At 44.3% G+C, this 288,358-nt stretch overlaps 2 protein-coding genes, 1 long non-coding RNA gene and 1 pseudogene across 4 annotated transcripts; 3 read left to right on the top strand and 1 right to left on the bottom strand.

Annotated features, from left to right (window-relative positions):
* The first annotated feature begins 561 nt into the window (after window positions 1–561).
* LOC140195273 (uncharacterized) lies at window positions 562–82,064 on the top strand. Of its 2 annotated transcripts, XR_011885405.1 has the most exons (5): window positions 562–789; window positions 28,075–28,338; window positions 37,652–37,840; window positions 42,372–42,550; window positions 81,798–82,064. It is a non-coding gene; the product is annotated as an uncharacterized lncRNA (long non-coding RNA). The 2 variants fall into 2 exon arrangements; XR_011885404.1 differs by lacking the exon at window positions 37,652–37,840 and having other exon boundaries at window positions 573–789; window positions 81,798–82,061.
* LOC140195272 (AP-4 complex subunit beta-1-like) lies at window positions 79,858–99,980 on the bottom strand. Its single transcript, XM_072253343.1, is given in 11 exon segments — window positions 79,858–84,087; window positions 85,697–85,804; window positions 85,807–85,887; window positions 85,890–85,967; window positions 86,495–86,702; window positions 88,627–88,730; window positions 88,804–88,887; window positions 92,665–93,149; window positions 93,695–93,842; window positions 96,802–96,932; window positions 99,559–99,980. Coding segments are annotated over 11 exon segments (2,226 nt in total). The 5' UTR covers window positions 99,897–99,980; the 3' UTR covers window positions 79,858–83,626.
* Window positions 99,981–140,564: 40,584 nt separating this feature from the next.
* Window positions 140,565–273,886, top strand: LOC140194697 (AP-4 complex subunit beta-1-like; annotated as a pseudogene).
* LOC140194820 (AP-4 complex subunit beta-1-like) lies at window positions 145,035–148,164 on the top strand. Its single transcript, XM_072252102.1, has 2 exons — window positions 145,035–145,518; window positions 147,704–148,164. Exons 1-2 carry the CDS (start codon window positions 145,035–145,037, stop codon window positions 148,162–148,164), a joined length of 945 nt encoding a protein of 314 aa, XP_072108203.1.
* Window positions 273,887–288,358: the final 14,472 nt, after the last annotated feature.

Here is a 288,358-nt window from a genome sequence, read left to right as displayed (position 1 = left end):
AATATCCAGCGGCTTTAGGAGGAGGCATGGTCACAGGTAGAACAGGTACACTCTATGCAGACAGCACCTGAAATGTATGCCTGTTCAATGTGCAGTTGACGTGACTTTAGCCATCGTTGTTCCAAGCATGGGTTCAATCATCCAGCATCACAAAACTATGAAACTGGCAGTAGTTGTATGGATCAGGATATGCAAGAGAGGGAGCACAGCCATCAAGACGTGAGGTGCAGAATCTGCTAATCACCTACACCACCCTTCCACTAGGTCCCCTCCCCAAATACACTCTCCACTACACATCTATAGAAGTTTGCAAAAGTTTTAGATGTCACACCGAATCTTCGCAAACTCCTTAGGAAGTAGATGCGCTGCTGTGATTTCTTCATAATTGCACTTAAATGCTGGGCCCAGGACAGGTCCTCTGAAATGATAACACCAAGAAGTTTAAAGCTGCTGCCCCTCTCAACCTCTGATCCTCCGATGAGGACTGGCTCATGGACTTCTGGTTTCCTCCTCCTGAGGTTATTAACCGGCTCCCTGGTCGTGCCAACATTGAGTAAGAGGAAGAGCATTCCCTGTTCTTGTTTGATATCAGGGTTACTCAACTTACTTATTTATTCCGAGATACAGCACGTTAACAGGCCTTTTAACCTAACGAGCCTGCACCACCCAATTAACCACATGACCAGTTAACCTACCAACCGGTACATCTTTGGAATGTTGGAGGAAACCCATACGGTCACGGGAAGAACATACAAACGCTGGCAGAAATGAACGCACATCGCTGGCACGGTAAGTGCTTTATGCTGACCGCTGTGCTAGCGCAGCAGCCCACCCTGAGCACCTCCTCGCTCCACACCCATGCCCATGCATTTTCCATAAAGGAGAGACTTGCGGGCAGGCACAAACGGAAAGCTTTGTGGTATGACTTTTTCCTTCACATAGGAGGTCTAGGGCTTATTGATTTGAAGAATAGAGCTGAAACACTGTATAGGTCACAGCTGTTTCCCATGCTCCAACGTTTTGCTATGAACCATCAGCTCAGCCCTGACAAGGAATGTTGTGTTTCCTTCCTAGTCTGTGTGGTTTAAATTCACACTGGGCAATGGACTCAGCAAATGAGGCTGAGGAAATCTTCGGTGACTGATACCTGCTGATGTGCAATACAACCTGCAAAATTTCCTGGTATTGTCCCATTCTGTCTGAAGGTTACACTGATAATCTGTGTTTTCTTTCAATAAGTAACCAGAATGAATATTTTCAACCTTTAGCACAGAATGTACAGGCAGGAAGTTAACTATCTGACATCCACAGCTTGTAGCTTTTGTAGTGTTTTCCAAGAAACATTTCAATCATTTAATGAAGACAGCACATAGCTGGTCTGGTCAGATTGGGTAGAATTAGGGCAAAGGTAAAATGCTGCAGATGCTGGATGTCTGCAATAAAAGAAGGGAATATTCAGCGGTTCAGGAGGCAATATGAACAACTGAGCTTAGAAATTATCTTCTGACATTTTGTTGCTACTAAGGCAGCATTGCTTCTTGCTTTAAAGTTGCTTTGCAAAGACCCTTTAAGCTTGCAATCTTAAGACCATAAACCATAAGATACAGGAGCAGAAGTAGGCCATTTGGCCCATCGAGTCTGTCCCACCATTCAATCACGGGCTGATCCAATTCTTCCAGTCATCCCCACTCCCCTGCTTTCTCCCCATACCCTTTGATGCCCTGGCTAATCAAGAACCTATCTATCTCTGCTTTAAATAGACCCAGTAACTTGGCCTCCACAGCCACTCATGGCAACAAATTGCACAGATTTACCACCCGTTGACTAAAGTAATTTCTCCGCATCTCTGCTCTAAAGGGACATCCTTCAATCCTGAATTTGTGCCCTCTTGTCCTAGACTCCCTACCATGGGAAATAACCTTGTCATATCTAATCCATTCAGGCCTTTTAACATTCATCTTCTATTGCCGGGTTCCCAGAAGAGCATCATCAGGTTTCTCTGTGTAACAATGACTATGACAGTTTCAATGCATACTAGTGTACTGCTCCATCACCCAATCTCACAGCTCTAAATCAGACAGATGCATAGTGTACAATGTGTAGCTCTCCCCCAAGTACCAGAGAGTGGTGCTGTTCCAACAATGGCTGCTGCAGTGGAGAGAGAAAGAAGTGAGAGTGCTCCCAGCATTTCAGAGTGGCACAGGGATGGGCTGGAGACAGGCTAATCCTTATTGACATCAATAGATCTGGGGGTGAGAGGGCGAACAGCTTTAACTTCCTCGGCATAAACATCACTGAAGATCTCAGGTGGTCTGTACATACTGGCTGTGTGGAGAAAAAAGCACCACAGTGCCTCTTTCACCTCAGATGGTTGAAGAAGTTTGGTATGGGCCCCCAAATCTTAAGGACTTTCTATCAGGGCACAATTCAGAGTATCCTGACTGGCTGTATCACTGCCTGGTATGGGAACTGTACTTCCCTCAATCACAGGACTCTGCAGAGAGTGGTGTGGACAGCCCAGCACATCTGTAGATGTGAACTTCCCATGATTCAGGATATTTACAAAGACAGGTGTGTAAAAAGGGCCCGAAGGATCATTGGGGACCCGAGTCACCCCAACCACAAACTGTTCCAGCTGTTACCATCCAGGAAGTGGTCTAACAACATAAAAGCCAGGACCAACAGGCTCCGGGACAGCTTCTTCCACCAGGCCATCAGACTGATTAATTCACGCTGATACAATTATAGTTCTATGCTGTATTGATTGTCCTGTTGTACGTACTATTTATTACAAATTACTATAAATAGCACATTGCACATTTAGACAGGGATGTAAAATAAATATTTTTACTTCTCATGTATGTGAAGGATGTAAATAATAAAGTCAATTCAATTCAATTCACTAAAAGTTTCTGTTAGAAAATGAGGGTATTCTATAGACTTTGGGAAGTCTGCAAGGTAGCAGATGACTGTGCCTGATCAACCAAGGGAAAAGTAACCAGAGTTTTTCTTCTTTTGAGTCTGGAGTCTGGATGACCTGGAAAATGCAGCAATGAGAGGCCAGAGAGGGAGAGGTGGGGCATAGATTGTGACCACATCCAGAGACTGGGAGGCAGGAAATTTGTGAGCTCTCTGGGCCTACGTGGGGAGCTGGAGAACAATTGGCTGTGTTAGCTAATTGTGGTTTAACTAGTATCCTGCTTGTTTAACCTGGTGAAGTTTACTTTGATAGGCTCAGGGATGCCTGGTCAACCGTACTGTTTAAACGGACTTTGTTTAGCACTTATCCCAGTTTGGGTTCGCTCCGTTGAATGTTCTGCTGGAATTGCTGTGTATACACTCTGTTTATCGTCTCTACATGGCAGCCTGTCTTTTCTCCCCACCTGGGTTCCATTATTGCCAATGTCCGCCATGACAAAGAAAGATTGTGAGACCTTTCCATTGACTCGTTTGTCGGTTGTTGGAGCATAGAATGTTTTGTCAAAGCCTACTCTGCATAGGTATTGTTGCTCAGAGAAAACCAGCTATAAATAGACTCCCAATTCAGCCCACTAAGTATTTGCCAGCTCTCACTGAAATCCTACGAATCCCATCCTCCAGCTCAGTTCCTGCTTTCCTATCCTCTCCTACCTCTCCATCAACTATCAGCGATGCTCCTGCCAGCCACCTGCACGTGGAGTGATTCACAGAGTTAACCTATCAACTGGCATGTCTTTGTGATGTGGGAGGACACCAAAGTCCCCAGGGCAAACCCATGCAGTCACAGAGAGAATATGCAAACTCCATAGAGACAGCCCCATCAGTCAGGATTGAACCAAGCCCACTGGATCTCTGCAATTGCCACACAGCCCGTCTTCATTTACACTCTGGGTCAATGAGATCAGATAATGAGCCACAAGTTGCCTCCTCCCATGCTCTCTGTGTCTCCCTGTAATGTTTCCAATGCCCATTGTTCACCTCCGTGCCATTCTGTGAGAGAAATTTCAGCTGAAGGCCTCTTTCTGTGGAGTCAATTTTGGGTACAGGAAAGTCTTTAAATTGCAAGGAAGGCTTTGTCTTGTGAGCAATGCGCGGACTGTCAGTGAGGGACAGCGACCTGGCAAAGACTGTGGGGCCCTCCGATGGTCAGGGGCGAACATGGATGTTGTGTCCTAGCTGTCTATTTCAGTGGTCCCCAACCACCGGGCTGTGAAGCATGTGCTACCGGGCCGAGAGGAAATGGTATGATTTGGCGATATGAGTCAACTGCACCTTTCCTCATTCCCTGTCACGCCCACCGTTGAGCTAGAACGCACGTGAGGTCATTACCCACGCGTCATCCATGCCAGCACAGAAAGGAGATCGACTCCTCGAGCTTGCAAATGACAGCGCGTTGAAAAGCATGTTTGACATAACATCTCTGCCGGCATCCTGGATCAAAGTCAAGGCTAAATATCCTGAGATAGCCACGAAAGCACTGAAAACATTGCTTCCATTTCCAACATCATATCTCTGCCAAGCAGGCTTTTCTGCAATGAATGCAATGAAAACTAAATCACGGAATAGAGTGGACATAAGGAACCCCATTCGAGTATCGCTGTCTCCCATCACCCCTCGATAGGACTGTCTTGTTGCCGGGAAACAAGCCCAGGGCTCCCACTGATTCAGCGATATTGGTGTGTTGCAATGATTTTATATGTTCATACGAGGAAAATATGCGCGGTGTGTTTAATATCCAAACGTTACTTAAAATGTTATGATGCTGTTGACTTATAAGTGACTTATAATTAACTTATCACTATATTCATGTGAGGAAAATATGCGTTGTGTGTTTAATATTAAATCTGTTAGATAAACTATTTTAGAAACGAAATTGAGTGCATTAGCCACTTATAAGTGACTTATAGTTGACTTATCACCTATATTCCGGTTGTGATTAACACCACCCCGCCTCCCAGGGTCGCCAACTGTCTCATATTAGCTGGGACATCCCGTATATTGGGCTAAATTGGTTTGTCCCATACGGGACCGCCTTTGTCCCATATTTCCCTTGCTAAGGTAGAGCGTTCCTATGAAACCTTTCGTGCTGAAATGGCGTGAAGCGAAGAAGCAATTACCACTAATTTATATGGGAAAATTTTTTGAGTGTTCCCAGACCCAAAAAGTAACCTACCAAATCATATCAATTAACACATAAAACCTAAAATAGCACTAACATATAGTAAAAACAGGAATGATATGATAAATACACAGCCTATATATAGCAGAAATAATGTATGTACAGTGTAGTTTCACTGAACAGAATCGCCAAAAACGATGTGTAGAGAAAAACCGGCATGTACACGCATGCGCGCACAGGTGCCCGCGCAAGGCTTCCTGGTCATGGTAGTCTTTTTCGGGGTAAATGTCTCGTATTTGACTTCTATTCTTGTCCCTTATTTGGGAGAGAGAAAGTTGGCAACCCTACCCCCCCCCCCCCGGCAAGAATATTGTCAATATTAAACCAGTCCGTGGTGCAAAAAAGGTTGGGGACCCCTGGTCTATGTGATGCGCAAGCCAGGGCAGTACAACATGGAGAGCAAGCTGTTGCCCATACAGCAAGCTCCCCTCTCCATGCAGCTGATGAATCCAAAGGAACGGCAGAGACCGATACAGTTTGGCACCAGCGACATCACAGGATTTGCCAGTCAGCATTGAACTCAATGTAGGACTGCCTTAGGGACTCCAGCTTTGCATTTTCCCATTTTCCCTTGGGTTTTCCTCCCAAAACCTTCCCCATCACTGGGTAGAGCAGCCAGGCAGTGGAGATTTGAGATTAGAGTTTTTCTTCTCCTAGATGAGCTGCCAATCACGGCTGATGAGCCTCATCTGCCCAAAGCGACTGGTCTTAAGGCACTGGTAACCCGTCTTTGTCCCTTCTCTTGTCAGTAGGAACGGTTCTGCTGGGCTTAGTAGCTAAGCTATGCATGAAGGCCAAGTAATCTGTGTAATAGTCCTTTAAATAGCATTGCTTCAGATTACTAAACACTAAGACCAGCACTTTTGGACAATCGTGCATTGGAGATGAAGACTGGGAGTTGCACCACAATCTGTACCACTTATGGAAGCTTTACACTGGAATTGGATTTCTAACACCAGTAAATACTCGACCAGAAACTAGGCTGCAGTATTCTGCAGTGTTAAGCCATCTGAAAAGGGACACAATTTTGCTCTCTTATTTTCAACTGCACAGAATGTTTTTGTTCAGTGTTATGAGAAAGAATTTTTAGGTCAAAGGCCTTTACCAAAACTTTGTGTTTAAAACTATTAAGAGGCCAATGACCTGAAAACACATAATTCAGTTTCTCTTTCCACAGATAGTGCCTGGCCTGTAAAGTATTTATAGCATCTTCTGTGGAAAATATCTGGTAAATCTGTCATTTGCATCTGGACACTACACCGATGTGAGTGACTGAGAATGATTTTTGACACAGTATTTGTAATTGCATATTATAAACCTCACCCTCTGAATATTGCTGGGTGAAAAATGAAATATTACAACCCTTGAGACACCCAAGATTAAGGATCTGTGTAGAAATCAAAGGACAGACAAACGATATATTTTTACAACATCTTATCAGAGAGATTCCAAAGTACTTCATAAACAATGACTTCCTTCATGGCGGATGAACTAATAGAGATGTAGAATCAATTACTCGAGAAAGTCCTTGAAACCATTCTATTGATAGATTCATCAGATATTGGGTGCATTTCTAGAGAAAGAGAATAGGACATTGAAGGAAATAGCTGAAGAGCTGAGTAACAGAGCTTGGGCTGGAATGACTGAGAGAGCTGCTTGGCTGCCACTAAGCAATGTTTTAGTATCTAATGAAGCAAAGATTTCAGCAGAACTTTTTCTTGAATTAAAACTAACAAGGTGGAAAGGTAATGCTGTAACTTTGAAAGAGATTAACGAGGAAAAGTGCTGAAGCAAAGAACACTGTGGCCCAACTAAACATGGTGAATTACAAGGTACAATAAGGACAAGTAGTGTTATGCTTGCTTCCAAGATTGGGGCTTCAACAAAGGACGAATATTTTCTTACAAAGTATTCTGAAATTTGATACAGACAAGATGGATGAAGCTTGGTTGAAATAGATTTAATGACTTTGATTATTCTCCTCAGGAAAGCTTAATTCGAGTTTACCGGATCCTCTTCCTCCCTATATCTCTCACTAAAGACATTTAAAATGATCAGTATAACTTAAGTGTGAACTGAGAAAGAGAGTATAGAGGGCCCCATTTCTTTTAAACACAGCGTAAAATACCCTCCAGTACTTTTCCAGTACTCTTCATTGTAGCCTTGTAGAGACATGTCATCTCAGACCAGCCCTTGCATGAAATAACTGCTCCATTGATGTTGGTTGATAGCAGTTAAGTTGTTGTCGAGAAATGAGCTGGAGTTCTGCTTATCAACACTTACTGTAACAGGAAAGGGCTGTACATGTTTACTCTCCTACGGGCCAAGTTGAAATTGCTGCTTTCACTTCTGAAGAGAATTGAAGCGATTCTCTTCCTTAATTAAATTATTAGCCTTCTCCCTGTGATGTTAACGGCCTAATCCAACTGGAAATTCATCTGTTGAAAATTGTATTTATGTAGAGTGAAGCAATTTTGTCATTTTCTTTGAGTGTGTTGTGTCTATCACTAATAGTGTGCCCTCATTTTGGGGTGATAATTTTGCGTTCACTATTTTCCAGTGTTAAGCTTGATCAGATGTTGTTGGAACTGGTGCCAATCCCAAAATTCGTCATCAGAATAATTTTCCCATCACAATGTTTTTTTTAAAACACTCACTAATGAACTGACTTATATTAATGTTGAAGGCCCAAAAACTATATTATTTAAACAGCTAATCACACTAAAGCTGCACTCATGAACAAATTAATATGTCACGACAATACTGAGATCGCACTCAAAGTCATCACAGCTGACTGGCTTCTAGCTCTATCTGTGGAAGGGGTTCTCAACCTGGGTCCACGGACTCCTTGGTTATACCACTCCATGGCATAAAAAAAATGGTTGGGAACCCCTGATCTATAAGACCAGGCTTACCATAGCTTCACTTCGGCCTCGGATCTAGATCACTATTAGCAATCTTTGAACCGTCTGCCTGAGTTCACTATTACACCAAACAGGACACAAGGGAGGCTGACAACCACAAAACACCAGTTTGATCTCTGGTGCCAGACTCTTTAAAGTTTAAAGTATGCTGTGTTCCCCACAGTCCAGGTTAAGCTGGCCTCATAAACTGTGAAGTTTATCTAGGGTATGGACAAGCACCTCAAAGGATAGCATTCTTGTGGTACATCATCTTAGGACGCAGCTTACATCTACTTAAGTTCTATGTTGAGCTTTGAAGTGACAACTGCAGAAAGCAGTCACTTAATTTACCTTGATTAATTAAGAGGAGGGAAACCATGAACAGAATCTGCAACATCCAATTAAATGGCTTCACTTGGCATGAGCTAACCAAATGGACCAGCACTTCCCTTGCAGATTAAACTTTCTGATGCAATGAATCAAAATCTGCTCACCACTGCTGCTGTGAATTCCCATGGAGGCTTGGAAAATCACCTCTGTGCCACAGGGACTGATAGGCAGCCTTGCTTAGAAACATAGAAAACCTACAGCACAATACAGGCCCTTCAGCCCACAAAGTTGTGCTGAACATGTCCCTACTTTAGAAATTACTAGACTTACCCATAGCCCTCTATTTTTCTAAGCTCCATGTACCTATCCAAAAGTCTCTTAAAAGACCCTATTGTGTCTGCCTCCACCACTGTTGCCGGCAGCCCATTCCATGCACTCATCACTTTCTGCATAAAAAACCTACCCCTAACATTTCCTCTATACTTGTTTCCAAGCACCTTAAAACTATACCCTCTTGTGCTGGCCATGTCAGCCCTGGGAAAAAGCCTCTGACTATCCACACGATCAATGCCTCTCATCATCTTATACACCTCTATCAGGTCACTTCTCATCCTCCATTGCTCCAAGGAGAAAAGGCCGAGTTCACTCAACCTGTTTACATAAGGCATGTTCCCCAATCCAGGCTTCTTGACTCTGAGGGATAGGTTTTAGCGTGATGGGTCTGCGATTTTTGATGGGCTGTCTCCATATTGCAAAATGCCATTTGGTGGTATCTCTTGTCCAAGGACATGAACAGAACACTGGCAAGGAGATCAGTGAGAACCAGAGGCAATGGGAGACATGCCGGCATTGTACAGGACTCTCAGTTACTGCATTGCAGTTGAGGAGACACTGGTGTGTGCATCTGGAATGGCCCAGATTACATGGTTGATGTGGGCTCCTGATCTATGCCAAAGCTGCCAAGTCAACCCTGGAGCATGGCTGTCTGCAATCTGCGAGCAGCATGCTGCTGTGCACAGAATTCAGAGAGAGGAAGGCCTTGGAGGAGTCGACAGAGGCCCTCAGCTGCCACAGTTCCCCAGCATCACCACTGCCTGACAGACAATTCACTTCCAAATTGGCAGAGAGACACTCTTGGCTCCACAACGTCTGCTGACAGAATGTAGACATGGAGTCATCCACGCTCCTCTTCGTCTCACAGGCAGTTCGCTGCTACAACCAGTCTAGAATATCCTTATGCATAGGTTTATTCGATTCCTCCACCTAAAGTGAGCCTTACTGACTGGACTCAATTACCAAGGGACTGAGACAGGAGCTTTACTTTCCCTCACCCCGACTGCAGTCTGGTAATGCCAGATGTCTCCTGTTTAATGCAATCCATTCCCTTGCACTCGTACTATGGAGGCTGCGCTCTGCACGGTCAGGGATAGGGGCGAGCTTCGACTGCAGAATGCTATCCTATCATCTCCCCCTAGTTTCATAGAGAAGTACAGGACAGAAACAGGCCCTTTGGCCCATCTAGTCTATGCCAAAACCACTTAAACTGCCTACTCCCATCGAGCTGCACCAGGACCATAGCCCTCCATATCCCTACAATCCATGTACCTATCCAAACTTCCCTTAAACATTGAAATCAATCTCACATGCACCACTTCCACTGGCAGCTCATTCCACACTCTCACGACCCTCTGAGTAAAGAAGTTTACCTTCATGTTCCCCTTAAACTTCTCACATTCACCCCTAACCCATGACCTCTGGTTGTAGTCCCACCCAACCTCAGTGGAAAAAGCCTGCTTGCATATACCCTATCTATATCTCTCCTAATTTTATATACCTCTATCAAATCTCCTCTCAATCTTCTACGTTCTAAGGAATACAGTCCTAACCCATTCAATCTTTCGTTGTAACTCAGGTCATCCAGACCTGGCAACACCCTTGTAAATTTTCTCTGCACTCTTTCAAACTTAATTATATCTTTCTAGTAGGTAGGCAACCAAACCTCCACACAATACTCCAAATTAGACATCCGCAACATCTTATACAACTTCAACATAACATCCCATCTCCTGTACTCAGTACATTGATTTATGAAGGCCAATATGCCAAAAGCTTTCTTTACAGCCCTCTCTACACCACCTTCAACAAATTATGGTCCTGTATTCCCAGATCCCTTTGTTCTACCACATATTTCAGTGCCCTACCTCTCTGGTTATCCATCCCATAGGATGATGATGGTTCCTTTCAGTCAGTTAGCCCACTCCTCAGAAAGGAACAGTGTGTGCGTGAATGGATTTTAGATGGGTAGGGGGTTGCACAGGTCCAAACCCACCCTCTCGTCACCACCCCCCCCCCCCCGATCCGGTGGTATGGTGGGGTCCAAGACGGCTGGGGGAAGTTCTGTTGAAGTGAATGGCCAGACCAAGCTTCGATGCAAGGGATGCCCTTTCCGCGCTTCACGGCACGTGTTTGCTAGATGGCCGTTGACCCTACGAGAGGGTTCATCCGCCCTTTGACAGGTCTTGTTTTTCATCCTGCAGGGTGTCTAGCCACCCTCCTCATCAGGCAAGCCTGGTGGGGGAGCCGGTTTAGTCGCCGACCACCCGACCATGCGACAGGTAGTACTGGGTTACATGGTACCAGTAGCACTCAGACGAGTGGCCTGAGCTGACCATTCACTGTGTAAAACCTACCTTAGTTGGTCTCACTGAAGTGCAAAATCTCACACTTGTCTGCATTAAATTCCATCTGCCATTTTTCAACCCATTTTTCCAGCTGTTGCAGATCCCTCTGAAGCTATGGTAGTCTTCCTCACTGTCCACTACGCCCTCAATCTTGGTGTCATTCGCAAATTTGCTGATCCAGTTTACCACATTATTATCCAAACAACAACGCACCCAGCACTGATCCATGCAGCACACCACTAGTCACAGGCCTCCAGTCAGAGAGGTAACCATCTACTACAACTCCCTGGCTTCTCCCACAAGGTCAATGTCTAAGCTAACTTAATACCTCATCCTGAACGCCGAGCGACTGATCAGCCTCCCATGTGGGACCTTGATCAAATACCTTGCTAAAGTCCATGTAGACAATATCCACTGCCTTGCCTTCATCTACTTTCCTGCTAACTTTATAGGGTTTCGTAAATAAAACAAAGTGAGGTGTTTTATTCTTAATGAAACCCATAACATATTTTATTGAACTCCAAAACCCAAACACAAAAGTGCACTAACACATCAGACCAGCCTCTAAGAGTGAAGCCCCAATTCACTGTTGGTGGTGTGAATTATGTACATTTTTCTCAGTTACGTTGCCTTACACAGGACCCTCCCCACCCCCATAATTCACATTGTGAGCCTGGCTGGAGCTCAGCCCAGCTGCCTGGCTTGGGCACGTGTTCCATGGGTGGAGAAACCACAAGTGTCTCTGACTCGTCCAGAGCTGCGATAACAAACTTATGGTCATGTTGTGACGCCAGAGGCATGGGAGTGGAATACTTCAAATCTTAGTGGGCTAGTTTAAAGCGATCTACTGACTACATCCTGGTTTTCTGCTCTTATCTATGATAAAAGGTATTTTCTCCCCGTTCCTGAACATGGAATGGGTCATCACCAGGGGGCCGATAGAAATGTTGGTGTGCATCATGGTGGACAAACACAAACGAGGTGGGATACAGGAACCCAAGAGTACGGTACATCGTAATGGGAGGTAGGAACAGGTGAAAAGGAATTGAATTTACTGAGGAGGGTGGAACGCTGTTTGGAGGCTTATCAGGCGGTCGTGCTGTCAGGAATAAAATCCACAGATGATTGCCAGTTCTCTTTTGGAGCTGTTCTGAGCCCCAGCAGGACCCATGCGAGACAATCATACCAACACTCGTCAGTCAGGGAGGCCCTCGGCACAGTCTTTAAGGAGTGGTGAAACGGCCCACATATGCCATTGGACTACAGGTGATACGTTGTGGTGTCATGTAGGCTAATGGCGAGGTTCTGACCATTGCAGCCCAGAGGTCTGAAATGAATTGGGAACCGCGGTCAGAGGAAATAGCAGATAGGGTGCCAAACCGAGTCACCCAGGTGCTGATGAATGGTCGAGCCACATCTGCAGCCATCGTCGATGCTGGGAGAACAACCTCTGGCCACCTGGTGGTATGGTCCACCATGATAAGGAGGGGCGTGAAACTGTGGGAAGGGGGAAGAGGACCAACAAGGTCCGCATTGACATGGTCAAACCATCGCTCAGAGACCTCAACAGATGCCAATGGGCATTACAGTTAATTTTTGCCCACTGGCACGCCACACAAGCTGCAGTCCAATCACACACATCCTTTCTGAGGCAGTGCCACACAAACTTTAGTGCAACCAATTTTGGTGAGGCCTTCTGGCCAGGATATGGGAGGCCATGCATGGAGTCAAAAATAGTCTGCTTCTAGTTTGCAAGCATGGTGGGGTGAGGGTGACCAGTTGAGATATCACGCAGGAGAGAAACCCCAGCTTTCCAGAACTTAATGTCAGCCAACTGCAGGCCTATGACTGTTCGGTAAGCCTGGACCTGTGGATCAGTAGCTTGGACAGTTGCCATGCCAGCATAGTCAACCTCTATGTGTATGGCCTCAATGGCCGGTCACCAGAGACAATTAGCCACAGCATTATTTTTTCACATAATATGTTGCATCTCCATTGTGAACGTGGGTATGTAGGCCAGGTGGCGTTGCTGCCATGTTGACCAATATTTTGGCCATCGCATGCATGAGAGGTTTGTGGTCGATGAGCGCTGTGAAATGGCGACCCTCTAGAAGAAAACAAGAATGGCAGACAGCCAGATAGAGAGCAAGAAGCTCACTGTCAGATATGTTATACTTCCTTTCCAGGAGACTGATCCGCCGGCTGACAAAGGCGAGTGGCTGACACACACCTCCAACCAACTGTTCATGTGCAGCACCCACAGCACCATCTGAAGCTTCAGTAGTAATGGCTCTGGGAGTGTCGGGGAGTGGGTGCGCCAGTAGGGCATCATTGGAAAGAGCGTGTTTAGTATCATCAAGTGCCCTGGCCAGTCAAGCACGTGATTAAAGAATACTGCCTTTAAGGGCACTATACAGGGGAGCATACATTCAGCAGCTCATGGAATGCAGTGGTGATAGCAACTCACCATGCCTAGAAGCTCCTGTAATTTTTTAGTAGTGCAGGACCGTGGGAAATCCAAAATAGCTGCCTCTTGATGGGAGGGGTTTCCCTTCTGCAGAGATGCAAAGGCCAAGAATGTCAATGGTTGACAACCCAGACTGTCATTTTGCAGAGTTAATAATCAACCTGGGTTGGCTGAAGCACTCAAAAAGTGTGCAGAGATGAGATACATGTTTGGATTTGTATGCACTGGTGACAAGAGTATCATCCAGGTAAACAAAAAGAAAATCTAAGTCTTTTGATACAGAGTCCATCAGCCGTTGGAAAGTCTGTGCTGCATTTTTCAGTCCAAACCGCATGCGCAGAAATTCAAAAATCCCAAACAGGGTTATCACAGCTGTTTTGAGAAAACAGGTTATCCCTGTTTTGGGAATATCCTCCGAGCACACAGGCACCTGATGGTAGCCCACAACTAGATCGACTTAGGAAAAGAATTACCTTTGCAGCGAAAAGTGCTGAAGAGTCTTGGACATGTGGGACTGGCTAACGATCGGGGGTGATGACATCATTAAGGCGTCAGTAATCACCACATGGGCGGCAACCACCATCGGACCTCCGGACCATATGGAGGGGTGAAGCCCATGGGCTACTCGACTGGTGTACCATGCCAAGTCTTTCCATGTTGGCAAATTCAACCTTCGTGGTTGCCAGCTTTTCTGGGTCATGTCTACACATGTGGGCATGGACTGGCGGGCCAGGTGTGGTAATGTGTTGCTTGACCCCGTGTTTTGTGTCTGTGGTGGAAAATGTGGGCTTGGTGAGGTTTGGGAGTTCACTCAGCATTCGAGTAAACTCACATGCTGTGGTGTATGTGCTTGACAGAGTCATTGTGGGGAACTTACTAGGGGGTCAGGGTAACCACCCAAAGTCCTTGACATCCACAAGCTGCAGTTCTTAAGGTCGACTAACAGTCCTTGGGCACAAAGGAAATTTGCAGCAAGCAGAAGTCTACCCACTTTAGACAGGATGAAGCCCATGTGTCACCCACTGAAGCAGAGATTCACCCATCGTGCCCTGAGGGTTTGGATCCTGTTGTCATTGGCGAGGCTGAATTGCTCTTTGCTTTCTCATCATTGGGCGTTGCTGGCAGCACACTCACTTGAGCACCTGTGTCGCATAAGAAGCGTTGCCCTGAAAGGGCGCCCGTAATGAACAGTAGACGACCCTGTCAGCTGGAACTCATGGTGATCACAGACCTCCGATGTCCCGATGTGTTGGCACTGTTGAAGCTTCAAGGCAGTCAGCACTTCCTAGCATTCCTACCAAAGCGAGCATGGTAAAATACAGGCCCAGCGTCCTCTGTTTTGGGGCCTTGCTGACCAGGCTCATTGAGGCAGGGAAAAGAGTTGGAATTATTCATCTCTGCCCGGCTGACCGTAGACCATCAGCCATTTTAGCAAGCTCCCTCTGGTCATTCACGGGTACATTAGCAAGAGCGATGCAAACTTGATCAGGCATTAGCTGCATGAAGAGTTCTTTACAAATAGAACAAAGGTGGTGATATCGCAGGAGAGACAGCACGTGGTCCATTAACTCTGACAGCTTACTATCCCGGAGGCCGGGTAGGGAGAGCAACTGTTTGGCGCGCTCAGACTCTGATAGTCCAAAAGTCTATAAAAAGGTGAGTTTTCAGCGATCAGAATTCAACCAGACTCACCACTCTCGCAGCTGTGGAATTGCTGAGTGATGCTAACACATAGTACAATTTGGTGCCGGCGGTAGAGATTTCTCGTAGCGCGAATTGGCCCTCAACTTGTACGAACCAAGCGACTGCAATTTGCTCCCCAAACTCCGGCAGTTTCAAAGCAACAGCATTGGCCGACATGTTCATTAACTCTGGAATCGTCCTGGATCACATCAGGATTGCCAGTGTTGGTTCTCACAAATAAAACAGAGTGAGTCATTTTATGTTTAATGAAACCTATGACACATTTCATTGAACTGCAAAACCTACACGCAAAAGCAGGTTCAAAAACTTGATGTAATAACATCATCATGTCAGGATAGCCTCTTAATGTGAAACCCCAATTCACTGTCGGTGGTTATGAATTATGTACATCTCCCCCAACTATGCTACCCTACAACTTCCTCAAAGAATTCTGTAAGATTCATTAGAAATGACCTAGCACGCACAAAGCCATGCTAACTATACCTAGTCAGTCCATGTCTATGCAAATACTTATATATCTGGTCCCTCAGAATACCTTCCAATAATTTTCCCACAAATGATGTCAGACTCACTGGCCTATAATTTTCTGGTCTATGTTTTGAGCCTTTCATAAACAGTGGCACAACATTGGCTATCCTCCAATCCTCTGGTCGAATGCTTCACCCAAACTGTAATATGTAATATTTCAATGACAAAATGCAAGTCTATCCATTAAAGGGTATGCAATACCCTATTTGCATCTTAAGGTCCATTGTGATAGGTAGAAATGTGTAAGGTTGGGCAACAGGGCTCCAGTGAAGTTGTGTAGGCCAATTCCATGTGTCATGTATTGAAATGGTCAGGTCAGTTAATGTAGTTTGACACTCATCAGATACAGTGATGATGTCATCAATCTGGGACAGAACAACATGTGATGTGAGGGAAAATGAGAAATAAAGACCCATTCAGAGCATGAAGTGTCAAGTCATGATATCTGCACCATCTCATTAAATACTAAGATAGGTTGCAAATACACAACAGCGGCAACGAGGATACTGACTTTGAAAGCAAGTTTAACGTTAGTTAATGAGTATGGAGAAATACGGGATCTAGCACTTCCAATGTTTTACGGAGCCAGCTACACCAGGTCTGAGACGGACATGGTGGCTCAACTCATTTGAACCTTATGCCGATGGTAAAGGACTGTTAGTGGAAAATAATGCAACAGAGAATACAAAACAAAGAAGGAGAGCACTAGTTTTGTACCTTGCAGGACCAGATGTGCAGGATATATTCTCAGCACTACCAAACACAGGACAAGTCGCAGACTACACGGCAGCGGTGGATGAGCTGAAATCTTACTTCGTTCCCCAGGTCGGTGCTACGTTTTCCCGGCAGCATTTTCATCAGCTTGCCCAAAAACAAGGTGAGACGGTTTAATAGTTCTCTACTCGCCTTTGGCAGGCAGCAAAAGTCTGTGACTTTCGAATGGACACAGGTAATCAAATCAGGGAAGCCAAGGTGGGATAATGTAACTCAGTCTATGTGCGGAGAAGACTACTGGAGAATATGCAGGGGCTAACGCCTGTCTGCACACTGAAAAAAGTAGAGGAACAATGTCAGCTATGTCACTCTGAGGGAGCCAGCCAGAGACCGTGAAGACACAACACATGGCAAAAAGACAGAGGGGAAAGAAAGTCTACTGAAACAAATGAAAGGAAAAGCTACAGGTGTGGAAACACAGGTCACCTGGGCAGAGACCCAAAGTGCCCAGCTCATGGACAGACGTGCAGAAAATGCACTGGAAAGGACCACTTTGCAAATATGTGCTGGACATGAAGTGAACAATGTCGAGGATGAACAGAAGGAATTTGCATTTATTGTTAATGAGACAGTCATCTGAAAATATTACTTTTTGTGTAGGGAGTATAAATCTGAGCATGCTAGTAAATTCAGGAGCCAGAAGTAATATACTGTACTGGGTGAAAATGTGTGGGGAAAAACTCAAGTCGGAGGAGTGCCATTCATATATTCCTAAGCAGAAGACAAAGCTGTCCCCATATTCATCCGGCACATCACTTCTGCTAAGGAATATATGAACGGTGGTGTTTGAATGTGAAATAAGTATTGCCAGCAGAACAGACCTGGCAGAGTTCATCGTGATAAAAGGCAATGGGGAGCCGCTCCTAGCTGGAGAAACTGCTACAAAATTGGGTGTATTAAAGATTGGAGAAAATGTGTCAGTAGTGACAGGCATTAAGGAGTCACTGAGACTGCCGTACCGAAAAGTGTTTGAAGGGGTAGGAAAGCTGAACACAAAGAAAATCATTGATCCAAAGGTAAAGCCTGTGGCCCAGCCACTCAGATGCATACCTTACAACTTAAAGGAGGCTGTTGAGAAAGAGATTGAACAGCTAATAAGAATAGACATTGTTGAGAAACTCCTTGGGTTAACCTAGTAGTAATTCTACTAAAACCCAACCAGGACATCAAAATGTGCCTCGACATGAGAAGGGCAAATGAAGCAATTGTGAGGGAGAGATAATCCATTCCAGATGAGATATTGCAGGGTACGAATGGAGCTGTGGTGGTTAGCAAACTAGACTTGAAATGGAGCAATCAGCAGCTAGAACTAACTCCAGAATCTAGAGAGATAGCCACATTTGCTGCACATAGTGGGGTGTATAGGTACAAGAGACTGATAATTGCAGTGTCCTCAGCCAGGGAGCAGTTCCAGCATGTGACAGCAATTGCTTTAGCTGGAATTGAAGGAGTTGAGAACACCTCAGATGATGTGATTGATCATGCACCTAACCAAAAGCTGCACGGTGAGAGACTGCATGTTGTCTTAACAAGACTCAGACTGTGGACTGACACTGGACCCGGAGAAATGTCAGCTCAGTATGGACACATTAGTTTTCGTGGGAATTCTCTGGTCACAGAAAAGCATTGGACCAACCGAGGAGAGAGTGTGAGCAGTAACGGAGGCTCGTGAACCACAAAATGCCACAGGAATTAGGAGTTTCCCAGGTCTTCTTGGCTACAACAGCAGATTCATACCACAATTTGCTTCTTTGTCAGAACCACTAAGACGATTGACCAGGAAGGACACCCAGTTCAAGTTCAGGGAAGAATAGAAACAGGCATTCAAAGCCCTAAAAGAGGAGCTAGCAAGAGCAGGTACATTGGCCTATTTTGATTAAGGGTAACAGTAGTATTCATGCAAAAGCAAAATGAAGAAATGGTACCTGTCTGCTATGTGAGCCATAGTCTCAGAGACTGGGAACAGAAATACTCACAGAGTGAGAAGTATTAGCACTAGTATGGGCCTGTGAAAGACTTCTTCCTTATTTGTAAGGGAGAAAATTTGACCTGATCACAGATCACAAACCTTTGGAGATGATTTACAGCCCAGGACCTAAACTAGGTGCACACATAGAGCAGTGGGTCCTGAGATTGCAACCATATGACTACAGAATCATACTCATGCCAGGAAAACAGAACATTGCAGACCCACTGTCAAGGCTAGTGGGGGCGACTGCTCAGAAAGAGAGACACAAGCATGATTCAGAGGAATATGTCAGGTTCACAGATGTGAGTGCTACGCCTAAAGCCCTGACAACACGAGAGGTCAAGAGATCCAGAGCTAGAGGAGGTGCGTAAAGCCATCATGAATAGACACTTCAAGAACCGTAAGGCACAGGCACCCTTTGCAAATGAGCTGTGTGTAGTGAGTCATCTCATCGTCAGAGAGACACAGATTGTATTACCCAAGTCCTTGCACACACGGGCACTCGCCCTAGCTCATGAAGGACTCTTGGGAATAATTGGTACAAAAAGCATCTCAGAGCCACGTTTTGGTGGTCTGGTATGGGTAAAGCAGCTGAAAAATACTGCAAAACTTGTCACGACTGTCAAACTGTACCTAGACCCGACCTTCCAGAACCACTAAAACTGACACTGTTACCAGATAGTCCTTCGCAGGAGGTAGCTGTTGATTTACTTGGACCAATACCAACAAACCGTTCCATTCCAGTAGCAGTTCAAAACTACAGCCAATTTTGTGAATATGACATTTTGACCTCTAAAACGACAGAGAGCATTATTGACAGCCTAGAGAACATTGTCAGTAAATATGGACTGCCTGTGTCTATCAAGTCAGGTAATAAACCTCAATCCCGATCTGAGCAGTCCAAGGAATATTGTGAGAGTGATGGAATTAAACAACTCCAAAGTGGGCTCAGGTGAAGTGGAACGGCAAAATACATCACTGATTAAAAGGATTAGGATTGCTCGAGCAGAAGGACTTGACTGGAAATGTGAACTGAGTAAGTATGTGACTGTGTACAGATGTGTGGAACATGTCACCACAGGGGAACGCCCTGCCGCACTTCTTTACCACCGCAGAATGAGGGGGAATTTACCAGGCATCAGGGAGGTACACACAGCAGAACTGGAAGTACGAGATTGCTATGCAGAGCAAAAAGGAAAGTACAAGCTGTATGCAGGGGAGCACCAGAGTCTGCTGTAAAAGATGGGGACACTGTGCTTATGCAGCAAGAAAAAGCGAACAAGTTCGCCACAGTTTTCAACATACCACACTGGGTGGTGAGGAAAAAAGGAAATCAAGTGGTAGTTGAATCTCCAACTGAAGTGCAGTAAGCAAGGAGCACCACACATGTAAAGAAGTTCAACACAAGAGAGACTTTTGACAAATAGGAGGAGATACAAGGATTTGACAATGAGGTCCCGAGACAGGAGGACAATATGATGGACAGTTATGGACAAGCTCATGTTCACAGTGAGCAAAAACCATGAAAGCAAAGAGAAACCAGAGAAGAGGCCTCAAAGGGTTAGAAAACAACCTCTGAAGTTTAAAGATTTTGTATTGAAATACAGCTTTAAGTTGTGGGTTTTGAAACATTGAAAGCTGTTATCAGTTGAAAATGGAGTTTTCAGTTCCAGAGTTATCATTCGGTTGAAACAGAAAATGCGTTGGTTATAGTCATTTATATCAGAGAATATGTGTTGAATTGAAATGGTTAAATATGTGAGTTGAATGGGTTCTAAAACAGTAAAGATCATTTCTCAGGAAAGGAGGGATGTCATGTATTGAAAAGGTAAGTTAATGTAGTTTGACACCTGTCAAGTACGGTGATGATGTCATCAGTCTGGGACGGATCAACGGGTGATGTGAGGGAGCATGGAAACGAGAATGAGAAATAAAGACACATTCAGAGCATGAAGCATCTAGTCATGAGATATGCACTATCTACTTATGAACTAAGATAGGTTGCAAAGACACAACACCACATACAGTGGATGCAATGGATTGCAGAAGCATTGACCCAACCATATTATCAAGCAGAAGATGATGGAAACGGGAGGCCATTGATGGCCTTTGCTCCACTTTGGAGCTAAGGGCCCAAGTAAGTATTTATTCTACTCAAACAGAAAGACTCCCAGTTTTAAAGGTATTTCCAGCTTGCAGATACTCGAACACATCCATGAAATTTGGCTGACCATGGAATCTGTGGCAGGGTTAATGATCATGACAATGCTCGTCAATATTGCAGGGGTTGGTCCCCTCACTCCCTTTGTTGAAAACCAAATGTTCAGGGTCTGGGAAATATACCCCAGCGGGAGTCCATCCCTTAGGGCAAGGTACGTAGAATCAAAGAGTCACATAATGGCCTGCAGGAGTCCAAAGTCAATTAAAATGGACTGTTTTGAACTAATAGTAAAGTTCTTTGGATATATACCTAGTACACACATTTTTGCTTGGTGATGGACCTTTACTCCAACAATCTCAGATATAGTCTGAACAACTGTTTTCCAGTATTTTTTTAAATTTTGGACAGTCCCATACACAGTGAAACAGAGTACCCTTTTCTTCTAAACATTTAACACAAGATGTCAGGGGACCAACGGTTCAGTTTGACCGGGGTAATATAAGTTCTCATTAACTATTTGTATTGTAATAGTTTCATTCTCTTATTACATTTGATCAATTGTGTCAGATATACCATATTCCTAAAACACACTTCTTTAAATATTTGCAACTGAAATATTTCATACTACCAAAATACAAGCATTTAATATCTGAACCACCACTATCACATCTTGAAAATCTCACACTTCTAAAACTAAAGGGGAGGAGTCAGATTTCTTTATCCTATATAGCTTTGATGTCAAATGATAAGGAGTCCACCATTGGCAGGCTGGAGGCATGGAGACTGGATGTTCAAGAGGACAAACAAGAAACTGAGTGGGAAATGGAATGTTTAAAAGCCCAAAACAATCAATTAACACAAATGCTAGAACAGTTAGTGGAGAGATTGTGGAGGCAGATGTTGGTAAGACCTCAGACAAAATTAGGAATCAAAACATGGTATGACAAAATCAAAAAGAGTGAATACAGGACGGGAGGTGCTGTATCTGACTGCACGGAGTATACGGAATAAGGTAGATGAACTTGCAGCACAGTTGCAGTTTGGCAGGTATGATGTTGTAGGCATCACTGAATCATGGCTGAATGAAGATTATAGCTGGGAGCTTAATGTTCAAGGATACAAATTGTATCAAAAGGACAGGCAGGAAATCATTAGAAAAAGGTGACATTAGGTCAGAAGATGTTGAATCATTGTGGATAGAGCTAAGGAACAGTAATGGTAAAAGCACCCTGATGGGAGTTGTATACAGACGCCAAAACAGTAGTAAGGACAAATTGCAAAGGGAAATAGAAAATGCATGTCAAAAGGGCAATGTTACATTAGTCATGGGGGATTTCAATATGCAGGTAGATTAGAAAAATCATGTTGGTGCTGGGATTACAGGAGGGGGAATTTCTAGAGTATCTATGAGGTGATTTTTTTTTAAGAGCAGCTTGTGGTTGAGCCCACTAGAGGATCAGCTATTCTGGATTGGGTGTTGTGCAATGAACCAGAAATGATTAGAGAGCTTAAGGTAAAAGAACCCTTAGGGGATGGAGTGATCATAATATAATCAAATTCACCCTGAAATTTGAGAGGGAGAAGCCAAAGTCAGAGGTATCATTATTACAGAGGAGTAAAGGGAATTACAGAGACCTGAGAGCAGAGATGGCCAGAATTGATTCGAAAAAGAACACTGGCAGGGATGATGGCAGAGCAGCAATTGCTAGAATTTCTGGAAGCAATATGGAAGGCACAGGATATATACATCCCAAAGAGGCAGAAGTATTCTAAAGGAAAGATGACCTAACCATAGTTAACAAGAGAAGTCAACGCCAACATAAAGGTCAAAGAGAGGGCATATAATAGAACAAAAATTAGTGGGAAGTTAGAGGTTTGGGAAACTTTTAAAAACCAAAAGAATGCAACTAAAAAGGTCATTAAGAACGTAATGATGGAATATGAAAGTAATCTAGCCAATAAAATTAAATAGGATACCCAAAAGTTTCTTCAGATACATGAAGTGCAAAGGACAGGCAAGAGTGGATACTGAACAACTGAAAAACAAGGTAGTAATGGGGGACAATGAAATGGCATCAATCTTCACTGTGGAAGACACCAGCAGTATGGTGGAAGTTCCAGGTGTCAGGGGGGCATGAAATGTGTGAAGTTACCATTACTAGGGAGAAGGTTCTTGGGAAACTGTAAAGTCTGAGGTAGATAAGTCACCTGGATCAGATGGTGGAGACCCCAGGGTTCTGAAAGAGGTGACTGAAGAGATTGTGGAGACATTAGTAATGATGTTTCAAGAATCACTAGATTCTGGAATGGTTCCAGAAGAATAGGAAATTGAAAGTGTCACTCCACTCTTCAAGAAAGGAGAGAGGCAAAAGTAAGGAAATTGTTGGCCACTTCATCTGACCTCAGTGTTTGGGAAGATGTTGGAGTCAATTGCTAAGGATGTGGTTTTGGGGTACTCGGAGGCACATGATAGACCATCATCAATATGATTTCCTCAAAGGAAAATCGTGCCTGACAAATCTGTTGGAATTCTTTCAAGAAATAACAAGCAGGATAGACAAAGAAGAATCGCTTGATGTTGTGTACTTGGAATTTCAGAAGGCATTTGACAAGGTACAACACATGAGGCTGGTTAACAAGCTACGTATCCACGATATTACAAGAAAGATTCTAGCATGGATAAAGCAGAAGCTGATTGGCTAGAGGCATAGTGTGGGAATGAAGAGAGCCTTTTCTGGTTGGCTGTTACAGTTCCACATGGTTCTGCATCGGAATTAATTATTTTTACGTTAATGATTTAGATGATGGAATTGATGGCTTTGTTGCAAAGTTTGCAGATGATGTGAAGATAGGTGGAGGGGCAGGTAGTTTTAAGGGAGTAGAGAGAGAGGCTACAGAAGGACTGAGGCAGATTAGGAGAATGAGCAAAGAAGTGGCAGATGAAATACAGTGTTGGGAAATGTATGGTCATGCACTTTGGTAGAAGAAATGGAAGGGTTGACTATTTTCCAAATGGAGAGAAAATACAAAAAACTGAGGTGCAAAGGGACTTGGCATTCCCAGAGCAGGATTCTCTAAAGGTTAATTTTCAGGTACAGTCTGTATTGAGGAAAGCAAATGCAATGATAGCCTTTATTTCAAGAGGACTAAAACATTAAAGCAAGGATGTGATGTTGAAATGTTATAAAGCACTGGTGAGACCTTACTTGGTGTATTGTGAGCAGGTTTGGGCCCCTTATCTTAGAAAGGATGTATTGAAACTGGAGAACGTTCACAGGAAGTTCACGAAAATGATTCCAGGATTGAATGGCCTGTTATATGACGAGCACTTGATGGTTTTGGACCTTTAGTCACTAGAATTCCAAAGAATGAGGGGTGACCTCAATGAAACCTCATATGGTGAAAGGTTTGATAGAGTGGTTGTGGAGAGGATGTTTCCTATGGTGGGAGAGTCTAAGACCAGTGAACACAGCCTCAGAATAGATGGACATCCTTTTAGAATGGAGATGAGGAGAACTTTCTTTAGCTAGAGAGTGATGAGTCTGTGGAATTCCTTGCCACAGGCAGCTGTGGAGGTCAAGTCTTTATGTTTATTGAAGGCAGAGGTTAACATAGGGAGAAGGCAGGAGATTGGGGCTGAGAGGAAAATTGGATCAGCCATGGTGAAATGGTGGAGCAGACTCAATGGGCAGAATGGCCTAATTCTGCTCTTATATCTTAATATCTTATAGTCTTACTCAGGATATGAACCAGATCTCCTCTAAACCTGCTACCTCTTAACTTATGCATGTGCTCTCCAGTCTTGGACACATCTAACATGGAAATGAAAAAGGAGAAAAATAAATTATCAAGAGATTCTACAGACGAGGGAAATCCAGAGTAACACATACAAAATGCTGGAGGAACTCAGCATCTATGGAAATAAATAAACAGTTGATGCTTTGGGCCAAGACGCTTCTTTAGGACTGAAGAGAAAAGGGGAAGTCGCCAGATTAAAAAGGTGAGGGGAGAGGGAGGAAGACTAGCTGGAAGGTGACAGGTGAAGCCAGGTGGGTGAGAAAGGTAAAGGGCTGGAGAGAAAGGAATCTAATAGGAGAGGAGAGTAGACCATGGGAGAAAGAGGAGGAGAGGCAACAGGGGGAGGTGATAGGCAAATGAGGAGAGGAAGTTAGAAGCCAGAGTGGGGAATGAAAGAGAGGGATGGGGGAAGAGGAAAAATTACCAGAAGGGGAGGTCGATGTTCGTGCCATCAGGTTGGAGACTGCCCAGCCAGAATATGAGATGTTGCTGCTTCACCCTGAGAGTGGCCTCATTGTGGTAAAAGAGTGGCATGGACCGACATGTCAGAATGGGAATGGGAATGGAAATTAAAATGGATTCATTTTAAACTGAGAAATTCCATTTCTGGCAGATGGAGCAGAGGTACTCGACACAGTAGTCCCCCAATTTATGTCCGGTTTCTCCAATGTAGACAAGGCTGCATTGGGAGCACCAGACACAGTAGATGACCCCAGCAGGTTTGCAATTGAAGTGTTGCCTCACCTGAAAGGACTGTTTGGCCCTGAAGAGAGGTGAGGGAGGAGGTGAATGGACAGGTGTAGAACTTTAGTCACTTGCAGGGATAAGTGCTGGGAGGGAGATTGGTGGGGAGGGCTGAATGGACAAGGGAATCTGAAAGGAGCGTTCCCTGGGGAAAGTGGAGAGAGGGAAACTTCAATGGCAGAGAAAGGGAAACCCCATTCTTTCAAAAAGGAAGATGTCTCTGATGTCCTGGAAAGGAAAGCCTTGTCCTGGGAAGCTGTGGTGGAAACAAAACAACTGAGAAAAATGAATAGCATTTTTACAAGAGACGAAATAACCATGGGGATTGGTAGGTTGATAAAAGATGTAATTTGACAGTTTGTCTCCAGGGATGGTGACAGAAAGATTATGAAAGTGGACAGGGGTATCAGAAATGGACCAAATGAAATTAAGGGCAGCGAGGAAGTTGGAGGCAAATTTGATGAAATTGACAAGTTGAGCATGGGTGCATGAATAGTTGGGAGCATTACTATGGAACACTGTTCTGCATAGCCAACAAAAAGGCAAAATAGATGGGGTCCATGCGAGTCCTATGGCTACCCCCTGAGTATGGAGAAAGGGGGAGGAGCCAAAAGAAAAATTATTTGAGGGTGAGGATCAGTTCTGCCAGACGGAGGAAGGTGATTGTTGTGGAGGGCAACTAGTTTGGACTTTTACTGAGAAAGAAGTGGAGAGCTCTAAGGCCTTCTTGATGGGGGATAGAAGTGTATAGGGACTGGTCATCCATGGTGAAAATGAGGCAGTCAGGACCAGTGAAATGAAGATTGTTGAGGAGATCGAGAGCACGTGAAATGTCACAGATGTAGGTGGGCAGGGACTGAACCAAGGGAGATAGAATGGAGTCGAGGTATATAGACAGGTTCTGTGGGGCAGGAGCAGGCAGAGACAAAGGGCCCACCCCGACAGTCAAGTTTGTGGATCTTTCGTACAAGGTAAAAACGAGCAGTGCAGGGTAAGGTATCTAGGAGCTTGGTAGCAGTGGATGGGAGATCTCCAGAGTTGATGAGATTAGTGATGGTGTTGGGTATACAGAGCCTGGAGTCAAGTATCAGTCTGGGCTGCACTATGGTCTGCTTGTTCAAGTTGTTGTAAAACATGTGGAAGTGGAAGATGGCACCCTCCTAGGATCCTGACCAACATTTAGCCTTGAACCATCGGCTTAATGAATCCAATTGCTTTTCTGTGGGATCTTGTTGTGTACAATATTGTCTGCCCTGTCTCCTACAGAACGTACACCAGTGACACTTCATCAGCAACATGTTACTTGTGAATCACCTTTCGGTGACACTGCGAGCACTGAAGATGTTCCACAAGCACCAGGTCATTTAAGGTAACCAAGTAAAGATAGCTTACTAGAAAAAGAACAGATAATTACACAGAAGCAGCCAGCTGGGTTATCAGCTGGATAAGGCTTATAAACTGACCATAAGTTATTTACTGCGTGGTTTTTAGCTGTCAGAGTGCGATGAATTCGCTCTTGGAAGTGAACACAGATATGAAGTGGGACTGTTTAAAATAATAACTACGAGTGGATGACCGATAAGGGCAAATGAAAGTAACTCTACTAGAACTACATCATGTTCCCATTCGTTTTGTGCATTTAATCTTTGTTTGCCAAGCAAGACATAGGACTTCAGTTTTAACTGTATAGAACATACAGTACATAGTTGTACAATGTGTTAGAAAGAGGGGATTGTAATTTCTGTAGAATCCAAAGTGCTTTGAAGTTAATGATGTTTAACACACACAAAATGCTGGAGGAACTCAGCAAGTCAGGCAGTAGGTATAGAAAGGAATAAAGAGTTGACAATTCAAGCCAAGACCCTTCATCAGGTCTCTTTTTACCTCTCCATAGATGCTTCCTGACCTGCTGAGTTCCTCCGGCATTTTATATGTGTTGCTCTGGATTTTCAATATTTGCAGAATCTTGTGTTTAACTCTGATGATTTTCTTTTGACATTTCAGAATGCAAAAATAACAGCCAATTGATTTGCATCAAGGTCTTACAAATAGCCAAAAAACACATGATCAGATAACCTGATGTGGGTGAAGAATGGTATGGTGATTGGGAAGAGTCATGCCATGGGACGTCTTCCATTCATTGAAAGGTCCCTGTAACGTCACCCCTTATTCTGTGCCCAAGTTTAAAGTGGATGATAGCAACTCACAACTGCTGGCTCTTTGGAAAGAATGTGAAACTCTGTCAAGTGGAACTAATTCTTATCAGTTCATATTTTGATCTAAAATTGTAATCAGCAGCTCAGAAAAATGTGTGACCTCCTATAGAAAACCTCCAAGTACTTCTGCCAAATCCAAACCAGTTTGTTACTCATCCTACAGTTGGTTGGTTGGCATCCATCCATCTCAAACAACAATGGGTGGTGATCATCATTACAAGCCTGGGCAGAAGGTCTGGAGATCCTGAGATACCCAGTTGTCACGATCCCCCTCTTGGCCTTACCAGTATAGTCTAAAGGAAAGCTTATGAAACAATACGTTTGGCACCAGCTTAGCTGCAGGAGCTACTGGAAGGATGTTCAATAATGTCCAGTTGCCTTAGGGACTCCACTTCAGATTTGCAGTCTGGGTTTACTCCTGTAGCCTTCTTCTCTCCCAAAGCTTCCCACAAGGCAGTGGGGCTGTTTACCCATAGCTGTATGGGCACACTCCCAATTATTAATGAAGTGATGGAAAATGGTATCAACACTACATTTTCCCCAATTCAAACATGATAAGTGCTGTATTTTTAGTCATTGAAGGTTTAAGATTTGATTTTGATTTATTCTGATTGTTCCACATGTTATTCCACTTCACACAGAGGGAAAACAGGAAACCCATATCCTGAGAGAGTGAAGAATTTGCAACATCCAGAACAGATACGAGAGCTAATGAGCACTCTCCCTGGAGTGAGCTACTTGCCAAAATGACTCATTTATAAACGAATCCCTCCCGTTCTTCAATCCACAAGCAATTACCCAAATTTCTTATGCAACGTGTCATGGATTTGAATTTTTAATTTATGACTTTGTGCTCTTGCTGGCCAACTCTGGTGAATTAAATACAAGCTGAGCAATAGTAACAGGTAAGCAAACCTTAAGAACATTCTGTTTACAAAAAGTACTTGAGAAGTACCACAAAAACACTTCTTAAAGGCCGATTTATACTTCTGCGTTAACTCGACGTGGTAACCTACACAAAAGACATGCGCGCGTTGTAAGCATTTATACTTGTGTGTCGGTGTGTCTGCGTCGCTCTGCAATTCGCGCACGTTACGCATGTGCACACACCTACCCATGCAAGGTTTCATGGTCATGTTAGTCTTTTTCTGGGTAAAAAAGCGAGCGTCTTTTTTCGTAAAAGCGAAATGTGTCCTCCATAGTTTCAGAGGTCTGTAAAGCTTTATGGAAAGCATTGCAGCCAGAGTTCCTTCCCTGCTCTTCAGTCGTCCAATGGGAAGATATTGCAGCCTAGGATGAAATGCAATGCTACCAAGTGGACCAATCACAGCTGTTGCATTCCGCGTTGCCACGACACGTAGTTACATTTTAGGAGAGGTGCATGTCAAGCTCTGGCATAGGGATCCACGTCGGCTCTGCGTAGGGTTTGCGGCAATGCAGTACATATGACGTCGCGTTGACGCAGAAGTATAAATCAGGCTTAAGCCTTTACTAAACCTATCACTAAACAGACCCTACCACTAAACAAATCTTTGCCTCCCTTGCCCCTCCACTTGCTGCAAGGATCTCTCCCTCCATGAGTCCCTTGTCCATTCGCCTCTTCCCACTAATCGCCATCCTGGCACTTATCCCTGCAAGTGGTCAAAGTGCTATACCCCATATACCTTCTTTCTCTCCTCCATTCAGGGCCCCAAACAGTCCTTCTAGGTGACGTAATACTTCACCTGTGAATCTGCTGGGGTCATCTATTGTGTCTGGTGCTCCCGATGCAGCCTCCTCCACACTGAGACCCATCTTAATCTGGGGGTCACTTTGTCAAGTACCTCCGCTCCAGCCACCGAAATTGGAACATCCCAGTGGCCAAACACTTTCATCCCAATTTCCATTCCCATTCTGATGTGTTGGCCCATGGCCTCCTCTTGTGCCAAGGTGAGGTCCTCCTCAGCGTGAAGAGGTAACACCTTATATTCCCATCTGCATAGCCCCCAACCTGGTGGCATGCACATTGATGTCTCCTTCCAGTAAAAAACTATCCCTTCCCTCCTCTCTTCTTCTATTCCCCTTTCTGACCTCTCACCTCCCTATCACCTACTCCTGAGTCCCCTCCACCTTCCTTTTCTCCAATAGTTCACTCCCCTCTCCTATCAGATTCCATCTTTTCCACCTACCTAGCTTCACCCATCACCCTCTAGCTGTCCTCTTTCCCCTGTCCCTACCTTCCCCCTTCCTCTCCAGTCCTAAAGAAGCATCTTGGCCAAAACGTCGACTATTTATTCACTTCCATACAAAATGTTTGATTTGCTGAGTTCCTCCAGCATTTTGTGTGTTTCTTAAGCCTTTATTTAAATAGCAAATGCACTGACTCTCACAGCTGTCTGGACTGTACCTCTTCCCACCCTGTCACTTGTAAAAATGCTATTCCCTTCTCTCAGTTTCTCTGTCTCCATCACATCTGCTCTTAGGATGAGGCTTTTCATTCCAGAACTAATGAGATGTCCTCCTTCTTCAAAGAAAGGGGCTTCCCTTCCTCCACCTTCAACACTGCCCTCCCCTGCATCTCTCAATTTTGCACACATCTGCCTTCACCCCATCCTCCTGCTGCCATACCAGGGATAGGATTCCTCTTGTCCTCACCTACCACCCCACAAGCTCCTGCATTCAGCACATAATTTCCAGTAACTTCCACCATCTTCAACAGGATCCCACCACCAAACACAAATTTACCTCCCCGCACTTTCCACAGGGATCACCCTATATGTGATTCCCTTGTCCATTCGTCCCTCCCCAATGATCTCCCGTCTGGTACTTACCCTTGTAAGCGGAACAAGTGCCAAATTTGTGCCTACACCTTCTCCCTCACTACCATTCAGGGCCCCAAACAGTCCTTCCGGGTCAGGCAACACCTCACCTGAGAGTCTGTTGGGTTCACCTACTGTATCCGGTGCTCCCGGTGTGGCCTCTTATATATTGATGAGACCCAATGTGGATTGGGAGACCGCTTTGCCGAGCACTTTCACTCTGTGCGCCACAAAATGCGGGATCTCCCAGTCGCCACCCACTTCCATTCTGATATGTCAGTCCATGGGCTCCTCTACTGCCGCGATGAGGCCACACTCAGGATGGAGGAGCAACACCTTATATTCTGTCTGAGTAGCCTGCAGCTTAATGGCATGAACATTGATTACTTGAGCTTCTGGTAATTGCACCCCCACCCCCACTTCATCATTCTGCATTCCCATTTCCCTTTCCCATTCCCCTTTCCCACCTTACCTGCCCATCACCTCCCTCTGGCGCTCCTCCCTCTTCCCTTTCTTCCATGGCCTTCTACCCTCTCCTATCAGATTACTGCTGCTCCAGCCCTTTATCTCTTTCACCAATCAACTTTCCAGCTCTTTACTTCAACCCCTCCCCACCTCCCAGTTTCAGCTCTCACCTACCACCTTGTATTTATTCCTCTCCTCCCCCACCTTCTTATTCTGACCTCTCCCCTTCCTTTCCAGTTCTGATGAAGGGCCTTGGCCTGAAAGCTTGACTGTTTACTCTTTTCCATAGATGCTGGCTAGCCTGCTGAGTTCCTCCAGCATTTTGTGTTTGTTGATTTAAATAGCAGATGCTTGTTACTATTATGATTTCTAACCCATTGTGTTTACCTTCAATGGCTTTAGTTTTTCTTTTAGAGATCTCTGTTTATATTTTTCTATATTTGCTTGTAGCGATGAGTAAAAAGCCATTTAATCCAACCAGGCAGGCGCTATGGAAACAGCAAAGAAAAATTCATTTTGTGAGTCCCAGCAAAGGCATAGACCAACTGCAGAAACATAATGCAAGACTGGGCCTTTGTCCCAAGGACCATTGCATGTTCAAAAAGTAGAGCATCATTCAGAGTGTAAAGGACCCTTTCCCCCTCTTCAATACTCAAAGGAGCTAATTCTTTACCTGAGTTGAATACTGCAGACAGAAAGTCTTTCCTTCTCATATCACAGCAGGCTTAATAATAGCAAAAGTTACACAATGTGACACAATCTTAAAGTTTAACATTTCCTACCCAACAGATAACTTGATATTAACAGTAGAAAACAACTGAAGGAAACCCAGTGTCCTGTGGAGGTGCCCATGGTGTTTTGCTCTGGAGTCTGGTTGCAATATTGGCTGTCAATCTCAACTTAATCCTTTGACCATTGCTCAGAGGGACTTCATTTTGGAATTGAAGTAATTTTGGTTCTTATAAATTTTTCAGGTGAATTGAAGATCGGCAAATTCCTTTTGATGTTCAGGCTCAGGAAACCTAGGGTAAAATGCCTGTTTTATTAAAGATCACTATAAAGCATCTGGTAGCGGGGAGATAGGTCTTTATCAATGAAGCTGTAAGGCACTCCATCCCTCCACTGGCCCGAAAGGCACAGTTGGACAAGATGAAGCACCTGCTTAGCACCCCGCCCCCCGATCATGGCCATACGAAGCCATGGGAGCAGATGGTGAATGGTTGTATAAGCGGTTGGTGCATATTACAAGTCCTGGTTATGTGACCACTGGTGCCAGGCAGGCAATCTCTGATAATGATTGATTGATAATGGCTGTGGTCACCTGTCTTGTAAAGACACTGCCCAGAAGACAATAGCAAGCCACTTTTGTAGAATTTGCCAAGAACAATAATATTCATGGGACTATGATCACCTACGTCATATGACACAGCACATAAGGATGATGATGAATAAACCATCTGGAATGTGTCACTGAGAATGCAAGAAATTAAGTGCAAGGCTCAAAAGATTTATGTATTTTGTCAAATTCCTGTGTACTGATACTGTTAGGTAAGGTCCAGTTCAAGCTAAAAAGATGAAAAAATATATCATTGTCACAGTGGGGCACTGGTAACAGACCCAAATGCAAGACACAGAAGTACAAGGAACAGGACTTGACTAGAGTAGGGACGTGACAGGATGCAGACCAGGAGCAAGGACAAGAACGCAGACTTGGGCTAGGGAAAACGGGACCAGGACTAGAAACCATGTACTAGGAGACAAGGCTTCGACTCCAAGCCCAAGACTGGACAAGGACCCAGAAACTGGGTCTTGCCTCGGGCTCAGACCTCAGAACCAGGCAAGGACATGACATGGCTTCAGGACAGGACGTGGCTGGGGTCTAGAGGCCTGAGATTGGAGACAAGACAAGGCTTGGATTCCGAGCCCAAGACTGGACAAGGACCCAGAACCTTGGTCTCGCCTCGGGCTCAGACCCCAGAACCAGGCAAGGATGTGACATGGCTGCAGGCTGGGGTCTTGGGGCTCTGGAGCTTGGCTGCAGGCTGGGGTCTTGGGGCTCTGGAGCTTGGCTTTGGATCTTCAAGGCTTGGGTTCTTGGAGCTTGGGATCTTCGAGGCTTGGGCTCTTGGAGCTTGGCTTGGGATCTTCGAGGCTTGGGTTCTAGAAGCTTGGCTTGGAATCTTCGAGGCTTGGGTTCTAGGAGCTTGGCTTGGGTTCTAGGAGCTTGGCTTGGGATCCTCGAGGCTTGGGTTCTCGGAGCTTGGCTTGGGATCCTCAAGGCTTGGGTTCTTGGAGCTTGGCTTGGGATCTTCATCTTGAAATGTGGAGGCTGATAACACAGAGGCTGGAGCTGAGAGACCGACTGGGAACTGAACATCAACGTAGAGCCAGAACTTGTCCTTCAAAAAGCCAGGACTCATCATTAACATGACACCAACTTGAGATAGGACAGTACATAGATATAGAGCCAGGACTTATACTTAGACAGGTCGGGACTCAACCTCTCCACACCAAGGTGGGACAGGTCCACCTGTTGGGTAACAGCAGAACAGCTGGACTTACCCAACAAAGGCAAAGAGAAGACAAGACATGACCCCCCACAGGGCAACAGCAGAATAGCCTGACTTACCCCACAGAGTCAAGGACAAGACAAGACAGATCCCCCCCACAGGGTAACAGAAAAACAGCCTGACTTACCCCACAGAGGCAAGGACAAAAAGAGACAAACACCAAAGAACCACAGACAGTTCCATCTCTGCTCTGGGGTTGCTCCAAGTCACAGTTACAGCCAGCAACCTCCGCTGGCTACAGAAACAGTCAGATCACTACCCAGTTCAGAGTGGCTGACAGCCACACAGCTGGCCCAGGAAACAGCCAAATGCATACTGCAAAGACTACTCCAACAAGTGGCAACAAGGCTCCATGAAGCAGTAGTCCTCCAACAAGGCCTAAAGATCATATATGGTTTCACTAGCCTTCCATCAGCAGATTGCTCCAAGGAGGGCTGACAAGACAAACCAGCAGCCCACACTCAACCCCAAGGCTACTTATATTCCAAGCCCCATGATGGGACTCAGGTGCCTATGATTAACTCACCCAAACGAGGGACAGCTGGAAGACCTGGAGTCCTGAGTCCACGGACCGGACCGTGAACCTGAATGCAGACTTCACGGACCGGACCATGACAATCATAGATGATATTGTTACTGTATTGCTATCTGCTCCAATTTTCAGGTAAAGCTATATTTAAGTAGCCAAACTATGTCTAATACAGTTGTAGTCTTATGCAAAATTTTCAGATTGGGGTCAAGCGATGCCACATCAGACTTGCATCTATGCGTACAACTGCTGCCAATTTGGGCTCTCAGCATCAGCTATCAACTAAAATAGCCATTTGAAACAAAAGTGAAAGCGATATGCTTCTGTTATGAGACAAAGTTGAGGCTGCTTGAAAGCTTTCAAAATTAATGGTACATGTAGTTCCCTTCTGCTCATGATTTGGACTATGGCATTAATGGATTTGTGGCTAAATTTGCCGATGATACAAAGATAGGTGGAGGAGCAGGTAGTGTTGAGGAAACAGAGAGCCTGCAGAGAGACTTAGATAGTTTAGGGGAATGGGCAAAGAAGTGTCAAATGAAACTTAAGGCATCCGTTAGTCTTGCGAGACCATGGATCTGCACCTGGAAAGTCTTCACTCTCCAGGGCGCAGGCCCGGGCAAGGTTGTATGGAAGACTGGCAGTTGCCCATGCTGCAAGTCTCCCCTCTTCACACCACTGATGATGTCCAAGGGAAGGGCATTAGGACCCATACAGCTTGGCACCAGTGTTGTTGCAGAGCAATGTGTGATTAAGTGCCTTGCTCAAGGACACAACACGCTGCCTTGGCTGGGGCTTGAACTCACGACCTTCAGGTCACTAGCCGAATGCCTTAACCACTTGGCCACGTGCCCACAGAAATGAAATACAATTTTGGAAAATATATGGTCACACACTTTGGTGGAAGAAATAAACTGGCAGATTATTATTTAGATGGGGAGAGAATTCAAAATGCAGAGAGGCAAAGGGACTTGGGAGTCCTTGTGCAGGATACCCTAAAGGTTAACCTCCAGGTTGAGTCAGTGGTGAAGAATGATAATGCAATGTTGGCATTCATTTCTAGAGGTATAGAATATAAGAGCAGGGATGTGATGTTGAGGCTCTATAAGGCATTCGTGAGACCACACTTGAGGTATTGTGTGCAGTTTTAGGCTCCCTATTTTAGAAAGGATATACTGACACTGGAGAGGGTTCAGGGAAGATTCACAAGAATGATTCCAGGAATGAAAGGGTTACCGTATGAGGAATGTCTGGCAGCTCTTGGGCTGTATTCCCTGGAGTTCAGGAAAAGAGGGGGGATCTCATAGAAAGATTCCAAATGTTAAAAGCCTGAACAGATTAGATATGGCAAAGTTATTTCCCATGGTAGGCAATTCTAGGACAAGAGGGAATAACTTCAGGAATGAAGGATGTCCCTTAGAACAGAGATGTGGAGAAATTACTTTAGTCAGAGGGTGGTAAACCTATGGAATTTGTTGCCATGAGCGGCTGTACAGGCCAAGTCATTGTGTGCATCTAGGGTAGGGACAGATAGGTTCTTGATTAGCCAGGGCATCAAAGGGTTATGGGGAGAAGGCAGGGGAGTGAGGATGACTGGAAGAATTGGCTCAGCCCATGATGGAATGGCGGAGCAGACTCGATGGGTCGAATGGCCTACTTCTGCTCCTATATCTTATGTTATGAATCTGTGGACAAGGAATATTTGTACAGGTTAGAAATTCTGGATATGAAATCATCAATTTAAAATTGTAAATTAGAGAGGAAGGACGGCAATTCTGAAAAACATCTTTAAATTGATTTACTGGTCTATGGACAGAATTGCTGTGGGTAATATTTGTGGCAAATCCATACCTAAAGAGCAAGTAGGAACAAATACTTGAAGCTGTGCAAGAGATGGGACTGTTGAGGAAAAGCAAGACCAAGATCTTGAGTCTCCCAGACACAAATGTATTGCACCAAAGACTTCCTTCTGTTAGGAATGCCCTGTATTTTTATGCTAGACTTAAATATGAACTGATAGATATTGTAGAAGCAATGAGTATTTGGAAAGCAGGAACTGAAACACAGAGGGCTGAAAATTTCACTATTTTCAAAAAAGCATGTGAAAGCAATCAGCAAGACATCACCATTTTATTTACTTATTGATATACAGCACGGAACAGGCTTTTCCGACCTCTCGAGCTGCGCGACCCACCAGATTAATCCTAATCCAATCACAGGACAATTTACAGTGACCAATTACCCTACTAACCAGTAGGTCTTTGGACTGTCGGAGGAAACTGGAGCACCCAGAGGAAACCCACACGGTCACAAGGAGAACGTACAAACTCCTTCAAACAGCAGTGGGAATCTTTGCCTACTAAATTATTTATTAAACTGCAAGATTAAATATACGTGGCTTCATAAAATTCACACAGGAATGCATTTATCAGTCTGCAGTAAGGAGAGACAACCTTTCTTTTATGCTCGTCCAGTTCATTTTGTTTTCTAACCAGTTGACATCAGATTCCAAAGGACAGGGATAAAGGAACATTTTATGGTGCATAAACCCAAGGTATTCTGCTTATCTGTGCACATGTCTTCCCTGGCTTGGAGCTGTTGAAAAGGGGTGGGGGGGGACGCGAAATAAAGTGACTATAACTTTCTAAGTCAGCATTAATTTCCCTTTGGTTATGAGTGATCCAGAGCCAATAAACAATATCACAGAAAAGGTGTGGTTATCTTTGCACAAATTTAATATGTAAATAATATAATATATAGTTAGATCTACCCAGAATGCTAGTCACAGCTGTTTTGTGAACACTGCAGTGCTTATATTTCAATGTGCTTTTTCCCTTCCAAAGCAGTTCCTGCTGCTCCTAAGGTGTTTGTTCATTCCTAGTCTGTGATCCCAGTCCAATTCTATCCTCCCCCAGTATCTACTCAGAGACACTTCCCAAGGGTGGCCTCTGGGCAGGCATCAGGGGATTGGAAACCTGGTCAACTTTCAAACAATTTTCAAAATGAAGAGTCTTGGGCCAATTTTCACCAAACACAGGGGGAGAGGGGCAGGACATCAGAGACAAAGTACTGAATTCAGCAAATCCTTTGGCTGGATTCCTGCATTCTATGTAGAGCAACACAATTATGTTCCTGGATTCTTTTTTTGCTAGTTTTGAATGGTTCGACCTAGGTGACCACAGTGGTCTGTGGGGGCGGGGGGAGGGTTTGGTTTCAGAGAAGAATACTTTGCCCTGCGTCCTGCAGTGGGCCAGCGGCATTCCACTAAACTGAACACTCCTGGACTCCTGGTTTGACATTTGATTTTCTATGTGTCGTCCACTAGCCTTTTGCCCTTTGCGTAATTTGTTCTTTTTTTTGTGTGTTGGGTGTTTGATGCTCTCTTGAACAGGTTCCATGGTGTTTCTTTGTTTTGTGGCTGCCTGTGGGAGGACGGCTGTCAGAGTTGGATTCTGTATGCATACTTAGATAATAAATGTACTTTGAATTGTTTGAGTTACTAGCAGAGACAAAAACCTATCACTGACAGTCATCCTTTGATTTCAGTTGTGAGGAGAAAGTTCTTTACTCTGATGAAACATCATACAATTATTCTTCTAAAAGATTAGTAACATTTCTTTGAAACGTCTTTTACCGTCTTTCTGCAGTCTTCTGAGAGCCAGCTTTTGATTCATTCAGTTAGTAGGTTTTAGCCACCATTTATAGCACAACACCGAGTCGGCATGTCATGGTTTCAAGTCTCCTTTTTATGGCTTGAGCATTACATTTATGCCAATACTCCAGGGCAGGACTGAGAGAGTGTTGGCATGGACTTCCATCATGAGATAAGAAGCTGAGAACTCTCCCGCTTTCTCAGGTCGACATGAAGGTTCAATGCCGTTGTTGTGATGTGAACAAAGTCACCAAAGAGACACTGAAGCTAGTGGATATAGAAGTGGTTTTATTCAGCAAAAACGAGCAACAGGCATCATATGGAGACACTTTTGGAAGAAGAGGCCTGCCTGACCCAATATTACATGACATTTTTAAATGCTAAAAATCAAAGGTAACAGCAGTTCAATTCTATAGTTAGAATGTATCTACAATACTTCCTTTGCATTACATATCATTTTCAACCACCTCCTTCTTTGCACCCACACTCCAGACACCCAAAATGAATATTTATTTCCACCGACTCCAGGCTACATTCATGCACATGCAGGCTTCTGTGGTCAAATGGAGGGCCATGGTTCAGAACTGCATTTTTAAAACAATCTACAATCCACATTCAGGCCTGGTTGCTGTTAAAATTAGTATTTACTATATACCGTAACTCCCGAATATGCCCTACAGCTGGCATTTTGAAAAATGGACAGATAAATGCCCCTTGTATTCTGAACAATTTTTGTACATTCATAGGACAATAGAGCACTATAGTTAACACAGTAGAACCTATAGATAGAAGTGTCTGTGTTATCTATGCTTTCGATAGATCTTTATAAATTCTTTCTTTCAAGTGCCCGCTGAATTTTCTGTTGAATATTACATTTTGGGGCTCTTTGCCTCCTTTTCAGGCTCACAGGAACTCCCTGTATGAAATACTGAATACTCATCTCCTCTTCAGCTCAAATGCCAATCACTTCTAGACTTCATTACCTCCTTACCATTGGAAACAAGTTACTGCTTCTATCAAAACCAAATATGAATATGATTCCTTCTACCAATGACTTTAACCAGGTTTATTCTATGGAGAAAAGCGTTAACTTCTGAAGTTCCTCAACCTGGTATGATTCTGGCAAATTTACTCTGTCTCTTCTTCAAAATTTTGATATTCTTTATTTAGAATACAGAACTGAAGACAGTTGAAGTCTAACTAACAATTTGGAATACATTTCATCCATTAAAGTAGCTGCGGAACTGGCATTTTGTTTTAAACAGCTCTATCAACTTTATATCCCAGGTCACAAACAATAGAAAATCTGCAGCTGCTGGAAATCCAAGCAGTTCTGCTGAAGAGTTTTGGCCCGAAATGTCGACTGTACTTTTTTCTATAGATGCTGCCTGGCCTGCTGAGTACCTTCAGCATTTTGTGTGTGTTGCTTACATCCCAGGTCTCTGTTTTAATTCTCTTTTCAATAGCACCCTGTAATTCATATTGCCACTTCTCTTTTTCCATCTACAACCTAGTTCTTCACACTTCTGTGCATGAAATTTATTTGCCATTGTTTGCCCATTTCATGTCTATTTATATAGCATAGTTTTAAACTATGAATTTTATATTGAAGTGGAAGTCATTGATCTATGTGCAAATTAGCAGTAGTCCTCAAACCAATCCTAGAGAATAGTACTCTTTAAGAAAAGAAAAATAAGTATCATATTTCATGTCAGGAAACGTAGAGGAAGCTTGACCCAAATGCAGAACAGTGGAGATGTGTTAGCAGTGACCGATAACTTTAATAATAAACTGCAAAATAAAAGGCCACAGTGGGGAGGGGTGGGAGGGGGACACAAAACAAGAGAAAACAGATACTAAGTGACCAGGCAACAATGTAACTGGTTGATACAGGCTGGTTCAATAAGTGAACAATGGGTGAGAGGTGGGTTTAAATAGGCTGCAGGTGTTGAGTTGGAAACGAGTGGCAGGTGCCTCCTGGTAGCTGGGTGGAGACTGGGAGGAACCTGCCTGTTTAGGCCTGACAGATACAACTTCATAGCAATCTGATCTTGGGTTCAGCTTCACATTCTTGATGTTCTCCATAACACTTGAATCTTTTGCAAACCAAAAATTTGTCTGTCTTACACTTAAATGTTCATTTCCTTTGCCTGGGACAGAAAATTCCAAAGATTCACAGCTCCTTGAGGCAACAAATTCCTTCTCATCTTCACTGTTAGTGGATAACTTTAATCATGCCATCTTGTTCTAGATTACACACTTCTGGACTCTTTCTATCTAGCAAATGCCCTCAGAAACTTCTATGCTTCAATAAGATCACCGCTCATTCTTCTAAACTTCAGTGAGATCCACTTTGCTTCACTTTTCTCTGTACACAATCCCTTCATCTCAGAATCAACCAGATGAACCTCTCTGAACTGCTTCTAATGCCATAGTACTCCTTTCCCAACATCATACAGATTGTTCCAGTTTTGTCCCACCAACACTCTGAAAGACCTCCCTAATTTAATACACTATGCCTTCCAATATGAATCAGAAGCAGATTTAATATCACTGGCACATGTCATGAAATTTGTTAACTTTACTGCGGCAATACAATTAAAAACATGAGAAATATAGAGGAAAAGACTGTTACATTAAGTATATATATATGTCTATTAAATGGATAAATTAAAATAAGTAGTGCAAAATAACAGAAATAAAAAGTAGAGAGGTAGTGTTCAATATCCATTCAGAAATCTGATGGCAGAGGGGAAGAAGCTGTTCCTGTATAGCTGAGTGTGTACCTTTAGGCTCCTGTACCTCCGTTTCCCCCCATCCCCACTCCAAACCAGATGGTAATGCAACCAGTCAGAATATTCTCCATGGTACATGTGCAGAAGTTTTCAGGTGTTTTAGGTGACAAACCAAATCTCATCAAACTCCTAACAAAATATAGCCGCTGTCTTGCCTTCTTTATAGCTGCCTCAATACGTAGCATCCAGGTTAGGTCCTCAAGAGACATTGACACCCAGGAACTTGAAATTGCTCACTCTTTCCAGCTCTGATCCCTCCATGAGGATTGGTGCATGTTCCCTCGTCTTCCCCTTCCTGAAGCCCACAATCAGCTCTTTGGTTTTGCTGTCGTTGAGTGCCAGGTTGTTGCTGTGACACCACTCAACTAACTGGTATATCCCCCTCCTGTACGCCCTTTTGTCACCATCTGAAATTCTGCCAACAATGGTTGTATCGCCAGCAAATATAGAGAAGCTATTAAAGGAATTTCAGTGTTCCATTTGCTTTCATAATTACCTGCTTTAACTGCATGCTAACATTTTATTTTATGTTTTTATTTTATGTTCGGGGCATCCAGATTACTTTGCAGATCAGCATTCTCTGATTTTTCTCTATCTAGACAATATTTGGCTTTTTCTTTCTTCCTAGTAAAGTAGATTACCTCACATTTCTCTGCTTTATGCGCCAATTACTAGTTTTCTGCTCATTACACTAAATCTAACAATACAATATTGCTCCTCTTGCTGCACTCAGGATTTTCATTCTCACTTCTGTTTGCAAATGTGGCTCCGATCTTTATCTAAATCATTAATCTTAATTGTAAGTGGATGAGACCTCTGCACTGATCACTGTGGTATCTCGTTAGTAACAATTTGCCAACCTGAAAAGAATCCATTTATCCTGTCTCTGTTTTCCATTAGTTATCTAATCTTCCACTGAGAAAAATACTTATTACCCCCAATACCACAAGCTCCTACAAAATGCTGAAGGAACTCAGCAGACCTCAACAGGATTCAACATGTCGACTGTTCATTCATTTCCATAGATGCTGCCTGAGCCCACTGGGTTCCTCCAGCATTCTGTGTGTGTGTTGCTTTGGATTTCCAACATCTGCAAAATCTCGTGTGTTTGTGGTGCCACAAGCTCCTACTTTATATTGTAACCTTTTACAATGGCAACCTATCAAATACCCTTAGAAATATATATATCATATCTACTACTTCCACAACATCATTACATCGTAAAGAACTTGAATAAACTTATGACTATTTCTCTAAACCAATGACTCTGGTTGCATTTTGATTTATTAGAAAATTACTACATTTATAAGTAGGAGGACAACCTCCTTAGTAATGCATTCCAGCGATTTCCCAATCACAGACATTGGGATAACTGGCCTGAAATTTCCTTCTTTCAAATGGAGGCATAATATTTGTCAGTTTTCAACCTGTTGGGATCTTTCCAGAACCATTGGAATTTTGGAAGATCCAACTGATGTAAACACTACTTGCGTAGCCACTATTTTCCAGACTCTAGGAAGCAAGCCAAAAAGTCCGGAGGTTTGTTAGCCTATAGCCCAGTACGTTTTCTCCAGTGATTACTGTTTGAAGTCCATTTCTCCATGACCTTCTACAATTCCTGGAATGCCTTTAATGTCTCTCGATGTGAAAATGTTTTCAAAGTATTAGTTCAAAACCACTTCCATATTTCCCTTCAGTAATTCCCCAGTGTCATCTTTTTTTGGCACTGATATTCACTTTAGGTTCTCTCTCTGTCATCTTACTTGCTTGTATTGCTTGCTCGTTCACTTTAATCATCTTTTCTATTCAGCATCAGGTTTAATATCACTGGCGTACATCATGAAATTTGTTGTTATGTCACAGCAGTACATTGCAATACATAATAATAAAAATTATAAATTACTGTGCATGTGCGTGTGTTAAAAAAATAGTGCAAAAAGAGAGAAAAATAATGAGGTAGTGTTAATGGTTTTATTGTCCATTCAGAAACCTGATGGCAGAGGGGAAGAAGCTGTTCCTGAATCGAGCATGTGCCTTCAGGCTCCTGTACCTCCTCCTTGATGTGGCAATGTGAGGAAGGCACGTCCTGGGTGTTGGGGGTCCTTCATGATGGATGTCCTCTTTTTCAGGCATCGCTGCATGAAGATGTCCTGGATGCTGCGGAGGCCAGTGCCCATGATGGAGCAGACTGAGTTCACAACTTTCTGCAGCTTACTTCGATCCTGTGCAGCGCCCACTCCGCCGCTTATCAGACGGTGATGCAACCTGTTTGAATGCTTTCCATAGTAAAGTACATATGTTGAAATTTGTGAGTGTCTTTGGTGAAGCCCTCTTTATTCTGAAAGATAAACCTTTACCATTATGCTCTGATTTCATTACAGTTACCATCCTTTTCGTCTCATGGCTTTAACTTTGCTAACCAGTCCGTTTTGTGAAACCGAATCAAGTTGTTTTTTTGATATTTGGTATACATAATGTTAACACCTGGGTGGAGGGGTGGGGATGCGTCTCTACCAAAGGAGATGCAAGGTGCTCCTTTCCTCCAGTAGCCTGCAGGTCACCCTTGGACAAGGTGTAGCACCTGCTTAGCCTCTCTCCCCACCCTGATCAGCGTCAGGTGAAGCCATGAGGGCAGGTGGTGGATGGTTGCAGAAGCAGCTGGTGCATATCACAAATCCTGGTTACACAACCACTGACGCCAGGCAGACAACCTCTGAAGAGTGTTGATAATGGCTGGGGTCACCTGTCTTGAAGAATCACTTCTGTAGAAAAATCTGCCAAGAGCAATCATGGTCATAGAAAGACCATGATGGGCCACATCATATGACACAGCACATAACATAGAAACATAGAAAATAGGTGCGGGAGTAGGCCATTCGGCCCTTCGAGCCTGCACCGCCATTCAGTATAATCATGGCTGATCATCCAACTCAGAACCCCGCCCCAGCCTTCCCTCCATACCCCCTGATCCCCATAGCCACAAGGGCCATATCTAACTCCCTCTTAAATATAGCCAATGAACTGGCCTCAACTGTTTCCTGTGGCAGAGAATTCCAAAGATTCACCACTCTCTGTGTGAAGAAGTTTTTCCTAATCTCAGTGCTAAAAGGCTTCCCCTTTATCCTCAAACTGTGATCCCTCGTTCTGGACTTGGCCAACATCGGGAACAATCTTCCTGCATCCAGCCTGTCCAATCCCTTTAGGATTTTACACTTTTCAATCAGATCCCCCCTCAATCTTCTAAATTCCAACGAGTACAAGCCTAGTTCATCCAGTCTTTCTTCATATGAAAGTTCTGCCATCCCAGGAATCAATCTGGTGAACCTTCTTTGTACTCCCTCTATGGCAAGGATGTCTTTCCTCAGATTAGGGGACCAAAACTGCACACAATACTCCAGGTGTGGTCTCACCAAGGCCTTGTACAACTGCAGTAGTACCTCCCTGCTCCTGTACTCGAATCCTCTCACTATAAATGCCAGTATACCATTCGCCTTTTTCACCGCCTGCTGTACCTGCATGCCCACTTTCAATGACTTGTGTATAATGACACCCAGGTCTCAATGCACCTCCCCTTTTCCTAATCGGCCACCATTCAGATAATAATCTGTTTTCCTATTTTTGCCACCAAAGTGGATAACTTCACATTTATCAACATTAAATTGCATCTGCCATGAATTTGCCCACTCACCCAACCTATCCAAGTCACCCTGCATCCTCTTAGCATCCTCCTCACAGCTAACGCTGCCGCCCAGCTTCGTGTCATCCGCAAACTTGGAGATGCTGCATTTAATTCCCTCATCCAAGTCATTAATATATATTGTAAACAACTGGGGTCCCAGCACTGAGCCTTGCGGTACCCCACTAGTCACTGCCTGCCATTCTGAAAAGGTCCCGTTTATTCCCACTCTTTGCTTCCTGTCTGCTAACCAATTCTCTATCCACATCAATACCTTACCCCCAATACTGTGTGCTTTAAGTTTGCACACTAATCTCCTGTGTGGGACCTTGTCAAAAGCCTTTTGAAAATCCAAATATACCACATCCACTGGTTCTCCCCTATCCACTCTACTAGTTACATCCTCAAAAAATTCTATGAGATTCGTCAGACATGATTTTCCTTTCACAAATCCATGCTGACTTTGTCCGATCATTTCACCGCTTTCCAAATGTGCTGTTATCACATCTTTGATAACTGACTCCGGCAGTTTCCCCACCACCGATGTTAGGCTAACTGGTCCATAATTCCCCGGTTTCTCTCTCCCTCCTTTTTTAAAAAGTGGGTTTACATTAGCCACCCTCCAATCCTCAGGAACTAGTCCAGAATCTAACGAGTTTTGAAAAATTATCACTAATGCATCCACTATTTCTTGGGCTACTTCCTTAAGCACTCTGGAATGCAGACCATCTGACCCTGGGGATTTATCTGCCTTTAATCCCTTCAATTTACCTAACACCACTTCCCTACTAACATGTATTTCGCTCAGTTCCTCCATCTCACTGGACCCTCTGTCCCTTACTATTTCTGGAAGATTATTTATGTCCTCCTTAGTGAAGACAGAACCAAAGTAATTATTCAATTGGTCTGCCATGTTCTTGCTCCCCATAATCAATTCACCTGTTTCTGTCTGTAGGGGACCTACATTTGTCTTTACCAGTCTTTTCCTTTTTACATATCTACAAAAGCTTTTACAGTCAGTTTTTATGTTCCCTGCCAGTTTTCTCTTATAATCTTTTTTCCCCTTCCTAATTAAGCCCTTTGTCCTCCTCTGCCGAACTCTGAATTTCTCCCAGTCCTCAGGTGAGCCACTTTTTCTGGCTAATTTGTATGCTGCTTCTTTGGAATTGATACTATCCCTAATTTCTCTTGTCAGCCACAGGTGCACTACCTTCCTTGATTTATTCTTTTGCCAAACTGGGATGAACAATTGTTGTAGTTCATCCATGCAATCTTTAAATGCTTGCCATTGCATATCCACCGTCAATCCTTTAATTGTTATTTGCCAGTCTATCTCAGCTAATTCACAACTCATACCTTCAAAGTTACCCCTCTTTAAGTTCAGAACCTTTGTTTCTGAATTAACTATGTCACTCTCCATCTTAATGAAGAATTCCACCATATTATGGTCACTCTTACCCAAGGGGCCTCTCACGACAAGATTGCTAATTAGCCCTTCCTCATTGCTCAAAACCCAGTCTAGAATAGCCTGCTCTCTAGTTGGTTCCTTGACATGTTGGTTCAAAAAACCATCCCGCATACATTCCAAGAAATCCTCTTCCTCAGCACCTTTACCAATTTGGTTCACCCAATCTACATGTAAGTTGAAGTCACCCATTATAACTGCTGTTCCTTTATTGCACACATTTCTAATTTCCTGTTTAATACCATCTCCGACCTCACTACTACTGTTAGGTGGCCTGTACACAACTCCCACCAGCGTTTTCTGCCCCTTAGTGTTATGCAGCTCTACCCATATCGATTCCACATCTTCCCGGCTTATGTCCTTCCTTTCTATTGCGTTAATCTCATCATTAACCAGTAACGCCACCCCACCTCCTTTTCTTTCATGTCTATCCCTCCTGAATATTGAATATCCCTGAACGTTGAGCTCCCATCCCTGGTCACCCTGGAGCCATGTCTCTGTGATCCCAACTATATCATAATCATTAATAACAATCTGCACTTTCAATTCATCCACCTTGTTACGAATGAATGAATGCCAACATCGGCAACCTCACTGGCCTTTCCTATTGCTTGGTAAAATAACTGAAACATCAGCTTTACAGGAAGTATCATTAGTATATCAATGGAGTCTTTCATTCTTTTGCAAAAGCTAGTGCCAACTTGCTCTGGATTATTGATCTCAAATTCCCCATCTCTAACAGTGGACTGGCTAGATTGCAATAACACCATTAATATTCCTTTTTGTTGAAACATCATACATGGTACAGCAGTAATGCACCAATCATTGTCATAGAGTTGTACCTTTGGAAACAGAACTTTAAACTCATTGAGTCTGCATTGACCATCAAACACCCCTTTTACACTAACCCTAGAGTAATCCTATTAATTTTCTGCATACTTCCATCTACTTCCAACAATATTTCACCACACACTTCACAATTAGGGACAACTTAAAGGTGTCCAGTAGTTCCTTAAGGCTTTCATAGCTGGGGGTGGTAATGGTGATAAGCTTCCTCAATATTTAAATGCTCCCAATGGCGTGCATCTCAAATAGCTCCTGGCCTTCACGCATGGTTTAGCTACTAAGTCCTGCAGAACCATTTCTACTGACAGAAGGAGGGGCAGAGGTGTCTAAATGGCACCTTAAAACTAGCAGCTTCAGCAGGTGGGGCTTGTCGGCCATGGTTGGCAGCTTATCTAGGAGAAGAAAACTCTGATCTCAAACCTCTGTTGCCTTGTGGTTATACCCATTCATGGGGAAGGCTTTAGGAGTAAACCCTGAGGGAAAAATCCAGAGCTGGAGTCCCTGAGACAGTCCTACGTTGAGGTCAATGTTGACTGGCAACTCCTGCAATGCTGCTGGTGCCAAACTGTATCAGTCTCTGCCGTTCCTTTGGATTCATCAGATGTGTGGAGAAAGCGAGCTTGCTACATGGGCAACAGCTTGCTCTCCATATCGTATTGCACAAGGTTGTATATTTAGACTCGCAAACACGAGGAAATCTGCAGATGCTGGAATTTCAAGCAACACACTTAAAAGTTGCTGGTGAACGCAACGGGCCAGGCAGCATCTCTAGGAAGAGATACAGTTGACGTTTCAGGCCGAGACCCTTTGTCAGGACTAACTGAGAGAAGAGATAGTAAGAGATTTGAAAGTGGGAGGGGGAGATCCAAAATGATAGGAGAAGATGGGAGGGGGAGGGATGGAGCTAAGAGCAGGACAGTTGATTGGCAAAAGGGATATGAGAGGATCATGGGATGGGAGGCCTAGGGAGAAAGAAAGCGGGGGGGGGGAGCCCAGAGGATGAGCAAGGATTATAGTGAGAGGGACAGAGGGAGAAAAAGAGAGAGAAAAAAAATAATATAGATATATAATAATAATAATAATAAATAAATAACGGATGGGGTACGAAGGGGAGGTGGGGCATTAATGGAAGTTAGAGAAGCCAATGTTCATGCCATCAGGTTTGGAGGCTACCCAGACGGAATATAAGGTGTTGTTCCTCCAACCTGAGTGTGGCTTCATCTTTACAGTAGAGGAGGCCATGGATAGACATATCAGAATGGGAATGGGATGTGGAATTAAAATGTGTGACCTCTGGGAGATCCTGCTTTCTCTGGCAGTCAGAGGGTAGGTGCTCAGTGAAACGATCTCCCAGTCTGCGTCGGGTCTCGTCAATATATATAGAAGGCCACATCGGGAGCACCGGACGCAGTATATCACCCCAGCCGACTCACAGGTGAAGTGTCGCCTCACCTGGAAGGACTGTCTGGGTCCCTGAATGGTGGTGAGGGAGGAGGTGTAAGGGCATGTGTAGCACTTGTTCCGCTTACAAGGATAGGTGCTGGGAGGGAGATTGGTGGGAAGGGATGGGGGGGATGAATGGACAAGGGAGTCGCGTAGGGAGCGATCCCTGTGGAAAGCGGGGGGGGGGGGGAGGGAAAGATGTGCTTAGTGGTGGGATCCCATTGGAGGTGGCAGAATTTACGGAGAATTATATGTTGGATCCGAAGGCTGGTGGGGTGGTAGGTGAGGACAAGGGGAACCCTATTCCTAATGGAGTGGTGGGAGGATGGAGTGAGACCAGATGTGCGTGAAATGGAGGAGATGCGTTTGAGGGCGGGAGGATGGGGTGAGAGTGGAGTTCCCTTCCTCCACCATCAACTCTGCTCCACCTCCCCTTCATACCCCATAATTTTTTTTCTCTCTCTCTTTTTCTCCCTTTGTCCCTCTCTCTGTACTCCCCCTTTCTTTCTCCCTAGGCCTCCCGTCTAGGATTCCCCCCTCCCCCTTTCTTTCTCCCTAGGCCTCCCGTCCCATGATCCGTTCATATCCCTTTTGCCAATCAACTTTCCAGCTCTTGGCTTCATCCCTTCCCCCTCCTGTCTTCTCCTATCATTTTGGATCTCCCCCTCCCCCTCCCACTTTCAAATCTCTTACAGTTAGTCCTGACGAAGGGTCTCAGCCCGAAACGTCAATTGTACCTCTTCCTAGAGATGCTGCCAGGCCTGCTGTGTTCACCAGCAACTTTTAAGTGTGTTGCGTATTTAGACCAGCTGGGACACAACATCCATGGTCAACTCTGACCAACGGAGGCCTCTCTCTAAGAGTGTCTAGTTAACCCACCATCCTGTGCATGTTTGCAACGTGTGGGCGAAGAGGGAAGGATTTAAGAATCTGGGAAAAGCCCACGTGGTTACAGAGAGAATCAGTAAGCTCCACTGGACAGCACCAGAGGTCAGGATAGAGCGCAAATGGTTCGGGTGTGAGTCACCAGTAGCCCCGCTACTGCGCTGCTCGCGTAGGACTTTAATCTATATACAGACTGGGCAAATCTAATTTGTACTCCTACCAATAATAATAATAACAGCTGTATTTATAGCACCTTTCATACCTTAAGATGCCAGCTCAAAGTGCTTTACATAGATTGTAAAGATAGTTCAATATAGTCATAAAAATACAAGACAATTAAAAATCATAGGACAAGCATTATATAGAATAACATGTAAACCAATAGATGAAATTATATAAATGCAATCAACATCAACAGGTACAAAGTAATCTTATAAGCAGGCCTAATTAAAACCAGTTTTTTTTAGACAAAACAAACGGAGGTTGAATTCCTGTACGATATCAGAGCTGGAGTTTTAGAATATTATGACTGAGGAACAATCTCCATAAATAATGAAAAAAAAGGAAGGTTTGAGTAATAATCTTGTTGCCCAGGAAAGAGCAACTAAAATATGAAATAAGAGCTTTTGATCTAAGCAAAGGAATCTATGATGATATGAAGGGCAGGTTGGCAGTGGGAAACTGCATTGAAGGGTAGGTACAACTGGGGCAGGCAATGAAAAATTTGAAGAAATAATACATGATTTGCATTTGTTCAATATTCATAAACAACTGAATGACAAGAGCAGAAAGTGGAGTGGTCAAGAAGAGAAGAAATTGAAGACAGCATTAAGTCTAAGAAAAATACTTATAAAACTGCCAAAAAGAGCAGCAAGGGCGAGGATTAGAACATTTTAGGATTTAGGAAAGAACATGGTAAGGAGAAAAATATTCATAGTTCACAAAGTAAATTTTATTATTAAAGTACATATATGTCACCACATACAACCTTGAGTTTCATTTTTTGTGGCCATACACAATAAATCCACAGAGTAATAACCATAGCAGTATCTATCAAAGACCACACCAACAGGGTGCTCATCCAGTATGCAAAAGACAACAAACTATGCAAATACAAAAGGAAAGAAATAATAATAATGAATAAGCAAAAAATATCAGGACCATGAGATGAAGAGTCCTTGAAAGCGAGTCCATAAATTGTGGGAATATTTCAGTGATGGGGGTAAGTGAAGTTGAGTGAAGTTATCCCCTCTGGTTGAAGTGCTTGATGGTTGAGGGGTAATAACTGTTCCTGAACCTGCTGGTGTGGGTCCTGAGTCTCCTGTGCCTTCCTGAAGGCAGCAACGAGAAGAGAGCATGTCCCTGATGATGGATACCATTTCGTGTAGATGTGCTCAGTGGTGGGAAGGACTTTACCTTGGGGAACAGGGTCATATCCACTATTTTATGGGGGATTTTCCATTTAAGGGCATTGCTGCTTCCACACAAAGCTGTGATGTGGCCAGTCAATATACTCTCTACTATAGAAGATTGTCAAAGTTTTAGATGTCATGCCCAACCTTTGCAAACTCATAGAGTGGCTGCTGTACTTTCTTCATAATTGCACTCACATGCTGGGCCCCGGGCACATCCTCTGAACCGAGGAATTTAAAGTTGCTGACCCTCTCCACCTTTGATCCTCTGAAGAGGACTGGCTCATAGACCTCTGGTTTCCTCCTCCTGAAGTCAGTAATCAGCTCCTGGGTCTTGCAGACATTGAGTGACAGGTTGTTGCTGTGGCACCACTCAGCCAGATTTTCAATCTCCCTTCTATCTGCTGATTCATCTGTGGCCTACAAAAGTAGTGTTGTCAGCAAACTTGAATATGGCATTGGAGCCGTGCTTAGCCACACAGTCATAAGTGTAAAGTGAATAGAGCAGGAGGCGAAGCTCACAGGCTTGTGGTGCACCTGTGCTGATGGAGATCGTGGAGATGTTGTTACTAATCCAAACTGACAGGTGAGGAAACCCGAGGATCCAATTGCACAAGGAGGTATTGAGGCCAAGGACTTGCAGCTGATTGATTAGTTTTGAGAGAATAACTGTTTTGAATACCGAACTGTAGTCGATAAAGAGCATCCTGAGGTATGAATCTTTACTGTCCAGATGTTTCAGGTTTGAGTGAAAAGCCAATGAGATGGTATCTGCTGTCGACCTGTTGCTCTTGTTGGTAAATTGGAGCAGATCTAATTGAGACAAAACAGGAGAAAATTTTAAAAAAAGACAATAACAGTTTTGGTACACATGTAAAAAGGAAAAGACTGGCGAGGGGGAAAGACAGAAGGGGGGAGCGAATGCGGAGGGAGAGAGTGGGGGTGCCAGAGGGAGAGAGAGGGGTGCCGGAGAGAGAGAGAGAGAGAGATGTCAGAGGGAGAGAGAGGGGTGTCAAAGAGAGGGGGGGTGTCGGAGAGAGAGAGAGAGAGAGAGAGTGCGTGTCGGAGAGAGGGGGTTGTCGGAGAGAGAGAGAGAGGGAGGTGTCGGAGAGAGAGAGAGAGAGAGAGAGTCAGAGAGAGAGAGAGTGTCAGAGAGAGAGAAGTGGGGTGTCGGAGAGAGAGCGAGGTGTCAGAGGGAGAGAGAGAGAGGGGTGTCGGAGGGAGAGAGATGGGTGTCAGAGAGAGAGAGAGGGGTTTCGGGGAGGGAGGGAGAGAGGGGTGTCGGGGAGGGAGGGAGAGAGAGAGGGGGGTGTCAGAGGGAGAGAGAGGGGTGTCAGAGGGAGAGAGAGGGTGTCAGAGAGAGAGAGAGAAAGAGAGAGAGAGAGAGAGTGTGTATCAGAGAGAGGGTCGGAGAGAGAGAGAGTGTGTGTGTGTCGGAGAGAGGGGGTGTCGGAGAGAGAGAGGGGGTGTCGGAGGGAGAGAGAAAGTGGTGTCGGGGAGGGAGGGAGGGAGTGGTGTCAGAGAGAGAGAGAGGGGTTGTCGGAGAGAGAGAGAGAGAGAGAGAGGTGTTGGAGAGGGGGGTGTCAGAGGGAGAGAGAAGTGGGTGTCGGAGAGAGAGAGAGAGGGGTGTCGGAGGGAGAGAGGGGGGTGTCGGAGGGAGAGAGGGGGGTGTTGGAGGGAGAGGGGGTGTGTCGGAGGGAGAGGGGGGTTGTCGGAGAGAGAGAGAGAGAGGTGTCAGAGGGAGAGAGAGAGTGTGTGTCGGAGAGAGGGGGGAGTCAGAGAGAGAGAGAGAGAGAGAGAGAGAGTGTCAGAGAGAGAGAGAGCGTGTCAGAGAGAGAGAGAGCATGTCGGAGAGAGGGGGTGTCGGAGACAGAGAGAGAGGTGGTGTCGGAGAGTGGGAGAGAGTGCGTGTCGGAGGGAGGGGGGATGTCGGAGGGAGAAGAGGGGGTGTCGGAGGGAGAGAGAGGGGGGTGTCGGAAGGAGAGAGAGGGGGTGTCGGAGAGAGAGGGGGGTGTCGGAGGGAGAGGAGGGGTGTCGGAGGGAGAGAGAGGGGGTGTCGGAGGGAGAGAGAGGGGGTGTCGGAGGGAGAGAGAGGGGGGTGTCGGAGGGAGAGAGAGGGGGGTGTCGGAAGGAGAGAGAGGGGGTGTCGGAGAGAGAGGGGGGTGTCGGAGAGAGAGAGGGTGTCGGAGGGAGAGAGAGAGAGGGGTGCGGAGGGAGAGAGAGAAGGGGGTGTCGGAGAGAGAGAGGGAGGGGTGTCGGACGGAGAGAGGGGGGTGTCAGAGGGAGAGAGGGGGGTGTCGGAGGGAGAGAGAGAGAGGGGTGTCAGAGGGAGAGAGAGAGAGAGAGAGAGTGTCAGAGAGAGAGAGCGTGTCGGAGAGAGGGGGTGTCGGAGACAGAGAGAGAGGTGGTGTCGGAGAGAGAGAGAGAGTGCGTGTCGGAGGGAGGGGGTGTTGGAGGGAGAGGAGGGGTGTCGGAGGGAGAGAGAGGGGGTGTCGGAGGGAGAGAGAGGGGGGTGTCGGAGGGAGAGAGAGGGGGGTGTTGGAAGGAGAGAGAGGGGGTGTTGGAAGGAGAGAGAGGGGGTGTCGGAGAGAGAGGGGGGGTGTCGGAGAGAGAGAGGGGTGTCGGAGGGGGAGAGAGAGAGAGAGAGAGAGAGAGAGGGGTGTCAGAGGGAGAGAGAGAGAGGGGTGTCGGAGGGAGAGAGAGAGAGGGGTGTCAGAGGGAGAGAGAGGGGTGTCGGGGAAGGAGGGAGAGAGGTGTGTCAGAGAGAGAGAGGGGTGTCGGAGGGAGAGAGAGAGAGGGGTGTCAGAGGGAGAGAGAGAGAGAGGGATGTCGGGGAAGGAGGGAGAGAGGGGTGTCAGAGAGAGAGAGGGGGTGTCGGAGGGAGAGAGAGAGAGGGGTGTCAGAGGGAGAGAGAGAGAGAGAGAGAGCATGTCGGAGAGAGGGGGTGTCGGAGACAGAGAGAGGGGGTGTCGGAGACAGAGAGAGAGGTGGTGTCGGAGAGAGAGAGAGAGTGCGTGTCAGAGGGAGGGGGTGTCGGAGGGAGAGAGAGGGGGTGTCGGAGGGAGAGAGAGGGGGGTGTCGGAAGGAGAGGGGGGGTGTCGGAGAGAGAGGGGGGGTGTCGGAGGGAGAGGAGGGGTGTCGGAGGGAGAGAGAGGGGGTGTCGGAAGGAGAGAGAGGGGGTGTCGGAGAGAGAGGGGGGTTGTCGGAGAGAGAGAGGGGTGTCGGAGGGAGAGAGAGAGAGGGGTGTCAGAGGGAGAGAGAGAGAGGGGTGTCAGAGGGAAAGAGAGAGAGGGGTGTTGGAGGGAGAGAGAGAGAGAGGGGTGTCAGAGGGAGAGAGAGAGAGACGGTGTCAGAGGAAGAGAGAGAAAGAGGGGTGTCGGGGAAGGAGGGAGAGAGGGGTGTCGGAGAGAGAGAGGGGTGTCGGAGAGAGAGAGAGAGAGGGGTGTCGGAGGGAGAGAGAGAGGGTGTCAGAGAGAGAGAGGGGTGTCAGAGAGAGAGAGAGAGGGGTGTCAGAGGGAGAGAGAGAGAGAGAGAGAGGGGTGTCAGAGGGAGAGAGAGAGAGGGATGTCGGAGGGAGAGAGAGAGAGGTGTGTCAGAGGGAGAGAGAGGGGTGTCGAGGAAGGAGGGAGAGAGGGGTATCAGAGAGAGAGAGGGGGTGTCGGAGGGAGAGAGAGAGAGGGGTGTCAGAGGGAGAGAGAGAGAGAGAGAGAGAGAGAGAGAGCATGTCGGAGAGAGGGGGTGTCGGAGACAGAGAGAGAGGGTGTCGGAGACAGAGAGAGAGGTGGTGTCGGAGAGAGAGAGAGAGTGCGTGTCGGAGGGAGGGGGGTGTCGGAGGGAGAGGAGCGGGTGTCGGAGGGAGAGAGAGGGGGTGTCAGAGGGAGAGAGAGGGGGGGTGTCGGAAGGAGAGAGGGGGGTGTCAGAGGGAGAGAGAGAGAGAGAGGGATGTCGGAGGGAGAGAGAGAGAGGTGTGTCAGAGGGAGAGAGAGGGGTGTCGGGGAAGGAGGGAGAGAGGTGTTTCAGAGAGAGAGAGGGGGTGTCGGAGGGAGAGAGAGAGGGGTGTCAGAGGGAGAGAGAGAGAGAGGGGTGTCCGGGAAGGAGGGAGAGAGGGGTGTCAGAGAGAGAGAGGGGGCGTCGGAGGGAGAGAGAGAGAGGGGTGTCAGAGGGGGAGAGGGGGAGAGAGGGAGAGAGAGAGAGAGCACGCATGTCGGAGAGAGGGTGTGTCGGAGACAGAGAGAGGGGGTGTCGGAGGCAGAGAGAGAGGTGGTGTCGGAGAGAGAGAGAGCGTGCGTGTCGGAGGGAGGGGGGTGTCGGAGGGAGAGGAGGGGGTGTCGGAGGGAGAGAGAAGGGGTATCGGAAGGAGAGAGGGGGGTGTCGGAGAGAGAGGGGGGGTGTCGGAGGGAGAGGACGGGTGTCGGAGGGAGAGAGAGGGGGTGTCGGAGGGAGAGAGAGGGGGTGTCGGAGAGAGGGGGGTGTCGGAGAGAGAGAGGGGTGTCAGAGAGAGAGAGAGAGAGAGGGGTGTCAGAGGGAGAGAGAGAGAGGGGTGTCAGAGGGAGAGAGAGAGAGGGGTGTCAGAGGGAGAGAGAGAGAGAGGGGTGTCAGTGGGAGAGAGAGAGAGAGGGGTGTCAGAGGGAGAGAGAGAAAGAGGGGTGTCGGGGAAGGAGGGAGAGAGGGGTGTCGGAGAGAGAGAGGGGGTGTCGGAGAGAGAGAGAGAGAGGGTGTCAGAGGGAGAGAGAGAGGGAGAGAGAGAGGGAGAGAGAGAGGGGTGTCGGGGAGGGAGGGAGAGAGTGATGTCGGAGAGAGAGAGGGGTGTGTCAGAGAGAGAGAGAGAGAGGGGTGTCAGAGGGAGAGAGAGAAAGGGATGTCGGGGAGGGAGGGAGAGAGGGGTGTCGGGGAGAGAGAGAGAGGGGTGTCAGAGGGAGAGAGAGAGGGGTGTCAGAGGGAGAAAGAGGGGTGTCAGAGGGAGAGAGAGGGGTGTCGGAGAGAGAGAGGGTGTCGGAGAGAGAGAGAGAGAGAGAGAGGGAGAGGGGTATCGGAGAGAGAGAGAGAGTGTGTGTCGGAGAGAGGGGGTGTTGGAGAGAGAGAGAGAGAGAGAGGGGTGTCGGAGGGAGAGAGAAAGGGGTGTTGGGGAGGGAGGGAGAGAGAGAGGGGGTGTCGGGGAGAGAGAGAGAGAGAGAGAGAGAGAGGTGTCAGTGGGAGAGAGAGAGGGGTGTCAGAGGGAGAGAGATGGGTGTCAGAGGGAGAGAGAGGAGTGTCAGAGAGAGAGAGGGTGTCGGAGAGAGAGAGAGAGGGGTGTCAGAGGGAGAGAGGGAGAGAGAGGGGTGTCAGAGGGAGAGAGAGAGAGAGGGGTGTCAGAGGGAGAGAGAGCGAGAGAGAGAGGGGTGTCAGAGGGGGAGAGAGAGAGGGAGGGTGTCAGAGGGAGAGAGAGAGAGGGGTGTCAGAGGGAGAGAGAGAGGGGTGTCAGAGGGAGAGAGAGACAGAGGGGTGTCGGGGAAGGAGGGAGAGAGGGGTGTCGGAGAGAGAGAGGGGGTGTCGGAGGGGGAGAGAGAGAGAGAGAGGTGTGTCAGAGGGAGAGAGAGGGGTGTCGGGGAAGGAGGGAGAGAGGTGTGTCAGAGAGAGAGAGGGGGTGCCGGAGGGAGAGAGAGAGGGGTGTCGGGGAAGGAGGGAGAGAGGGGTGTCAGAGAGAGAGAGGGGGTGTCGGAGGGAGAGAGAGAGGTGGTGTCGGAGAGAGAGAGAGAGAGCGCGTGTCGGAGGGAGGGGGGGTGTCGGAGGGAGAGGAGGGGGTGTCGGAGAGAGAGAGAGGGGGGTGTCGGAAGGAGGGGGGGTGTCGGAGAGAGGGGGGGTGTCAGAGGGAGAGAGAGGGGGTGTCGGAAGGAGAGAGGGGGGTGTCGGAGAGAGAGGGGGGTGTCGGAGGGAGAGAGAGAGAGAGGGGTGTCAGAGGGAGAGAGAGAGGGGTGTCAGAGGGAGAGAGAGAAAGAGGGGTGTCGGGGAAGGAGGGAGAGAGGGGTGTCGGAGAGAGAGAGGGGTGTGTCGGAGAGAGAGAGAGGGGTGTGTCGGAGAGAGAGAGAGGGGTGTCAGAGGGAGAGAGAGAGGGGGTGTCAGAAAGAGAGTGAGAGGAGTGTCAGAGGGAGAGAGAGAAAGGGGTGTCGGGGAGGGAGGGAGAGAGGGGTGTCGGGGAGGGAGGGAGAGAGGGGTGTCAGGGAGAGAGAGAGAGGGGTGTCAGAGGGAGAGAGAGAGGGGTGTCAGAGGGAGAAAGAGGGGTGTCAGAGGGAGAGAGAGGGGTGTCGGAGAGAGAGAGGGGTGTCGGAGGGAGAGAGAAAGGGGTGTTGGGTAGGGAGGGAGAGAGAGAGGGGGGTGTCAGAGAGAGAGAGAGAGAGAGAGAGAGAGAGAGGTGTCAGTGGGAGAGAGAGAGGGGTGTCAGAGGGAGAGAGAGGGGTGTCAGAGGGAGAGAGAGGGGTGTCAGAGGGAGAGAGAGGAGTGTCAGAGGGAGAGAGAGAAAGAGGTGTCGGGGAGGGAGGGAGAGAGGGGTGTCGGGGAGGGAGGGAGAGAGGGGTGTCGGGGAGGGAGGGAGAGAGGGGTGTCAGGGAGAGAGAGAGAGGGGTGTCAGAGGGAGAGAGAGAGGGGTGTCAGAGGGAGAAAGAGGGGTGTCAGAGGGAGAGAGAGGGGTGTCGGAGAGAGAGAGGGGTGTCGGAGGGAGAGAGAAAGGGGTGTTGGGTAGGGAGGGAGAGAGAGAGGGGGGTGTCAGAGAGAGAGAGAGAGGTGTCAGTGGGAGAGAGAGAGGGGTGTCAGAGGGAGAGAGAGGGGTGTCAGAGGGAGAGAGAGGAGTGTCAGAGAGAGAGAGGGTGTCGGAGAGAGAGAGAGGGGGGGTGTCGGAGAGAGAGAGAGAGTGCGTGTCGGAGAGAGGTGTGTCAGAGAGAGGGGGGATGTCGGAGAGAGAGAGAGAGGGTGTCAGAGGGAGAGAGAGAGGGGTGTCGGAGGGAGGGAGGGGGTTTGTCGGGGAGAGGGAGAGGGGGTTGTCGGGAAGAGGGAGAGGGGGTTGTCAGGGAGGGGGAGGGGGGTTTTCGGGGAGGTGGTGGGGGTTGTCAGAGAGTGGGAGAGGGGGGGTGTCAGAGAGGGAGATGGGTGTTGCAGAGAGAGAGGGAATGTCAGGGAGAGGGAAAGGCGGGTGTTGGGGAGGGGGAGAGTGGGGTGTTGGGGAGAGGGAGAGGGGTGTCAGAGAGGGAGAGGGGTGTTGGAGAGAGATGGATGCTTTTTACCGGAAGAAGAAATCAATATTCATGCTATCAGGTTGGAGGCTACCCAAATGGAATACAAGGTGTTGCTCTCCACCCTGAGGGTGATCTCATCTTGGCATTGGCGACTCATTCTGTAGTCATGCTGTGCCATTCACCACAAAAGACTGAATACAAACAAGTACCATTTAGATAATGAAATTGAGGTTCAGGTCTACCCTTCATTGCACCTCAGTAAGGAGCGAACACAAGGTTGAGAAAAATGTTACCAAAAAGCAGGTAATAAAACAGTATACTTGTGAGCCACACTCATGGGTTTGAAGTATAGCTGCCTTTTTTGTGGTTGTTGCACTTTCCTGTTAAGATATTGTTCCTTATTATCTCTGCTGCTCACTCATATAATTAGCGTTATCTCTAAGCAATACAGTTACTTTTATTTTTCACCGTAACCTGCATGCATGACTCCATTTGATTAGTGCTTGAAATGGTTATGACCCAAAGGGTAGTCTTTAGTCTTGCCTTAATATTCTTTTTAAAACCAGTTGTAGAGCTCATGAAAAAAAAAAGAAAAATTAGGCATGTGTTTCAGCTGGACCAGAAATACAACACCAATCCAGTGGTACATGGTCTGTTTTATCCTTGGCAGGTGCAAGCCATGTCAAACCCAGGGGACCACATTTAAATGTGCTGCATTCTCAAGTAGAGAGGGGATGGGTGGGGGGGGGAGACAAAGGATCAAATAATATTCACACAATAGGACTGAATTAGTTAATTGTAAGTGAACATTCAGGAAAGAGAACACCAAGGGGAGGGTTACGATATCCAATGGCTAGATTCTTGGAGGATATTTCACATGACCTCTCACCTCCAGCTCCCACTGTCTGGGCAAATCGTTTTTAATCCACTATATTCTTAAAATCTAAATCCAAAGTGCTCAAACAAAATGGAAAATAAATGTATTTTTTCATCTCTAATGGCCTAAATTGCTCAGAGCAATGTAATTACTTTGTTCGGAAAATGCAAGTCTGATTCATAGGATCTTCACTACTCTGGCACCCTCATGACTGTGAGCGGTAAAATGCAGTTTCTGCTTGGGGAAAGATGACTAATTCTGCTTTAAAAGGGAGAGTTACGTTCTGTAATGTACTCTAAGTGATCTTTGCAGCTCCTTGCTGAGATGGCGCTCTTCAGGGCTGGAAGCAAAGCTCAGCATTCACCATCCTTTGAAGCCATAAGTATTAAGCAGATTCACTGCTGTGAATTTGGGAATCAATTATCTGCTTTCTTGGAGTCTGTCAATTTTCTGTAGCAAGCTTCCTGATCAGTGGTGGTTTAACTGTTCTTTGATGCTTATTGTTGAATGTGGGTAATTTTAGTCCCAAAGATAAAACTCAATCACGAGTCCATTCAGCCCACAGAGAATGCTTGCATGCCGTGTGTTTGGTAACACTTGAAGCCTGTAAAGTCCTGAAATTTGTAACTGGTACAGCTAGTTACTCTCATAAAAATCTCAGGTCATAGCATCACTTTGCACTGCCCAAAACCCCAATCTATTAAAAGATTACCTACCATGGAACACGAGTATTTACACGACAGGCAGGCCGTCTCAGATATTGGCTGGGGTCACCCAACTTGTAAAGACACTGCCCAGAAGAAGGCAATGGCAAACTACTGCTGTTGAAAAATTTGTCAAAAACAATCATAGACATGGAAAGACCGTGACCGCCTACGGCACATAATGATGATGATGATGGTGATTAATCAGTCATTTGTGAAAGGTAAATATACTTGGTAAATTGAGGCTGTATACCAATTATTGAACTGCTCTGTTACATATGTGTACCATATAGTTCACCTTGTCTTTATACGCAATCATACAAAATAACAAAAATATCATGTTTCCCCACATTACTGACTTGTTCCAATTAAATAAATCTTTACAACCTTCTTGCATTTTTTTCTACCCCTTTGCAATCTCCTGTTTAAAAACTAAACTGATTGCACTTCTCTGCTTCCCTTCTAAAATTAATTTCTGGCAAGACTCAAAGGAACAGCATATCCCTGACCCCTCTCCCTAGTAGCCATTATTGGAGATCCGCTCACAAGCGAAGACTTCAGCAATTACTGTTCAGTGGTTAGAATCCTTGTGGAGAAGATTTTGAGGCCAGACCCATTGCAACTTAATAAGCTTTTCAAAAACATCAAGGACAAAGAAAAAGACTTCTCTCTTTAACAAGATCTTATGAGAATTTTCCCCCAATATCACATCATAATTGAAAGCTCTTGCCCTTATAAGGCAAGAGTGATTTTTTCCTCTGTGTTTCTTCATCACAGCCATGACATCCTTTCTGACGTTAAAACAGCACAGTTACACCGTTATGGTGCATGGTATTCTTATGAATTAATTTCTGTGCTACATTCTGTTAGATTTCTCTATTGTGAACCCTAAGTTTGATTAGTCAGTGCTTTATTTCAATTTGTTATTTAAAAGAAAATCCAGTTGTGGTTTTCAGATGAAGGGTAGTGGAGAAATCTGAGGAGAGCCTGTGAGACTATGGTAAACACGCTGAGGTCATAGCCAAGGTCAGGAGGCCCGGGTTACATCTGCCAGCTAGAAGCTGCTTGAGCCTGATTTATCATTGCACAGGTCATCTTAGTCTTATCTTCATTCAGGCAGAAGAAATACTGGCTGCTAAAGCACCTCATTAACAAGCATTCTGTCCTTCCTTGGTGAAAGTACTAACACACCGAGGTACTGTTCCACTTTGGGGCTACTGTTAACATGTGACAAAGATACCTGGGAACGCTCTGGGCTTGCTTCACAGAGTCTGGTCATTTAGGGAGGTTATCAGGACTTCTGCTATTATGGGCACGGGCCATGGGCCAGTACAAGAGAGTGTTCTGTGAGTATTTTGACCACAAGGAGTAACTGTTAAACTATTTTCCTTTCTGGAATATCTTCAGCAGGGAGCAACACAGTGGTGTAAATCAGGAAGATGATCATAGAACTGCTGCTGCTGATCATTAACTATAGCTCAGCATTTAATACCATCATTCCCACAATCCTGATTGAGAAGTTACAGAACTTCTATAGGTGTACTGTGGAGAGCATTCTGACAGGCTGCATCACTGTCTGGCATGGGGGGGAGGGGTACTGCACAGGATCAAAAGAAGCTGCAGAGGGTTGTAAATTTAGTCAGCTCCATCTTGGGTACTAGCCTACAAAGTACCCAGGATGTCTTCAAGGAGCGGTGTCTCAGAAAGGTAGCGTCCATTATTAAGTACCTCCCATACCCAGGGCATGCCCTTTTCTCACTGTTACCATCAGGTGGGAGGTACAGAAGCCTGAAGGCACACACTCAGTGATTCAGGAACAGCTTCTTCACCTCTGCCTCCAATTCCTAAATGGACATTGAACCCGTGAACACTACCTCACTTTTAAAATATATATTATTTCTGTTTTTTACATGATTTGTAATCTAATCAGTATATGTATACTGTGATTGATCTAACTTATTTTTTTGTTCTTCTTCTATATTATGTAAAGCATTGAACTGCTGCTGCTAAGTTAACAAATTTCAGGACACTTGCTGGTGATATCTGATTCTGATTTGATGCTGTTTCTGGGAGGAAACAAAAACTGCCCAAGTTCTTCTTTAAAAATGAACAGTTCTCCAGTGCATTGTGGAAAAGTAGAACTGCCTGACATTAACTATGCCTTAACGATCCCTGTTACATAGACGACATTTGTGGTCCAGACCAGTGGTTCCCAACCCGGGGTCCATGGCATAAAAAAAGGGGTGAGGAACCCTGCTCTAGAAGATGTTTTATGCAAGAAAGGCCCACTAACAAATATGAAGCACAATGGGGCAGCAAATTTTGAGTGTAAGACATCCACTATCTCACAACGGAGTATCCATGTTGTCACACGTGCATGAAGGGATTGCACCTGCTGGGTCCAGAACTTGTGTAGGCATCGGGTCGTGCGTTGTGGGTGCGGGATACAGCAGAAGGAGATCCAAAAGCCGAGGTGGGAGTACCAGACCTTTACCTGGTTTGAGATGTCAGAGATGGGGGATTGCTGTACGGTTGTCAGGATCACAACCATATCTGTGTCAAGTGGTGTGAATGTCCAAAGTGGTGAAGGGATGATGGGAAGGAGGGTTAAGTAGGTAACCTAAAAGGAAAACACGAGGAAATCTGCAGATGCTGGAAATTCAAGCAACTCACATCAAAGTTGCTGGTGAACGCAGCAGGCCAGGCAGCATCTCTAGGAAGAGGTACAGTCGACATTTCGGGCCGAGACCCTTCCACCACCCTTCTCCGTCTAGAGAAATTAGTCCTTATTATTTCTCCTTTGGCTCCTCCCACTTCCTCCAAACTAAAGGTGCAGCTATGGGCACCCGTATGGGTCCTGGCTATGCCTGCCTTTTTGTTGGCTTTGTGGAACAATCTATGTTCCAAACCTATTCTGGTATCTGTCCCCCACTTTTCCTTCACTACATCGATGACTCCATTGGCGCTGCTTCCTGCACGCATGCTGAGCTTGTTGGCTTCATTAACTTTGCCTCCAACTTTTACCCTGCCCTTAAGTTTACCTGGTCCATTTCCGAAACCTCCCTCCCCATTCTAGATCTTTCTGTCTCTATCTCTGGAGACAGCTTATCGACTGATGTCTACTATAAGCCTACTGACTCTCACAGCTATCTGGACTATTCCTCTTCTCACCCTGTCTCTTGCAAAAATGCCATCCCCTTCTCGCAATTCCTCTGTCTCCGCCACATCTGCTCTCAGGATGAGGCTTTTCATTCCAGGATGAAGGAGATGTCCTCCTTTTTTAAAGAAAGGGGCTTCCCTTCCTTCACGATCAACTCCGCTCCAAACGCATCTCCCCCATTTCACACACATCTGCTCTCACTCCATCCTCCCACCACCCCACTAGGAATAGGGTTCCCCTTGTCCTCACCTACCACCCCACCAGCCTCCAGGTCCAACATATTATTCTCTGTAACTTCCAGCACCTCCAACGGGATCCCACCACTAAGCACATCTTTCCCTCCCCCCTCCCCCACTCTCCACAGGGATCACTCCCTACGCGACTCCCTTGTCCATTTGTTCCCCACATCCCTTCCCACTGATCTCCCTCCTGGCACTTATCCTTGTAAGCAGAACAAGTGCTACACATGCCCTTACACTTCCTCCCTCACCACCATTCAGGGCCCCAGACAGTCCTTCCAGGTGAGGCGACACTTCACCTGTGAGTCGGCTGGGGTGATATACTGCGTCCGGTGCTCCCGATGTGACCTTCAATATATTGGCGAGACCTGACGCAGACTAGGAGATCATTTCGCTGAACACCTACGCTTTGTCCGCCAGAGAAAGCAGGATAGATATTGACTGCACACAAAAACATTGTGCTATCCAATAGAGCTATCCCATGTTTATATTGTTAAGTTTAATTTTGTGTGCATACGTGCATGTGTATGTGTGATCTCATTACACCTGAAAAAAAAGCCTTTTCACTAATTTTTAAAATGCTTTTATTTGAAAACATAATGGCTTTAAAATGAGCTATGACAATTCTCCCAGAAGTATTGGGGAAATTAATCCGACATTATTGAAGACTGTGAGCAATCCTATGGGCTTTGAAACCTTAAATCCTGAGACAGTCAAATTGTCTGAGTGAAGCATCAGCAGTTACATCTAACAGTCCTGCCTTTGCCCAACATCCTTGCAATTGTTTTATAGAAAGGGACACTACAGATGAGCTGATCAAGAGAAGAAAGTCCTTACACATTGGTGCAGAAGCTAGTTTCAGTTATCTTCTAAAACCATTTTAGCTGAGATTGGCTTAATTTAGTACAATTAATTACCCTGTTGTCAGTTCACCAGCCCAGTTAGCTCGAGTTTTTGAGTGCGCGTTCTACCTGAAACCAGAGTTGAGTGTTACAGTAACAAGAAGAGGCTGTAACCATTCATCCTTAGAACTGAGTGGGTGTATTGAAAATGATATTTTAAGTCTCACATGCTTTAGCAAGGCTAGAGTTACAATCAAATATAAAAGGCAGCGTTCCATTCGACTCATGGGCCCCCAGGTTTGGAAAGAACCTATGGTTTTGTCAATAAGGGAGCTTGACACAGGAAGGAACTGGTCTCTGTTCGAACTAATCTACCCACAGCCTAGCCAGCCATCACAGCACAAACCCACGTACTGAAGCTAGGTGCAGAATGACAACACCGAGAACTCACTATTACAGATGACTTGTATCAATCAAATGGCCGATGAGCCAGGCAGGTGAATAATGAGCCAGCTAACAGGAACTGACCAACTTTCATTCATTTCAATAATACTATTAACACAGCAGTTTATCTTACCCAGAAGATTTATTTGAAGTGTTTATCGTAAATTAGCCATACCTTGCTCTCAATCAGTTGTATTTAATTGTTTCTTAAATGTAGAAGAATTGATCAAGTCTGTCTGTAGATCTAATGTGGCATTTTCACCAGCAAAACAAATGCTGGGATTATTTTCCCTCCACAGTAAAACACATGGAAAATAGTGTTGAAAAGGGAAACTGGGGAAAGAGAACTAATTATTCTATTTATTCTGAGAAACAGCACAGAACAGGCCATTCCAGCCCTTCGAGCTGTGTCACTCAACAATCCACCTTTTTAACACTAGCCTAATCCTAGGGCAATTTATGATGACTAATTAACCTTTTAACCAGTACATCTTTGAACTGTGGGAGGAAACCAGAGCTCCCAAAGGAAACCCGCACACTCACGGGGAGAATGTACAAATTCCTTACTGATGGCGCTGAAATTGAATTCAAACCTCTGATACCTGAGCTTTAATAGTATTGTGCTAGCCTGTGGCGTCCACTTTGTTTCACAGTACCACTGGGAACTGAGTTTTCATTGTATTTTGACACTGTTAAGCCAGCTCTCCACAAATACTTATCCACACACAGTCACTTGAACAATAATAGAACATCGATGACTCACACTGGTAACAAGTTTAAACTCAATAACAGATATGCCATCACCTGACAGGCCACCACCTTACCAGTGGCAATTCCACCACATTACCACCAACTGGCAATTACAAGTACTAGCCCAATTTTTAAAAAAATGATCTTTTCGAGTCTTGTTCTGACAAAAAGGTCTGGATTGAAACTGCTTTGCAGGCCTGGAGGATAGCAGCAGTACTGTACCATGCACATGCACCCGCTACATCACATTCCCTTGCACAACTCTAGCCTACTGGCAAAAACTATCATCATCATCGTCGTCATGTGCCATGTTGTATGACATGGGCAATCGTGGGTTTTCGATGACCATGATTGTTCTTGGCAAATTTTCCTACAGAAGTGGTTTGCCATTGCCTTCTTCTGGGCAGTGTCTTTACAAGACGGGTGATTCCAACCATGATCAATACTCTTCAGAGATTGTCCGCCTAGCATCAGTGGTCACATAACCAGGACTTGACCAGCTGCTCATATGGCCGTCCACCACCTGCTCCCTTGGCTTCAAATGACCCTGATCAGGGGGCTAAGCAGGTGCTATACCTTGCCCAAGGGTGACCTGCAGGCTAACAGAGGGAAGGAGCACCTTACACCTCCTTTGGTAGAGACAATTCTCTACACGGCCACCCATAAAGACTGTGTACAACTGACTAATGTGCAACACATTAGTTGACATTCATACTTCAGTGTAAACTTCTCACTGATAGTAGCTGTAAAAAGCCTCATACTAGCATCCAGCAATATATCACAGACCTGGGAAAGCTTGTAAAAAAAACTTGGATGCCACAGTAATGATGATGCAATTTTTTTTAAATACAAAGTTAGCTCTATCCAGTGATGGTAACTCATAATAAATGGAAGATCTTGGTCAGATTCTCAGTCTATTAGTTGATCCCATTCAGAGCTAAGGAAGCAAAGCAGTCTTACAAGATTCTCATTCCTGGCTGTCACAAAATGGTCCTGGCTAAAATGTCACTCTGCATGGGTGGGATGAGTTCAACTATCATCCCCTTTTATAGCTGAATTGCCAGTTGGACTTGGATTGGACACGTGGGTGAAATATGGAAGGACAGCAACTAATTGTCAGCCTAGTAGGTGTCATTACCTTTGGGGGGGCCATGAGGTAAGGGAGGGAGGGAAAAGGAAGAGGCTCAGCCACAAACACTATTCATCTTCTGCTAAAAATATGGATATGCAAAACCTTCCTGTTCTTGCAGCACCCCATGAATAATAATTTTTCTGCAACAGTAGCGTGGTAGCGTAATGGCTAGCACAACACATTACAGGACCAGAGACCCAGGTTCAATTCCGCCACTGCCTGTAAGGAGGTTGTATGTTCTTCCCATAACTGTGTGAGTTTCCTCCGGGTGCTCCAGTTTCCTCCCACAGTCCAAAGGTGTATTTTGATAGGTTTGTTGGTCATAATTTTTCCTGAGATTAGGCTGGGATTAAATTGGGGGATTACTGGGCAGTGCGACGTGAACTGCCAGTGAGGCCTTTTCCTTGCTTTATCTCAATAAATAAGGAAAGAAATCTCCACTAACAGGAAGATCAAGGGTAACAAGTAAACATGAACATCATCACCTCTAATTTAACCTCCAAGCTTGACACCATCCTTAATTAGGCATATACAGTTCATGGAAAACATGTTAAACAGTGACAAGGACTGCAAATGTTTCGGATGTTTTAATGCACCATTCAGATGACAAGTCCAGATAGATAAACAAATACAGTCCATGCTCCTGAAGGTGAGACACATTATTATACGTCCAATTTGGGTGGAGTGGGTAGGTCCATTATTACTGAAGAAATGCGGACATTTGCAGTTTTTAGTTTTAATACCTTCCTAAAGTTAAGGGATGTTCTTTAATCCCACAAGTCCAAACACCAAAGTCACTAGCTGACAAAATGAACCATACACTCCTCTTGCAATGTAAACATTTTTTTGCAGTTATTCAGTGTACTCAAACAGGAAGCCCAGCTATTTCAGATGTTTTTGTTTTAGAATGCACAAGCCACAGCAAATCTGCAGATCAGCATATGTGATGAATTAGGGCTCAGAGTGGGGGGGGGGGCTTAGCTTAGTTTAGTTCTTCTCAAACCTGTTATCAGGTAAACCTCAGTACAATGTTATTGCTCTCTCAGCTTCCACCGCCTCTGCACGCCTCAGTGAACGAAGCTGAAAGAGAAAGCTCTTGTTTACTCCCTACCTGCAAGCAGACGTTCCTTATGTTTACTTTTCTTAGCTAACCCTCTCACCATGCTCATAACAAGCTTGGGTTGCTGGCTAACTCTGGCCAACAGCCAGGGGACTCAGCATTGGTGAGAAGGCCACCTTCAATAACCATACACGTCTAGAGTCAGTTCGATTTGCGCTCAACCAAACAGGAAAGTAGAAAAGTTGGGATGTTCCGATGAGGGAACACTAATTATGGTGAAAGCTGTGTAAATACTGCCCCATACAAAGTTACTGCTTGCCAGGAAATGACAGATCTTACACCAGCATAAAATTACAAAGGAAGTATATTTAACAACATTTCAAATTTAGCAAACAGCTAACAGAAAAACGTAAAGAAAAATAAAAGGGCCCATTTGCAGCTGGTTTCTGTAGTATTTGGGTGTATTGCTTTACTCACGGTGCTGAATTCCCATCACAAGCCTCAGGTCGAAATTCCCTCGAAGAAGATCATGAACAAACTGAGAAGTACTGCACTTCCTTGCTGAAACCATTCATCTACACAAAGCACTCCTTGCAATAGGGTCTCTCCTCCGGGTGGGGCCCTCTGAATGTCTTCCCTTGCGCTCTTCTCCACACTTCCTAACAAAAGACCCCAAACCAGACTCCCATCCTTCAGAATTCTGATCCCGCCCAGCTCTCTCGAATCATCCATCGCATCCCACTGGGTAGAATGTTACAACATGTTACCAGGTCAAACCTGATTGGCTGACACGACATTCCTAAGTTGGGCAAATGGCTCGTTATCTTTAGCCGAAGCCAAAACACTAGTCTGTGAAGCTTTCTAACAGGACACACTGCGTTTGCAGAAAAATGCTAAAATAAAATTACCTCACAGCATAGCAGTAGAAATCTTAACCAGGGTGTTACACTTATCTTTTCATAATTTGTGTGCAAGGATTTCACAGGATTTTAACACAAACTGGTAACTGAGCAAAGACTGCATTTGCATTGTCTCTGGAGTCAACTGAATTTATAGAACCATTTCTTTAGCATCAGCTGAATGCCTTTCCAGGAACCAGGGAACATTTCCTCATTGATGGACAGGCAGGTAGTGTTGAGGGAGCAGAGAGGCTACAGAAAGACTTTTACAGATTAGGAAATGGGCAAAGAAGTGGTAGATGGTATACAGTGTCAGGAAGTGTATGGTCATGCGCTTTGGTAGAAGAAATAAAAGGGTAGACTCTTTTCTAAATGGAAAGAAAATTTGAAAATCTGAGATGCAAAGGGACTTGGGAGTCTTCGTGAAGGATTCTTTAAAGGTCAATTTGCAGGTTGAGTCTGTGGTAAGTCAAAATGTGATGTTAGCATTCATTTTGAGAGGTCTAGAATATAAAATTATGTAATGTTGAGGCTTTATAAAGTACTGGGGAGGCCTCACTTGCAGTATTGTGAGCAGCTTTGGGCACCTTATCTTAGAAATGATGTGCTGACTTTAGAAAGGGTTCAAAGGAGGTTCACGAAAAGGATTCTGAGACTGAAAGTCTCATCATATGAGGAGCGTTTGATGGCTCTGGGCCTCTACTCACTGGAATTCAGAAAAATGAGGGGTGACCTCATTGAAACCTATAGAATACTGAAAGGCCTCAATAGAGTGGATATGAAAAAGAGGATGTTTCCTATGGTGGGGGAGCCTAAGACCAGAAGACACAGCCTCAGAATAGAGGGGCATCCTTTTAGAACAGAGGTGAGGAGGAATTTCTTTAGCCAGAGAGTGGTGAACCTGTGGAAATCGTTGCCACAGGCAGCTGTTGTGGCCAAAGTCATTGGGTATATTTAAGGCAGAGGTTGATAGATTCTTGATTAGTCAGGGCATGAAGGATTACGGTGAGTAGGCAGGAGACTGGGGCCGAGAGAGAAAATGGATCAGCCACAATGAAATGGCAGAGCAGGCTCAAAGGGCCAAATGGCCTAATTCTGCTCTTATATCATATGGTCTCATTTGCTAACAGCAGGGAAGGAAGTCATTTTAGCCAATGCCAGCAATCCTATTCCCCACTAATTCTGCATGTAATCTATTCCTAACAATTCCCCTCAAATTCTATCATTCACTTACCCACCAAAGGTAATTGACAGTACCCATTTAGCCTGCCAACCCACACATTTTTGGGAGGAATCCTACTTGCTTTAAAGTAGAATGAGTAAACTGCACACAGACAGTACTGGAAGTCAGGGCCAAACAGTGCTGTGCCATCCTTTGGATAACACGCCATACAGTATTGACCAGTGCTTTGTAATTGCAAATGCTGTATCTCAGATGAGATGGATGTGAAAGATCCCATGGCACACCTAGCTCCCCACTATGTCTGCTTAGCCTCTGAGCTTTCAAGTTATGATATCATGAAGTGTATGCCCCTGAGACCTGATAACATAATTTGGCATCTGTAAGTGAAAAAGACAGTTGATTTGCATGTTTATTTTCTGCATGTTTCTTTATTGATTTCATATTTGTTCTGCTCTGTTTCTATGAACATTAACTCAGAGAGTATCCAGTTAATGGCTGTTCATTACACATTCAGAAAGTATCAAAAAAGCACAATGTATTTGCATTGTTCTAAGAATGTGGTACTAAATATAGTGGGGAGGCACAGTAGCGTAGTGGTTAGCACAACGCTTTACAGTACAGGTGACCTGGGTTTAATTCCTGCCGCTGTCTGTGAGGAGTTCCTATGTTCTCCCCATGCCCGTATGCGTTTCCTCCAGGGCCTCAGTTTCCTCCCACAGTCCAAAGCCACAGGTTAATTGGTCATTGTAAATTGTCCCAGGATTAGGTCAGGGTTAAATCAGGGATTGCTGGGTGATACTTCTCAAAGGGCCTTTTCCATGCACTTTCAACAGATGGACAATGGAGATGGTGTGTGTCAAATTACAGTGTCTCAGTCATCAATGCAGCTTGGTAACTATACGATCAGAACACCATCACTCAAATTGTGAATGCATCTGTTATCACACATAAGAGTTGATAAACTGCAACTCATATAAAAAACCCATTTCCGTTACTCCACAGATTTTAAATAGTTCAATTTAAATTCTGCCTTTGAACAACTGGCTTCAAAAGTACAAGACGAAAGGGTAAAGGTCTGACTACCATGCAAAGAGTACCTGCAACATATGGAGGCCTATTTCATATACTTTGAGGTCTATTGGGTACTTCTCACTTTTGCTATGACTAACATTTAAATAAAGCTCAGTAGGTAAGAGCTCCAGTCTGCCAGTACACTTTCCAAGAGCTGAAGTAATAAATTACCACCAGATATGTAAGGCTTCTAATCAGTTTAAGTTGCATAAACAATTTAAATCACCTTTTCTGTTTACGATAGGACCCAGGCCCATTCCAGATAAAGAAAGCAGCTGTTTTATTTAGAGTTTAACTATTGAGTTAGAATGAAGCTTAAAAGCAGTCAGATTTATGATGATCATTTAAAAAATTTATAAACTGTAGATATTGGAAATCCAAAGCAAGAGCAGAAAATGGTTGGAATACATAAAGATCAGCAGCCCTCCACAGAGTGAGGGTTAGCACCTATGATGTAAGGCCCTTTGTCAGCCCAAAATGCCATCCTGTCCTTTCATCTTGCAGCTACTGACTAACCTCATAAGAACGTATCAAATAGGAGCAGGTGTATACCATTGGGCACTTCTGTTCCAGAGATTAAAATAGACGTGAACTCTTCCTACATACAAGACAGCACTAACAACCTTATCAATACACCAAAAATGGCAGATACGACGTCGAAATAACAAACGTAAACCAAGCAAGTTAACACAATTGTACATGAAGTTCAAGCCTCCTTGTCCCCATGATGTTCCAAAAATGCTAGAGTACACCTTCCCTTTGAGGGACAAGGAACTGAAGAAAGCCATTCAGTCTATCAGAGCTGTTCTGAACTTTAAATCAATCTCCCTCTCTTTGTATCCTTACTAGCAACAATATTGTCCGACCCAAGGTCTTGTCAATCATGGTATTTGAGGGAATATAACAACAACTAGACTAATTCCAATGTTGTCTAAGAACAGAACTCCCCTTCATTCTATGTCACAGACACAGTTCTTCAGCTGAGATTGGTAGTGGGGCATTGGGTAACAGAAAATATGTGTGTCATATCTGGAATAATAATCCTTTCACTCCTCTCAGGCAGTTAGCCAGGACACTCAGTTTAGATATCCAGACTTGGCAGTTTTTGTAGGTATTTATCAGTTCTCACTGAAAAATATCAAAGACTAGGAACCAACTGGACCAACCACAAACCATGGGGAAGTGCAGGTAATTTTTCAGTGGATAGGATTGTCCACAAAACTATAGTAAAGTGAAATCCAAAGGATTAAACCACAGTTGCATTCACAATGCCAGCAGTGACACAGGCACGGTTGTTTAATGTGTGAGGATACTTGGAGGATTTAAGCGTGGACCTGTGGGAGAGGAGAACACAGAAGTGGAATGTGACAACCTATGATGGAGTGGCAGAAATGAACAAATGGAATTGAGGTAGTTTGCAGGTGTGTAAGTGGAAAATGATGACAGCATTTTTTAAAGTGAGCTTCACCGTGCCTGAGGCTGAAGAATGGAAAATCATTACAAGGTCATCACAGCCCCTGATGTCATGGCTAGTTTTCACAAAGCATGCTCAACTGAACTTCTGTCAAATTCTCAAAGTTGGTTTTGCATTTAAATAATGATTAGCTCTGATTAGGGGGCACCTTTCTTCATGGAATATGTACTTATTGCCCACTTCTCCCATTTGGCTGTAGCAATAATTATACATTGCCACAGAGCAGGGGAACCCAACCTGGGGCCCCAGACTTCTCAATTAATGGTCGGGGTCCATGGCATAAAAAAGTTTGGGAACCCCTGCCTAAGAAATTTATAAGCCAAAGTGTGACTGTTACAGAAGGGAAGATGACCTCAAAGCTTTCCCCCTCAAATCTGTGAGTTGCTTGGGCCGACTCTCCATGTTGTTGGGTTCTGAAATGTCTGAAATGTTGTTCTAATGACTGGGTGGCAGATTTTGATATTCATTCACGAATTTGATAGCAATATGGAAAGCTTATGGAACTTTTGCTTTTATTAGGCGAGGCATTGAGTTCAAAAGTCAAGAGGTTATACTGAAACTATAAAACCCTGGTCAGGCCACATCTGAAGTACTGGTTGCCCCACTATAGGAAGGATGTTGAGGCTTTGGAGAAGCTGCAGAAGGGGATGCTGCCTGGTTTAGAGGGTATCTGCTATCACAAGAGGCTAGACAAACTTGTGTTGTTTTCTTTGGAGCAGTGGAGGCTGAGGGGAGATCTGATGGAGGTTTATAAGGTTATGAGAGGCAGAGATGGAATACACAGGGAGCATCTGTTCCCCAGGGCAGGAATGTCTTAATACCACAGGGCATTCATTGAAGGTGACAGGGGGATAGGTTCAAAGAGGATGTGAGGGGTAATTTCCTTTTACTCAGAGTGATGGCTGCTCGGTATGGCTGTAGAGGCAAATACTTTAGTGTTTTTTAAGAGACATGAATGTGAGGAAGATTTAGGAATATGGACATTGTGTAAGTAGGAGGGATTAATTTTTGGGGGGTCTTTGATTTACTTTTTAGCTGTTTTGGCGCATTATTTTGGGTGGAAGGGTCTGCTGCTGTACTGTTCTATGTTCTATTATTCCATTGAGCTGAAAGAAAATTCACCTTTCACCCCAATAGCAGCTCTAAGGGGCATAAAATAAACATTGCGATTTACTTAAAATAAATCTTCATAATGAAAACAGGAAATAAACTCAGAAATGGAGGGAGGGCTGCTTACACACTGAATAATACGCAAGGCATTCTGAGGTACTTTGATATGTTTCAGCAAGAGTTGCAAGTTACACTTAGTATAGGCAGAAGCATTTTAATGTTACCAGACGTATTATCTGAGCAGATTCAATGCAAATAACCCCTCGTACTCGGTGGGTAACAATAATTACACAGGTACGAGTGATGCACAAGGCAGAAATGTGGTTTTGTAAAGAAACAAAGGAAAAATAGCACCTTACAGAGCCCACGGTGGTCGTAAGGAAGTACTTTTAAATTGTTACCATTGAAACCGACAAATAGAAGCTGTCAATTTGTGCAAAGTTTTCACAATATCATTTTCTTAGCAAAGCTGATTAAGAGATACAAAGCTCCTGTGGATGAGGACAAGGAAGGCTAACGGAGTCAGCAAAAATGAATCAACGGATCGAAAGTCCGTATGAGCAGGAGGCACAAGACCACCTAGGTACATGAGTTGGTGAGAGGGAAGTTCAGGGTTCCATCATCTGTGTCTTGTGGTCAACACCGAAGATCAAAGCCCAGAAGTCAAAGCCTGATAACTAAAGCCCTGGGTCTACAAATCTGAAGTCCACTGGGCAAGTCGAAGGCCCATTGTCCGCACGCCTGTCGAAGGCCTGAAGGCCTGTCCTGGGGTTTTGCCGAGCATTGCGGACATGCTGTCCTGGCACAGGAACATGTGTGCAACAGTTGCAGGCTGCCTCCAAACTATCCTGAAGTTGTACTGGTTGCTAACACAAATGACACAATTCACTGCATTTTTAAATGTGAATAAATTAATCTGAATTGGAATGCTGGTCCTTTTTCCAGTGGTAAATGATCCTTTTCCACTACCCAATAACACAGAGCTTCAACTTAATGTGTCACTTGAAGCTGACATCTGCAACAGTGTAGCACTCCTTCTGCAATGTGTCCTGGCATCTTCAATAGTGCAGCACTCCCTGTGCAATGAAACTTGGCATTTGCAACAGTGCAGCACTCCCTGTGCAATGTATCCTGGCACCTGCAACAGTGCAGCACTCCGTGAATGAAACTTGGCACCTGCAACAGTGCAGCACTCCCTCTGCAACGAAACCTGGCACCTGCAACAATGCAGCACTCCCTCTGCAATGAATCCAAGCACCTGCAACAGTGCAGCATTCCCTCTGCAACAAAACCTGGCTCCTGCAACAGTGCAGCACTCCCTCTGCAAAGCTGCATTAGCATTTACTATTTTGTTTTCAAATCTGTATGTATCACTGCGTGTAAGAGTTTGTACATTCAGAATTAGAATCAGGTTTATTATCACCGGCATGTGTCGTAAAATTTGTTAACTTAGCAGCAGCAGTTCAATGCAATACATAATATAGAAAGAAAGAACCAAAATAAAATAATGATAATAATAAGTAAATCAATTACAGTATATGTATTTTGAATAGATTAAAAATCATGCAAAAAACAGAAATAATATATATTTCAAAAAGTGAGGTAGTGTTCATGGGATCAATGTCTATTTAGGAGTCGGATGGCAGAGGGGAAGAAGCTGTTCCTGAAACGCTGAGCATGTGCCTTTAGGCTTCTGTACCTCCTACCTGATGGTAACAGTGAGAAAAGGGCATGCCCTGGGTGCTGGGCGTCCTTAATAATGAACGCTGCCTTTCTGAGACACCGATCCTTGAAGATATCCTGAGTACTTTGTAGGTTGGTACCCAAGATGGAGCTGACTAGATTTACAACCCTCTGCAGCTTCTTTCGGTCCTGTGCAGTAGCTCCACCCCCCGCCATACCAGACAGTGATGCAGCCTGTCAGAATGCTCTCCACGGTACATCTATAGAAGTTCTTGAGTGTATTTTTTGACATGAAAATCTCTTCAAACTCCTAATAAAGTATAGCCGCTGTCTTGTCTTCTTTATAACTGCATCAATATGTTGGGACCAGATTAGATCCTCAGAAATCTTGACACCCAGGAACTTGAAACTGCTCACTCTCCCTGCTTCTGATCCCTCTATGAGGATTGGTATGTGTTCCTTTGCCTTATCCTTCCTGAAGTCCACTCTTTCGTTTTACTGACGTTGAGTGCCAGGTTGTTGCTGTGACACCACTACACTAGTTGGTATATCTTGCTCCTGTACACCCTTTCGTCACCATTTGAGATTCTACCAACAATGGCTGTACCATTGGCAAATTTATAGATGGTATTTGAGCTATGCCTAGCCACACAGTCGTGTGTATATAGAGAGTAGAGCAGTGGGCCAAGCACACACCCCTGAGGTGCACCAGTGTTGATCGTCAGTGAGGAGGAGGTGCACAGATTGCGGTCTTCCGGTTCTCCCCATGACTGTGTGGGTTTCATCCCACAGTCCAAAGATGTACCAGTTTGTAGGTTAATAGGTCATTGTAATTTGTCCTGTGTTTAGGCTTGGGTTAAACTGGGGGATTGCTGGGTGGCGTGGGTTGAAGGACCAGACGGGCCTATGCCACGCCATATCTCAATGAATAAATAAATTAAATTAAAAAGATGGAAACCACAACATTCCCACTCAGAGTTGAACATGCTGCCAACTGAACTTCAGCTCATCTCCAATAACTCCAGCTAGGAAACCCAAGATAAATACCTATTCATTTTTCAAAAAGGAGAGCACTAAATGTGAGGGCCTTGGTTACTCCACAGGTACTAAAAGCGGATCTATAAATGCAAGCACTTTCATCCATTTTCCCTCCAGAAATCTACTAAGCTAGTGGGACAGAATTCAGGCTCAGGATTTGAACCTGCATACTTTAAAGTAACTGAGTCACACTGTACATTGGAAGGGGTCAAAAACTAGTTCATAGGCAGGTTAGTTCATCCTCCTTTGGCAAGTTATTTATCATGGGCCAATACTGCCTGCTATCACTTAGCCATGAGCCCAAAGGACAGATTTAGCTCTGAATCCAAAGGGTAAAGCCCAGGTTTCCTGAGATTTCGCAGCATTCAACTAGAGAATACACCCCTATATCCTCTGTCCATCAGACCTGCTTAGTATTTAAGACACACTAATTTCAAAATAAATTATTTTATATATAGGCAAAAATAATAATTTCAGATGTTTTTAAACTAATTTCAATTTGTAATTTAATAAATCAAAATTTAAAATATATTAAAAGTTATTATTTACTATCGGTACCTGTCAAAAAGAGCACAATATTCCAAGGATGGACATTAGCCCAGCACTGCCCAAAATGTAACCACATCAGCCTTGCTGTCAGACTCAAGGAAACCGAGGACCACACTCTACTCCTCTGTCTGACTCATGGAAACAGAAAACGACTCTTCACTCCTGTCAGACTCACGGGAACAGAGGACCACTCTCCACTCCTGTCAGACTCATGGGAACAGCCGACCACACTCTACTCCTCTGTCAGACTCAAGGGAATAGAGGACTGCGTCTCTATTCAATGCCCAGTTAGCTTCAAGTATACATACGGTGCCTATAAAAAGTATTCACCCCCTTGGTAATTTTCATACTTACAACATTGAATCACAGTGGATTTAATTTGGTTTTTTTGATTTTGCACATCTGGGCACTGCAATTTTACCCCATTCTTCCTTAAAAAACTACTCAAGCTCTGTCAGATTGCATGGGGATCATGAGTGAACAGCCCTTTTCAAGACCAGCCACAAATTCTCAATTGGATTGAGATCTGAACTCCAACTTGGCCACTCCAGGACATTAACTTGTTGTTTTTAAGCCATTTCTGTGTAGCTTTGGCTTTATATTTGGGATCATTATCTTGCTGGAAAACAAATCTTCCCTCAAGTTGCAGTTCACTTGCGGACTGTATTAGGTTTTCCTTCAGGAATGCCCTGTATTCTTACTGCGTTCAATTTACCCTATACCTTCACAAGTCTTCCAGGGATTGCTACAGTGAAGCATCCCCATAGCATGAAGCAGCCACCACCACGGTAGGGATGGTGTGTTTTTGATGATATGCAGTGTTTGGCTTACACCAATCATAGCAGTTAGTCTGCTAGCCAAAAAGCTCATATTTGGTTTCAACAGACCACAGAACCTCCTTCCAGCTGACGTGGCAAACTCTGGCTGAGATTTCATGTTAGTTTTTTTCAACACTGACTTTCTCTTTGCCACTCTCCTATAACAATGTGACTGGTGAAGCACCCGGGCAACAGTTGTTGTATGTGCAACATCTCCCATCTCAGTCACTGAAGCTTCTAACTCCTCCAGAGTTGTCATAGGTCTCTTGGTGACCTCCCTCACTAATCCTCTTCTTGCAGTCACTCAGTTTCTGTCAATGGTCTGCTCTAGGCAAATTTACAGCTGTGCCATATTCTTTCAATTTCTTGATGATTGACTTAACTGTACTCCAAGGGGTATTTAGTGACTTGGAAAATTTCTTGTACCCATCTCCTGACTTGAGTTTCTCAATAGCTTTTTCATGGAGTTGCTTGGAGTGTTACTTTCTCTTCACAGTGTAGATTTTGCCAGGATACTGATTCACCAGCAGCTGGAACTTCCAGATACAGGTGTATTTTTACTACAATCCATTAAAACACATTGGTTTTTGGAGACCAATCTCCATTTAACTAATTACATGACTTCTAAAACCAATTGGCTGCACCAGTGATGTTTTGGTGGATCATATTGGGGGGGGGGGGGGTTGAATATTTATGCAATCAATTATTTTGTGTTTTATATTTATAATTACTTTAGATCACTCTGTAGAGATCAGTTTCACTTTGACACTTAATAGTCTTTTTCTGTTGATCGGTGTCAAAAAAAAGCCAAATTAAACCCACTGTGATTCAATGTTGTACACCAACAAAACATGGTAACTTCCAAGGAGGATGAATACTTTTTTTTTTAAGAGGCATGGACCAGAAACTGAATCCAGCAAGATCTGGCCCAATATCTTCCACTTCATCTGAATGCCATTTTAACTGACTATAGAAGCTTTGACTGGTTATCAAATCTATCCATGCTAGCCTTTGGCCTTAACAGTCACATACTTACAGATACTGAGGGTACTGTTTCAACAGTAAACCCAACCATCTTTCTCACAGCCAAGTTAGTCAAATGACAAGTCCCCCCAGAGACAACTCCTTATATATCCTCTCAAGTGAGCAGGGCTTAAGGCTCAATCCAGATAGGCTGAATCTTAATTGCCTATACCTGACAGGTTACTTTGAATTTGTCTTGTTCTGATTGGTCAATTTTTTAGGCTGAACCCTCTTTAGTAAAGTATGGTCCCAGAATGGAGCAATCACTTCACTCCTAGAATCTACATTTAGGTCCCAACATACTCCATCTCTGGTGATGCCCTCATTATTCTCTTGTAGGCATTCTCTTCCTTGCCAAGGATATCGGCTTCATCAAACCTTGGCCCACATGAGCAGGATTGGCAGCGTTCAGCAATTCCACTTTGTTCTGCTCTCAAATATTTTAAGGCGCTCTCATGTTCTGCCATCCTGGTCTTCAATGGCTTTCCAGTCTCACCGATATATACTTTTTGGCATGGCAATAGAGGTTTGGAGTACCCAACTCATTGACACAGTACTTTAGGTCTTCCAGGTGCCATTTTGTCTGGCGTTTTTAAAATTGTCTCCTCACTTTTGCTATTAACTGAACACCATATTTTTGGCAAATTCACCATAGCTTTTCAGTTAAGCTGCTACTGTATGACACAATAACCGCTGTCTGGAGGTTGTCTTTGTTGTGGTGTGTTGCACGCCCATATTTGGTCTCATTAAGCTTCCCTGTAGCACATTAGCTTGGGCTTAAGGCATGTTCATGGAAAATGCAAGGATTTATTTTAAGGCCCATGTAATCAGATGACCCTACAGCACCTTTATTGATACTCACTTTTGGCAAGTGGGACTGAGATAATAGGTGATATGAGAAACAGACAGGAGGGGTTAGACATTGGAGAGTTTGGAAAATCAAGGAGGCTAATCACCAACATCAGACACACTGAGGAGGCTCCAGACTGTTGACAAATCACAGGGATCAAATTGCAAGTAAAACCTAATACCCGTTGTCCCACTCATCACCATGGTGACTCCCTGCAACTTGACAGAAACAGTGTGCAGGGTAGGAGCTGTGTGATTCAGAGTAGATGCAATTACCTTGTGTTAGAAATGCACAAGTAGACTACTCCTGGCCCATTTTCAGCTCCAGCAATGTGCTTAGTATCACATCACTTGTTACAACACTTCCCGAATTCCTGACTCCCTTCAAATTTCCCATTTACAGTAATTTGTGATGTTTCTTGTATACTTTTTAGTGAGGAACTATACAAAATACCTGTTTAACTGATCTGCCACCCCAAGTTTCCATTAAGTCCCATGACCTGCCTTAAGACCACTAAAATATTTATAGAAATATTTATTGAACTACTAATTTTGTAGTGCAATCTGATTTTTTTTTCTATGAAGTCTTTTAGTAAGTCATTGTTATTTAATCTAATGTTTTGATTCATTATCTATCTAAACACAATTATGTTATTAAGTTTGACACCATCTCTAACTTTTCTGGTTGATCAAAGACTGTGAACCCTTCTCTTCAATTTTTTCTTGATCTCAGGTCACAAACAATAAAGGGCACTCATGGTCTTCCCATGAGAATGAGAAAATTAAAATTCCCTTTCTAATACACAATATTGATAACTACTGTAAATTGGTCAAGTTTGTGACGAAGGATGGACCCTTCTACAATAAAATAGCTGAACATTGGGTCTAACTTCTTGCATGAAGAACCCATTCTGGGAAAGATAAAGGAGTACTAGCTCACACAAAACTTTATCGTGTCCCATTAAAACATAAACTTTGCCATGTCTTGTTAATCGTGCTGTGTCTTTTGAAAAAACAATGTTGTTTACTTATACAAAGTTTTGTATAAACCTTTCAAAGGTCATAATATACTTAACAGCTAGACAAATTTGGTTTAATCTTCCCCACCCTTTTTAATGCAGTGATACAGAGCTCAACACTGTACTGCACTTGGTGCTCAGTATGTGATCCCTCTAGATTGGAGAAACTAGATTGGGTGACTGTTTTCAGAATACCTCCAGTGGAATTTGTTTGAGATTTTACTTCTGTATCACTTCCACCTCCCTTTGGTCTCCCATACTTTTCCAATGTAGTTCATGTTTAAACAACAGCACCTTAATCCCCAACCAGGAATATTACTCCTCTCAGAACTCAATGAATTCCAGAAAATCAGATAATCAACCTTTCTAACAGCAAAAGAACAGGTCAATTCTAATTTTTAAAAAAGCCACCATTTCTGATGCTGGACTGACCTACTGACATTAATTTCGCAGCATCCATAAGTCTTTGGATTTTCCAGTTTGTTTTCATTCATCTTCACATAGAACTGAAATTAACAAGCTTTCCCCGCCCTCTCAATCGGCACCACCATCATCTGCTTCATTCAGACATGATTTTCACACCCTCTCAATTGGCATCACCATCATGTTCATCATTCAGTTGGCCTTGGTCTCCACCTTCACCTTTTTCCAACTTAACATTGATTTAATTCCCATATTTTCCCAATTCTGATGCAAGGTCGCAGTCATCTGAATGGAGTCATCTACCTGCACTTAAAAAGAAAAATGAAAGCAAGCCTCTTCTCTCACAATTTGAAGTTTTAATTAACTTACACAATTTAAAAATATATATACTTATTGAGATAAAGCGCCGAACAGGCACTTCAGGCCGGCCCACCCAGCAAACCCCTGATTTAATCCTAGCCTAATCACAAGACAGTTTACAATGATATATTAACCTACCAAATGTGGGGGGAAACCCACATGGTCATGGGGAGAATGTACAAACTCCTTACCAGCAGTGGTGGGAAATGAACCCGAGTAGCTGGTAAAGCATTGTGCTAACCACAACGCTACCACAGTTAGTTGCTTGAATAAAATGAATACCTCTTTTTTGTAATCTAAAGGACTTCACATTGTAACTCAGTTCAATTTGCACAAACTGTGTTGACAAATCCTGTCAATTTGTGGGCAGAAACTCTATTTGCATTGCCAAAACCTACTCACCACACAAGATCATTGGGAACCACTCAAAATAACCGTGATTACAGGGCCCAGGCAGTTAGAAGAGGATTGAGCCCATAAGTTCAATTTACAGTCACGTGGAGGAACAGCGATTGGCACCGATATCAGAAGCAAACCTCCCAAAAAGATACAATCTCTGTGGCAAGGACATCCTGTTTTCTGGCACCTTATGTTATCAGGCACAAACTCAATGTGATAGCTGGGACTGTGTAGCCAGAGGCACACTAACAGAATTTGCACAGCACAGCAGAAAGCAAAAATCAACTTTTAATTGCCTTACAAACATATCACACCATGCAAATATAGGAACTTAAAATTTTGTAATAGTCTTGAGCTCTCAAAATTAGCTTGAAATGGTAAAGCAGTAATAGTCATTAAAAACCTAGTCTTATAGTAAATAAGTGCAGCATTTGCAAGGTTTGTTGTAGCACTAGTTCACAAATAACCAAAAACTCACATCAGATTCAATGAATTCTTCATTGTGGAACATGAAAATAAGCACTGGGAGCAACTATGTAATTTCCATGGTATATGTCATATGACTAGAATTCCAATAATCAGTAAATGATGTGCCCACAAGAGTTAACAAATTACTGATGATTGCTGATTTAACTAAATTCTTCCTCCGGCTTGTGCCTTCCTGCCACCACCGCAATTAAACAAAGTGAGCCCAAATTTCACAACATACTAAGTTTGTGAAGCCTTGTAAGCACCCACTCTTTGCATAGCAACTTCCCACTTTCAACTGGAAAACATGCCTGTCAAACAAAAGAACTGCTCCTTTGTGCAAATATAACCATCAGATGGTTCTAGGAAAATCCATTTGTACTCTTCAGGTGAAAGACTCCAAACTGTTCACTATTCACAGCTGTCCACATTTGAACCACAGAGAGATAAATGAATCTTACGACATATCCAGTCCTGACACATAGCATCATTAATCAGCTGTTAAAGTGCATTTTTAAGGACCAGCTTGCCTGGTATTATTTTGAATACCACTTGTTATCAGCTCACAAGTGATTCACACTTTAAGTTTGCTGATGGAAACATTGAAATGTTCAGGGTGTGAACTTCACTGGGTGTCTCTGGTAAAATTAGGGGTGGGGAGGATCTTTGTGGTTCAGACAAATTGGGTTTGCACTCAGGATTCTTTTCAGTTTTCCTTAGAGTTTAGAATAAGAGATGACTTTTTTTTGAACAGATAAATATTCTAAAGAGGCCCATGAGATGTTTTCACTAGTGAACAAAATAGATACAGAACAAAAGGACCAGTTATTTAAAACTAAGATGAGTAGCAATTTCTTCATAATGTAGGGAATCCCCAAATTCTCTGCCAGAGGGAAAGGAAAGCCAGAGTGTAGATAAAATATTTAAGTTGGACAAAACTTGAGTTACGGGGAAAAGGGAGTTAAAGTCAGCACAGATTAAATGGTGGGGCAGGCTTGAGGGGCTCAGTTCCTTATTTTTGTTATGTTGTGCTCTTGTTTAATCTGCAGGTACACTTACAGCTATCCAAACTGGGAAGTCGCAATCGGGCAGCTGATAGAATCACCCCAGTTATGGAACAGTTTTTATTGGGAAAAGGCTTTGTACTACAAAGGACTCCCCTTGACCACTTGGGTTTCCTCCGGATGTTCCAGTTTGCTTCCACAGTCTAAAGATGCAACGGTTGGTAGGTTAGTTGGTCCCCTGAGCAGGCGTGGATTAAACTGGGGGATTGCTGGGTGGTGTAGCTCAAAGGGCCATGCTGTATCACAATAAATAAAGAGATAAACCCCACGGTTATCACTAGTTGAAAGATACAACAAAGACTTCTGTTTCCATATAGAATGCAAATAACAGTACTTCTGTGACATCTGAAATCTCAAAACTAGAAGGCAAGGACTGGCTAAGAGGAACAGCTTTGAGATTCTACACTAGAAGGCTGATTCATGACAAGCAGTGTGAATGTCTTAACAAAACAAAATAGACATTATCTGCATCTGGCACAGGAGGGCCAGGGATGAGGACAGGGCCAGTGAGCAGTAAAACTTCTTTAGCATATTGCTGTAAAGTACAGACAACCAAAATCGGTTGTCTAGCTCTTTCTGATCACTCTAATGCATTTTAATCACATTTCTACTGAGAAAGAACTGCTATCCAAAACCATGACAAAGCACCATTCTCCATGCATTGCCTTAAGCTGCAGATACTGGGAAGACTAAAGGCTGATTTATACTTCTGCGTCAAATGGACGCCGTAACCTGCACAAGTGGCTTACGCAAGTTGTGAGCATTTATACTTGTGTGTTGGTGTGCCTGTGTCACTCTGCAATTCGCGCACGTCGCGCATGCGCACACACCTGCCCATGCAAGGCATCGTGGTCATGGTAGTCTTTTTCAGGGTAAACAAGTTTAAAGCGAGTGTCTTTTTTCGTAAAAGCGGAATGTGTCCTCCATAATTTCGGAGGTCTGTAAAGCTTTATGGAAAGGAATGCAGCCAGAGTTCATTTCCCTGACCTTCAGTCGCCCAGTGGGAAGCTATTGCAGTGTAGGAGGAAATGCGATGCTACCAAGCGGACCAATCACAGTTGTTGCGGTCTGCATTGCGGCGACGTATAGTTACATTTTGGGACAGGTGCGCGTCAGCTACGGCGTAGGGTTCGCAGCGACGCTGCACCCATGGCGTCGATTTGACACAGGAGTATAAAATAGACTTAAGACAGACACTATAGGCAAGCCCAATCCTCAGAAAGGATTAAAAAGTAGCAAATGGACAGGAATGGTGATAAAATCCTGGTGAAGGGTCTTAGCCCAAAATACTGACTGTCTATTCCTCTCCGTAGATGCTGCTTGACCTGCTGAGTTCCTCCAGTATTTTGCATTTGCTGCTCTGGATTTCAGGCACCTGAGGAATCTCTGGTGTTTATGAAAAACTAACCATCAGCCCGTGAGGAATGAGTTTAATAGTATTTAGGGACATCACAAGGTGAAAACTGGATAGCACTCATTGCCAGAGTTCACCCATTCAGCTACAAAACCATCCAAGGAACCAAATCATATCTATATCTGTATGTGCCAATATAAACCCTAATGTTAGTTCATCTTGCACCAGCTGCCTTGGCTCTGAGTAAAAATGCTGGTGGGTTAGGTTCCCTGAAAATCACAGAACCCCCGTATAGTACGGAGGAAATGTAAAACTGTTGGAAATTCCACATCGTTCATTAAAACATTAAACAGAGCAGTCTATCTGAAAAGGATCCAGTTATATCAGCTGACAGAAACAATTTATTTTTATCCACCAATGTAGTTTATGACAGCAATGGGATAACAAAAAGACTTTCATCTCAGCGAGGAGAGTGTTGCTCTTGTGTTGCCAGTGAAACATCTTCAACATTTTCAGATTTGCCCAGGGTCTGCAACACCGATCTAATGACAGCAATGAAGCTGCTGAGAAGCCCTTCACTACTGTTCCTCTGATTAACAGTAATTTGTAAACTCGTTCTGCCAGTGTCAATTAACAGCTCTGCTAAAAACAGACATCCAGTCTCATTTCGGGCAAACAGGTAGGCTTTCCAGGGCTGTGCTCCTGCTCGGCTGATTGCAATAGGGTGAATATGAACAATCTGAAAGGCAGCCTGGATGGTATCAGGACATGGCTCCTTCTGCCAGTCCACAGTCACAATTTTAGCATCTTCCAGGCATGTCCAGTACTCCTCAAACTGCTCTGGTGAAAGCTGGGCTCTGCTTTCCAAGCGGACAGATCTAGCATCCAGGACCAACTCTTCACTGTGTTCTGGGTTTGAGCCTTTACAGAAAGGTAAACAGAATTAGTAAGTTAACATTGAGTATATTACTGGATAGGGATGCACTTCTTTCCTGAAGGGAGCTCTTGCCAAAATGCCAGAAGTTCCATGAGACCTCAGTACCTCAAAATAAAGACTCATTATGTGTGAACCTCCACAGCATTTGTCAGTAAAGAGTACAACAGGAGGAGCATTGCAACCCGGTGCCACCCTATCTATACACAGGTCTTTTCAACAACTGGCAGTGTATAATTGATAAGCAAGTTCATTCCCTTCCTCAAGGAGCAATCCCAATTGAAATCAATACACAGAGAACAGGCTGTCAAATCTGGAACCATAACACTTACACAACCTACCTCAATATATATCTAAACACAATGCACAGAGCAGTCTGTATGTGAAGCTTTTAACACCTTTCTACAACCTGCCCCACCATGCAGCATCCACCTTGCCCAGGCATGCCCAGTTATGGCTGGACAAGATAGAAAACTTTTCAGCTTACATTTTGGGCAACATTTTAATTGACTTGAATTATGAATTAAAATAACAAATATAGGTGATTTTAAAAATGGTGCTGATGGGAAATTTTCAAGATCAGCAGCCCAGAATCCATAAGGTAAACCCAGCAGTGTTCAGGAAGCAAATTCTTTGTTGTCCACTGTAATTAGATATTTGTCTACAAAAAAATCCACATACTGGTTTGTTTATCACAACAGTGAAATCAGTGCTAAGCTCTTCAAACTTCAGGAGTTGCAAGAAAGTGAATAAAACTAAAATTACTTAATTCTGCTGGTAGTAATAGATGAAAAAAACATGTTTACTTTCATCACCACAAGGGAACTGTTTTGGTTTTCTTCCTGTCTTAGTCAATCCACTGAAGAAGGAGAAAGCCCTTAACGCCGAGTGGAGTCATCGACACGCTGTCATGACGGCGTTTTTTTGCAGGCTTTCTTATTTTTATGAGGCCGAGTTGCTAGCTCGACGCTCAAACCTCAACCCAGCACGGATGGAAAGTGTGCAAGGGAAGTCAATCAGGTAATGCGGTCTAATCATCCAGTGTAATCTGTTCTAAGATCTCCAGTGTTTGAAGTATCTTTAAAAGATATTTGTTGTTGTTGCTGAGTCACCATCAACTCATGGTGACCCAATGGATAGTGTAGTTGTCCAGTGGGTTTGAGGCAAGATCCTGAAGTAGATTGCCAGGCTTTTCTTCCGCGCCAACTCTGCTGCTGCCCAGGTTGGGACCCACACAGATTCGAATGCAGGAGCATCTGCCTCTCAGTCCAGTGCTGATGCCACTACACCACGAACCAGTGGATAATCCCTCTTGAAAAATAACTTACAAGACTGGAGTGCTTGAAACAGATAACACTGGATGACTAAAAGCATTGCCCAAGAGATGAAGACTGGAAAACCAAAACCTTTGTAAGAGGGAGCTTCAAAATGTGGAATCACAACGGGCAGTAGTGCTGCCACCAGTGATGGTATCAGCATTAGATCAATATCTGAAAGAGACGGTAGAACAAATACTCACACACACGATCCCTGTTATAGTAGGGGCAGAGGATCATCCAGCAGTAATATTACTGGGATTGAAACAACAACATTTACCTTTTTCAGAGGTTATTCCTGGCACCTGTAGATTTGCAAAGGAGTTTGCCTTCTGTGCCATTATACAATTCCAGTGTTCCCGACCACAGATTGGTATCAATGTGTTAAGTCTTTTGCCCAGGCATTGATTGGCTCATTGGCTTGGCTCATTACACTTAAGAATGGATCTGATCTTGGCCCACAAACTATTTCTTGACCTCTTCAACACCTTGCTGAAGTAACCGATAGTACAATAACCCACGATCACGCACAACCATATCGAGTTCTTCTCCTGCCAATAATCAAAAAGAATATTGGTTAGTGATCTGGTTAATCTTAAACCTATTAGGCCTCATATTTGACGAGTGGCTTGTGCTGAAACAGTTGGCCCAAGGTATACAGATAGAACTTGCATACTTAAAAATCTCATATGTGTGGGTAGACTATGATGGCATGGATTTCCCACCATCTGTGGATGCCATCGTCTGTCAGCTAAACCAACTCTTACACTGAGCAAGTCTCCTATTGTGAACTAACTGTACGAAGCACAAGGCCTTATGAAAAAATATCCAATTAATTAGTGAGGCCTGAATAATTGCCACTCATGTGAATTTTATGTACACACAAGTAATCCTCTCAATCATCTTACAAAGCTGACTATCCTCACCCCACCCCAGCCCACACGGGAAATGTGAAGGACAGCCACTGACATCAAGCATTCACAAGATCCTGTGCAGGAGTCAAAGTTTCACCCCAATTGCTCCACAAATTCTAGAGCCAAACCTTACTCAGAAGTTCTTCCATCAGTGTGATCCATACCAATAACATGATGCAGCAGTCTGCCCAAGATGTCTTGACATTCAGCTGGCCGGGACACAAACAGGCGCACCATCGCTGTCAGCAACTCCAGCTTCACGGCTGCAGAGGTCTCCATTTTCACATTGTCCACAAACTCCTCCAATACATAAGGAGCATTGGGCACCATCTCACCATGCACACCAAACAGCCAGATTAGAGCCTGCTTCCCCTAGTTATTTTGGCAGGGTAAGGGGGATAAGAGGGAAAGCAGGTGAGTTCATTAGTTTAATGTTAATTTTTAATCGCGCTCATCTTCACCAGCCAAGTAACTATAGATCATTGGCTGTCAGTCACTGACATAAAAAGGCCTGTCCATCAGCAAAGCGAAGAAGAGCTGGAAAAATTATTGCTGATTACACCCACCCTAGCAGTCTCGTATTCAAAGTAAATTTATCATCAAAGTACATACATGCCATCACGTACAACCCCAAGTTTCATTTTCTTGCAGCATACTCAGTGAATCCATAATAGGATAATAACCATAACAGAATCAATGAAAGACCGCAACAACTGTGTCCAACCAGTGTGCAAAGACAACAATCCATGCAAATAGAAAATATAATAAAAAATAAATAAATTGTCAATAAATATCGAGAACATGAGATGAAGAGTCCTTGAAAGCAAGTCCATTAGCTGTGGGAATATTTCAATGATGGGTTAAGTGAAGTTATCCTCTCTAGTTCAAGAGTCTGATGGTGGGGAGAGGGTGGATAATAATTGTTTCTGAGCCTGGTGGTGTGAGTCCTGAGGCTCCTGTACCTCCTACCTGATGGTAACAGAGAGAAGAGAGCATGTCCAGGGTGGTGGGGGTCCTTGATGATGGATGCAGTTTTCCTGCAACAGCGCTCCATGCAGATATGCTCAGTGGGGGGGGGAGGGGGAGGGGAGAACTTTATCCGTGATGGAGTGGACCGTCTCCACTACTTTTAAATGGGATTTTCCATCCAAGGGCATTGGTGTTTTCATACCAGACTGTGATGCAGCCTGTCAATATACTTTCAACTCTGAAATAGTCTTTCCTGCTCCCCTTATTCCATTGATAATTATTGAGCCTGTTCATTTGTTCACATTCAAAGTTTGATTCTTGACATTTATGCATGTTACCATTCTGCTAATTGTTGATACCCCATGACGGTCTACATTATTGCCTTGTAAATTGTAGGCTGCTATTGTGTTGTCTGTTGTGGTATTGCCCCTTGTTTTATACTTGGGACAGAATTCTGGTATCCTTCACATACTAGCGATAAAGTGATTCTGAACTTGAAATATACATGAGGTGAAAGTCTACGCAATGAGTGTTATCAGACTATTCAACCAAGGGGATACTAAAATGAGCCCCACCTCAACACTATCAAATACTTACAGAATCTACTAATGGACAGAGAATGTCATAGAAAACAGAAGTTCTCAACTTTCCCACACATTCTGCTCTCATCCTTTCTATCCTGGTCTGAGAACAACAAAGGAACAGGTCAGCTGACGTTTGCAGGATTCCTTGTGAATACGGAACAGCGTACGTTGGTCAGACGGGACGCACGGTGGAAACCCACATCAAGGAGCACAGGAGAAGTATCCCTTTGGGTTACCCGGAGGAATTGGCGGTAGCGGAACACTGCATTTGCAATGGCCATAGGATTCACTTCGACAGCACAAAACTAACGTGCTGCGCCAATCGATTTTGTGACCGTCTGGTTAAAAAAGCCATTGAAATAAAACTAGGGAGAAAGAATTTTAACAAAGCTCCAAGTAAGAACTGGAATTTGATTGTAAACAATGTGGGAGAGCAGAAACCTGATTTGATGAGGAGTTACCGATCAGGAAGGACAACTATGGGGGTATAAATACCACAGGATTAGACATCCCCAGGCATCATAAGCTGGCAGAGTTTGTCATCAAAATGTCTATTATAATTGATGCCTGTACCCAACTGGAAGTCCGAAAAGAGTTTATTCATAAACATAATGCAATTACTTGTCTGCAATCAGCCAAGAGGTTGAACCTGGTCATCTCGGGTCTGCATGGCTCAGTACCATGAAACAAGGTGAACAAGGGCCATCTTATTGAATATGGCTACTTCATCCCCACCAACCTACCTCACCATCTTTGATGTATTCCTCACATCCTGGTAGTGCTTCACACACAGTCACTGTACTCGGGGGACACAGCCATACCAGGTCACGAAATGTCTGAATGACAGCTAAAAGCAGAGGGGAAGTCAGTGTGATGCTTGCAACCCTGAGCAAATGCTGAAAGCTGGTAGCATGATGTACCTGAGGTAATGTGTTCCTGCTTCAAGCCCAGCAGCTCCTTCAAAATAACCAGACACTTTTCGTTGTAGGTCCGTGCAATTCATCCTGGGGAAATACAGCACAATTAAAAAAAAAGTAAGGTGCAGTTCATACCTTAAGCTGCACTTTCAAGAGTGGATACTCTGACATATTACTCCAATGGCATGGTAGCATAGTGGCGAGCACAACATGTTACAGTACCAGCGGCCCAGGTTCAATTCCTGCTGCTGTCAGTAAGGAATTTGTACATTCTCCCCATGACTGGATGGATTTCCTCCCACAGTGTAAAGACATACTGGCTGGTAGGTGAATTGGTCTTTGTGAATTGTCCTGTGATTAGGCTCGGGTTATGTCGGAGGTTACTGGGCGACGCAGCTCGAAGGGGCAGAAGGACCTATTCCACACTGTAGCTCAATAAATAAAATACAAATTATAGCACAAGATACCGTATTTTCTTCAGTCAGCAGAATAAAAGCCAAAATATACCTACACTTTATCAATGATTCAACTAGTTACCACAGCAAACAGCTCAACTATACAGGCATGGAAAGTTTAAACTTCCAACTCAAGACTGTCTCTGGGGATCTCTAGAAGAATCATCAATGATTCTTCAGCCAGTGTGGGGTAGGTTGTTTTTTTAAAGGAAGAGTTTGACAGGATAAGCTTGCATCTACTGGTATTCAGAGAAGGTGGCAACTGGATTGCTGACAAGATCTCATGGAATCCTGCCGGGGTGAATGCAATGAAGATGCTTTCTCTCATGGGATAATCTGAAGTCAGGGACCCTGTTCCCACCATTTAAAAAAACTAAATAGGTGACACCCCTTTCAGACTCTAGATTTTACTCTTAAAATTGCGACTCTTTGGAACTTTCTCAAAGATTAGCAAAGTAACTCAAGTATCTACTGTAGATGCCAAAGCTGGGAGAAGCAGAGTCCGAATATTTTTTAAGGTGGCGATAATTTGATTTGTGACAAGGTTGAAGATTTCTAGGGCTCCTCAGAAATGCAGATATGAGGCTCCAATCAGATCAGCCATTACCTTACTGACAGGCAAGGCAAGCTCATAGGACTTGTTGGCCGACTCACTTTTTGGTATGTAAACATGAGCAGAGCTCCCAACTCTGTCCACCATTGTACTTCGCACCATAAGCTGAGTTAACAATGGTAGGATGAATGATCAGGGTCAGGTCGAATGCTTCTGTTTGTTTTTATTTCCTATTGGGATTCACACAAGTAGTGTATCCTATCTGGACCAATCACGCTCACAGTCACCATCTTTACATGGTGAGAAACAGTAAACACAGGGAGAAACTAAAGAAATTGGACATGGCCAACAACTTCCAGCAGTGAAGAGATGCAATAGAGAGCTTCCCAGGATGGTGAGCAGTTTAATGATAGGGACGGAAGGCTGGGCAGGCCAATTTATTGTGTAGTGCAGGGGTTCCCAACCAGGGGTTCATTGACAACTTGCTTAGTGGAATTGGTCCACGGCATAAAAAAGGCTGGGAAGCCCTGGGACATGTCCTGTCCAGGTCTGATTGTGCAAGAGAGCAAGACAACCAAACAGCAGCAGTGTTGGAGTTGCCAGGAAAGAGTGGAGGCAACTGGGTCTTACAACCTAAACATTGGACTTAATCTCAAACTAATTAAAGTTTATAATTAGCAGCAGAGAAAAACAGTTTCATTATATTGGAATAGGACAAGGTTCATACTGACAAGGTAATTACTGAACCATTGTCAAGAAATATTTTATAATGCTTAACAAATATAATAAGTCCCAGATACAGTAGCAGAAATAGCACCTGGAATAATTGAATAAATAATTGGGTGCAGCAATAAGAGGAGTAAGTTCTTTCTCAGCTGGTAACTGGGGTGCTATGGCAGTGTAGTGGTTAGCGCAATCACTTTACAGTGCCAGTGATTGTTGAGGAGTATGAATGTTCCCCTGTGACCTCTCGGGTTGCCTCTGGGTGCTCTGGCTTCCTTCCACATTCCAAAAGCGTACAGTTTAGGTCAGGAAGTTGAAAACCGTGGGTGTGCTATGTTGGTGTCCCCACTCGTGGGCTATCTCCAGCACAATCCTCCCTGATCTGATTTAATTCAAATGACTTATTTCACTGTACATTTTGATCTACATATGACAAGTAAAGCCAATCTATTTCTTTGTCTTTCTCAACTGTAATTTTCTTTATGATGCTGCAGCTTCCGCCCCGAACAAAGACAAATCAAGTTCAAGTTAAAACTTACTTGTCATTCAACCATACACAAATACTATGAATACAGCCAAACAAAACAGCATTACTCTTGGGCCAAGGGACAAAACACAGTACCAACATTCATACACAGCACAAGGCACATATGAGATCAGTAAAATACTGTCACATAAAAAAAATACAGTCCACGTCCCCAAGTCAATGAACGTTGCAGCAGTCTGCAGTTGAGCACAATAGAGCCTGTATTCTGCTGAGTGAACAGTAGAGGGCAGCACTGATGCTGCCAGCATAGACACTGAACCATACCATCTCCGGCAATCTCGTGGAGCACACCGACTTCGACACCTCTCTCCTGGATAGCTACAAATAGGCAACACTGCGGCTTGACCTGTACTCCTTGCTATGACCAAGGTCACACAGCTCCCTCACCGTCCACCAATAAACCAGTGAACCGGACTTGCAGTATCCCATATTATCAATGCCCAACAGGGTTTTACGATCGGAAGAAAAGTGACCAAGATGATCATTTGCTACTAGACTGCACACCTATTTCATGCATCGATGCCAACAAGCAACTCACTGACGGGGTAGACCTGCAGTACTTTTAAATTCTTAATATCCAGGGTGTTGCAACCGGACAAAAATACATTTAAAAGACAATAGCACCTTTAGCAGGCCCCTAGAAACCGCTGCATCTTACAAGAACTTTAATTAGGTAAAGCAATAAATGAATAAAGCAACAGAAAGCAAATCAAAAGCAGATGCGGGACATTTGAAATAAAAGCAGAAAGTGCAAGAAGCAGGGGTTCCCAGCCTGAGTCCACAGACCTCTCAATTAATAGCAGGAACTCCTGTGCTAGATAGAAAAATTTTGATGAAATATTTCCAACTTGAAGCATCAACCACTTTGCTCTCCAGATGCTGCCTAATGCTGAAAATACTTTGTTTTCTCTAATAAAAAGCATTTTCTTATATACAATATGGAGACCCTTTTATCAAATAAACAAGAAAGTGAACTTCACAATTTACTAAATTGACTGGTGTACAAGGACTGAAGGACAGCATCCTGTGAGCAACCTGATGAGAAGAGTACAAATAGCTCAGCAGCGCCACTGGCTGGACGTTTGCAGTAACACTGAAATTAGTGACAAGGAGACCACAGAAAATGAAGGTTTGTGAACACAAGACTTCTCTGGCAATTGACAAAACCTCGAGCAAAGCAAGAGCACAAATATATTGTGAATTCACTGGGTGCAGTGCAACACTGCTTGTGATCCAGTTCCACAAATAATGGGTGTGCTCTCAGCCGAGTTTTCTGTATTCCCAATCCATATGAAGTTTTTGAGAAGAATATAGGGCCGGTGCACTTGCTGAAGGAGGGGGGTGAACTGGCCTCTCTTGGAATTAGCGAGGAATTCCAACTTTCTCCACTGTGTCTGCTGCTCAGTAATAGGATCATATCCCCCAAAGAGATGTAGCACAGCCAGAGATAAACACAAGATTATTTTTGCCATCTCTGTATAATTAGTCATAATAAGAATACTTAATAGGCAAATATCTAATTGGGTCTGAAGGATAGTAGAACTAATTTGAAACATGCGAACATGCAAAATAGTTTAATTTTTCACCTATATTTAAAATGGCCATCTGGGCCAGCTCTACAGAAACATCAGTGCAGTAGGTCTGAAACTCTTCAAGTATCTGTTGGACATTCTCATCATTTACCAGATCCCGCAAGATCTCCATCTTCTGATACTTGATGCAATTTGGTTCAGTGTCTGTGCAGTAGAATTTCTTGTAGTGACCACTGAAGTGCCCGGGTAAGCTACGGAGGATCTCCCGGGCATGACACAGGCCGAGGAAACACTCAGAGGTGCAAATAGTCAACAATGGCCCTCTGATCCTTTCTAGAACATCTGTCTGTACGTTGGGAAAATCTTCAGCAAGGAGAAGGAAAAGTTTGGTGGTTGCCATGACAACATTGGACTGGCTGCTCTTGAGAAAATCATCGAGCACATTCAGAATAGCAAACACTTCATCTTCAGTTCGGGGTTTATAGCGAACGAGGAATGTCAGCACTTCACTCTGACCCCAGTGATCCAAGTCTTTCATTCTGAAGAAAAAAAGGAGTGGCTTAATAAATCGTTTTATTGCACTTTCTGTTTTTCCCACAATTCTGAATGTTCTCAATTTTGCCAAAAAGTGAAAATTTGTGCCGGAGTACAATCCCAAAAATATATGCTGCCATTCACCTATAACGTACTGAGATAACGAGCATAGGTTACTTGGCTATAGATGCGTCGTGTGCTGGTAATCTGCATCATAAACTTTTGCCTGGATTACACAGTCAGCCAGGATGTTTGCACCGGATGAACGTTACAAAACATGGAAGCTGTGAAGCTTTGCTATACATCGACATCCTAATGTTTCAATGCCATTGCTGAGGCATGAAGAATGAGGATTGATAAAAACCTATCCTTCAAGATAGTGAGGAGTTTCAGTCAGTTTAACTTCATCCTAGGGAGTCGTTTGTAAAATGGCCCTGAAGTACTTCTGAAAACTCTTTATTACCATTGTTTTAACAAAGATGAAAACTACAGCTTAATTTTTAAAGGAAGGAAGAACATACTAAAAGCATATCAATTGCACAGAACTGACCTGTTTAAAAGGTGATGTGCTATTGGTTTGTTGATAACCACACCTCCTTCACGTTTCATGATTTCTTCCAGTGCTCTCAAGCAGTTCACCATAACAATAGGGTCAGAGTCTCGCAACATTGCATACAGTTCATTTACCATTGCCCCATCTGCAGGAAGGGGATCAGAAAGGAATAAAGGTACGGCCATTACCAAACAAACCCAGACCCCGCCTCTTCAAACAAAAATTAATACAGTGAGGAGAAAAGTGTGGATAACCTTCCACCTCCCACTACTTATAAAATGCTCCCAATGGCATGTACCTCAAAAAGCCTCTGACAACCAAGTCCAGCACCTGCTCTTCACGTGTGGCTTGGCTACAAAGCCCAGCAGAACCATTTCTACTGACAGAAGGGGAAGAGGTGGGTTACTGGCACCTTAAGACCAGTCACTTCGGGCAGATGGGGTTTGTCAACCATGGCAGCTCCTCCTCAAACTCTGTCCTCAAACCTCTGCAGTCCTGTGGCTACACCCACTCATGATGAAGGCGTTGAGAGTAAACCCAGAGGGAAAAATCTGAAACGGGAGTCCGAATGCAGTCCTACCTTGGGTTCAACACTGACTGGCTACTCCTTCAACGCCACTAGTGCCAAACCGTATTGGTCTCTGCTGTTCCTTTGGGTTCATCAGAAGAGGAGAGCCTGCTCCATGGACAACAGCTTGCTCTCCATATCGTACTGCCATGGCTTGCTTATCACCAACGGAGGGCCTCAATGCCAAGAAACTACACCATCTGGTCAAAAGTAGTTTCCGCTCTACCAGGAAGGAGCACTCTTTCATTACTAATGAATAACAAGCCTGAGTGACTACCATTTGACAGCAAAAAATATTGTTTGATTGGACATAATGTGTCAAATTAAGGAAAGGTCAATATTGACAATGAAGCAGAAATTAACCTCACAAAACTGAATTAAACTGTGAGAAATGTTCACAGAAACCATTTGTTGGAATACACGATCTATAGATACAATTACAGACTGATATCTGTGCATGCACGAAGCAACCCTGACTAAAGAGAGTTTAAAACTCATCATCATCATTCTGTGCCGTGTCATATGACATGGGCGATCATGGTCTTCCCATGACCATAAATATTCTTGGCAAATTCTTCTACTGAAGTGGTTTGCCATTACCTTCTTCTGGGCAGTGTCTTTACAACATGGGTGACCCCAGCTATTACCAATCTGTATGAACAGGATGTAAGACAAGCTTTCCACTCTTATCTTGATAGATGTGACAATAATAAATCAATACTTTCTTTACTCAAGTTAATAAAACTACCTGACATTCTGCAGTGGAAACGACTGAGAAACAAAATAAATGGCTATAGATGTTATTACCTCCTTAAGACACAGACTCCACATTGCAATTTAAAAAATAAGAGCCCCTGGAAATGCTTACAATCTACCAAGGATTGGTCAAAAGAAAATCTCAAAGTGGGCTGACAATATTTTCAATACATAATTCCCTTAAGCATTCTGAAATTTAAAAAGAACATGTATCGGGTCTGCCATATAGATCAGTGGGATCTCACAGAATGCCAGAAAACACCTGGGGGCTGAAGGGTTTTCTACTCCCTCACATTAATATAGTAGCTATAAAACTTGGCACAAATTAAGAATCATATTTCTAACCACTGATGAGCGACTATAGTACTGCTCAGAGGTAAACCTGGGACCCCCACCATCCAGGTCATGCTCTCTTCTCACTGCTGCCATCAGGGAAGTGGCACAGAAGCCTCAGGACTCACACCACCAGGTTCAGGAACAGTTATTACCCCTCAATCATCAGGCTCTTGAACCAGAGGGGCTAACTTCTCTTGCCCCATAACTGAAGTTTCCCACAACCTATGAGCTCACTTTCAAGGACTCATCACCTCATGTTCTCCATATTTACAGCTTGCTTGCTTATTTGTGTTTAGTTGTTTGTATTTGTATTTGCACAATTTGTATTTGCACACTGGTTGAACATTATTGATTCTATTATGGTTATTATTCCATTATGGATTTATTCAGCACGCCTTCAAAAGAATGAAACTCAGGATTGTATATGGTAACATACGTGTACTCTGACAAAAAACTTACTTTGAACACATCAATATATACACATTATGGTCACAATGAAAGGCACCTAGTGTTAGTGACAGTTCCAGCTAAAGGTTGATTTATACTTGTGCGTCAAATGGACGCTGTAACCTACGCAAATGGCCTACGCGCATTGTGAGCATTTATACTTGTGCGTTGGTGTCTCGCTCTGCAATTCGTGCACGTCACGCATGCACACACACCTGCCCGTGCAAGGCTTCGTGGCCATGGCAGTCTGTCTCGGGGTAAACAAGTTTAAAGGGAGTGTCTTTTTTTTGTAAAAGCGAAATGTGTCCTCCACAATTTTGGAGGTGTGTAAAGCTTTATGGAAAGCGTTGCAGCCAGAGTTCCTTCCCTGCCCTTCAGTCGCCCAATGGGAAGCTATTGCAGCGTAGGAGGAAATGCGATGCTACCAAGTGGACCAATCACAGTTGTTGCGGTCTGCATTGCCGCAACACGTAGTTACATTTTGGGAGAGGTGTACGTCAGGCTATGGCGTAGGGTTCAGCATAGGCTCTATGTAGGGTTCGCAGCGACGCCGTCCCTATGGCGTCGATTTGACGCAGAAATATAAATCAGCCTTAAATGGTCTCCAGTAATCCTCTATCACTTTTTCAACTCTGGACCCTGACCATTAACCGAAGGGTCCGTGGACCCAGGTTGGAAACCCCTGTTCTACCCAAATGTTCAGAAATCCCAGTGGTTTGTTATGTGACTCCTCTGGGCCCCATTTCCCATCTTCTCTATAAACTTACACAGTTAACTGCAAAATTGATTGTAATACAGAGTAACAATCAAAAGACCTGAATTAAAACTACATTGGAGAATTAATTAGACTAACAGCCAATAGTCTGGCATATCTATCAGTTCAGCATCAAAGTTCTCAATATACCAGAATAATGTAGTTTCACTAAAAAGTCAACAAGACAGTGGTCAGTAAGAAGACATGTTGTAAAAATCAATGAAATTACATTTTAATATTTACCAACTTCTGTGTCTCCCTGAAAGTTCTGCATTTTAGCACAACCCAGGACTGCTGCCCGTCTGACATAGGATGACTTGTCTCTCAATCCATTCAGCACTGGCTGCTGAATATATTCACTTATGCCAGGCATTCTAAACAAAACACAATTTACTTTATCAGCACAGATCCAGTGAAGACATCACTTATCCGAATGTGAACGACTGACAAACAGAACTGGTTGTAGCACCTTTCAGATTGTTAAACAGAATCCATGAATTTAACAAGTTGGTAGTGTTGTCAACGGTTACCGGCTGGATACCTGGATTTCCCATTTCACCACAGTTGAAATGAGCGTAGTGCCACCATAAATTCCTAACTCAAATTTCACAAGGTCAGGTACTGCTCTACTAAATTTCTTTGCCTATCTCAAGGCCGGTTTTCCTGCATTGTGTGACAAGATGTCAACACTCACCCTGCCAGCTCTCTTCAGGACCACAGGAGCTCAAATCAAAGGATTCCTTCCCATCCAGCAATGGTAATGTCATCAAACTGACTGAGCAACCAATCACAGCTGAAGAATTCACAGAGCAAATTTGGGGGAGAAAACTCCTAAGGAAATTACTTTCCTGGAGGCGAGTTAAGCTTGAATGCCTGAAATTATGGCAGGAAGAACCTTGTCAATGACAGCAGGGTCTACTCTTAAACCACAGAGGTACCCAGATACACAGGTTGCTCTCACTTTCACAGTATAATAACAGTTATGATTTTAAACATCACTGCACCATGAGCTACAAGATTGTTGCCAAACATTAAAACCATTATTTATTATTGCATTTATTTATTATTTATATTGTACTTCTCATTTCCTTGACAAAGGGTTTGAAAAAGTTTGACAAATTTACACCTTAAAACTGTAAAATTAAGATATTGCTGTTCTTTGGAAACCTGCAGATTGTTTATAAATATCATAAGTGATTAGAAATAAATCTCACTGCTAAGTAAAAACTTGTATGAGGAAATAAATAGGGGAAGGAGAAAAGACAAATTCCATTCTGAGATATCTGTCATTCTGAGATTGAAACAATAAATATGAATGAAAACATGGTCACAAAAATTCTACACAGAATCTAACTTAACATCATTCAATGTACAAAAATGGCTGTGGGAGAGAAAAACCATGCCACCCTGATACAAGGGAGACTTCTCCAATGAGACTACAGTTAAAATTTAGGAAAATTTGGATTGATCACTAGAGCTGATAACTACATGAAATGGAAAACATTGTCATCCATCATTGTTATAAAAATACAAATCATCAACAATTCAAGATTGCTTTGGTGCCATTGTTGCATTAAAGAACTAAGAGCAAGATATAAACACAACAGATTCTGCAGATGCTGGAAATACAAAGCAACACACACAAAATTCTAGAGGAACTCAACAGGTCAGACGTCACCTCTGAAAATGAATAGATAGTCAAGGTTTCGAGCCGAGACCTCTCTTTAACACTGAAAGAAGGGGGAAAATGTTGGAATAAAATGTGAGGAGAGAGAGAGAACGGTCAGAGGGACACAGCACAGAATAAGGCCACCAAATCTGCACTGACCATCACAGACTACAGACCATTAAAAATTCAACAGCAGAATTCATAGACCTTTAATTGAACTTGGATTAAAGGCAAATATTTTTAAATAGCTGGAATGCTTGAAAGGGGCAAGAATACTTTCTGCTTTCTGCAGGGATCATTCCTTACACAACTCCCCTGTCCATTCATTCCCCACTGATGTCCCTCCTGGTACTTATCCTTGCAAGCGGAACAAGTGTTACAGCTGACCCTACACCTCTTCCCTCACATTCAGGGCCCCAAACAGTCCTTCCAGTTGGGGTGATACTTCGATCAATTTGAGTCTGTTGTGGGTTATCTACTGTATCCAGTGCTCCTGGTGTGGCTTCCTGTATATTGGCGAGACCCAACACAGATTGGGAGACCGCTTTGGCGAGCATCTGCATCGCCCAGAAAAAGCGGGATTTTCTAGTGGCCACCCATTTTAATTCCACTTCCCATTCTGACAAGCCAGTCCATGGCCTCCTCTACTGTCGAAATAAGGTTACACTCAGGTTGGAGGAGCAACACTTTACTTATCTGTCTGGGCATGAACACTGATTTCTCAAACTTCTGGTAATGGACCCCACCCCTATCCATCACCATTCCCTCTCTCACGTTATCTCCTTACCTGCCCAACAGATCCTTCTGGTGCTCCTCCTCCTTTTCTTTCTTCCATGGCCTCTGCCCTCTCCTATCAGATTCCCCCTTCTCCAGCCCTTTATCTCTTTCATGATTGATTTACCAGCTTTTTACTTCACCCCTCCCAGTTTCACCTTGTTTCTTCCTCTCATACCCACACCATCTTACTCTGACTCCTCATCTTTTTATCTCTAGTCCTGCTGAAGGGTCTCGGCCAGAAACATCTACTGTACTCTTTTCAATAGATGCTGCCTGGCCTGCTGCATTCACCAGCATTTTGTGTGTGTTACTTGGATTTCCAGCATCTGCAGATTTTCTCTTATTTATCATTTCATGTCAATCAGTATCTCAATTCTATTTACTTTCAATTCTCATTTCCAATTACTCTCCTCATGTTTCCCCAGAGCGACATGCTGAAGGTGCTTATTTTAAAACAAGCATGGGATGTCAATGTCCCGGTGCACAGGAGAATCCCCGGAATGAGAAGCCCAACGTCCACACTTCCACAAAAGCAGGAGGGACAAGGAACAAACCTGAGACTACACATGCTCCTCAGGGCAAGTCCCCTGACCATGGGGTTGGGGTCGGTGCTGTCCTTCCGCAGTGTGTTGATGGCCAGCAGTGCCAGGTTGGGCTTCAGAGCAGCGTACGTGCACATGTACAAATAGACCAGCTTCTTCTGCACGATATCCACGGTGGCGCTGGCCTTCACCATCTCCATGAAGAGAGCGGAGACGTCCAGCCCCTGAGTCATGTAGCGGATCACCCGCAGCACCAGGTTCCGGTACCTCAGCTTGTCCGCCTGGATGGCGGGGTTGGACAGGGCCCGCCGAAGCTCCTTCACGGTCTCCTCCGAGCCGTAGTACGGCATGGCGGCAGCCGGGAGCTGCTGTCCCCAGCTCAGATCCGCAGGGACTGACTCCAGCTGACAGACATCCGAGGCTCGGTGGCTCCACGCCCCGCGCAAATCGCCTCACTCTCATTGGTCGCCGGGGCCAATGAAGCTGACTGTGATTGGCTCCGTTTATCAAACGACGATAAAATCAACAGGCAAGAGATTACTTGTCTTGTCGTTACTGCACGTCTCTGCCCCTGGTGGACGTCTACGTGAAACGCTGGGGTAGGAATGCAGCGTTCCTCCTCAGGGACCTCCACCGCACTGATCATGCACTTTTCTCACTGCGCCCATCAGGAAGGAGGTACAGGAGCCTCAGGAATCACACCACCAGGTTCAGGGACAGTTATTACCCCTCAACCATCAAGCTCTTGAACTGGGGTTGACTGCACTCACTTGCCCATCCATTGAGATGTTCCCACACCAATGATCTCATTTTAAGAACTCTATATCTTATCGTTTTATGCTCCCATTATTTAGGATATCTGAGGAATGTCTTTTTACAACAGCTTGTTGTTGAGCCCACTGGGGGACTGGCTGTGCTGGATTGGGTGCTGTGCAATGATCCAGAGGTGATAAGAGAGCTTAAGGTTAAGGAACCCTTAAGGAACCATGATCACAATGTGTTCGAGTTCACTTTGAAATTTGAGAAGGAGAAACTAAATTCCAATGTGTCAGTATTTAAGTGGAATAAAGGAAATTACAATGGCATGAGAGGGGAACTGACCAAAGTTGACTGGAAAGGAACACTAGCAGGAAGGACAGCAGAGCAGCAATGGCTGGAGTTTCTTCGAAAATGAGGGAAGTCCAAGACAGATATATTCCAAGTAAGAAGAGATTACTTGTCTTGTCATTCCTGCATGTCTCTGCCCCTCATCAGGGAGCTCCACCACACTGATCATGCTCTTTTTTTCACTGCTCCCATCAGGAAGGGAGAGTTATTGTTATGTGTGTATCCCCCCTGGCCAGTCTCAGGGTCGCTCGGCTCGCTGTCGTCTAGGGGAACAGCCCTCGGCCCCACCAAACTGGGGTAATTAGTTTGTGTGGATGCTGTGTGATGTACCTCACCCCGCCCAAATAACAGACAATACACTGGATATGATTAAATGATTTACAGTTTATTGATATTACTGGAACTATATAATTAATAGAGAATAAAATATAAAAGGAAAATCAAAGACGCCACACTTATCAAAGGTCAATCTCTTCGTGCACAGAAATTGGAGCTCAGGACCCTTCTTCTTCACCCTGCGACCCCTCGGAACACCTTGACCAGCCGCCTGGGACCAACAACAGTTGTCGACCAGACGCTCCACACGAGTCCGTCTCCGTCTCCTCTCCTCGCCGAACGCGCTGCTCAGGGTCCGACCCCGTTAGCGGACTCACAGTACCTGGTCCATCCTTTGTCTCTCTCTCCCACCTTCTCCCCCCCCCCTCAAAACCCCATGCATACAATCTCTTACAGACACCCTACAGGCATAACAACTAACCCAATTGGTTCATTTGTCCTCTTATCAGTAGATAATCCAAAATAAACAGCCAGCGCAAGAACTTTCTCAGCGTTTAACACAACAAAGAAGCGTTCCCAAGAATAACATAACAAAGAAGCCATTTTAATTAGCCAAAACAGTAACATAAAAGATGAAACCCCCTTACACATGTGTTATCCCACTTTTTAAGAAAGAAGGGAGAGAGAAAACAGGCAATTATAGACCAGTTAGTCTGATATCAGTGGTGGGGAAGATGCTGGAATCAATTATAAAAGATGAAATAGCGGCATATTTGGATAGCAGTGGCAGGATAGGTCCGAGTCAGCTTGGATTTACGAAGGGGAAATCATGCTTGACTAATCTTCTGGAATTTTTTGAGAATGTAACAATGAAAATGGACATGGGAAAGCCAGTGGATGTAGTGTACCTGGATTTTCAGAAAGCCTTTGATAAGGTCCCACATAAGAGGTTAGTGTGCAAAATTAGAGCAAATGGTATTGGGGGTAGGTATACTGACATGGATAGAAAATTGGTTGGCAGACAGGAAACAAAGAGTAGGGATGAATGGGTCCTTTTCAGAATGGCAGGCAGTGACTAGTGGGGTACTGCAAGGCTCGGTGCTGGGACCGCAGCTATTTACATTATACATTAATGATTTAGATGAAGGGATTAAAAGTAACATTAGCAAATTTGCAGATGACACAAAGCTGGGTGGCAGTGTGAAATGTGAGGAGGATGTTATGAGAATGCAGGGTGACTTGGACAGGTTGGATGAGTGGGCAGATGCATGGCAGATGCAGTTTAATGTGGATAAGTGTGAGGTTATCCACTTTGGTGGCAAGAACAGGAAGGCAGATTACTGTCTGAATGGCGTCAAGTCAGGAAAAGGGGAAGTACGATGAGATCTAGGTGTCCTTGTTCATCAGTCACTGAAAATAAGCATACAGGTACAGCAGGCAGTGAAGAAAGCTAATGGCATGTTGGCCTTCATAACAATGGGAGTTGAGTATAAGAGTCCTTCTGCAGTTGTATAGAACCCTGGTGAGACCACACCAGGAGTATTGGTCTCCAAATCTGAGGAAGGACATTCTAGCTATTGAGGAAGTACAGCGTAGGTTCACAAGGTTAATTCCCGGGATGGAGGGACTGTCATATGTTGAAATATTGGAGCAACTGGGGTTGTATACACTGGAATTTAGAAGGATGAGAGGGGATCTGATTGAAACATATAAGATTATTAAAGGATTGGACACGCTAGAGGCAGGAAACATGTTCCTGATGTTGGGGGAGTCCAGAACCAGAGGCCACAGTTTAAGAATAAGGGGTAGACAATTTAGAACGGAGTTGAGGAAAAACTTTTTCACACAGAGGGTTGTGGTTCTGTGGAATGCTCTGCCTCAGAAGGCAGTGGAGTCGAATTCTCTGGATTCTTTCAAAAAAGAGTTTGATAGAGCTCTTAAAGATAGCGGAGTGAAGGGATATGAGGAGAAGGCAGGAAAAGGGTACTGATTGTGGATGATCAGCCATGATCACAGTGAATGGTGGTGCTGGCTCGAAGGGCTGAATGGCCTACTCCTGCACCTGTTGTCTATTATCTATTGAAGGAGGTACAGGAACCTCAGGACTGACACCTCCAGTTTCAGGAACAGTTATTACCCCTCAACCATCAGCTCTTGAACCAGTGGGGTTAACTATACACACTTGCCCATCCATTGAGATGTTCCCACAACCAATGATCTCACTTTAAGTACTCTATATCTTGTTATTTCATGTTCTTGTTATTTATTGCTATGTATTTATATTTTCATTTGCACAGTTGTAGTTACTATTCTGTAGATTTGCTGAGTATGCCCACAGGAATACAAATCTCAGGTTTGTTTGTGGTGACGTGTGCATTCTGATAGTAAAATTTACTTTGAACTTCGAACAATCGATGTTTCGGGTCAAATCGCTTCATCTGGAGCATGGGTTTTCAACCTTTTTTTACGCTGTAGACCAATACCATTAAGCAAGTCTTCTTTGAATTCTGGTGAGTAACACTGCCGGGGCAATGTACATCATTCCCAGGGATGGAGAGGAGCTGCTCCAGCGTCTTCTGGATGTGTTGGTTTCCCTGAACAGTGCATGGCAAGCTGATCAATCTGCCGAACTCTCCCAGGCCAACAGACAAAGCTTCAAGCCAACGCTTTCATTTTGACCATGCCTGGATGACCAGCATGTAGCTCCTCTGACACTTTAGCTCTCGGCTTGGGTGGTACAACAGCTCTCAATCTCCACATAAAGCAACCCCAGTCAAGGGCAAATGCATCCGGCTGCTGGTATAAAAGAGAGGAATGGAATTTGTGCTGCACATTTCAGCCATTTTGGGTTACCATATAGACCTGAGACAGTGTGTGGTCTTCTCTGCTTTTCCTTTGGACCTCTATTGTAATAGGGAAGCTTTTCATTGCATTAGGGAGAATACGTCAAGGGGAGTGTCCACATCTGTAAATTTTTCAGATATTTCCTTTTTTAAGGGTAAACAGGACAATCACAGTATTTCCATGGTCAGTTGTCCTCTTGAATTTCATCTTGTTATTGTGTCCTCCAAGAAACAGCCCCTTTCTGCATTCATGCTGCTACTGTTAGTGGAACACCCTTCTGTGGAATGAAACTGGACACCAGTAGTTGACGATCAGTAATGAGTATAAACTCTCTCCCATACAGGTGCTGGATGAAATGTTTTAAACCACAGACCAGACTCAAGGCCTCTCTGTCAATCTGTGTGTAATTTTTCTCTGCAGTGGTAAGGGAATGTGATACAAAGGCTATGGGACATTGACTTCCATCACTCATAATATGTGACATGACCACACCTACACCATAAGGCAAGGTGTCACAGGAAAGCTTCACTGGACAATGTGGATCATAATGTCTGAATACAGTGTCTGACGTCACTGTTTTTTTTGTCTTTTGGAGAGCCACCACCCTCTGCTTTGTCCATTGCCATTTCTTCCAGATCTGTAGTAATGAATTCAGGGGATGGAGCACATTGACCAGGTTTGGCAGGAACCTGTTATGGTAATTGACAAATCCTGAAAGGGATCTCAACTGTGAAATGACCTTTGTCCTTGGGGCATCCACCTCTGCTTTTATTTACTCAGCCATTTGCATAATTCCTGTGTGTCAATGGTGTGGTCACAGTAAGTGATGCTTAGTTTAAAGAATTTACACATGTTGCATTGTGCTCTGACCCCATAATCATCTAATCTTTCCAACATTGTCGATGTTTTGGTGATGCTCCTTGTCATCCTTACTGGTAACAATGATAGGTCGCTTTGAGTGTCCGGGCGGCTTTGCACCACCCGGTCCATAGCTTTCTGCCAGATTGCAGGTGCAGATGCTTCTCCAAAAGTAAATCTATTCTAGCGATAATACCCTTTGTAAGTGTTTATGGTGAGAAACACTTTGGACACTTTGTCCACCTGTAGCAGGCCTCAGCTATGTCCATTTTGCTGAAGTGTTTTCCTCCCGAAAGGTTTGAAAAGATATTCTCCATTCTTGAAAAGGGTATTGATCTACTTTCAGTACTGGGTTGATAGTGAACTGAAAATCACTGCAGATTCTGACAGACGTATTCTTCTTAGCTACTGGGTCTACTGGCATTGCCCATGGGCTCCACTTGAACTTGGAAAGAATTCCTTCAGCCTCCATGTGATCTAGTTCACTGGCTAATTTTTCACGGATGGTATAAGGAATTAGACAGGCTTTACAAAGCTTGGGTGTGGCATTTGCATTAAACACTATTCTACACTTAATATGTTTGAGTTTTCCAATGCCATTCTTCAACACTATTGTGGCACCATCCAGTATTTCTCTTTAACTCACTTGCATTGACTCTATTGCAGGGGATATGGCATGCAAATGGTGGATGGATCTCCAATCAAGATGTAATTGCCTCAGCCAATCACACCCCCACAATGCTTCCCCTCCTGTTTTAACTACATATAAGCCGTATGTGGCTTGTTGGTTATTGTATTTCACTGTTGCAAATGTCATTCGCACAGGAGTTATCTTTTCTCCAGTATAATTTCATTGTTGAATATCTTAGGGCTTCAGTTTAGTGCCTTTAAAATGATGTTCAAACTCATTTTGTGGAATGTCTGAAACAGCTAAGGCAGTGTCCAATTCCACTTTAATTAATTTGCCATTCACTTTTGGTGTAAGCCATATTGCTTGTCTCTTGTTCATATTCACAGTAAATCTTGAGGCTAGGCAGTTCTGTTTCACTCTCATCAGAGTTTTCATCAACAACATGCAGATTGGTGCTCTTCTGGAAGCTGCAACTTGACTTTTTATCTATTTTTCTTCCCTGTGCAGTCCATCTATTTCTTTCTGCCCAACATGCTCTTCGTACGTGCCCTACTTTGTTGCATTTTCTGCAAGTTTTACATTTAAACCTGTTTGGTCTGCTGTATGTGAGCTCTTGCCAGAATGGTGAAAAACAATCTTTTCAGCCAGGCAGATTTCTATTTAGACGTTGCAATTTTGTTCACCTTCACTTTCATTCCTGACTGCAACTTAATTACATCTCTGGTTGATGTTTCTGTTAATAAAGCACTTTCAACTGCTCTTTCAATTGTAAGTTGTGCTTTAGTTAGGAGGGGTTTTGGAATGCTTTCTTGTAAGTTTTCACAAACTAAGTGATCTCTCAGTGCATCACACAGCCCATCTCTGAACTGACAATGCTTCAACAATTTCTTCAATTCAGTGAACTAAGCAGAAATGGACACCCCTTCCTTTTGATTCTGCTTATGAAACCGAACATGTTCTGTTATCAAGAATGATTTTGTTTCTTAATATTGCTGCACTCCATTCCTGACATTAGCAAAGCTCATTTGGCTTGTTTGCTTGGAACAGTCAAACTTTTGAGCAAACTGTATTCTCTTCGACCTGATGCACCCAGCAAAATTGGTATACGTTTTCATCAGCTATTCCATTTGCTTTAAACTACTGTTCAGTTCTCTCAGAATACACCAACATGTTATCTGTTGTGCAATCAAATGCATCCACAGGCATCTTTCTTTTCTAGATAGCTATTTTGCTTTTAGTTTATTATTATTATTGTTATTATCCAGTACTCATTGTTTATGAATCCATGGGCATTCATGTTTCTTGTTAAAGTTGTCCATTTCCTGCTTTTTAAACTCAACCAAAGAAACATATGCTGCACTTTAAAAATAACTAAACTTGAAAGCTTCTTTCCTGTTCCAAAACATGCTGTGCTGTGACAGGTAAACAGTCATCTCAGGTTTGTCTTAAAACTACCTTGCCACCACTGTTATGTTTGGTAACTCCAGAAACTTAATCAAACTATATTTACAATATTACTGAAATATTAAATACATTATACCTATCAACAACTGAAATTAAAAAAGTAACACAATTAACAGACTTACTTAACAATTTTTCAGAATCATTGAAGTGACCCAGAGCATCAAGATCAACTTGTTAATTATTGCAGAAAGACATGTTAATTTATGAGAACCACAAAGTCAAAATAGACCTTATTATAAATTCTGGGGACACATCATTTGTTATGTGCTGTGTTGTATGATGTGGGCGAACATGGTCTTTGACCTTGATGGTTCATGACAAAGTTTTCTACAGAAGTGGTTTGGCATTGTCTTCTTCTGGGCCGTGTCTTTACAAGACGGGTGACCTCAACCATTATCAATACTCTTCAGCGATTGTCTGCCTAGTGTCAGTGATCGCACAGCCAGGACTTGATATGCACCACTTGCTCCCATGACTTCACTGACCCTGAGTGGAAGGTAAGCAGGTGCTACAGCTTGCCCAGCGTCACTGCAGGCTAGCAGAGAGAAGGTGCTCTTAACACCTCCTTTGGTAGAGACACAAGGTTCAGCAGATTTGAGATCTGGAGTAAAAGCAAAGAGCTGGAGGAACTCAGTGTGTCAGGCAGCTTCTGAGAAGGAAACGAGATTGTTGACTTTTCACCAGGATAGTCTTGATCTTTGTCTCCACAGATATTGCTGAACCCACTCAGTTCCTCTAGCAGTACGCTTTTTTTTGCTAGAAATTACAGGAGCTGCTCTACCTGCAGAAAAAGATCAAATATGTGTGGTGGAGAGTACAGTAGCTTGCTGCATGACAGCCCAGTATGTCTTTGAATGGAAAATCGTATGAAAAGTAGTGGATATGGCTCAGTCCATCATTGGTAAACCCGGCCCATCACTGAGCACATCTATATGAACCATTGTCGCAGGAAAGCAGCATTGATTATCAGGGACCTTCACCACCCAGGCAATGTTCTTTTATCACTGCTGCTATCAAGAAGGTGGTACTGGAGCCTCAGGACTCACACAGCCAGGTTCAGGAACGGTTCCAACCACTTAACCATCAGGCTCTTTAATCAGAGGGGGATAACTTCACTCACCTTCACTTGCACATCATTAAAATGTTCCCACAACCTATGGACCCACTTTCAAGGACTCTTCATCTCATGTTCTCGATATTCAAAGGTTCATTTACTATCAAGGTAGATAGCTCTGAAATAATTCTTTTTCTTCAAATAGTCATAAAACTAAGAAAGAAAACAATAGCAGAACAATCATCAACCCTCAAATTCCACCCCCCAGCACAAAGAACAAACAAAAATGGAATAAGCACATCGAACCCCCCCCCCCCATCCTTGCCCCTGCACAGGAGAAAAAGAAGAAATATCAGGTAAAAAACATAGAATATAACACTCTTTAAGACTGAAGAAAAAAAATCCGCAGTCCAAGTCCATATCCAAACGCAGAAAACCTGGGTAACATTCTCCGAGCACAGTGGCAGTCTGTCACCTCTCCAGGAGCAGGGGAATCCCACCAGTGATCAAAGGGCAGGTGGCCAATGCTCATCTTTTGCATTTGCCTGACGTTTCAATCTCTCCCATTGCTTTATTCGGCAAAAATGGAAGCTTCATTTGGTGAAATGCAGTTGAACATCGGCTCAGACCCCTCACAGCCTTCCTGCCATGAGGCTTGCACATGTTGCCCCTGTCTCCTGGAATCCTCTTGGAGACTACGAAATGCTGAAACAACCGAATAATATCTAATCCTCAAATCACAGGCTCCCAATAGTTCCAAACTCACATTTAGGAAGAAAAACAAACATAAGAGACACAACATTTGTGAGATATATCACTTCTTGGTCTATCCAGATAACGTCGACCGTGGGAGTGATGTTCAGAGCTGTCATGTTGAATGGAAGATGGTGGAGGAATGCGGAGGAAGAGTGGAGTAAAGACAGACTCCCGTGTAGACACGCCGACAAGTGTTTATTGCTTATTTATTTATTGTTATTTATTTCCCTTTGTATGTGCATAGTTTGTTGTCTTCTGCCACTGATTGAACACCCAAGTTGGTGTGTTTTTTTTTTTCATTGATTCTGTAACGGTTACAATTCTATAAATTTATTGAGTATGCTCCAAGAAAATAAATCTCAGGGTTGTATATGGTGACATATTTGCACTTTGATAATAAATTTACTTTGAAATTTAATATCTTGTCAATCTACCAATGATACCTTGCTTTCAAGATAATTTCACTGTATGAGAAGCACGACAAGTCGTTAACTAAGTGCAGTCTTTCATTCAGTTCTAGAACAGATTTATGCTTTGCGCTGCCATTTCAACCAGTAACAATTCAGCCTTTCTTAAGGCTCTAATCCTGAGTTCTGTTGCTTGGTATTGAAAAACAAAACAAAACTTCTGGGCAATTATCCAATAAGAAATTCATTCTCTTTCAGTCAACTACAGAGGTAATATTTGCAAAGACTTTTGCAGGAAAGAATATTGAAATTGGAAATAGCAATTGTGCTATGACAGATGTATCCAGAGAACCTGCCCAGACATGCAATTTAAAGATCTTTCTCATGTGATACCATCACTTGCAATCATAAAAATAACATAATACTATCGTGCATATGACAATGTTCATTTTTTTTTATTATCTCAACATGTACAGAACAGGGGCAGAACATTTCGCCCATTGTATCACTAATGGGTGCGGAAACCCTTATTTGAATTTGCAGCTTTTGGTCAGCAGCCTAATGAGTTATTGAATTGCTCATCCAAGGACTGATAACCCGGGTTACATTCCTGAACTTTCACTAAACTGCACACTAAACTTTGTCCTGGGTATAGATAATTGCAGGTTACAACTCAACTGTGAACAATCCTGCAACCTGTGCCTCCCAACAGATTGTGAGCAAGAACCACTTCTGTCACGATGAGCGCTGGCAATGACTGAACACACGCACAGAGGACAGACAGAGTCCCATGTAGAGACGGCGACCAGGATTTATTCATGGAGTGCCATCGGCGTCTCGGCCGAGCGACACCGCAAGGCAAAACATTCTCACAATAAGGAACCCACAATACGCGCTAATCCAGAGTCCGTTTAAAACTCCCGATTCGCAGTTATTGTGGGTTCCTTGCTTTGAGAACGTTTTGTCTCGCGGTGCCAGTCAAAGTAAATTTAACAACTTTTAACAGAAAGCACCAGAGATTAATGACTCTCGTTTGGACAACAATTAACAAATTCAGGTGCTCGAGAAACCTCAGAGTCCAATGCTCTCCGACAAGCCAGAACACATCATTACAGCTACACCAAGTGAGACCCCAAACAGTACCTGAACGCTGCTGCTTCTTCTTCTTCTTTTATTTCCCGTTGTTTAGACGCATCTAGGCATATTACAGCCCTCCGCAGGACGCATAATTAATTATAGAACTTCAGCGAACTCAAATTCTCGAATACAACCCAGTCTCACGTATAAACTGAATAATAGACTCTTCAATTAGATGTTGATTCTCTTGATGGCCAAACAAAGATTTAATAGAAAACCAAAATAAATTTAAGCCAGACAGCCTCTTGAACAGCATGCTTCTTTCAATTTTGTATCGATTACAGCTCAGCAAAACATGCTGGACTGTCTCTGGACTACCACAGTCACATAATCCAGTAGGATGTTTTCCTATTATCTTTAAATAATAGTTTAGCCCACAATGCTCCAGCCTAAGTCTTGTAAATTTCACCACATCTCTACGATTTAAAAGGTAACAGTCTGAGACCTTTTTTAACTAGTGGGTGACTAGAAAAATAATGCTGCCCCTTAATTCATTTTTCCAATCCTCCTGCCATTTCTTCTCTATACCTTTTTTAATCCTACTTCTCAATTCTGCTCTGCCTAGGGGAACTCTAATTTCTACTTGCCTGCTCTGTAAGGAAGACTTTGCAATGCCATCCACAATTTCATTTCCCTCCACCTCAGCATGCCCAGGTATCCATGAAAATCTAACTGCACAACCTATCTTCCCCACTCTAAACAACACTAAGAGAATCTCAATAACTATGTCAGGATGAGCTTTTGATTTATTCCCTTTTATAGACTCTAAGGCAGCAGGAGAATCCGAGCAGATGAAAACCCTACGTGGTCGAGAGTGTTCTATCCACCATAAGGCCCAGAGGATTGCTAATAATTCTGTTGCAAAGACAGAAATACCATCTGAAACCTGATGACCAATCTTAACTCCAAGTTGAGACACATACATCCCAAATCCAGTCCTACTGCTCTCTGGGTCCACTGAGCCATCAGTAAAAATCTTCAGATAAGATCCCCATTTATTATTTAAATATTCATTTGTGATCAACACTGATGAAATTGCACTGCTTCCTTGAAGCTGAAAAAGGAGGAATAGGTCTACTTCTGGTTCTGGAAAGAGCCAAAAAGGGACGGGTGGCAAGCAAATTTGGTCAATTATGTCTTCCTCAGTCAGTTTCAATTTCACAGCCCAGTTGTCAACCAAATCTAAAAATGGGTGTCATTTTAGTTTTACTTTGGTGCTCCAACATCCCCTGCAAAAGACACTTTGATGGACAGCTGTGATTGAATCCATTTAGTTTTACCCAATACTGCAGGCCCAACTGAATTTGTCTTAAATGCGGAGGCACTTCTCCCATCTCCACACATAATGCCGGGACTGATGTTGTTCTAAAAGCTCCAGTATCTGAACTCAAAACTGCATTCTCGTTTTCTTTGGAGGAAGGGCTCAACATTTCTAGAAAAACTTCGCGTTCAATAAGCAAGGATCATACTACTTATTCCCATTTGATTTTGGGCAACTATTTAAAACTACCACTAACTTCCTATTGGTGGTGCTGCCGAACTACTGTTTAAAACAGCGTTACCCTGGGGATATTGGCGGTGAACTCTTATAATAATGATTGACAGTCAAGATGGAGAAATAGCTCCTCCAGTTTCTCATTTCGCAGTAAATTAGCCAAATTCGGAAGTGCCATTTCTTGACTGAACCAGGGTCCCATCGTTGGGGAGCTCGGGGGTTGATATCAGCGTTAAAGACTGGAGGTCAATCGGACATCTGGAAGTTGAAACCTTGAGTCTACGAGTTTGAAGTACAACTGGGGAAGCTGAAGTCCCATTGTCTGCAAATCCGCTGAAGGTCCGGCGGCCGGTTCTGGGGTTGGAGCACTTTTTGTCTGGGTGTGCGAGTGGGAGGGAAGGGGTTTGTTTTGCTGTCGTGTTCTGCTGAGCATCGTGGGAATGTTATGTTGGCACCGGAATGTATGGGAACATTTTTGGGCTACTCCCCCAGCACATCTTTATTTTGTGTTGGTTGTTAATGCAAATGAAGCATTTCACTGTGAGTTTTAATGTACATCTGATAAATAAATGAATCTGAAATTGTAGCATAACTGAAAAAAGAAAGATACTTTGGAATATTCGGGTCAGGCAGCAGAGATAGAAATACTTAACAACTCACATCAATAAACTTCCACCGGAAGCTTTACAACATTTTAGTTTTATTTATATTTAAAATTCTCAGTCCTACTCAATAGGTATTAAAACAAGGGTCTCCCTCTGCATGTCACTTCTAATCCTCCTTCGCTCCAAAGAGAAGAGCCCAGGCTCACGTAACCTGCCTTCAGACCAGCCCTCTAGACCATCATGTTAAATCTCCTCTGCACCCTTTCTCAAGCTACCACATCCTTCCTCTCATGTAACAACCAGAAATGAACACAATATTCCATGTGTGGTCTAACCACATCTGTGGACATTACCTCGTGGTTCTTGAATTCAAAACCTGACTAATAAAGGCCAATACATCATAGGCTTTCTTAAAGCCCTATCAACTTGCACAGCTACCTTCGGGGGATCTATGGACATGAACCCCAAAATCCCTCTGTTCCTCCACACTGTGAAGAAGCCTGCCACTAATCCTGTATTCTGCTTTCAAATTTGACCTTCCAAAGTGATTCACTTCATATGTTTCCAGGTTGAACTCCATCTGCCACTTCTCAGCCCAGCTCTACATCCTGATAATGTCCCGTATCAACCTATAACAACCCTCCACACTATCTACAATTCCAACATCCTTTATGTCATCTGCAAACTTACTAACCCACCTTGCCAGTTCCTCATCCAAGTCATTTATAAAAATCACAAAGAACAGGAGTCTAAGAATAGATCCCCGTGGAACACCATTGGTCATTGACCTCCTGGCAGAAAACTTTACATCTACAACCACCATCTGCTTTTTCGGGACAAGCCAATTCTGATTCCACTCAGCAAAGTTTCCCTAGATCACATGCCTCCTGACTTTCTGAGTGAGCCTTCCATGGGGAACCTTATCAAACACCTTGCTGAAATCCATATTCACTCCATCCACTGTTCTATTTTCATCAATGTACCTTCTCACATTCTCAAACAATTCAATCAGGCTCATGAGGCATGACCTGCCCTTCACAAAGCCACAATGACTCTATCTAATCAGGCTATTATTCTCAAAATATTCATACATCCTATCTCTAAGAATCCTCTCCAATAATTTGCCCCCTTCTCAAGTAAGATTTATGAACAAGGGGTAATATTTGTCATCCTCTAATCATCTGATACTACTGCTGTGGCTAGTGAGGATGCGAAGATCATTGCCAAAGCCATAGCAATCTTTTCACTCACTTCCTGTAGCATCCTGGGGAATATCTGATCTCATCCTGGGGACTTATCTATCTTAATGTTTTTCAAATGTTCTGGAACGTCTTCTTCTCAGACATTGGCCTGTTTTATGCTGCCTTCACATTTGTCAAGGTCTCTCACTGGCAAACACTGAAGCAAAGTATTGATTAAGGACCTTCCCTACCTGCTCCGAATACAGGTACATGTTTCCTCTTCTACCCCTAATAGGTCCTATCCCTACCCTTGTCATCTTCCTATTCCTCATGTGTGTAGATCACTTTGGGGATTATCCTTAATACTTCTCACTAAGGCCTTCTCATACCCCCTTCTAGATCTCCTAACTCCATTCTTCAGTTTCTTCCTGGCTAACTTATAAGTCTCCAGAGCCTTGTCTGATTCTTCCTAAACATTAAATAGGCATCTTTTTCCTTCCTCTTGACTAGATGTTGCACATCTCTTGTTACACCACCATCCTTTCCCTGCCTCAATGGGACAGACCCAATGGGCTCTCCTCAGCCTCCTCAGGAAGCTGAAAGGAGAGCTGAGCCAAGGGGCCTGTTCCTCTGCTGCCCAACTGCATCATGATGGACATTGCACCTTTTCACTTGTTTGTTTTCTGAGATCTTCGGTATTGCTGACAGGGACAGCATTTCTTCCCATTCTCAACTGCTGAAAGTTGAACTTCACCTCGAACTGCTGAAAATACTTTCACAGTACAATATCATATTAACTCTGAACAGGGAATAATTCAACCTAGTATGTCCAATACATAAGTGTGTGAGTATAACTTCTTCTCTCCCTTAATATCCGTCTCGCAGTTGAGCTTCCACCATCCTCTGAATTTTATATAAATGTCTCCCTTTCTTTTCCTTATCCCAACAGTGACAGAATAGATTTTTGTAATTATGACTTTCACCTCTCCCTTATGCAAAAGAGTCTCTACATTTATATCATTAATTTTAAATGTTAGCTTGGGAAGAATGTCTGCCACCTCATTTCCTTCAACCCCAACATTGGCAGAAAACCATATGAAATGTATACACAAGCCGAGATCCTACAGCCTGATCAGATGTGCTCCAATAGCAAGAAGAATGTCTGGATGACAATTTGAAATACCTATTTCAATAGATGTTCAAGACAGAGAATGAATCAGAGCACCAAACTACATATTCAGGGTGTACATCTTCGACCCATTCCAAGGCTAAAATGATAGCAACCATCTCAGATGTGAATACTGATACATTGTCTGATAATCTTTTCTCAGTACTCTTCTGAAACTATGGAACAGAAACAGAAACACCTGTACGATCACTCACTGGACCTTTTGAACCATCAGTGTAGATACGGAGGAATCCATTGTATCGCATTGCAGATATTACTGAACTTCCAGCCACTGATAAACATCACGCCTCATCTTGATCTTTTCCTGAAGGCCCAAGTCAACCATAGGCAAAAGGGAAAACCAGAAAGGGGTACACTGGGATTATCATCAACATTAAACAACCCAAGGTTTGTGTCCATTCATTTCCCATCCACCTGAAACAAAAAAAAAACTTTACAAATACAGTGCTTCCAACACCCCACTAATGTTGCCAATATAGGATGTCCAACTTTATTAAGTCAAGTCCAGTTTATTGGCATTTAACTGTATGTATGTATATAATGCACATAACTGTAGCACTCTGATTAAGCTTTTTACCACGGTACTGTAAGTATTTCATTTTAACAATTCTGCAAGAGCAGTGTGTTCTGCGTTCAGCCTTTTTGGGTTTGAGCTGAGATCAGAGGCTTTGTTCTTCAATGTAGGAATGTGGTGTTAGCCAATCAGGATGGTGTAATTGGGAGAACGCTGGATGGAGAGGTTTTTGTGATGGACACTGGTGTGGGTCAAGGTCTTTTTGGCAGCAGCTGGGAGAAGATGGGAGGGAAGATGGCTGAGCATGCCGTCCCTGTTGCAGAAGGTGCTCTGTGCAGATGAACGGCTTCAAGAAGGCCAGTCTCTATCTCCCAACAATCTGGGAATTGATTCCGTAGATATTGAGTTGAGTACAGAGCACAAGGTATTATTACTCAACTTGATATCCTCCTAAGCCAAATGATCAGGAAATATACTTTCACAACAATCATCAAGTACATCCCAATTTGCCTTTTTAAAATTCCATTTGGGGATATGAGAACCTTTCCTCTGATATGCATCTATTCACATTATACAGATAATGGGGAAATTATTACTCCCCACTGTTACACACACGTGGTATATCATCTGAAACCAGTGTAAAATCTATAGCAGACACAGTGTTGTTAAATAGATTTATCCTTGTACTCTTACCATCATTCAAACACACCAAACATTTTCGCTCAGAAAGTCTTCCACCACCATTCCATTCACATTTGTATCACTACAATCCCACAGAGTACTATAAGCATTAAGATCCACACAACATATAATCTTATATTTCCCATTTCCACCCACACTTTCCAATATATCAAGTGTTAACCTTTCACAAGGGTTATAAAAATTTATTATCTGTACTTTACTATTCGTTCCCCAAATTTCAACCACGATTGACTCATAAACAGCCCCAATCTCCAAAACTCTGTGTGCTATCTCATTTTTCACAAACGTAGCTATTCCTCCATTGTCCAATTTCCAATCATGTCTTATCTCAACATAATCTTCTATCTTGAAATTTAGACAAGATTTCAATCAGTTTTCCTGTACGCATATAACATCAGGTTTATTTGGTAATTCTTCAATAAATTTCTTAAACTCTCGACCATTAGCTAATAAGCTTCTAGCATTCCATTGAAAGATTAGAAAACCCATCAGCAACCTTCCTGTGAAGCCTGAACATTCTTTATTGCTCCCTGTGAGGCATCATTAATAACTTCGAGAATTAAGTCTTTTATCTCTAGAAACTTTTCTACAGTTTTTAATATAATTTTACTTTTTCTGCCCTATTTTTAAGTTGTGCTCTATAATTTACCACATCTTAGTTTATCAACAATCAAACAATCCTTTACAATCATAGTCATAGTCATAATCATACTTTATTGATCCTGGGGGAAATTGGTTTTCATTACAGTTGCACCATAAATAATTAAATAGTAATATGTAAATTATGCCAGGAAATAAGTCCAGGACCAGCCTGTTGGCTCAGGGTGTCTGACCCTCCAAGGGAGGAATTGTAAAGTTTGATGGCCACAGGCAGGAATGACTTCCTATGATGCTCTGTGTTGCATCTCGGAGGAATGAGTCTCTGGCTGAATGTACTCCTGTGCCCAACCAGTACATTATGTAGTGGATGAGAGACATTGTCCAAGATGGCATGCAACTTGGACAACATACACTTTACACTCCAGCTTTAATTTGTCTGTATTTTTAGATAGTTATTGACACCATCTTCTGTACTTTGTCCAGAGCCTCTGCATATGATATGCCCATTCCCACCCAAACACGCCGCACCTCCACAGATTTATTATATACAGAACAGACACCCTGCATAAGCAGAGCTAGTTCTCCTCGACAGTTGCTACAATTTAGCCTAATGCCTTCTCCACAATTGCCATTATCATGTTTTCCACCACAGCTACCACACCACATTTTACCCTAACACACAGCAGTCACATGACCAAACGTATGATATTGAACACCTCTCAAATGGGGCAGCACATGGACTTGAACTGCATAACCTAAATTAGCTCTATCTGGTAACTTATTTTCCTTATCAAAATGGATAAACTATCTGTGCTAACCCCACCCATGAAACACTTTTACACATTTAGTATCCACAACTGAGCCTGCTGTTGGGAGTTTTCACTCAGGCAGGAAGGGAAGTAGAGATGGTAGCAAGCCATCCGACTAAATTATTTTAACTTGACGCATGGATACATCTAGAGGCACTCAAGAAATTACTCCCCAAACCACTATCATTCAATATAATTCCTTACTAATACTTTCCTTCCTCCCACAGCTTTTAACCCCAAAGGTTTCCCACATTGCTTCTTATCTTCACAAAATACGAAGAGTGACCCATCTCTTAAAGGTTTTGCACCCACAACAGACTCACATTCAAAACTCCAGAAAACGTTAAACTCCTCCTTCCTTCTTTTATTTAAATCCTGTCTATTGCCTTCATCACTGGACAATAAGCCATGGCAGCCATAAATTGGCCACCTGGCAATTGCCTTCCTTCATACAACCTCAATCACCCAATACCACCTCCCGTTCGCTGTCTCCTTCTTCTCCATCACTTCCTCCCATCTGTATTCCTTCTTCTGCCTGAGAGAAAGCTCTGGACAGCAGGCTCAGTCCTATCAGAAACAAGAGAAAATCCGCAGAGGCTGAAAATTCAAGCTGTACAGTACACACAAAATCCTGGAGAGACTCAGCAGGTCAGGCAGCATCTATGGAAAAGAGTAGACAGTCAATCTTTTGGCTCAAGACCCTTCATCAGGACTAGGAAACAAAGATGAAAAGAAGGTGGAGGAGAGGAAGAAGAAATACAACATGGTAGGTGAACTGGGAGGTCAATGGGTGAAAAAGATGAAGGGCTGGAGAAGGGGGAATCTGATAGATGAGAGTAGAAGACTATGGAAGGAAGGGAAGGAGGAGGAGGAGTACCAGAGGGAGGTGATGGATAGGTAAGGAGATAAGGTGAGAGAGGGAAACGGGAATGCGGAATAGTGAGGTGGGGCCAGTATTGGTAGTCCGAGAAATCGATGTTCATGCCATCAGGCTGGGCGCTACCCAGACGGAATATAACGTGCTACTCCTCCATCCTGAATGTGGCCTCATTGCGGCAGCAGAGTTTAGAGGAGTAACGCCTTATATTCCGTCTGGGTAGCCTCCAACCTGATGGCAGACATGTCAGAATGGAAATGGGAAGTAGAATTGAAATGGGTGGTTATTGGGAGATTCAGCTTTTTCCGGCTGAAGGGGCATAGGTGCTGGGTGAAGCAGTCTCCCAACCTATGTCAGGTCTCACCAATATACAGTAGATCACACCAGGAGCACAGGATAAAGAAGATGATCCAACAGGCTCACAGATGAAGTGTTGGAGGAGGTGAGAGTGGGAGATATGTGCTTTGTGGTGGGATTCCGTTGGAGATACAGCTGAAAAACCTTTGTCAATGGCGTCAGAGTAAGGGGTGGAATCAGATACCCCGGCACTTCAGTATAACTGGTGTGCGGCTGAGTAAGCACTCGTACAGATGAAGGATTTATTGTAGTTATGCCGGAAGAGGGAGTTTGCAAAGAAGTAAAAGTATCGAATGTTAAAATGCTCCATTGGCAGTTCCATTTCCGGGAGCAGATTGCGGTGGGAGCAAAGGACAGAGGCTGCTTCTCTCAGTTCCCCCGTCTCCACCACAGCTGCACTCAGGAAGAGGCTTTTCATTCCAGAACTAAGGAGATGTCCTCCTCTTCAAAGAAAGGGGCTTTCTTTCCTCCACCATTGACGTCTGCCCTCACCCTATCCTCCCGCCACCCCACCACTGATAGGGTTCCCCTTGTCCTCACCTACCACCCCACTAGCTTCTGCGTCCAGCACAGAATTCTCCTTAACTTCCACCATCTCCAACGGGATCCCACCACAAATCTCATCTCTCCCACCCCACCTCCTCCGACACAGTGCATGATTTCCTCTACTCTTGTGATGAGGCCACACTTAGTGTACCTGATGGCAGGTACGTCGATATCTTGAACTTCTGGTACTGCACACCCAACCCCCCAACCCCCACCCTCACCCTCACCATACCCCATTGCCATTTCCCTCTCTCACCTTATCTCCTTACCTGTCCATCACCTCCCTCTGGTGCTCCTCCTCCTCCTCCTTCCTTTTCTTCCATAGTCTTCTACTCTCTTCTATCAGATTCCCCCTTCTCCAGCCCTTCATCTTTTTCACCAATCAGCTTCCCAGTTCTTTTATTCACCCCTCCCATTTTCACCTATCACCTTGTATTTCTTCCTCCCCTCCCCCCACATTCTTACTCCGACTTCTCATTTTTTTTTCCAGTCTTGGTGAAAATTCTTGACCTGAAACATCTACTGCCTATTCTTTCCAATAGATGCTGCCTGGCTTGCTGAGTTCCTTCAGCATCTTGCGTTTGTTGCTTGGATTTTCAGCATCTGCAGATTTTCTCCTGTTTCTGATTGGACTGAGCCTGCTGTCGGGAGCTTCCTCTCAGGCAGGGAAGGGAATACAGATGGCAGGAAGCGATGGACAAGAAGGAGATAGTGAACGGGACGTGGTATTGGGTGATAGAAGTTGAATGGAGGAAGGCAATTGCCAAGTTTCTGGGAAATGGAAACATGAGTCGCGATTGCGAGCCCTGGGGGCTGATCGTCGTTTGATGAAGGCAGTAGACAGGATTTAAATAAAAGAAGGAGGGAAGAGTTTAAGGTTTTGTGGAGTTTTGAGTATGGGTCTGTTATGGGTGCAAAAGCTTTAAGAGATGGGGTTAAAAGCTGTGGCAGGAAGGAAAGAACTACTAAGGGATTATATTGAACGACAGTGGCTTTGGAGAGTAATTTCTTGAATGCCTCTGGATGTATTCATGCACCCAGTTAAAATAATTTATTCGGATGGCTTCCTACCATCTCTACTTCCCTTCCTGACTGAGTGAAAACTCCCAACAGCAGGCTCAGTTGTGGACTCTAAATGTTTAAAAGGGTTTCGTGTGTGGAGTTAGAACAGATAGTTTATCCGTGCTGATAAGTAAATTAAGTTGCCAGACAGAGCTATTTTAGGTTATATGGTTCAAGTCCTTGTGCCGCCCCGTTTGAGAGATGTTCAATACCTGAGGTTTGGTCATGTAGTAGCTGTGTGTTAGGGTATGAAGTGGTGTGGTAGCTGGGCTGAAGAAAAGGACTGTGACAATTGTGGTCCGAACCAAAACCACCTCTTTGGCCGCGGTTCGGTCAAATTCCGTTTCATGATCGAAAATCTTCCTAATAATTCAACAATTTATCTGGCCTGCGGATATCCACCCCACTCAGAAAACAAGCATTAGTTACAGGCAATGTTTTTGAATTGCACCGACTCTTAATCCCTGCGGCATCGGTAACCACGTATCTCAATCATTTTCCTGGAGAATTGATTAACACAGGTTTAAAGACAAATCCACTTAATCAATTCTTAGGGCAGTTACACAGCGTTCAAGGAATTCAATTTGGGACAATGGCCCCCAGAATAAAATTCCATTGTACTCTGGAAAAGCAGCTCGTTAGCCTTTGTTAAAAGTCGCTGGACTCCGCTGCTAGGAAACCGCTTTTCCCTGTATACGACTTTGGTCCCACCAACCACGTGAGGTTGGTTGTCTCGCCAACCCAAATCCCGGTTTGTGTGACTGCCGTGTAATTTACTTCACCCCCACTCCTCACCCCCGCTATCGCCGTCGGCAAAAAATGACAGACTGTACACTGTATACGGTTATGAAGAAAGTATATTTCAGAATTTAACTAAACAATTATTAAAGAAAACAAAAGAGGCCTCATCGTAGTTAAACAGTCAAATATGCACACAAGTTGGAGCTCATCTTGCAGTTGTCTTTAACCACCCTCGGTCTGTGTGAAGGCACACAACACCTTTCGATTGTCGCTCGAAATTCATCTCCAACAAACGGGCTCACCCTCGGGAGTACTGGTCCTTTCTCCTTGAAAGCATTCACCTGCGCAAAGTACCTTCTGCAACAGGGACGGCATCTTCACCTATCTTCCCTCCTGTCTTCTCCCAGCTCCCGCCATAAGAAAAAATGCCCATCACAAAAACCTCTCCTCCAGCGTTCTCCGTTCAACCTTCCCCAATTCCACCATCCTGATTGGCTGACAACACATTCCTAAGTTGAAGACCAAAGCCCTTTACAACATATCATTAAAAAATCTTAACCATATTGTTGCAGTTATACAGTATACATATAACTGCAACAATATGGTTAAGATTTTTTAATGATATGTTGTAAAGGGCTTTGGTCTTCAACTTATATATACATATAACTGCAGCAGAAAAAGAGCGCAAGATCATAATTAAAAAGTCTTTCTGTCACTGTTGGGAGAAGGAGAAGAAAATGAGGCGTTTATATAAAATTCAGAGGATGGTGGGATCTGAACTGGGAGATGGTATTACAGGAGAGAAGTTAAAGTTGCACATTTATGTGTTGGACATACTAGGTAGAATAATTCCCTGTTCAGAATTAATATGATATTGTATTATGAAAGTATTTTCAGCAGTTCAAAATAAAGTTCAACTTTCAGCAGTTGAGAATGGGAATAAATGCTGGTCCTGTCAGTGTCATGGTCCGGATCGGGGTCCCTTCAAAATTACTTTGTTTATGTTACGATCCGGACCGTTGACTCCCTGTTTCCCTTTGATTCCCTGTTTCCCTGTTTTCCCCTGTCCCTCGGGCTTGGCGATTGGAGGCAATTTAATCTCGGCTGAACCGGCAGTTTATAGTCTCCGGCATTCAACCGTCCGGCCGAGAGCGTTAACAAAGTCACCGAACGTACTGTTAGCTAATGTGATCTGGCCGGAGCAAGCCCGGTCTCCTTCCAAAGTAAGTGCCAGCAAGCCGCCTTCCCTTGTCAGTGCGGGTCAGTCAAAGTTAACCCGCTGGGGTGAGTCAAGAGCTCACCGCTGCTTAGAGAGTCCTTGAGCCCAGTTATAGCTCTGTCCATTGTTGCGTGGTCTCCGTATCCATGTCGTTCGTCTAAAAGAGGTCCCGGCCCTCTACCCTGGAAGGGTCCTGACCCTGTGTCAAGAAGAGTCCCGACTCCGTCCTGTGTCTAAGCAGGATTCCTGGCTCGGTGTTTTATGTCCTGTGTCTGAGTCCGTCCTGTGAATAAGAAGAGGTCCTGGCCCCGGCGGCTCCAAGTACCAGGTGACTTGTATTTGGGTCCACCCTTGCTCCCAGCACCGCCCCCATTGTGACAGTCAGCAGTGCCCAAGATCTCAGAAAACAAACAAGTGAAAAGGTGCAATATCCATTGTGATGCAGTTGGGCAGCAGAGGAAAAGGCTGCTTGGCTCAGCTCTCCCTTCAGCTTCCTGAGGAGGCTGAGGAGAGCCCATTGGGTCTGTCCCATTGAGGCAGGGAAAGGATGGTGGTGTAACAAGAGATGTGCAACTTCTAGTCAAGAGGAAGGAAAAAGATGCTTATTTAAGATTTAGGAAGGATCAGACAGGGTTGTGGAGTTACAAGTTAACCACAGGAGTGGTATCAGAGAGTGACAAATGTTACTCCTTTGTTCAGGAACAGGAGTAGGAACGTGCTTGGAAATTGTAGACTAATAAATCTTTCTTCAGTGTTGGGCAAATTATTGGAGAGGTTTCTTAGAGATAGGATTTATTAATATTTTGAGAATCATAGCCTGATTGGATAGTCATCGTGGCTTTGTGAAGGGCAGGTCATGCCTCATGAGCCGATTGAATTGTTTGAGGATGTGAGAAAGTACATTGATGAAAATAGAACAGTGGATGGAGTGAATCTGGATTTTAGTAAGGCATTTGATAAGGTTCCCCATTGTAGGCTCATTCAGAAAGTCAGGAGGCATGGGATCTGGGGAAACTTTGCTGAGTGGATTCAGAATTGGCTTGCCCAGGGAAAGCAGAGGGTGGTTGTAGATGTAAAATTTTCTGTCAGGAGGTCAGTGACAAATGGTGTTCCACAGGGATCTATTCTGAGACCCCTGGTCTTTGTAATTTTTATAAATGACTTGGATGAGGAAGTGGGAAGGTGGGTTAATAAGTTTGCAGATGGCATAAAGGTTGGTGGAATTGTAGATAGTGTGGAGGTTTGTAGATTGATATGGGACATTATCAAGATGTAGAACTGGGCTGAGAAGTGGCGGATGGAGTTCAACCTGGAAACGTGCAGTAAATTACTTTGGAAGGTCAAATTTGAAAGTAGAATACAAGATTAGTGGCAGGTTTCTTCACAGTGTGGAGGAACAGATGAATCTTGGGGTTCATGTCCATAGATCCCTTAAAATTAGCTGTGCAAGTTGATAGGGTTTTAAGAAAGCCTATGATGTATTGGCCTTTATTAGTCAGGCTTTGAATTCAAGAGCCACGAGGTAATGTCCACACATGTGGTTAGACCACACATGGAATATTGTGTTCATTTCTGAGTGTTACATGAGGGGAAGGATGTGGTAGCTTTAGAGAGGGTGCGGAGGAGATTTAACATGATGGTGCCTGGACTAGAGGGCAGGTCTGAAGGTAGGTGTGTGAGACTTGGCTCTTCTCATGGAGTGGAGGATTTGAAGTAACCTGATGGAGATGTACAAGATGATGAGAGGCATAGAGCTAATGCACACCAAGAAATTTTTCCCCTGAGTGGAATTGGCTAATAGCAGTGGTCATAATAATTGTAAGAAAATATGTGTGGGAGGGGGTGGTGGAATGTCAGAGGTAAATACCTTTACACAAAGTGATGGGTGCATCAGCAACTTGTGAGGGAGGTCAGAAGGGCAGAAACATTAGGGGCATTTAAGAAACTCTTAAGCTAGGCACATGGATGATAGAAAAATGGAGGGCTATGCAGGAGGAAAGTGCTTAATTGATCTTGGAGTAGGTTAAAAGGTTTGAACGATATCCTGGGCTGGTGGGCCTGTTTTGTGCTGTAATATTCCATGTCCTATGTTTAAGTGACAGGTAACAGTTGTGCCACAGAAAAGCCTGACAACAATCACCTCTGCTGATGGAGAGTCTAACCATCTACCCATGGCACAACAGCATTTCCATCACTGCTCATCCACTATCAATATCCTGGGGAAGTTGCCAATGACCAGAAACACAACTGGAGGAGCCACACAAGCACCTTGTCAGCAAAAGGCTCTCAGAACCTGGACACTTCATCAGAAATAATTCACCTCTTGACCTTTCAACCATGTCCATCTCCTAAAAGGCATGAGTGAGATATGTGATGGAATATCCTCCATTTGCCAGGACGACTGCAGTTCCAACAACATTTGAGAAGCTGAACACCATCCAGGACCAAGGAGCCTGCTTGATTGGGAATCCCATCTAGCATCCAAAACATTCATTCCATTCACCACCAGGGTAAACTGCGCTACTGCACATCATCAACATTGTGTGCCCTGTCGTATGACGTTGGCCGTCATGGTCTTCTAAATGTCTTTAATCTGATTGCTGCCTGTGGCCAAGAGCCCCTTCAGACTGTTATCTGTATTCTATTCTCTATTCATGACCGTGATTGTTCTGGCAAACTTTTCCACTGAAGTGTTTTGCCATTGCCTTCTTCTGGGCAGTGTCTTTACAAGATGGGGGACCTGAGCCATTAATACTCTTCAGACATTGGCTGTCTGGCATCAGTGGTTGCATAACCAGGACTTGGGATATGCACCAGCGACTCATATGACCACCCACCACCTGCCCCCTTGCCTTCATGTAATCCTGATCATGGGGGGAGGGGGTGTGTAAACAGCTTCTATAGCTCACCCAAGGACAATGCATACTGTCTATGAAATGACCTCATCAGCATCCAGGTTGTGTGTGTGGGCCTGAAGTCAAAGTCCATCTTGGAATAGCACCACTTGCAGACTTTGCTCAAAGTTGCACATCACACCTACTTGGAAATACATCTACATCTTGGAGGGTGGAAGTCCTGAAACTCACTGTCAGTCAGTTCTGTGTGAGACCCTCGACAAGAAGGATTACCACAGCTCAAGTACGCAGTGCACCAGCAGCAGGTATGGAGAATAAGTAATGGCCTTGCCAGTGGTCCCTAGACTCTTGGACTGGTAGGGTGATTTGTGAATCAGTGACAGAAAACATTCTGCACTGCTCAGCAGATAGATACAACAGCAGGAGAACAATTTGGATTAATTGAACAGAATTGTAGTTTCCTTCTGAATGGGTGTCCCTCTCATGTATTATGATGCTGCAACTTACCCAGATCATCTGAATCAAAATGAAAATCAGAAATAGGTTTATTATCAAGTTGAAGTTCATTGTCATTCAACCATACACACATATACCGACAAACGAGACAACGTTCCTTCTGACCAAGTTACACACACAGTACATATAATTCATACACATAACACATAAAATAATCCTACCACAAATAAATTAACACATACTAAGGTGCAATTATGACACAAGTTAAAAAGTAAACTGTATAACACAATGGTGCTTTATACGTGATGAAACCTGGGTACTGGCAGGGAGATCAATAGTTTTATAGTCTGGGGAAGAAACATTACAGTTGAAAGTCATGAAAATAACTGTAAACTACAAAATCAATGAAGTGCAAAAAGGAATAATGACATAGTATTCACAGGTTTATGGTCTGTTCAGAAATCTGAAACTGATGGAGAAGAAGCAGTTACTAAATTATTGAATGTGAATCTTCAGTCCCCTCTAGCTCTTCCCCAATGGTAGTAAAAAGAAGAGAACACAGTGGGGGTCCTTAGTGATGGACGGGTACCCTTTCAGAGGCACTGCCCCTTGAAGATGTCCTCGATGTGGGGGAGGGGTTCTGCCCATGATGGAGCTGGCTGAAGCTACAACCATCTGCAGCCTCTTACAATCCAGCTCATTGGAGGCTCCGTAGCAGACTGTGATGCAACCAGACAGAACACTGTTCATCTGCAGAAATTCACATGTCTTTAGTGACATATGAAATCTCCTCAAATTCCTAATGAACCAACACCACTCATTTGTGGCTGTGTCAGTGGGCCCTGGATAGATCCTCTGTGATGTTCGTGCCCAGGGACTTGAAGCTGATCCCGCACTGAGGGCTGCAGCATGTTCTCCTGACTTACTGTTTCTGAAGTCCACAGTCAGTTCCGTGGTCTTGTTGACATTGATAAGAATTTATTGTTGCGACACAACTTAACCAGGTAATCTATCTCACTCCTGTACACCTCATCTTTACCTTCTGAGATTTTACCAACAACGTTAGTGTCATCTGTGAATTTATAGACGGTGCTTGAGCTGTGTCTAGCCACACAGTCATGAGTGCAGAGAGAGTGGAGCAGTGGGCTAAGCACACAGCCTTGAGGAACATCTGTGTTGATCGTCATTGAGGAGGAGATGTTTTTACCAATCCACAGACTGTTGTCTCACCAGAAAGAAGTCAAGGAGCCACTTGTAGAGGGAGGCCCTTGTTTTAATACCTATTGATTAGGACTGAGAACTTTAAATGTAAATAAAATTAAAATATTGTAAAGCTTCCAATGGAAGTTTATTGATGTGTGTTGTTAAGTATTTCTATCTCTGATGTCTGACCTGGATGTTTCAAAGTATTTTTCTTCTTTCAGCTATGCTACAATTTCAGATTCATTTACAGTATTTATCAGATGTACTTTAAAACTCACAGTGAAATGGCTCGTTTGCGTTAACAACCAACACAAAATAAGGATGTGCTGGGGGGGGGGGAGGCAGCCCGAAAATGTTCCCATACATTCCGGTGCTAACATAACATGCCCACAATACTCAGCAGAACATGACAAGAAAACAAACCCCTTCCCTCCCACTCGCACACCCAGACATAAAGTGCTCCAACCCCAGAACCGGCCGCCGGACCTTCAGCGGATTTGCAGACAATGGACCTTCAGCTTCCCCAGTTGTACTTCAAACTCGTAGACTCAAGGCTTCAACTTCCAGACTTCCGATTGACCTTCAGCCTTTGACGCTGATATCGACCCCTGGGCTCCCCAACGATGGGACCCTGGTTCAGTCAAGAAATGGCACTTCCGAACTTGACAATTTGCTGCGAAATGAGAAACTGGATGAGCTATTTCTCCGACTTGACTGTCAATCATTATTATAAGAGTTCACCGCCAATATCCTCAGGGTAACACACATCAAAGTTGATGGTGAACGCAGCAGGCCAGGCAGCATCTCTAGGAAGAGGTACAGTCGACGAAGGGTCTCGGACTGAAACGTCGACTGTACCTCTTCCTAGAGATGCTGCCTGGCCTGCTGCGTTCACCAGCAACTTTGATGTGTGTTGCTTGAATTTCCAGCATCTGCAGAATTCCTGTTGTTTGCGTCCTCTGGGTAACGCTGTTTTAACGAGTAGCTCGGCAGCACCACCAATAGGAAGTTAGTGGTATAGTTTTAAATAGTTGCCTAAAATCAAATAAGAATAACTAGTATGATCCTTGCTTATTGACGGCGAATTTTTTTTTTCTGGAAATGTTGAGCCCCTCCTCCAAAGAAAACGAGAATGCAGTTTTCAGTTCAGGTACCGTTTGGGGACTCACTTGGTGTAGATGTAATGAGGTGTTCCGGCTTGTGCGGTGAGTCGGAGAGCATTGGGCTCTGAGGTTTCTCAAGCACCTGAATTTGTTAATTGTTGTCCAAACGAGAGTCATTAATCTCTGGTGCTTTCTGTCAAAAGTTGTTAAATTTACTTTGACTGGCACCGCGAGACGAAACATCTTCAAAGCAATAACTGCGAATCGGAAGTTTTAAACAGACTTTAGCGCGTATTGTGGGTTCCTTGTTGTGAGAATGTTTTGCTTTGCGGTGTCGCTCGGCCGAGACACCAGTGGTACTCCATGAATAAATCCTGGTCGCCGTCTCTACATGGGACTCTGTCTGTCTTCTGTGCGTGTGTTCAGTCATTGCCAGCGCTCATCGTGACAGAAGCGGTACTTGCTCACAATCTGTTGGGAGGCATAGGTTGCAGGATTGTTCACAGTTAAGAGTTGTAACCGTCTATACCCAGGACAAAGTTCAGTGTGCAGTTTAGTGAAAGTTCAGGAATGTAACCCGGGTTATCAGTTCTTGGAGGAGCAATTCAATAACCCATTCGGCTGCTGACCAAAAGCTGCAAATTCAAATAAGGGTTCCCGCACCCATTAGTGATACAATGGGCGAAATGTTCTGCCCCTGTCCTGTACATGTTGAGATAATAAAAAAAATCTGAACATTGTCATAAGCACGATAGTGGTATGTTATTTTTATGATTGCAACATTGATGGTATCACACGAGAAAGATCTCATGGAATCTCCTGGACACACGTGGTTTTTAATTGCATACCCTGGCCAGATTCTCTGGATGAATTCGTCATAGCACAATTACTATTTCCAATTTCAATATTTTCTCCTACAAAAGTCCTTGCAAATATTACTTCTGTAGTTTACTGAAAGAGAAAAAATTTCTTATCGGATAATTGCCCAGGATTAGAGCCTTAAGAAAGGCTGAATTGTTAGTGGTTGAAATGGTGGATCAAAGCATAAATCTGTTCTAGAACTGAATGAAAGACTGCATTTAGTTAACGACTTGTCGTGCTTCTCATACAGTGAAATTATCTTGAAAACAAGGTATCATTGATAGATTGACAAAATATTAAAGTTCAAAGTAAATTTATTATCCAAGTGCAAATATGTCACCATATACAGCCCTGAGATTTATTTTCTTGCAGACATAATAATTCAATAGAATTGTAACCATTACAGAATCAATGAAAAAAAAAGCAGCAACTTAGGTGTTCAGTCAGTGGCAGAAGACAACAAACTATGCACATACAAAGAGAAATAAATAACAATAAATAAGCAATAAATACTTGTTGGCATCTCTACATGGGAATCTGTCTTTGCTTTGCTCTTCCTCCACACTCCTCTGCCATCTTCCATCAAGGTGGCACCTGTATACACTGCTCCCACAGTCAACATTATCTGGATAGACTAAGAAACAATATATTTCACTTCTTTTATCTCTTTTACATTTCTTTTTCTTCTTAAGTGTGATCTTGGAACTGTTGGAGCCTGTGATTTGAAGATTGGATATCATTCGGCAGTCTCCGATTCCGGGACACAGAGGCAACGTATGCAAACTTCATGGCAAAAAGGCTGTGGGAGGTGTGAGCCAATGATCAACTCCATTTCACTGATTAAAGCTTCCATTGTTTGCCGAATAGAGCAATGGGAGAGATTGAAACATCAGGCAAATGCAGAAGGTGAGCACGGGCCACCTGCTTATTGATCGCTGGTGGGATCGCCCTGCTCCTGGAGAGGTGAGGGCCTGCCACTGCGCTCGGAGAATGTTACCCAGGTTTTCTGAGTTTTGGATATGGACTTGGACTATGGACATTTTTTCTTCAGTCTTATGGTGTTTTATATTCTGTGTTTTTCACTTGATATTTCTTGTTTTTCTCCTGTGCAGGGGCAAGGATTTTTTTTTGGGGGGGGGGGTGGTCGATATGCCTCTTCCATTTTTGTTCATTTTTGTTCAGGGAGGAAGGATTTAAGTGTTGATGATTGCTCTGCCATTGTTTTCTTTCTTAGTTTCATGGCTGCCTGGAGAAGAAAAATTTCAGAGTTGTATACTTTGATAATAAATGAACCTTTGAATATCAAAAACATGAGATGAAGTGTCCTTGAAAGTGAGTCCATAGGTTGTGGGAACGTTTTAATGATGGGGCAAGTGAAGGTGAATGAAGCTATCTCCTCTGAATCAAGATCCTGATGGTTAAGGGGTTGGAACTGTTCCTGAACCTGGCAGTGTGAGTCCTAAGGCTCCTGTACCTTCTTGATGGCAGCAGTGATAAAAGAACATTGCCTGAGTGGTGAGGGTCCTTGATAATTGATGGGACAATGGTTCATGTAGATGTGCACAGTGATGGGCTGGGTTTACCCATGATAGACTGAGCCGTATCCACTACTTTTCATAAGATTTTCCATTCAAAGACATACTGGGCTGTCATGCAGCAAGCTACTGTACTCTCCACTACACATATTTGATCTTTTTCTGCAGGTAGGGCAGCTCCTGGAATTCCTAGCAAATAAAGCATACTGCTAGAGGAACTGAGTGGGTTCAGCAGTATCTGAGGAGACAAAGGTCAAGACTATCCTGGTGAAAAGTCAACAATCTCTTTTCTTTCTCAGAAGCTGCCTGAGGCACTGAGTTCCTCCAGCTCTTTGCTTTTGCTCCAGATTTCAAATCTGCAGACTCTTGTGTCTCTACCAAAGGAAGTGTAAGGAGCACCTTCCCTCTGCTAGCCTGCAGTGACTCTGGGAAAGGTGTAGCACCTGCTTACCTTCCAATCAGGGTCAGGTGAAGCCATAGGAGCAAGTGGTGGATGGCCATATGAGCAGCTGGTGCACACCACATCCTGGTTGTGCGATCACTGACTCCAGAGAGACCATCTCTGAAAAGTATTGATAATTGCTGAGGTCACCCACCCTGTAAAGACACTGCCCAGAAAAAGACAATGCCAAATCACTTCTGTAGAAATATTTGCCAGAACCATCATGGTCAAAGGCCATTTTCGCCCACATCGTACGACACAGAACATAACAAATGGTATGTCCCCAGAATTTATAATAAGGTCTATTTTGGCTTTGTTGTTCTCATGAATTAACAAGTTGTCATAATGGGGTGCTGGAAAAAGACCTAAATGCAAGACACAGACACTGAAGTACAAGGAACAGGACTTGACTAGAGTAAGGACGTGACAGAATTCAGGCAAGGAGCAGGGACAAGAGTGCAGACTTAGGCTAGGGAAAGCGGGACCAGGACTAGGAACCATGGACGAGGAGAGAAGGCTTAGACTCCGAGCCTGAGACTGGACAAGGACCCAGAACCTGGGTCTTGCCTCGGGCTCGGACCCCAGAGCCAAGCAAGGGCATGACTTGCCTGCCGGCTGGGGTCTTGGGTCTTGAGCTTGGCTACCGGCTGGGGTCTTGGGTCTTGAGCTTGGCTTGGGATCCTCGAGGCTTGGGTTCTTGGAGCTTGGCTTGGGATCCTCGAGGCTTGGGTTCTTGAAGCTTAACTTTGGATCCTCGAGGCTTGGGTTCTTGGAGCTTGGCTTGGGATCCTCGAGGCTTGGGTTCTTGGAACCTGGCTTGGGATCCTCGAGGCTTGGGTTCTTGGAACCTGGCTTGGGATCCTCGAGGCTTGGGTTCTTGGAACCTGGCTTGGGATCCTCGAGGCTTGGGTTCTTGGAACCTGGCTTGGGATCCTCGAGGCTTGGGTTCTTGGAACCTGGCTTGGGATCCTCGAGGCTTGGGTTCTTGGAGCCTGGCTTGGGATCCTCGAGGCTTGGGCTCTTGGAGCTTGGCTTGGGATTCTTGAGGCTTGGCTTCTTGGAGCTTGGATTGGGATCCTCGAGGCTTGGGTTCTTGGAGCTTGGCTTGGGATTCTTGAGGCTTGGGTTCTTGGAGCTTGGCTTGGGATCCTCAAGGCTTGGGTTCTTGGAGCTTGGCTGCAGGATCCTTGTCTTGAAATGCGGAGGCTGATAACACAGAGGCTGGAACTGAGAGACAGACTGGGAACTGAACATCAACATAGAGCCAGGGCTTATCCTTCGACAAGGCAGGACTCAACTTCATCTCCACACCAAGATGGGATAGGTCCACCTGTTGGGTAATGGCAGGACGGCCAGACTTACCCAACAGAGGCGAGGACAAGACAAGACAAGACATGACCCCCCACGGGGCAATGGCAAAACGGCCTGACTTACCCCACAGAGGCAAGGCCAAGACAAGACATGACCCCACCCCCCACAGGGCAACAGCAGAACAGCCTGACTTACCCCACGGAGGCAAGGACAAGAACAGACAAACATCAAAGAACAACAGACAGTTCCATCTCTGCTCCAGAGTAGCTCCAAGTCTCAGTTCAGCCAGCAACATCAGCTGGCTACAGAAACAGCCAGATCCCTACCTAGCTCGGACTGGCTGGCAGCCACTCAGTTGGCCCGGGAAACAGCCAAATCCATACCACAAAGACTACTCCAACAAGTGGCAACAAGGCTCCATGAAGCAGTGGTCCTCCAACCAGGCCTAGAGATCACAAATCGTTTCACTAGCCTTCCATTAGCAGGTTGCTCCAAGGGGGACTGACAAGACAAACCAGCAGCCCACATTCAATCCCAAGGCTACTTATATTGCAAGCCCAAAGATGGGAATCAGGTGCCTATGATTAACTCAAACAAGGGACAGCTGGAAGATCCGGAGTCCTGAGTTCACAGACCAGACCGTGAACCAGAATGCGGACTTCATGGACCGGACCATGACACATGCCTTCTGCAATAATTAACACGCTGATCTTGATGCTCTGGGTCACCTCAATGATTTTGAAAAAAATGTTAAGTAAATCTGTTGATTGTGTTTCTTTTTTGTTTCAGTTGTTGATAGGTACAGTGTATTTAGTATTTCAGTAATATTGTAAATATTGTTTGATTAAGTATTCTTTGTTTACATAATTCATTACAGGTTATATGTAAGAAGTTTAGAAAAAAAACATATAAAACATACAGCACAATACAGACCCTTCGGCTCACAAAGGCACGACCTGCCTTTGACAAAGCCATGCTGACTATTCCTAATCATATTAAGCTTCTCCAAAATCATAAATCCTGCCTCTCAGGATCTTCTCCATCAACTTACCAACCACTGAAGTAAGACTCACTGGTCCATAATTTCCTGGGTTATCTCTACTCCCTTTCTTGAATAAGGGAACAACATCTGCAACCCTTCAATCCTCCGGAACTGCTCCCATCTCCATTGATGATCCAAAGATCATCACCAGAGGCTCAGCAATCTCCTCCCTCACCTCCCACAGTAGCCTGGGGTACATCCGGTCCGATCCTGGTGACTTATCCAACTTGATACTTTACAAAAGCTCCAGCACATCCTCTTTCTTAGTATCTACATTCTCAAGCTTTTCAGTCCACTGCAAGTCATCCCTACAATCACCAAGATCCTTTTCCGTAGTGACTACTGAAGCAAATATCTTCACTATTTCCTTCGGTTCCATGCACACTTTTCCACTGTCACACTTGATTGGTCCTATTCTCTCACATCTTATCCTCTTGCTCTTCACATACTTGTGGAATGCCGTGGGGTTTTCCTTAATCCTGTCTGCCAAGGCCTTCTCATGGCCCCTTCTGGCTCTCTAATTTCATTCTTAATCTCCTTCCTGCTAGCCTTATAATCTTCTAGATTCATATCATTACCTAGTTTTTTGAACCTTTTGTCAGCTCTTCTTTTCTTCTTGACTAGATTTACAACAGCCTTTGTGCACCATGGATCTTGTACCCTACCATCCGTTCCATGTCTCATTGGAACGTACCTACTCAGAACCCCACGCAAATATCCCCTGAACATTTGCCACATTTCTTCCATACGTTTCCCTGAGAACATCTGTTTCCAATTTATGTTTCCAAGTTCCTGCCTGATAGCCTCATAGTTTCCCTTACTCCAATTAAATGTTTCCCTAACTTGTCTGTTCCTATCCCTCTCCAATGCCATGGTAAAGGAGATAGAATTGTGATCACTATCTCCAAAATGCTCTCCCACTACGAGACCTGACACTTGACCAGGTTCTTTTCCCAATACCAGATCAAAAACAGCCTCTCCTCTTGTAGGCTTATCTACATATTGTGTCAAGAAACCTTCCTCACTCCAGGGAGATGCCCATCAGTATTTGGGAAATTAAAATCTCCAACCACAACAAGCCTGTTATTATTACTCCTTTCCAGAATCTATCTCCCTATCTGCTCCTCAATGTCCCTGTTACAATTGTGTGGTCTAAAAAAACATTCCGTAGAGTTATTGACCCCTTCCTATTCCTAACCTCCACCCGCAGAGACTCCGTGGTCAACCCCTCCATGACTTCCTCCTTTTCTGCAGCCATGACACTATCTCTGATCAAAAGTGCCACACTCCCACCTCTTTTGCCTCCCTCCCTATCCTTTCTGAAACATCCAAAACCTAGCAGTTGAAGTAGGCATTCCTGTCCCTGCACCATCCAAGTCTCTGTAATGGCCACAACACCATAGTTCCAAGTGTTGATCCACATCTAAGCTCATCCGCTTTGTTCATGCTACTCCTCACATTAAAATAGACACATCTCAAACCATCAGACTGAGCGTGTCCCTTCTCTGTCACCTGCCTATCCTCCCTCTCACACTGTCTCTCAACTTTCTTTATTTGTGAGACAACCTCCCCTTTCCTCCGTCATTTCAGTTCAGTTTAGTTTAAACTCTCCCCAGTAGCCTTAGCAAACCTTCCACCAGGGTATTGGTCCCCTTCGGATTCAAGTGCAATCCGTCCTTTTTGTACAGGTCATACCTGCCCCAGAAGAGGTCCCAATGATCCAGAAATCTGAATCCCTGACCCCTGCTCCAATCCCTCAGCCACACACTTATCCTCCACCTCAGTCTATTCCTACACTCACTGTCATGTGGCACAGGCAGTAATCCTGAGATTACTACCTTTGATGTCTTGATTCTCAACTTCTTTCCTAACCCCCTGTAGTCTGTTTTCAGGACGTCCTCCCTTTTCCTACCTACATCATTGTCACCAATATGTACCACAACCTCTGGCTGTTCTCCTTCCCACTTCAAGATATTGTGGAGTTGATCAGAAACATCCCGGATCCTGGCACCTGGGAGGCAAACTACCATTCGCGTATCTTTCCTGCGTCCACAGAATCACCTGTCTGACCCGCTAACTATAGAGTGGCCTATCACTGCTGCCATCCTCTTCCTTTCCCTACACATCTGAGCCACAGGTCCAGACTCTGTGCCAGAGGCGTGACCATTGTTGTTTCCCCCAGGCAGCCTGTCTCCCCCAACAGTACTCAAACAGGAGTACTTACTGTTAAAGGGGACAGCCACTGGGGTACTCTCTAGTATCTGCTTCTTGCCCTTCCCTCTTCTGACTGTTACACACTTCTCTGTCTCCTGTGGTCCCGGGGTGACTACCTGCCTGTAGCTCCTCTCTATCACCACCTCACTCTCTCTGACCAGACAAAGGTCATCGAGCTGCATCTCCAGTTTCCTAACGCGGTCTCTAAGGGGCTGTAGCTCGATGCATGTGGTGCAGATGTGGCAGTCCAGAAGTATGTGATGGCATATGTCATTACACCAGCATGTCATATGTAAGCATTTTACTTCAACAACAAAATAGACAAAACAAATCCCGGCTGCTGTGTTTTTCTTTTGATTAGTTTCCGGAGTTACCAAACACAACAGTGGTAGCAAGGTAGTTTTAAGACAAACCTGAGATGACTGTTTACCTGTCACAGCACAGCATGTTTTGGAATAGGAAAGAAACATTAAAGTTTTTTTATTAAAAGTGCAGCATGTGTTTCTTCGGTTGAGTTCTAAACGCAGGAAATGGACAAATTTAACAAGAAATGTGAATGGCCATGTATTCATAAACAATGAGTACTGGATAATAGTAATAATAATAATAATAAAAAACAAAAACAAAATGGCAGGCTAGATCAGAAAGATACCTATGGATGTGTTCAATTGCTCAACAATTGCATGTTGTGCAATACATGTTGATGTATTCTGAGAGAATTGAACAGTATTTTAAAGCAAATGGAATAGCCGATGAAAAATATGTACCAGTTTTGCTGATTGTATCATGTGGAAGAGCATACAGTTTGCTTAGAAGTTTGACTGCTCCAACCAAACCAGCCAAAATGAGCTTTGCTAATGTCAGGAATGGAGTGCAGCAATATTAAGAATCAAAATCATTCCTGATAACAGAACATTTTCAGTATCATCAGCAGAATGAAAAGGAAGGGGAGGTCATTTCAGTTTAACTGGCTGAATTGAGGAAGTTGTTCAAGAATTGTCAGTTCAGTGACGGGCTTAATGATGCATTGAGAGGTTGTTTAGTTTTTGGAAGCTTACGAGAAAGCATTCAAGAACAGTTCCCAACTGAAGCACAACTCACATTTAAAAGAGCAGTTGAAAACATTTTATTAACAGAAACAGCAACCAGAGATGCAATTGAGTGGCAGTCAGGAATGAAAGTGAGGGTGAACAAAATTGCAATGTCTAAATAGAAATCTGCCTGGCTGAAAAAATTGTTTTTGACCATTGTGTCAGGGGCTTACATACAGCAGACCAAAGCAAGCTTAAATGTAAAACTTGCAGAAAATGCAACAAGGTAAGGCACATACAAAGAGCATGTTGGGCAGACAAAAATAAATGGACTGCACAGGGAAGAGAAAAAGATAAAAAGTCAAGTTGCAGTTTCCAAAAGAGCCACTAATCTGCATGCTGTTGATTAAAACTCTGATGAGAGTGACACAGGACTGAGTAGCATTGAGATTTTCTCTGAAAATGAACAAGAGACAAGCAATATGGCTTACACCAAAAGTGCATGGCAAATTAATTAAAATGGAATTGGACACTGGCTTAGCTGTTTCAGACATTTCAGAAAATGAGTTTGAACAGCATTTCAAAGGTACTGAACTGAAACCTCCAGATATTCAACGATTAAATCATACTGGAGAAAATAACTCCTGTGGGAATGACATTTGCAACAGTGAAATACAACAACAAGCAGACACATTGGGCTTCCATGTGGTAAAAACAGGAGGGGAAGCATTGTGGGGGTGTGATTGGCTGAGGCAACTACATCTTGATTGGAGATCCATCCACCATTTGCATGCCACGTCCCCTGCAATAGAGTCAATGCAAGTGAGTTAAAGAGAAATACTGGATGGTGCCACAATAGTGTTGAAGAATGGCATTGGAAAACTCAAACATATTAAGTGTTTAGTGCAACTGCCACACCCAAGCTTTGTAAAGCCTGTCTAATTCCTTATACCATCCGTGACAAATTAGCCAGTGAACTAGATCACATGGAGGCTGAAGGAATTCTTTCCAAGTTCGAGTGGAGCCCATGGGCAATGCCAGTAGACCCAGTAGCTAAGAAGAATAGGTCTGTCAGAACCTGCAGTGATTTTCAGTTCACTATCAACCTGGTACTGAAAGTAGATCAATACCCTTTTCCAAGAATGGAGAGTATCTTTCAAACCTTTTGGGAGGAAAACACTTCAGCAAAATGGACATAGCTGAGGCCTGCTACAGATGGACAAAGTGTCCACAGTGTTTCTCACCATAAGCACTTTACAGAGGGTATTATCGCTAGAATAGATTTGCATTTGGAGTAGCATCTGCACCTGCAATCTGGCAGAAAGCTATGGACCAGGTGGTGCAAAGCCGCCCGGACGCTCAAAGCGACCTATCATTGTTACCAGTAAGGATGACAAGGAGCATCACCAAAACATCGACAATATTGGAAAGATTAGATGATTATGGGGTCAGAGCACAATGCAACATGTGTAAATTCTTTAAACCAAGCATCACTTGCTGTGACCACACCATTCACACACAAGAATTACACAAATGGCTGAGAAAATTAAAGCAGAGGTGGATGCCCCAAGGACAAAGGTTGTTTCACAGTTGAGATCTTTTTTAGGATTTGTCAATTACCATAACAGGTTCCTGCCAAACCTGACCAATGTGTTCCGCCCCCTGAATTCATTACTACAGATCAGGAAGAAATGGCAATGGACAAAGCAGAGGGTGGTGTCTCTCCAAAAGACAAAGAAAACAGTGATGTCAGACACTGTATTCTCACATTATGATCCACATTGTCCAGTGAAGCTTTCCTGTGACACCTTGCCTTATGGTGTAGGTGTGGTCATGTCACATATTATGAGTGATGGAAGTCAATGTCCCATAGCCTTTGCATCACATTCCCTTACAACTGCAGAGAAAAATTACACACAGATTGACAGAGAGGCCTTGAGTCTGGTCTGTGGTTTAAAACATTTCATCCAGCACCTGTATGGGAGAGAGTTTATACTCATTACTGATCGTCAACTACTGGTGTCCAGTTTCATTCCACAGAAGGGTGTTCCACTAACAGTAGCAGCATGAATGCAGAAAGGGGCTGTTTCTTGGAGGACACAATAACAAGATGAAATTCAAGAGGACAACTGACCATGGAAATACTGTGATTGTCCTGTTTACCCTTAAAAAAGGAAATATCTGAAAAATTTACAGATGTGGACACTCCCCTTGACGTATTCTCCCTAATGCAATGAAAAGCTTCCCTATTACAATAGAGGTCCAAAGGAAAAGCAGAGAAGACCACACACTGTCTCAGGTCTATATGGTAACCCAAAATGGCTGAAATGTGCAGCACAAATTCCATTCCTCTCTTTTATACCAGCAGCCGGATGCATTTGCCCTTGACTGGGGTTGCTTTATGTGGAGATTGAGAGCTGTTGTACCACCCAAGCCGAGAGCTAAAGTGTCAGAGGAGCTACATGCTGGTCATCCAGGCATGGTCAAAATGAAAGCGTTGGCTCGAAGCTTTGTCTGTTGGCCTGGGAGAGTTCGGCAGATTGAGCAGCTTGCCATGCACTGTTCAGGGAAACCAACACATCCAGAAGATTCCAGAGCAGCGCTTCTCCATCCCTGGGATGGGGGTGCATTGCCTGGCAGAAGGTTCATATGGATTTTGCCAGGCCATTCATGGGCACAAATTTCTAGGTCATATTGGATGCAGTAAAGTGGACACAGCCGAGGACCTTCAGATGGATGAAATATCCGAAGTGTTCACTGACACTGAATCAGAAGCTCTCCAATTTCCTCCTTGCATATCACAAAGTAGCACACTCCACAACCAACAACTCACCAGCTATGCTGTTCCTGGGTCGTTCTTTGCTTTCATTATTCATTGGAAAATAGTGATGAGAAACTGACTGGTATTGCATGAAGTCTCCTTCCAGAATGGAGCATCGTTACCATAATTCAAAGTAGACTCATTAATTTCCACAAATATTTGAAAGACAATACTTATCACATACTTTGATAATTTCTATGTATTTACCACACTGCTGGGACATGAAAGCAAAATACTGCAATCAGTGGGAATTGAGAATATAAGAAGTAAATTCTGGAAACAGCATCTCCAGAGGAAGAGTCAGAGTTTTCACATCAATGACAGAGAATGCTGGAAACACTCAACAGGTGAGGTGGCATTTGTACAAAGAGAAATGGGTGAAGGGCCTTAAAAGCTCATGTCTCACTACAGCGACTGACTGACCAGCCAAGTCCGTGTCTCACTACAGAGACCGACTGACCAGCCGAGTCCATGTCTCACTGCAGGTACTGAGTGACCAACTGAGTCCGTGTCTCACTGACCAACTGGTTTCCACAGTTTATTTTTTGCTGCAGGTTCCAGCAGCTCCAGTCTGGTGTGTCACAGATATGCGGCCTGACCTCCTGAGTGTTTTTATGTTCAGATTCCCAGCAACTGCTCTTCTTTCTCATTGAAGAGGTAACTTGAAAAACAAACCTATGCTGCTGAGGGACTGAGTGAGGGAATCGATGCTGTCTGACACACTTCCAAATCACTGGGTTCCTAGTTGATAAAAGTACGTTCTGTCTTTTATTAGAAAACCAGCAAAGACGAGCGATCAAAATCAGTGATATTAGAACCAGTGTAATCAGGGAAATCAGCAAAGTTAGTGAAATAAGCAATCAACAAAATATCCAAACCCTGCTCACTCTGTGTCCAACTAAACTATCGACGCAAAGTGTGAAATAGTGACTATACTCACTTGCTTCTACCTCGCCCCAACCCAGGTGACAAATTACAGTAACCCACAATAAAACACCATACAGACAGACGGAAAATAGATGCATGTTTCTGACACTCATTTCCATCAATGATCATACAAAGTATCAGGCAACACAAAGTGCTGGAGGAACTCTGGAGGTCGGGAAACATCAATGCAGGTAAAATGGACAGCTGACTTTTCTGGGTGACACCCTTCCTCAGAGCACATATTTGGGCTTTTTATCTATGGGTGGATTGTATATCAAACTGATTTTCAGTCTCCAGAGCATGGGTTCCCAACCTGGGATCCAGGGACCCTTTCTTAATGGTTTTGGTCTATAGCATAAAAAAGGTTGAAAACCCCTGCTCCAGAGGAAGTGATTTGACCCGAAACATCGACTGTTCAGAGTAAATTTTATTATCAGAATACATATGTCACCACAAACAACCCCAAGGATTCCTGTGTGCATACTCAGTTATTATTCTATAGAATAATAACTATAACTGTGCAAACGCAAATATAAATACATAGCAATAAATAACAAAAACATGAAATAACAAGATATAGAGCTGAGGTACCGGAACCTGGTGCTGCGGGTGATCCGCTACATGACTCAGGGGCTGGACGTCTCCGCTCTCTTCATGGAGATGATGAAGGCCAGCACCACCGTGGATATCGTGCAGAAGAAGCTGGTCTATTTGTCCATGTGCACGTACGCTGCTCTGAAGCCCAACCTGGCACTGCTGGCCATCAACACACTGCGGAAGGACAGCACCGACCCAAACCCCATGGTCAGGGGACTTGCCCTGAGGAGCATGTGTAGTCTCAGGTTTGTTCCTTGTCCCTCCTGCTTTTGTGGAAGTGTGGACGTTGGGCTTCTCATTCCGGGGATTCTCCTGTGCACCAAGATGTTGACATCTCATGCTTGTTTTAAAATAAGCACCTTCAGCATGTCGCTCTGGGGAAACATAAGTAGAGTAATTGGAAATGAGAATTGAAAGTAAATAGAATTAAGGTACAAATCGATATGGAATGATAAATAAGAAAATCTGCAGATGCTGGAAATCCGAGCAACACACACAAGACGCTGGAGGAACTCAGCAGGTCAGCAGCATCTATTGAAAAGAGTACAGTAGATGTTTTGGACCGAGACCCTTCAGCAGGACTGGAGATAAAAAGATGAGGAGTCAGAGTGAGAAGGTGTTGGTGTGGGAGGAAGAAATACAAGGTGAAAGGTGAAACTGGAGGGGTGAAGTAAGAGCTGGGAAATTGATCAGTGAAAGAGATAAAGGGCTGGAGAAGGGGAAATCTGATAGGAGAGGGCAGAGGCCATGGAAGAAAGAAAAAGAAGGAGCACCAGATGGAGATGATGGGCAGGTGAGGAGATAATGTGAGAGAACGAATGGTGAAGGAGAGGAGTGGGGGTCATTACCAGAAGTTCGAGAAATCAATGTTCATGCCATCAGGTTGGAGGCTACCCAGACAGATAAGTAAGGTATTGCTCCTCTATCCTGAGTGTAGCCTCATTGCGACAGTAGAGGAGGCTATGGATTGACTTGTCGGAATGGGAAGTGGAATTAAAATGGGTGGTCACTGGAAGATCCCACTTTTTCTGCCTGATGTAGATGCTCGGCAAAGCTGTCTCCCAATCTATGTTGGGTCGCGCCAACATACAGAAGGCCACACCAAGAACACTGAAATATCACCTCACCTAGAAGGACTGTTTAGGGCACTGAATGGTAGTGAAGGATGAGGTGTAGGGCCAGGTGTAGCACTTGTTCCGCTTGCGAGGGTAAATGCCAGGAAGGAGATCAGTGGTGATGGATGAATGGACAAGGGAGTCACGTCGGGAACGATCCCTGCGGAAAGCAGTAACAATTCTTGCCCCTTTCAAGCATTCCAGCTATTTAAAAATATTTGCCTTTAATTCAAGTTCAATTAAAGGTCTATGAATTCTGCTGTTGCATTTTTGATGGGTCTGTAGTCCATGATGGTCAGTGCAGATTTGATGTCCTGATTCTGTGCTGTGTCCCTCTGATCTTTCTCTCTCCCCACATTTTTATTCTGGCATCTTCCCCCTTCCTTGTCAGTCCTGAAGAAGGAGATGCTGGGCTGGAGAAGGGGCAGTCTGATAGGAGAGGGCAGAAGACTATGGGGGAGGAGCACCAGAGGGATCTGATGGGCAGGTAAGGAGATGAGATGAGAGAAGGAAAAGGGAATAGTGAAGGAGACGAGTGGGGGTCATTACCAGAAGTTCGAGGAATCGATGTTCATACCATCAGGTTGGAGGGTACCCAGACAGATAAATAACGTGTTGCTCCTCCAACTTGAGTGTAGCCTCATTGCAACAGTAGAGGAGGCCATGGACTGAAGTGTTAGAATGGGAAGTGGACTTAAAATGGGTGGCCACTGGGAGATCCCACTTTTTCTGGTGGCTGCAGTTGCTCAGCAAAGCGGTCTCCCAGTTTACGTTGGGTCTTGCCGATATACAAGATGTCACACTGGGAGCATCAGGTACAGTAGATGACACACAACAGACTCACAGGTGAAGGGTCTCAATTCGAAACCTTGAATACCTCTTCATTTCCAGAGATGCTGCCTGACCTTCTGAGTTCCTTCAGCATTTTGTGTGTGTAGCTTTGTATTTCCAGCACCAGCAGAATCTGTTGTGTTTATAGCTTGCTCTTAGTTCTTTAGTGCAACAATGGCACCAAATCAGTCTTGAATTGTTGATGATTTGTATTTTTATAACAATGATGGATGACAATGTTTTCCATTTCGTGTAGTTATCAGCTCTAGCGATCAATCCAAATTTGCTAAATTTCAACTGTAGTCTCATTGGAGAAGTCTCCCTTATATCAGGGTGGCATGGTTTTTCTCTCCCACAGCCACTTTTGTACATTGAGTGATGTCAAGTTAAATTCTGTGTAGAATTTTTGTGACCATGTTTTCATTCATATTTATTTTCTCAATCTCTGAATGACAGATATCTCAGAATGGAATTTGTCTTTTCCCCTTCCCTTATTTATTCCTCTTACAAGTTTTTATTTAACAGTGAGATTTATTTCTAATCACTTCCAGTATTTATAAACAATCTGCAGGTTTCCAAAGAACAGCAATATTTTAATTTTACAGTTTTGCGGTGTACAGTTGTCAAACTTCTTCAAACCCTCTGTCAAGGAATGATAAATGCAATATAAATAATTGGGCTGGTTTTAATGTTTGGTAGCAATTTTGTTCTTCTTGATGCAGTGATGTTCAAAATCATATGTTTTTATAATTATTGTACTGTGAAAGTGAGAGCAACCTGTGTATCTGGGTACCTCTGTGGTTTAAGAGTAGACCCTGTTGTCATTGATAAGGTTCTTTCTGCCATGATTTCAGGTTTTCAAGCTTAACTAAAATCTAGAAAAGTAACTTCCTTAGATTTTTTCCCCCCATATTTGCTCTGTGAATTCTTCAGCTGTGATTGGTTGCTCAGTCAGTTTGATGACATTACCATTGCTGGATGGGAAGGAATCCTTTGATTTGAGCTCCTGTGGTCCTGAAGAGAGCTGGCAGGGTGAGTGTTGACATCTTGTCACACGATGCAGGAAAACCGGCCTTGAGATAGGCAAAGAAATTTAATAGAGCAGTACCTGACCTTGTGAAGTTTGAGTTAGGAATTGATGGTGGCACCATGCTCATTTCAGCTGTGGTGAAATGGGAGATCCAGGTATTGAGCCGGTAACCGTTGACAACACTACCAACTTGTTAAATTCATGGATTCTGTTGAACAATCCGAAAGGTGCGACAACCTGTTCTGTTTGTCTGTCGTCCAGATTTGGATAAGTGATGTCTTCACTGGATCTGTGCTGATAAAGTAAATTGTGTTTTGTTTAGAATGCCTGGCATAAGTGAATATATTCAGCAGCCAGTGCTGAATGGATTGAGAGACAAGTCATCCTATGTCAGACGGGCAGCGGTCCTGGGTTGTGCTAAAATGCAGAACTTTCAGGGAGACACAGCGGTTGGTAAATATTAAAATGTAATTTCATTGATTTTTACAACATGTCTTCTTACTGACCACTGTCTTGTTGGATTTTTTAGTGATACTCCATTATCCTGGTATATTGAGAACTTTGATGCTGAACTGGCAGATATGCCAGACTATTTCGGGAGTGCAGTTTTATGTGTGTTACTGAATCGGGGCTGCACGAGGACATACCCGATCAAAACTTTTCCATGGATGGCTTCTAGACCGTTTGGGCTGACCGGAAGTGCACTGAGAGCGGTAAGCGTGAAGGAGTTGGGGGCTTACTGTTCTGGTTACCAATAGATGGTGCAATCCTGGTCATATTACAATCGAGGAACGTGTTTGTAGACCGGATATTGAAGTTTTTGCTGTTGGACTCTGGCCATATTCCACCGAGATACAACACTGGGCGTCACGGGAGGTTGTTCCTGCCTGTGGCCATCGAACTTTGCAGCTCCTCCCGTGGAGGGTCAGACACCCTGAGCCAATAGGCTAGTCCTGGACTTATTTCCATCTGGCATAATTTGCGTATTGTTGTTTGAATTTTTGTGGTTTTGTGTTGCTATATTTGTGCTCTATTCTTGGTTGGTGCAGCTGTAACAAAACTCAATTTCTCTCATGATCAATAAAGTATGTCTATCTATCTATCTATCTATCCATCTATCTATTGGCTGTTATTCAGACTAATTGTCCAATATAGTTTCAATCCAGGTTTTTTGAATGTTACTCCAAATTACAATCAATTTTGCAGTTAACCATAAGTTTAAAGAGAAGATGAGAAATGGGGCCCAGAGGAGTCACATAACAAACCACGGGGATTTCTGAGCATTTGGGTAGAACAGGGGTTCCCAATAGTAATTGTCTTTCATTGTCATCATAATGTACATATATTGATGTGTTCAAAGTAAATTTATTATTGAAGTACATGTATGTCACCATATACAACCCTGAGATTCATTCTTTTGCAGGCATACTGAATAAATCCATAATAGAATAATAACCATAATAGAATCAATGAAGGCCCACGTTGACTTGGCATTCAACTAGTGTGCAAAAGATAGTGGAGGTTTGAAAACAGAGTTTCTCTCTCCTCGAGGAGCTGCCACGGCTGACAAGACGCATCAGCCTGAGGTGACTGGTCTTAAGGTGCCAATAACATTCAGAATTGTGGGAAGAACTAAAAGTGCAATAAAACAATTTATTAAGCTACTCTTCTTTTTTCTTCAGAATGAAAGACTTGGATCACTGGGGTCAGAGTGAAGTGCTGACATTCCTCGTTCGCTATAAACCCCGAACTGAAGATGAAGTGTTTGCTATTCTGAATGTGCTTGATGATTTTCTCAAGAGCAGCCAGCCCAATGTTGTCATGGCAACCACCAAACTTTTCCTTCTCCTTGCTGAAGATTTTCCCAACGTACAGACAGATGTTCTAGAAAGGATCAGAGGGCCATTGTTGACTATTTGCACATCTGAGTGTTTCCTCGGCCTGTGTCATGCCCGGGAGATCCTCCGTAGCTTACCCGGGCACTTCAGTGATCACTACAAGAAATACTACTGCACATACACTGAACCAAATTACATCAAATATCAGAAGATGGAGATCTTGCGGGATCTGGTAAATGATGAGAATGTCCAACAGATACTTGAAGAGTTTCAGACCTACTGCACTGATGTTTCTGTAGAGCTGGCCCAGATGGCCATTTTAAATATAGGTGAAAAATTGAACTATTTTGCATGTTCGCATGTTTCAAATTAGTTCTACTATCCTTCAGACCCAATTAGATATTTGCCTATTAAGTATTCTTATTATGACTAATTATACAGAGATGGCAAAAATAATCTTGTGTTTATCTCTGGCTGTGCTACATCTCTTTGGGGGATATGATCCTATTACTGAGCAGCAGACATAGTGGAGAAAGTTGGGATTCCTCACTAATTCCAAGAGAGGCCAGTTCACCCCCTCCTTCAGCAAGTGCATCGGCCCTAAATTCTTCTCAGAAACTTCATATGGATAGGGAATACAGAAAACCCGGCTGAGAGCACACCCATTATTTGTGGGACTGGATCACAAGCAGTGTTGCACTGCACCCAGTGAATTCACATTACATTTGTACTCTTATTTTGCTCCAGGTTTTGTCAATTGGCAGAGAAGTCTTGTGTTCACAAACTCATTTTCTGTGGTCTATAAGCCCATAAGATATCGGAGCAGAAATTGGCCATTCGGCCCATTGAGTCTGCTCCACCATTCCATCATGGGCTGATCAATTCTTCCAGTCATCCTCACTCCCCTGCCTTTACCCCATACCCTTTGATGCCCTGGCTAATCAAGAACCTATCTATCTCTGCTTTAAATACACCCAGTGACTTGGCCTCCACAGCCGCTCGTGGCAACAAATTCCACAGTCTTACCACCCTCTGACTAAAGTAATTTCTCCATGACTCAGTTGTAAATGAACATCCTTCAATCCTGAAGTAGTGCCCTCTTGTCCTAGAATCCCCTACCATGGGAAATAACTTTGCCATATCTAATCTGTTCAGGCCTTTTAACATTTGGAATGCTTCTATGAGATTCCCCTCATTCTCCAGAACTCCAGGGAATACAGCCCAAGAGCTGCCAGACATTCCTCATATGGTAACCCTTTCATTCCTGGAATCATTCTTGTGAATCTTCTCTGCACCCTCTCCAATGTCAGTATATCCTTTCTAAACTAAGGAGCCCAAAACTGCACACAATACTCCAAGTCTGGTCTCAGGAATACCATACAGAGCCTTAACATCACATCCCTGCTCTTGTATTCTATACATCTAGAAATGAATGCCAACATTGCATTTGTCTTCTTCACAACCAACTCAACCTGGAGGTTAACCTTTCAGGTATCTTGCACAAGGAGTCCCAAGTCCCTTTGCATCTCTGCAGTTTGAATTCTCTCCCCATCTAAATAATATTCTGCCCTTTTATTTCTTCCACCAAAGTGCATGACCATACACTTTCCAACATTGTATTTCATTTGCCACTTCTTTGCTCATTCCCCTAAACTATCTGAGTCTCTCTATAGGCTCTCTGTTTCCTCAACACTACCCGCTCCACCACCTATTTTGGTATCATTGGCAAATTTAGCCTCAAATCCATTAATACCATAGTCCAAATCATTGACATACATCGTAAAAAGCAGCGGTCCCAACACCGACCCCTGTGGAACTCCACTCTTCCTCGACAGCCAGCCAGAGTAGGATCCCTTTATTCCCTCTCTCTGTTTTCTGCCGATCAGTCAATGTTCCAACCATGCTAGTAACTTCCTTATAATTCCATGGGTCCTTATGTCGCTAAGTAGCCTCACGTGTGGCACCTTGTCAAAGGCCTTCTGAAAATCCAAGCACACCATGTCTACTGCATCTCACTTGTCTACCCTGCTTGTAATTTCCTCAAAGAATTGCAGTAGGTTTGTCAGGAAGGATTTTCCTTTCAGGAAACCATGCTGGCTTTGGCCTATCTTGTCATGTGACTCCAGGTATTCGTAATCTCATCCTTAATGATCGATTCCAACAACTTCCCAACCACGGATGTCAGGCTAACAGGTCTATAGTTTCCTTTCTGCTGATTTCAATTGGGGTTGCACCTTGAGGAAGGGAATGAATTTGCTTATCAATTATACACTGCCAGTTGTTGAAAAGACCTGTGTATAGATAGGGTGGCACCGGGCTGCAACGGTCCTCCTGTTTTACTCTCAACTGACAAATGCTGTGGAGGTTCACACATAATGAGACTTTATTTTGAGGTACTGAGGTCTCATGGAATTTCTGGCATTTTGGCAAGAGCTCCCTTCAGGAAAGAAATGCATACCTATCCAGTAATATACTCAATGTTAACTTACTAATTCTGTTTATCTTTCTGTAAAGACTCAAACCCAGAACACAGTGAAGAGTTGGTCCTGGATGCTGGATCTGTCCGCTTGGAAAGCAGAGCCCAGCTTTCACCAGAGCAGTTTGAGGAGTACTGGACATGCTTGGAAGATGCTAAAATTGTGACTGTGGACTGGCAGAAGGAGCCATGCCCTGATACCATCCAGGCTGCCTTTCAGATTGTTCATATTCACCCTATTGCAATCAGCCGAGCAGGAGCACAGCCCTGGAAAGCCTACCTGTTTGCCCGAAATGAGACTGGATGTCTGTTTTTAACAGAGCTGTTAATTGACACTGGCAGAACGAGTTTACAAATTACTGTTAATCAGAGGAACAGTAGTGAAGGGCTACTCAGCAGCTTCATTGCTGTCATTAGATCGGTGTTGCAGACCCTGGGCAAATCTGAAAATGTTGAAGATGCTTCACTGGCAACACAAGAGCAACACTCTCCTCGCTGAGATGAAGGTCTTTTTGTTATCCCATTGCTGTCATAAACTACATTGGTGGATAAAAATAAATTGAGAGATCTGACACCTGACCAGGTTCATTTCCCAATACCAGATCAAGTACAGTCTCTCCTCTTGTAGGCTTATCTACATATTGTGTCAAGAAACCTTCTTGAACTCCAAACAAACTCCACCCCACCTAAACTCCTCGCTCTAGGGACATGCCAATTGATATTTGGGAAATTAAAATCTCCCATCACGACAACCCTGTTATTATTACACCTTTCTAGAATCTGTCTCCCTATCTGTTCCTCGATGTCTCTGTTACTATTGGGTGGTCTACAAAAAACACCCAGTAGAGTTATTGACCACTTCCTGCTCCTAACTTCCACCCACAGAGACTCCGTAGACAATCCCTCCATGTCTTCCTCCTTTTCTGCTGCCGTGCCATGATCAACAGTGCCATGCCCCGACCTCTTTTGCCTCCCTCCCTGCCCTTTCTGAAACTTCTAAAGCCTGGCACTCGAAGTAGCCATTCCTGCCCCTGCACCATCCAAGTCTCTGTAATAGCCACAACACTATAGCTCCAAGTACTGATCCACGCTCTAAGCTCATCCACTCCTTGTATTTAAGTAGACACATCTCAAACCATCGGTCCGAGTGTGTCCCTTTCCTATCACCTGTCTATCCTTCCTCTCGCATTGTCTCCAAGCTTTCTCTATTTGTGAGCCAACAGCCTCTTCCTCTGTCTCTTCAGTTTGCTTCCCACCCCAATCCTAGTTTAAACTCTCCCCAATAGCCTTAGCAAACCTCCCCGCCAGGATATTGGTTCCCCTGGGATTCAAGTGCAATCCGTCCTTTTTGTACAGGTCACTCTTGCACCAAAAGAGGTCCTAATAATTCAGAAATCTGAATCCCTACCCCCTGCTCCAATCCCTCAGCCACACATTTATTCTTCACCTCATTCTATTCCTATACTCACTGTCACGTGGCACAGGCAATAATCCCGAGATTACTACCTTTGAGGTCCTGCTTCTCAACTTCCTTCCTAACTCCCTGTAGTCTGTTTTCAGGACCTCCTCCCTTTTCCTGCCTATGTTTGTCCTCCTTTCCACTTCCGGATATCGTTGATGAGATCAGAAACATCCTGGACCCTTTCACCTGGGAGGCAAACTACCACCCGTGTTTCTCACCTGTGTCCACAGAATCGCCTGTCTGACTCCGTAACTATAGAGTCCCCTATCACTGCTGCCATCCTCGTCCTTTCCCTACCCTTCTGAGACACTGGGCCAGACTCTGCCAGAGGCGCAGTCACTGTTGCTTCCCTCAGGTAGGCCGTCTCCCCCAACAGTACTGAAACAGGAGTACTTATTGTCAAGGGGTACAGCCACAAGGGTGCTCTCTAGCATCTGACTCCTGTCCTTCCCCCTCCTGAGTGTTACCCAATTATTTGTCTCTCCAGGCTTCGGTGTGACTACCTGCCTATAGCTCCTCTCTATCACCTCTTCACTTTCCCAGACTAGACAAAGGTGATTGAGCTGCATCTCCAGTTCCCTAACTTGGTCCTTAAGGAGGTGCAGCTCAACGCACCTGGCGCAGATGTGGCCGCCCGGGAGGCTGGATGTCTCCTGGACTTCCCACATCTGACACTGATTACAGAACACCGGCCTCACACACATACTTCTTATCTGTATTCTACACAAATAATCTACCTCACTTGTACCCATTATCACCGAAGCCCCATTGACCCAAAGCCTTCCTACTCTATCTCCCTCTACTCAGACCCCAGCTTTATAATTGTAGGTTTATAAAGGTATTGATTGACAGTTTGAACCCAGGGATGGAGACACAGACACTGAGCAAGGGGAGAGAGTTGTCGGAAAAGGACCGGTGAATTTAAGGACAGGCTGGATACTAGAGGCAAAGTTGATCAAATTGATGAGCTCAGTGTGGGTGCATGAAGTAGTGTCAATGAAGTCATCAATGTAGCGGAAGAAGAGTCGGGGAGTGTAACTGGGGAAGGCTTTGAATATGGACTGTTCTACGTAGCCAAAAGAAGGCCGGCATAGTGGGGCCCATGCAGGTGTTCATGGCTACCCCTTGAAACTGGAAAAAGTGGGGGAAAACCGAAGGAGTAATTATTGAGGGTGAGGACCAGTTATGACAGACAGAGGAAGGTGATGGCAGAGGGGACTTTGTTGTTTCTTATGTTAAGAGAGAAATGGAGAGCTTTGAAAACAGAGGGGGTAACTTCACTCAACTTCACTTCATCATTGAACTGTCCCCACAATCTATCGAGTCACTGTCAAGAATTCTTCAGCTCATGTCCTCAATATTTATTGTTTATTTATTTATTATTATTTCTTTCATTTAACACACTGGTTGAACATCCAAGTTGCTGTGGTCTTTCTATTATAGTTGTTATTCTATTATGGATTTATTGAGTATGCCCGCAAGAAAATGAATCTCAGATTTGTATATGGTGACATATATATACTTTAATAAGAAATTTACTTTGAACTGTGAAATAATGACATAAAGGCTGTGAAATAAGGGCTTCATTACCCATATCTATACCTTTAAACATATCTCTACTTTAAGAAATTATAGACCTGGATAAAATGAAATGGGAAGATAGAAGGCAGATTTATACTCTAATGTGGTCACATTTACCAGAACACTGATAAAATTGAGAATGTGTTAGGTTAACCAAAAATACATAAAAAATAAGTGGAAAGGTTCAAACTTTCTTGACACTTTGCCAGTTTTCAAAAACCGGACTGCTACTGGTGATACATTTCTAAAGCTTTAACCCAGTGATTCCCAGTAGGGGTAGTTACATATCCTAAGGGGGCATTAGGGAACATAGAAGTCATTGGGGGCATTGAAGATTCTTGGGGGCACAGTAAGTGGCACCAGAACTTGAGGCACAAGACCTGACCAAACACAAGTAAAGCTGGAACTTCCAAAAAAAAAAGATGAGGCATTGGAACACAGGAAGAAGCTCTGCAGGCGATGAAAACCCTTTGTCACAACGCGTCTGAAACTCGGCAATCTCATTCGCCCTTACCAACCAAACAGACGCTATTGGGGATGTATAAGCTAGCACCCACGGTGCCCAACAGTTCCCCTTGACATGCAGTGTGGAACGGGTTCATGCAATTTAATAGTTGCCTTCAAGTATACCAGTTGGTACATCAAGTACACCCTCTCAACATTCTCTACAGATCTACGCAAGATAGTTGCACAATGATACAGTGCTGACCGATACTAAAAGATGAAACAGAGCCTATCAGAGTACCTGCCGATCTGAGGATTCCTCTTGAGGTGTTCAAGGTGACCTCGGCCTTATGTGTGGTCAAGTACCATCTCTAGGGATTATGAGACTTTGTGTGATTGGTCAGTCACTCTAATTGGAATAGTACAAAGGTCGCTTGCCGAACACCAGCTCTATCCTGGCTAACACTCAGATTCTAATCTGAATCATTGTCAACGTAATTTTCACAGTTGTCATCATCTTCATCCTCACCTCGCCACTTCTTGGTATGTTGCTACCATCATTCCATCCGTGTCAAATAGCTGCTGTCATCAACATCCAATAGACATTCCCAGTTTGTGTTTTTTTAATTTTAATTTAGCCCTGTTAATGATGGGTAAATACATGTGGCACGATATCTATGAGTCTGAAGGTGGTGAGGCCTTGAATTCTAATCCTGCTAAGAAACAGAACCTACAGAAAGTGCATCAAAACAAAGTTACATATGTGAAGTATGGTTTTATTTTGATCCCATCAGATCAGAGACACCCCATGTGTCTTATTTGTAATACTCTACTGTCTAATGAAGCCATGAAACCATCAAGATTGCAGGTACACTTCTGTAAAAGACATCCTGAAAAGGCTACTTATGGTATTACTCAGTTCCAGAAGATTAAACAAGCATTTGAAAAGCATTACATACTTTAGTCATTTGCCAAGAAAGCTAAAAATAACTTTGATAGTGGGCTTATTGCTTCTTATAACATGCCCAAAATGATAGCAAAGTGTGTAAAATCTCATACAACTGTTGAAAGATTAATATTGCATGCTGTATCAGAAGTGTTTTCAAAATGGATACCAGTATTTTAAAATCAGTTCCTCTGAATAATAACTCTGTAGCACATCATGTTGATAAAATGAATGAAGACATTGAGTATCAACCAGGTACAGAGTTACAAAAAACAGAATTTGAGATACAATTGGATGAGTCAACTATGCGAGAGAATGAGGCATTGCTAATGGCATACATATGGTTTATCAACAATGGAAAAGTTTCTGAAGGATTTCTTTTTTGTAAAAAGTTAAAAACAAATATCAACAGAAAACCAAACTACGATGAGCTCCAAATGCATATTGAGAATGAAAGTATTCTGATTAAGGACATGATTTCTTGTGCAACATATGGAGCACCATGTATGACAGGTCGCCATTCTTGTTTAGTGACATTTATGAAAAAAATAAATTCCAAGTCTGCTCGCAAACTAATGTCTAATTTGTCATCAACATCTCGCAGACTAAACCTCAGCCAGCAACTTTTTTCAAGTGTGATTCTTGTAATGTCTGCTATCAACAAAATTAAAGCTGATCCATTAAATAGCAATTTTTTTTGCCTGTTAAGCCAAGATAATAAAGAGTTTGAATGCTTGCTTCTTCACACTGAAGTGTGCTGGCTGCCAAAAGGCTGCTGTTTAAAATGTTTCTTAGATATTTTGACACTGTGGTTGAATTTTTGTTCAGTTGACATGAGCTTGGGGAACAAAATTGAACTTCCGCATTAAGATGTGGCATTTCTAGCTGATCTGTATGACAAAATGAACATTCTAAATATGAAACAGCGTAGTGAAAATTTCAATTTAATTCAGCCAGAAAGTACCATGCAGTGTTCCTTTATATCGTAAAATTGGAAATGTACAAGCAAAATATTGGAAGGAGAATATTCCTACATGGGAATTATGGCACTCTCTTTCACAGTTGGTGATTTGCAAGAGTACAGCTTAATCTGCAGTCACTGAAAAAGATCTTCAGAATTCTTTCAAGGATTTGATTGATTGGGAATTTCCGGACTAGGTAGTTGACCAATTTCTTTGCAAGGTTGAAGAGCAGGAAGAGAGCTTGAAAGATGAAATTATCGAAATTCAGAATGGTGAAGAAACAAAAATGCTTTCCAAAAAATGTCGGCTTTTGTGATATGTGGCTACACTGTCATATGAAATTTCCTGCTCTTCAGAGAAAAGTAAAACTGATCTTCATTGCATTTCCATTCTCCTACCTTGTTGGAAGATGCTTCAGTGCAGTGAACCACCTACTCACAAACAACAGAAGCCACTTAGACATTGTTACACGTGGGGACTTAAGGCTTTTGCTGTCACAACTTGAATCAGATATTTCAACCCTGCTAAAAACCATCAAGCTCAGGGATCACACTGATATCAAAGCTGCTGTACAGTGCACAGGTACTGTGTAAGCTAGACTTAAAGAAAAATAAGAGTTTAATGCAGAATCATTTTTCTTGTTGGATTATAGTAGACACGTTTTTACACTATGGGGATGCAGGAAAGTATATTGTGCCTAAGAGAGGGGTTGCAAAGTATGAAGGTGCTTTCGGTGGCTGTTGGCCAAAAAAGTTTAGGAAGCACTGCTCCAATCAGTGATGAAACCAGTTAGTGTTCCCCACTGTAATTTATTGGTGACAGCCTGAATCTCCTCATCTCCGAATGAAGCAGAGTTGCAGGCATCCCACTTTTGAGATTTCATCTGTTGTTGCCGATTAATCAGACTCTGACAACGAGCAATCGTTTCACATGGTAATATATGTAAGATTTTAGGCAATATCTCCTGCCTCACAGAAGCTCCACTGATATTTTCATCATATCCATGCAAGATCTCTGATGCATGCATTCATCCTAAAAATACTATTTCCCAGGTTGATGTTCTCCTTACTTGCATAAATGGTTTTGTTCAGTCACTTATGGGAAAATTGCCCAGAATTTCTTTTTGGTTTTGGAATGGAGACAGCAAAATCTAGCTAGTCAAAGCATGTCAGATCCAACATCAATAGAGTTAAGAAAGACTGAATTGTTTAAGATTGAAGAGTTGAAGCACAACAGGTCTGTGAAGACAACTGAATGAAAGCTCCTGAAGAAGGTTCTCCGTCTGAAACATTTCCAGCAAAGCTGCCTGAGCTGTTGAGTTTCTCCAGCTTTTTGTATGTGTTGCTTTGAAAGAAAAATAGTTTTTATTTAACACTTTGTCACAGATATAATTAAATTACCTTGAAGGAAAATAATTGTTGATGTGTTGCTACACAAATAAAAATATTTCCAGGGATTCATATACTCTATTTCTACTTAACTATTCTTATAAAATAAAAGATTTCTTTTCTCTGGTGTCCAGAGATGGGTATCAGCTCTGGTGAAGGAGCTTGTTGTGTCCATTCTGGGGCAGTTCATACCTGTTTAATCCCACTAGACACTCAACTCTCACCTGTAGCTCCAAGTAGCTGTTAGCATGTGGCAGTGGCTGCACTCCAGTTCACCGCTTTGACCGGTGTGCTGAACCAGTATAGGTGGCCAGTGGACTCATAACCACTGAATTGGGGATATGCCTGTCCCAGCATGTGAGGTCAGCTCCAGCAGACTGGACAGATGAGATCTACAGTGAGATCCAAAGGCCAGGAAGGTGGTTCTGAAACGCTCCATGGAGTCCGTGGAGAACCGAGGGAATGATGAAGCACAGGAGGCGTTATGGACATCCAATGCCACCAAGGAAGATCCCAGTTTGTGATGCTTGTTTGTACAACTGGACCTGGTCTTCTGAGGTCGAGTGAGCAGAACTGCCCCAGTGGCTTTTCCACTTTTAAAACACTCCTGCACAGGTTCCTGTCATCGTCATCACGAAGAACAACCACCACCACCAAACCAACAAATTGATTTGAAAAATTTCTCTGCGTAGCATCATAATTTTGAATGAACTTTCAAAGATGTCTTTCTGTTGCAATATTTTTGTCTTCATTAATGATGATAAATAATTTACTTCTGCCTCTTTTTCTAGTTCATCGAAAACTCCAAGTATGTCATACCTCACCCTTTCTTTCACTTGTTCGTGGCGGTGAAATCAAGATTCATCCTGCCGTTTCCTACCATGGCTCTTTCCCAGTTATGTCAGACCATCAGATGTAAGGATCTCCTTAACCCACCTGCAGATTAACATCTCTTTAAACACAAAAAAGTGAAACTTTGCAGGTGCTGGAAATCTGAGAGTGAAACAGAACAATTTGGATCCACTCTAATTTGCCTACCAGAGCAACAGGTCCACATCAGATGCGATTTCATTGGCTCCTCTCAACCCTGAAACATCTGGACAGTAAAATTGTATACATCAGAATGCTCTTCATTGACTACAGCTCAGCATTCATTTCCGTCATCCCCTCAAAACTCATCAATAAGCTTCAAGCCCTTGGCCTCAATACCTACTTCTGCAATTGAATTCCTGATTTTCTCACTTGCAGACCCCAGTCAGCTGAGATTGGCAACAACATCTCCTCCACGATCTCCATCAGCACAGGTACACCACAAGGCTGTGTGCTTAGCCCCCTGCTCTACTGGATTTACACTTATGACTGTGTGGCTGAGTACAGCTCCAAAGCCACATTCAAGTTTGCTGATGATATCACGACTGCAGACCAAATCAAATTGGTGACAAAACAGCATATAGGAGTGAGATTGAAAATCTGGCTGGGTGTTGCCGTAACAACAGCTTCTCACTGAATGTCAGCAGGACTAAGGAGCTGGTTATTGACTTTAGGTGAAGGAAACCAGAGGTGCATGAGCCAGTCCTCATCAGATGTGGAGAGGGTCTGCAACTTTAAATTCTTTAAACTTTAGATAACCTGTCCTGGGCCCAACAGATATGTGCAATTACGAATAAAGCACAGCAGTGCCTCTACTTCTTTGCAGTTTGCAAAGATTAGGCACAACATCTAAATCTTTGACAAACCTCCATGGATATGTAGCAGAGAGCGTATTGACTGGCTGCATCACAGACTGGCATGGAAACACCAATGCCCTTGAATGGAAAATCCAACAAAAAGTAGTGGATATGTCCCAGTCCATCACGGGTAAAGCCCTCCCCACCATTGAGCACATCTATACGAAAGATTAACGCAGGAAAGCAGCACCCATCATCAGAGATTCCCACCATCCAGACATGCTCCCTGCTCACTGCTGCCATCAGGAAGAAGGTACAGGAATCTCAGGAGTCACACCACCAGGGTCAGGAAGAGTTATTACCCCTCAGCCATTAGGCTCCTGAACCAGAGGGGATAACTTCACTTGCCCCATCACTGAAATATTGCCATAACCTATGGTCTCACTTTCAAGGAACCTTCATCCCATGTTCTCGATATTTATTGTTTATTTATTTATCATTATTCTTTCTTTCTATTTGTCTTTACACCGTTATCTTTTGCACACTGGTTGAATGCTCAAGTTGACACAGTCTTTCATTGATTCTGTTATGGTTATAATTCTATTATGGATTTACTGAGTATGCCGGCAAGAAAATGAATCTCAGGGTTGCATGTGGTAACACACATGTACGTTGAACTTTGAGTTCCTGTGGGTTTGTTGTTGAACTGATAGGATCAAGGTAGCACAAGGCTTCCTGTAAAAAGTTGCACCCTGATGACACAGGAATGTTTCTTTCAGGTCTCAGTTATGTTTACTTTCAAATTGCTCCCTAAAATGTATTTATGTCTGTGGACACTTCAGGAGAGCAAAGTTCATTGTGATTAGTCATTTTTGGCAGCCACTTAACTGTAATTATTAAATCACATGATATTATAGCATTACCAACTTCCAACATGCAATTTCAAATAAATATTGTTTGCCATAATACATGCATCAGTCAAACATGGAGTAGAAGAAAAGAACAAGAAGACATGAGGTCAGGTATCTAAAATCTTTATCAAAACATTGTGCATATTGGAATAACTATAAAGGTAGGCTTGAGAATTCATCTGAACACCAAAGGATAAGAAATTGAAGGACGTCAATTTCAAATGCAGAATAAGCAGTAGGGCTTATTCAAAAGATTCAAGATTCAAAAAACGTTATTGTCATTCTAACCATACATCAGCTCTGCAGGGCAGAATGAGACAGCGTTTCCCAGGAGCGATGCCATCATAACATAACAAACGCAACACTAAATAATAAATGTAACAATAGATAGTAAAACACAACAGCCACATGTCAGTTAAAATCAAGTTATAAGTGTCCAGTGCAAGTTAAAAGTGTCCAAAGCAGAGTCAGGTGGAGCAGCTATTTAGCAGTCTGTGGGAGGAAGCTGTTTAGTAGCCTTGTGGTTTTAGTTTTGATGCTCCTGTAACGTTTGTCTGATGGCAGAAGGACAAACAGTTCATGGAGAGGGTGTGAGGGGTCTTTAATGATGTACTGTGTCTTCTGGAGGCATCGACTCTGAAAGAGGTCTTGGACAGAAGGTAGAGAGACCCCAATAACCTTCTCTGCTCCCCTAACCACCCTCTGCAAGGCTTTTTTGTCGACAGCACTGCAGCTGGAGTACCAGGTTGTGATGCAAAAGGTCAGCACACTCTCAATCATGCCTCTGTAGAACGTAGTTAAGATGTTAGTGGGGAGTGATGCTTGTTTAATCTTCCTCAGAAAATGCAATCTCTGCTGGGCCCGTTTCACAATCCCAGTGGTGTTCCTGGACCAGGTGAGATTGTCTGAGATCTGCACCCCAAGGAACTTGATGTGTTTCACTCTCAACTGTGGAGCCGCTGATGCTGTGGGGTGTGTGCTCAGGCTGAGATCGTCTGAAATCGACGGTCATCTCCTTGGTTTTGGTGACATTAAGCATCAAGTTGTTATCACTGCACCAGCTCTCTAGGTGTTTGACCTCCTCCCTGTACATTGTTTCATCATTTTTGCTGATGAGCCCCACCACTGTGGTATCATCTGCAAATTTAATGATCGGGTACTCCTTGAATCTGGCTGCACAGTCATGTGTTAGCAGTGTAAACAGCAATGGGCTAAGCACACAGCCTTGTGGGGATCCAGTTCTCAGCGTGATGGAGTCAGAGATGTTCCTGCCAACACAGACTGACTGTGGTCTCTCTGTCAAGAAATCCAGAATCCAGTGACACATGGCAGTGTTAAGGCCAAGCAGCGACAGTTTCTCCACTAGTCTGTGTGGGATGATGGTATTGAACGCTGAACTAAAATCAATGTACAGGATTCTGGCATAAGTGTCTTTGTTGTCCAAGTGAGAGAGAACTGTGCAGTGTGGTGGATATTGCGTCCTCCGTAGAGCGATTTGGACGATAAGCAAACTGTAGAGGATCCAACGATGAGGGGAGGCTGGTTGTGATATGAGGCTTGACAAGCCGTTCAAAACATTTCATCACTATGGAGGTCAGGGCAACGGGACGGTAATCATTCAGACAGGCTACAACTGGCTTCTTTGCTACAGGGATGATTGTGGAGGTTTCGAAGCATCTGGGGACAATGGCTTGACTAAGGGAGATGTTGAAAATGTCTGTCAGGACATCTGCTAATACATTAGCACATTCCTTGAGTACACGTCCAGGGATGTTGTCAGGACCTCCCGCTTTTTGTGGGTTGACCCTGGCAAGGGTCCTCCGTGTTTGCTCTGGATCAATGAGTGAAGCTGGCTGGTCAGATGGTAAAAAGGGACTGGCTCTCCCGCTTGCTGTAGTGTTTGATGCTTCCAAGCGTGCAAAGAAATTGTTCAGCCTGTCTGGAAGAGAGGCATCACTGTCATCAGTTTTCTGCCTGATCTTGTAGTCTGTCAGAGCTTTAAATCCCTGCCACATCCATCTGGTGTCACAGAAGTGTCCATGTATTTTGCCTATTTATTTATCATATTGTTTATATTGTGTGTCTAGCAATAAACTTTAAACTTTCTTTGGTCCTATTTTTTGTATGCATTTGCAGTTAGTTATGGGTGTGTTTTCAGAATTAGAATCAGAATCAGATTTAATATCACCGGCATATGCCATGAGATTTGATAACTTTTCTGCAGCAATACAATGACATACATGAGAAATAAATACAGAGAAAAAAATGAGTTATATTAACTATATACATACCTATTAAATACTTAAATTAAGTAGTGGAAAATAACAGAAATAAAAAAGTAGTGAGGTAGTGTTTATGGATTCAACGGCCAATTATAAATCAGATGTCAGAGGGGAAGAAGCTGTTTCTGAATCACTGACTGTGTGCCTTCAGGCTCCTGTACCTCCTTCCCCATAGTAACAGTGTGAAAAGGTCATTTCCTGGGTGTTTCAGAAAATTCTGAGCTGGAATTTTTTAATCTGAAAGCAGAAAACAGTAAACTGGTATTTTCAAGCTTGAACCATCTCAGGGGAGCTTCCCTGGTCCGATGCGCTTCCATTTGCCTCAGTCCCAGGATCAAAGAGCAAGCATATTCTGTCAGGTATAAATCCCAAAATTGAATTGCTTATTGGTGCAAAACACGGTAAGTAAATTAATTTAATGATTTTTCAAGGAATTGTGGTTATATGTTTCTGAAAAAATATCCATTTTTTACGATGATTATCTGTACTTTTCCAGATTTTACACAATGTCAATGTCAATTGAAGAAATAATGGAATCTGTTAACTCCACCAGATGTGTAGGCATTGAAATCTCCAACAAAAGCACGTCCTGTGTTTTGACTAAACTTGCGTAAGTAAACTTCTCTGTAATTCTTTCTTTGGTTTAGAATAGAGAAGTTCAAAGTATTTTATTCAACTAAATACTTTTGATGCATTATTGTGATTAAATCTAGAGCTATCATTCTTTGTTCAAGGAAGATTAAAGAGAATTTGTCCTAGTACCATCCCGTGTGGCAATGTGTCCAGCTTCATTTCAGAACTGCTTTGGAATTTTTCACTTTATTGAGAGTATTCCTGCTTTCAAACACAAGGTATTTTAGCTTGCATGCCTTTATATCAGATACGTGAAGATGGTGATTTTTCTGCATATAAAGGAGGAAGCAATGTGATATCTAAAGAATGGTTAGAAATGATGTGCCTCACAAGATCATAATACAGTTGTGATTTGTCTGTCATAGGACCTACAATTACAGTGGCCTAGTATAGAGACCACCACCCCCCACCATTGACCCGGGACAGAAAGGCGTGTACATCCTCATCAAGATGCCACACAGAGCCAGCGGCGCTGTCGGGGTGCTGAGCTATAGTTTTCATAATACCCAGATCTCCCTGCTGGTTTCCAACCCTTACAACTACAACATCTACAGCATCGAGTATGCTCTGTATGTCCCCGACGCATCCACTCCGACTGAGGGCGATTTGTATAAGAAGATGTACAACGAGCTAAAGCAGTCGGCTTCCTTCACCAAGGCATCATTGGGAAAGAGTAACTCATGTCTGATCATCACAAAAAAGGGTATATTTGTTTCAGCCACTATGTCTAACGAGAGGAAACCGATTCTCAAAATAGATATCAGAGATGCTTAAGCTACCTCTTGTTAAAGCTCTTACAGTTAGTGACAGTTACAAAGTGAACCCACTTTACCAGTGCAAACAATAATTTCATCCGATCACCCCACCTTTCATTGAATTCGATCAAGGCTGGAGTCGCAGTTGGTGGTCCTGACGAAGGGTCTCGGCCTGAAACGTCGATTGTACCTCTTCCTAGAGATGCTGCCTGGCCTGCTGTGTTCACCAGCAACTTTGATGTGTGTTACCCCACCTTTCATATCATCTTTAATCTTTTTGTTATTGTTTCTTATTTCTTTCTTTAATGTAATGTACTAACATGACTACAGTGGCTAAAGCCAATAATTCATTCAATTTTCTATTAACTCAATGCTTGAAAAGTAAATATCTTAACTTATGTTATGACGAACAGTTTAAAGTTTATTGGTAACTTGACAGCTTATAATTACATCTCCAACAATAAGAAAACAATAATGTTCCAACTGTATCGCTTGTTTTATTTTTGCTTAATGATTTATAAATAATTCACAGAAAGAACTTTTTGATACCACACCAATGAAACCATTCAGCTCACACAATACTATGTGGTAGGAATAAAGTTTTGGCTGGTGGATTCATTTTTCTGTGTATTTTATGTAATAATGACGGGCACTACACTGTAATACAAAGTCCAAGGGTTGTTTTGCTCTGAACTGGAGATATTTTTCAATGTTATTCCACTGAAGGTAGAAGTGGGAGATGTAGATCAGCTTTGGAATTAAGCACGGTTTAGATGCATGTCAAAGTAACTGTCATCACCGATAATAAAATAAAGAGACTGAGCCCAGACAGACGCACTCATTTGACTCAAACATATATTTTTATTTTACATGTGCACAAGGAGAAAAGTATGGCCCGTGTCATCAACACAGTTCTGAAGTCTGAAAAAAAACTGCTATTTTTATGCAGAATAGGCTCATTGGATACTGATGATTGTAAATTGTATATGTTTGAATTCTTTACTTGCAAGATCAATAACCATTCACAATAGAGGTGATAAAGTCAATCGAAACTTCAGGCAGACAGCTGATGACATTTTGAAGTCAGTAAAGATAAGTGGGCCTTAGTTGTTGGGTAAGTTTCACATCCTTCTGTCATTCCTATCTCATCTGTTTCCAGCACCCCTTAAATATGTAAGGGGATGCGGTGTTTTAGGCAGAACTTTCTGGAAAAGGCTCACTACAGAGGCATCACTTGTCTGGCTTGAGTACATACTGTCACAGTCGATCTCCTCTGTAATGAAGCAGTGGTGTCTCCAGTGTTCTCACTTGCCTATAACTGCCCCAGGCTATTATTGGCTTTACTGCAACTTCCACACATTGTCAGAACAATTAATTCAATAAAATTAGAGATGATTTTCTGAATGACAATTGTAATTATCAGGTCAGACAGTGATTGATTAAAGGGTCACAGGTCTGATGGTGAATGGAGATATAAAGTGCTGTTGTGTATTACACTGTTGTCATACATAAAGGTGCCTGGTGAGGGTTCTGTGATTAACAAAGCCAAGCAATAACTAAATATATATAACAGTTGTTACAGTGACTGGTGATGCCAACTACACTGGTAAATGGAAATAACTTGTGTCATGATGATTGTATTAGCTGAAATTGGCGTATGTAGTGTTCATTGAACAATTCTGAAAGGAGATGGTATATTTCATGGTCATAGTGGAAGTTAGTGAACGTGTGTCAGTGAATGGATCTGACACATGTTAATATCACTGGGACAATGTTTGTGCGCTGACAGTATTATTCTATGGCGATTGGAGATGAAATGTACAAAGGGGATTGAAGCTGGCATATCTCAGAATGTTTACATTACCACACGTAATGGTGACTGAAATGCACAACAAACAGGCAACTGGAAATACAGCAGACTGGGATGATGATAATGACGTGTACAATAGTGACTGTACATGGCATGCGATGCAGTTGCTATGATGACCGGCCATATATTTACATTATGTGTGGTACCAACTGGTGATGGTACAGTACTGTACGACAGTTTTAGGCGCAGATATGTAGTTAGGGTGCGTAAGACTTTTACACAATACTGTATTTGTCAACGGGGAGCGGAGAGTGAGTGTAAATCTGGCAGGAGCAAAGGATGTTGGGAATGGCGAGGATGGAGCTGTGGGAGGTGTGTGGGACAGGTAGTGGAGAAGGAATGCCAGGGGCGGGGGTGGTGCGGGTGCAGACACACCAAGCCCTGAGACACCAGGCAAGGTCACTCGATTCTGAACAATTGGTTTATTGATCATAACAGAATGTATCTCTGGTGGTTTCCACTGCCTCCCTCTCCCTTTCCCTTTTCCTAACCATGATTCCCCTCATCCTACCCTGTTCCCACGGGCAGTCCACAACAGAGAACGCATCAGATAATTCTCCAGAACTTCCACCACTTCAACGGAAAGGGATCCCGCCACCAAGTACATCTCCCCATCCCGACTTTCTGCTTTCCGCAGGGATCACTCCCTACGTGACTCGATTTGTCCATTCGTCCCTCCCCACTGATCTCCCATCTGGCACTTATCCTTGCAAGCCGAACAAGTGCTACACATGCCCCTACACCTCCTCACTCACTACCATTCAGGGCCCCAAACTGTCCTTCCAGGTGAGGCAACACTTCACCTGTGAGTCCTTTGGGGTCATCCACTGTGTCCGGTGCTCCCGGTGTGACCCGACGTAGATTGGGAGACGGCTTCGCCGAGCACGTTTGCTCCATCTGCCATTAGAACTGGGATCTCCGAGTGGCGATCCATTTTAATTACATTTCCCATTCCCATTCCAATTTGTCAATCCATGGCCTCCTCTACTTTCGCGATGAGGCCGCACTCAGGTTGGAGGCACAACGCCTGACATGCCGCCTGGGTAGCCTCCAACCGGATGGCATCAACATCGATTTCTCAAAACTCCAGTAATGACCTCCCCCCGCCTTCTCCTTCACCGGCCCCCATCCTCTTTTCCCTCTCTCACCTTATTTCCTTGCCTGCCGATCGTCTCTTCCTGGTGTTTCTGCTCCTTTTTCTATCCTCAACTGTCAGACTCCCCCTTCTCCACTCCTGTATCTATTTCACCAATCAACTTCCCAGCGATTTACTTCACCCCTCCCCTTTCAGGTTTCTCCTATTACCTTGTGCTTCTCTCTTCCTCTCCCTCCACCCCCACCTTGTAAATCCATCCACTCCTCATCATTTTCCCCCAGTCCTGCTGAAGGATCTCGGTCGGAATGTCGACTGTACCTACCTTTATTCTACAGAAGCTGCCTGGCCTGTTGAGTTCCTCCAGCACTTTGTGTGTGTTGCCCTAATCAGAATCAAGTTTATCTTCACTTATGTATGTCGTGATTTATGATATCAGCACGTGTATGAGGAATGGGGATGTCTGGCTGGGCGGTAAAGATGGGGAAGAAGAGATAGAAAGGAGTTCTGGGATTCTCTCTCAAAAAGATCACCGTCCCCCCTATGCATCCGAGGCCTCACAGGCTAGGCTGGTGACCATGTGGTCCTGGTACTTTTCCGCCCCAGAGAAGGAGAGAGTTAGTCACGAACGGGTAAGCAGTAGTACAGTGGGCCCTTCTGTGACCACAGTGTCCAGGGAGTTGTTCGCTAAGGAACTGAGGGAATTTGGAGATCGATACAGAGGTCTGGGGGTCTCCGGCCACGTGGCAGTTGAAGATATGGGATGGGGTTGGAACTGGATTGACCCTAACTGATATAGAGATGGGCACGCGATTAATAGCGCCCTGACGTCGTCGCCCACTTTTCTGGAGGCTAATTTAACTCTAAGGGAAAGAGTGGCAGCGGCAGTTACGGCCAGGTTCCTTCCCCCCTTGAATGGGATTGAAAGGCCTGGGTGGAATGGAGCACAGCAGAGGGAGGCGCGGCGGCCCTTCGCCAGTGGGCTCTCATTACAGAATTAAACAATGGTGGCGGTAACCCGCCAGAGGATGTGGAGTTACCCTCTGCTACGATAGCACATCTGGTTACGGCAGCAGCTACCCGTCTGAACGGAGTAGCAGGGTCTTTAATAGGGCCAGCAGTGGGTCGCCCCATCAGCGTAGCCAGACAATTCCAAGGGCTGGAGTATGTAGACGAAGCTGCACGTAGTCAGGTACGGAAGGTGGACGGACAGTTGGGGGGAGGGGTGCAGGATCCCGTAAGGAGATCTTTCTAGCAATGCTTAGGCCTTGTATGGGATGTGGAGGGAATACTGCGAGGGGAAGTCAGGCGAGGGTAGAGCCAAGATGGGGGTGTCATCTTCAAACCCCTCTTCGGATAGAAGCTCGGCTGATCCCACACCAGTTCCCGCATCTCAACGTCAGGATTCCGTATATCCTGCTGTGGAGTCGTTACAAAAGGCCATAGCTGATCTCCAGCGAGAGCTGGCATCCGCCCGTGGGTGGCGTGCCCCTGTCCCGGACCGGTAGGTGTGGTCGGGGCTCCTGGAGGATATGCTTGGCGGCCCTTTCCCCGCCAGGGGACCCGAGGCCTTTCATACCTATTGCACCGCGCTGGGGTAGGGGAATGTGCAGCGATGTATGAGAGTGGTAGATACCAGCACCGAGCATACAACCATTCCGGGTAATCCTTACATTTGCCAGTGAGCTTGGGTTACCACAGAGCGCTTGGGGTGGTTCCCTTCTTCCTGCCTGAGCCGGTGCCTCTCGGAGTAGGACTGCTAGGACCCATGACTGCTGTAGTGACGGCATCCCCTGAATGTATTCTGGGCAGGACTTTTCATCGGGGTAATCCGGGCGAACGTGCTGGTGCGATCGGCTAAGTGGGAGCCTTTGGTGATTCCGCTCCCCCTCGAAGGTGGTCAACACCAAACAGTACCGGATCCCGGGAGGCACCAAAGAGATCGGGGAGATTGTAGAAACCCTGTTAGGTGACGGAGTCATTCGCCCTGCTGTGTCTCCCTGTAAAGTTCGGCGTGGCCAGTGCGGAGTGTCCCGGGACAGCCTAGAACTAACATACATGGGAAAGACTATTACCCCAAACCGTTCTGCCTGCGTAATATCCCTCCTACTACACCGACTATAGGCAGGATGCTCACCTAGAGCGCTGAGGTGGTGTATGAACGGCACGACATATCCAGGATTTTCCCATGCATTTTGGGGATCTCGGCTGGAGGGTGCTGCATAAAGCGGTGCCCTGCAATAAGTTCTCTAGTTTGTACACGGATCTCCCAGCCGCGTGTCACTTCTGCGGGCTGGAGGAGACCGTGTACCATATGTACGTGGAGTGTGTGAGGCTGCAGCCCCTTTTCGCGTATTTGCGTGGGCTACTTCTCGCCTTCTGATTGCATTTCAGTCCCACCCTATTCATATATGGTCATCCAGTAAGGAGGGGGGCACAGAGGGATGAGGATGTCCTTGTCAACTTGCTCCTGGGGCTGGCGAAAATTGCCATCCGTGGCTCCTGGAAAAGGGTGGCAGGAGGTTCTCCCCGGGCGGACTGCCTGGCTATGTTTAGGGGGTATGTTCGAGCCCGGGTGAACATTGAAAAGGAATACGCGCAGTCCACGGCGACCGTCGAGATGTTCCGGGACCGTTGGGCTCCGCGGGGTGTAAATGCCATCATTGATGAGGATGGCAATATATTGGTTTAACATGTATTGTCTGTTTGTAGTGTAGTAAATATGTTAGTCACTGGTTTTGTAAATATTGTATAGCACCGACATTTGTAATAAAGAATTTTGTAGTAAAAAAAAACCGTTCTGCCTGCGTAATATCCCTCCTACTGCACCGACTATAGGCAGGATGCTCACCTAGAGCGCTGAGGTGGTGTATGAACGGCACGACATATCCAGGATAGCAACAAACGTCCCATCCTGTCTAAAGCCACGGGCAGGTCCGAGAGCCACATATCCAGTGAGTGCCGTTTAGTATCCATGGAGTGCTCACCTTTACGGCACCAATTGGCGTAGGCACAGCCATCCCAGGGCACCTTTCCCGCCCGCATTCGCTATCCCACCGACTGGTTTGACCTGTGCTCGTCGTACCGTCTGCACCAACATTCCTTTCCCTTCCCTGGCGGGTGGGAAATTTCTTTCAGAGTTGGGATATTTGAATTAAACAAATCGTGTGTAGGAATTTACCAACCCTTAAAACACTTACTCCACCGGAGGAAATTAAGCTCAAGTTCTTCAAAACCCACAGCCGGACGATGGGGTGAGGTTGGCTGGGATAGAACACTCCCTCCCGGCTTTCCCTAAAAACAGAATGCCAAAACCCGAGAATCAGGACAATTTCGCCCAACAGTCTTTTTCCTTGGCATCGAAAGGGATCGGTATTAATGGCACTCTTTCCGCGGCGTGTTTCGGTGTTCGCAAACAAATCCGGCAGTCCGACACATCAGGCCTGCTTGCATATTCTTACGCCATTCGCTGGAAGGTGTTGTAGCTCCGCCCACTCCAATTAGCGTTATTACCACTGCCGCCAGAATTCACCACCAGTCCTTCTGTAATGTTGGGTAAACCCTCTTGGTTAACTTTTCGGTATTCAGGTAGGTACTTCCCCGTTTCCTCGATAACGCTACCTACTGGTATTCTTTGGTTCGCGTACTACGATCCACCCGGTCCGGTGGCCCCTTGTGATTGAGGTCTCCAAACCTTTCCCGATTCCTCCTCTAACTTCGGAGGGTCCCACACCGCGGAGTGCAGAGATATCGGAGACCCGGCCGGACTTGCCGGTGGGGAGTTCTGTGACCCACCACTTGCTGTAGCACGCCCAGCTACCGCAGAACGGGCCAGTAGAGGTCAGTAGCTTTACTTGCTGTTTCAATAACCCATTCATATGTTTGATTAGGCTGGCCAACTGCTGGTATTATGGGATATGACACACCAAGGAAATACCAGATTCCATGGTCCAATCCTGGACCTTAACTCCCGTACAATGTGAGCCACTGTCTGGTTGCATCTCCGAGGAGACCCCATACATACATAACATACGTTTCTACCCTTTAATTGTGTGTTCTTGGTCAGCACAGACACACGGCTCGCCGGAATACGTGCCAACCATTGTCAACACATACGGCTTATTATTTTGTCGCGGCAAAATCTGCCAGATCTGACCAGCTCCCGTACCCCTTCGAATATGCCTGAAGGGACGCGCCGGCAATACTCTGGGTTTAACCGGTGGGCAGGTCGAGCAATTTGCAGCTGCCGTTCGGGCCTCACCCTAAGTTTACGCCACCCCTACACAGTCCTCCTCCTCCGAACACACTGTGGCCACAGCAGCGTAATGAATGGCCTCCTCGCTGTCCCGAGTAGTTTGGGCATCAACATGGTAGACAGTAATCTGCCGCTGGCATGCACCCCTCAAATATACCCAATAAGGTTGTCCCCAAAAGGGTCGCCCATGTACTTCCCAGTTTTTCCGGTGCCACTGAGGCATCCGTAACACCATGACAACAGCGACTACGCAGGAGTCGGTATAGACCTATTGCCTCTCGGAGGGGTAGAGACACGTACAACGCAAAGATGATAGGTGTCCCCAAATAACCTTCCTTCACTGGTCCCGGCAAAGCATTTCACACAGATAACCAATGTACCTCTGGTGAGAAATATCTATTGAGACTAATGGTGACGAACGCATGAAGACTTCAGCAGTAGGCTGGGTATAAACCCGCGGCTGTTTACAGCATAGGGTAAGCATTTATACTCTGTTCAGGGTAATGTCAATCAACTGACTTTTTAAAAGAAGAGTTGTGCTAGCTGTGTCACTCAATACGAATCTTTGACAGCTGTTATTAAAACGAACAGAACGTGAACTAGAAACATAGAAAACCTACACCACAATGCTGTGCCGAACTGGACTTACTTTAGAAATTACCTAGGGTTACCCATAGCCCTTTATTTTTCTATGCTCCATGTACCTATCCAAAAGTCTCTTAAAAGACCCTCTCGTATCCGCCTCTACCACCGTGGCCAGCAGCCCATTCTATGCACTCCCCACTCTCTGCGTATAAAACTTACCCCTGACATCTCCTCTGCACCTACTTCCATCCACCTTAAAACTGTGCCTCTCATGTTAGCCATTTCAGCCCTGGGAAAAAGCCTCTGACTATCCACATGTTCAATGCCTCTCACCATCTTATACACCTCTATCAGGTCACCTCTCATCTTCCATCGCTCCAAAGAAAGGCCGAGTTTACTCAATCTATTCTAGAAACATAGAAAACCTACAGCGCAATACAGGCTCTTCGGCCCACAAAACTACGTCGAACATGTCCTTACTTTAGAATTACCTAGGTTTACCCAAAGCCCTCTATTTTTCTAAGCTCCAAGTAACTACCTAAAAGATCCTATCGTTTCCACCTGTACCACCGCCGTCGAGAGTCCATTCTACGCACTCTCTGCGTAAAAATACTTACCCCTGACATCTCCTCTGTACCTTCTTCCAAGCACCTTAAAACTATGCCCTCTCATGTTAGCCATTTCAGCCCTAGGAAAAAGCCTCTGACTATCCACACGATCAATGCCTCTCATCATTTTATACACCTCTATCAGGTCACCTCTCATCCTCCGTCGCTCCAAGGAGAAAAGGACGAGTTCACTCAATCTATTCTCATAAGGCACACTCCCCAATCCAGGCAACATCCTTGTAAATCTCCTCTGCATCCTTTCAATGGTTTCCACATCCTTTTTGTAGTGGGGTGACCAGAAATGACCACAGTACTCCAAGTGGAGTCTAACCAGGTCTCTATATAACTGCAACATTACCTCTCAGCTCTTAAACTTAATCCCACGGTTGATGAAGGCTAATGCACCGTATGCAGTTCGGTTCCCACCCCCGAGCAATTCTAGTTTAAACTCTCCCCAGTAGCCTTAGCAAACCTCCCCGCCAGGATATTGGTCCCCCTGGGATTCAAGTGCAACCCGTCCTTTTTGTACACGTCACACCTGTCCCAAAAGAGATCCCAATGATCCAGAAAACTGAATCCCTGCCCATGCTCTAATCCCTCAACCAGCATTTATCCTCCACCTCATTCTATTCCTATATTCACTGTCACGTGGCACAGGCAGTAATCCCGAGATTACTACCTTTGAGGTCCTGCTTCTCAACTTCTTCTCTAACTCCCTATGGTCTGTTTTCTCCTCCCGTTTCCTAACTACGTCATTGTACCGATATGTACCACGACCTCTGACTGTTCTTCTTCCTACTTCAAGATATCGTGGACGCGATCGGAAACATCTCGGACCCTAGCACCTGGGAGGCAAACTACCATCCATGTTTCTTTCCTGCGTCCACAGAATCGCCCGTCTGACCCCCTAACTATAGTTCCCTATCACTGCTGCCATCCTCTTCCCTTCCCTATCCTTCTGTGTCACAGGGCCAGACTCTGTGCCAGAGGTGCGACCACTGTTGGTCCACATCCCCCCTCCACATTACTCATACAGGAATACTTATTGTCAAGGGGGACAGCCACTGGGGTACTCTCTAGTATCCGTCTCTTGCCCTTCCCTCTCCTGACTGTTACCCACTTCTCTGTCTCCCCAGGCTCCGGAGTGACTACCTGCCTATAGCTCCTCTCTATCACCTCCTCACTCTCCCTGACCAGACGAAGGTCATCGACCTGCATCTCTAGTTCCCTAACACGGTCCCTACGGAGCTGCAGTTCGACGCACCTGGTGCAGATGTGGCAGCCGGGAGGCTGGGAGCCTCCAGGACCTCCCACATCTGACACCGAGCACAGAACACCGGCCTCACACACATACTTCCTGTCTGTATTCTAAACAGGGAACCTAACTCGCCTCGACCCTTTATCGCCGAAGCCCCGTTAAGCCAAAGCCTTCCTACTCTGTCTCCCTCTACACTGACATCTGCTGTATAATTCTGTCTTCTTTTTAAACTCTTCTCGCTGTTCTCACTGGCCGACCTCCACGCGCTTGTTTAGTCGTGCCCCGTTCAAACCGCTGAAGAAATAACCGTATCCTTTTGAACTCTTCTTGCTTTTAAACTCACCTCGCTGTTCTCACTGGCCAACCCCCACGTGCTTGTGTAATCCTGTCCCGTTCAAACTGCTGCTGATTCTTATAAGGCATGCTCCCTAATCCTGGCAACATCCTTATAAATCTCCTCTGCACCCTTTCTATAGTTTCCACATCCTTTTTGTAGTGAGGTGACCAGAACTTACCACAGTACTCCAAGTGGGGTCTGACCAGGGTCCTATATAGCTGTAACATAACCTCTCGGCTCTTAAATTTATTCCCACGGTTGATGAAGGCTAATCCACCGTATGCCTTCTTAACCACAGAGTCAACCTGCGCAGCAGGTTTGAGTGGCCTATGGACTCGAACCCCAAGATCCCACTGACTGTTCACACTGCCAAGAGTCTTACCATTAATACTATATTCTGCCATCATATTTGACCTGCCAAAATGAACTACCTCATACTTATCAGGGTTGAACTCCATCTGCCACTTCTCAGCCCCGTTTTGTATCCTAGCGATGTCCCATTGTCACCTCTGACAGGCCTCCACACTATCCACAACACCCCCAACCTTAGTGTCATCAGCAAATTTACTAACCCATCCCTCCACTTCCTCATCCAGGTCATTTATAATTGAGGTCTGTTTTTATTAAATTTAGTGAATCATTCGAATCCCAAAATGATTTGGGATTTCTTTCGTTATATCCAAGCGATATTTGGGTGTCCTGCAATGTTTTTGTATAGCTAAAAATTCAGTTGAATGGTTGGGAGTATAACCATTTGTTTCTCTTAAGAGGGCGCTCCAAATTGTGCTCATTATCTTGATAAACGGACACTAGAGGGCACATTTTCAGCTTTGAAATCGGATTTGATTTACGTACTGAGAAACTGAAAAGTTTCTCAACTGATTTGTTCAATATTGTATTTTTAGGACATTTCGCTGCACTGTTAAATACAGCAACCACTACCGTTTCATAGAAAGAGAAAATATCATTTATATTGCATTATATTGTTGCACTTCATTAGTTTATTGTTTGGGATTACGCAAATTATATTGTGGCAAGCATTCGGTCCGTGGTGACGAGAGAGAGAAACTCGTTTAGCTCAGCTGCCGGTGTATTGCGATCGGCACAAAAATGGACCGGGCGCTAAGACCCGGGGTGAGAACCTACTCAGTCACATACAGACGGCGAGCTGTTCAATACACACCTCGGTTACACCTCAGGGTGACCCACAAACACACACTGTATAACCTAAGCTAAAAATGTAACAATAAATGAAGTTGAACATCCCACCATAATCCCAACGAACGCATTTTAAAACAAGAACAATAAATAGCGCGGGCCACTAGGAATGCTTGGGGCAGGTTGTCGACCACAACCCCGGAGCGCCTCGCTATGTAACAGAGACATGACCACGATGTTCCTCAGCGCACTGACCGGCGACCAAGCTGGACATCGAAAGTTTGAGAGGAGAGGTTTACAGTACAGAAAGCCATTCAGCCCATTGGGACTAATCCAGCACCCAACAGAGCAAATGCCTCAGTAGGGCAATCGCAGTTGTATTTTCTTTCACATCTTCAACAACCTTGCCTTTGTTTTATTTTTGTTCACCTATCCACACGAATGGGCAACTTAAGGTTGCCAGTTAACATATCGACACTTATTGGCTGACACAGAGTTGTAAAGGAGGCTTGACCCAACAGCAGAGCAGCAGAGTCAATTTTCACAGAGAGCAGTACTTTTAATAATAGAACACAAAATAACAAGCCAGGAAGGGCCCCAAAACAAGACGGAACAGCAACTAACCGCAACATGCAACAAGGGAAACTTTAGGCAGGGAGGGTGAAAGCTAGGAGCAACTCGTTGAGACCAGGTGGTTCGATGAGTGAACAAGGACTGTGGTTAAACGCACGGCAGGTGAAATCATATCAGCTGGGTGGAGGCTGGGAGATGTAGTGGGAGCAGGTCTGTCAGGACCCCACTTACAGCCTGCCCCCCGATGGCCCAGGACAATTCAGGTGGGTCTGGTGGATCTTAGCAAAGTCATAGAGCATTGGAGAAGTACAGCACAGAAATAGGCCCTTCAGCCCATCTAGTCCATGCAAAACCATTTAAACTGCCTACTCCCAACAACCTCCACTGGAACCATAGACCCCCCCCCCACATATCTCTACCATCCATGTACCTACTCAAACTTCTCTTAAACATAGAATCGAGCTTGCATGCACCACTTGCACTGGCAGCTTGTTCCACACTGTCACGACCCTCTGAGTGAAGAAGTTTCCCCTCATGTTCCCTTAAACTTCTCACCTTTCATCCTTAACCCATAAAATCTGCCCAACCTCAGTGGAAAAAGCCTGCTTGCATTTGTCCTATCTATACCTCTCATAATTTTGTATACTTCTATCAAATTTCCTCGCAATCTTCTACATTCTAAATATAGTCCTAACCTATTCAATCTTTCCTTATAACTTAGGTCGTTCAGATCCGGAAACACCCTTATAAATTTTCTCTGCGCTCTTTCAACCTTGTTTACATATTTCTGACAGGAAAGATGTGCATTGGATCCAAGATGTAATTAGGCAGCAGCCAAGACCTCTCCCTCGGGACATACCCTTCCTGGCTGATCAAATACCGCACACGCCGTCCATGATGATGTGAATCCAGCAACTAGTGAACTGTGTACACCAACCCACCTTCCACCGTCCTATGTTCTGGAGGTTCAGCTCAGCTGGGTTGAGAGGTCCATGGACAACAGGTTTGAGGCAGGCCACGTGGAAGGTAGGCGTGATCTTGAGGGGTGGTGGCAGCTGTAGACTGTAAGTGCCTGGGTAAAGATAGTTTAAGATGGTGCTGGTGAGACACAGTGACGCCTAACTGGCAGCAAACAAACCTACTACTTTATTAATCACACTTTATTTGTCAACGATCACTGTAATCAATGGCCTTTAACTTCCCTTTCAGAGTTGTGCTTTCAAAGCACCTGTATGACCTGGCGTTTTTGCGATGCTCTGGGGATTCCGTGAACTGGCGACTCAAAGGTGCAGTACGGTTGTGGCTATGCAGAGGGTACAGGCCAAATCAAGGCAGCAGAGCCCGGGTAAAGAGCTGGAAGCTCTTCATGACAAGCTTTTTTTTTTGGTATGCTCATCGTCCGGCATGTCTTGGGCATCTGAAACCTGGCGGAGTCCATCCCTCTCCAGGTTTTTTTAACAAGGTCGAGTTGCTAGCTCCACACTCAACCCAGGCATGGATGGAGAGCGTGCAAGGGAGCCAGCCGGATTTGAACTCGGGCCCTCTCGCCCCGAAGTCCAGTGCTGATGCCACCATGCCACCAGCCAGCATAACTGCCCGTTAGGAGACAAATTTCAAGGTTGTATATATTATACATACCTTGATAATAAACGTACTTTAAACTTTGGACTAATGAACCCTTCAAGGGGCCGATCTTGAGTGGCGAGACAGATGTAGTCCCCAGGCTGGAGTTGGCTGGCTGGATGCCACCAGCTGTTGGCCTAGCAGCAGTAGGCACAGTTGGCAGCTAGGATGGCTCTCCATGCCCTCCTCCAAGCATCCTGGCATTAGTAAACCAGGGCCCTGGCAGACGGGACCTCCACCATTGACTCCTCTGTGGGGGTTGGTAGCCATGAAGCTCTTCAAAGGGTGAAGTACCTGTGGCAGAGGAGGTGTGTAGACTGTGGGACAGATCGACCCAGAGCAGATACCTCTTCCATGTGGAAGGGTTAGAGGTGGCAAAGCATCACAGAAACTACTCCACTTGCTGATGGGCTCTTCCTGAATGATCATCGATCTGTGGATGACAGCCAAAGGACAAAGTCACTGAAGGGTGGGGGAGGGCGCAGAAGGCTCACCAGAAGTGGGAGACAAATTGTGGGCTCCGGTCCTACATAATGTCTTGAGGGAAGCCGTGGAGGTGAACTACCTGTTGGAAAAACAGGTCCACCATCTCAGCAGCTGATAGAAGCTTGGGGAGGGAAAGTAATGTGTCACCATGGAGAATCTGTCCACCACTGTCATGATCACCGTGACTCCATCGGAAGGTGGCTAACTCATGATGAATTCCATGGGGCATCAGGGATATCGAGGGACCGGTCGGGGCCATAGGAGCCCACAGGCCCACTGGTTGGAGGAATTGGATCACATTCAAAAAAGCTTCACTAAACTGATTCTGGGATTGAAAGGCTTATCATATGAGAAGTGTTTGACAGCTCTTGGCCTGTACTCATTGGAATTCAGAAGAATGAAGGGGGAATCTCATTGAAACTTATTGAATGTTGAAAGGCATAAATAGTGTGGATGTGAAGAAGATGTTTCCTTTGGTGGAGGAAGATGTTTCCTATGGTGGAAGAGGATGTTTCCTATGGTGGAGGAGGCTAAGACCAGACACAGCCTCAGAATAGAGGGACAATAGTTTAGAACAGAGATGAGGAGGAAGTTATTTTGCCAGAGAGTGGTGAATCTGTGGAATTCATCAAAGTGTGTGGCTGTGGAACCCCAGTCATTGGGTATAGTTAAGGCAGAGGTTAATAGATTCTTGGTTAATCAGGCATGAAGGGATTAACGGAGAAAGCAGGAGATTGGGGCTGAGAGGGAATTGGATCAGCCATGATAAAATGGCACAGAAGACTCAATGGGCGAAATGGCCTAATTCTGCTCCTGTATCTTATGGTCGAAGTGCATTGAGGGCAGACAGCGACAAACTGATGTACCTCTGTGAGCCTGGAGGGCCACCGGAACGGACATCACAGAAAATCCAGACACTGTCATGTGCCTGGACGGCTGGAGAGAGGCGAGGGGTGTGCCTATTGGTGTGTGTCAGAGTGCACGGCCACTGGCACATACGTACGGTTGTTGGGTATGTCGGCTGGAGGAGATTCGTGCTGCAGGGACTGGCGGATCTGCTTCTCAAGGACCCAGACGATCAGACTGAGGATCTGAGATGATTGAATGATGGGCAGAGGGTTAATCTCTGTCTCAGCTGGGTTGATCTGTTATGAAATGGTGTCTGCCTTAGTGTTGTTGGAGCCAAGTTGATGGGAGATGATGAAGTTGAATTGTTCAAAGAAGAGGCCTAGCAAGCCTGACATAGGTTAATTTGGCATGTCTATTGTATGGGTATGAGGTTCTGGTGGTTACTTCTCTCCTGTAGGTAGGTGACCAAAACAGCACACAATACTCCAAATTAGGCCTCACCAATGTCTTACATAACTTCAACATAACTTCCCAAATCCTTTACTCAATACGGAGTTAAGGTGGCATCAGTGGCTGCTGCTTAGACTTCGTAGGCAAAAAGCAGCTTAATTCCTCTCTTTAATGTATATATTCTCTGATAATAAATGAAATCATTTGATCTATAAAGGCCAATGTGCCAAAGGCTTTCCTTGTAACCCTATCTACCTGTGATGTCACTTTCAATGAGTTATGAACCTATATTCCCAGATCCCTTTGTTCTACACTACTCCGCAGTACCCTTCCACTCACTGTGTAAGACTTGCTGTGGTCGGTCCGACTGAAGTGCAACATGTCACACCCATCTGTGCTAAATTCCATCTGTCATCTTCCAGCCAGTCCGGATCCCGCTGTGAGCTTTGATAGTCTTCCTTGCTGTCCATGACACCACCAATCTTGTTGCCATCCGCAGATTTGCTGATCCCGTTTACCACATTATCATCCAGATTGTTGATATACATGACAAACAACAATGCACCCAACACCGATCCCTGCGACACTCCAACAATTGCAGGCCTCCAGTCAGAGAGGCAGCCATCTACTACCACTCCCTGGCTTCTCCAGCAAAGCCAATGTCTAATCCAATTTATTACCTCATCCTGAAGGCCAAGCAACTGAAATTTCTTGACCAAACTCCCATGCGGGACCTTGTTAAATGCCTTGCTGAAGTCCATGTATACAACATCCACTGCCTTGCCTTCATCCACTTTCCTGGTAACTTCCTCTAAAAACTCTGTAAGATTGGTTAGACATGACCCGCCATGTACAAAACCGAATTGCCAAAGAGTTGGTGTAGGAGGAGGGCTTCAGAATTTTGGAACATTGGGCTCTCTTCCGGGGAAGGTGGGAGGTGTGCAGAAGAGATTGTTTGCTCCTGAACTGGAGGAGGACTAATATCTCATTGGGAAGGTTTGTTAATGCTGCACAGTGGGGTTTAAACCAGCATTGCAGGGCGATGGGAACTAGAGTGCCAGAGCAGAGAGTGGAGAGGTTGTGGTGTCAGATCCAACATCAATAGAGTTAAGAAAGACTGAATTGTTTATGACTGAAGAGTTGGAACAAAATGCAGGGCTATCAAGGTAACTGAACGAAAGACCCTGAAGAAGGGTCTTTGTCCAAAACAAACCTCAGTTGTTTATCCATTTCCATAGATGCTGCCTGACCTGCAGAGTTTAGCATTTTCTGGATTACTTGGAAAGAAAGATAGATTTATTTAACACATAGTCACAGGGCATATAAAATGAAAGGATCTTAAAGGAAAAAATTGTTGATGTGTTGCTCATGAGCTGTTGTTACACAATTAATCAACATTACCAGGAATGTACATGAAGTCCATTGTGACTTCAGTATTCTCATAAAATTAAAAAAAAATCTTTTCTGTGGTACTGAATCAATGGGTTGTATGCAATGTCCAGAGAGAGCTAGCATCTCTGGTGAAGGGGCTTGTCGTGTCCAGTCTGGGGAATCTCACTCACCTTTCATCCCCACCGGACACTCAACCCTCACCTGTGGCTCCAAGTAGCTGTTTGTATGCCACACCCTGGAACACCACTTCAACAGGTGGGCTAAACCAGATGAGGGTAGACCGTGGCCTCATACCCCAGTGAGATAGGTACGTTCCTGTCCGAGTTAGTGAGGTCAGCTATGGTGGACTGGGCAGATGAGTTCTACCATGAGAACCAGTGGCCAGGAAAACGGGTCTGCAACATTCAGTGGAAAGCGAGGGGCAAGATGAGGCACAGAAGATGTCATGGTCATCCAATGCAACCAAGGAAAATCCAAGTTTGTGATGCTTGTTTGTACCACTGGACCCGGTTTTCTGAGGTCAAGAGAGTGGAACTGCCCACAAGACAGCCAACCGTCCTACTAAATCAACAAATTGATTTGAAGAATTTCTCAGGGTAGCATCATAATTTTGAATTAACTTTTAAACAAGTCTTCCTGTTGCATTTTTTTGTCTTCATTAATGATGGTAAATAATTTTTTTCTGCCTTCTGGTTCCTCTGAAGCTCCAAATATGTCATACCTCACCCTCTCTTTCACTTGTTCATAGCAGTGAAATCAAGATTCATCCTGCCGTTTCTTACCGTGGCTCTTTCCCAGTAACCTCAGACTGTCAGATGTATGGCTCTCCTTAACCCACCCGCAGATTAACGTCTCTTTAAACACAAAAAAGTGAAACTTTGCAGATGCTGGAAAGCTGAGAGTGAAACAGAACATGTTGAAAACACTCACTGGGTTAAGAAGCATTTGTGGAGAGAGAGGAAAGTAAACATTGTTAGAATGTAAATGAAGCACAACAATCTTTTGGATTAGTTCTTTGACAAGTAAATCTGGTAATGGTCAGAGTTAAGCTTTTAAAGCAAGGTCTGTCTTCTGTGGGCACATACAGCCATCAGGGGTTATACTTGTTCTGGAATTACAGGTGCCTAAGTTCATACATTTTGATTTAATTTAATTCCACAAACAGCCATAACCTGAAACTACCCCATCCTGAACCTTGGTACACTGGTTGATCCTGGTCTGGGGGAAGGTCTGTCTCCTTTGCTGTCTGAATGCTTTTGCCGCAGTTGATGATACTAACATCTCCTCATTGCTGATTTGCCTAGATACCAGGACCAGAGTCAGATAATTATGCCACTCTGTATACCATCTTCAGAAATTGTAGATCCTTTCAACTAATTACTCACTTGTGCAGGACCCAGAATTCCATTGGGCTACTAATCCAGAACATCAGACCAAAAGTTCAGTGAGGTCATTGGTGACCAAGTGTTGTCTTCACATTGTAACCTTGTAGCCTTTCTTTATTGTGAATCACAGGACAACTTCATGCTTGGTTTAAGGGGAAATTTCAATTGACATTACTAAATAATATGGTGGCTCAGTAGTGTAGTGGTTAGCACAATGCTTTACAGTACAGGTAACCCGGGTTCAATTCCTGCCACTGCCTGTAAGGAGTCTGTACTTCCTCCCCGTGACCGCATGGGTTTCCTCCAGTTGCTCTGGTTTCCTTCCACAGTCCAAAGACGTACCGGTTGGTAGGTTAACTGGTCACTGTAAATAGTCCTCTGTTTAGGCGTGGATTAAATCACAGGATTGCTGGGTGGCAGGGCTCAAAGGGATGGTAGGGTCTGTTCCACACAGTATCTCAATAAACAAATAACCCAGTTGATGTTCCACGGCAGAAACACCAGCCAACGGCCAGGTCTCCATCTCCTGTGACGTCTGAACAACTGTAATGCCTCATCACAGGGGGCTTCAACTGCTCAGACCTCAGGGGAAGAGAATTGTTCATGAAACTCTAATTTTCAATATGCAAATTTTAGTTCAACTTCACTTAATAATATCTCCTTTTGACAAATTATGGAGCAGTTTTTGTATCGTACCCATTATGGACATGGCCAAGAATCTATTTATTGTCTATAATGTAAATAATAGAGACATGCACCTGTTACTTCACCAAATTTCTCACTGATTCATTGACTCAAGTACCCAACTGTTTTCCATTTTTGGCAACAATTGACAGAGAGACATTAACAATCATTTATTGGTACATGTAATGATGTGGATTCCATTCAATAATAAATCACTTGAATTTATCGAACAGCTGACATGGAAGCAACTATTCCCCAAATACGCATCTTTCCATCCTGAACTGATCAATTATTTTGATCAATGTGGGATAAAACTTCCATTAGGTTTTACTTAATCTGCTTGAAATTAATCAAACCAGCACAAAAGAGGGAGGAATATCTAATAAAGGTTGTACTTTAGGATAAATCAAGTTTCTGCAGTTTTTTTTACCAGTTCAAATGAAGCCTTAACAGATACACATTGAATCCAAAGCATCAGAACACAAAGTGATGAAGGAACTCAGCAAGTCAAGAGATTCTGCAGATGCTAGAAATCTTGAGCAACACACGTAATATGCTGGAGGAATTCAGCAAGTCAGGTAGCATTAATGGAGGGGAATATAGAGGGGAAAAAGCAGTCAGCACTTCGCACCGAGATCTTTCATCAGGCAGAGTTGCTCCAGCATTTTGTGTGTGTTGCTCAAGATCTCCAGCATCTACAGAATCACTTGTGTTGACACTTAATCCATTTTTAAACTCTCATTGCTACGTTTTGAAGTTCCCACGTGCTTCAAAAAAGCAACAATTGTACCAGGACCTCAGAGGAGTAGTGTGAGCTGCCTTAATAACTATTATCCAGTAGCATTTACATCTCCAGTGATGAAATGCTTTGAGTGTACGGTCATGGCTGGAGTCAACTTCCACCTCAGCAAGGAACTACACCCACTGCAATTTGCCATTGTCACAATAGGTCTACAGCAGACACAATCTCAATGGCTCTTCACATGGCCTTAGATCACCTGGACAATACGAACACCTATGTCAGGATGCTATTCATTGACTATAGATGGCTATTGACTATTTTTAAACTAACCATTTAATATACATTAATATACTTACTGTAATTGGTTTACTTATTTACTTTTCTTTCTATATTATCATGTATTGCATTGTACTGCTGCCAGTAAACTAACAAATTTCACAACACGTCAGTGATGACAAACCTGATTGTGGTTTCTAAATAACTTTTAGACTGGAAGCTTGAACCATTTTGATGATTGAGAGGGAGATTTTACCTTTGCTTTCCATGCTCTGTCTCATTACCAATCAAAGATACAATATATTGAGATCAGAGTTTTCAATGATTGTATGTCTGGAAATAGTTGAGAGTTTCAGAAACTGATTTACTATTCATTTTCATATGAGGAACTGTTTCTTCAGGATGGTTAGAGGATTCTATCAAAGAGTTGGATCACAATCCATTTGTTCAGTAGCATTATGAGATATGAGTGATTTAGCTGCAGTATAAATCTCTTACAAGGCTTGAATTCTGTGCTGGCTCTGTGAATAGCTGCTTTAGTCATTTTAACAAAAGTCAGGTTGAAGCAATGGAAGTTAAGTGTATTCTGCTCTATCCATGAGCAAGACATGTTAACATCATAAATAAGCTGTAATATCAGAGTATTCCCCAGATTACAGCATCCATTATATTGGAAAGTAGAAGTGTATTTTGCCATTGTTTTTTGAGCCTTTGGAAGAATTTTGAGAGCTGTTAACAATTTCCAGGGTTCCACTGGTGAAATAGACCTTTGGTACCCTGAGAAATGCTGAAGAATTAATCGAACGCTTGAGATACTGCATGATGCCGTCACCAAACAAGCAACAGTCCATTCTGATGTATTTCAAATCATAGCTGGGACTTTCAGTCCTGGAATCATCCTTGTGAACCTCCTCTGGACTCTCTCCAATGCCAGCACATCTTTTCTAAGATGAGGGGCCCAAAACTGTTCACAATACTCAAGGGGAGGTCTCACCAATGCCTTATGAAGCCTCAGCATCACATTCTTGCTCTTATATTCTAGACCCCTTGAAATGAATGCTAACATTGCATTTGCCTTCCTCACCACTGACTCAACCTGCAAGTTAGCCCTCAGTGTGTTCTGCACAAAGACTCCCAAGTCCTTATGCATCTCAGATTCCTGTATTTTCTGCCCGCTTAGAAAATAGTCTGCACATTTATTTCTACTACCAAAGTGGATGACCATGCATTTTACAACGTTGCATTTCACTTGCCACTTTCTTGCCCATTCTCCTAATCTGTCTAAGTCCTTCTGCATCCTACCTGTTTCCTCAACACTACCTGTCTCTCCACCAATCTTTGTATCATCTGCAAACTTGGCAACAAAGCCATCTATTTCATCATCTAAATCATTTATATGCAGCATAAAAAGAAGTGGTCCCAACACCAACCCCAGCGGAACACCACTGGTCACTGGCAGCCAACCAGAAAAGGATCCTTTTATTTCTCACTCTCTGCCTCCTACCAGTCAGTCTTTGCTCTAACCATGTTAATAACTTTCCTGTAATCCAATGTGCTCTTAACTTGGTAATCAGCCTTATGTATGGCACCTTGTTAAAGGCCTTCTGAAAGTCCAAATATACAGCATCCACTGCATCCCCTTTATCCTACTTGTAATCTCCTCAAAGAACTTCAACAGGTTCATCAGGCAGGATTTTCCCTGAAGGAAACCATGCTGGCTTTGTACTATCCCATCCTGTGTCACCAAGTACTCCATCACCTTATCCTTGAAAATTAACTCTAATGTCTTCCCAGCCACCGGGGTCAGGTCGAAGGAATATCTGTTCCATGCACAGATCACATTTCAGGAAATCTGATCACTTGACTGTCCTTCTCCAACTTGAAGGTTAAAGAGCAAAGGTTAAAATGCAAAGGTCCAGAGATTAGGACCTTGGAAGCAGAGAAGCAACAATGAGATTGCCTCAATGGGTCGTGTTCAGGGACTCATCTGTGGATCTGAAGGAATACAGCATGGTGGTCATGAACGTTATTAAAACAGTTGTCGACAAGTGTTTTCCCACAAAATCATTCAGTCTTCTCCAGAAGCCTGGATGAACAACGAGATCCAAAATCTGCTGAAAACTTCCATTAGGGTTTATAAATGTGCTTGGAATTAGTCAAACCAACACAAAGGAGGGAAGAATATCAAACAAAGGTTGTACTTTAGGGTAAGTCAGTTTCTGCAGTTCTTTGACCAGTTCAAATGATGTTAGAAGTCCTAACAGATGCAAATTTAATCCAAAGCATCAGAACACAAAATGCCGAAGGAACTCAGCAAGTCAAGAGATTCTGCAGATGCTAGGAACCTTGAGCAACACAAACAAAACACTGAAGGAACTCAAGAGGTCAGGGAACATCTATGGAGAGGGAAAAGCATTCAGCATTTCGGACCAAGATCTTTCATCAGGCTGCGTTCCTCCAGCATTTTGTGTGTATTGCTCAAGATCTCCAGCAACTGCAGAACCTCTTGTGTTTACATTTAATCCATTTTTAACCTCTCATTCAACACACACAAAATGCTGAGCAACAGGTCCACAGCAGATGCCATTTCATTGGCTCTTCTCTTAGCCCTGAAACATCTAGACGGCAAAGATGTCATAGGGGGGCATTGGGAGCAGACCCAAATGCAAGACAAAGACACTGAAGTACTAGGAACAGGACTAGGTGTGTCAAACAAGCGAGGGAAGTGAGGAAGAAACATTCTGGGCAAGACACAGGTCCTGGACGAGGCTAGGATACAGGGCCTGGACTAGGACTAGACTAGGAAAACGGGACCCGGATGAGGAACTAGGAACTTGGAACCTGGACAAGGACTCCAAGCCAGAGACTGGACAGGGACCCAGAACCTGGGTCTTGACTCGGGCTCAGATCCCAGATCCACACAAGGACAAGACGTGGCTACAGGACAAGGAGTGGCAACAGGACTGGACATGAGACTCCTGGACAGGATGAGGGAACCCCAGCACCTGGCTGGGCAAGGTACTCCTGGGCTGAGCGAGGCACATGGACAGGACGAGAACACGAATCCTTGACTTGGTCGAGGGAGACAGGAAGGCAGAGCCTTGGTCGTGAGAGAACAGGAACATAGAACTTTGGTCATGAGAGAACAGGAATGCAGAGCCTTGGTCGTGAGAGAACAGGAACATGGAACGTAGAGCTGGGACCCCTCCTTGGGAACAGGACTTGGACTTGGGGTTGGGGCTCTACGCAGAGGCAGGACCCCTCCTAGGGTGTGGGACATAGGGCTGGGACTCGTACACAGAACACTGAGAGACAGATCTCCACTCAAGGTAGCGGCAAATGGCCGGACCTACCTAGTGAAGGCGTGGACACAGAGACAGTTCCTAACTCAAGGTAGCGGCAAACGGCTGGTCCTACCTAGCAGAGGCGTGGACACAAGCGAAGTAGCAGGCAAGGCTTCAGGCGAAGGTGGCAGGCGAGGGCTACAGAAGGAGGGGGAAGGAAAGGGAACAGTCCAGCAACTGAAGCTGAACCCAGAAGCTGTTTATGTAGCCAGCCCAAAATGGGAATCGTGTGCCTCAATTAAGGCACACAACAGGACAAGGGAAAACTGGAAAACCTGGAATAAGGAATGATGGACCAGACCGTAAACCGGAATGCGGATTTATGGACCGGATCATGACAAAAGATGCATACATCAGGATGCCTTTCATTGACTACAGCTTGACATTCATTTCCATCATCCTCTCAAGACTCACCAATAAGCTCCAGGTCCTTGGTCTCAATACCTCCTTGTGCAAGGGGATCCTCAATCTTCTCACTTGCAGACCCCAGTCAGTTCGGATTGGCAACAACATCTCCTCCACGATCTCCATCAGCACAGATACACCTTAGGGCTGTGTGCTTTGCCCCCTGCTCTACTCACTCTACACTTATGACTGTGTGGCTAACACAGGTCCAGTGCTAAATTCAAGTTTGCTGATGACACCACTGTCGTAGGCCAAGTCACAGGTGGTGACATATCAGCCTATAGGGGGGAGATTGAAAATCCAGCTGAGGGATGCCATGAAACCAACCTCTTACTCAATGTCATCAGAATCAAGGAGCTGATTATTGACTTTAGAAGGGAACCAGAGGTGCATGAGCCAGTCCTCATCAGAAGATCAGAGGTGGGGAGGGTCAGCAACTTCAAATTCCTCACTGTTATTATATTGGAGGGCCTGTCCTGGGCCAACACGTATGTGCAATTACCAACAAAGCACAGCAGTGCCTCTAATTCGGAGTTTGCAAAGATTTGACAAACTTCCATAGATGAGTAGCGGAGAGCACATTGACTGGCTGTATCACAGCCTGGTATGTAAACACCAATGCCCCTGACCAGAAAATCCTACAAAAATAGTGAATGTGGCCCCATCCATCGGGGAATGCCCTCCCCCACCTTTGAACACATCCAAACGAAGCGTTGACAGAGGAATGCAACATCTATCATCAGGGATTCCCACCACCCAGCATGTGCTCTCTTCTCACCGCTGCCATCAGGAAGAAGGTACAGGAACCTCAGGAGTCACACCACCAGGGTCAGAAAGAGTTATTACCCCTCAGCCATCAAGCTCCTGAACCAGAGGGGATAACTTCACTCAACTTCACTTGCCCCATCACTGAAATGTTCCCATAACCTATGGACTCACTTTCAAGGACTCTTCATCTCATGTTCTTAATATTTACTGCTTGTTTATTTATTATTATTATTTCTTTCATTTTGTATTTACACCATTATCTTTTGCACATTGGTTGAATGCTTAAGTTGACACAGTCTTTCGTTGATTCTGTTATGGTTATAATTCTGTTATGGATTTACTGAGTATGTCTACAAGAAAATGAATCTGAGAATTGCATTTGGTGACATACACGTATGTTGAACTTTGAGTTCCTGTGGGTTTGTTGTTGAACTGATAGGATCAAGGTAGCACAAGGCTTCCTGTAAAAAGTTGCATCCTGATGACATAGGAATGTTTCCTTCAGGTCTCAGTTATGTTTACTTTCAAATTGCTCCCTGAAATGTATTTATGTCTGTGGGCACTTCACGAGAGCAAAGTTCATTGTGATTAGTCATCTTTGTCAGGCACTTACCTGTAATCTTTAAATCACATGATATTATAGCATTACCAACTTCCAACATGTAATTTCATAAAAACATTATTTGCCATAATACATGCATCAGTCAAACATGGAGTAGAAGAAAAGAACGAGAAGACATTAGGGCAGGTATCCAAAATCTTTATCAAAACATTGTGCTCATTGGAATAACCAGAAAGGTAGGCTTGAGGATTGATCTGAACACCAAAGGATAGGAAACTGAAGGAAGTGAATTTCAAATGCAGAATAAGCAGTAGATCTGAGACCATGTACTGATATTTCTGTGCAGAATTATGTATCAAAATCAGGGCTTATTTATTAAACCATTTCAAGTGTTTTGCAATAAACTTTAAACTCTCTCCTATGCGTTGTATGTTAGTTATGGGTGTTTCAGGAAATTCTGAGCTGGAATTTTTCATCTGGAAGCAGAAAACAGCAGACTGGTATTTCCAGGTGTGATGGGATCCTGAGTTATCCCTATGAACTATGCTTTTAAAAAAAGAGTGAGAGCGCTGTGGAACACAGACACCTTGTTAAAAAGAGAGAGAGAGGCGAAGACTGCTCACAGTTTGTTTGGAATTTCTGCAAGGACACTGGCAGCTTCTAAGTTTCTACAGAGAGAGAAGGGAGGAACTACTTGTTGGACAGCTGGTGTTCAGCATAACAATATTTACAGCAGCATAATTGCTTGTTTCACAGGATACAGGACATGCAGATGCACTAGGGTGTAGTGAAGTTACCACTATCCTGTTTAGGTACCCTCGAGTGTGGGACATTGGATCGATTACAAGGCATGAAAGAGTGACCCTGTGGAGTCTAGTGGTGTGTCTAACCCTCGCCTGGGTTGGTAGACTATCACTCGAAGACTGTGCTCTTAAATTAGTCAAGTTTGACTAACTTGGAAGTTTCAGAGAACAATGGGAAGATCGGCGGCATCAGCTCACCTGAAGAACCAAACACCTCTCTCTCTCTCTCTCCATCACTACTCAACTCAATACAACGAACTGAACTGAACTTTACTCATCACTGTAAGACTGTATCCATTTATCCCTAGGCTTGAAGAAGCTTGGTTTCTATATTCCCACACTTATATATATATTATCATTGCTAACCTGTTTGATTTATCTACATTTATATTACTGTATTGCGTAGTTACTAATAAATATCATTAGTGAACAGCAATACCAGACTCCAAAGTGTTTTCTATTTCTACTGGTTCTTTAACCCGTCACGGGGTACATGACAAAATTGGGGCCTGTGTCTGGGAAATGAACAAATTGGTGGGAGCCATTCTAAAAATTGTGTGGGGGCTTATTTGAATTGATTGGGGAAAATTCCTTTTGATTTGGCTGTGTGGAAAAACAGCAGAAATGGAAGTTAGTGTTGAGAGGTTTCTGTTGGAACCAACCCCTGAGGCATTGGATGATGCTACGAGGAATGTGCTGTTGGCAATTGCTCAAAAGTTAAGTCTAAAGGTGACCACTAAAATGAGGAAAGCTCAGATGCAGACGGTAATAGCTCAGCATTATATAGCTAAGGGAAAGTTTGAAGAGGAGGTGTTAGAGTAATTCACTGGAGGTAAACTTACTGAGGCTGAGATTCAGCTTCAGGTAGGGCAATGCAGGCTGGAACACAACTTTTAAATTTTTTCAATCAAAGCCAGCTCTTCCAAGCTGTAAAAATCAAGCTGGAGGCTGAGGGTAGGAAAAGACAGCATGAGTTGCAACTGAAGCAGCTCGAGGCTGGAGAGGCAGACAAACAGAGAGAAGAGGCAGCGAAGCAGGGAGAAGAGGCAGAAAGACAGAGACAGTTCGAGAGGGAGATGTTGCAGAAAAGAGGTTTAGTGTTAGAGCCTGCTGGTTTTTACAGCTTGGAAGAGCTGGCTTTGATTGAAAAATTTAAAGGTTGTGTTCCTGATGATGGAAGGACATACCTAGATGAAGAGGATGCCACCACCCTGCGGGGGTCTGCTCTGCTAAGACAGCAGACAAATTTGTTTTAACCCACAAGGTTGAGTTTACTCCAGATGAGAGTTTCCCAGAGAGTAGCTGGGAGGTTCGGGGTGACTTTGAACTTGAAACTGGAACAAGTGATGACAGCCCAGAAGAGGCACCTGTCCCGGTTGCCTGTGTTCAGGTTGTTGAAGTACCTGTGGATTCACGAGGTACTGAACCTTGTGTTGAAGCTCAGTTAAGGTCTGAGGTGTCTGACTTGGTTGACAAGGAATGCAGTTCTTTTGTGTCAGATGGTCTTGGTGATGCACCATCAATAACTCCAAAAGACTGGAAGTAGAGTAAATACTGAAAGGCTTTTATTCACAGTAAAATGTGACCTCCAGCATGCTGAGTGTCTGCCCCTGGACTGAGAGGAGGAAACATGGCCCAATTGCCTTTATTCAGGGGTCTGTGGGAGGAGCCACAGGGGCAGTCAGCAGAGGGGTGTGTCCAGACAGGTAACCGAGTTACAACATATATACATGGTTTACCACATTTACCCCTCCTTTTTTTTTTAAAAAAGAGTCCCGTGGGGTGAAGTGACTGACAATATTTACAAGAAGTATATTTACAGGCTAAGTCTATCAGGCGGTTGAGTCCGTCGCTGTGATCTACGTAGCACCGGCGGTGATTGCACCGGCGATGGCGGTTGTGCTGGCTCCGGCCTGACTTCAGGTGCCAGCACGTTAGGCGTCGGTAATCCCTCATGTGTGTGCGTCGCGCCCGGTATGGGAGTGTCGTGTGGTGTCTGTATAGGGTTTGGGGTGCACGGTGTCTCGTAGGTACAAACATCGGTGGGTATGGGGTCAATAGTCACCATGGAGTGTTCAGGGGCCCGGTGCTCCTGCGGGTGCCAGGTCGCGGATGGAGACCGTGTTCTCCCGCCCATCAGGTAAAACCACGTGGGCATACTGGGGGTTCGCATGAAGTAAATGAACCCTCTCGACCATCAGGGAGTATTTATTGCTCCTCACATGTTTCCGGAGCAGCACTGGCCCCGGGGACGTCAGCCAAGGTGGTAGGGTGGTCCCAGTGGTTGATTTTCTGGGAAAAGAAAAGAGCCGCTCATGAGGGGTGGCATTGGTGGATGTGCATAACAGGGAGCGGATGCAGTGGAGTGCCTCGGGAAGGACCTCCTGCCAGTGGGAGACCGGCAGTCCCTTTGACCTGAGGGCTAAGAGTGTGGCTTTCCACACTGTGCCATTCTCCTTCTCTACCTGTCCATTCCCCCGGGGATTATAGCTCGTGGTCCTACTGGTTGCAATTCCCCTAGCCAGTAGGTATTGGCGCAGCTCGTCACTCATAAACGAGGACCCTCTGTCACTGTGGATATAGCATGTGTATCCGAACAGAGTGAAGAGCTTGCGCAGGGCTTTATAACTGACGTGGTAGTGGTATCGGGGCAGGGGATGGCGAAGGGGAACCACGAGTACTCGTCGATAACATTAAGAAAGTACACATTGCGGTCGGTGGAGGGAAGGGGGCCCTTAAAGTCAACAGTCAGTCGCTCAAAGGGGCGGGTGGCCTTGATTAGTTGTGCCTTTTCGGGTTGGTAGAAGTGCGGTTTGCACTCTGCGCAGACTTGGCAGTCCCTGGTCATCATCCTGATCTCCTCAAGGGAGTAAGGCAGGTTCCGGGCTTTCACGAAGTGGAAAAGCCAGGTGACCCCCAGGTGGCAAAGACCTACATGTAGGGCGTTTAGCTGGTCAATCTGCGCACTGGCGCATGTTCCCCGGGATAGGGCGTCGGAGGGCTCGTTGAGCTTCCCAGGCCTGTACATGATGTCATAGTTGTAGGTGGAGAGTTCGATTCTCCACCTCAGAATTTTATCATTTTTGATTTTGCCCCGTTGTTGGTTACTAAACATGAATGCGACTGAGCGCTGGTCAGTTAGCAGGGTGAACTTTTTGCCAGAGAGACGGGGCTTCCAGTGCCTTATAGCTTCCACTATGGCCTGGGCCTCTTTCTCCACCGTAGAGTGCCGAATTTCAGGGCCTTGAAGGGTACGGGAGAAGAACGCCACTGGTCTTCCCGCCTGGTTGAGGGTAGCAGCCAGCGCAAAGTCGGAGGCGTCACTCTCTACTTGGAAGGGAATGGCCTCATCCACTGCATGCATTGCTGCTTTGGCAATGTCCCCTTTTATGCGGCTGGAGGCCGTGCGGGCCTCGGCAGAGAGGGGGAATGTGGTGGACTTGACCAGGGGTGGGCCTTGTTTGTGTAGCTAGAGACCCATTGGGCGTAATATGAAAAGAAGCCCAGGCACCTTTTGAGGGCTCTGAGGGTGTTGGGAAGAGGGAGCTCCAACAGGGGGCGCATACGGTCGGGGTCAGGGCCAATGACTCCGTTCTCCATGACACACCCAAGGATAGAAAGTTGGGTGGCTCCGAACACACACTTGTCCTTGTTATAGGTGAGATTTTTGGAGGTTGTTGTCGTGATCCTGCCGGCCGTGACCGCAGATGGTGATGCTATCCAGATATGGGAACGTGGCCTTCAGTTGGCACTGGTCCACCATCCGGTCCATTTCCCTCTGGAAGACAGATACACCATTCGTGACACCGAAGGGGACGCGCAGGAAGTGATAAAGCCTGCCGTCCGCCTCGAAGACAGTGTAAGGGCGGTCCTCCCGGCAGATGGGGAGCTGATGGTAAGCAGATTTTAGGTCTATGGTCGAGTACACCTTGTACTGTGCTATCTGATTGACCATATCCGCGATGCGGGGTAGAGGGTACGCGTCGAGCTGCACGAACCTATTGATGGTTTGGCTATAGTTCACGACCATCCTATTCTTCTCCCCGTTCTGAACAACCACCATCTGCGCCCTCCAAGGACTTGTGCTTGCCTCAATGACCCCCTCCCTGAGCAGCCGCTGCACCTCCGACTTAATGAAAGCTCTGTCCCCCGCGCTGTACCTCCTGCTTTTAGTTGCCACAGGTTTACAGTCGGGGATTAGGTTGGCGAACAGCGGTGGAGGAGGGATCCTGAGGGTGGAGAGGCCAAAAGTGGTGTCAGTAGTGCGGCTGTTGGCGTGGTGTTGGGTGGGATGCGTGGGTCGGTGTGTGTGTGGTCAGTAGCGGGGTACATGACATATCTCTACAAAACAGGGGATTTATGACAGTAATTGGCGGGAGGGGCCCATCATACTTCATTGTCACGCTTTTCAGGTGGCTCTGGAAGTCGAGCCCCAATAGCACAGGGGCTCACAGTTGAGGCATGACCAGCAATGTAAAGTCTCGATATTCTGTGCCCTGCACCACTAGTGTCGCTACACAATCCCCCCGGATGTCTGTTGTATGCAACCCGGAAGCCATGGTGACTCTCTGACCTACCGGCCGTATCGCGAGTCCACAATGCTGCACCGTGTCCGGGTGGATAAAATTCTCCGTGCTGCCCATGTCAAACAGACAGCTTGTCCTGCGCCCCTCCACCAGGATGTCCATCATTGACTTGTGAGCTGGTGGGGAGCACTTTGGTCGAGGGTCACGGAAGCCAGGTTTGAGTCGCTGTCTTGGTCCAGTGCAGTGGGGTGCCCTGTGAGCACCCATTGGTCGTAGGCAGTGGGAGGTGGCGCCAACCAAGATGGCCACCCTCATATCTCGCAAGTGGTGGCAGCGTGCAGGGAAGATGGCGGCAGGCAAGATGGCAACCCCCATGTCTCGCACGTGGTGGCAGCGTGCAGGGAAGATGGCGGCAGGCAAGATGGCGACCCCCATGTCTCGCACGTGGTGGCAGCGTGCAGGGAAGATGGCGGCAGGCAAGATGGCAACCCCCATATCTCGCACGTGGCGCTGTTCAATCCCGCTCGCGGTTTGGACTTACAGACCTTGGCGAAGTGGCTCTTCTTTCCGCAGCTGGAGCAGGTAGCTTCTCGGGCCAGGCAGTGTTTCTGGGGGTGCTTCTCGAGTCTGCAGAAGTAGCACTTTGCAGACTTGTGACTGGCAGCAGCCGAGGTTGATTTGTCAGCGGGTTGTGGGGTCTGCGCGCCCACGAGGCCATCGGGGGAACGCGTGCCTGGAGAGCCTCAGGGCTGTGCAGAGCAGCTTCCAGCATGTTGGCCAGCTCGATCACTGAATGTAAGGTAAGATCAGCTTTTTCCAGCAGCCGCTGGCGCACATACACTGACCTGGTCCCCGTGACGAAGACGTCTCTCACTAGGAGCTCCGCATGCTGTTCCGTCATCAGCCCCTGACAGCCGTAGGTCCGCACGAGCATCTGTAGTACCCGGACAAACTCAGCACTCAATTCCCTGGGCCGCTGTTCCCATGTCGCTAAGTGATGCCGCGCAAAGGCGGTGTTTACCGGCTGCAGGTATTGTACTTTGAGTGCGCTCATCGCGCCGTCGTAGCTCGGCTGGTCTCTGATCATCGAGTAGACCCGTGGACTGTCCCTGGAAAGGAGAACTCTGCGCTTCGCTGTGGAGTCGATCACTTCAATCGCCTCCAGGTATGATTCGAAGCAAGCCAGCCAGAGTTCGAAAGTGCTTCCAGCTTCAGATGTTTGCGGGTCAAGGTCTAACTTGTCGGGTCTTAGTGCACGTTTCATGCTTTAAAATTACTGCGAATAAAATTGATGCACCATCAATAACTCCAAAAGACTGGAAGTAAATACTAATAGGCTTTTATTTGTAGTAAAATGTGACCTCCAGCATGCTGAGTGTCTGCCCCTGGACTAAGAGGAGGAGCCAAGGCCCAATCGTCTTTATTCAGGGGTCTGTGGGAGGAGCCACAGGGGCAGTCAGCAGAGGGGCGTGTCCAGACAGGTAACCCTGTTACATCATATATATATGGTTTACCACAGTTGGTTCAGTGAATAAGGGGTTAACTTTGGTACCAGTGGAAATTGAAGATTTTCAGTCACTTGTATTAGACGGTGTTTTAAAAGTTAGTGATGAGATGAAAATTGATGAGGTAAATGTTACTAGAGATATTGAGAAAAGTGTTGTTTGTGGACTTTTGAATAAAGTACTTGTGAAAGTTGGATTGGTTTCATGACCTTTGACACTGCTTGCAGGACCAGGGCCTGCTGAAGAAGTATGTGCTACTCTGTTGAATTTTGTTTTAACATTTGGATGTAAACACCTTCAAGGTTATGATGTTGTTCATGATTGTGATGTGGAGAAGAAAGATTGTTACGTTTTTGAGAGGCCATCTAAAGAAGTTACTATGGAGACAAATTGGGACAAAGTTTGTAGGAACAAAATAAATGGATTGTTTGGCATTTTTCACAATATACACATGGTTTTTGTAAGTCTAGTGATAGTACTGAGTTTAGTAAACATTAGGGGGAGATTGACACCTCTCCAAGGTGATGTTTATTCAGAAGTACGTCCACACTACGCCAGATAATTTTGAAAACAAAGCTTTTTCTCTTCATTTTGCCCTCCCGTCCACACTGAGCCGGCGTTTTCGGCCCCCGAGAATGGACATTTTCGAAAACACTCTCCAGAGTGAATAAATCCGGTGTAGTGTGTACGGGGTAAACGGAGAGATTTTAAAACGTTGTCATGACAACACCACCGCAACAATGCTTTTTTTCTGCTTCTGCTTGGTACTGCACAAGCTGTTATAACGCGCAGTCGGTGTGAACGGTGTGAGAGTTAAATTGTAAAGTGAGCTTTCTTGACTGTTTAAAAACACTGTCATGACGTGCCGGAACAGATGTTCGTTGTTTTCTTGAACGCAACCACCGAACAATTTCAGAACAGACGGACGAGACTGAAGCCAGAAGGGTTAGAAATGTACTTTGACCCATAGCTTACTGAATAAATAAGTATACTCACTTCGCCCTGTTTTCTGTCCTTGCTTGTATGAAGGTGGTTCACCTACTTATAGAAACATAGAAACATAGAAAATAGGTGCAGGAGTAGGCCATTCGGCCCTTCGAGCCGGCACCGCCATTTATTATGATCATGGCTTATCATCCAACTCAGAACCCCGCCCCAGCCTTCCCTCCATGCCCCCTGATCCCTGTAGCCACAAGGGCCATATCTAACTCCCTCTTAAATATAGCCAATGAACTGGCCTCAACTGTTTCCTGTGGCAGAGAATTCCACAGATTCACCACTCTCTGTGTGAAGAAGTTTTTCCTAATCTCGGTCCTAAAAGGCTTCCCCTTTATCCTCAAACTGTGACCCCTCGTTCTGGACTTCCCCAACATCGGGAACAATCTTCCTGCATCTAGCCTGTCCAATCCCTTTAGGATTTTATACGTTTCAATCAGATCCCCCCTCAATCTTCTAAATTCCAACGAGTACAAGCCCAGTTCATCCAGTCTTTCTTCATATGAAAGTCCTGCCATCCCAGGAATCAATCTGGTGAACCTTCTTTGTACTCCCTCTATGGCAAGGATGTCTTTCCTCAGATTAGGGGACCAAAACTGCACACAATACTCCAGGTGTGGTCTCACCAAGGCCTTGTACAACTGCAGTAGTACCTCCCTGCTCCTGTACTCGAATCCTCTCGCTATAAATGCCAGCATACCATTCGCCTTTTTCACCGCCTGCTGTACCTGCATGCCCACTTTCAATGACAGGTGTATAATGACACCCAGGTCTCGTTGCACCTCCCCTTTTCCTAATCGGCCACCATTCAGATAATAATCTGTTTTCCTATTTTTGCCACCAAAGTGGATAACTTCACATTTATCCACATTAAATTGCATCTGCCATGAATTTGCCCACTCACCCAACCTATCCAAGTCACTCTGCATCCTCTTAGCATCCTCCTCACAGCTAACACTGCCACCCAGCTTCGTGTCATCCGCAAACTTGGAGATGCTGCATTTAATTCCCTCATCCAAGTCATTAATATATATTGTAAACAACTGGGGTCCCAGCACTGAGCCTTGCGGTACCCCACTAGTCACAGCCTGCCAATCTGAAAAGGTCCCGTTTATTCCCACTCTTTGCTTCCTGTCTGCTAACCAATTCTCCATCCACATCAATACCTTACCCCCAATAATGTGTGCTTTAAGTTTGCACACTAATCTCCTGTGTGGGACCTTGTCAAAAGCGTTTTGAAAATCCAAATATACCACATCCACTGGTTCTCCCCTATCCACTCTACTAGTTACATCTTCAAAAAATTCTATGAGATTCGTCAGACATGATTTTCCTTTCACAAATCCATGCTGACTTTGTCCGATGATTTCACCGTTTTCCAAATGTGCTGTTATCACATCTTTGATAACTGACTCCAGCAGTTTCCCCACCACTGATGTTAGGCTAACCGGTCTATAATTCCCTGGTTTCTCTCTCCCTCCTTTTTTAAAAAGTGGGGTTACATTAGCCACCCTCCAATCCTCAGGAACTAGTCCAGAATCTAACGAGTTTTGAAAAATTATCACTAATGCATGCACTATTTCTTGGGCTACTTCCTTAAGCACTCTAGGATGCAGACCATCTGGCCCTGGGGATTTATCTGCCTTCAATCCCTTCAATTTACCTAACACCACTTCCCTACTAACATGTATTTCGCTCAGTTCCTCCATCTCACTGGACCCTCTGTCCTCTACTATTTCTGGAAGATCATTTATGTCCTCCTTAGTGAAGAGAGAACCAAAGTAATTATTCAATTGGTCTGCCATGTCCTTGCTCCCCATAATCAATTCACCTGTTTCTGTCTGTAGGGGACCTACATTTGTCTTTACCAGTCTTTTCCTTTTTACATATCTATAAAAGCTTTTACAGTCAGTTTTTATGTTCCCTGCCAGTTTTCTCTCATAATCTTTTTTCCCCTTCCTAATTAAGCCCTTTGTCCTCCTCTGCTGAACTCTGAATTTCTCCCAGTCCTCAGGTGAGCCACTTCCTCTGGCTAATTTGTATGCTTCTTCTTTGGAATTGATACTATCCCTAATTTCTCTTGTCTGCCTAGTCTTATGCAAGATTTATGCAAGTACTTATGCAAGTCTTATGCAAGTACTTCTCTGACAATAGATGTGTAACAGCCTAATCTAACATTGTATGGAAATACAAGATAACGCTGATGCAGGCGGTTTATACATTTAACAAGGTGCTTTATTAACGCAACAGAGTTAGTCAGTTTTTCAATGTTCGTCGTCAACTAGGTCATACTGTCCATGAACTCCCTGTTGGTTGTCTCCATACGCTCCAGTATTTGATTTTTTTAAGTTTTAAGTCCTCCTGCACAACAGCCAAGAGCAATTCCTTTCAAATTTTTCTACTCTGTAACTGGACAAACGCGCACTAAATATACCATTTCCTCTTCGCTTGTTTTCTGTGTGCCCTGCGCATGCCCAGTAGGAGGAGATTCGCCCAAATATCCGCCTAATGTGGACGGAGATATTTTGAAAAACGCTTAGTGTGGATGCCTGTCATTTTTACTCGAAACCGGCATTTTCAAAATTATCCAGCGTAGTATGGACGTACCCTGATGTGTACGCCGCATATGCAGTGACCTGAAGCATGTTTAAAAAGTCTGCTGATGCGGATAGTTCAGGGCAGGGAGATTCTGAGGCCCATGATAGCAAAACCAGGGGTTTCAATCATGATGATTTATCAAAGGCTTTTATACCTTCCCTATTCCAGCAGGACTTAGAGGGTAGTAAAGCTGAGGAGAGTAAGGCTGCTGAGAAAGTTTTGTCCTTATCGAGGAAGGAATTTATAGAGGAACAGAAGCGAGATTCAGAAATTGCTGTGTTAAGGGAGACAGCTCTCACCGAACAGGAGGTTCAGAGAGAGCCAGTGGGATACTACTTTAAAGATGGGGTGTTAATAAGAAAGTCGAGACCAACCACTGTACTTACAAGTGAGGTTTGGGCTATTGTACACCAGGTAGTGGTTCCAAAAATTTACAGGGCTGAAATCTTAAACATGGCTCATAGTATGCCTTTAGGTGGACATTTTGGAGTGAGAAAGACAGTGAACAAGATTATGAAGGAATTCTACTGGCCTAATTTAAGAAAGGATGTTGTGAATTTTTGCAGGACTCGCCGTACCTGCCAGGTTGAGGGGAAACCTAATCAGGTTATTCAAGTAGCACCACTTAAACTGATACCTGCTTTTGGTGAACCTTTTCTAGGGGCATAGTGGATTGTGTTGGCCCATTGCCAAAGGCTGTAGCTGGTTATCAGTACTTGTTAACAATTATGTGTGCTGTGTCTAGGTTCCCTGAAGCTGTGCCTCTCAGAAACATCCAGGCCAAGACTGAGGTAAAAGCACTCAGCAAGTTTTTCACACTGGTGGGTCTGCCCAAAGAAATTCAATTTGACCAGGGTAGTAACTTTACTTCGAGAACATTCCAGGGGATAGTTGGAGTATTGGGAGCTAAGCACATTGTGTCATCTGCATATCACACAGAGTTTGAGGGAGCCTTGGAACAGTTCAACTCCACTCTTAAGACCATGATTAAAACATATTGTGTGGAAAATGGAAAAAACTATGATGGGGGGGGGGGGTTCCCCTACTCTTCTTTGCTGTTGGAGATTTGATTCAAAATTATTGGAGTGTAGTCTATTTGAGCCTGTTTTCGGTCACAGGCCCAAAGGACCTTTGACTCTGCTCAGAGAGCAGTAGTCTAACCCAAAAGTGTGTGTCAGTGTGTTAGATTATGTTTTGAAATTCCAGGAAAAACTTAACAAGGTTTATGACCTTGCAAAGCAGAGATTGCAGAACGTTCAAATTAAAATGGAACATTGATTTGATAAGGTAGCACCTGTGGGTACTGTTATGAAAACAAATGGAGTCATGAAGGCTGGTACTGAGATAACAGATAATTTTAATGTACTCAGTGTAGTCTGCACAAAGCTCGGAAACACTATTGTTTTGAAAAATATTATTAATAGGGTCCATCAGTTGGAGCCTGCACCGCGAAAACAGTTGAAAGAATTAATTAGCAAGCATAAAGATTTATTTCTGGTGTACAGCAGCAGTGCATGATGTCATTGAAAATTCCGCCCAGCTGAACAAACAGCATCCTTACAGAATGAACTTAGAGAAAAGTAAAATTGTTAAACAAGAAATTGGAAACAAGAAAGAACAAGGATAGAAAGTGGATGACTTTATTGATAGAGTGGGAAAGGCTAAATACCTTACAAAGATTGACTTACTAAAAGGGTACTGGGGTGTTCCTTTAACAGAGAGGGCTAGAGAAATATCAGCATTTGTGACACCATCTGGACTGTATGAATATAATGTTTTACCCTTCGGGGTGAAAAATGCTCCAGGGACATTGCAAGGAATGATCAGTTCTGTGATTAGAGGTCTAGAAAACACAGGAGCTTATATTGATGATCTGGTTGTATGGAGTGACACGTGGGAAGAGCATACTGCCGCAGTAGAAAAACAATTTGAAAGGCTGTCCAAGGCCAATCTTACTGTGAACCTCGCTAAAAATGAGTTTGGCCAAGCCACAGTTACATATCTGGGCTGTGTAGTAGGCCAAGGCCAACTGGCTCCTGGACAGGCCAAGGTTCAAGCTATTGCTGAGGTTCCCATTCTGACGGGCAAGAAAGCTTTAAGAAGGTTTTTCGGAACAGGTAGATATTGCCAAAAGGTTTGTAAGATCTTTGCAGATATCACTCTCCCCCTAACAAAACTCCTAGGAAAGAGTGAAAGATTTGTATGGAATGACCTTTGCCAGGAGGCATTTGAATGCCTGAAAACCATCCCGTGTTATCATCCTGTGTTAAAAGCACCTGATTTTTCAAAACCATTCTCTATAGCAACAGACGCTAGTGACGAAGCTGCTGGGGCAATACTGTTACAGAAGGGTGTGGATGACATTGAACACCCAGTAGCTTATTTCTCAAGGAAATTTAATGTGCACCAGAAAAATTATTCCATTGTTGAAAAAGAGTTGCTGTCGCTTATTCTGGCTTTACAACATTTTGAAGTCTATGTTTGTCCTGCCCAAAAACCACTTGTGGTTTACCCGGGATCACAATCTGTTAGTGTTTCTAACTAAGATGTAGGATAAGAATAGAAGGTTATTAAACTGGAGTCTGATATTGCAAGAAAATGACCTGAAAATCAAACATGTGAAAGGTACTGACAACATTATAGCTGATCGTTTATCTGGGTGTTAAGTTAGAAATTGTACATATTTTTGCTCTGTTATCTGACGATTATACTTGTATTGTTTTAAACTTTGTAATTTACAGGTAAACTAAAAATTTTCCCTACATCAACATTTTTCCTAAAAGGAAGGGGGTGTGACGGGATCCTGAATTACCCCTATGAACTGTACTTTTAAAAAAAGAGTGAGAGAGAGCTGTGGAACACAGACACCTTGTTAAAAAGGGAGAGAGAGAGAAAAAGAGAGAGAGAGCCGAAGACTGCTCACAGTTTGTTTGGAATTTCTGCAAGGACACTGGCAGCTTCTAAGTTCCTACAGAGAGAGAAGGGAGAAACTACTTGAGGGACAGATGGTGTTCAGCATAACAGTATTTAAACCAGCATAATTGCTTGTTTCACAGGACACAGGACATGCAGACTACTCAACTCAATACCACGAACTGAACTGAACTTTACTCATCACTGTAAGACTGTATCCATTTACCCCTAGGCTTGAAGAAGTTTGGTTTTTATATTTCCACATACATCCACACACACACACACACACACACACACACACACACACATATATATATATATATATATATATATATATATATATATATATATATATATATATATAATCATTACTAACCTGGTTGATATATCTGCATTTATATTACTGTATTACGTAGTTACTAATAAATAATATTAGTGAACAGCAATACCGGACTCCAAAATGTTTTCCATTTCTGCTGGTTCTTTAACCTGTCACGGGGTACGTGACACCAGGCTTGAACGGTCACAAGGGCGTTTCCCTGGTTCCAACATATTCCCATTTGCCTCAGTCCAAGAATCAAACAGCAAGCATATTCTGTCAGATATAGAGAACAGACCAAATCCTGAAATTGAATTGTTTATCAGTGCAAAACACGGTGAGTAAATTAATTCAATTTTTTTTTCAAAGTAATGTGTGAATACTTTTCCAAAAAAAATCCACTTTTTACAATAATTACCTATGCTTTTCCAGATTTTAGACGATGTCCAAGTCAATTGAAGAAATAATGCAAACTGTCGACTCCTCCAGATGTGTGGGGATTGAAATTTCCAACAAAAGCATGTCTTATGTTTTAAATGAACCTGTGTAAGTAAACTTCTCTCTATTTCTTTCTTTGGATTGGAATAGGGTATTTGTAAACATAGTATTTTGTTTAGTTAAATATTTTTGATGCAATATTGTGATTAAGTCCAGTGCTATCATTCTGTGTCCAAGGAAAATTAGAGAATTTGACTTCATTAAAATCAAAAAAAATGGCTCATCTTGTCTTGCTCAACAAAATTAGATCCAGTTTTAGTAAAACAAATGAATGCACAAATAAAACTTCCAAAGATGAATACTTTTGTTACAACCAGAAACTACAGCATTTCAAAGTGAAAGGCAGGATCAAAATTTAGAGATCTAGATGTTGGGCTGAGTTCTGACAAAACTCTGGCTCCAATTTGGCCAGGCTCCCAATTTCCACTCAGTGTTAACCAGCTCAGCTCTGCTGCCCACATCGGAACTGACACCAAGGTCTGTCATGCTCATTACCAACTTACAGTGGCACTTGATCCACTTTTCAGACTCATTTTTCAAAACACATATTTCACTAAACAGGCCTTTTCATCCCATTTATCTCCCGTCTTTTTCCTCTACTAAAAACTCTGTGGCCTGGACACAGTTAAGCAATGCCTTCATTCTCCTTTTCTGATCATTGGTTTCAAATGTTCTTTCCCAAATCTTTAAGTCTTTCAGCTCTACAGCCTCATCAATCTCTATTTTACCAATTCTGAATTAATTGTTCTACCACAGACAGGCTTACCCAAGACTTCAGGTTTCAAGAATTAAAACCCTTTGTCCTTCTCTAGTTCACTCTCTAAATTTTGCTCTAATACCATCCCGTCTGGCAATGTGTCCAGCTTCATATCAGAACTGCTTTGGAAATTTTCCACTTTATGGAGGGTATTCCCACTTTTAAGTTCAAGGTATTTTAGCTTGCGTGCCTTTATATCAGATATGTGAAGTTGGTGATTTTTCTGCATATAAATGAGGAAACAATGTGATATCTAAAGAATGGTTAGAAATAGTGTGCCTCACAAGATCATAATACAGTTGTGACTTATCTGCCGCAGGACCTACAATTACAGTGGCCGAATATACAGTCCACCTCCCCCGACCATTGACCGGGGACAGAAAGGAGTGTGCATCTTTATTAAGACTCCAAACACAGCCTGTGGCACTGTCGGTGTGCTAACCTACCGTTTTCGTAATACCCAGATCTCCCTGCTGGTTTCCAACCCTTACGACTACAACAAATATAGCATTGACTATGCTCTGTATGTCCCTGACATACCCACTCCGACTAACAACAACTTATATAACAAGATGTACTATGAGCTAACGGAATCAGCTTCCTTCACAAAGACATCGCTGGGAAAGGTTAACCCATCTCTGAACATCACAACACGTGACATATCTGTTTCAGCCACAATGTCTAACGAGAAGAAAGCAATTCTCAAAATAGATATCAGAGATGCTTAAGTTAACCTCTGTTAAAGCTCTTGCAGTTAGTGACGGTTACAAACCTCAGCATAGTGAAACCACTTTACCAGTGTTACCGATAATTTCATCCAAGCACCTTACCTTTCATATCATCTTTAATCTTTTTGTTATTGTTTCTCATTTTTTTCTTTAATGTAAAATTCTAACATGACTACAGTGGCTAAAGCCAAAAATTCATTCCGTTTTCTATTAACTCAATGCTTGAAAAGTAAATATTTTAACTTCTTCTTTTGTGAAGAACAGTTTAAAGTTTATTGGGCAACTTGACAGCTTATTATTACATTTCCAACAATAATAAAATATAATCTACCAACTGTACTGTTTGTTTTTTTTGCTTAATGATTTATGGATAATTCAGAGAAAGAACTTTTTGATATCACACCTATGAAACCATTCAGCTCACACAAAAGAGAATGTACTATGTGATAGGAATAAAGGATTGGCTAGTGAATTCAATTTTCTGTGTATTTTCTGTATCAATGACAGACACTACACTGTAATACAAAGTCCAAGGGTTGTTTTGCTCTGAACTGGAGATATCTTTCAATGTTATTCCACTGAAGGTAGAAGTGGGAGATGTAGATCAGCTTTGGAATTAAGCACGGTTTAGATGCATGTCAAAGTAACTGTCATCACCGATAATGAAATAAAGTGACTGGGCCCAGAACAGACGCACTCTTTTGACTCAAACATATATTTTTATCTTACTTGTGCACCCACACTGTTCTGAAGTCTGAACAAAAAATATCTGCCATTTTATGGACAATAAGCTTATCAGTTACAGATAATGATTATTGTAAATTGTATATGCTTGAATTCCTTACTCGCAAGATCAATCACCATTCGTAATAGAGGTGATAAAGTCAATCGAAACTTCAAGCAGACAGCTGATGACATTTTGAAGTCAGTAAAGATAATTGGGCCTTAGTTGTTGGGAAGTTTCACATCCTTCTATTCTTCCTATCTCACCTGTTTCCAGCACCCCTTAAATGTGTAAGGGGACGGGATGTTTCTGGCAGAACTTTCTGGAAAAAGATCACTACAGAGCCCTCATTTGTCTGGCTTGAGTACATACTGTTGCAGCCGATCTCCTCTGTTGTAAGCAGTGGTGTCTCCAGTGTTCTCACTTGACTACAGATGCCCCGAGGCTATCGTTGTCTTTACTGCAACTCCCACACATAGTCAGAATGATTAATTCAATAAAATTAAAGATTATTTTCTGAATGGCAATTGTAATTACCATGTCAGATAGTGATAGATTAAAGTGTCACAACTCTGATGGTGAATGGATATATAAAGTGCCATTGTGTATTGCATTGTCTTCATACATAAAGGTGCCTGGTGAGGTTTTCGTGATTAACAAAGCCAAGCAATAACTAAATATATAGGCAACACACATCAAAGTTGCTGGTGAACGCAGCAGGCCAGGCAGCATCTCTAGGAAGAGGTACAGTCGACGTTTCAGGCCGAGACCCTTCATCAGGACTAACTGAAGGAAGGGTTAGTAAGAGATTTGAAAGTGGGAGGGGGAGGGGGAGATCCAAAATGATAGGAGAAGACAGGAGGGGGAGGAATGGAGCCAAGAGCTGGACAGGTGATTGGCGAAGGGGATATGAGGGGATCATGGGACGGGAGGCCTAGGGAGAAAGACAAGTGGGGGGGAAACCCAGAGGATGGGCAAGGGGTATAGTCAGAGGGACAGAGGGAGAAAAAGGAGAGTGAGAGAAAGAATGTGTGCATAAAAATAAATAACAGATGGGGTACAAGGGGGAGGTTGGGCATAGCGGAAGTTAGAGAAGTCAAATATATACATATATATATAAATAACAGTTGTTATAGTGACTGGCAATGCCAACTATACTGGTGATGGTACAGTATTGTTCAAAAGTTTTAGGCACAGATATATACCTAGGATGCGCCAGACTTTTGTACAATACTGTATTTGTCAACGTGGAGCGGAGAGTGACTGTAAATCTGGCAGAAGCAAAGGATGTTGGGAATGGTGAGGCTGGAGCGATGGAAGGTGTGCGGGACAGGTGGTGGAGAAGGAATGCCGGGAGGGGTGGGGTGCGGGTTCAGACACACCAAGCCTTGAGACACCAGGCGAGGTCACTCGATTCCAATCAATTGGTTTATTGATCATTACAGAAGGTCTCCCTGGTATTTCCTACTCTCTCCCCTCTCACTTCCCCGAACTATGATTCCTCTCTCCCTACTCTCATCCCACTCTCAACCCACAATAGAGACCTGTATTAGAATCAGGCTTATCATCACTCACATGTCTTGATTTATTTTTTGTGTGGCGGCATCACAGTGCAATACATCTAATTACTACAGTACTTTGCAAAAGTCTTTGGGACCCAAGCTAGATATATATAGACTTTTGCACAGTACTGTCTGTGTTACAATGATTATGTATTATCATTGGCATCTCCTGCAGGCTTATTGGCTCATCACAGCTGTGCTGAGCATCAATACTAATCCCATTTCCAGCATACGGCCTGTAGACTCCCATCCTTCAATGATTCAAGTTAATTATTAAATATTCTGGGAAGTTCTGCTTCCACCAACTTGTTTATTCATTCCAGATTACAACTTAGATGAAAATATTCCTCTCCAGATCCCTTCTAAACCCACTACACCAGGGGTTCCCAAGCTTTTGTTCTGCCATGGACCTCTACCATTAACCGAGGTGTCCTTGGACCCCAAATTGGGAAGCCCCGCTCTACGCCTCAAATCAAACCAATGCCCTCTGGTTTTATCATCTGAAAGTACTGCATACACAATGATAAGTAAGGCCAGCACTGGCATTTGTTAACTGAGATATCAGAAGTACAGGATTCAGATGGTAGGTACTAGTGGGTTTCATGGCAATTGAAGTTGATATGCCCAGCATTTGCTGAAAACGGCTTGTTACCATAGCCGGGTGTGCATTGTGGTTTTGGAGATCATCATCATTATGTGCCATGTTGTATGATGTAGACAATCATGGTCTCATTTTCTACAGAAGTGGTTTGCCATTGCCTTCTTCTGAGCAGTCTCTTTGCAAGCTAGATGACCCAGTCATCATCGATACTCTTCAGAAACTATCTGCTTGGCGTCAATGGTTGCATAACCACTGTGATCTGCAGCAGGTGCTCATAGGACCATCCACCACCTGCTCCCGTGGCTTCATGTGACCATGACCCTGATCGGGGGGCAAGGGTGACCTGCAGTCTAGGAGAGGGAAGAAGCACCTTGCACTTCCTTTCATAGAGATGTATGTCCATCCTGCCTCCAAGGTGTTGGAGAAGAGATATGTTTACAGCGGTATAAATTGTGCTGTTTAGCAATGGTGTAGCTTAGAGTAACTTACAGTTTATGGATGTTATCCCTAGCATCAATATGAGGCATAACATCAGTGTATATCACATTGGGTAGTAACAAGTGTACAGACAGAAGTAACATGGAACAACTGAAGACTGGACATTATTGAAGAGACTCTGCATTTGGTAATGTGCTGTTGTGGATGATAGTTTATATTGATTCTGGATGTCGTGGATTTTGCTGTACAGGAGTGAAGAATGCACGACTGTTCTTCCTCAATCTCACTCTTTCTCCACTCTCGCCCTTTTCCTCATCAGCCCTCTTATGTTCTCTTTCACTCTGTCCTCTCTCTCTCCCTTTGCTTTCCCACCTGAAAGCAAAATGGAAAATAGAGATTCCACCCTTTCCAGAGTGGACACTAGTCCTTTTTTACTAAATCTGATTACACGGCAATCTGTATTGGGGACTTTCTCAAGTAGGTAATGTGGTATCTCGCATTGGATTTGGACATGTACAACTCAAAGATGGTAGGTGGCCCCACACAACCTTCCTTCCATTGGTCACTCCAACACATTTCACACAGATACTCAATGTACCTCTGGTAAGAAATACCTATTGAGGCTGATGGTGACAATTGCATGAAGCCTTCAGCAGTAGTCTGTTCACAGGGCAGGGTGAGTATTTATACTGTATTCAGGGCAATGCCAATCAACTGACTTTTTTTTAAGAAGAGTTGTGCTAGCTGTATCATTCAATACAAATCTTTGACGGCTGCTAGTAGAACCACCAGAATGTGAATTGAGGGGGCCCATCTGTATTTGTTAAACTTAGTCAGTCATTACGGAGCTGAATCCCAAAACAGTAAAAGTGATGTGGAATTACGTTCAGTTATATCCAGTCAATATCTGGGTTTCTGGCAGTGTTTTTTTACATGGCTAAAAATTCATTTGATTGGAATAGACCTTCCTCATAAAACTGGCCTCGTAAAACACACCCTGTGGTCGAAACTTAGGGAGTCAAGCCGTTGGTTTCTTTTAAGATGATTCAAATTTTCCCATTTTCTTGATGAATGGGTACTAAAGGGTGCATTTTCAATTTTCTCCAATCAAATCTGATTTACTGAGAAACTGAATAGTTTCTGAACTCAGACCATAAGATATAGGAGCAGAATTAGACCATTCGGCCCATCGAGTCTGCTCCACTATTTCATCATGACTGATCCAATTCTCCTCTCAGCCCCAACTTCCTGCCTTCTCCCTGCATCCCTTTGTGCCATGACCAATCAAGAAGCTATCAACTTCTGTCTTAAATGTACATAAAGACCTGGCCTCCACAGCTGCCTGTGACAAAGAATTCCACAGATTCACCACTCTTCGGCTAAAGAAATTCCTCCTCATCTCTGTTCTAAAAGTATACCCTCTATTCTGAGACTGTGTCCTCTGGTCTTAGACTCTCTTACCATGGGAAACATCCTATCGACTTACACTCAAAGTTTACAATAGGTTTTGATGAGGTTACTCCTCATTCTTCTGAATTCTAGTGATTACAGACCCAGAGGCATCAAATGCTCTTCATATGACAAGCCATTCAATCCTGGAATCTTTTTCATGAATCTCCTTTGAACCCTCTCCAGACTGAGCACACCCCTTCTAAAATGAGGGGCCCAAACCTGCTCACAATACTCCAAGTGAAGCCTCACCAGTGCTTTATAAAGTGTCAATATTTCATCCTTGCTTTTATATTCTAGATCTCTTGAAAGGAATGCTAGGATAGATTTGCCTTCCTCACCACAGAATCAACCTGCAAATTCACCTTTAGGGAATCCTGCACAAGGATGCCCAAATCCCTTTGCACCTCAGTGATTTGTATTTTCTCTCCATTTCTTCTACCTAAGTGCATGACCATATATTTCGTGGCCCTGCATTCCATCTGTCATTTCTTTGCCCATTTTTCTAATCTGTCTAAGTCCTTCTGTAGCCTCTCTACTTCTTCAAAAGTTCAGAATTGTTCAATATTGTCTATCTAAGTATATTTCGTTGCATTGCAAAATACTCAGCCATTACTGTTTCATGGAAAGAGAAAAACGATCATTTATATTGCATTATATTGTTGGACTCCATTGGTTTTTTGAAGCCTGTATGTTTGGAATTATGCAAATTAGATTTAGCAGAGATTTCAACTGCAATCTGACCAGCACATTGACCAGCAACAAATCCAGACCTCAGAAGTTTGAGAGGAGGGAATTTTCACTCAGGTCTGCTGCCCAAGTAGAAAAATGCAGAGTGGATCACAGCAGCGTAAATGAGGTCTGACAAATGACCAATCAGCATTTGGGATTGATTGGCAAGAGCAAGTTAAAGGAAGACAGGGGCAAGTTTAGTGGCCATCGTCAGAGCTCTTCAATTTTGAGTCATAGAAAGCAAAGAAAAGAAAAGGTCTAATTTGTTTTTTTTTCCCTTCCCTTCTTTACATCTGCTCAGTTAGGACAGTAGAGATGCGAGGCAGCATTGTTGAATGCTCCTCTTGCGGGATGTGGGAAGGCAGGGAGGTCTCCAGTGCTCCTGACCACTACAACTGACAGAAGCTGCATCTTCTACCAATCCATGTTCAGGAGTTGGAGCTGGAGCTGGATGAACTCCAGATCATTCAGGGGCGATAGATAAGACATATCGAGAGGTACTTAAACCAAAGGTGCAGGACAAAGGAACTGGGTGACAGTCAGCAAGGGGAAAGGGGTTAAGGAGCCGGTGCAGAGCAGCCATGAGGCCATTCCCCTCAATAAAAGGTATATCAGTTTGGATACTGTTTGGGGGGCGGGGGGTGGTGACCTAACAAAGGAAAGTCACAGGGGTGGGGTCTCTGGCACTGTGTCTGCCTCTGTTACTCAGAAGGGAAGGATGGGGGGAGGGAGAAGAGGCATGCTGTGTTGATGGGGGTTCATTAGGTAGGGGAATGGACAGGAGATCCTGTGAGCAAGAACAAGATTCCCGTAAGGAATGTTGCCCCCTGGGTGCCAGGATCTGGGATATCTCACTTCAGCATTCTTAGGGAAGGCGAACAGCCAGAGGTTGTGGTCCATGCAATCTTTTTGCTCTTAACATATCTGCAGAAACCTTCTGATATACTATGAGCAAAACAATTGCAAGAGACAAAAATTGGTCCTCTGGAAGACTGGAACGGTAATCCATGTGTGGAGCTAAAACGAATGGAGGAAGATCTTAAATGCTTTCCTTGCATCTGTATTTACTCGGGAGACAGATGCAGAGTCTGTGGAAGCAAAGCAAAGCAGCATCAACTTCATGAACCCTGTACAGATTCCAGAAGAGGATGTGTTTGCTACCATGAGGCAAATCAGGGTGGATAAATCCCCAGGGTTGACAAGGTGTTCCCTCAGACCCTGTGGGAGGCAAGTCCAGAAATTGCCAGGGCCCAGCAGAGATATTTAAAACATCCTTAGTGACAGGAGAAGTACCAGAGGATTGGAAGATAGCCAAATGTTGTTCCGCTGTTAAGCAGAAAACAGGAAATTATAGGCCAGTGAGTCTGACGTCAGTTGCAGGAAAGTTATTGGAAGGTATTCTAGGGACAGGATATACAAGTATTTGGATAGACATGGACTGATAAAGGACAGTCAGCATGGGTGTGTGGTATGTCATGTCCATCCAATCTTATAGAGTTCTTTGAGGAGGTTACAAGGAAAGTGGATGAAGGCAAGGCAGTGGATGTTGCCTACATGGACTTCAGTAAGGTACTTGACAAGGTTCCGCATGGAAGGCAAGTCAGGAAGGTTCGGTGGCTCGGCATTCAGGTTGAGGTAGTAAATTAGATTAGACATTGACTTTGCAAGACAGGCCAGAGAGTGGTAGTAGAGGGCTGCCTCTCTGACTGGAGGCCTGTGACTAGTGGTGTGCCACAGGGATTTGTGCTGGGTCCTGTGCACAGGTACTGTGTTGGATGAAAACCTCGCATCCGTTAGTCTCACGAGACCATGGATCTGTGCCTGGAAAGTCTTGCTTCAGTCTCACCAGGGTGCAGGCCTGGGCAAGGTTGTATGGAAGACGGGCAGTTGCCCAAGCAGCAAGTCTCCCCTCTCCACGACACCGATGTTGTCCAAGGGAAGGGCAAGGGCCGATACAGCTTGGCACCAGTGACATCGCAGGAGTTGCCAGAACAAGGTTGAAAGCAGCGTTAGACTGCCTTAGGGACTCCAGCCCCGGATTTGACCTCAGGGTTTACTCCCGAAGCCTTTCCCATAGGTGGGTATGGCCGCAAGGCAGCGGAGGTTTGAAATCAGAGTTTCCCCTCTCTTAGATGGACTGCCTTCCCGGACTGACAAGCCCCATCTACCCAAAAGGTACTGTGTAAGCTAGGTTTAAAGACAAATAAAAGTCTAATACAGAATCATTTTCCTTATGCTAACATATGGTGGACATGGTTTTACACTATGGGCACGCTGGAAAGTATATTGTGCCCGAGTGGTGTTGGCAAATATGAAAATGCTGGGGGGTTAAGGGGCATTGGCCTGAAAAAGGTTTGGAAACACTGATTAATATCAATGATCTGGATGATAATGTGGTTAACTGGATCAGCAATTATGCGGACAACACCAAGACTGGGGATACAGTGGACAGAGAGGAACGCTATGATGGCTTGCAGAGGGAGCTGGAAAATGGGCTGAAAAATGTCATTGCTCGGTTTGTACAACCAGAGGCCCAATTCGCTGTGCAAGAGAGCACAGTGGATGACGCCAAATATTTCTATGTGGTAGCATCGCTCAGCAACTCCACGGCTGAGAGAGGGGTGAGTCTGCTTGAATATCCGCCTGAACACAATAAATAGCGATTGCTGAAAGCTCAACTTTTACAGACTTTTGGACTTCCAGAGTCTGAGCGTGCCAAAACAGTTGCTCTCCTTGCTCAGCCTCAGTGACGCTGTAGCCCTTCAGAGCATATGGACCACATGCTGTCTCTCCTGGGAAATCAGCATCCTTGATTTATTTTTAGAGAACTCTTCATGCAGCAAATACCTGAACAAGTTCACTCACTTGCTAATGCACCTGTGGAGGTCTATAGGAAGCTTGTTAAATGGCTGATGGTCTACACTCAGCCAGGCAGCGGTGCATCATTCCTCCTCCTTTCTCTACCTCAATAAGCCCAGTCAGCAAGGCCCCCGCAGCCGCAAAACAGGTGATGCTGGGCCTGTGCTTTCACCACACTGGCTTTTGTAGGAACGTTAAACGTCCTCCACCTTGCAGCTTCAGCAGTGCCAGCTCATCAGGACATCACAGGTCTGTGAACACCGTGGATTCCAGCTGCCAGCGTCGCCTACTGTACATTACGGATATCCTCTCAGGACGACACTTTCTGTGTGACACTGGTGCTCAAGTGAGTGTGCTGCCAGCATCGCCCAATGATGAGAAGGCAAAGAGCGACAAAACCTCGCTGGAGGCTGCCAACAGTAGTAGGATCTAGACTTATGGGTGACGCTCTGCTTTAGTGAGTAACGTTACACGTGGGGCTTTGTCCCGAATAAAGTGGCTGGACCTCTGTTCAGTGCAGATTTCCTGTGAGTCCAAGCACTGTTAGTCGACCTTAAGAACTGCCGGCTTGTGCATGCCAAGGATTTTGGGTCATTATCCTGCTCCCCCAGTAAGTTCCCCACAATGACTCTGTCAAGTGCATGCACCACTGCATGTGAGTTTACTCAACTCTGAGTGAATACCCGAACCTCACTCAGCCCACATTCTCCACCACAGGCACAAAACATGAGGGTTGGACACCATATTCCCACAACTGGCCTGACAGTCCATGCTCACGCATGTAGACTGGACCCAGAAAAGCTGAATTTTGAGCAGAAAACCTAGCAAAGGCTGAATTTGCCAACATGGAAGGACTTGGCATTGAACACTGGTGCATAAGATCATAAGACCCTATGACATAGGAGCAGAATTAGGCCATTCAGCCCATTGATTCTGTTTCATCATTCCATCATGGGTGATCCTGGATCCCACTCAACCCCATACACCTGCCTTTTCACCATATCCTTTGATGCCCTGACGACCAGAAAATGATCAAATTCCCCCTTAAATATATGGATGGACTTGGCCTCTACCACAGTCTGTGGAAGAGCATTCCACCAATTCACTCATCTCTGGCTAAAAACTTCCTCCTTACGTCTGTTCTAAAGGATCGCCACTGAATTTTGAGGCTGTGCTCTCCAGTTCTGGATATTCCCACCAGAGGAAACATCCTCTCCATATTGACCCTATCTAGTCCTTTCAACATTCAGTAGATTTCAATGATATCTCCCCTACTTCAAAACTCCAGTCAGTACAGGCCCAAAGCTGCCAAACACCCCTTCATTCCTGGAATCATCCTCGTGAACCTCCTCTGGACTGTCTCCAATGACAACACATCCTTTTAGAGATATTGGGCCTAAAACTGTTGACAATACTCTAAGTGCAGTCTGACATGTCTTATAAAGGCTCAGCATCATCTCCTAGCTTTTATATTCTATCCTTCTTGAAATAAATGGCAACATTGCATTTGCCTTCTTTACCACAGACTCACCCTGTAAATTAACCTCCTGGGAGTCTTGCATGAGGACTCCTATTTCGCTCTGCACCTCTGATGTTTGAACCTTCTCCCCATTTAGATAATAGTCTGCACTATTGTTCCTTTTACCAAAATGCATTATCATAAATGTCCCCACACTATATTCCATCTGCGATTTTTTCCCCATTCTTCCAATTTGTCTAAATCCTGCTGCAATCACATTGCTTTCTCAGCACTACCTACCCCTCCACCTATCTTCGTACTATCTGCAAACTTTGCCACAAAACTATCAATTCCATTATCTAAATCATTGACAAACAATGTGAAAAGCAGCCGTCCCAATACTGACCCCTGAGGAACGCCACTAGTCACCAGCAGCCAGCCAGAAAAGGCCCCTTTTATTCCCACTTTCTGCCTCCTGCCTGTCAGCCATTCCTCTATCCATGCCAGTATCTTTCCTGTAACATCATAGGATTTTATCTTGTTAAAGCAACTTCATGTGTGACACCTTGTCAAAAGCCTTCTAAAAGTCCAAGAAAATGACATCCACTGACTGTCCACCCTGTTTGTTACTTCCTTGAAGAAATCTAGCAGATGTTTCAGGCGAGATTTCCCTTTCCAGAAACCATGACTTATTTAATTTTGACTTATTTTGTCATTAGTCTCCAAGTACCTCGAAACCTCACCTTTAGCAATAGATTCCAACACTTCCCCAACCATTGAGCTTAGGCTAACTGGCCTATAATTTCCTCTCTTTTGCCTTCCTCCCTTGTTAAACAGTGGAGTGACGTTTGCAATCTTCCAGTGTTCTGGGACCATGCCAGAACAAGTGATTTTTGAAAGATCATAATCAATACATCCGGTTTCTCTTCAGCAATCTCTCTCTCTCTCTCTTCTCCCCACCCCCACCACGCCCCCACGGTACAACAACAGCGATTACTTCGAACTGCACTAGACTGAACTGAACTCTGCTTCACCTTAAGACTGATCATTTTACCCCTAGACTGCGATAGAGCTTGGTTGATTCGTATTACCCTATTTCTGTGTATATGTGTATACTATCATTGCTAACCTGTTACATTTATGTCCTTGCGGTTAGTGTACTGTATTACTTATTTCTTTAATAAAACTTTCTTAGTTCCTAGTAATCCAGACTCCAACGAGTGTTCCATTTCTGCTGGTTTGACAACCCAGTTACGGGGTACGTAACAAGGCATACTCCCTCTTCTCTCTAGAGCTGAATAAGAAATAAGGAATGAACTTACCTAGACTCTGCCTGTTCTCGCTAAACAGGGCGTTGAGCCAAAGCCTTCATACCTGCCTCAGACTATTCTGACGACCGGTCCCACGAAGAGCACTCCGCTAGGCGGTACCTCTTTTTTTGAAGAGAGACTGGGTTTCCCATCAAAAATCTTTGTCGGACCTGATCGGGAATGCTCCTATTGCGTCTGCGCAGTACTCAAACCAACTCTTGCCAAATGAAGAAAGCGAGTGGATGCCGCACGCCGCCGGCCAGCTGTTCGTGCACAGCACAGTCTGAGGCAGCAGTTGTAATGGCTATCCGAGCGGATGTGCTTGTCAAATAGCCCCTGAGATTCACCCTCTATATGGTCCCCAAGACCGATGGTGATTGCCGCCCATGTAGTGATTACCGGCGCTTTAACCAAGACACACATACGTGACTTTTTGGTACGTTTAGACAGAAAGTTATTTTTTTCCAAAGTCGATATAGTTAGGGGCTACCATCGGGTGCCTGTGTGCTCAGAGGACATTCCCAAAACAGCTGCGATAACCCCGTTTTGCCGTTTAGAATTTTGAATTAAATATAGAAACATAGATACAGCACAATACAGGCCCTTCGAGCCACAATGCTATGCTGAACATGTACTTACTTTAGAAATTACCTAGGGTTACACATAGCCCTCCATTTTTCTAAGCTCCATGTACCTATCAAGGAGCCTCTTAAAAGACTCTTAATATGAATTGACTTTATTTCTTACATCCTTCACATACGTGAGGAGTAAAAATCTTTACGTTACGTTTCCGTCTAAATGTGCGAATCATAGTAATTTGTAATAAATAATATGTACTACAGAACAGTCAATATAACATAGAAATACAATTGCGTCAGCGTGAATTAATCAGTCTGATGGCCTGGTGGAAGAAGCTGTCCCGGAGCCTGTTGGTCCTGGCTTTAATGCTGCGGTACCGTTTTCCGGATGGTAGCAGCTGGAACAGTTTGTGGTTGGGGTGTCTCGGGTCCCCAATGATCCTTCAGGCCCTTTTTACACACCTGTCTGTGTAAACGTCCTGAATAGTGGGAAGTTCACATCGACAGGTGTGCTGGGCTGTCTGCACCACTCTCTGCAGAGACCTGCGATTGAGGGAAGTACAGTTCCCATACCAGGCAGTGATGCAGCCAGTCAGGATGCTCTCAGTTGTGCCCCTGTGGAAAGTCCTTAGGATTTGGGGACTAATGCCAAACTTCTTCAACAGTATGAGGTGAAAGAGGCGCTGTTGTGCTTTTTTCACCACACAGCCCGTAAGTACAGACCACGCAAGATCCTCAGTGCCATGTATGCAGAAACGTGCAGCACCGACTTTCCAATGGCTGATGAACTGCAATAAAAGAGTTAAATTTTCTTTTTGTTTACCTGGATGACATACTTGTCACCAGTGCATCCAAATCCGAACACGAATCTCATGTCCGCACGCTTTTCGAGTGCTTAAGCCAACACGGGTTGATTATTAACCTTACTAAATGCCAGTTTAGGTTGTCAACCGTTGACTTTCTTGGCCATCATATCTCTACAGAAGGTGCGAAACCCTCCCATCAAAAGTAGCCGCTATTATAGATTTCCCAATGCCCGCACTGCTAAAAAAAACTACAACAGTTTTTAGGCATGGTGAATTTCTAAAGGCTCGGCCTAAGGGTCCGGCTCGAACTCGGAAGCCTAGGATCTCGGGGCTCTGGAGACGGGCGGATCAGACTCGGTGTCTCCTCAGCAGACCCGGGTGGCATCGCGGGAATCGAAATACAGTACGGTATCTACGGCTGTTTGCCTGGAGATCCGGAATCTTTGCGATCTTCAGGCACAGAGTTCGAAAAAAGCGACATAATGGACTTCTAACATCGCAAACCAGCGAATTGTTTGTTATGTCTCCCGTTTCACTGTAAAAATGGAGACACCCCCTTTTCGCTTTTCAGGGAGAGAGGGAGAGAGAGGGAGAGAGGAGGGAGGGGGAGGGGGGAAGGGAGGGAGGGAGAGAGAGAGAGAGAGAGAGAGAGGGGGGAGGGAGGGAGGGGGAGGGGGGAGGGAGGGAGGGGGAGGGGGGAGGGAGGGAGGGGGAGGGGGGGAGGGAGGGAGGGAGAGAGAGGGAGAGAGAGAGAGAGAGAGAGAGAGAGAGAGAGACAGACAGACAGAGACAGAGACACACTGTGGTATGTCGATTACCGGGTGAACGCCTAGTCTTTGGGGTAACCGCAAGTCTGTGCCGGGGTCCCGAAAGCAGTTTAATGTCGTTTACAACTTTGCTCCGACAACCTCTGCGACGACACTGGAGCCAAGCTGTATCGGCGCTTGCCCTTCCCTTGGACTACATCAGTGACATGGAGAGGGGAGACCCGCTGCATGGGCAACAGCCGGCTCCTCAGATCTTCCCGTCCAGGCTTGCGCCCTGGAGAGGACACAGTCGCAAACCCACCATCCCCTGGGATCGACGGCTGCCTACTACGACATTCCGCCTCATTTGTTTTTGTCTGCCATGACTCGCACTAACATCCCCTTCGGCCCCCTTACGGTGGTCCGTTCTGCGTTTTGGAATGAGGAGAAATTAGTTTTATCATGGGTAAACCTGAACCTGAACCCTGGCGTCTCGACATGACCATGAGTGTGACAACACGCCTCAGGATGAGCCAGAGGCACCTGCTGTTACTCCACCCACGGAACACAGGACCCGAGCCGGGCGGCTCATCCCAGCTCCGGACAGGCTCACGGTGCTGGTTTTGGTGAATTTTTTTTGGGTGGGGGGGTGGAGTTCAATAAAATATGTTATGGGTTTCATTAAACGTAAAACGCCTCACTTCATTTTACTTGCGGAAACCTACAACACCACCAGCTAAACGGAAGCCCGGGGGGCGGGGGGCTACAATGCTCCTTACATAGACCAGTCCCCGCCTCCCATGGGGAAGTGAGTTTCGACGAGCAGGTAAGTTAAGATGCTTAACTCCAACAACTCTCGCACAGGCAGACAGCACGTCTCAAAAGGCCGAATAATTTTGAAAACATCCATCATAAACATTGTTACAATATATACACGGTGCACAGTGAATACGGTAGAATTGTTAAAGCTGTACCAACAAACACCGCAGAGTGTGTGCTGCTAAGTATTTCAATTTGAATAAAAATCAAAATGATGGAAGTGCAACTTTAGCTCAATATTGTCAACATATATTAAGATTTAATGAAAAGATCGGGGTAGTTTTATTAACGATGGAGAGTGTATCAAATCAAAAGAAAATAAATCGCTTAAGAATCCAAAGCAATGCATACAAAATGCAGGAGGAACTCAGCAGGCCAGGCAGCATCTATGGAAAAGAGTAAACAGTTTACATTTTGGGCTGCCAGTTCAGAGTTTACTCGGCTAATAAACATCTCTGATAACCACATCAATGAGGGAAGTCTCCATTTTTTAAATCGTGGCTGAAATGACAAGATTACCCCCAGTAACCGAAATCTTTGCAGATCCAGTGCCCAGCTCTGCTTTCGCAAAGTGCTCACTCTGTGGCAGTTCATAATACATCTTCTCATATAGGCTTTCGTCTGTTAATTCAGGCACAGGAGGGATGTACAGAGCAGAAACCATTGGGTACAAGTGGTAATCATATGAATTGGAGAAAAGCATTGAGATCTGGGTCTGACCAAATCCATATGTCAGCACCCCAACACTGCCTCGAGCTGTACGTGAGGTCCTCACAAAAACAGCATTTCTTTTATGGCCAGGTTGAATAATGGGTGTTGGCAAGGTGGCAGTAAAACCGCTGTAAAGGTAAACTCTGAAAATAAACAAAGACAAAAGCAGGGCATTAGGGGTGAGCTCCTCTTAGATCACGTTCCTGGATTTCCAGCCCAAGTACGTTTAGTTCCTTCAACCAGAAGGCACTCGTACAAATGCATCCATAACATTAGGCCGGCATGGAGGTGTAGTGGCTAGCACAACACTTTACAATACAGGTGACCTGGGTTCAATTCCCACTGCTGCCTGTAAGGAGTTTGTACGTTCTCCCTGTACTGTGACTGCGTGGGCTTCCTCCAGCCACTCTGGTCCCCTTCCATGGTCCAAAGACATACTGGCTGGTAGATTAACTGGTCACTGTAAATTGTCCCGTGATTAGATCCAGAGGAACTCAGCAAGTCAGGCAGCATCAATGCAGGGAATAAACAGTTGGCGTTTTGGGTCGAGACCCTTTATCAGGGCTCAATGTCCTGATTAAGTATCTCAGCCTGAAATATCAACCATTTATTGCTCTCCGTCAATGCTGCCTGACCTGCTGAGTTCCTCTGTCATTTGTGTGTGTTACTCTGGAGTTCCAGCATCTGCAGAATCTCGTGTTTACCCTCTGTAAAAAGAGTCCAGATGCTGCCATATATCATTTACATGCTGTGACTCAGAACACTTCTGTGACAAAAATTGGAAAATGTGGGGACAATTCAGAAGGACAGGTACTTTTAGAGGATGGTGACACAATGTTAATGTTTCAAGTCACAGTCAAATGTCAAGTATATTGTTGTGTGCACATCTGTAATGAAATACTTAATTTTGGCAGTGTAGTAGGGACATAACGATAGAGGATCTTCCATCAAAAATGTTAATTCTATATACATGGATGCTGCCTGACCTGCTGAGCATTTTCAGCATTTTCTGTTTTTATTTCAGAATGCGAGCATCTCGGAAGTTCTGCTTTGGTGTTATGTTGTAGTCAATGAAATTAAGATGGGAGTGCTGGACTGCTAGCTTGCCATTTTCTGCGTCTGTGATGGAGGACTTTCATTGCTGCCCTGAACACCAGCAGGTGTAATGGGCAGTAAGAAAAAAGAAACAGCACAGAAGCAATCACTTTGGGCCACCAAATCTGCAACAATGATCAGCTACCTATTGACACCAATCCTATATCAATCTGATCTTTTACCCTCCCCTTATGCTCCTTTCTGGTTGAGTGTGTGGTGAGGAAGGCAAATGTAATGCCAGCGTTTCATTTCATGACTCTAGAATATAAGAGCAGAGATGTGATGCTGAGGCTTTTCTCAGGCACTGGTGAGGCCTCACCTTGAGTATTGTGAACAGTTTTGGGCTACTTATCTAAGATATGGTGAGCTGGGATGCGAGAGCATTCAGAGGAGGTTCACAAGGATGATTCTGGGAATGAAAGGGTTATCATATGAGGAATGTTTGATGACCCTGGGTCTGTACTCCCTGGAATTTAGAAGGATGAGGGGGAAATCTCATTAAAGGCTTCCAAATGTTAAAAGGCCTATACAGAGTAGATGTGGAAAGGATGTTTCCCATGGTGGGAGAGTCTCGGACAAGAGGATACAGCCTCAGGATAGAAGGGCATCCATTTAAAACAGAGATGCTGAGAAATTCCTTTCGGAAGAGGGTGGTACATTTGTGGAATTTGTTACCACAGGCAGCTGTGGAGGCCAGGTCATTGGGTGTATTTAAGGCAGAGCTTCATAGGTTCTGATTGGCCACAGCATTAGAGGTTATGGGGAGAAGGCCAGGGAGTGGGGCTGAGGAGGGGATAAAAAGGGAATCAGCCATGATTAAATGGCGGAGCAGACACGACAGGCCAAATGGCCTAATTCTGCTCCTATGTCTTATGCTCTTATGGAGATAGGACACCTGGTTGACTGGTGCTACCATAACAACCTCTCACTCAATGTCAGCAAAACTAAAGAGCTGATTGTTGAATTCAGGAAGGGGAAGGAGGGCAAATATATGCCAGTCTCCATTGGAGGATTGGTGGCAGAGAGTGTCAGCAGCTTTAAATTCACAACATTTACATATTAGATTACCTATCTTGAGCCCAGGGTACATGTACAATCATTAGAAAACAAGGTCACTGGTACACTTTCCTCAGGAGGTCAAGGAGGTTCAGACTGACACTGAATATTAACAAACTTCTACAGATGTACTGTTGAAAGCACCCAGACCAGTTGTAACATGGCAATTCAAATGGGCTGCAATGTAAGAAGGTGCAGAACGTAGTCGACTCTGCCCAATACATCACAGACACATCCCTCCCCACCATTGGTAGTTCAGGTTGGGTACCACTTATCCAAAATGCTTGCATAGCCCCCCAGTAAGCCTCAGGCACACTCAACTCGCTTTCGTCTAGGGGGAGCAGCCTTCGGCCCCGCCAAACTGGGTAATCAAGTTTGTATGGATGCTGTGTGATGTACCCCACCCTGACAAATAACAGACAATGCACTATATGCGATTAAATCATTAGACTTTATAGATATTACCGGAACTTTGTAATTAATAGAGATAAAATGTAAAAGGAAAGTAAAAGGCTCCAAACTTATCAAAGTTCAACCACTTCATGCACAACAGTTGGAGCTCTTCCACCATTCGATCCCCTCCGACCTCCTCAACCCGCCACCTGGGACCAACCACGGTGGTCGCCAGACGCTCCACACGAGTCTGCCTTCGTCTCCTCTCCTCAACAAAGACCCTGGGCCTCGGACTCCCACTCAGGGTCGGTCCCGCCGCCCAAAGTCACAGCATCGTGTCTCCTCTCTCTCTCCCCATTGTGATTTCTCCACCAAAGCCCGCGAAACACAATAGCTTACAGACACACAAGAAAGAACATCTATCCCAGTTGGTTCATTTTTCTCTCTTATCAATAATATAACCCAAACAAGCAGAGAGACAGAGAACTCCTTACATCACAGTTATTATTACAGAAAAGCCATTTTAATTATAACATAACAAAGAAGCCATTTTGTTAGCCTTCGCAGTAACATAAAAGAAGAAACCCCTTACACTCGTTTCGGATTTTGGAATCCATAATGAGATAGCTTGGGATCCCCATCATTTCCGACTCTGAATTTATGTGCTACTGGTAAGCAATCTTTGTCTTAGACTCATTCATCACACATATACGTCAACAGGAAAAATTATTACAAACCATTAATATTGAATAGGTGCAGAGGAGATTTACAAGGATGTTGCCTGGATTGGGGAGTATGCCTTATGGTTGAGCGAACTTGGCCTTTTCTCCTTCGAGTGACAGAGGATGAGAGGTGACCTGATAGAGGTGTACAAGATAATGAGAGGTATTGATTGTGTGGATAGTCAGAAGCTTTTTCCCAGGGCTGAAATGGCTAGCACGAGAGGGCATAGTTTTAAGATGCTTGGAAGTAGGCACAGAGGAGATCTCAGGGGAAAGTTTTTTATGCAGAGACTGGTGAGTACGTGGAATGGGCTGCCGGCGGTGGCGGTGGAGGTGGAAACAATAGGGTCTTTTAAGAGTTTCCTGGATAGGTACATGGAGCTTAGAAAAATAGAGGGCTATGGGTAACCCTAGGTAATTCTAAGGTAAGGACATGCTTGGCACAGCTTTGTGGGCTGAAGGGCTTGTATTGTGCTGTAGGTTTTCTATGTTTCTGTGTTTCTATAATGAATATATAATGTACACAGGGTAACAAAAGCAGCACAGCAGCATCAGGAGAGGAGAATACCTGAATCAGCTGTTGTCGAGGTGCATGTTTTGACTAAAAGGTTACATTACATTTTATTCATATTTTCCTTTTTTGCGGGGAGATTTATGTAAAGTATAAAAACAATCAGCATTGCAGACTTCTTCCAGTGTTAGATTTTCATCAGCGACAATCTTTGCAAACTCATCAATGAATTTTCCTGCTGCTTCATGGTCAGCAGATGCTTTGAATATTTTAATACAGTGCCTCTTCTTAAATTTCTGCAATCAGCCATCTGAACGTTCACAATTACCTTCAGTTTTCAGTTTGTTGTGATAGATCTTTGTTTCATTATCAGCATAAAGTTAAGTGACACATATTCACTGAAGCTGACAAGTCCACTCTTTCAATACACAATACTTTATGCAATGTTTTTCTATTTTTCATTAACTTCTGTTCATTACATATGTGAGGTCACTCTTCAGAACTGTCTGTGGTGCGCAGAGACACGTATATCGCTGTGAAACTTCCCTGCGCCTTGTGGGATTTTCCATTTGTGATGTCATGTCAGTGTTGTAAAAGATTTTGGATTTTGGAGTTTTGTATCCATAGGAGACACTGCGTCTATCAAAGATCCCCACCACATGGGTATCTGTGCCATCTTCTTGCAGCTACCATCAGACAGCAGGCACAGATACCGGAAGTCCCACACCACCAAGTTCAAGAACAACTACTTCCCTTCAAACATTCAGTTCTTGAACCAACTGGCAAAACCCTAATCACTACAGTCTAGCAACACTGGGACCACTTAATGGGCATGTTTTGGTTCTAATTATATTTTCTTGTAAAAATTTTGTAAATTTATGTTATTGTGATGCGGCATGTCTGTGATGCTGCTGAAAGTAAGCTTTTCATTAAACTCCTGAGTACGTACATTTATCGGTTTATTCAGAGACCCTTCCGGTCCTTCGAGACGCAACACCCAGCAACCCCTGACATCCCCAATTTAACCCTAACCTAATCACGGGGCAAATTACAATGGCCAATTATCCTACCCAGTACTTTGGACTGTAGGAGGAAACCAGAACACCTGGAGAAAACCCTTGCATTCGACAGGAAGGACGTACAGAGGATGCCAGGATTTAACTATTGCCCTGACAGTAATAGTGCCACACTAACAGCTACATTACTATGGTACTAACTTACTGGTGCATCTGTCAAAAACGTCAACCTGCACTTTGACATTCTCATCGACCAGCCCTGGCTTGTACTACCCAAATCCTGTATATACTCAAGACAATGACAACGGATGATTAAATTAACAACTTGCAGGTCTGAAATCAGATCCACTGCACAGGGTGGAATGTGTGCCATCGAATTAGCGAGGGATTTTCTTGGTGAGGGACAATAAGATTGGGCTTGAGGTTTTCTTTTGTTCAAGAGGAGATGATGAGAGAATTCACTGGAGAGAACCAGTTGTAGCATACGATTCGGTGGGGGACTTGTTTGTTCGAGATGGATTGTGAGTGACGTTCAGAAGGTGGTGTGTGCTTTCACATTGACCGAGAGCCCAGCACGTGAGCGACAGGGAAGTTCAAGATGAGCTCCAATTTGTGCAAATTTGACTGTTTAATTGGAATAGGCTCTTTCTTTTTGTTATTCCTTACTAACCCTTCAGTTAAGATTCATAAATATAATTCCTCTAATCGTATGCAGTATTCTGTCTGTTACTTTGTGGCATTAATTTGTAACAGGGTAGCAAATTACACAGCATCCACACACACCGAGGTTTGGGTTGGGGTCAAGTGCATCTCAATGTCACGAGTTGGCAGGGCCAGAGATTGTCTTCCCTAGACTTACCTAGCCAAGGAAACCGGGTTGTTTCATGTATATATACACTTCCAGTGTTCAGCTGCTACAAAGACAACAAATTTCCTGACATATGCTGGTGATATTAAACCTGATTCTGATTCTGAACTCCACACTGTCGTAGAGAGAATGTGCAAACCCCCTCAAAGGAAGCACCCAAGGTCCAGGTTATATCTAGTCTCTAGCGCTGTGAGGCAGTAACTCTATCAGCTGTACCCCCGTGCCATTTGGCAGGATAGGCTTCAGAACAGCAGGTGGGAAACCCCAGGCCCCTTGTTTTCTGGAACGCATATCCCACATTGGAATACTTACGCAGGACAGCTTAAGTTCCGGTTCTCACTGTTGTTGGCGATTTGAATCTCAACACCTCTGGTAAAGTCACTTGTTAGTTCAGCCATTCCCTAAAATCAAGTCAACAGTGATTAATTCAACAGAATGGTTGTAAATAAATAACATGCCACTTACTTTATTGGGGTTCACAATGAACTCAGAAGGCAAGTTGCATACTTATGCTAGGTTATAGGCTGAATAAATCCAGGCTCTGTTTGAAACGCACACTTTCTGTAGCCCTATTGGCTGTGCATGATGAGGATCTACATCCCAGGCTGTTTGAACGGAAAGGCGGAATAGCTTTCTCTGAGATGCCGTAATCTACATTACGGCTTCATGGTTGATCAATGGATTGAATTTGCTAAACAGAGGGAGTTGAAGAAGTTGTGTATACTTTCATCAGCAACAAAGATAACGGAATTGGCATTAAAAAGAATGTTCAACATGCAGTACTAGAATATGGGTCATTGCTGTCGAGGCCATCACTTATTGTTCATACCTACCTGAACGGAAAATCCTACAAAAGCAGTGGATACAGCCCAGTCTATTATGGGTAAAGCCTCCAAGGATTAAATCTCACATTGAGTACATCTACACAGAGCGTTGTTGCAGGAAAGCAGCATCCATCATCAGGGACCCCACCACCCAGGTCTTGCCCTCTTCTCACTGCTGTCATCAGGAAGAAGGTACAGGAGCCTTGAGGATCACACCACCAGGTTCAGGAACAGCTATTACCCCTCAACCATCTGGCTCTTGAACCAGAGGGGATAACTTCACATGTCCCAGCACTCTGTTCCCATAACCTATGGACTCACTTTCAAGGACTCTTCATCTCATGTTATCAATGTTTACTGTGCATTTATTTATTTATTATTATTATTTCTTTCTTTGTGTATTGGCACAGCTTATTGTCTTTGCACGCTGGTTGAACACCTAAGTTGCTGCGGCCTTTTATTGATTCAGTTATAGTTATTGGATTTATTGAGTTTGCCTGCAAGAAATGTAATCTCAGGGTTGTATATGATGGTACATATGTACTGTGAGAATAAATTTTCTTTGAATTTTGAATTGAGAATGCAGTTGAGCCTTGAACTGTGAAATCAAACGGGATAGTGATCTCCTTCATTTGAGCTGGTTTTGAGATACTTAATAACATGCAAATTTTAGAAGCATAGAAAACTTACCGCACAATACAGGCCCTTTGGCCCATAAAGCTGTGCTGAACATGTCCTTACTTTAGAACTACCTAGGCTTACCCATAGCCCTCTATTTTTCTAAGCTCCATGTACCTATCCAGCGGTCTCTTGAAAGACCCGATCGTTTCCACCTCCACCACTGCTGCCGACATCCGATTCCACGCACTCACCACTCTCTGCGTAACAAACTTACCCCTAACATCTCCTCTGTACCTACTTCCAAACACCTTAAAACTATCCCCTCTCATACTAGCCATTTCAGCCCTGGGAAAAAGCCTCTGACTTTCCACATGATCAATGCCTCTCATCATCTTGTACACCTCTATCAGGTCACCTCTCATTCTCCTTCACTCCAAGGAGAAAAGGCTGAGTTCACTCAACCTATTCTCCTAAGGCATTATCCCCAATCCAGGCAACATACTTGCAAATCTCCTCTGCACTCTCTCTATAGTATCCACATCCTTCCTGTAGAGAGGCGACCAGAATTGAACACAGAACTCCAAGTGGGGTCTGACAAAGCTTTAACATTACCTCACGGCTCTTGAACTCAATCTCCTGATTGATGAAGGCCAGTACACCATACGCCTTCTTCACAACACTAATGATTCCAATAGTATATTGTTCTCTCTTCACTGAATACAAAATTGATGAATTCACACTTGACAAATTAGAATTTTTAATCTCTTTGTAATATTCTGCTTTTATATGAAATGTACAACCAATTCCTTGTCTTTTGCCCAGGTTCAACAGATGGGTTTTCAAGACCATGTTTCTAAGAGCCAGGTCTTTGGTGTACCAGGCATTATTTATCCTATCTCCTTCACTACTAAAATACTGGAATGCACTGACTGGGCAGGTACATCAGAGACTTCTCCGAGATGTTTAGATAGGCACATGAATGCGAGGAAAATGGAAGGATATGGACATTGTGTGGGCAAAAGGGATTAGTTAGTTGTCCATTTGATTACTAATTTAAATGGTTCAACAGAACATTGTAGGCCAAAGGGCCTGTTACCGGGTTGGACTGTTCTACGTTTCAACTATTTTGTCATTGTAAATTCCTGTGTGTGTGGAGAAGGATGTTACTTTTTGTGGGAGAATCCAGAACCAACTTGCCTTTAAAAGTCAGGGCTTGCATCCTTTAATAGAAATAAGGTGAGTATTTCTCCATGGCTCTGTGTCTTTGCAGTGTCCTTCTTTAAGATGGCAGTGGAAGCAGATTCTTTCAATACTCTTAAAACTGAGACTGGTGGTTTCTTGATAAGAGAGTGGAAGTTTACCACAGGTAGACAGATCTGTGGAATTGACATTACAGACAGATCCACCATAATCTTATTAAACTGAGGAGTGGCTCAAGGAATCAAGTGGTTTGCTCCAGTGCTTAACTTTCACGTTGGTCTTGTCTCTTTGATGTGTGGAGTGTGATGGAATCGATATATTAGTTGTCAGATTTCCCTGCTCTTGTCAGTTGTTACCAAAGGTAATTTGGAGGTTTTGAAATATGTTGGGGGTTTTGAAAGGGGCTATACAAACTCAAATACCAGAAATTAAACATGGGACAGTAATCAACGGTCAGTTACTTTAAGTAACAAACACGTGCTGGAGAAACTAACCAGGTCAAGCAGCCTGTTTGTGGTGTGGTTGGGGGGGGGGAGAATTGTCAACATTTTGTGTTGAGACCCTGCCTCCGAATGGAAGGTGGAGATAGGGTAGAGGACCAATATAAAGAAAGGTGGCGTGGGGTGAGCCAGAGGCCAGCTGGTGATTGGCAGACCGAGGAGGGGTGAAGGCTGACAGGCAGATGGAGCTTCATGGGTGTGGGGGAGTGGAACTGGGAAACCCGAAGCAGGTGGGAATAGGAAAAAATGCCAGATGATGGGATGGGATGGGATGGAGGGGGGGGGTCTGTGAGGTCAGACAGTTGCTGAAAAAACAGGAGATCAGTGCCATAATTTGATATGTAAGGAATGTAATAATGTTCCAGACCCTGAAATCTTACAGTCTCTTATAATCATAGAAAATTACAGCACAGAAACAGGCCTCTTGACCTATCTGGTCCTGCCTCGTCCTATCGACCACAGCTCTCCATAACCCTCCCATCTATATACCTATCCAAACTTCTCTGAAACTAAAATCGCATCTACCACTTGTGCTGGCAGGTCATTCCACATTCTCACCATCCTCTGTGTGGTTCCCTCTCATATTCCCTTTAAACTTCTCTCCTTTCACCCTTAACCCATGACCTCTGGTTGTAGTCCCACCCAACCTCAGTGGAAAAAGCCTGCTTGCCTTTACCCTATCTACTCTCTCTATATACCTCATAATTTTGCATACCTCTCAAATCTCCCCTCTATCTTCTCTGTTGCAAGGAATAAAGTTCTAACCTATTTAATCTTTCATTATAACTCAGGTCCTCCAGTCCCGATGAAATACTTGCAAATTACCCTGTACTCTTTCAACCTTACTTACATCTTTCCTTCAGGTAGGTGTTCAAAACTACACACAATACTCCAAATTAGGCCTCACCAAAGTCTTATGCAACTTCAACATAACACCCCATGAACGTCTCTATTTAAAGTAGTATTTTGGTCTGGAATGAACAGAGGTAAGGTGTTCAAGCAACAAAGTTTACAATGTCGGGTAACCCTCATGAATAGTGCCCTCCATCCCTCTCCTTCCAATCCTCCCCCCCCCCCATCCTCTCAATGTTGTTCCCTTTCCCCTATGCCCCCACCCCCGCCGACATTACCCATTTTCAACCCTTCATGGTTCCTGGATTTATAAGCTTAGCTGTCTCCACCTGCCGTCAGTTCTCCATCTTTGCTTTTGTTTGCCTTCACCTATTATCTGCCTACTCTCCACTCCCAACCCCCTTACCTGGCTTCTGCCCACTATCGTTCACTCTATCCACCGGTTTCTGAAGGCCCCTCCCTCACCCCCATCACCACCCCAATAAACTGGCGTCTCTTCTCTCAACTCTCGGTCCGAATACCTGTTTTCGCGAAATGCCGACAGTTCCCTGCTGGACCCGCAGCGCCCCGGCGGCAGATTGTTTGTTGCTCCTGGTTACGGCAATTAAAGGCTCTGGGGTTTCCATGTTGGAATACCGACCAGGAATCCGTCCGGGCTGTCGGAAAGCAAAACGCCGGGGTGCTTACTCGGCCGCACACCGGTTATACTGAAGCGCTGGGGTATCTGATTCTGCCGCCATTGTCAACGGTTTTCCAGCCGTCACTCCCCCTGGGAATCTATGTGTCCCATACTGACTTCCCACAGGATGCTCACCTCCAACTCGTGCGGGGTAACTGGAAGCTGGCCTGTCCCGTTAGCTGACACTCTGCACTGAAATACAATGGCGATAGGGGCTGGGTGACCGCAACTCGGAGACAGTGATTGGGTGAAAGGGGGTTATTACGTGCAGTTTTCTGTAAAATGAAACTGAGAGGGCTTCGCACAGATGAAGAATTTATTGTGGTCCGGCCGGAAGAGGGAGTTTGCAAAGAAGTAAAACTCTCAAGCGTTAAAATGTCCCATTCGCAGTTCCAGTTCGATTGAATTAATTGAATTGAAATGAATTGAATTTGTGACAATTGCATTGAATTGACTTTATTTCTTACAGTCTTCACGTAAATGAGTAAAAATATTTACGTTACATCTCCGTCTATATGTGCAATCATGGTGATTTATAATAAATTATAATAAATAGAACAGTCAATGTAACATAGAAATGCACTCAATCAGTGTGAGTTAATCAGTCTGATGGCCTGGTGGAAGCAGCTGTCCCGGTGTCTGTTGGTCCTGGCTTTTATGCTGCGGTACCGTTTCCCAGGTGGTAGTAGCAGGAACAGTTTGTGGTTGGGGTGACTCGGATCCCCAATGATCCTTCGGGCCCCTTTTTCATACCTGTCTTTGTAAATGTCCTGAATCATGGGAAGTTCACAACTACATATCCGATGGGCTGTCCGCACCACTCTCTGCAGAGTCCTGCGATTAAAGGAGATACATTTCCCATACCAGGCAGTGATGCAGCCAGTCAGGATGCTCTCAATTGTGCCCCTGTAGCAAGTTCTTAGGATTTGGGGGCCCATACCAAACTTCCTCGACCGTCTGAGGCGAGAGATGTCCTTTTTTCACCACACAGCTGGTGTGTACAGGCCACGTGAGGCAGAGATTGGGTTTGAAGCAAAGGACAAAGGATACCTATCTCAGTTCCTCTCTCTCCGCCGCATCTACTTCTCAGGAAGAGGCTTTTCATTCCATAACTAAGGAGACATCCTCCATTTTCAAAGAAAGGAGATTCCCTTCCTCCACAATTAACGCGGGCCTCATCCGCATCTCTTCCATTTCATGCATGTCTGCTCTCACCCTATCCTCCCGCCACCCCACCACGGATAGGGTTCCTCATGTCCTCACCTACCACCCCACTAGCCTCTGCGTCCAGCACATAATTCTCCGGAACTTCTGCCATATCCAATGAGATCAACCCCAGCACACACCCCCCGACAGTCTGCTCTCTGCAGGGATCGCTCCCTACGAGACTCCCTTTTCCATTCGTCCCTCCCCACTGATCTCCCCCCGGAACTTATCCTTGCAAGCAGAACAAGTGCTACACCTCCTCACTCACTACCATTCAGGGCCCCAAACAGTCCTTCCAGGTGAGGCGACACTTCACCTGTGAGTCTGTTTGGGTCATATTCTGTGTCCGGTGCTCTCGGTGTGGTCTCCTGTGTATCAGTGAGACGTGACGTAGATCGAGAGACGGCTTCACCAAGCACCTACGCTCCGTCCGCCAGAAAAAGCGGGATCTCTCTGTCGCCACCCGTTTTAATTCTACTTCCCATTCCCATTCTGGCATGTTAGTCCATGGCCTCCTCTACTGCCGCGATGAGGGCGCACTTCTTGGTAGCCTCCAACCTGATGGCAGGAAGATCGATTTCTCGAACTTCAGGCAGTGTCCTTTTCCCACTTTACCTCCTTACCTGCCCATCACCTCCACTGGTGTTTCTCCCCACTTTTCTTTCTTCCACGGTCTTCTACTTTCTTCTATCGGATTTCCCTTTCTCCATCTCTTTATCTTTTTCATCAATCGACTTCCCAGCTGTTTGTCACCCCTCTCCCTCTCCCAGTTTCACCTCTCACCTTGTGTTTCTTCCTTCCCTCTCCCCACCTTCTTCCTCTGACTCCTCATCTTTTTTTACCAATCTTGGTGAAAGGCCTTGGCCTGAAATGTCACCTGTTTACTCCTTTCCATGGATGCTGCCTCGCCTGCTGAGTTCCTCCAGCATTTTGGAGGATTGGATTGGATTGGATTGGGTTTCCAGCATCAGCAGATTTTCTCTTGTTCGTGTTCGGACTGAGCCTGCTGTTGGGAGCTTCCTCTCAGGCAGGAAGTGATGGAGAAGAAGGAGATAGTGAATGGGAGGTGGTATTGGGTGATAGAGGTTGTATGGAGGAAGACGAATGGCAAGTTTCTGGAAAATGGAAACATAAGTGGCCAATTGAGAGCTGTCATGGCTTATTGTACAGTGATAATAGTAGTCGGCAGGATTTAAATAAAAGAAGGAAGGAAGAGTTTAAGGTTTTGTGGAGTTTTGAATGTGGGTCTGTTGTGGGTGTAAAACCTTTAAGAGATGGGGCACTCTTTGTATTTTGTGAAGATCGGAAGCAACATGGGAAACTGTTGGGGTAAAGAGCTGTGGAAGGAAGGAAAGGACTACTAAGGAATTATATTGAACAGTAATGGTTTTGGGGAGTAATTTCTTGAATGCTTCTGGATGTATTTATGCACCCAGTTAAAATAATTTAGTCGGATGGCTTCCTACCATCTCTACTTCTCTTCCTGCCTGAGTGAAAACTCCCAACAGCAGGCTCAGTTGTGGACACTAAATGTTTAAAAGGATTTCATGGGTGGGGTTAGCACAAATAGTATATCCATTTTGATAAGGAAAATAAGTTGCCGGATAGTTAATTTAGGTTATATGAGTTATATAGTTCAAGCTCATGTGCCACTCCTTTAAGAGGTGTTCAATATCATAGGTTTGGTTATGTGACACCTGTGTGTTAGGGTAAAATGCGGTGTGGTACCTGTGGTGGAAAACATGATTTTGCAATTGTGGAGAAGGCATTAGGCCAGATAAATGCGATAAAAAACTTGAAATATGGGAATTATCCATTTAAATATGTTTTGCCTCAAATTAATGAATAACGCATGCTAGAAAATTATTTGTGCTTAACCAAGGATGCCAATTAGTAATCAAAGAACTCAGGTTAGTTGCAATTTATTTCAATCAAGACATCTTTTTAATCTATTAAAAGGACCCAAAGAATCTTTAAACATAAAACTTATGAACATGATGCATTGAATGGTGGTAAATTAAGTATAATAAAAAAGAAAATTTTAATGCAAACAGTCGATAAATCAATGTGAAACTTGATGCTGTTTGTTGCTTGAAAGCTTCTGAATATTGGGTGTCAGACTTGTTGATGCCAAGAGCAAGACATTATCCAGATGGGCATCAGTCAATCTTGTTCTCAAATGGTTCTTGGTGTGTTTCATTTTTGAAGATAATTGCTCACACAGATAAATGCTGCTAAACAATGATGCCATCGTTTTTGCATGTTCCACTGAGTTAGGATACTTCCCACTTGGATGAATATATTTTCTATAGAAGTCAAGCACTGACACATCTTCAGAATGAAATTTCGATCTCGATATGTCATCACATTGCATCTCAATCAATTCCATTTGAAAAATTTCTGATGCAGTGTCCGGTTCCACATCAAATGGAGTAGCAAACAGCTTGAACTCATTTGCATGCAAGCGAAAATCAGCAAAACGAGATGAAAACTCTTTTCTCAATTCTTGGACCATATTCACAAAAAAGACTGTATCTTGAGCTTTTCTTTTTTGAAAAGTGGGAAAATGTGCACAATTTCATTTTTGAAGCTGGTACTCCCACAATTGCAGCTTTCTTTCCACTATGGTGGGTCTCGTAATGTCGCCTGATATTTGCCACCTTCTTCACAGCAACATTTTCTAGGCAAATGAGACAAACTGGTTTCCTAGCTTGCTCGATGAAGAAGTAATCTAGTGTCCAAGTGTCTTGGAAATTTCGGCACTCAGTGTCGACCCTCTACCTTCCTGCGTTTTACATTTATTGCCGTTGGAATTTTTTTCTTCGATTTTATTTCAAAACACGAGTTATTCCACAAGTATCGTAGCACATGTGAATATCTGGATATTTAGTGTGGATTTCTTGTTAAAACACAGTGACGCTGTTTCTGTTCACAAATTTGAATGATCCCATCTGAAAACCTGCGCATGCACGGAGAGTATCAAATACATATTAATAAGGTAGTCTGCCTTCACGTCATTCGTATACCCCAGTGTTCGGTTTGGAACAAAAAGGAACCTGGGGCCAGTGTAACAAGACGCCATGCATGTCCATCAGTGTGGTCGCGTGAAACACTCAGAATAAGGAAAAAATCGCTCGCGGACCAGATAAGCATAGTATCCCAATATTTGTTCGCGGGCCGTAGGTTGCCTACCCCTGTCCTAGAGCATGCCAATGTTAAGAAAGAAGACGTGCCGGAACATTTGAAAAACATTAAGATAGATAAGTCCCCAGGGCTAGATCAGACATTCCCAAGGATGCTACAGGAAGTGAGGAAAAAGATTGCTATGGCTTTGGCAATAATCTTTGTATCCTCACTGGCCACAGTAGTAGTATCAGATGATTAGAAATTGACAAATATTACTCCTTTGTTCAGGAACGGGAGTAGGGGTACACCTGGGAATTGTAGACCAATAAATCTTACTTCAGTTGGGGGGGGGGGAAATTATTGAAGACGATTTTTACAGATAGGATTTATGAATATTTTGAGAATAATAGTCTGATTAGATAGAGTCATCGTGGCTTTGTGAAGGGCAGGTCATGCTCATGAGCCTGATTGAATTGTTTGAGGATGTGACAAAGTAAATTGATGAAAATAGAACAGTGGATGGAGAGAATATGCATTTTAGTAAGGCTTTTGATAAGGTTCCCCACAGTAGGCTCATTCAGAAAGTCAGGAGGCATGGGATCTGGGGAAACTTTGCTGGGTAGATTCAGAATTGGCTTGCCCAGGGAAAGCAGAGGATGGTTGTAGATGTGAAGTTTTCTGCCAGGAGGCAGTGACCAATGGTGTTCCACAGGGATCTGTTCTGAGACCCGTGGTCTTTGTGATTTTTATAAATGACTTGGATGAGGAAGTGGGAAGGTGGGTTAGTAAGTTTGCAGATGACATAAAGGTTGGTGGAATTGTAGATAGTGTGGGGGTTGATGTAGGTTGATACGGGACATTATCAGGATGCAGAGCTGGGCTGAGAGGTGGCAGATGGAGTTCAACCCGGAAACATATGAAGTGAATCACTTTGGAAGGTCAAATTTGAAAGCAGAATACAGGGGGAGTGGCAGGTTTCTTCACAGTGTGGAGGAACAGAGGGATTGTGGGGTCCATGTCTATTGATTCCTCAAAGGTAGCTGTGCAAGTTGATCGGGTTTTAGGGAAGTCTATGATGTGTTGGCCTTTATAAGTCAGGTGTTGAATTCAAGAGCCAAGAGGTAATGTCCACACATGTGGTTAGACCACACATGGAATATTGTGTTCATTTCTGGTTGCTACTTTATAGGAAGGATGGGGTAGCTTTAGAGAGGGTGCAGAGGAGATCTATTCGGATGCTGCCTGGACTAGAGGGCAGGTCTTCTGAAAGTAGGTTGTGTGATCCTGGGCTTTTCTCTTTGGAATGAAGGAGGATCGGAAGTGACGTGATAGATATGTACAAGATGAGAAGAGGCATAGATTGAACCATCAACCAGAGCCTTTTTCCCAGGGTGGAAATGGCTAATACCAGCGGGTATAATTTTAAGGCAATTGAAAGAAAATATCTGGGGGGGGGATGTCAAAGGTAAATATAGATAAAGTGGACAGCCGGCGCCTCTTCTCCAGGGCACCACTGCTCAATAAAAGAGGACATGGCTTTAAGGTAAGGGGTGGGAAGTTCAAGGGGGATATTACAAGAAGGTTTTTTAACTCAGAGAGTGGTTGGTGCCTGGAATGTTCTGCCTGAGTCAGTAGTGGAGGCAGATACACTGGTGAAATTTAACAGACTACTAAACAGGTATATGGAGGAATTTAAGGTGGGGGGGTTATATGGGAGGCAGGGTTTAAGGGTCAGCAAAACATTGTGGGCCGAAGGGCCTGTACTGTGCTGTGCTATTCTCTGTTCTATGTTCATACCTTTATACAGAGAGTGGTGAGTGCATGGAACACCTTGTGAGGGAGGTCAGAAGGGCAGATATATAAGAGCATTTAAGAAACTCTTAGATAGGCACATGGCTGATAGAAAAATGGAGGGCTATGTAGGAGGAAAGTGTTTAATTGATCTTGGAGTAGGTTAAAAGGTTTGAACAATATCCTAGGCTGGTGGGCCTGTTTTGTGCTGTAATATTCCATGTCCTATGTTTAAGTGACAGGTAACAGTTGTGCCACAGAAAAGCCTGACAACAATCACCTCTGCTGATGGAGAGTCTAACCATCTACCCATGGCACAACAGCATTTCCATCAGTGCTCATCCACTATCAATATCCTGGGGAAGTTGCCAATGACCAGAAACACAACTGGAGGAGCCACACAAGCAGCTTGTCAGCAAAAGGCTCTCAGAACCTGGACACTTCATCAGAAATAATTCACCTCTTGACCTTTCAACCATGTCCATCTCCTAAAAGGCATCAGTGGGATGTGTAATGGAATATCCTCCATTTGCCAGGACGACTGCAGTTCCAACAACATTTGAGAGGCTGAACACCATCCAGGACCAAGGAGCCTGCTTGATTGGGATTCCCATCTAGCAACCAAAACATTCATTCCATTCACCACCAGGGTAAACTGGGCTACTGCACATCATCAACATTGTGTGCCCTGTCGTATGACGTGGGCCGTCATGGTCTTCTAAATGTCTTTAATCTGATTGCTACCTGTGGCCTAGAGCCCCTTCAGGCTGTTATCTGTATTCTATTCTCTATTCATGACAGTGATTGTTCTGGCAAACTTTTCTACTGTAGTGTTTTGCCATTGCCTTCTTCTGGGCAGTGTCCTTACAAGATGGGGGGCCCGAGCCGTTATTAATACACTTCAGATATTGGCTGTCTGGCATCAGAGGCTGCATAACTAGGACTTGTGATATGCACCAGCGACTCATACGACCATCCCAGCTGCCCCCTCGCTGTCATGTGACCCTGATTGTGCGGGGAATGGGGCTGTGTTGGGTTGGTGTGTAAACAGGTGCTATAGCTTGCCCAAGGACAGTGCATACGGTCTACGAAATGACCTCATCAGCATCCAGGTTGTGTGTGTGGGCCTGAGGTCAAAGTCCATCTTGGAATAGCACCATTTGCAGACTTTGTTCCAAGTTGCACATCATACTGACCTGAAAATATATGTATGTCTTGGAGGGTCCAAATGCTGAAACTCACTGTCAGTCAGTTCTGTGTGAGACCCTCGACAAGAAGGATTACTGTAGCTCAAGTACGCAGTGCACCAGCAGCAGGTATGCAGAATAAGTAATGGCCTTGCCAGCGCTCCCTAGACTCTTGGACTGGTAGGGTGATTTGTGAATCAGTGACAGAAAACATTCTGCACAGCTCAGCAGATAGATACAACAGCAGGAGCAAAACGTGGATCAATTAAACAGAATTGAAGGTTCCTTCTCAATGGGTGTCCCTCTCATGTATTATGATGCTGCAACTTACCCAGATCATCAGAATCAAAATGAAAATCAGAAATAGGGATGGTTCCGGTGACGTCATCGTTCAGAATGGCAGCTTAAATCAACAGCTCCTCCGGAAAAACACATATTTTGCCCCGTTAATCCATCAAATATATGATCTTTCGAAAATATCTAAATTAATAAGGGGGACAAGAATGGGGAGAATGAATGGAGATAAAAAAAAAGCACCACAGCGGAGCCTATGGAAGAGGGAGGTGAAGCGCGCGGCCCTCCTACACGTGCGCGTGGTGGCGGGGCTGACGCGGGGCCTCGTGCGGGCGAAGCGCCAAATATGATAAGGATTTTGGAAGAGATAAGGGAAGTCTAAAAAGATATAAAACAGCAACTCAATGATATAAAGTTAGAGCTCGCCAACGTCAATCAGAAAATGATGGTGGCAGAGACTCGAATTGAGAAGGTGGAAGACCGCGTGCAAAACGTGGAACAGATACTAAGTAAGACGAATAATCTCAAATCAACAGGAAAGTAAATTGCTTGACCAGGAGGGAAGATCGCGACGGAAAAATATCAGGATTTATAATGTTCCCGAAGGAGCGGAGGGATTGTCGATGATGGACCTTGTAGACAAGCTGCTGCAGGAAGCGCTGGAAATTCCTCAGACTACGGAGCTTGAAATTGAAAGGGCATATCGTTCGCTTGTCCAGCGGTCTCCCGGAGACAGAGAAGGTAATCTGCGCTCCATTGTACTTAAATTCCTTCTATTCAAGAGCAAGGCGGAGATTCTCCGAAGGGCCTGGAGTAAGAAGAGGGTGTTTTGGAACGGGAAGTTAATATACTTCGATCATGATTACCCCCCGGCGGTCCTAAAGAAATGGAAGGAATATTCCGAAGCGAAACGAATATTAAAGCAAGAAAAGATTAAATTCCAAACCCCGTACCCTGCTAAACTGAGGGTATTTTACCAAGACTATACCAGACGGTGGAAGAGGCGACTACAGACATGAACAACATAGGACTGTCCATTAGCGTGGTCAAACCAAGGGAAACTCTGGTTGAGCAGTTGTCCCGAGTTGCTTGGGAAATAGTAAGAGAACCTAGAAAGCAGGGGATGGGAACAGGACGAGAGAAGGATTTTAGGAAGAGACTGTCATTTCTCCGAGGGCAGCCCTCACCCCCTCCAGAAGAGCCATAAGGTTTGGCTAACTTTAAAAGTGCTGATAAACTAAACGGAAGCAAAAATAGACTGTGATATACCTATCTCGAGAAATACATGTTATAATGTGGATTTTATATTACTCAATTTTTAAAAAATCATTTATTCATTCCTTTTCTCCCATCTAAATGAGAATATATACATGGGAGGAATACACAGGGAAATCATTTCTGTGTAATGGACATAGTTTTTTTTACTTACTTTTATAGGTATTGCAGCGGAGGCCCTCAACCCACAGGTAGTAGGGGCTCTCCCCCACGGCTAGACTTTTCTTCTAGCCCAACCCAGGGTCATCTAGAGACCCCAGCCTTGGAATCACGCCTTGGTTACCTTTTTTTATTATTCACTTTTCTTGGTTCTTATTTGTTCAGGGAGTAGATCGATTAAGTTATATTCCGCAAATTTCAATGATAAACTAAGAGAGTAAGACCATATATTTTGGGTATATACATCAAGAATGGTTGAAAAGAGATAAATATAAATATTTAATGAATGTACTGCTGGTGGCTGGTTAAAAAGACCCTTACAAGGAAATGGAAATTACTCAGGAGAGCCCAACTTTAAATGTATGGATGGAAATTACAATGGACATTTTCAAAACTATATGGCATCTCATAGGCCTGATTTTATTCTCACAATCAATGAATATGTTGTTGAGGAAAATTACTCCCTACTCTGTACATAGTTTTCTTCTTTCGATTGTTCTTTCTTTCCTCTTTTTTCTATAAGAGTATACTTCAGATAAATATTATGTGGAGATTTGTGGCAGATATGATTGTATGATGTGTATGTACAGTATCTGAAATACATCCTGTGGAAATGTTTGTTTGATGATGAAACTCAATAAAAAATAAATTACAAAATAAAATCAGAAATAGGTTTATTATCAAGTTGAAGTTCATTGTCATTCAACCATACACACATATACCGACAAACGAGACAAGCTTCCTTCTGACCAAGTTACACACACAGTACATATAATTCACACACATAACACATACCACATCCTACCGCAAATAAATTAACACATACTTGTACTAAGGTGCATTTATGACACAAGTTAAAAAGTAAACTGTATGACACAATGGTGCTTTATATGTGATGAAACCTGGGTGCTGGCAGGAAGAGCAATAGTTTTATGGTCTGGGGAAGAAACATTACAGCTGAGATTCATGGAAACGACTGTAAATTACAAAATCAATGAAGTGCAAAATAGTATTCGGGGGTTTATGGACCGTTCACAAATCTGATGCTGATGGGGAAGAAGCAGTTACTAAATTATTGAATGTGAATCTTCAGTGCCCTCTACCTCTTCCCCAATGGTAGTAAAAAGAAGAGAACACGTGCGGGTCCTTAATGATGGACGGGTGCCCTTTCAGAGGCACTGCCCCTTGAAGATGTCCTCGATGTGGGGGAGGGTTTCTGCCCATGATGGAGCTGGCTGAAGCTACAACCATCTGCAGCCTCTTACAATCCAGCTCATTGGAGGCTCTGTAGTAGACTGTGATGCAACCAGTCAGAACACTGTTCATCTGCAGAAATTCACATGTTTTTGGTGACATATGAAATCTCCTCAAATTCCTAATGAACCAACACCACTCATTTGTGGCTGTGTCAGTGGGCCCTGGATAGATCCTCTGTGATGCTCGTGCCCGGGGACTTGAAGCTGATCCTGCACTGAGGGCTGCAGCATGTTCTCCTGACTTACTGTTTCTGAAGTCCACAGTCAGTTCCGTGGTCTTGTTGACATTGATCAGAATTTATTGTTGCGACACAACTTAACCAGGTAATCTATCTCACTCCTGTACACCTCATCTTTACCTTCTGAGATTTACCAACAACGTTAGTGTCATCTGTGAATTTATAGATGGTGCTTGAGCTGCGTCTAGCCACACAGTCATGAGTGCAGAGAGAGTGGAGCAGTGGGCTAAGCACACAGCCTTGAGGAACATCTGTGTTGATCGTCATTGAGGAGGAAATGTTTTTACCAATCCACAGACTGTTGTCTCACCAGAAAGAAGTCAAGGAGCCTCTTGCAGATGGAGGCCTTTGTTTTAATACCTATTGATTCGTACTGAGAACTTTAAATGTAAATAAAATTAAAATATTGTAAAGCTTCCGATGAAAGTTTATTGACGTGAGCTGTTAAGTATTTCTATCTCAGCTGCCTGACCTGAATATTCCAAAGTATCTTTCCTTTTTCAGTTGTGCAACAATTTCAGATTCATTTATTTATCAGATGTACATAGAAACTCACAGTGAAATGCCTCGTTTGCGTTAACAACCAACACAAAACAAGGATGTGCTGGGGGGCAGCCCAAAAATGTTCCCATAAAGTCCGGTGCCAACATAACGTGCCCACAATGCTCAGCAGAACATGACAGCAAAACTATATACTAGACACTAGAATACTACAGCACAGTACAGGCCCTTTGATCCTTGATGTTGTGCCGACCCATATATTCCTTAAAAAAAAGTACCAAACCCATACTACCCTGTAACCCTCTATTTTTCTTTCATCCATGTGCCTGTCCAAGAAGCTCTTAAATACAACTAATGTTTTAGCCTCCACCACCATCCCTGGCAAGTCATTCCAGGCACCCACACCCTTCTGTTTAAAAAGTTACCCTTGATGTCTCCCCTAAACTTCCCTCCCTTAACTTTGTACATATGCCCTCTGGTGTTCGCTACTCGTGCCCTGGGAAACAGGTACTGGTTTTCCACCCTATCCATGCCTCTCATAATCTTGTAGACCTCTATCAAGTCCCCTCTCATCCTTCTACACTCCAAAGAGAAAAGTCCCAGCTCTGCTAGCCTTGCCTCATAAGACTTGATTTCCAATCCAGGCAACATCCTGGTAAATCTCCTCTGCACCCTCTCCATAGCTTCCACATCCTTCCTATAATGAGGTGACCAGAACTGAACACAATACTCTAAGTGTGATCTCACCAGAGGTTTGCAGAGTTGCAACATGACCTCTCTACTCTTGAACTCAATCACCCTATTAATGAAGCCTAGTATCCCGTAGACCTTCTTAACTATCCTATCAACCTGTGCAGCGACTTTGAGGCATGTATGGATTTGAAGCCCAAGGTCCCTTTGTTCATCCACACTCTTATGTAACCGACCATTAACCCTGTGCTAAGCCTTCTGGTTTGTCTTTCCAAAATGCATCACCTCGCACTTATCCGGATTGAACTCCCTCTGTCACTTTTCTGCCCAACTCTGCATCCTGTCTATATCCTCGTGTAACCTTCGACAACCTACAGCTCCATCCACAACTCCTCCAATCTTCGTGTCATCTGCAAACTTACTCACTCATCCTTTCGCCTCTTCATACAGGTCATTTATAAAAATTACAAAGAGCAGGGGTTCCAGGACAGATCCCCGCGGCACTCCACTAGTCACTGAACTCCAGGCAGAATACTTCCCTTCCACTACTACCCTCTGCTTTCTTCCTGTAAGCCAATTTTTTATCCAAAAGCCAAAGTTCCACTGATCCCATGCCTCATGACTTTCTGGATGAGTCTCTTGTGGGGGACCTTGTCAAATGCCTTGCTAAAATCCATGTAGACCACGTCTACCGCCCTAACCTCATCAATTTCTTTTGTTACCTCTTCAAAAAACTCAATTAGGCTCGTGAGACACGGCCTTCCCTTCACCAAGCCATGTTGACTATTCTTGAGTAGACTGTACTTCTCCAAATGCTCGTAGAACCTATCCTTAAGAATTCTTTCTAATAGTTTGAAGACCATCGACGTAAGACTCACCGGTCTATAGTTCCCAGGATTCTCCCTATTACCTTTTTAAAACAATGGAACTATATTTGCCATTCTCCAATCTTTCGGCACCTCCCCTGCGGCCAAAGAGGATTCAAAGATCATAGCTACAAACCCCTTTCTTCCCACACACACAGACATACAAAAAGTCCTCCAACCCCAGAACCGGCCGCCGGACCTTCAGTGGATTTGCAGACAATGGGCCTTCAGCTTCCCCAGCTGTACTTCAAACACGTAGACTCAAGGCTTCGGACACCGGGCTTCAACTTCCAGACGTCCGATTGACCTTTGACGCCGATAGCGACCTCTGGGCTCCCCAACGATGGGACCCTGGTTCAGTCGAGAAATGGCACTTTCGATTTTGTCTAATTTACCGCGAAATGAGAAACTGGGGGAGCCATTTCTCCGTCTTGACTATAAATCATTTTTATAAGGGTTCACCACCAATAGCCCCAGGGTAATGCTGTTGTAAAGAGTAGCTCGGCAGCACCACCAATAGGAACTTAGTGGTATAGTTTTAAATAGTTGCCCAAAATCAAATGAGAATAAATAGTATGATCCTTGCTTATTGAACGCGAAGTTTTTCTGGAAATGTTGAGCCCCTCCTCCAAAGAAAATGAGAACGTAGTTTTGAGTTTAGGTAGCATTTGGGGACTCGGTGTAGTTGTAATGAGATGTTCTGGCTTGTCGGAGAGCATTGGGCTCCGAGGTTTCTGGAGAACCTAAATTTGTTAATTGTTGTCCAAACGAGTCATTAATCTCCGGTGCTTTCTGTTAAAAGTTGTTAAATTTACTTTGATTGGCACGGCGAGAGGAGCATTCTCAAAGCAAGGAACCCACAATAACTGCTAATTGGGAGTTTTAAGCGGACTGGGGATCAGAGCATATTGTGGGTTCCTTGCTTTGAGAGTGTTTCGCCTCGCCGTGTCGCTCGGCCGAGACACCGATGGTGCTCCATGAATAAATCCTGGTTGCCGTGTCTACGTGGGAGTCTGTCTGTCCTCTGCGCGTGTGTTCAGTCATTACCAGCGCTCATCGGTACTTGCTCAGGGTCTTGGCCCGAAACGTTGACTGTTCGTTTCCATGGATGCTCCCGACCTGCTGAGTTCCTCCAGCGTTTTGTGCATCTTGCTCACAACCTATTGCGAGGCACAGATCGCAGGATTGTTCACAGTTAAGAGTTGTAACCATCTATACCCAGGACAAAGTTCAGTGTGCTGTTTAGTGAAAGTTCAGGAATGTAACCCGGGTTATCAGTCCTTGGATGAGCAATTCAATAACTCATTAGGCTGCTGACCAAAAGCTGCAAATTTAAATAAGCGTTTCCCCACCCATCGGTGATACAATGGGCGAAATGTTCTGCCCCTGTTCTGTACATGTTGAGATATTTAAAAAACTCAGCATTGTCACATGCTCGATAGTATTATGTTATTTTTATGACTGCAAGATTGATGGTATCACATGAGAAAGATCTCATGTGGAATCTCCTGGACACGTTTTTTTTAAATTGCATATCTGGCCAGGTTCTCTGCATGCATTCGTCATAACACAATTACTATTTCCAATTTCAATATTTTCTCCCACAAACAGTCTTTGCAAATATTACTTCTGTAGTTTACTGAAAGAGAATGAATTTCTTATTGGATAATTGCCCAGAAGTTTTTTTTTGTTTTGCAATACCAAGGAACAGAACACAGGTTTAGAGCCTTTAAGAAGGCTGAATTGTCAATGGTTGAAATGGCAGAGCAAAGCGTAAATCTGTTCTAGAACTGAATGAAAGACTGCATTTAGTTAGCGACTTGTGCTTCTCATACAGTGAAATTATCTTGAAAGCAAGGTATCACTCATATATTGACAAAATATTAAAGTTAAAAGTAAATTTAGAGTTACTGTTGGATTTACCAAACAACAGTGGCAAAGATGTAGTTTTAAGACAAACCTGAGATGAGTGTTTACCTGTCACAGCACAGCATGTTTAAGAGCAGGAAAGAAACATTCAAGTTTATTTTTTTATATATATAAAAGGGCGGCACGTGTTTCTTCAGTTGAGTTTAAAAAGCAGAAAATGAACAAATTTAACAAAAAACGTGAATGGCCATGGAAATAAACAATGAGTACTGGATAATAATAATAATGAGCTAAAAGCAAAATGGCTGGCTAGATCAGAAAGATACCTGTAGGTACATTTGATTGTACAACAGATAACATGTTAACATAGTCTGAGAGAATTGAGCAGTATTTTAAAGCAAATGGAATAGCTAATGAAAATGTGTACCAGTTTTGCTGAGTGCATCAGGTGGAAGAGCATATAGTTTCTTTAGAAGTTTGACTGCTCCAACCAAACATCCAAAATAAGCTTTGGTAATGTCACGAATGGAGTGCAGCAATATTAAGAACCAAAATTATTCTTGGTAACAGGACACATTTGGTTTCATAAGCAGGATGAAAAGGAAGGGTCATCCATTTCAGCTTAACTGACTGAATTAAAGAAATTGTTCAAGCATTGCCAGTTCAGTGATGGGCTTAAAGATTGTTTGATTTGTGTAATCTTCCAAGACAGCATTCAAAAGCAGCTCACAACTGAAGCAAAACTCACATTTGGAAGAGCAGTTCAAAACGCTTTATTAACAGAAGCAGCAACCAGAGATGTGATTGAGTGGCAGTCAGGAATGAAAGTGAGGGTGAACAAAATTGCAGCATCTAAATAGAAACTTGCAGAAAATGCAACAAGGTAGGACACATACAAAGGGCATGTTGGGCAGACAGAAATAAATGGACTGCACAGGGAAGAGAAAAAGATAAAAAATCAAGTTGCAGCTTCCAAAATAGCATTAATCAGCATGCTGTTGATGAAAACTCCGATGAGAGTGACACAGGACTGGCTAGCATTGAGATTTCCAACGTGAAAACTAACAAGAGACAAACAATATGGCTTACATCAAAAGTGAACAGCAAATTAATTAAAACGGAATTGGAGACTGGCTTGGTTGTTTTAGTCATTCCACAAAATGAGTTTGAACAGCATATCAAAAGTACTGAACTGAAGCCTACAGATATTCAACGAAGGGAAGATAACTCCTGTGGGAATGACATTTGCAACAGCGAAATATAATAACCAACAGGCCACATTGGGCTTCCATGTGGTAAAAACAGGAGGGCCAGCACTGTGGGGGCAAGATTGGCTGAGGCTACTACATCTTGATTGGAGATCCATCCACGACTTGCATGACACATCCCCTGCTATAGAGTCAACCGAAAGTGAATGAAGAAAGGTACTTGATGATACCACAGCAGTATGCAAGGATGGCATTGAAAACTCAACCATATCAAGGTTAGAATAGTGTTTAATGCAAATGCCACACCCAAGCTTTGTGAAGCCCATCTGGTTCCTTATACCATCCGTGACAAAGTAGTTAGTGAACTAGATCGCATGGAGGCTGAAGAAATTCTTTCCAAGTTCGGGTGGAGTCCACAGGCAATGCCAGAGATCCAGTAGTCAAGAAGAATGGGTCTGTCAGAATATGTGGTAATTTTTAGGTCACCAGCAACCCAGTACTGAAAATAGATCAATACCCACTTCCCAGGATGGAGACCATCTTTGTAAACCTTGCTGGAGGAAAACACTTCAGCAAAGTGGACTTAGCTGTGGACAAAGTATCCAAAGTATTTCTCACCATAAACACTTACAAAGGGGGTTTATCATGATAATAGATTTATTTTTTGAGTAGCCTCTGCACTTCCATTCTGGCAGAAAGCTATGGACCAGGTGAAGCAAGGCCACCCAGGCATTCAGAGTTATCTGGATGATATCGTTGTTACCGGAACTGATGACAAGGAGCAAAATATCAACCATATTGAAAAGATTAGTAGATTTTGGGCTCAGGGCACAATGCAACAAGTGTAAATTCTTTAAATTAGGCATCTCTTGCTGTGACCACACCACTGACGCACAAGAATTACACAAATGGGTGAGAAAATAAAAGCGAGGTGGATGCCCCAAGGCCAAAGGACGTAACACAGTTGGGATCCTTTTTAGGATTTGTCAATTACCATAACAGGTTCCTGCCAAACCTAGTCAATGTGTTCTACCCCCTGAATTCATTACTACAGATCAGGAAGAAATGGCAATGGACAAAGCAGAGGTGGTGTCTCTCCAAAAGACAAAGAAAACAGTGATGTCAGACACTGTGTTCACCCATTATGATCCACATTGTCCAGTGAAGCTTTCCTGTGACATCTTGCCTTATGGTGTAGGTGCAGTCATGTCACATGTTATGAGTGATGGAAGTCAATGTCCCATAGCCTTTGCATCACATTCCCTTACCAATGGGAAGAATGAGCCCACTGCAATACCTGTGAGCAGACAGAGCTGGGAGCATAAACACGGTTAGTGGTGCATTGACTAAGGGCTGCCTTGCTCTGTTGAGCAGCTTGCACCACTGCACTCACGAGATAGTGAGCAGAGAGGATGACATCGGGAACCTCAGGGGTCTCAGAGGAAAGAAATCTTTGTGAGAAGGCCTCAGGTTTTCTATTGTTGGAACTGGGGTGGAAATACAGAGTAAAATTGAATCTTGAGAAAAACAGGGACCAACGAGCTTGATGGAAGTTGAGACACTTGGCCGTACGGATATATTCCAGATTCTTGTTATCAGTCCAGACTAAAAATGGCACTTTTGCTTCCTCCAGCCAATGGCTCCACCTCTCCAGAGCTAGCTCCACAGCCAGCAGATCCCGGTTTCCGTCATCGTAATTCTGTGGGAGTGAGGCGGTGAGAGAAGGTGCAAAGGTGTGGTGGTGAGAGAAGGTCCAGGACAGCTGGGGGGGTGGGGGCGGAGATGTGCCAGGCGAGAGGTCAATGGCATAATCATATAAACGATGAGGCAGCAGGGAGGTGGCCTGGGACTTGCTCAACACAGCCTTGAGGTCCATGTATTCAGGAGGGATGCCACTAAGGTCCAGAAATTCCTCGAGGGGATCTGGGCTTGGAGACAAGGGGATCTGAGCAAGGCAGAAGCAGTGGGAATGCCAGAATGGGCTCCAGCCTACAGTCTTGTGACTGAGCCAGTCGATGTGGGGTTTGTGTCTGACTAACCAGGGATGGCCCAGGACAATGGGAGTTTGAGGAGAGTCAATAACATAAAGGGTTTACTGTTCACGATGGTTGCGGGATAGACAGACTCACCGAGGCCATGACATGGGTGATGTTAGCCAGTCTCTGACCGTTCAAGGCGCTGGCCATCAATGGTGACTGGAGAGTAGACGTGGGTAACCCCCACTGGGCAGCCAAGCCAGAATCAATAAAACATCCCTCCACACCAGAATCGACCAAGATGGAGACTGCTTGCCGTTGGACGCCCCACTCCAGAGAAGCAGGTATGAGAGTGAGTGGTATCGAGGAGGGCAGGACGGGGGTCACACTCACCAGTACTCCTCATCCTACTGGTGAGCGCTTGGCTTTTACTGGACAGGTGGCAATGAAGTGGCCTGGCTGGCCATAGTACAGACAGGAGCGGGTGCTGATTCTCCATTGTCTTTCAGTCAGCGTCAAGCAGGTACGGTCAACATGTATAGCCTTGGGCTCTGGAGTGGGAACTGTAGATGGAGGCAAATGGCAGGGCAAGGTAGACTGACGAGGAGCTTGGTACTCACCCAGTGCCCCCAGGTACCCTCTGGAACCCCTCCCTCTGCGGCACTGCTGAAGGCAAACATCAATACGGATGGCCAAATCCACCAGGACTTCAAAGATGGCAGGAAGGTCCTGGGTGACCAGCTCATCTTTGATGTCTTTGGAGAGGCCATTCAGGAAGGTGTTGTACTGTGCCTCAGACGGCTGTTCCCCATTCTCTCACCCAACTGGACAGTTGGGCGATGGCGTAGGCTACCTTGGCTCGATCAGTTGGAAATGTTTTTGTAATTCAAAAATGAGGGTGCACTGGGAATGAAAAGAGCGGCAGGTACTGGGCTCACCTGAGTAATCAGGACCCCACTACTAAGCACATGTTTCCCTCTCCACCCCTCTCCGCTTTCTGCAGGGATCGGCCCTCTGTGACTCCCTTATCCGCGCGTCCATCCCCACTGATCTCTCACCCGGCACTTATCCCTGTAAGCGCAAGTGCTACACCTGTCCCTACACCTCCTCTCTTGCCACCATTCGGGGCCCCAAACAGTCCTCCCAGCTGAGACAACACTTCACTTGTGAGTCTGTTGGGGTCATCTATTGCATCCGGTGCTCCCGGTGCGGCCTCCTCTACATCGGTGAAACCCGACGCAGATTGGGGGACTGCTTCGCCGAGCACCTCCACGCAGTCCGCCACGACAGGATCTCCCGGTAGCCACCCACTTCAACTCTGCTTCCCATTCCCATTCAGATATGTCCATATATGGCCTCCTCTACTGCCATGATAAGGCTAACCTCAGGTTGGAGGAGTAACACCTCATATACCATCTAGGTAGTCTCCAGCCCTGTGGTATGAACATAGAATTCTCCAACTTCCGGTAATTCCCTCCCCTTCCCTACCTCTATCCCTATTTCACTCTACACCCTCCCCCAGCTCCCTCATGGTTCCACCTCCTTCTTCTACTACCCATTGTTTTCAGGGCTATGACATCAATGCTTCCCCTCCCTCACCCCTTTGTCTTTCAAATTACTGGTCTTTCAACTGAAGCTACAAGCATTCTTCAAATCCTTCCCCATCTTTCATTCTTCAGTCCTGACAAAGGGTTCCGGCCCGAAACTTCGACTCATTATTTCTAACTGATACTGCCTGACCTACTGAGTTCATCCAGTGTACTGAAAGTGTCACCCGAGTAATTTTCTGGAGGAGGCAGACGGAGCTTTTGGACAGGAGGAGTGAGTGAGAATGTGGAGGGTGGGGCAGAAGATGCAGTCGCAGAATGTTGATGGGTGCTTGGACAGCTGGAGTGACTGAGTCTGGGCAACAAGATCGGCTACATTGGAAGAAAGTGACTCCACTGCCCTGAACACAGAGTCCAGCTGGTTCTGGTGTCTCTGCAGCATCACTCCCTATTGTTCCAGGACAGCTCTCAGACAACCAGGGTCTGCTCGATCCATTCTGGCCAGATTGTACTGTCAGGTCTCTGGAGCAGGGATCCAATCACAGACCCAGTACTGGGCATACAGTGACATTAATTGAGTAACAAATACCGAGGTGCAAACAGAGTTGGTGTCGCAGTTCAGGCAGAGATCAAAACATCCAGAGAAATCCAAAAACCAGAATCAGGAAACAGGCAGTGTCAATATTCAGATTGACAGCTAACAGATACAAATGCTGGAAAGGCTCAGGAAAATTCACTGGCACAATCTGGCAACAAACTGGGAGGGGTGAAGTAAGAGCTGGGAAATTGATCAGTGAAAGAGATAAAGGGCTGAAGAAGGAGAAATCTGATAGGAGAGGAAAGAAGGCCATGGAAGAAAGAAAATGGGGAAGAGCAGAGGGATCTGATGGGCAGGTAAGGAGATAAAGTGAGAGAAGGAAAAGGGAACAGGGAATGTTGAAGGAGAGGAGTGGGGGGCATTACCAGAAGTTTGAGAAATCAGTGTTCATGCTATCAAGTTGGAGGACATCTCCTTCGTCCTGGAATGAAAAGCCTCATCCTGAGAGCAGATGCGGCAGAGACTGAGGAATTGCAAGAAGGGGATGGCATTTTTGCAAGAGACGGTGAGAAGAGGAATAGTCCAGATAGCTGTGAGAGTCAGTAGGCTTATAGTAGACATCAGTAGATAAGCTGTCTCCAGAGACAGAGACAGAAAGATCTAGAAAGGGGAGGGAGGTGTCAGAAATGGACCAGGTAAACTTGAGGGCAGGGTAAAAATTGGAGGCAAAGTTAATAAAGTCAACGAGCTCAGCATGTGTGCAGGAAGCAGCGCCAATGCAGTCATCGATGTAGCGAAGGAAAAGTGGGGGACTATGTAGTGAAGGAATAGATGTCCTCCTTTTTTAAAGAAAGGGGCTTCCCTTCCTCCACCATCAACTCTGCTCTCAAACTCATCTCCCCCATTTCACTCACATCTGGTCTCACTCCATCCTCCCACCACCCTACTAGGAATAGGGTTCCCCTGGTCCTCGCCTACCACCCCACCAGCCTCCGGGTCCAACATATTATTCTCCGTAACTTCCGCCACCTCCAACGGGATCCCACCACTAAGCACATCTTTCCCTCCCCTCCTCTCTCTGCTCTCTGCAAGGATCGTGCCCTACACGACTCCCTTGTCCATTCGTTCCCCCCCCCCATCCCTCCTCACTGATCTCCCTCCTGGCACTTATCCTTGTAAGCGGAACAAGTGCTACACATACCCTTACACTTCCTCCCTTACCACCATTCAGGGCCCCAGACAGTCCTTCCAGTTCACCTGTGAGTTGGCTGGGGAGATATACTGCATCTGGCGCTCCCGATGTGGCCTTCTATATATTGGCGAGACCCGATGCAGACTGGGAGATCGTTTTGCTGAACACCTATGCTCTGTCCGCCAGAGAAAGCAGGATCTGCTAGTGGCCACACATTTTAATTCCACATCCCATTCCCATTCTGACATGCCTATCCACAGCCTCCTCTACTATAAAGATGAAGCTACACTCGGTTGGAGGAACAACACCTTATAGTCCGTCTGGGTAGCCTCCAGCCTGATGGCATGAACATTGACTTCACTAACTTCTGCTAATGCCCCACCTCCCCTTCGTACCCCATCCGTTATTTATATACACAATTCTTTCTCTCACTCTCCTTTTTCTCCCTCTGTCCCTCTCACTATACCCCTTGCCCATCCTCTGGGTCCCCCACCCTCCCCCTTTTCCTTCTCCCTGGGCCTCCTGTCCCATGATTCTCTCCTATCCCCTTTGCCAATCACCTGTCCAGTTCTTGACTCCATCCCTCCCCCTCCTGTCTTCTCCTATCATTTTGGATCTCCCCCTCCCCCTCCCACTTTCAAATCTCTTACTAGCTCTTCCTTCAGTTAGTCCTGACGAAGGGTCTCGGCCTGAAACGTCGACTCTACCTCTTCCCCGAGATGCTGCCTGGCCTGCTGCGTTCACCAGCAACTTTGATGTGTGTTGCTTGAATTTCCAGCATCTGCAGAATTCCTCGTGTTTGTGTTCTTACGATCCCAGTTCCTAATCAGGACAAAATCTCCAGGCTCAGTGGTGGGGTAGTCGCCCTTAGACTGGGTTTCGTCCTCTTGATAGGGCTGTCGTACCTGTGAATTTAAGCTTTGGAGTTTTAGTTAATTTGCATAAATATCCCTAAGGTATGCATGTCCATCCTCTGAGGAAGGGGAGGTCGGGCCGATTCCGACCCCCATGGGGTTCGCATGGCTCTTCCGTAGATAATCTCGGCGGGGGATAACCCCGTTTTAACTGAGGGTGTGATTCTCATGTGGAACAAGGCCAAGGGTAGAACCTTTAACCAGGTCAGTCCAGTCTCCTGGGTAAGTTTGGCCAACTTATCTTTCAAGCTACCATTGGCTCGTTCTACTATACTAGCTGCCTTTGGGTGGTGGGTGCAGTGGAACTGTTGCTTTATAGCCAACTCCTTGCCGATTCCTTCATTTATTTTGGCTACAAAGTGCGGTCCACTGTCTTGAGCTTATCATTTCCGGGAGTCCATAACGGGGAATTATTTCCCTCAGCAATATTTTTTACCACCGTTGTAGTAGTATTGTCAGTCGTGGGGATAGCTTCAATCCATCTGCTAAATACATCTACTATTACTAAACAATGCTTATAACATTGTACTCTAGGTAATTCTATAAAATCAGGTTGCAGACAAGCAAAAGGCCCATCGGGCAAGGGGGTGGTTCCAGAACCACAGGGCATCCCTTTTCCAGCACTTGTCTTTTTACAAATTGAGCATGCTTTAGCTTGTTTTTCAGCTGCTTTCTAGAAATCAGGGTGCCACCAAGTTTGTAATAAAGTATTAACCATTCCCTCCTTGCCCAAGTGTGTATAGTTATGCACGTAATCAATTAAGATAGGTAAAAACACAGAAGGGACACAAACCTGTCCCGCAGGGGTCACCCATAGATTATCCTGAGGTTTAAGGTGACACCCCGTTTGGGACCATAGTTTACGCTCTTCATCAGGCGCGTCCCCCTGCAACATACATATCTCACCCATGTCTGGCATACCCGTCCTTGAGTTTTGTCTAACAGGAGCCTGCTGGGATCCCGAGGGGACTAAAAGTGTGGGATTCAAGGCTGTCTGTTTAGCTGCTGCATCAGCTCGAGCGTTACCTTTTGAAATCTCATCAGATTCTCTGATGTGAGCAGCGCATTTAATAACCGCCACCCTGGTCAGGAGCTGTAAGGCTTGCAGTGAGTTATATACAAAAACAGCGTTACTGATGGGTTGGCCTGTTGAGGTTAAAAATCCTCTTATGTTCCCACAAGGTATCATAATCATGAGCCACCCCAAAGGTATAGCGGGAATCCGTATACGTACAGTAAATATTGGCGGACATCCCCTTGGCTAGTATACGAGCCCTGGTCAGGGCAAAGAGCTCTGCCTTCTGTGCGGACATAGGGTTTCAAAGGACCCTTGTTCGACTGCCTCGGAGTTAGTGACGACTGAGTATCCCGAGCAGCCCTGTCCTGTAGGCGCGATAAAAGAGCTACCATCAACATACAAAATCAGCTCGGCATTGCGGAGCGGTCCATCTGCCAGATCCTCGCAGGAGGCCGTAAAAAGCTAGTTTCTCAGCATACAATCGTGCTCCGGTGAGGGAAGATGCTACGGTGGCTCTGTTAAAATCGTGGCGGGGTTCAACGTTGTGCAGTGAGAGAAAGTAAGTAGGGGATTGTTAAGTAAAGCCGTTTCATACTTATTCTGACGTGCTTGAGTCAAATGCGGGGTTTGTTGGGAGGTTAATAGTTCAACCACAGAGTGGGAGGTCAGGACCGTAACTTGCTGGTATCAGCATATAAATTGCAGGCAGCACTTGCGAGCAGGGTGGCAATCCTGCAGCAACTGGATCTAATTTTGTGGAGTAGGACGCCACCGGCCTTTTGCGGTCGCTGTGCATTTAAGTGATGACGGCAGTGGCACAGCTCTCTCTAATGGTGGCATACAGCTGAAAAGGGCGATCGTATAATGGTCGGACGAGAGATGGAGCCCTTAGAAGTCTGTCCTTTAGTTCTGTAAAAGCCGCTAATTGTTCAGTCGTTAGAGTAAAACTAAGCGGGTCATTGGAGGACGCCAGGGGAGTTATCAAGTGGATATAAATGGCGACATTAGGTATCCATTGTCTGCAAAAATTCAGAAGGCCGAGGAAGGCACGCATTAGTGTCGGCGATGGGTCGTATCCGATCTGCTGTCAGTTTCCATTCCTTGTCTGAGAGTACAATCCCTAGAAACTCAACTTCTTCCTGAGAACGTTTTACCTTGTGAAGTGGGACCACATAGCCCAAAGAATATAAGAAGTTCAGTAATACCGTGGTGTCAGTTTCACAATCTTGCGGATTGCTACTGGCTAGGAGTAGGTCATCCACATACGGGACAACGGTAAAACTCCTCGACAGCTCCAGGGTGCGTAATTGTTTCTGAAGAGTCTGTCAAAACAGGCTCGGAGAGTGGATGAAACCAGGTGTATTGTTGCCCTTGATAGGTAAAGTCGAATACATTTTGTGAATCTGGATGTAGAGGGACAGCGAAAAACGCATGTTGTAAATCTATTATAGTAAAAACACATGCATCTGCAGGTATACAACTTAGAATAGTAGCCGCGTTCGGAACTAATGCATGGAGCTGAGCAACGATTTCATTTATTTTCCTTAGATCTTCGTCCAGGTTTGGGGACAGGGAAAGTAGTGGTATTGCAAGGAGAGCTACCGGGAACTAGAATTCCTTGCGCCACGGAGAAGTCAATTAGCGCCCGCACCCCTTCTTCTGCCTCTGGTTTCAGGGGGTACTGAGATATAGAGGGCAAAACTTGGTTTTCCTTTAACTTAATTCGAATTGGGGCACAGGTGGTACAACCAATCTCATAGCCAGACGTGGCCCATAGCTAGGGAGCAAACTCCTTATTCTGGTCCATACCGGAAATGTGGCGGACCAGGCGCCCGATCTTTTGGTTCGGTTGCTTTCAGTATCTTAATCGTCCCTCGGGAAAGACTTGCCAGATCCCGTTAGTATCGGCATCCAGCTGAGTCAGTGTATAAGCAAGAAATCCCAGGCTTTTAGGCTTATACCCAGGATTAACAGGCAGGGTGATGTGTGGAACCACTAACCCCGCCTGACGCCAGAGGTAGTCTGGAATTTCAGCTAGGTAAGCTGTACTTTCCTCACCCTCTACTTCTCCTGTCAACAGTATCGGGTACTCCAGTCCTTCGAAGGGTGCATAATTTCGGCTATCTTCAATAGAGCATCTGGTAGGATCGTAGCATACGGTTACACGGGGGTCTACTGTCGGGGCAAACATCATTCGGTCAATGCTCAAACCCCACCGTTGAGGGGCTGCAAACCGGGGGTGTTGTCGGCGGCCCAGCAGCGCTAAGGTAATGCCTTCATCCGTGCAGACTATTTCAACTCCCAGAGGACAGAGCAGATCTCTCCCGGCCAGGTTGCGTCCTCGATTAGTGGTCACAGTGAAGGAAACGTTGCAACAATGTCCACAATATTCAACTGATAACAGCTGAGTACGCGGGTAGGGGCACTCAAGTCTTTCAACTCCTGACAGAACAATGGTAGTACCTGATAGCTGGAATCCCTTATCCCTCGCTATCTCCTGATCGAGGGTGGAAGTGGTTGCCCCCTCTATCAATCATAAATGGAATCGGGATTCCGGCCACTTGTAGGGTGATATTAAGCTCCTGGCCTGGGGACGTGCTTACCACCGGGAGGTTTCTTCCTGTGGGTCAGGCGCTGAAGGGGTTGTTTGTTGAGAATGGAGCGCATGAGAGCCCTTGAAGTGGTGGTCCAGATCCAGATGTCCGTGGGCAGTTGACCCTCCAATGCCCATTAGCCGCCGCAATTATAGCAAGGGCCTCTCGGGGATACTTCAGGTTCCCGGCGATACCCTCCTAGGCCTCATGGTGATCCCCTTGGGGGTTCTTGAGCCATATTGCGGCTGGACGATTGCCACCAGTCGGGAGGTTGGTCCCATGGTTCCCCATCATCAGGGTTGGGCCAATCTGGGAACCGCCGGTCAGGATCTCCCGGTCCGATCCCTCCCTGAGAGTGGGTCTCCATTTCCCTTCGCTGGTCCCCTCCGGGAGGGGTGCTGTACATACTCAGTTTTTACCTGAAGAGGGCAGCAGGGCCGTGGCTCACCGTGTTTATCCCAGTAGTATACTACCGCCCGTCTCATCTGAGGTCTGTTATTATCGGACCAGTCTATATTATTCGTTCTGACCATGTCCGCGAAGTCAGAAGGCATACACTGCAAAATCATTGCATTAAACAGTGGGGAATCTCGGCCATCTTTAAAGGCGGAATCGCCTGCAAATGCCTCGTAGCAGGCCACAAACTCTCCCAATAGTCGGATCCCGACTCCCCTGGCTTGGGCTTACATTCTAAAACTTTGGTAATATTTACTGGCTGTTGCAGGGTTCGTTCAAGGAACTGAATAATTTTTTTCTACCTGATGGTCGTCACCATGGACAGCTACCTCAAGATTCTCATAGGTTTGATGTCTCCCTATACCCTCCTGCCATTTCTGTTTTCTCTCAGGCGATAGTATCATGCAGCATAATCCAAGTGGATCCTGTGGAGTGGCATTATACATCTGAAACGGTACTTCGGATATATTGAGCGAACATTGCAGGCTTCTCCTTTCTACCGGGCGCCTGATTCATTAACATGATCATCTCCTGGGGTTTCCAGGGAGCATACGCCCTAATGGTCGGTCCTGGTTTCCTCCCTGACCAGCCTGGGGGTTCGGCATCTGGCGAATGGGGTATTGGTATGGCGGTGACATAGTCATCCCTTCAAACAGGCGTCGGAGTTCTTCTCCCTCGCCCCTCTTATTCCCAGGCCATGACAGCCTCCCCCCCCCCCCCTTATTATGGGGATATAATTTCACTCGTTCGCCTATTCCCTGTTGAGCAGGGCCTGGACAGGGAGGTGGTAGGGGTGCCGTTGGTGGAGTCGGGGGCACTGGCGGGGGTGATAGTCAGGGATAGCAACCCCATTCCTCATCTCTATCAGTGCCACCAGAATCATCAAATAGAGTCAGTATGCCAGACATAGGTTCGGGATGCCGAATTTCTCTTCCCTTGCGCGCTCAACATTGACAATCTAAACCTTCTTGCCTGACCATATCAGCCTTTGCCTGCTTACGCTGCTGTTCCTGCTCTCTCTTCCGTCGCCCATCTACCCACTCACACTCTGTTTTCAGTGCCTCCCAACTCTTGGGAGTCCCTTCTGCCGTACATACCTCTATCCCTTCATCACAGGCATTAATCCTCCAACTGGCCAGTAAAGTACTATTCCATTTGGTAACGGCTCTATCTTTCCATTCTTTAGTCAATAATTACCACTTTTTACCGTAATTCTTTTTCCATATTAAATTTACTGCTTGTTCACAAGAGGTTATATCCCAAGTTCCTCCCAATGGCCACACATCATTTCTTAGTTTCTTAGTCAGTTCTGCACTTAACATGCGGAGATCCTTTTCCTTATCTGGCACTTGTTCAAACATAGACTGCAATGGAGTTCCCTTGCCCTCTGTATCTAAAGTCTGCCCTGTCCTGTGCTGATTATTCACTTATACAGTTCAATTGACCAGGCCAGAGGCCTGTTGCCTAATTTGTCAGCACCCGCAGACTTGAATACTCACAAAACAACTGCTTACCTTATTCTCCTGGTCTAGGTGGTTCGCTGGATCCTGTCAAGGTACAGGATTCGATGGGTGAGGGGCAGAACGCCTGATCAGACACAAGAAGAGGCCACAGGTAAAACACCTCAGGGCACCCTACCACTCAGTTGTGTTTCATTAAAACCCTCGGTTGCTTACTCAGCCCAGAGAAATATTCCCTATGTTGGGATCTGAGTCACAGCACTAAATGTAAAGTTAATTCACCAGACCAATAATCAAACCACACAGTTCTTTACTTTATCCTCTTCACCAGTTTATTGTTTGAGCTCAGCTGGTGAAAAAACTGAAAGCTGAACATCGATGAGACAGAGTTTCTACCTGTCTCTCTGGCGGCACAAACAAGATTCTGATTTAACAAGCAGGAATGCTACAATCTATAGGACAAGCAGACAAAGAAAACTCAGTTACAAAGGTATTCCAAGTCAGTTACAGCGAAACTCAATTACTTAGATAAGAGAGTCTACTAAATCAGATTTTAATTACTAATTGATATATTGTCCACTCCGTATCAGTTATTATTTTGCTAGGCCCCTGACTTGATTACAGACAGATGTCTTTATCATTATGCCTCTCTTTTAAACAAAGAAAACTTGTCAGTGCAGCAAAACAGCAAGGCATGATCGATCTGTGATTTGAGTGAATCCAGCCCTCATATTACCTTGAAGGAACAGCAGTGAGCTGTCAATCTGGTGAGCTGTTAATCTAAATAGACTGCGGGCACATTCCGCACTGAAGCAGACAGAATTTGTTCACTAACACACATAGGTTGAAACTTAAGTTTTTATCCCATTGTTCACCAGAATCAGAGAATCATTTCTTACTTCCCCAACGCCCTTAAACTTCATCAACTTCAGCTGTGCTGAAATGGGAAATCCAGGTATCGAGGTGGTAACTGTTCACAACACTACCAACTTGTTAAATTCATAGATTCTGTTTAACAGTCTTAAAGCTGCTACAAACTGTTCTGTTTGTCAGTTGTTCACATTTGGATAAGTGATGTTTTCACTGGATCTGTACTGATAAAGTAAATTGTGTTTTGTTTAGAATACCTCTCATAAGTGAAAATATTCAGCAGCTAGTGCTGAATGGATTGAGAGGCAAGGCATCCTACGTCAAACGGGCAGCGGTCCTAGGTTGTGCAAAAATGCAGAATTTTCCGGGAGACACAGAAGTTTTAAATACAAAAACGTTATTTCATTGATTTACAACATGCCTTCTTACTGATCACTGTCTTGTTGGCTTTTTAATGAAACTACATTATTCTGGTATATTGAGAACTTTAATTCTGAACTGACAGATATGGCTGTTATTTAAGTTAATTCTCCAATGTAGTTTTAATTCAGGTTTTTTGATTGTTACTCTGTATTACAATCAATTTTGCAGTTAACTGTGTAAGTTTATAGAGAAGATGGGAAATGGGGCCCAGAGGAGTCACATAACAAACCAGTGGGATTTCTGAACATTTGGGTAGAACAGGGGTTTCCAATCTGGGTCCATGGACCCTTCGGTTAATAGTCGGGCTCCAGAGTTGAAAATGTGATAGAGGATTACTGGAGGCAATTTAGCTGGAACTGTCACTAATAGTAATTATCTTTCATTGTGATCATAATGTACATATATTGATGTGTTCAAAGTAAATTTATTATCAAAGTACATGTATATCACGATGTACAACCCTGAGATTCACTCTTTTGCAGGCATATGGAATAAATCCATAATAGAATAATAACCATAATAGAATCAATGAAGGCCCATGTTAACTTGGCGTTGAACCAGTGTACAAAAGACCCATATGTGCAAATGCAAGAAAAATAAGCTATAAATATTGAGAACATGGAGTGAAGAGTCCTTCAAAGTGAGCTCATAGGTTGTGGAAACACTTCAGTAATGGGGCAAGAAAAGTTATCCCCTCTGGTTCAAGAGCTTGATGGTTGAGGGTAATAATTGTTCCTGAACCTGGTGGTGTGAGTCCTGAGGCTTCTGTGCCACCTCCCTAATGGCAGCAGTGAGAAGAGAGCATGACCTGGATGGTGGGGGTCCCAGGTTTACCTACGAGCAATTCTATAGTCGATCATCAGTGGTTAGAAATATGATTCTTAATTTCTGCCAAGTTTTTTAGCTACTATATTAATGTGAGGGAGTAGAAAACCCTTCAGCCCCCAGATGTTTTCTGGCATTCTGATTCTGGTATTCTGATCTATATGGCAGACCCAATACATGTTCTTTTTAAATTTCAGAATGCTTAAGGGTATTATGTATTGAAAATATTATCAGTCCACTTTGAAATTTTCTTTTGGCTAATCCTTCATAGATTGTATTCATTTCCAGGGGCTCTTATTTTTTAAATTGCAATGTGGAGCCTGTGTCTTCTGGAACTTTCCACAAATAACATCTATAGACATTTCTTTTGTTTCTCAGTTGTTTCCACTGCAGAATTCACAAAGTTTTATTAACTTGTGTAAAGGAAGTATTGATTTATTATTGTCAAATCTATCAAGATAGAGTGAAAAGCTTGACCTATATACTGGTCACCTGTATTGTAAAGACACTGCCCTGAAGAAGGCAATGGCAAATCACTTCTGTGGAAAACTTTACCAAGAATATTTTATGGTCATGGGAAGACCACGATCGCCCATGACATATGACACGGCACAGAATGATGATTAGTTTTAAGCTCTCATTAGTCAGGGTTGCTTCATTTCATTCATTTCATGCACAGATATCAGTCTGTAATTGTATCTATAGATCATGTACTCCAACAAATGGTTTCTGTGAACATTTATCACAGTTTAATTCAGTTTTGTGAGGTTAATTTCTGCTTCATTGTCAATATTGATCTTTCCTTAATTTGACACATTATGTCCAATCAAACAATATTTTTTGCTGTCAAATGGTAGTCACTCAGGCTTGTTATTCATTAGTAATGAAAGAGTGCTCCTTCCTGGTAGAGCGGAGACTACTTTTGACCAGATGATATATCTTCTTGGCATTGAGGCCCTCTGTTTGTCAGGGGGGTGGGGCTGGGAAGGGTGACCATGGATGTTCTGTCCCAGCTCTCTGCATGACATACAAGCCAGGACAGTGCGAAAGGGAGATCAGGCTGTTGTCCATGGAGCAGGCTTCCCTCTTCACACAGCTGATAAACCCAAAGTAACAGCAGAGACCAATACAGTTTGGCACCAGTGGTGTTGCAGGAGTTGCCAGTCAGTGTTGAACTCATGGTAAGTCTGCCTTAGGGACTCTAGCTTCAGCTTTTTCCCTCTGGGTTTACTTCTGAAGCCTTCCCCATGAGTGGCTGTAGCCACAGGTCAGTGGAGGTTTGAGATCAGAGATTCTCTCTCCTGGAGGAGCTGCCATGGTTGACAAGCCCCATCTGCCCGAAGTGACTGGTCTTAAGGTGCCAGTAACCCACCTCTTCCCCTTCTGTCAGTAGAAATGGTTCTGAAGAACTTTGTAGCCAAGCCACGCGTGAAGAGCAAAAGCTGGACTTGGTTGTCAGAGGCTATTTGAGGTACATGCCATTGTGAGCATTTAATAGGTAGTGGGAGGTGGAAGGTTACCTACACTTTTCTCCTCACTGTATTAATTTCTGTTTGAAGAGGCGGGGTCTGGGTTTGTTTGGTAATGGCCGTACCTTTATTCCTTTCTGATCCCCTTCCTGCAGATGGGGCAATGGTAAATGAACTGTATGCAATGTTGCGAGACTCTGACCCTATTTTTATGGTAAACTGCTTGAGAGCACTGGAAGGAATCTTGAAACGTGAAGGAGGTGTGGTCATCAACAAACCAACAGTACATCACCTTTTAAACAGGTCAGTTCTGTGCAATTCAAGTCAAGTCAAGCCAAGTCACTTTTTATTGTCATTTCGACCATAACTGCTGGTGCCTCATGTCGAGCCTCTCGAAACACTTCATGATGATGAATGTGAGTGTGACGGGGCAGTAGTCGTGGATATGCTTTTACTATGTTCTTCCTTTAAAAATTCAGCTATAGTTTTTGACTTTGTTAAAATGATGGCAACAAAGTGTTTTCAGAATTACTTCACGGCCATTTTACAAACGACTCCTTGGGATGTATTTAAACTGACCTGAACTCCTCACTATCTTGAAGGGCAAAGTTTTATCAATCCTCATTCTTTGTGCCTCGGCAATGACGTTGAAACATTCGGATGTTGATGCATAGCAAAGCTTCACAGCTTCCATGTTGTCAAACATTCATCCGGTTCAAACATCCTGGCTGACTGTGTAATCTTGGCAAAAGTTTATGATCCAGATTACCATCACATGATGCTTCTATGGCCAAATAACTATTTCAGTACATTATAGGTGGAAAGTGGCATATATTTCTGGGATAGTACTCTGGCGCAAATTTACTCCTTTTGGTAAAATTGAGAACATTCAGAATTGTGGGAAGAACTTAAAGTGCAATAAAACAATTTATTAAGCCACTCCTTTTTTTCTGTAGAATGAAAGACTTGGATCACTGGGGTCAGAGTGAAGTGCTGACATTCCTCGTTCGCTATAAACCTCAAACTGAAGATGAAGTGTTTGCTATTCTGAATGTGCTCGATGGTTTTCTCAAGAGCAGCCAGCCCAATGTTGTCATGGCAACCACCAAACTTTTCCTCCTCCTTGCTGAAGATTTTCCCAACGTACAGACAGATGTTCTAGAAAGGATCAGAGGGCCATTGTTGACTATTTGCACCTCTGAGTGCCACGAGCTGTGTTTCCTTGGCCTGTGTCATGCCCGGCAGCTTAGCCGGGCACTTCAGTGGTCACTACAGGAAATTTTACTGCACATACACTGAACCAAATTACATCAAGTATCAGAAGATGGAGATCTTGCGGGATCTGGTAAATGATGAGAATGTCCAACAGATACTTGAAGAGTTTCAGACCTACTGCACTGATGTTTCTGTAGAGCTGGCCCAGATGGCCATTTTAAATATAGGTGAAAAATTAAACTATTTTGCATGTTCGCATGTTTCAAATTAGTTCTACTATCCTTCAGACCCAATTAGATATTTGCCTATTAAGTATTCTTATTGTGACTAATTATACAGAGATGGCAAAAATAACCTTGTGTTTATGTCTGGCAGTTCTACATCTTTTGGGGGGATATGATCCTGCTACTGAGCAGCAGACACAGTGGAGAAAGTTGGGATTCCTCGCCAATTCCCAGAGAGGCCAGTTCACCTCCTCCTTCAGCAAGTGCACCAGCCCTATATTCTTCTCAGAAACTTCATATGGATAGGGAATACAGATAACTCGGCTGAGAGCACACCCATTATTTGTGTAACTGGATCACAAGCAGTGTTCCACTGCACCCAGTAAATTCACATTATATTTGTATTCTTGTTTTGTTCGAGGTTTTGTCTATTGCCAGAGAAGTCCTGTATTCACAAACTCATTTTCTGTGGTCTATCAGACCATAAGAACATAAGATATTGGAGCAGAAATAGGCCATTTGGCCCACTGAGTCTGCCCCACCATTCAATCATGGGCTGATCAATTCTTCCAGTCATCCCCACTTCCCTGCCTTCATCCTTTACCCTTTGATGCCCTGGCTAATCAAGAACCTATCTATTTCTGCCTTAAATACACCCAATGACTTGGCCTGCACAGCCACTTGTGGCAAAATATTCCACAGATTTACCACCCTCAAACTAAAGTAATCTCTCCACATCTCTGTTCTAAATGGATGTCCTTCAATCCTGAAGTAGTGCCCTCTTGTCCTAGAATCCCTTACCATGGGAAATAACTTTGCCACATCTAACCTGTTCAAGCCTTTCAACATTCAGAATGTTTCTATGGGATGCCCCCCTCATTCTCCTGAATGCCAGGGAATACAGCCCAAGAGCTGCCAAATGTTCCTTATATGGTAACCCTTTCATTCCTGGAATCATTCTAGTGAATTTTCTCTGAACCCTCTCCAATGTCAGTTTATCCTTTCTAAAACAAGGAGCCCAAAACTACACACAATACTCCCAAATGTGGTCTCAGGAGTGCCCTATGGAGCCTCAATGTCACATCCCTGCTCTTATATTCTGTACCTCTAGAAATGAATGCTAACATTGCATTCACCTTCTTCACCACCAACTCAACCTGGAGGTTAACCTTTAGGATATCATGCACAAGGACTCCCAAGTCCCTTTGCATCTCTGCATTTTGAACTCTCTCCCCACCTAAGTAATGGTCTGCCCGTTTGTTTCTTCCATCAAAGTGCATGACCTTACACTTTCCAACATTGTATTTTATTTGTCACTTTTTGCCCATTCCCCTAAACTATCTAAGTCTCTCCGCTGGTTCTCCATTTCCTCAACACTACACACTCCTCCACCTATCTTTGTATCATTGGCAAATTTAGGCACAAATCCATTAATACTGTAGTCCAAATCATTGACATACATCGTTAAAAACAGTGGTCCCAACACCAACACCTGTGGAACTCCACTGGTAACAGGCAGCCAGCCAGAAGAGGACCCTTTTATTCCCACTCTCTGTTTTCTGCTGATCATCCAATGCTCCACCCATACTAGTAACTTCCCTGTAATTCCATGGGCTCTTATCTTGCTAAACAGCCTCATGTGCGGCACCTTGTCAAAGGCCTTCTGAAAGTCCAAGTACACCACGTCTACTGCATCTCCTTTGTCTATCCTGCTTGTAATTTCTTTAAAGAATTGTAGTAGGTTTGTCAGGCAGGATTTTCCTTTTAGGAAACCATGCTGGCTTTGGCCTATCTTGTCATGTGCCTTCAGGTACTCCGTAATCTCATCCCTAACAATTGATTCCAACAACTTCCCAACCACTGATGTCAGGCTAATAGGTCTATAGTTTCCTTTATGCTGCCTCCCATCCTTCTTAAATAGCGGAGTAACTCTTGCAGTTTTCCAGTCGTCCGGTATAATGCCCGAATCTATCGATTCTTGAAAGATAATTGCGAATGCCTCTGCAACCTCTCCAGCTATTTCCTTCACAACCTGAGGGTGCATTCCATCAGGTCCAGGAGATTGATCCACCCTCAGACCATTAAGCTTCTTGAGCACCTTCTCAGTGGTAATTTTCACTGTACAAGCTTACTTCCCTGACTCTCTTGAATGCCCAGTATACTGCAGATATCTCCCACAGTGAAGACTGATGCAAAATACACATTCAGTTCCTCTGCCATCTCTGCATCTCTCATTACAATATCTGCAACATCATTTTGTATTGGTCCTTTCTCTACCCTCGACTCTCTTTTACCCTTTATATACTCAAAAAAGCTTTTAGTATCTTCTTTGATATTAGTCACCAGCTTCATTTCATAATTCACCTTTTCCTTCCTAATGACCTTCTTAGTTTCATTCTGAAAGTTTCTAAAAGCTTCCCAATCCTCTATCTTCCCACTAGCTCTGACTTCCTTGTATGCCCTCTCTTTTGCTTTTACTTTGGCTCTGACTTCACTTGTCAGCCACGGTAGTGCGCTTCTTCCCTTTGAAAATTTCTTCTTATTTGGAATATATCTGTCTTGCACTTCCCTTATTTTTCGCAGAAACTCCAGCTATTGCTTCTCTGCTGTCCTTCCTGCAAATGTCCCTTTCTAGTCAACTTCGGCAAGTTCTCCTCTCATGCCATTGTAATTTCCTTTATTCCACTGAAATACCAACACATTGGATTTTATTTTTTCCCACTCGATTTTCAATGTGAACTCAATCATAATGTAATCACTGTTCCCTAAGGGTTCTTTAACCTTAAGCTCTCTTATCACCTCTGGATCATTGCACAACATCCAATCCAGCTCAGTCGATCCCCTAGTGGGCTCAACAACAAGCTGTTCTAAAAAGTCTTCCCTTAGACATTCTACAAATTCTCTCTCTTGAGGACCAGTACTGATCTGGTTTTCCCAATCCATGTTTCATGTTAAAATTCCCAACGATTATCATGACATTGCATTTCTGACACACCTGTTCTATCTCTGGCTGTAACTTGTAATCCACATGCCTGCTGCTGTTTAGAGGCATGTATACAACTGTCATTATGGTCCTTTTACCCTTACCATTTCTTCACTCAACCCATAGAGACTCGACACATTCCAATCCTATGTCATCTCCTTCTAATGATTTAATTATTATTTCTTAAACACAGAGCTGCTCCAACCCCTCTGCCTACTAACCTATCTTTCTGATACACTGTATATCCTTGGATATTCAGCTCCCAATGGCAGCCATCATTTAGTCAAGTTTTAGAGATGGCCACTATGTGATATTTCCCAATCTGTAGCTAAATTTCAAGATTGTCCATTTTATCCCTTGTGCTGCGTGCATTCAAATATAACATTTCCAGTTCAGTATTTGTTGCTTTCTGTTTTAACTGCACCACGCCTCTATTGCCCTGTAACTCATTCCACTAGCTGTGATTAAGCCTCATCTCCTGCCTGTTCTTTCTATAATCTCTGTTGCACGCTATCTTTAATTTATTTCTGTTTTCCCCTTCCTCAGCCCTATCACTCCGATTCCCATCCCCCTGCCAAATTAGTTTAAACCTTTCCTAACAGCACTATTAAACTCGCCTGCTAGTATATTGTACACTTTGTGTTCAGGTGTAACCTGTCCTTTTTGTACAGATCGTACCTCCCCCGGAAAAGGCTCCAATGATCCGGGAATCCGAATCCCTTCCCCCTGCACCAGTCTCTCAGCCACACATTAATACACCCGATTATGCTATTTGTGCACTCGCTAGCACGTGGCACAGGCAGCAGTCCTGAAATTACTCTTCTAGAGGTCCCGCTTTTCAGCTTCCTACCTAACTCCCTGAATTCTCTCTTCAGGACCTCCTCCCTTTTTTCTACCTATGTCATTGGTAGCAACGTGTACCAAGACTTCTGGCTGTACACCCTCTCCTTTCCGAATGCTCTGCACCCGATCTGAGGCATCCCGTACCCTGGCACCTGGGAGGCAACACATTATGTGTGTATCTCTATCAGGCTGACAGAACCTCCTTTCTGTAAATCCCCTATGACTACCAAATCCCTCATCTTCCTCTTTCCCTTCTTCACCACGGAACCAGGCTCATGCCAAAGACCCGACTGCTGTGGTTGTCCTCTGTCAGGTTATCCCCCTCAACTGTATCCAAAACGAGATAAGGATTACTGAGGGGGATGGTCACAGGGATGCCCTCTACCATAGGCGGCCTTAAGCATCTGGGGGCCCATTTCAAGAGTTAATGTTGGGCCCTACCCCCGCTTCCCAAAAAAAATGAAAGAAAAAAAGCGAATATTCAAGTTGGTTTGCATCAATAATGGTATAATTTCGGACTTAAACGTTGATGCATTATATGCACTTTCAGCATAATGGACAGACAGCTCAACATAATGCAAACAATTCTCTTAATTTAAAACTGAAACAATGACATTTTTTGCTTTGGAGTGAGAAGCCTCGCCCCTTTTCAGCAACTAGTCTGCATTGAATGGCACTATGTGTTAGGTATCAGCTGACATAAGAACAGCTTAAACAATTTCCCTCTAGTTAAATTAATAACAAAAGCAATGTCATATTTAATGAAAATTCACACTTTATTTATTCAATGAACAGTGTCTGAAAGTTAACTACTGGAAGTTTACAACAAATTGCGTCTCGCGCTCTTTCAGCACCACGGACAGCTCACGTAAGGCCTGGAGAGCGAACAGGAGGAGAGAGAGAGAGGGGACGCAAGCGGGAGAGAGGAACTACAATTTGTGAAAACGCCGCCCAATCGCCTATACACATTTTGAGTGAAATACGTGGTATATTTTATTATTTTAATTATAAACTTTATTTCTGTTAAAAATGTGTTAAAAGACTTACCACTAGAGCTTCACCACCCTCCTGTGCTTGAGTGCTGATAATGCTTTAATGAGCTCATCTTTGTCCAGAGATCTTGTTATTTCATGCTCAATTGATAGCTGAGCAAGAGCTGACAGACGCTCCTGGAGCATGGTTGTCCTCAGATGCGTTTTGATGAGCTTTAACCTCGGAAAACTTCTCTCTCCACTCGCTACAGTCACATGCGCTGTCAGCATGAGTCATAGAGCAATGGTGAGGTTAGGATACAGTTCAACCAGATTGTTGCTGTAAATGTAGCTCAGAATCTGCAGGCTAGTGGTTTATTTTGCAGGCACGGCACTGACAACAGCCAAAGGTCCTCGCGCAAAAGGTCCTCAGCATCCACATCACAAAGTGTCCTCTCCATGTTTACGCAGCTGCCTTTCAGTGTGCGACTTTGGGTGGGTTTTTCATTTTCTCTCTTCCATAAATGAAGCAAAACAGACTGTAAAATGACTCCATCAGCTTGAAGCGCTCACTAATGCCTGTGATGGCAGAGTCCACTGGCGGAAAGAAAACTTTTCTCTTGTACCGTTCCTCGGGTGCCACTGTCAGGGAAGGATCTGCACTTTGGGACTCGTACTGGAACTGGCATTTTGGTTTTCTGATTCGTGCAGTAGGAAAGACCATTGGCATCCCTATCTCTTCAGCTATGTCTCTGGCATCTGTTTGGGAGGATGAAAGGCCATTCTCTCTGTATTCCTTAAGAAATTTCAGAACATATTCCACCTCACGCTGTAGCACATCGATTCCCACGTGGGTTCTGGAGCAGCTTGCTGACACAATTCACCTCATGTAAAACGTTGTACCAGATGATTTCAGTCAGCAGGAATTTCCATGACATGATCTCCTGTTCTAGGCCTTTGGCTGCAGATGTGGTTTCACTGTCAACTTTCCGTGTGGCATGTTCAATCAGTAACAGGAGCGTATTGCCAACATCGGGAAGCTGGTAGCTCAGGACTTTCCCACTTTCCACGCAGCACTCCCATTGTGTATTGGATATGGACTTGAGGGTCATCTGTGGCACGTTCTCCTTGAAAAGCTCCCACCTCTGTGTCGATGAGCTGAATAGTGTATATAGACATTGCAGCACCCCAAAGAAGCCCACAGACTCCACTGTTGATTTTGCAGCATCGACAATGACTAGGTTTAGGCTGTGGCTGGTGCATGGCATGAACAGTGCTTTTTTGTTAATATCTAGCACCCTCTTCTGCACCCCACTATTTCCCCCCCCCCCCGCATATTGCTCCCGTTATCATATGCTTGCTCCCTGCATTTTGAGATATCTAATCCTAACTTCTCCATATGCGTTAAGAAAACGTCGGCTAGGCCTGCACCTGTTGTGTCGAGCACTGGTAGGAAACCGACAAAATACTCACTAACAGCAGCTCCGACATTTACTTGGCAAGTGACAATGCGCAGTGTCACAGAGAGCTGCTCTGTGTGTGCTGCGTCAATGGTGCAGTCCATTATCACCGAGTAGTAACGTGATTGTTTTACTCTCTCTGTTATCGCTTCCAGTATCTTGTCTCCAATAAGTGTGATTAACTCATTTTGTATCATTTTCCCCATGTAGTGGTCAGCAATCTCTTTTTTTCTGCTCGTCTGACATGTTCACTCATCACTGGGTCGAACTCGGCAAGCAGCTCCACCAGACCTAGAAAGTTCCCATTATTTGGTTCATGTAGGGTGGAATTGTGGCGACAGAAAGCAAGGTTTCGTTCTGCAAGGTGACAGACTATGGCAATGAACCTCTTCATGACATCATTCCAGTGTTTTTTTCCAGCATTTGCATTTCTTGGTACGTGCTGTCAATGGCACTGTGCGTTCTTAAGCGCGTTTCCAGCTCGCGCCAGCTATTCATGTCGGCACGGTGTGCATTGGACTTCTCATGTTCCTGGAGTGTGAGAGTGAGTCGCTCCCACACTCTGAAACCTCTGCAAGCGAGACTGTGATTTTGCTTGTCAAACAGGGTACAGCAAAAACAGAAGATTGAATCAGATGATTCTGAGTACACTAACCGTGACCTACAAATGGTTTCTCCATTTTTCATTTTCATAAGGAATCTGTCCTTGGTAAAACGACGGCGTGATTGGGTCTGTGGAAAGTTAATGTCCTCTAACTGAACGGGACTTCTCTTAACAATGTTGATCCGTTGGTCACTGGTAGTATGCGTTGGCCAACGTGTCGGATCGGTCTCTGTGAATGTTCGTGGGGCTTTCTCTCGGTCTGGTGGGCTGGGGGCGGCATCTCCCTCACCTGTCTCAGTTGTAGGACTGTCATCATGCTGTGGTGCTTGCTCATCAAACCAAGTTTGGTCATCATTATCACCATCTGTTTGAGTAGAACTGTTCTTCTCATTTTCATTGCTCTGATTATCAACATCTCCTGTACCGCTTACACTGTCACTTGGCACGGCAGCCCCATGCTGTTACGATGGTGCAGCAGCAACTGCAGTCGGTGGGCCTTTTACAGATGCTGGACCAAAGAAAGATGTAACTTTTGGGAGACTATTTAGACGCTTTGTTTTAACATAGAAACATAGAAACATAGAAAATAGATGCAGGAGTAGGCCATTCAGCCCTTCGAGCCTGCACCGCCAGAATTATGATCATGGCTGATCATCCAACTCAGAACCCCGCCCCAGCCTTCCCTCCATACCCCCTGACCCCCATAGCCACAAGAGCCATATCTAACTCCCTCTTAAATATAGCCAATGAACTGGCCTCAACTGTTTCCTGTGGCAGAGAATTCCACAGATTCACCACTCTCTGTGTGAAGTAGTTTTTCCTAATCTCGGTCCTAAAAGGCTTCCCCTCTATCCTCAAACTGTGGCCCCTCGTTCTGGACTTCCCCAACATCGGGAACAATCTTCCTGCATCTAGCCTGTCCAATCCCTTTAGGATCTTATACGTTTCAATCAGATCCCCCCCCTCAATCTTCTAAATTCCAACGAGTACAAGCCCAGTTCATACAGTCTTTCATCATATGAAAGTCCTGCCATCCCAGGAATCAATCTGGTGAACCTTCCTTGTACTCCCTCTATGGCAAGGATGTCTTTCCTCAGATTAGGGGACCAAAACTGCACACAATACTCCAGGTGTGGTCTCACCAAGGCCTTGTACAACTGCGGTAGTACCTCCCTGCTCCTGTACTCGAATCCTCTCGCTATAAATGCCAGCATACCATTCGCCTTTTTCACCGCCTGCTGTACCTGCATGCCCACTTTCAATGACTGGTGTATAATGACACCCAGGTCTCGTTGCACCTCCCCTTTTCCTAATCGGCCACTATTCAGATAATAATCTGTTTTCCTATTTTTGCCACCAAAGTGGATAACTTCACATTTATCCACATTAAATTGCATCTGCCATGAATTTGCCCACTCACCCAACCTATCCAAGTCACCCTGCATCCTCTTAGCATCCTCCTCACAGCTAACACTGCCACCCAGCTTCGTGTCATCCGCAAACTTGGAGATGCTGCATTTAATTCCCTCATCCAAGTCATTAATATATATTGTAAACAACTGGGGTCCCAGCACTGAGTCTTGCGGTACCCCACTAGTCACCGCCTGCCATTCTGAAAAGGTCCCATTTATTCCCACTCTTTGCTTCCTGTCCGCTAACCAACTCTCCACCCACACCAATACCTTACCCCCAATACCGTGTGCTTTAGGTTTGCACACTAAGCTCCTGTGTGGGACCTTGTCAAAAGCCTTCTGAAAATCCAAATATACCACATCCACTGGTTCTCCCCTATCCACTCTACTAGTTACATCCTCAAAAAATTCTATGAGATTCGTCAGACATGATTTTCCTTTCACAAATCCGTGCTGACTTTGTCCGATCATTTCACCGCTTTCCAAATGTGCTGTTATCACATCCTTGATAACTGACTCCAGCAGTTTCCCCACCACCGACGTTAGGCTAACCGGTCTATAATTCCCCGGTTTCTCTCTCCCTCCTTTTTTAAAAAGTGGAGTTACATTAGCCACCCTCCAATCCTCAGGAACTAGTCCAGAATCTAACGAGTTTTGAAAAATTATCACTAATGCATCCACTATTTCTTGGGCTACTTCCTTAAGCACCCTGGGATGCAGACCATCTGGCCCTGGGGATTTATCTGCCTTCAATCCCTTCAATTTACCTAACACCACTTCCCTACTAACATGTATTTCGCTCAGTTCCTCCATCTCACTGGACCCTCTGTCCCCTACTATTTCTGGAAGATTATTTATGTCCTCCCTAGTGAAGACAGAACCAAAGTAATTATTCAATTGGTCTGCCATGTCCTTGCTCCCCATAATCAATTCACCTGTTTCTGCCTGCAGGGGACCTACATTTGTCTTTACCAGTCTTTTCCTTTTTACATATCTATAAAAGCTTTTACAGTCTGTTTTTATGTTGCCTGCCATTTTTCTCTCATAATCTTTTTTCCCCCCTAATTAAGCCCTTTGTCCTCCTCTGCTGAACTCTGAATTTCTCCCAGTCCTCAGGTGAGCCACTTTCTCTGGCTAATTTGTATGCTTCTTCTTTGGAATTGATACTATCCCTAATTTCTCTTGTCAGCCATGGGTGCACTACCTTCCTTGATTTATTCTTTTGCCAAACTGGGATGAACAATTGTTGTAGTTCATCCATGCAACCTTTAAATGCTTGCCATTGCATATCCACCGTCAATCCTTTAAGTGTCATTTGCCAGTCTATCTTAGCTAATTCACGTCTCATACCTTCAAAGTTACCCCCCTTTAAGTTCAGAACCTTTGTTTCTGAATTAACTATGTCACTCTCCATCTTAATGAAGAATTCCACCATATTATGGTCACTCTTACCCAAGGGGCCTCTCACAAGATCGCTAATTAACCCTTCCTCATTGCTCAAAACCCAGTCCAGAATAGCCTGCTCTCTAGTTGGTTCCTCGACATGTTGGTTCAAAAAACCATCCCGCATACATTCCAAGAAATCCTCTTCCTCAGCACCTTTACCAATTTGGTTCACCCAATCTACATGTAGATTGAGGTCACCCATTATAACTGCTGTTCCTTTATTGCACACATTTCTAATTTCCTGTTTAATACCATCTCCGACCTCACTACTACTGTTAAGTGGCCTGTACACAACTCCCACCGGAGTCTTCTGCCCCTTAGTGTTACGCAGCTCTACCCATATCGATTCCACATCTTCCCGGCTTATGTCCTTCCTTTCTATTGCGTTAATCTCTTCTTTAACCAGCAACGCCACCCCACCTCCCCTTCCTTCATGTCTATCCCTCCTGAATATCGAATATCCCTGAACGTTGAGCTCCCATCCCTGGTTTTGTTGTCCAATATTTTCCATTTTTCACCACCACTAGGATAGGAATGTTTCATTTCCTCTCATTGAAAAGTAGCTTTCTTTACAAGTGAAGTAAATATTTTAATATTTAATACCCCATCCGTTATTTATTTATATACACACATTCCTCCTCTCTCTCGCTCTCCTTTTTCTCCCTCTGTCCCTCTGACTATACCCCTTGCCCATCCTCTGGGTCCCCCCCCTTTGTCTTTCTCCCTGGGCCTCCTGTCCCATGATCCTCTCATATCCCCTTTGCCAATCACCTGTCCAGCTCTTGGCTCCATCCTTCCCCCTCCTGTCTTCTCCTGTCATTTTGGTTCTCCCCCTCCCCCTCCCCCTCCCACTTTCAAATCTCTTACTCACTCTTCCTTCCGTTAGTCCTGACGAAGGGTCTCGGCCCGAAACGTCGACTGTACCTCTTCCTAGAGATGCTGCCTGGCCTGCTGCGTTCACCAGCAACTTTGATGTGTGTTGCTTGAAATTCCAGCATCTGCAGAATTCCTCGTGTTTATGTAAATATTTTAATGTATTTTCTCAGTCAGCGAGGGCCTACTGGTGGTTCGGCCGGAAATAGCAGGAGAATATTGTGGCGTCTGGGAGGGGTGCATTAAAATTTTGCATGTCAGTCGGGGCCCCTGGGAGGGCGGGGCCCGTTTTAGTTGAAACGGGTGAAACATACCTAAGGCCGCCTATGCCCTCTACTATCTGAGTTTTCCCTTTTCTTCCCTGACCGGTTACCCACTTCTCTAATTCCTGTAGCCTCAGGGTGAATAACTCCCTGTAGCTCCTCTCTGTCCCCTGTTAACTCTCCCTAATAAGCCGTAGGTCGTCGAGCCGCAGCTCCAGATCCCTATCACGGTCTCTCCGAAGCTGCAGCTCGGTGCACCAGTCTCTCAGTCACTAATTTCAGTGTATACTACAAGATTCCAGCCGGCGGCGCTGTTGAGCTATTTGTACTCTTCCCATCAGGTTACTCACAAGATGTTGTCTTTTAAGTCCTTCTGCACCAGTAAATTTCTGACAAGCCCCAGAAACCTTCAACCTTGTCACAAATAAAATTATCGCAACCTTAAAAATATTCAGCCTCTGCTTCTCCCAGCTTAGGCAACTATAGTAGATACTTGAGATACTCTGGCAATCTTTGAGAAGGTACCAAAGACTCGCAATTTTAAGAGTAAAATATAGTCTCAAAGGGATGCCACCTATTTAATTTTTTTAAATGGTGCGAGCAGGGTCGCTGACTTCAGATTATCCCATGAGAGAAAGCATCTTCATTACATTCACCCCGGGCAGGATTCCATGGGATCTTGTCAGCAATCCAGTTGCCACCTTCTCTGAATACCAATGGATGCAAGCTTACCCTGTCAATCTCTACCTTTAAAAAAACAACCACCTACCCCACACTGGCTGGTGGATACTCATTGATGATTCTTCTAGAGATCCCCAGAGACAGTCTTGAGTTGGAAGTTTAAACTTTCCACGCCTGTACAGTTGAGCTATTTGCTGTTGTAACTAGTTGAAGCATTGACAAAGTGTAGGTATATTTTGGCTTTTATTCTGCTGACTGAAGAAAATACGGTATCTTGTGCTATAATTTGTGTTTTATTTATTGAGCTACAGTGTGGAATGGGTCCTTCTGCCACTTCGAGCTGCGTCGCCCAGCAACCTCCGACATAACCCGAGCCTAATCACAGGGCAATTCACAAAGACCAATTCACCTACCAGCCAGTATGTCTTTACACTGTGGGAGAAAATCCATACAGTCATGGGGAGAATGTACAAACTCCTTACTGACAGCAGCGGGAATTGAACCTAGGCCGTTGGTACTGTAACATGTTGTGCTCGCCACTATGCTACCATGCCATTGGAGTAATATGTCAGAGTATCCACTCTTGAAAGTGCAGCTTAAGGTATGAACTGCACCTTACTTTTTCTTTAATTGTGCTGTATTTCCCCAGGATGAATTGCACGGACCTACAATGGAAAGTGTGTGGTTATTTTGAAGGAGCTGCTGGGCTTGAAGCAGGAACACATTACCTCAGGTACATCATGCTACCAGCTTTCAGCATTTGCTCAGGGTTGCAAGCACCACACTAACTTCCCCTCTGCTTTTAGCCATCGTTTAGACATTTCATGACCTGGTATGGCTGTGTCCCCCGTTTACAGTGACTGTGTGTGAAGCACTACCAGGATGTGAGGAATACATCAAAGATAGTGAGGTAGGTTGGTGGGGATGAAGTAGCCATATTCAATAAGATGGTCTGCATTCACCTTGTTTCATGGTACTGAGCCATGCAGACCCGAGATGACCAGGTTCACCTCTTGGCTGATTGCAGACAAGTAATTGCATTTTGTTTATGAATATACTCTTCTCGGACTTCCAGCTGGGTACAGCCATCGATTATAACTAACATTTCGAAATATAAGGTCCACCAGAGAAAGCAGGATCTCCCAGTGGCCTCACATTTTAATTCCACGTCCCATTCCCATTCTGATATGTCTATTCACAGCTTCTTTTACTGTCTAGATGAAGCCACACTCAGGTTGGAGGAACAACACCTTGTATTCTGTCTGGGTAGCCTCCAACCTGATGGCATGAACATTGACTTCTCTAACTTCCATTAATGCCCCACCTCCCCTTCGTGCCCCATCCGTTATTTGTTTATTTATTTATTTATTTGCTCTCTCCTTTCTCTCCCTTTGTCCCTCTCACTATACTCCTTACCCATCCTTTGGGCTCCACCCCTCTCCCTTTCTTTTTCCCTGGGCCTCCTGTTCCACGATCTTCTCATATCCCTTTTGCCAATCAACTTTGCAGCTCTTGGCTCCATCCCTCCCCCTCCTGTCTTCTCCTATCATTTCGGATCTTCCCCTCCCCCTCCCACTTTCAAATCTCTTACTATCTCTTCTTTCAGTTAGTCCTGATGAAGGGTCTCAGCCCGAAACGTCAACTGTACCTCTTCCTATAGATGCTGCGTGGCCTGCTGCGTTCACCAGCAATTTTCATGTGTGTTCCTTGAAATTCCAGCATCTGCAGATTTCCTCGTGTTTGCATTGGAGATCTACAGATGCCAGAAATAACCTATGAAAAAAGTAAACATTGTTGTTTCAATCCCAGTAATATTACTGCTGGATGATCCTCTGCCCCTACTATAACAGGGATTGTGTGTGTGAGTATTTGTTCTACCGTCTCTTTCAGATATTGATCTAATGCTGATACCATCACTGGTGGCAGCACTACTGCCCGTTGTGATTCCACATTTTGAAGCTCCCTCTTACAAAGGTTTTGGTTTTCCAGTCTTCATTTCTTGGGCAATCCTTTTAGTCATCCAGTGTTATCTGTTTCAAGCACTCCAGTCTTGTAAGGTATTTTTCAGGAGGGATTATCCATTGGCCCGTGGTGGTGTGGCATCAGCACTGGACTGAGAAGCAGATGCTGCTGTATTTGAATCTGACCAGGTCCCAACCTGGGCAGCAGCAGTATCTGTGTGGAAGAAAAGCCTGGCAATCTACTTCTGTATCTTTCCTCGAAAGCCCACTGGACAACAGCACTATCCATAGGGTTACCGTGAGTCGATGGTGACCCAGCAACAATAACAAATAATTTTCTAAATATCTATTAAAGATACTTTGAAGATATCATAAATATCTTCAAACACCGGAGAGCTTAGAACAGATTACGCTGGATAAATAGACTGCATGACCCGAGAGATTTAAGACAGGAAGACAACCCAAACAGTTTCCTTTCGGTGATGAAAGTAAATTTTTTTTTTCATCTATTACTATCACTAAAATGAAGCAATTTTAGTTTTATTCACTTTCTTGCAACCTGTGAAGTTTAAAGAGTTTAACACTGATTTCACTGTTGCGATAAATAAACCAGTATGTAGATTTTGTATGGTCAAATATCTAATTGCTTTGGACAACAAAGAATTTGCTTCCTGAATAGTTTTGGGTGATTTTGGGCTGCTGATCATGAAACTTTCCTATTAGCACCATTTTGTTTGAAATCGCCAACATTTGTTATTTCAATTCATAATTCAACTTAATTAAAATGTTGTCCACAATGTAAGCTGAAAAGTTTTCTATCTTGTCCAGCCATAACTGGGCATGCCTGAGCAGGGTGGATGCTGCATGGCAGGACAGATTGTAGAAAGGCATTAAAAGCTTCACACACAGACTGCTCTATGCATTGTTTTTACATATATATTGAGGTAGGTTGTGTAAGTGTTATGGTTCCAGATTTGACAGCCTGTTCTCTGTGTATTGATTTCAATTGGGGTTGCACCTTGAGGAAGGGAATGAATTTGCTTATCAATTATACACTGCCAGTTGTTGAAAAGACCTGTGTATAGATAGGGTGGCACCGGGCTGCAACGGTCCTCCTGTTTTACTCTCAACTGACAAATGCTGTGGAGGTTCACACATAATGAGACTTTATTTTGAGGTACTGAGGTCTCATGGAATTTCCGGCATTTTGGCAAGAGCTCCCTTCAGGAAAGAAATGCATACCTATCCAGTAATATACTCAATGTTAACTTACTAATTCTGTTTATCTTTCTGTAAAGACTCAAACCCAGAACACAGTGAAGAGTTGGTCCTGGATGCTGGATCTGTCCGCTTGGAAAGCAGAGCCCAGCTTTCACCAGAGCAGTTTGAGGAGTACTGGACATGCTTGAAAGATGCTAAAATTGTGACTGTGGACTGGCAGAAGGAGCCATGCCCTGATACCATCCAGGCTGCCTTTCAGATTGTTCATATTCACCCTATTGCAATCAGCCGAGCAGGAGCACAGCCCTGGAAAGCCTACCTGTTTGCCCGAAATGAGACTGGATCTCTGTTTTTAACAGAGCTGTTAATTGACACTGGCAGAATGAGTTTACAAATTACTGTTAAACAGAGGAACAGTAGTGAAGGACTACTCAGCAGCTTCATTGCTGTTATTAGATCGGTGTTGCAGACCCTGGGCAAATCTGAAAATGTTGAAGATGTTTCACTGGCAACACAAGAGCAACACTCTCCTCGCTGAGATGAAAGTCTTTTTGTTATCCCATTGCTGTCATAAACTACATTGGTGGATAAAAATAAATTGTTTCTGTCAGCTGATATAACTGGATCCTGTTCAGATAGGCTGCTCTGTTTAATGTTTTAATGAAAAATGTGGAATTTCCAACAGTTTTACATTTCCTCAGTACTACATGGGAGTTCTGTAATTTTCAGGGAACCTAACCCACCAGCATTTTTACTCAGAGCCAAGGCAGCTGGTGCAAGATAACTAACATTAGGGTTTACATGGCACGTACAGATATAGATATGATTTGGTTCCTTGGATGGTTTTGTAGCTGAATGGGTGAACTCTGGCAATGAGTGCTATCCAGTTTTCACCTTGTGATGCCCCTAAATACTATTAAACTCATTCCTCACGGGCTGATGGTTAGTTTTTCACGGTATCTCATAAACACAAGAGATTCCTCAGGTGCCTGAAATCCAGAGCAGCAAATGCAAAATACTGGAGGAACTCTGCAGGTCAAGCAGCATCTACGGAGAGGAATAGACAGTCAGTATTTTGGGCTAAGACCCTTCACCAGGATTTTATCACAGTTCCTGTCCATTTGCTATGTTTTAATCCTTTGTGAGGATTGGGCTTGCTTATAATGTTTGACTTGGTCTTCCTGGTGTCAGCAGCTTAAGGCAATACATGGAGAATGGTGCTTGGATAGCAGTCCTTTCTCAGTAGAAATGTGATTAAAATGCATTAAAGTGACCAGAAAGCTGGACAACCTGTTTTGGTTGCCTTACTTTACAGAAATCTACAAAAGAAATTGTACTCTTCATTGCCCCAGTCCCCATCCCTGGCCCTCCTGTGCCAGATGCAGACAATGTCGACTTTGTTTAGTACTGACATTTCATTCTGCTTGTCTTGAATCAGCCTTCCAGTGTAGAATTTCCGACTTGTTCTAGAAACAGAAGTGCCGATTGTACTTTTCAAGTAGTGACAGCTGTGGGGTTTATTTGTTTATTGTGATATAGCATGGCCCAGCAATCCACTGATTTAATCCGAACATAATTAGGATGGTGAGAGGCAGAGTGGGAGAAGAAGGAGATGAAGAGGGAGGGTTAAAATAGGAAGGGAGAGGAGAGGAGTGAGGGAGAAAGCAGGTGTAGAGGGACTGGGGAAAGGGGAATGGGGACCGGAAATGGGAGGTGCAGTGAGGGAGATGAGGGTGAGAGAGAAGGAGGGGAAAGGGGAGGGGAGAGAGGGTGGTGAGATGGAGGGAGAGAGGGAGAGCACAGTGGGGTGAGAGTGAAGCAGGGAGGATGGGAGAGAGAGGGTCAAGATAGGGGAGAGGGGAGAGAGCATGATAGGGACAGAGAGAAGGGGAGAGTGGAGTGGCATGGAGCGAATGGAAGAGAGAGGGGGCTGAGGGAGAAGTGAGGTGTAGGGGAGAGGGGGAGTGATTCAGAGGGTGAGAAGAAGAAAGAAAGGGAAAGAGAGAGGGAGTGGGAGAGAGTAGGGGATGGGTGAGGGTTGGAGGGAAGAGTGGGGGAAGGGTGAGGGGAGGGGGGCGGGAGGAGGGTGAGGGGAGGAGGGAGAGGGAGTGGGGATGAGGGAGGGGTGTGAAGGTGGGAGAGTGGGAGGGGGAGTGGGAGTGGATAGAGAGAGAATGAGATAGGAGGTGAGAGGGGAGAAGGAGAAAGGGGATAAGGAAAGGGAGGTGGAGGGAGAGAAATTTGGGAGGAGTGGAGAGAGGGGAAGTCGGAGGGAGAGAGTGGTGTGAGAGAGGGTGGGGATGGAGAGGGAGAGAGGGAGAAGGAGGGAAATAAGGATTGAGAGAGGGAGAGGGGGAAGGGTAGAGGGAGAGTGAGGAAGGGGAAGTGGAAGAAGGGGAGAGGGATAATTGGAGGGTTAGTCTGTGAGGGAGAGGGAAAATGGGAAAGGGGGAGAAATGGAGTAGGAGTTGGAGTGGTAGAGGAAGGGGGGAGAGGATGGAGAGTATTTGAGGGAAAAGAGGAGGGATATAGTGAAGGGGGTATACAGAAAGGGAGGGGAAGTTTTCAGAGAGAGGAGGATGTGTGTAGGAAAAGTGAGAGAGTGAGGAAAGCGAAAAGCAGAGGAGAAGGGAGGCTGAAGAGGAAGGAGAGAGGCCAGGAGGGAGAGATCAAATCTGAAAGGGTGTTTCATGTGGCTACCATAGATAGGAGTAGGGGTAAATTAGAAGCAGCTACACATAGCGATCATGCCAGGCTGTGGTTGAAGCTACTGGGAAATAGGCGAAGATGTGACCAGCAAGTACATAATTCCATTGACCAGCACTTGTTCAATCAGCTGTCTCTTGCTTGTGAAGAGATTTTGTATAAAGCAGCAAACAGTATCAAGTGCAGTTCTCTTTGCTGAGGACCTGTGATGAGAGCACCATTGTTACAAAATTGGAACATTACATTTTTGATCTTTGTGATAACTTTTATCAGAATTGCTGAGGTCAGTTTTCTTTAAACTGGAGTCTATGTTTCAATGTCATCAACCTCCAAATGTATGAAGTTCCAACAGTTACAGTTCCACATCCTTTAATGCTCTTTCACTATACCTTTGACCAATTATCTATACCAGAGGTTCTTAACAGGAAGTCCACAGCCATGGATAGATTACAGGGGTCTGTGACGTGGATGGGAAACAGTTTACATCTTTGTTTTTACTAATCTCTTAGTGAAATTTAGTATTTCCTTCTATTATGAATGTGGACAACAAACCACAGTCGTACTAACAGTACCTGTGACTTTATCACCAATAGAAATCACAGATGTTTTCATATCACATTATGGTTGTTGCAAATATCTCAAAATATCTGTCATGGTCCGGTCCATGAAGTCTGGATTCCGGTTCATAGTCTGGTCCATAGTTTCTTATTCCAAGTTTTCTGGTTTTCCCTTCTTCTGTGAGTGCTCTAATTGAGGCAGCTGATTCACATTTTGGGGTGGTTCGTTCTGTCATAAGGGAGGCGCTAGGAGCCGACCAAAATGCAAGCCACAGGCACTGAAGTACTAGGAACAGGACAGGACTGGAGACTAGAGTTAGGGATGTAACTGGATGCAGACTAGGAGCTGGGACAAGAACACAGACTTGGGCTAGGGCATTGGCTAGGCAAGTGGGACCAGGACAAGGAACTGGGAACTAGGAGCCTGGGCTTGAACTCTGAGCCAGAGACTGGACAAGGACTCAATACCCGGGTCTTGACTCGGGCTCGGACCCCAGAACCAGGCAAGGACATGACGTGGCCACAGGACTGGACGTGGCTTGGGTTCCTCGAGGTGAGGACATGATGAGGCTTGGGCTCTTTGAGGTGAGGACATGACAAGGATTGGTTTCTTCGAAGAAGCTGACTCCTCAGATGGGGGCCATGTGGTACTATGGGGACGGGGGGCTGTAGGGACTGTATGTGGTCAACAACCTGCTCCCTGCCCCAGCATCCTCATGGGCAGCACTATTTTCTCTTGTTTTAAAACATTTTTGTGTGATTATGGAGGAATGGTCAAGTTTATTTATTGGGTTATACAGTTATTCGCTTGTGGGTCACCCTGACCGTAACCGAGGTGTGTAATAATCACCTCCACTGCCTGCATGTGACTGAGTAAGTTCTCACCCCGGGTCTCAGCGACCAGCCTGTGCCTGTAGTTATCACAATAAATCCGGCAGTTGAGCTAAACAAGTTTGTCTCATGTGTCATCATGGACCAAATGCTCGCCACATTGGTGTCAGGAGTGGGATTAGAAATTGACAGTTAAATTGAAGCACACCATCGTTTGGAACACCTTAAGACCAGGGGAATAAGTCAAGGGACTGAACAGTATGCCCAAAGATGGGATGCCGACCTGGAGTGTGAGCTTATACGGGCTCCCCAACCCAGGGGACTTGCCAGAGCACATCATTCACCTCCCTGACGGCCTGGTCCGGGGAACCCAAGACCCCGCAGCCATGGGAGGATGGGCAACATGACAACATCACTGACTTCACCGGAGCACGAGGAAGACCAAATGGTCTCAGTAATTATCACCACAAGGTCCACTCTGAATATCCCTTCAGCAGATTCGCACGTGAAGTGCTGCCTCACCCTAACTTGAGGCACAAGATCTGACCAACTGTAAATAGAGCTGGCACTTCCAAAAAAAAAGATGAGTCACTGGAGCACAGGAAGAAGCTCTGCAGGCAATGAAAACTCTTTGTCACAATGCGGCTGAAACTCGAGAATCTCATCCAACCTTACAGACGTTATTGGGGATGCATAAATTAGCAACCAGGGTGCCCAACAGTTGCTTTTGACTCGCGGTATGGAACAAGTTCATGCAGTTTAGTAGTTGTTATGTCAAGAACACCCTCTCAACTTTCTCTACAGATCTACATAAAACAGGACTCGCAACAATAGACAACAGACAATAAGTGTAGGAGTAGGCCATTCAGCTCTTCAAGCCAGCACCACCATTCACTGTGATCATGGCTGATCATCCACAATCAGTATCCATTTCCTGCCTTCTCTCCATATCCCTTCACTCTGCTATCTTTAAGAGCTCTATCTAACACTTTTTTGAAAGGATCCAGAGAATTGGACTCCACTGCCTTCAGAGGCAGAGCATTCCACAGAACCACAACCCTCTGTGTGAAAAAGCTTTTCCTTAACTCCGTTCTAAACTCTCTACCCCTTATTCTTAAACTGTGGCCTCTGGTTCTGGACTCCCCCAACATTGGGGACATGTTTCCTGCATCTAGCGTGTCCAATCTCTTAATAATCTTATATGTTTCAATCAGATCCCCTCTCATCCTTCTAAATTCCAGTGTATACAACCCCAGTCGCTCCAATCTTTCAATATATGACAGTCTCGCCATCCCAGGAATTAACCTCGTGAACCTACGCTGCACTCCCTCAATAGCTAGAATGTCCTTCCTCAAATTCGGATACCAAAACTGTACACAATACTCCAGGTGTGGTCCCACCAGGGCCCTGTACTACTGCAGAAGGACCTCTTTGCTCCTATACTCAACTCCCCTTCTTATGAAGGCCTACATGCCATTAGCTTTCTTCACTGCCTGCTGTTCTTGCATGCTTACTTTCAGTGACTGATGAACAAGGACACCTAATTTCCTTGTACTTCCCCTTTTCCGAACTTGACACTATTCAGATAGTAATCGGCCTTCTTGTTCTTGCCACCAAAGTGGATAACCTCATATTTATGCACATTAAACTGCATCTGCCCACTCACCCACCCTGTCCAAGTCACCCTGCATTCTCATAACATCCTCCTCACATTTCACACTGCCACCCAGCTTTGTGTCATCTGCAGATTTGCTAATGATACAGCACTGTCCAATACTAAAGATGAAGTGGAGCCAATCAGAGAACATGCCGACCTGTGGAATCCTCTTGAGGTGTTCAATGTTACTTTGGCTTCATGGGTCTGGTCAAGAACCATTTCTAGGGATTATGAGGCCTTACATGATTGGTTGATTGCCCTAACTGGAATAGTATAAAGGTAGCTTGCTGAACACCAGCTCTATGCCAACTAACATTCAGATTCCAATCTGAATCCTTGTCAACATAATTTTCATGGTTGTCATCATCTTCATCCTCACCTTCCCGTTCCTTGGCATGCTTCTACCATCATTCTATTTGTGTCAAATAGCTGCCGTCATCAACATCCGACAGATATTGCCAGTTTGTGTTAATATTTTTTAATTTAGCCCCATTAATGGTGGATAAATACGTACAGCGCAATCTCTATGAGTCTGAAGGTGGTGAAGCCTTGAATTCTGATCCTGCTAAGAAACAGAAACTACAGAAAGTGCATCAATACAATGTTACATATCTGGAGTATGGTTGTATTCTGTCAGATTATGATGCCCCATGTGTCTTATTTGTAATACACTACTGTCTAATGAAGCCATGAAACCACCAAGATTGCAGGAACACTTAGGTAAAATACACCCTGGAAAGCTACTTATGGTATTACTCTGTTCTAGAAGATTAAACAAGCATTTGAAAAGCGTTACATACTTTAGTCATTTGCCAAGAAAGCTAAAAATGACCTTGATGGTGGTTTCATTGCTTCTTATAATACGTATTTCTAAAATGATAGCAGAGTGTGGAAAATCTCATACAATTGTTGAAAGATAACAATGACTGCTGTATCAGAAGTGCTCACCACCATTCTGAAAATGGATACTAATACTTTAAAATCAGTTCCTCTGAGTAATAACGTTGTAGCTCATCATATTGATGAAATGAGTGAAGACATTGAGTATCAACTATGCACAAGGCTACAAAAAACAGAATTTGGGACACAATTGGATGAATCAACTGTGCGAGACAATGAAGCATTGCTAATGGCATGTGTACGATTTATCAATAATGGAAAAGTTTATGAAGAGATTCTCTTTTGGTAAAGGTTATAAACAAATATCAACAGAGAGTCAATCTACGATGAGCTCAAAATGTATATTAAGGATAAAAGTATTCCGATTAGGAACATGATTTCTTGTGCAACAGATGGAGCACCATATAACATGCTGGTTTAGTGGCATTTATGGAAAAAAGTAATTCCAAGTCTGTCTGCAATCCACTGTGTAATTCATCATCAACATCTTGTAGACAAAAACCTCAGCCAGCAACTTTTTTCAAGCATGATCCCTATGTCTGCTATCAACAAAATTAAAGCTGAACCATTAAATAGCAGAATATTTTGACATTTATTCCCGAGATAATGATGAAGAGTTTGAGTTAAGGCTGCTACTTAAAATGTTTCTTTGATATTTTGAGACTGTGGTTGAATTTTTGCTCAAAGTCAAGAAGAGCTTGGGCAACAAGATTGAAATTCTGCATTGAGATGTGGCATATCTAGCCAATCTGTATGACAAAATGAACATTCTAAATATTAAACTGCAGAGTGAGAATTTCAATTTAATTCAGGCAAAAAATGCAATGTCTACTTTTAGTGGAAATTTGGAAAAATACCAGCAAAATATTGAAAGGAGAATATTCCCAGAATTTCCATGCATGGGAAGTATACCACTCTCTTTCACAGATAGTGGTTTGCAAGAGTACAGCTTACACCTGCAGTCCCTGAAAAAGGATTTTCAGAATCAATTCAAGGATATGAATGTTCAGAAATTTCCACACTGGGTAATTGACCCATTTATTTGCTAGGTGAAAGAACAGGAAGAGAGCTTGCAAGAAGAAATTATCGAAATTCAGAATGATGAAGATGCAAAAATGCTTTGCAAAAATGTTGGCTTTTCTGGTATGTGGCTAACTGTCAGACAAAGGTTCCTGGTCTTCATAGAAAAATTAAACTGCTCTTCATTTCATTTCCATCCTCTTACCTTGTTGGAAGGTGCTTCAGTACAGTGACAAAAAACAGACACCGCTTGGACATTGTTACACATGGGAACTTAAGGGTTTTGCTGTCACAACTTGAACCAGATATTTCAACTCTTGCTAAAAACTATCAAGCTCAAGGATCAGATTGACATCGAAGCTGCTGTACGGTGCACAGGTACTGTGTAAGCTAGGTTTAAGTACAAATAATAATTTAATGCAGAATCATTTTTCTCATTTGCATATGGTGGACATGTTTTTACACTATGGGGTCACTGGCAACTAAATTGTGCCGAAGAGGGTCTTTTCCAAGTATGAAGGTGCTTTAGGTAGCTGTTGGCCAAAAAAGGTTGGGAAACACTGCTCCAATCAGTGATGCAACCAGTTAGTGTACTCCACCATAATTCTTTGGTGACATAGTAAATCTCCTCAACTCCAAAAGAAGCAGAGTTGTAGGTGTCCTGCCTTGGAGATTGCATCTATTGTTACCGATTAATCAGATGCTGACAACAAGCAATCTCAATTATACTTTATTTATTTGTGAATAAGGATAACAACCAAGCAGAGTTCTATCAAGCTGTTTATTCTCCAAATACAAAACAATGCACTTGATAACCAATTGCCACAGGATAGTTTATACAATGCTTTGAAGTCTAGTTTTCGTCAGTACTGAGACAGACTGCTCAGCCATTTTGTTGTTGTTGTGGCTCTAGGCTTCCAACTGGAAGATGAAGCACAGCTTCCCTTATCTACATTTGTCTACTGCTGGCAGAATCATTTGCTTATTCACTCCTGTCTTGACAGATTCATAGGAAAGTGGCTGCTTAAGGGTGCAGTTCTTTCTCTTTCTTGTCATGCCAAATAACGCATGAACCCTTGCATCAACACTGAGAGCTACAGAAGTGAGATTTTTTGGATAGATCTTTTGAGATGCTGACACTCAGGAGCTTGAAGCTGTTCCACGTGGGGTGGATGGGGGGAGGCACAGTTGATGGGTCTGCTTTTCTGCCATTTCGTACCCGATGCCAATGACCATATATGCTCATCTGCAAAATAGTCAGCATTGAACAAAGCAAATAAGTCAAAGGTGGGAGAAGGGTGAAACACTGAATTCTACTCAAAACTCATGATGTCCTCGGGTAGGTGGGTAAAGAGAGACAAATGATGTTCACCAAGCAGCCATACATACAAGATACTGAATATTGAATCGGTAGCTGTTCCTCAGATAACAAGAATGCACTGTCATGTCTTGTGTTTAAAATTCGTCCACCTTCTGCAATAGAAAGACAATTGTTCATAGTATTGCTCTGGATTTCGAGCATTTGCACAATGTCTTGTGTGTATTATGAAGGGTCCACTTTAAGAGCATTTGAATCCATGCCTGGGAAAGGTCAGCAAAGAGTCACCATTATTAGGGAATAATGGAGAGCGACGTCTGAGTCACAAATGTGTGAACATGTGACTTCACCGTTTGGTGACTGAATAATGACTAGGCGCAGGGCTGCCTATAGTCTGCAGACAGGAAGACTGATCATGTTTGTCTAGCAGCAGGTCTAATAACTACCATAATTTTGAGGTAGCAATGAGCATACCAGAAATGGTATTTTGAGATATTTGTAACAACGGTAATGTGATATGAAAATATCTGTGATTTCTATTGGTGACAAAGTCACAGGTACTGCTAGTATGACTGTGGTTTGTTGCCCACATTCATGATAGAAGGAAATGCTAACTTGCACTAAGAGGTTAGTAAAAACAAAGATGTGAACTGTTTCCCATTCACGTTCACGGACCCCTGGAATCTATCCATGGCCGTGGACCTCCTGGTGTAGATAATTGCTCAAAAGTGCAGTGAAAGAGCATTAAAGGATGTGGAACTGTAACTGTTGGAACTTCATACATTTGGAGGTTGAGGACATTGAAACATAGACTTCAGTTTAAGGAAAACTGACCTCAGCAATTTTGATGAAGGTTATCACAAAGATCAAAAATGTAACATTCCTATTTTGTAACAATGGTGCTGTCATCCCAGGTCTTCAGTGAAGAGAACTGCACTTGATACTGTTTCCTGCTTTATAGAAATGCTCTTTGTAAGCAAGAGACAGCAGATGGAACAAGTGTTGGTAAATGGAATTATGTACTTGCTGGTCAGCATGGAATGGTTGGTGCCGCGTAATCCCATGAATCTTGAGGAATAGTTGTTCCTCAGTCTCAATCAGGAAGAATCACATCCTCACCCATTTCCCAGCAGCTTTAACCGTGGCCTGGTATTATCACTAGGTATAGCCTTTTCTGCTTTATCCCCTACTCCTATCTGAGCTGAGGCACATGAAACACCCTTTCAGATTCAATCTATCTCCCTCTCTTTCTCCTCCTCCCTCATTCCCTGTCTCTCCCCCCACCCATCTCCATTGAGAAGTACTGAGACAACTATCATGGTCATCTTAAGCTTTCTAGGCAAGTTTCTTGAGTGTGCAACTCTTCAATTGCTTCTTTCACCTTCTGGAACTTAGCAATGCTATAAGTAACCTTTGTTGGGTGTCTTTTACAGAAGTGTTCCTGCAATCTTGATGCTTTCATGGTTTCATAATACAGTACAGTTTTACAAATAAGACACATGGTGGGTTGCTGACCTGATGGGAATGAAATAAAACCATACTCCAGGTATGTAACATTGTCTTGATGCACTTTATGTAATTTCTGTTTCTTAGCAGGATTAGAATTCAAGGCTTCACCACCTTCAGACTTGTACAGATCACACTGTACATATTTATCCACCATTAACAGGGTTAAATTATGATAAAAAATTAACACAGACTGGGAATGCCTGTCAGATGTTTTTTATAGACCACCCAATAGTAACAGGGACATCGAGGAGCAGACAGGGAGATAGATTCTGGAAAGGAGTAATAATAAGAGGGTTGTTGTGGTGGGAGATTTTAATTTCCCAAATATTGATTGGCATCTCCCTCGAGTGAGGGGTTTAGATGGGGTGGAGTTTGTTAGGTGTGTTCAGGAAGGTTTCTTGACACAATATGTAGATACTCCTACAAGCGGAGAGGCTGTTCTTGATCTGGTATTGGGAAATGAACCTGGTCAGGTGTCAGGTCTCTTAGTGGGAGAGCATTATGGAGATAGTGATCACAATTCTATCTCCTTTACCATAGCATTGGAGAGGGATAGGAACAGTTAAGTTAGGGAAACGTTTAATTGGAGTAAGGGGAAATATGAGGCTATCAGGTAGGAACTTTGAAGCATAAATTGGAAACAGATATTCTCAGGGAAACGTTCAGAAGAAATGTGGTAAATGTTCAGGCGATATTTGCGTGGGTTTCTGAGTAGGTACATTTCAAAGAGACAGGGAAAGGATGGTGGGGTACATGGTGTACAAAGGCTGTTGTAAATCTAGTCAAGAAGAAAAGAAGAGCTTACGAAAGGTTCAAAAAACAAGGTAATGATAGGAATCTAGAAGATTATAAGGCTAGCAAGAAGGAGCTTAAGAATGAAATAAGGAGATCAGAAGGGGCCATGAGATTGCCTTGGTGGACAGGATTAAGGAAACCCCCAAGGCATTCTACAAGTACGTGAAGAGCAAGAGGATAAGACGTGAGAGAATAGGACCAATCAAGTGTGACAGTGGAAAAGTGTGGATGGAACCGGAGGAAATAGCGGAGGTACTTAATGATAACTTTGCTTCAGTATTCACTACGGAAAAAGATCTTGGCAATTGTAGGGATGACTTGCAGTGGACTGAGAAGCTTGAGAATGTAGATATTAAGGAAGAGGATGTGCTGGAGCTTTTGGAAAGCATCAAGTTGGATAAGTCATTGGGAGCAGACAGGATGTATCCCAGGCTACTGTGGGAAGTGAGGGAGGACATTGCTGAGCATCTGGCAATGATCTTTGCATCATCAATGAGTATGGGAGAGATTCTAATGGATTGGAGGATTGTGGATGTTGTTCCCTTATTCAAATGCAACACTTGCTTTGCCTTGTGGCTTGATCTCGGGGGTGATACCCCCCCCCGGACAAACTTCAGAAATTTCATTTGGGTGGAAGCTGAGCGATGTGTCCCCTGTTACAAACCAATACCCCGAAATAACAAACAGTACACAATATGCAATCAAATGAGTAAGCTTTATAACTCTTACTTTGACTATGTGGTTAGTAGAGAAACAAAATATAAAAGAAAAAAGGCATCAATCTCATTAAACAGCCTGTGTACAATCGTTGGAGCTCAGTAGTCTGCCTTCCACCACTCCATCTCCTCCGAGCGTCGCCGACCTTCGGACCCCCGCTTGGAGTCCACTCCGTCTGGCAGCCTACCGAATCTCTCTATTCGCGTCTTCTCTCTTCATCCCTCTCTCACCCTCTCGCAAAAGCGACAAAACCAAATTGGGTAACATGCATAGTTATCTCAAGCCATAACCCAAACATTTCTGCTGCATCGAAACCATTACCTCAGCAGTGAACATTACAGAGAAGTCAATACACAAGAAGGGGAGTAGAGACAGCCCAGGAAATTATAAGCCAATGAGTCTTACTTCAGTGGCTTGTAAGCTAATGGAGAAGATCCTGAGAGGCAGGATTTATGAACATTTGAGGAGGCATAATATGATTAGGTATAGTCAGCATGGCTTTGTCAAAGGCAGGTCGTTCCTTACAAGCCTGATTGAATTTTTTGAGGATGTGACTAAACACATTGATGAAGGTAGAGCCGTAGATGCAGTGTATATGGATTTTAGCAAGGCATTTGATAAGGTACCACGTGCAAGGCTTATTGAGAAAGTAAGGAGGCATGGGACCCAAGGGGACATTGCTTTGTTGATCCAAAACTGGCTTGCCCACAGAAGGCAAAGAGTGCTTTTAGATCGTCATACTCTGCATGGAGGCTGGTGACCAGTGGTGTGCATTAGGGATCAGTTCTAGGACCCCTACTCTTTGTGATTTTTATAAGTGATCTGGATGAGGAAGTGGAGGGATGGGTTAGTAAATTTGCTGATAACACAAAGATTGGGGGTGTTGTGGATAGTGTGGAGGGCTGTCAGAGGTTACAACGGGACATTGATAGGATCCAAAACTGGGCTGAGAAGTGGCAGATGGAGCTCGGCCTAGATAAGTGTGAGGTGGTTCACTTTGGAAGGTCAAATATGATGGCAGAATATAAGACTGTTGGTAGTGTAGAGGTTCAGAGGGGTCTTGGATTCTGCATCCATAGGACATTCAAAACTTCTACGCAGGTTCACTCTGTTGTTAAGAAGGCATATGGTGCATTGGCCTTCGTCAATCATGGAATTGAGTTTAAGAGCTGAGAGGTAATGTTGCAGCTATATAAGACGCAGTTCAGACCCCACTTGGAGTACTGTGCTCAATTCGGGTCGCATCACTACAGGAAAGGTGTGGAAACCATAGAAAGGGTGCAGAGGAGATTTACAAGGATGCTGCCTGGATTGTGGAGCATGCCTTATGAGAATAGGTTGAGTGAACTCAGCCTTTTCTCCTTGGAGAGACGGAGGATGAGAGGTGACCTGATAAAGGTGTACAGGATAATGAGAGGCACTGATCATGTGGATAGTTAGAGGCTTTTCCTCAGGGCTGAAATGGCTAGCATGAGAGGGCATAGTTTTAAGGTGCTCGGAAGTAGGAACAGAGGAGATGTCAGGGGTAAGGTTTTTTTACACAGACAGTGGTGAGTGCGTGGAATGGGCTGTCTTGGCGGTGGTGGAGGGGGAAACCATCGGGTCTTTTAAGAGACTCCTGGATGGCTACGTGGAGCTTAGAAAAATAGAGGGCTGTGGGTAAGGCCTAGGTTGTTCTAGGGTAGGGACATGTTCGGCACAGCTTTGTGGGCCGAAGGGCCTGTATTGTGCTGTATGTTTTCTGTTTCTTTGTTTCTATGATTGTTGTCTTCAGCAAGCAGTTTGGCAAAATTAAGCTATTTTATTGCATTTTTATATTATTCTGTAGAAAGTCCTCTTCCTTAGCCCAAAAGCATTTCAACGAAGCAGCTCCATGACATCGCACTTAGTAAGGCAGCAATGATATTCTAACTGAGAAAAGAGGGCGTGGGCAAAGAGATATCTCAGAGGGTGATCCAGAGTCAGTGAGGTAATTACTGTCGCAGTCTGCTTGATGGACCAAGTAAGTGGGGAATAGAAACTCAGCGGCAAGCAACTGGAAGCTCAGGTTAAACCCCTGAGAAATGAAAACAGATGTGTGCTGTGAAGCAATCACCTAATCTGCATTTAGTTTCACAAAATAGAGAGTGCACTATTAGCTCCAAATACAATACATTAGCCTGGAAAATGGATTGCTGCTTCACCTGAAATGACCAGATCGCTGTCAGCAGCTACCGCAACATGACAATGACCAGATCGCTGTCTGCAGATTCTGCATTCTGACAATTACCACATCAATGGTGTGTAGTGACTACCAGCCTGCATTGTGACAATTACCAGATCGCTCTCGTTAGCTACTGCATTGTGGCAATTACAAGATGGCTGACTGTGGCTACTGCATTGTGGCAAATAGCAGATTGCAATCATCAGCGAATGGAAAGGGACAATTCCTAGATTGCTCTCCGTATCTACTACAATGTGACAATTGTGGCAGATCGCAGTCTTCAGCGCTTGAATCGTGACAATTACCAGATCTGTGCCTGCTGCGACTGCTTTATGACAATTAACAGATCACTGGTTGTAGCTACCGCAACCTGACACTTGTCAAATCGCTGTCTGTGTCTCCTGCAATTTGACAATTACCAGATCGCAGTCTGCAGAGACTGCAGCGTGACAATTACCAGATCCTCGTCTGCAGGGACTGTAACTTGAGAATTACCAGATCGTTGTTTGCAGCGACTGCAACGTGACAATTACTAGAACGCCGTCCTCAGAAACTTCAATGTGGCAATTACCAGATCGCTGCCTGCAGCAACTTCATTGTGACGGTTACCAGATCATGAGATCACTTTCTGTAGCGACTGCAACGTAACAACTACACGTGACAAGCAGTGTATCTACTTCCTTAGAAGTTTGTGAAGATTTAGCATATCATCTAAAAGTTTGAAAAACTTTTATAAATTAATAGTGGAGAGTATACTAACTGGTTGGAATATACCCTGGTATGGAAACCCCAATGCCCTTGAACAGAAAATCCTACAAAAAGTAGTGGATATGGCTTAGTCCATCCGTGGAAAGATCTCCCTACCA

Source organism: Mobula birostris, chromosome 3 (assembly GCF_030028105.1).
Source record: "Mobula birostris isolate sMobBir1 chromosome 3, sMobBir1.hap1, whole genome shotgun sequence".
Lineage (NCBI taxonomy): Eukaryota > Metazoa > Chordata > Chondrichthyes > Myliobatiformes > Myliobatidae > Mobula > Mobula birostris.
The sequence above is the reverse complement of the archived record's forward strand: the minus strand, read 5'-3'. Positions and strand labels throughout refer to the sequence as shown.

What these genes read in the sequence shown, in the direction of transcription:
- LOC140194820 (XM_072252102.1), top strand. Translation starts at nt 145,035, where the DNA reads ATGAAAGACTTGGATCACTGGGGTCAGAGTGAAGTGCTGACATTCCTC. An exon ending in GATGGCCATTTTAAATATAG is followed by an intron (nt 145,519 to 147,703) that starts GTGAAAAATTGA and finishes CTTTCTGTAAAG; the next exon opens with ACTCAAACCCAGAACACAGT.